Below are 258,582 nucleotides of genomic sequence, written 5' to 3'. Positions count from 1 at the left end.
TCGCGCCCCCTGATTGGGCCACGCCCGTGTGACGTCGCTCGCCCCGCCTCCACGGTCTGGGCTCCGCCCCTGGCCCCGCCCCTCCGACGTGGTCATGCCCTCTGATTGGGCCACGCCCGTGGAGGTCGGCCGCCCCTCCTCCAATATCTGGGCTCCGCCCCTTGTCCCCTCCCCTCCGCCCTGGCCCCGCCCAGGGGATTCAGTCTCGCCCTCAGGTTAGACCACGCCCATGTGACGTCAGCCCCCTCCTCCAATGTCTTGGCTCCGCCCCTCCGGGGCCAGCCCCGCCCCTCGGCCTTGGCCCCGCCCACGTGACGTCACCCGCGCCTCCTCCAATGCCCGGGTTCCGCCCCTCTGGCCCCGCCCCCTCCGTCCAGGCCCCGCCCATGAGGTCCGGCCACGCCCCTCCCTCCGGCCACGCCCATATGACGTCAGTCGCCCCGCCTCCGCTACCTGGGCCCCGCCCACCCGCCCGTGGCCCCGCCCCCTCGACCTTTAGCCCCGCCCGTCCTGCCCCTGCCCCGCCCCTAATTATCATCCTAATAATTGTGTTGGTATTTACTACTACTAATAATAATAATGTTGGTATTTGTTAAGCGCTTACTCCGTGCCGAGCACCGTTCTAAGCGCTGGGGGAGACACAGGGGAATCAGGTCGTCCCACGTGGGGCTCACCGGTCTTCATCCCCATTTTCCAGATGAGGGAACTGAGGCCCGGAGAAGTGAAGTGACTCGCCCACAGTCCCACAGCCGACAAGTGGCCGAGCTGGGATTCGAACTCATGAGCCCTGACTCCAAAGCCCGTGCTCTTTCCACTGAGCCACGCTGCTTCTCTACTAAGCGCTTACTATGTGCAGAGCACTGTTCTAAGCCCTGGGGGAGATCCAGGGTCATCAGGTCACAATAATAATAATAATAATGTTGGTATTCGTTAAGCGCTCACTATGTGCGGAGCACCGTTCTAAGCGCTGCGGGAGAGACAGGGTCATCGGGTCATAATAACAATAATGTTGGTATTCGTTAAGCGCTCACTATGTGCGGAGCACCGTCCTAAGCGCTGGGAGAGAGACAGGGTCTTCAGGCCGTCCCACGGGAGGCTCCCGGTCTTCATCCCCATTTGACAGATGAGGGAACTGAGGCCCAGAGAAGGTAAGCGACTGGCCCACGGTCACCCAGCCGACGATTGGCAGGGCCCTTCTCGGTGCCTCAGCCCCACGTGGGACGACCTGATTCCCCTGCGTCTCCCCCAGCGCTTAGAACGGTGCTCGGCACCTAGTGAGCGCTTAACAAATTCCAACATTATTACCCCCGGCGCTTAGAACAGTGCCCGGCACGTAGTAAGCGCTTAACAGATGCCAACGTTACTACGTGCCAAACCGTTGGGTATTAAGCGTTTGGGCCGGGTTGTGTAGGAAAGGAGGGAAGAAAGGTATAGGAGGGGAATAAGGTGATGGAGGGCTTTGAAGTCAGCAGGAAGGAGTTTCTCGTCCGTTCGGTCGTATCTATTGAGCGCTTACTGGACAATTCGGCAACAGGTATGGAGGCGGAGGGGCGACGGCGGGAGATTCCCGAGGAGTCGGGAGGCGCGGGCCCAACGGCCGCGTAGAGGGATCATCCGGGCCGCAGAGCGGAGCGGGGACTGGAGGGGGGAGGAGGCCGGAGGCAGGGAGGCCGGGGAGGAGAGGCCGCCGCAGCAGTCGAGGAAGGGAAGGATAAGTGCTCGGATTAACGGAGGTAGGAGTTTGGATCCATCGAGGGTCTTTAATAATAACGATGATGATGGTAATGTTGGTATTTGTTACGCGCTTACTTTGCGCCGAGCACCGTTCTAAGCGCTGGGGGAGATACAAGGCGATCAAGATCGGAGAAGCAGCGTGGCTCAGTGGCAAGAGCCCGGGCTTGGGAGTCACGGGTCACGGGTTCGAAACTCGTCAGCTGGGTGGCCGTGGGCGAGTCGCTTCGCTTCTCCGGGCCTCGGTTCCCTCATCTGGAAAAGGGGGATTAACTGTGGGCCTCCCGTGGGACCACGAGAAGCAGCGTGGCTCAGCGGAAAGGGCACGGGCTCTGGAGTCAGAGGTCATGGGTTCGGATCCCGGCTCGGCCACTTGGCGGCTGTGGGACTGTGGGCCGGTCGCTTCGCTTCTCTGGGCCTCAGTTCCCTCATCTGGAAGATGGGGATGAAGACGGTGAGCCCCACGTGGGACGACCTGATTCCCCTCTGTCTCCCCCAGCGCTTAGAACGGTGCTCGGCACATAGTGAGCGCTTAACAGATACCAACATTATTATTATTATTATTATTATTATTATTATTATTACCACCTGACGACCCCGGATCTCCCCCGGCGCTTAGAGCAGGGCTCGGCACAGGGTAAGCGCTTAACGAATACCAACATTATCATCAAGTCGTCGCATGTTGTGCTCACGGCCTTCATCTCCCTTTTACAGCTGAGGGAACTGAGGCCCAGTGAAGTGACCTGCCCAAGGTCACACAGCTGACCAGTGGCAGAGGCGGGACGAGAACCCACAATGATAACAATAACAGTGGTATTTGTTAAGCGTTTACTGTGTGCAAAGCACTGTTCTCGGCGCTGGGGGGATTCAGGTCGTCCCACGTGGGGCTCACCGTTCAAATCCCCATTTTACAGAGGAGCTCGCTGAGGCCCCGAGAGGTGAAGTGACTCACCCAAGGTCACACGGCTGGCAAGCGGCCGAGGCGGGATTGGAACCCATGACCTGCGACTCCCCAGCCCGGGCTCTTTCCGCTAAACCACACTGCTCCTCAATTTACTGAGCACTTACTCTGTGCAGAGCACTGTAATAAGCGCTTAGGTCCTTCTGACTCCTGGTTCCGGGTGGCATCCACCAGGCCGACACCCTGCGGACTGTACTCTCCCAAGTAATAATAATAATAATGACGTTGGTATCTGTTAAGCGCTCACTACGTGCCGAGCACCGTTCTAAGCGCTGGGGGAGACGCAGGGGAATCAGGTGGTCCCACGTGGGGCTCCCGGTCTTCATCCCCATTTTCCAGATGAGGTCACTGAGGCCCAGAGAAGCGAAGTGACTGGCCCCCAGTCCCACAGCCGCCAAGTGGCCGAGGTGGGATTCGAACCCACCACCTCTGACTCCAAAGCCCGTGCTCTTTCCGCTGAGCCACGCTGCTTCTCTGCGCTTAGGACAATGCTCTGCACCTAGTAAGCACTCTCGGTAAGTATCCCCGATCGATCGATCGATCGATCGATTTGTCTTGGCCTTGTCTCCCTGGACTGGGGGAGCCGGCCGAAAAATACAACCTATCCGTAGAGATTTCATAGGAAACAACCCCAAGTTTCAAGCTCTTAACTGGGGAAATAGCCACTCAGTGAAATGAGCTGGCTTCGCGTCCTCGAAATTGAAAGGAAACGGAGAGATTTATCAACCTCACTAAAATTACGTAACCGCAGTCCGTAAAAGGACGGATTCCGTTGCGTCACCTCCGCGATTCCCTCGTGAGGCCTCGGAGGGGAATCCGGCTCGGGGTTTGAAAGCGAACCAGCCCTAGGAAAGATGACAGGGATTTGCGATTTCACTCTATTTAATTTTAGCAGCCCATTATCAGTTTATATTTGACTTTTCAATTCTATTTCACCGTTTTTCCTTGTAATTTTATCCCTTCGTTCTTCCGCTCCTTTGAGAAAATGAAATCCGTGACCTACTTTAAAAGGAAAATCCCTCTCCCTCCTAAATGCTCACTTCGGCACATCGTACGTAGTGGTCGCTCAGTACGATAATAGTCGTTCCCTCGTCGGATGGTATCTATTGAGCGCGCGCCGTGTGCGGAGCCCTGCGCCGAGCACGTGGGAGAGGCCAATTCGGCCTTCCCTGCCCGCAACGAGTTTACGGCCTAGAGGCGGGGAGGCAGATTTGAGTAGAAATAAATAAAGTGACAGATGGGGACATAAGTGCTGTGGGGCTGGGAGGGGGGAAGAGCAAAGGGAATCGTTCAGGATGGCGCAGAAGGGGGTGGGAGATGCGGAAAGGTGGGGATAAGTCTGGGAAGGCCTCTCGGAGGAGGTGGGCCTCCGATAAGGCTTTGAAGGGGGGGGGGGGGGGTGATTATCTGTCGGCCCCCAGCGCACCGCTCTACCCACAGTCGAATCCCAGTACAATAAAAAAAAATACGTCGGTATCCGTTAAGCGCTCGCTATGTGCCGAGCACCGTTCTAAGCGCCGGGGGAGATACAGGGTCATCGGGTGGTCCCCCGTGAGGCGCACAGATAATCCCCATTTTAATAATAATAATAATAACGTTGGTATCCGTGAAGCGCCTGCTATGCGCCGAGCACCGTGCTAAGCGCCGGGGGAGATACAGGGTGATCGGGTGGTCCCCCGTGAGGCTCCCGGTCTTCATCCCCATTTGACGGATGAGGGAACCGAGGCCCGGAGAAGTGAAGTGACTCGCCCACAGTCACCCGGCTGACAGGTGGCCGAGTCGGGATTCGAACCCGTGACCTCTGACTCCCAAGCCCGGGCTCTTTCCGCTGAGCCACGCTGCTTCCCTGTTATATTTCCCTGCAATAAATCACAATACAAGGTCCGTACAGTGCTCCGCACACAGTAGAGAAGCAGCGGGGATGATACAAGGTCATCAGGTTGTCCCCCGTGGGGTGCCCGGTCTTCATCCCCATTTGACAGAGGAGGGAACCGAGGCCCAGGAATAGTAATCATAATAATGTCGGTATTTATTAAGCGCTTCCCATGTGCCAAGCACTGTTCTAAGCGCTGGGGGGGATACGAGGCGATGAGGTTGTCCCCCGTGGGGCTCACGGTCTTCATCCCCATTTGACAGAGGAGGGAACTGAGGCCCAGAGAATAATAGTAATAATAATAATAATAATGTTGGTATTTAAGTGCTTCCTATGTGCCAGGCACTGTGCTAAGCACAAGGTGATGAGGTCGTCCCCCAGTCTTCATCCCCATTTTCCAGAGGAGTCACCGAGGCCCAGAGGAGTGAAGTGACTGGCCCAAGGTCACCCAGCAGACAACAGCGTGGCTCAGTGGAGAAAGCCCGGGCTTGGGAGTCAGAAGTCACCGGTTCGAATCCTGACTCCGCCACTTAGCTGGGTGACTTTGGGCAAGTCACTTCACTTCTCTGGGCCTCAGTGGCCTCTTCTGGAAAAGGGGGATTAACCGGGAGCCTCACGTGGGACCATCTGAGCAGCGTGGCTCAGTGGAAAGAGCCCGGGCTTGGGAGTCAGAGGTCATGGGTTCGAAGCCCGGCTCTGCCACCTGTCAGCTGTGGGACTGTGGGCCAGTCACTTCGCTTCTCTGGGCCTCAGTTCCCTCATCTGGAAAATGGGGATGAAGACTGTGAGCCTTATGTGGGACAACCTAATTACCCTGTCTCTCCCCCAGCGCTTAGAACAGTGCTCGGCATCTAGTAAGCGCTTAATAAATACCAACATTATTATTATTATTATTATCCTAGGTCTCCCCCAGCGCTTAGAGCAGTGCTGTGCACCTAGTAAGCGCTTAACAAACACCAACATTATTATTATTATTATCCTGGGTCTCCCCCAGCGCTTAGAACAGTGCTGTGCACCTAGTAAGCGCTTAACAAATACCAACATTATCATTATTATTATTATTATCCTGGGTCTCCCCCAGCGCTTAGAACAGTGCTGTGCACCTAGTAAGCGCTTAACAAACACCAACATTATTATTATTATCCGCGGGGGCGGGATTCGAACCCACGGCCCCCGGCTCCCGGCTGCGCGTGTCCCCCTCCTCGCCGTCCTCTCCCCCGCCGCTAGGGGGCGCCGCTCACCCACCCGCCCCACGTGCAGGAGGGAGGTTGATGAGAGACTTGAGGAGCCGCAGGATTGGGGAAGCCAGAGGTCCTGGAATCAGAGGTTCTTCCCCTTGATTCTATTTATTGCTATTGTTTTTGTCTGTCCGTCTCCCCCTGTTAGACCGGGCGCCCGTCAAAGGGCGGGGACTGTCTCTGTTACCCATTTGTCCATCCCAAGCGCTTAGTCCAGTGCTCTGCACATAGTGAGCGCTCAATAGATACTATTGAATGAATGAATCCCGCCCCCTTCTCCGCAGGGTGACCCGGGGCAGGCCGCTTCACCTCTCTGTGCCTCAGTTCCCTCATCTGGGAAAGGGGGATGGAGAGCGGGAGCCCCACGGGGGGGGGGGGCCACCTGATGGCCTTGGTAGTCACACTTATTCGTAATCATTCCGGCAGAGAATAATAATATTGGTATCTGTTAAGCGCTTACTATGTGCCAAGCACTGTTCTCAGCGCTGGGGGGGATACAAGCTGATCAGGCTGTCCCACGTGGGGCTCACAGTCTTCATCCCCATTTTACAGATGAGGTCACTGAGGCCCAGAGAAGTGAAGTGACTCGCCCACAGTCACACAGCTGGCAAGCGGCAGAGCTGGGATTAGAACCCATGACCTCTGACTTCCAAGCCCAGGCTCTTTCCACTGAACCACAAGAGAAGCAGCGGGGCTTAGTGGAAAGGGCTGAGGGTCAGAGGTCATGGGTTCGAATCCTGGCTCTGCCACCTGTCAGCTGGGTGACTGTGGGCCAGTCACTTCACTTCTCTGGGCCTCAGTTCCCTCATCTGCCAAATGGGGATGAAGACTGGGAGCCTCATGTGGGATCACCTGATGACCCCGTATCTCCCCCAGCGCTTAGAACGGTGCTCTGCACATAGTAAGCGCGTAACAAATAACCAACATTATTATTATTATTATTACCCCAGCGCTTAGAACGGTGCTCTGCACATAGTAAGCGCTTAACAAATACCAACATCATCATTATTATTATTATTAAATACTTTACCACGTGCCAGGCACTGTTCTAAGCGCTGCGGTGCAGACCAAGTAATCAGGGTGGACACAGTCCCTGGCCCACGTGGGGCTCGCAGTCTCAATCCCCCTTTTCCAGATGAGGTCACTGAGGCGCAGACAAGGGAAGTGCCTTGCCCAAGGTCACACAGCAGACAAGTGGCGGGGTCAGGATTAGAACCCACGACCTCGGACTCCCCAGCCCGTGCTCTTTCCACTGAGCCACGCTGCTTCTCACTAGCAAGATGCTCCTCTTGCTAAATTCTCAGAGCTTGCCCCTCCTTGTGAAGTATTCCGACGTTGGGAGGAATTTCCTATTACAGATATACTATCACCCTCCCTCTCACCCCGTTCATTCGTTCAGTCGTATTTATGGAGCGCTTCCTATGTGCAGAGCACTGGACTAAGCGCTCGGAATGGACAATTCGGCAACAGATAGAGACAATCCCCGCCCAATGACGGGCTCACCGTCTAATCAAAGATACAGGGTGCTTATACCAGTCCCACCGTGTGCCCAGGGCGATGAAGATTTTCTCTCCCGCTCTCTGCTCCTTCCCTAGGCCACGTTCTCTGATGGCCTGACTCCGCGTTTTGTTTTGAGCCCGTTGTTGGGCAGGGATTGTCCCTATCGGTTTCCGAGTCGTACGTTCCCAGCGTTTAGTACAGTGCTCTGCACATAGTAAGGGCTCAATAAATACGATTGAATGAATGAATGAATCCCGGAACCAATTAAGGGAAGCCCCCTGGCCTGGGAGTCAGAGGACCGGGGTAGTAAGCTCTTAACAAACACCGTTAAAAAAACCCCCAGTCAAAACAAAACACCGTAATTTCCATCTCGATTCTCTGAGAGAAATAAAAACACCCCAAAACTCAAATCTTTCCTTGATATCTTCGAAGCATAGAGTCATAACCATAAAGCCTTTTTTTTTGTTTAAAAGCCGGTGAGAGTAAATATATAAAAAACCCAACAGTATGGCAACAGCAAAAATTTCCAAATTCCCATTTCATTGGTTTCTTTTTTTTCTTTGGTTTAGACTGTGAGCCCGTTGTTGGGCAGGGATCTGTCTTTATCTGTTGCCGAATTGTCCATTCCAAGTGCTTAGTACCGTGCTCTGCACATAGGCTCAATAAATAAGATTGAATGAATCCCAGAACGAATTAAGGGGAGCCCCTTTTATTCTTGCACTTGGATTTGCACCCTTTATTCACCCCTCCCTCAGCCCCACAGGCTTATGTCCATATCCAGCATTTATTTATATAATTGTCAGTCTCCCCCTCTGGACTGCATAAACTCATTCTGGCAGGGAACGTGTACCAACTCTGTTACATTTTACCCAAGTGCTTAATACAGTGCTCTGCACACAGTAAGCACTCAATAAGCATGACTGACACTGATTATTCTTCGTATTGTTTCATTCTTTATTGTTCCTTTTATGATAACCACAACATTCGAAATGATCATCTTTTCAAAAGTAGAAATGTTTCAAAACTAGAAAACATGGGTTCCAACCTTTCTTCTTTTAGAAGAACACAAATTAAGTAAGCTCCCACTCCCTAAAGCATGACCGGGAAAGAAAAGAATAAAATACTTTGGTGAATGAATTTCCAAAAGGTAGATCCATACATTTTTAAAAATGAGTTTCAACAGAACGATATAATAAAGTCCTGCTATAGCTTAGAACAGTCGCACAGCAAATACTCTGATGAATGAAATACATTTTTTAAAATGAGTTTCAATAGAAGGTTATAATAAAGTCCCGCGATAGCTTAGAAACAATTGCACAGCGTATTTTCCCTCAGTTTTCCGTTTCCTCCATCCAGTCAGCAAGTCTTGCGTCTTTCTCCTTCAGTTCCCGCTGACTATAGAGAATCGCTTTGGGAATTTGTTCTGAGTTTCTTATGGGTGACAAAAGGGAAAAGAGCTACCCTTTTATAGTTCGGGATTTTTAAAAGCCCTGTTTTCCATCTATCAAAGAAAATATAAACAGGGGGCATGAGTCGCCAAGTTTTCTGGAACCAAATTTACATTCCTGCCAAGTGGTCATTGTGATGGAAATAAAAATAGATACCCTAACCTCTTTATTTGAAGCTCCAACACCTTTATCCCTTCTTATGGATCCCCTGGCCTTAATCCTACAGACCTCACTCCCTCACATATCCTCTCATGCCCCTGTTCTGTGAGGAATTTATTTTTTTCTTACTCCTCTTGGTGCCCCAGTCTCTTCCCTAAACTGCCTGGCTTGATCTTCAGCTGAGGAATCAGTAAAGATAAAGGTTTCCGTTGCTACAAGATTAAAGTAATTTAAAAAATGAAACAAATTCTTAGAATTTTTAGAATTCTAAGCAGCAGCTTGGCCTAGTAGGAAAGAGCGTGGGCCTGGGAGTTAGGGGACCTGGGTTCTAAACCCGGCTCCGCCACCTCCCTGCTGTGTGACCTGGGGCAAGGCATTTATCTTCTCTGGGCCTCGGTTTCCTCGTCTGTAAAATGGGAATGAAATATCTATTCTCCCTCTCCCTCATTCTGTGGGCCCCAGGTAGGTCAGGGACTGTTGCCTGGTCTAGTCTCCATCCCAGTGCTAAGCAAGTGATAATCATATGATAAGCGTTTAACAAATACTACAATTATTATTATTCGTTTTTGAAATAAGGAAGCAGCGGGGCTCAGTGGAAAGAGCCCGGGCTTGGGAGTCGGAGGTCATGAGTTCGAATCCCGGCTCTGCCACTTGTCAGCTGGGTGACTGTGGGCGAGTCACTTCACTTCTCTGTGCCTCAGTTACCTCATCTGTAAAAGGGGGATTAACTGTGAGCCTCACGTGGGACGACCTGATTACCCTGTATCTCCCCCAGCGCTTAGAACAGTGCTCGGCACATAGTGAGCGCTTAACAAATACCGACATTAACATTAAATATCCCTAGATCTCAATCACTAGAGCTGTTTACATTTTTGAAACCTAAGGAATGCAGGGGAAGGATCAACAACCTTATTCAAATGAAGCTACTCTTTGAAGCTCCACAAACTCAAATTCCTGGACCTGACACATCCTTGAAGATTCAGGCTTAAAGTCTAAAAATCTCTAGGACTTTCAATCTCTCTAATTCATTCTCTCCTCTTCACCTAACATCCTCACCAATTCCCTTCCTCCTCCAAAACTCCCTTCACCATGCAAATTTTTTTAAAAAAAGGACAAAAATTCCTAAATTCAGAACCTGGACCAAGGAAGCAGCGTTCCCAGAGATTATTAGTGGCCAGAGATTGGTGTCGGGAGTCAGGAGGACCTGGGTTCTAATACGGACTCCTCCACTTCCCTGCTCTGGGACCTTGAGCAAGTCACCTCACTTCTCTGTGCCTCAGTTACCTCATCTGAAAATGGAGATGAAGACTGTGAGACCCACATGGGACAGGGACTGTGTTCAACCCAATCTGCTGGTCTCCACCCCAGCGCTTAGTATAGTGCCTGGCACCCAGTAAGCGCTTAATAAATACCACAATCATCATTATTATCACCCCACTGCTTAGTACAAAGCCTGGCATATATTGAAGAAGAATTCTTCAATAACAAATACCGTTTAAAAAAAAAACTGAGAGAGAGAAAAGGAGCTTGTGGTAGCTTTTTTATTTCTTTTTAGTTTCAACTTCCTCTCTGCATTTACTTCCCTTCTCTGGGGCTTATTTATCCTCTGAATTTTTCCTAAGGTAAAGGGGAGAGGAAGACCCAGTCAACCCCCTCCACCCAGACACAGAAAAGTCGTAGCAGTCAATTTCTCTTTTATTTCTTTGAATTCCGGGAGGCGGGCAGGTAACGGAGGTGGACAACCGGTGTTCCGTGTCAGAAAAAGAAAGGAGGGAGGTGAACCCTGGATCGCCTCCAAGGAGAAGGCTCCTTCCAGGAGAGCGAGCGACCTTTGAAATCCCAGGGAAGAGAGAGAAGAGAGCAGAGGGGACCAAAGAGTGTCTCCTCCCCGCCCTACCCAATCCGAACCTCCGCTCTCCTGATGTGGTAAATGGCTCCGCAGGATAGTTGGGAAGCTTTCTTAAGGAAGAAATGGTGCCAAGGCCTTTCTTCCCCCCCACCGCAACTCCGGGATCAGGAAGGGCCAGGCTTGGAACTGTTTGTAATGAAGACATTTACTCAGCTGTGCGGTACCATCTGGCTTTGCCTCTTCTCTCTGTGGCGGGGGTGGTGCCGGAGAAGCTCTCAGACACTAGCTCCTTCCTTTGGATCCCGGCCCATCCTGCCCCGCTACCTAAAACCGGCCTCCCCTTGGAGCTCTGCAGTGGTGGAAACTTACCTGGGGGCCATGGCGATGGCAGGATTTCCCAGAAGAGAGGCGCTCTCTTCCTTTTACCCGTCTCCGTTAAGCGTTTACTACGTGCCGGACACAAGCTAATCAGGTTGGACACACAGTCCGTGTCCCCCGTGGGCGTCACAGTATTAATCCCCATCTTCCGGGCGAGGTGACCGAGGCACAGAGAGGTGAGGCGGCTTGCCCGAGGTCACGCAGGAGAGAAGTGGAGGAGTGGGGATCAGAACCCAGATCTCTGACTCCCGGGTCCGTGCTCTATCCGTTAGGTCATGCCGTTTCTCATCCCTAACACCGAGAAGCCATTTCCCTCCACTAAAACCCTTCCAGAGGGTGGAGGGAAACAGGGAACGGACACGAGCAGGGAGGTTCAGGGCAGAGGTAACTCATTCATTCATTCAATCGTATCTATTGAGCACCTACTGTGTGCAGAGCACTGTACTAAGCGCTCGAGAGAGTACAATATAACAATAAACATACATTCCCTGCCCGCAGTGAGATTACAGTCTAGGGGACGAGTTCGTAGTCTAGGTGACAAATTTAAAAAAGCTAATCCTTTGTTGGTGTCCTATGTCTCCTTAGTTCAAAAATCAATGGGAAAATTAGAGAAGCAGGGTGGCTCAGTGGAAAGAGCCCGGGCTTGGGAGTCAGAGGGCGTGGGTTCTAATCCCGGCTCTGCCACTTGTCAGCTGTGTGGCTTTGGGCAAGTCACTTCGCTTCTCTGGGCCTCAGTGACCTCATCTTTCAAGTGGGGATGAAGACCGTGAGCCCCACGGGGGACAACCTGATCACCTTGTAGCTACCCCAGTGCTTAGAACAGTGCTTGGCACATAGTAAGCGCTTAACAAATACCCTCATTATTAGTGTAACGAGCTTACGGGCTAGAGGGGGAAGCAGACGTTAATAATCATTCATTCATTCAATAGTATTTACTGAGCGCTTACCATGTGCAGAGCACTGTACTAAGCGCTTAGAATGGACCATTCGGCAACAGATAGAGACCATCCCTGCCCAATGCCGGGCTCACAGTCTAATCGGGGGAGACAGACGGACAAAAACCAGACAACATAATCACGATAAAAACACTATGACTGAATAAGTAATCTATAATATATAATTTAAAGATTCAGTTCAGTTTTAGAGTCTCATCAAGACTTACCAATTTACATTTTTCATTGGCAGGCCCTTTCGATCCCAGTGCTCTCTACTTTTTATATTTGCTGCATGTGCCATTCTTATGCCATGGAGGCAGCAGAAGCCAGGAGACCTGGTTCCAACTCAAGATTAGAAGTCTTCTAGAATGGGAGGGGAAAGAAAAACACTTAAATTTCCTTAAAAAGTGAGTTCCCTTTTAGGAACGTTTCAACAAAGGGCCAAATTGTCCTCTCAAGCACTGGGTCATTTGGGATTAAGCGGCCAAAGGCGAACTAGCCAGCCAAGGACAGGGAAACATTTCCAATGTCAACACCTTTGCTTCTCCATCCAAACACCTCTCCTCCTCTCCCTCTAAATTACAACATTTGTCAATTGTGTTCTGTGACTCCGGAACCGCCCCCCTCCCCCCTGCCACCTATCCAAACAATTCTCCATATAGTTTCAAGAATTTCCCTTTATGCCAGAGTGGTAGGGGTGAAGGTGTTCCAGGCTCTCAGACACATTCTTTCAACACTAGGTCTTCATCTGAATGGCACTGCTCCAAAACGTCTCCTTGGCACGGGGCCAGGCCCGAAGACTCTAGTCATTCGTGTTAATCGGAGGCCGGGGAGAGCATGGATAATTAAAATGTACTTTGAATAGAAAACATCGCTTTAGTCACTTTTCAATCTCTCCTACCGATTACTAAATTAGAGCAGTTAGCCACTGGAATACAGTTTGATATTTAAGTTTCATCTCCTCTCTGGTCCTAATCTCCCTAGCGTACCCAGACGTGGCCCAAAGGAGGCCCGGAGAAAGGACCCGAAAGAGGAGGAAAAGAAGGGGGAAGAAGAGAAGGAAAAGGAGGAACAAGAAGAAGAGGTGGAGGAATAGGAAGAGGAGGAAGAAAAGGAGGAGGAGGAAGAAAGCCAAGGCATGGGCTACTACTCATATTATAGAATCAGGCCCTGAATAATCCCTGAATAAAGAATTGGCTCTACGGCTCTACTATACGCTCCTTTTTTAATGGTATTTGTTAAGCGCTTACCCTGTGCCAGGCACAGTACTGAGCACTGGGGTAGATACCAGCTAATCAGGCTCACAGTCTTAATCCCCATCTTAGAGATGAGTTAAACTGAGGCACAGAGAGCATCTCCTCCTTCCCTCCTTCTCGCGCTGAAAATGGTTTACGGTATATTTCCTGAGGTAATGACATCACGAAATTTCCTCTCCATTTCAGCCGTTCGCTCCCCTCTAACGTACTGAATTGACACTTGTTGAATCCAAACAAGACATTGTCTTTGCCTGCCATTTCTGGAAATTTTCACTGAGGCAGGTTTAATGGAATTAAACCAATAGCCACACAGTTAGGAGACGTTTACTCTGAAATACCTTATGAGGCTGTCATTACTATACTGGGGCTTCTGCTTCATATCAGAAATTCTTGCAACATGTGGTCACAGCTAACAAGTTAGCTGTGCAAAACTCCTGGAACCACAACTTCCTAAGAAAAACAAAGTTGGAATGAATTTGAATGATTCATTTTTTTTTATTTTAAAGCAAGCGTAATAAATTTAGATACGCTCCAGCGCTCATTTCAACCGTGCACTGCATTAACCGACGTGACCTCTGCCCTGTAATAATAACAATAATAATAACTGTGGTATTTCTTAAGCGCTCGCTGTGTGCCAGGCTCTGTACTAAGCGTTGGGGTGCTTAGTACGGTGCCGGATACATAACAGTAATAATAATGATGGCATTTGTTAAGCGCTTACTATGTGCCAAGCACTGTTCTACGTGCAGGGGTAGATACGAGGAAACTAGTAAGGGCTTAACAAATGCCATTAAAAAAGTGCTCAATAAATACCACTGATTGGTTGACTGATTCTATTATACTCTCCCAAGTGCTTAGTACAGTGCTCTGCAGAAAGTAAGAGTACAATAAATACTATTGATGGATTCATCTTAATTGAAAAACAGACCCGAATCATTTATTTAAAGTTGTATGTTCCACTTTTTTTAAGAATGATTTTTTTCTTTGAATAGAGATGGTCCTCCCTGTATAAAGATCCTTTCTCAGTGGATTTGGACTGAATCTTTTCAGAGGTGGTTTTATTCCAAAAGAATAAACGACCAAACAGTGATTCGGAAATATTAGGGTTTTGGCCCGGGGACTCCTGCAGGCTTGACTCAAGCTGTGCAAAGCCTCCCCGGCACATAGATGTTGTTATGAATAGAGCCAGGGATTGTGGAAACCTGAAAAGAGTTAAGGTTTGCTCCCCTGAATCCCTTTTCCCCTCACTTGTGGTGATGGGTGACACGAGATGAACGGGCTGGACACAGTCCATGTCTCACCCGGGCCTCACGGTCTTAATCCCCATTTTACAGGTGAAGTAACTGAGGCACAGAGAAGTGAAGCGACTTGCCCGAGGGCACACAGCGGATAAGTGGCAACACCGGGATTAAAACTCAGGTCCTCTCTCTCCCAGGCCCAGGCTCTTTCCGCTAGGCCAAAACGCTCAGCTCCTTGTTGTGACCAGTTTAGAATCTCAAATATTCAGATATTCTCACCTAAACACCTCCAATATATTGTGAAATAAATTCACAGCTGGCTGCTAAATCCTGCTGGATTTTCATAAGCAAGATTGACCAATGGGCAAGGCGTAAATCATTTGTGGGAAAGAGACAGGAGAGGTGCTCTGTGTGTGGTTCCTGAATTAATTAAATTGCTGGAGATCCTTGGGGACAGGAGGATTTTGGCTCTCATGCTTCCGAGAGAAACAGCTTTCGAGAAATCTGTTCGCCTACCTCTTCTCAGTGAAACTTCATTTAAGAAGGGACTGTTGGTTAATAATAATAATAATTACGGTATTTGTGAAGCGCTTACCGTGTGACAGGCACTGTACTAAGCCTGTCCTCTGGGATGGATTAAAAGCAAATCGGGATGGACACAGTTCCTGTCCCGCGTGGGGTTCAGAGTCTCAATCCCCCTTTTACAGACGAGGTAACCGGGAAGTGAAGCGACTTGCCCCAGGTCACACAGCAGACAAGTGGCAGGTCGGGAATAGAACCCACGACCTTCTGACTCCCAAGTCCGTGCTCTAACCACACCACCACGCTGCTGGGCTGACTGTTCGATCAGTCGATCCGTTCTTCTGGGGGTCGGCAGGGAAAATCGATCCACGGCTGGAGAGGAAGGGCAAAAGAAATCAATCTTTCAATCGGTGGTATTTATTGAGCGCTTACCGTGTGCAGGGCACTGTACCAAGCGCTTGGGAGAGTCCGACACGATCCCTGGACCGTACCATCAACGGGAAGCACCTTTCTCTTTCTACCTGACACGTCAATTAATCAGTGGTATTTACTGAGTCTTACTTTGTGCAGAGCACCGTACTAAGCGCTTGGGAGAGGACAATGCAGCAGAATTCGGAGACGTGTTTCCTGCCCATGAGGCGCTTACGGTCTAGAGGGGAGACAGATTTTTAATTAATTACGGATATCTACATAAGAGCTGTGGGGCTGAGGGTGGGGGGGATACCCAGTGCTTACGGGGTGCGAATCTAGGCGCAAGGGCGACCCAGAAGGGAGTGAGAGTGAAGTCAATGACGACTTAGTTGAGGAAGGCCTTTTGGAGGAGATGTGATTTTAACGAGGCTTCGAAGACAGGGGAAGTCTGAGGGATCAACAGCGGCCACGCGAAGCTCGGGGCCCGCCGTGGTTTTGGCCAGTAGCCATATCTGAGGGCTTGGCACATCTGGTGTATCAGTCGGGGTCAATGGAAAGCCTTAAGGCATGGGAGGAGAGTTTGGATTTGATGATGAGGTGACCCCGGCAGCCTGCGGAGAGCTGGGAGGATGGGGATGACGGGCCGAGCTGTGAGAGAGAAGGCTGATTTCACAGACAGGGCCCGGGAAAGTGAGAGCGTGGCTCAAACAGTTCGTGGAAATCTACAGAATGGCAGTTCGAATAATGACTGTGGCATTTGTTAAGCACCCTCGAGGTGAGCGCTGGGGTGGATACAAGGAAATCGGGTTGGACCCAATCCCTGTCCCTCGTGGGGCTCACGGTCTCAAACCCCAGAGAAGTGAGGCGACTTGCCCAAGTTCACACAGCAGACAAGCAGCAGAGTCAAGATTAGAACCCATGGCAGGCCAGGCCTGTGCTCTATCCACTGTACCATGCTGCTTCTTGAAAGGCAGCATTCCCTCTTCCCAAAATTACTCTTCACTTTTTGACCCACTGCTGCTTTTCTGTGAGAAACGCTTGCTAAATCAAGCCCCCACTTGGTTCCTAATTAAGCCACTCCTTAGAATTAACGGCACCATTCAGAATGCAGTAGTCAAACCTTTCCAGGGATTTAATAACCGTCTTTATTAAACGCTCACAATGAGCCGAGCGCTGCCAGACACGGGCATTCATTTATTCATTCAGTTGAGTTGTACTTACTGAGCGCTTACGGTGTGCAGAACACTGTACTAAGAGCTTGGGAGAGTACACTATAACAATAAACAGACACATTCCCTGTCCACAGCCAGCTTACAGTCCCTGTCCCACATGGGGCTCACACGACAGGTACCGAATCCCCATTTTACAGATGAGGAAATCGAGGCACAGAGAAGGGAAGTGACTTGCCCAGAGTTCAAGCAGCAGACAAGTGGCCGAGTCGGAATTGGAACCCGGGTCCTCTGACTCTCAGGCCCGGTCTCTTTCCACTAGGCCACGCTTCTGACCTAGGCCATCTGGAAAAACGTCAACGGAGTCCTCGGCGCCCCGCTAAACCCGACGCTGTACGTCGGTTCGAAATCGTCTCGTAGCCATCGCTAGCTTGGACCCATCATTCAACTTACTAAAATAGGCCAAAAAATCTAAAGCGGGTAGAGAAAAATGTTTCTGATGGATAACTTAACTCCCCGTGCCCTTGATGATCTCTGTTTAAGCTCAAAGACATTTAGAGAGCTGGTATTTCCTTCTTATATAAACAGCCTCGGGCCTCCGAATCCGAGTCGGTAAATCAGAGAGGTGGCCTGCTCATCACTGGAGAGGAACATTCTGGGCAAAAGGTTTTCCTCTCCGGGCCGCCAGCCACGGACTTTCAGCTGCCAGGAAGGCGATGGAGCTGGAACGCCGGCCTCAGGAGCCGCTGCCTCCTCCCCCTGCCCCCAGCCCCACCTCCATCTTTCACGCTCTCTACTCTCTCCAGCCCCAAACCCCGCGAGCCGCCCGGCCAGAACTTGGTGGGTGAGTTTTTCCAGGCACTTGGACTGGCTAACCGACCCACCGAACATTTCAAAGAGCATCTCTGTCCATCCATCATCGCTTGCTGCCCTCCTCTCAAGGTGACTGGAGCTTCAGCGTCTGTGACCCACCAGAGGGGTGGCTTGCGTGGATAAAAATGGAGAGGAAGCTCTCTTTCTAAGGTTGATTGTGCCCTCCCGCCCCCCCTCGCCCCTGCTACGATAGCAGTCTTTCCCTGAGTCACGAAGGGGGTGTTTTGAGGCCACGGTGGAAAAGAGCAAATCCACTGGGTGTGGTCTTCCAGCCAAGTCAACACTAGCACACACCAGGAAGGAGCGTGGCCTAGTGGAAAGTGCGTGGGCCGGGGAGTCCGAGGACCCGGGTTCTAATCCCGGCTCCCTCACTTGACTGCCGTGTGGCTTTGCACAAGTCACTTGACTGCTTCGTGCCTCAGTTCCCTCATCTGCAAAATGGGTATTCGACACCCGATGTCCCTCTGACCTTGACTGTACGACCTGATGATCGCGTATCTACCCCGGTCACCTTGAGAGGAGGGCCGCAAGTGATGATGGATGGAACAGAGACGCTCTTAGAAATGTCAAAGTGCTTAACAAACACCACAGTTATTATTATTATTACACCGCTCGGCAATCCCTTCAGCACTTAATAATTAATAGTACCTGGGGTGTTTGTAAAGCACTTACTCTGTGCCAAGCACTGTAAATATAAACTCATCAGGTCCCTCCTACTTTGGGACAGATAGAACAGATATTGAAACATGGATGGCATAAAATCTTTTCACTCCGTCCTAAGCTCTTCCCCGTGAAGGGGCTGCACGACTAAATCAGTTCAATCAATCAACCACATTTACTGAGCACCTTCCCAATCCATCAGCCTGGTGGGGGGAAACGGACAGCTAGACACAGATCTTTTGCAGATCTTTCGCAAAACAACGCCATGGCTGCTGATTGCTGAAATAGGGCAGGCAAGCGCAAGTTCAGTGTTCGGCCCACAGTGAGCACTCAATAAATACGATTGAATGAATAGATGATAGATAGATTCATCAATAAATATGAGTGACTCTGTCAAGAATACGCATAAATGATAAGTAAGGACAGCTGTTGGACGGATGCATCCTAACTCGTACGTATGTTGTGTTCCATCCGCGTTTGATTTGATGCATTTATTTAGTTTGTCCTTTTTTCCTTAGTGGAATGAACTCCTTGAAGGCAGGGATCACGTCTTCCTTTCCTCTGGATGGAAGGCAGAGCTTTCTGCCCACAGTGGGGTTTCTGAAAACGATGCTGACTCGCCTGCCGACACCAGAGTAAAACCTTGTCTTTTGAAACACGGGCGATGGGGGGAAAATGGTGTCTGAGATGAACGGGGTTGGAGTATTCCATATTTTTATTGAAGAACAATAGCCCACCTACCTAACTGCAGTGTAGCTGTTGCTTCAAATGACTCACTGTTTTGAATAAATGGATATCAGACGAGCTAGGTCCTACCGTGCCTTCTGAAACAAGTCTTTGCCGAAATCAAAGCATCTGACAAACTAGACGTCTGATTTTTAAAACACTCGCTCAAGCAGTACGGCCCGAAAGTCAGGTGAGAAGTCGGAAGAGAGCTAAAAATGTTGGCATTCGAATCGCTCTTGGATAGATTTCGACTACGGGCGATGGATTAGATCTGAACTACCCTCTAGGCAAAACAGCAGTCCCTGACCCCAGAGGGATGAATAAAAAGCAAGGCTTCAGGAGAATAAATAAGTAATAAGGGCAGGCGAGTGTGTGTGTGAGAATAAACAAGTAATAAAGTTAGGAATTTCTCAGTCAGTCGTGTTTATTGAGCGCTTTCGGTGTGCACGGGACTGTACTGAACATTTGGGAGAGTACACTGTAACAATATAACAGACACACTCCCTGCCCACAGCAAGCTGGCAGTCTAGAGGGTGTGTGAGCATTAGAGAATAAATAATAAGGGTGGGAGTCTCTCTGGGTGTGTCAGTGTGTATATATGTGTGCATTAGAGAATAAACGAGTAATAAAAGTTGAGTATACACACTTACACGCAAACACACCCTTATTACTTATTTACACACTCCTTCCCTTATTTGCATGCTTAAGAGTGAGCTTGACTTGACCTGCAAAGGTAAAGAAGCATTCATTCATTCATTCAATAGTATTTATTGAGCGCTTACTATGTGCAGAGCACCGAACTAAGCGCTTGGAATGGACAATTTGGCAACAGATAGAGACAAACCCTGCCCAATGATGGATGGGCTCACAGTCTAATCGGGGGACACAGATGGACAAAAACCAGACAACATAATCACGATAAATAGAATCAAGGGGATGGACACCTCATTAACAATATAAACAGGGTAATATTTGACCACAGTGCTGAAGGGAGGGGAAAGGGGAAGGCGTGCCTAGTGGTTAGAGCCCGGGCCTGGGAGTCCGAAGGACCTGGGTTCTAATCCCGTTCCGCCACTTGTCTTCTCTGTGACTCTGGTCAAGTCATTTCACTTCTCTGGGCCTCAATTACCTCATCTGTGAGCTCCATGCGCTCACACCGGGTTGGACTGGGTCCAACCTAACTGTCTTCTCTCTATCCCAGTACTTAGTCCAGTGCCTGGCACATAGTAAGCGCTTAACAGATACCGTTACAAAAAAAGAGAATTGCGATCCACCCGAAACAGGCATCAGTTTCACAGGGAGGCTGTTAGCCTCATTATAAATCGAACACAGGCATGAAAAAAACGTGAGCACATCTGACAGGTTTCCCTAATGCCGACCTAAATGCAGATCAATAGTCCCAACTCTCAGCCTGGATCCTCAGTTTCCCTACTTTCGCAGCCTCCAGTTCAGTTCCAAAAACACCACCCGAAAGCCAGCCTATCTCCGATTACGTAAGAAGTCAGGTTTGAGGAATGAGTAATGTGTAGACAGACCATTTTCTCTGTGGAAGGGAAAGCCTTTTCTGAAAATGGTAGTGTGAACAAGTTACAAGTTGTCTTTAGCAGAACTGCACGAGGAAAATGAGAGATAGCATGGTTCTTGGTCCCATTTTCCTTTTGCAAAGTCATCTCTCTCCCCACATCTGCTTCTGAAAAACCAGGGCCCCAGCAAGCTTTTCCTGAAGCTACCTCTGCAGTGGCTTCGCCATCTTCTTATCACCAATGAGGAATGTGGAAAGATTCAGCTCCCAGTTAGATCGGACACCTAGAAACTATCCTTCAATTCCAGGGGGAAGCTTTTCATCCCAAGTTGTAGTTTCCCTCTGTTTTTACTGGATTTCCTTTTCTTGTTTTCACAGAAGAGAAGCAGCCTTCCTTAGAGGTTAGAGCTCGGGCCTGGGAGTCAGAAGGACCTGGGTGCTAAACCCGGCTTCACCACTTGTCTGCTGGGACCTGGGGCAAGTCACTTCCTTTCTCTGTACCTCAGTTACTTCATCTGCATAACGGGAATTAAGACTGTGAGCCCCATGTGGGACAGGGACTGTGTCCGACCTGATTAGCTAGCTTAGTACACTGCCTGGCACAGAGTAAGCCCTTAATGAATATCATTTTTTTTTTTAAATCACATTTCTAATTGTCGAAAAGAGCTTTCCCTCTGCTGAACACTGTGCCTCTCCCACCCGCTGAGCCCCTGCCAGGGATTCAATCTCTGGCCCTTTCCGTTCAACAGCTTAGAGTTCACCGGCTCACCAACACCCACGAGAAGAATGTTAAAAGCTGCACTTTGGCTCAGACTTCATCTTCAGTGTGGCTTAAGTGTCTCTTTCCTCTTTTTCTTTTATGTCAAACTGATATTTGCATTTGCAAAAGAAACGAGGCCAAAAAAAGTGCAGTCTTTCCCTCTCCTTCCATACACCTCGGCACTTGAGTCAGCCAGTCGATCGAACAACGGTATTTATTGAGCCCTAACCATGTGCAGAGCACTCCACTAAGCCCTTGGGAGAGTACACTATAAGAGAGTTGGAAGAGACCTTCCCTGCCCACAAAGAGCAGGAGAGACAGACATTAATAGAAATGAATAAATTACGGACGCGTACGTAAGCGCTGTGGGGCTGAGGGAGGGGTGAATAGAGGGGTGCAAATCTAAGAATAAGGGCGACACGGAACGGAGTGGGAGAAGAGGAAATGAGGGCTTAGTCGGGGAAAGCCTCTTGGAGGAGGTGTGCGTTCAATATATTCGACAGATATAAAGAGGAAGGCTGTCCCGGGCCGGAGGCAGGACACGTGCAAGAGGTCGGAGGCGAGAGAGATGAGATTGCGGTGCCCTGAGAAGGTTGGTAGTCGAGGAGCCGAGTGTGAGGACGGGGTTGTAGTAAAAGAATAGTGACTTAAGGTAGGAGGGGGCCGGGTGAATGAGTATTTTAAAAATCAATGGAAAGGAGTTTCTGTTTGATGCAGAGGTGGCCGGGCAACCACTGGAGGTTCTCGAGGAGCGGGGAGATGTGGACGGAACGGTTTTGTAGAGAAAGGATCCAGGCTGGAGAGCGGAGTAGGCACCAGAGTGGGGAGAGACAGGAGGCAGGGAGGTCAGCGAGGAGGTCGAGTCAAGGCGGGAAAAGATAAGTCCTTGGACAAGTGGTAGCCGTCCGGATGGAGAGGAAATTGTGGATTTTAGGGCTATTGCGAAGGTTGAACTGACAGGACTTGGTGACAGCCAATCATTCGATCGATCAGAGGCACTTAGCTGTAGGTACTACATTTAGCTTGAGAGAGGAAGCTTTCCTCAGTGGAAAGAGGCCGGGCTTGGGAGTCAGAGGTCATGGGTTCTAATCCCGGCTCTGCCACTTGTCAGCTGTGTGACTGTGGGCAAGTCACTTCACTTTTCTGGGCCTCAGTTACCTCATCTGTAAAATGGGGATTAAAATTGTGAGCCCCACGTGGGACAATCTGATCACCCTGTACCTACCCCAGTGCTTAGAACAGTGCTCTGCACGTAGTAAGCGCTTAGCAAATACCAACATGATTATAGCAAGGCACACCTGAAGAGGAACAAGGATTAAAAAGAAACATTAGGATGAAACAGCCGGAGAACTGAATGTCCAGATAAATAAATACATAAAAAATGAATGAATGAATAAATTAATAAATAACTGCATATGTTCATGAGAGCTGAAGGGAGGGATAAAGTAGTCAGATGCTGTCAGCTACGATGACTAGCTATGGCCCTGATCTTATACATCTCCTTAAAGGGAAGCACGTGGCCTAGGGGAAAGAGCGTGGGCCCGAGAATCAGAGGTCCTGGGTTCTAATCCGGCCACTGCATTTTCATGGTAGTGGTTTGGCCGGTGAGGAGAGGGTGCGTTTTAGCAACGTTGTGAAGGTGAAACTGACAGGATTTAGTGATGGATTGAATCCGTGGGTGGAACGAGAGAGAGGAGTCAAGGATCCCGTCAAGGTTCTGGGCTTGTGAGACGGGAAGGACGCTGGTGCCGTCTACAGCGATGGGAAAGTCAGAGGGAAGATGGGGGGTGTTCTAAAGAGGAGCCGCTCTCCCGAGACTCCTTTTCCTCAGAAAAACCTCCTGGTTTGTGGGGGCAGAGCGAGGCCTGGCTAAGAGAAAGAAAGAACCTTCCAGATGGCACCAGGAGGAGGTACAACCTGATTGCTTCTTTTTTTCTCCCTCCTCCCTCCGCGGTCAGCCCTTTGGGACCAGGGTGGGAGCAGAGAAATCTGGAGTCAGGCCAGGTAGAGAATCAAACGTTTCACATGTCGCATCCCCCGGCAGGGGAAAACCAGTCCGTGTGTTTGGAAGAGTGGATCCCAGCCAGTCCTCCGGCCCCCGCTCAGTTGGGTTCCGAGTCCTGCCCCGCCATCACAAACTTCCCAGGCCGAGCGCTCGCTTGCCAGCTCTGGAGGGGAGAGTTGATAAATGGAGTGAGCCCGGTATGAACCAGAGCTGAGGGCCTCTTCCAGACCTCCCGGCCTCACCCAGCAGTAGCGTTTCCAGAATGAGAGCCGAGAGGGCCTCTGGGGCCAAACCTCCTGTGGAGGAACAGATAATAATAATAATTTTGGTGTTTGTTCAGCGCTTACTATGTGCAGGGCACTGTTCTAAGCTCTGGGGGAGATACGGGGTCATCAGGTTGTCCCACGTGGGGCTCCCGGGCTTCATCCCCATTTGACAGATGAGGGAACTGAGGCACAGAGAAGGGAAGGGACTTGCCCACAGTCACCCAGCTGACGAGGGGCAGAAGAGGGATTCGAACCCATGACCTCTGACTCCCCAGCCCGGGCTCTTGCCACTGAGCCACGCTGCTTCCGTCCATCAGGCGCATACAAGAGCCGCCTGCAGCTCTCCCTCCGTCCAGCAGAGGGAGCTGTGGGGCCGCGGAGCCCGCCCGGGGGAGGGGGCGGGGCGGTCTTCATTCATTCATCCATCCATCCATTCATTCATTCATTCATTCGTATTTATTGAACTTTTACTAGGTGCAAAGCACTGTACTAAGCGCTTGGAATGGACAAATGGGAAGGGAGAGGGGGAGGAGCAGAGGGAAAGGGGAGAAAGGGGGCTTAGCTGAGGGGAGGTGAAGGGGGAGCAGAGGGAAAAGGGGAAGCTGAGTCTGGGAAGGCCTCTTGGAGGAGGTGAGCTCTCAGTAGGGCTTTGAAGAGGGGAAGAGAGTGAGTTTGGCGGAGGTGAGGAGGGAGGGCGTTCCGGGACCGCGGGAGGACGTGGGCCGGGGGTCAACGGCGGGACAGGCGAGAACTGGGGACGGATTCCCCACCTCCGGTTGGGGATGGCCTCTTTTAGAGGCCGGGCCTCACCTCAAATTGTCAATTAATACGACTGACTGACTGACTGACTGAATGAATGAACTTCTCTTCCTCCTTCTCTTTTTATTCCCCTTCTCCTCCTCCTCCTCCTTTCCCTCCTCCTCCTCCTTTCCCTCCTCCTCCTTCTCCCCATCTTCCTCCTCCTCCTTCTCCCCATCGTCCTCCTCCTCATCTTCCTCCTCCTCCTTCTCCCCCATCTTCCTCTTCCCCCTTCTAATAATGTTGGTATTTGTTAAGCGCTTACTATGTGCCGAGCACTGTTCTAAGCGCTGGGGTAGACACAGGGGAATCAGGTCGTCCCACGTGGGGCTCACAGTCTTCATCCCCATTTTACAGATGAGGGAACTGAGGCACAGAGAAGTTAAGTGACTCGCCCACAGTCACACAGCCGACAAGTGGCAGAGCTGGGATTCGAACTCATGAGCCCTGACTCCAAAGCCCGTGCTCCTTCCACTGAGCCACGCTGCTTCTCATCTCCATCTCCTTCTCCATCTCCTCTCTCAATGTAGCCCAGTGGAAAGAGCCCGGGCTGGGGAGTCAGAGGTCATAAATTCTAATCCCGGCTCCTCCGCTTGTCAGCTGTGTGACTTTGGGCGAGTCACTTCACTGGGCCTCGGTGACCTCAGATTGTCATTGAGACTTGTGACCCCCTCCCTACACGACTGCCCCTCGGTCTACTCCTTCCTTCTAGTCTGCAGAGGTGTCCAGTAATTCATTCATTCGGTCGTATTTATTGAGTGTTTACTATGTGCAGAGCACTGTACTAAGCGCTTGGAATGTACAGTTGACAGCAGGCCATTCAGGAGGCGCTGACAAACACATCAGCCGGAAAATGCTGTAGAGCAGGGCCAATATGTTATCAATAAAAACCCAAATTGCACCCCCCTCCCAACCTGTCATTTAAAAATAAATACAATCGAGGCGTTCGTTAAGCACTTACTATGTGTCAAGCGCTGCTCTAAGCGCCGGGGTAGATGCAAGATAATAATAATAACAATAATAATGATGCTGGTATTTGTTAAGCGCTTACATGTGCAAAGCACTGTTCTAAGCGCTGGGGGGATACAAGGTGACCAGGTTGTCTCATATGGGGCTCACAGTTTTAATCCCCATTTTCCAGATGAGGTCACTGAGGCCCAGAGAAGTGAAGTGCCTTGCCCAAAGTCACACAGCTGACAAGTGGCAGAGTCGAGATTAGACCCCACGACCTCTGATTTCCAAGCCCGGGCTCTTCCTGCTAAGCCATGCTGCTTTTCTCAACTGACTGACTGAATGACTGACCTTCCTTCCAAAGAGTAACACCCACAGATTATTCCTCGGGTTTCTGGGATAATAATAATAATTATGGTGTTGAAGTGCTTAATTAGGCACTGTACTAAGCGCTGGGGTGGCTACAAGCAAATTGGGTCGGACACAGTCCCTGTCCCAGGTGGGGCTCCCAGTCTCAATCCCCATTTTCCAGATGAGGCGATCGAGGCCCAGAGAAGTGAAGTGACTCGCTCAATGTCACCCAGCAGACGAGTGGCGGGGCCGGGATTAGAACCCGTGACCTCCTGACTCCCAGGCCCGGGGCTCTATCCACGACGCCATGTTGCTTCCCGTGTTAAGGTCATTTATAACCATTCTCCTTACTACATTTGTTATAATATTTGTTAAGCCCCTACTATGTTTCAAGCACTGTTCTGAGCGCTGGGGTAGATAAAGGATTGTCAGGTCGGACTCGGTCCCTGTCCCACGTGGGGCTCAAAGTCTAAGTAGGCGGGAGAACGGGGTGGCGCGAACTACTGCTAGGCTTGCTAATGGAGGCTCCAGTAATAATGGAAGTTATTGAGCAAACAGGGAAGCCCGAGTTCCATCCCCTGCCGACCAGGAGCTTAGAGAGAAGTGGCTCAGTGGAAAGAGCCCGGGCTTGGGAGTCGGAGGTCATGGGTTCGAATCCCGGCTCTGCCACTTGTCAGCTGGGTGATTTTGAGCAAGCCACTTCACTGCTCTGTGCCTCAGTTACCTCATCTGTAAAATGAAGATTAAGACGGTGGGACAACCTGATTACCCTGTAACCCCCTCAGTGCTTAGAACATTGGGTGAACACTTAAATACTATCATTTATTATTATTACTCTGCACTCAGCAGCTCTGCGCTCACTAAGCGCTCTATACATACAACTGATTGATTGATGTAGACGGTGACAGGCATCGACTACATAGCCCCCTTCAATAGTTCATTGCATTATGTAAATGATAACGGCCCGCATAACCAGAGTAACAAGGAGAAGCATCTAAGTCAAAGCTGGGCCTTCAGGCAGGAAATACGGACTACGAGATACGTGCCCTTTTCATCTCCGAGCAGGGCAGATTTTAAACGAAAGTGCCGTGCCCGGGTCGGGGAGGGGGTGTCTCAGACCCGGAACGCTTTCTTTTAATCCAGATTTTTATTTTTTCTTTCCTGGCTAGGCGTAGGGCAGAGAGACTGAGAATTCACGTCCCCGGACGACGCAGGAGACCCAAGACCTAGAACATTTCCTCCTATTCTTAAAATTCAGGGTTCTGGCATTTAGAGGAAAAGACCGCCACCCCCTCTTTCCCGCCGCGGACCCAGAAGCTGAAGAAAAATGAGAGTTCAGGAGGTGTTTTCTTTCTAAATTTCTAAGGCGAGAAGTTGAGTGCAAACAAACCCGTACGGAAGCAAGTGAGAGCAATGCAATGTTCTTATGATTATAATCATTTCATTAGCTGCAGTTGCTCAGCGCTTTCGGGTGGGAGAGAATGGGGAAGGAAATACTTTTTTCGCTTAAATGTTTCTGATTCTCGGCCTCAAAGGAAAGAGCTGTTGGTCTGGATCTTACCATTCCTTTCAGGAATCTGAAGTAAAACTGTTCAGCTGCTTATGAACTTTTTCAAGTTAAGTTTGAGCTTTTTTTTTTTTCTTTCACTCGATTCAGAAATGGTTTTGTTTCCAAAGCTCAAACTTGGCCTCTCCAAAGTCTCCAAGGAGGAATGCATGTTTCTACTCTGCCAAGTCTGGGGGGAAAAAAAAAGAAAGAAAGAAAGAAAAAAGAGATCTGTTTGGAAATAAAGAAGTTATAAGGGAGTGGAAATAGCCGTACTGCCCGTGAACTGGACCTCTAGTTTTCTTTCCCTTTTAAACACTCAAGCTGCGCCATTTGGAGCAATAATTAACCGTTTGCTCTGCCAAATCTTGGTATTTAATTGAAGGACAGAAAAAGAAAATCAACAAAACACTGAAAGTGAAGGGGGAATGAAACTGTGAGCTCTGAGTTAGTGGTGTCATTCACACTAGGCGGAGAGTCCCGCAACTGGATTGTTTGCATCTATAAAAGTCTCATAAATGATTTCTTCCTGTGACCTTAGCCAGGATGGAAGGAAATGACGTCTGCCTCCTGCAGCTTGGTAAGTGAGCAGCTTGAAGAATAGTGAATTCCCGAGGTGATGGATCCATTTGGATCCATTTAGCGCGCCGTATTTCGGATGCGGGCCCGGAGGGGGAAGGGGAGGGAAGAGGATGACACTCGCTGAGCGAGAGATCCAGCCGTTCACCACATCCCCCTCCACAGGTTTGACACCTGCTTGATGGCGTGACCTCCCGCCCCCCCCCCCCCCCCCGCCAACACCCACCCACCCAGGGACCTCAGCCTAGAGATGAGGTCGGTGTGCCGCGACGAGCTGCGCTTCAGCGAAAACTGGCTGCAACAGACACCCACCTCAAGTGTCCCTGGAGCTGCGACTTGCCATTTCCTGATCTGTGGGGTGAAAAGCATCATTTGTCCCCAGACGCCCTTTCAAAAGCTAAATGGGCCCAAAGACCAGCCTGCAGCCATCTGAGAGAAATGAACAAACTCGGGTGTGGTTTTGTCTGACAGGAGCCAGCCTGAGCTTTGTTTGGTTTTTTCGATTGGGGTTGGTTTCTTTTAATGGCATTTGTAAAGCGCTTAGTGGGTGACCGGCACTGGACTAAACGCTGGGGTAGATACAAGATCATCAGGTTGGACACAGTCCACGTCCCACATGAGGTTCACAGTCTTATTCCCCATTCTAACGAACACCATTAAAAAAAAAGGTGGTGGAGCCGGAATTAATAATAATAATGATGATGATGGCATTTGTTAAGCGCTTACTACGTGCCCCAGGTGCTCTGACTCTCAGGCCCGGCCTCTTTCCACAGTGCTTCTAAAAATCTGCTGGAAAACCTTGGTGATTCAGCCACATTTTCAACCTGAAAGAATCAACCTATGGCTACGGCTTCGCTTAAGACGTGTCTACCACACAGACGAGGGAGGCAGAGGGCCAAGGCAAACGGTCCGATAATTCCTGTGGAATGCTGATCTGGGAGAGAGCTTGCTGGATCAATCGATTAATCAATCGATCGCGTTTAGTGAGCACCTACCGTGCGCTGAGTGTTGTCCTAAGTGCTCGGGAGAGAGCAGTGGAGTTAGGAGACCCGCACCCTACCTGAGATGAATTTTCACAGTCTAGGAGGGGAGACAGAGACAATCTGATATTTTACCGACGAAAGGAAGAGGTGGAGTGTTTTAGTAATGGGGTGTGCACAGCAGATAAACAGGAGTGTGAAGGGTGGGTGTGATAGACTCTAGTTGACTGTTTACGCTGATTAAATTACCCAGAGCCCTCAGTTCCACGCTCAGTCTGGTGGCTTATGTGGGCTACAAGAATTAAGGCCGCCGATTGCCGGCCGGATGTCCTCGGGCAAGTTACCTACATTTTCTGGGCCTCACTTTCCTCATCTGTAAAATGCGCATGAAATTCACGGGCCCGGCAGGCAGAAGGTCATGGGTTCTAATCCCGGCTCTGCCACGTGTCCGCTGGGTGACCTAGGGCAAGTCGCTTTACTTCTCTGTTGCCGCAGTCACCTCATCTGAAAAAATGGGGATTGAGACGGTGGACAGAGACCTGATTTGCTTGGATCCACCTCAGGGCTTAGCACAGTACCTAGCACATAGTAAGCGCTTAACAGATACCACCATTATTATAATAATTACTATTATTAACAACTACCATGATGATGATTATTATTAGTCCAGGGCCTGGCACATACTAAGCGCTTAACTAATACCGTGATGATGATTACTATTGGTCCAGTGTCCGGCACATAGTAAGTGCTTAACAAATACCATGATGATGATGATGATGATGATTAGTCCAGGGCCTGGCACACAGAAAGACCTTAACAAATGCCACGATGATGATGATGATGATTAGCCCAGGGCCTGGCACATAGTAAGCACTTAACAAAGAGAAGAAGCATGGCTCAGTGGAAAGAGCCCGGGCTTGGGAGTCAGAGATCACGGGTTCGAATCTCGGCTCTGCCATTTGTCAGCTGTGTGACTGTGGGCAAGTCACTTCACTTCTCTGTGCCTCAGTGACCTCATCTGTAAAATGGGGATTAACCGTGAGCCTCACGTGGGACAACCGGATGACCCTGTATCTCCCCCAGCGCTTAGAACAGTGCTCTGCACATAGTAAGTGCTTAACCAATACCAACATTATCATTATTATTATTACTGTGATGATGATGATTAGTCCAGGGCCTGGCACATAGTAAGTACTTATCAAATACCATGATGATGATGATGATTAGTCCAGTGCCTGGCAAATAAGCCCGTCAGAGGGCAGGGACTGTCTCTATCTGTTACCGATTTGTACGTTTCAAGCGCTTAGTACAGTGCTCTGCACATAGTAAGCGTTCAATAAATACTATTGAATAGTACATGCTTATCAAATACCATGATGCTGATGCTGATTAGTCCAGTGCCTGGCACATAGTAAGCGCTTAACAAACACCGTGATGATGATGATGATTATTAGTCCAGTGCCTGGCACATAGTAAGCGCTTAACAAACATCGTGATGACGATGATGATAAGTCCAGTGCCTGGCACATAGTAAGCGCTTAACAAACACTGTGATGATGATGATGATGATTAGTCCAGTGCCTGGCACATAGTAAGAGCTTAACAAACGCCGTGATAATGATGATTAGTCCAGGGCCTGGCACATAGTAAGCGCTTAACAAACACCGTGATGATGATGATGATGATGATGATGATGATTATTAGTCCAGGGCCTGGCACATAGTACGTGCTTAACAAACACCGTGATGATGATTATTAGTCCAGTGCCTGGCACATAGTAATTCATATGCATAGTAATAGCACCTGATTCCCCTGTGTCTACCCCAGCGCTTAGAACAGTGCTCTGCACATAGTAAGCACTTAACAAATACCATCATCATTATCATCATTAGTAAGCGCTTAACAAATACTGTGATGATGATTATATTGGCCCACCGCCTGGCATATAGTAAGCGCTTAACATATACCGTGATGATGATGATTATTAGTCCAGGGTGCCTGGCACATAGTAAGCGCTTAACAAACACCGTGATGATGATGATGATGATGATTAGTCCAGGGCCTGGCACACAGTACGCGCTCAACAAACACCGTGATGATGATTATTAGTCCAGGGCCTGGCACATAGTAAGCGCTTAACAAATACGGTGATGATGATTATATTGGCCCACTGCCTGGCATATAGTAGGCGCTTAACATATACCTTAACAGAGAAGCAGCGTGGCTCACTGGAAAGAGCACGGGCTTTGGAGTCAGAGGTCATGGGTTCGAACCCCGGCTCTACCACTTGTCAGCTGTGTGACTTTGGGCAAGTCACTTCACTTCTCGGTGCCTCAGTTCCCTCATCTGTAAAATGGGGATGAAGACCGTGAGCCCCACGTGGGACGACCTGATTCCCCTGTGTCTACCCCAGCGCTTAGAACAGTGCTCGGCACATAGTAAGTGCTTAACAAATACCAACATTATTATTATTATATACCGTGATGATGATGATGAGTCCAGGGTGCCTGGCACATAGTAAGGGCTTAACACACACCCTAATAAATAATAATAATAATAAAAAAAAGTCGGTCCTTCCCACCCCTCCCAGGTCAGCTGAGTCTTCCTTTGGCTTTCCCTCCCAACCCTTCCTTCCCTGGAAGTTGGGAATAGGAAGCCTGGAGCCCCAGGCCCACGTGACTCAGGAGCCCAGCCGCCTTCCCTAGAGTTGAAAGGTCACGGCGGCGGCTCCTCCCGCGCATGCGCGCACACGCCCCCCCCCGACCCCCTCCCTTCTTCCACCCGTGCGCATGCGCAGGTCGTGCAGCCGGGGACCTCCCCCCCCCCCCCACCGTGGGCGCTGTCAGTGCAGCCCGAGGCGTTGCTGCCCCGTGTGCATCCACATAATAATAATAATAATGGTATTTGTTAAGCCAAGCGCTGTTCTAAACGCTGGGATGATAATAATCATACTGTCGGTATTTGGGAAGCGCTTACTCTGTGCCCAGGACTGTGCTAAGCGCTGGGGTGGATACAAAGTCATCAGGTGGGCCCGCTTAGGGCTCACTGGCTTCATCCCCATTTTTACAGATGAGGGAACTGAGGCCCGGGGAAGGGAAGTGACTCATTCATTCATTCAATAGTATTTATTGAGCGCTTACTAGGTGCAGAACACTGTACTAAGCGCTTGGAATATACAGTGCGGCAACGGATACTCGCCCAGGGTAACCAGGTTGGCCCACGTGGGGCTCCCACTTTCCATCCCCATGGTGCAGATGCGCTAACTGAGGCCCGGGGAAGAATAGTAACGATGATGGTATTCGTGGAGCGCTTACTAGGTGCTCAGCACTGTTCTAAGGGCTGGGGTGGATACGAGGTCAGCGGGTTGTCCCACGTGGGGCTCACAGGCCTCGTCCCCATTTTACAGGTGAGGGAACTGAGGGCCAGAGAAGTGAAGTGATTTGCCCAGGGTAATCAGTTTGTCCCTCGTGGGGCTCCCGCTTTCCATCCCCATTTTGCAGATGCGCTAACTGAGGCCCAGAGAAGCGACTCGCCCAGGGTAACCACGTCGTCCCTCGCGGGGCTCCCACTTTCCATCCCCATTTTGCAGATGCGCTAACTGAGGCCCAGAGAAGTGACTCGCCCAGGGTAACCACGTCGTCCCTCGCGGGGCTCCCACTTTCCATCCCCATTTTGCAGATCCGCTAGCTGAGGCCCAGAGAAGTGAAGAAGTGACTCGCCCAGGGTAACCAGGTCGTCCCTCGCGGGGCTCCCACTTTCCATCCCCATGGTGCAGATGCGCTACCTGAGGCCCAGGAGAAGTGACGTGACTCGCCCGGGGTCACCAGGTCGTCCCTCGCGGGGCTCCCACTTTCCATCCCCATGGTGCAGATGCGCTAACTGAGGCCCAGGAGAAGTGACGTGACTCGCCCGGGGTAACCAGGTGGTCCCTCATAGGGCTCCCACTTTCCATCCCCATTTTGCAGATGCGCTACCTGAGGCCCAGAGAAGTGAAGTGACTCGCCCAGGGTAACCAGTGTGTCCCTCGCGGGGCTCCCACTTTCCATCCCCACTGTGCAGATGCGCTACCTGAGGACCAGAGAAGTGAAGAAGTGACTCGCCCGGGGTCACCAGTTTGTCCCTCGCGGGGCTCCCACTTTCCAGCCCCATTTTGCAGATGCGCTAACTGAGGCCCAGTGAAGTGACTCGCCCAGGGTCACCAGGTTGTCCCTCGCGGGGCTCCCACTTCCCCCCCCCCCCGGTGCAGATGCTCTAACCGAGGAATTCCAAACCGGCTGGGGAATTAAACCCCCCTCCCCCCCGCCGGGAATGACTTTCCCTCCGCCTCCCGGTCCCTTCCCTCCTACTGCTCCCCCAACAGGCAAAACTTTCTCCTTCCCGATGCGGAGACGGTCACAGACACCCTGCCACACTCTCTCTCACACACACACACACTCACCCTGACGTCTTTTTGCGCATTTCCTGCATTCGAGGCAGCCGGAGCGGGAGAGGGCCAGCGGCGAGGGAGGGGGTGGGGGGGAAGAAAAGGCCGGGGGGGGGGGGGGGCCAGGCCGGGGAGGGGCAGGGGGCGGCGGTCAGCGGCTCCGGACGGTCCGGCCCCCGGCCCCTCATGCTGCAAGCCGGACCCGCGGGATCCCGGCCGGTCCTGGAGCAGGAGGAAGAGGAGGAGGAGGAGGAGGAACAGCAGCAGCAGCAGCAGAAGCAGCAGCAGCAGAAGCAGCAACAGCAGCAACAGCAGCAGGGTCGAGGGCCGAGCCTCCCCCGTCCCCCGCGGCCCTGAAATCCTCCCTCCCGCCGGACCCTCTTTGGCCCAGAAGGCGGGCTCGGGTGGGAGGGGTCCCGGGGAGGGGGGGGGGGGGCAGCGAACGCACCTCTATTTATAGACCGAGAAGAGGCCGCCCCCTCCTCCTCCCCCTCCCCGAAAGCCGGACGGCATTCGCCGGGAGGCCGGCTACGTTTGGGCCGCCCCTCTCTGTCCCCGTCCCCCTCCGGCCGGTTTTCCGCGGCGGTGGGATTATGATCCCGGACGGTAGGTGGGCGCCGGGCGCTCCTCCCCGGAGCTGATCCCCGCACCCCGGGATTAGGGGAGGGGGCTTTCTCTCCCCCCACCGTCCCCTCCTTCTTTTGATTTTTCGGATCCGGGGACGGGTGGACCGAGCGCCCCGTCAAGGACGGGCCCGCCCCCTCCCAGCTTGCCCGTTAGCCGCCCGGCCGGGGAGAGGCGACCCTCGGGGGAGGGGAGGGGGCGGGAAAAGGGGGTCCCGACCCCCCCCTCTTGCCGCTCTCCACCGAGGGCGGGCGTCCCCCCCACCCTCGCCCTCCGCCGGGGCGGGCCGAGGGGCCCGGGGGACCGTCCCCCCAACCCCCAGGCCCTGACCATGGTGGTTTTCAACGGGCAGCTGAAGATCAAGGTGTGCGAGGCCGTGAGCCTCAAGCCCACCGCCTGGTCCCTGCGGCACGCCGTGGGACCCCGGCCCCAGACTTTCCTCCTCGACCCCTACATCGCCCTCAACGTCGACGACTCCCGCATCGGCCAGACGGCCACCCGGCAGAAGACCAACAGCCCCGCCTGGCACGACGAGTTCGTCACGGACGTGTGCAACGGGCGCAAGATCGAGCTGGCCGTCTTCCACGACGCCCCCATCGGCTACGACGACTTCGTGGCCAACTGCACCATCCAGTTCGAGGACCTGCTGCAGAACGGGAGCCGACACTTCGAGGACTGGGTGAGGGCCGGCCCGCCCCGTCGGCCGGGGCCCCTCGTCCGGCGGGGGGCCCGGGGCTCCTCCGGAGAGGGAGGGCCGGCGGGGCGCCGGGCCGCGGGAGCACGCGGAGGGCCGGCCGGGCGGTCCCTCGTGAGCGGAGCCGGGACCCCCGACGGCCGTCTAGCCCGCGGGCCGCGGCCGGCCTCGAGTGGGAGGGCGCGGGCCCCGGCCCCGGCGGGACCCCGCCACCTCCCGCGCCCCTGGAACGTGTGCCGGTCTAGCCCCCCGGAGGCCGGGCCCCCCCTCTCCCGAGGTGCCCCCCGCCCGTCCCCCCAAGGGTCCGTGACGGGGAACCGAGCGGGGAGGAGTGGCGGGCCGGAGCCCCGCCTCTCGGGCCGAACCCTCTCTGCCGACCGTGGCCCGACGGGCTCTCCGGGTCCCCTAAGCCCCAGAGACCGGGCCCGGGCCCGAACCCTCACCCACCCCATCCGGATCCCCCACCCCCGGCGGCCTTCCTGGTCCCTCTCGGGAGTCTCCTCGGAAAAAAAGCGTGCAGGTGGGCTTGGCCACCTCCAGGCCGGAGCTGCGTCGGCTGCCGCTCTGCGGTCCTGATCTGTCTCTCAAGAAGCCGTGCCGTGAGCTTCTGTCCCCGAGACCGAGGTGGAGGTGATCGATCAGATTGTCACAGCATTAGAAAATAGGGAGCGGGCCTCGTTGGCGTACTCTTAGCGTCCCTAAGGCCGGGAGAAGTGAGCACCTCTGCCTGGAGCTGGGGGCGGGGGGCGGCGCGGGGGCGGACGGTGGATGTTGGACCCGGAACCCGGTCGTCCGAGTGTCGTGCGCTAGTGTTGGTGAGGCTGCGGTGTGACGGTGAGCTCAGGGCCCCAGAATAGAGGTTTTTTGTGTGTGTGCGCGCGTGTGTTTTAACGTTATCCGTTAAGTGCTTACTATCTGCCAGGGACAGAACGTACTAAGCGCTGGGGTGGGCTCGAGCTAATCGGGTTGGACCTGGTCCCTGTTCCCACCTGGGGCTCACGGTCTTAATACCCATTTTCCAGAGGAGGGAGCTGAGGCGTCGAGGAAGTGAAGTGACTCGCCCAAGGTCACCCAGCGGACAGGTGGCAGAACCGGGATCGGAACCCGAGGTTGCTCTTTGGTTTCCTTCTGAATCAGGGCGAGGATCTCCCCTCGCCGGGCGCGACCACGGGACCGCGCCGTTGACCCGCCGCGGCCTCCTCGCCCCCGGTCTCAGCCCGAAAGGGCCTCCCCCGGGGTCCTCGCCCTAATGGGTTTGAGCGAGGAGCGTCAGAGGAAAAGGGATATGTCAGAGTCTTTTCTCCTTGTGCTCCCGGTGGTGATGTAGACGGAAACCATGGTTACAGTGGGTCCAGGGAAGCACAACCGATAGATTCACGCTACCTCAGGAGAACAGCTTGAACAGAAAGGCCCCGAGTACCACAGAAAGCGATTCCCGATCCTCTCTCTCTCCTGCCCCCTCAGGTCTCCCCTCCCCACCTCACAGGCAGCTGCAGAAATTCGTGCTTGGTTGACATTAATAATAACAATAATAATGCTGGGGAGAATAATCGTGGTATCTGTTGAGCACCTACTATGTGCTGAGCACCGTGCTAGGGCCCAGGGTAGCTATAATACAATCAGATCAGACTCAGGCCCCGCCCCTCCTGGGGCGCAGAGTGTAAGGGCCGAGACCCCACTAGTGCCCGGAAGAGGTCCCGTCCGGTCCCGGGTCCCGGCTTCAGGCCTGAAGAGCCGTGGGGCTTGGGGTCTCCTCCCATCCGGGGCGTGAGAAGGCAATAAAAAAAGACGGGACTCGGGCCTGCCCAGCCTGGGTGATCGGAGACGGGAGGGGGGGATCGGACCAAGGTGAGATTGAACGGGGACCTGGAAAGTCATGGCTTCCCTTACTCGCCCGGTGCGTCCGACCCGACCCCGGGACTAGAGACGGGGTCAGTCAGGTCCGCTACCCTCCTGCCAGGATCCCGGCTGTCACCCTAAGAGCCAGGATTGGCCCGACCCCCGAAAACCCCCATAGTGAAGCAACTTTGGCTCACCTGGGCAACCTCAGAGCCCCCCGAGCCTGGTTCCCCATCGGCACCCCCCGTCGAAGCCCCTTGGCACCGCCCCCCAATCCGGTTCCTCACATGATCCGGGGTGGCGACGGGGTGGGGGGGTCCTTCCACTCAATCAATCAACTGTATTTATTGAGCACTTACTGTGCACAGAGCACCGTACTAAGCGCTTGGGCGAGTACGGTATAACAGAGTCGGTAGACGGGTTCCCTGCCCGCAGCGAGCTTATAGTCTAGAGGGGGAGACAGACGTTGAGATAAATCGATAAACGACCGATATGGACGTAAGCGCCGTGGGGCCGAGGGCTGGGGAGGAATAAAGCGTGCAGATACAAGTGCTTTCGCGGCTTCATCAGCTGGGCCTCTCTGCCTCAGGACCTGCGGACTGGAGGAGAGCCAGAGGGGACGGCGGGATGTTGGGGTGAGGTCCGACCTGCACAGACCGGCTCGCCTGCCCCAGAAGGAGCGGTCCCCCGGCCCCGCCGATCCGGGCTGGCCACGGCCGGCGACGGTTGTCTCCTCCTCCAGTTTGGAGATCGGGGAGACCGGCCATCTGGCCCCCGTCGGAAGGAGTGAGGGGGTGGGAAGGGCCTCCCCGCCGAGGCCTTGCTGTCTCTCTCTCATCCGCCCTAGCAGGGTCAGAACCCACCCTAAACTGGAAGGAATCTCAGGTGAGCCCCAGGTGGCCTGCATTTCCATCCTTCCTTACCTCAGCGATTTTCTTTCTCTCTGAATCCTGTAGAGCGGCGGTTATCAGATGCACTTTACCGGAGTCAGCCTCCCCATCCCGAACGGCCTTGGGGGAGGGTTCCCGGCCCCTTCGGCCTCGGCTCCACCCCGGCAGTGCCCCGTGCCCGCTCCCCGCCGGCCCCCTCGGCTGGTCCCGGGGGGCTCGGATGTTCACCCTCCATTCTTTGTTGGGAGGGCTGCCTCCCCCACCCCTTCTGGTGTCTGGAGGGATAGAGGAGCGGTGGGGGGTGGGAGAGAGAGAGGCTGAGATTGGCTCCTCGTTGGCCGAGGCCTCGGGATGATGCACCCCGGGATCCGCTGAGAGGGCACGGAAGCGAGGAAGACGGGACGAGGAACGGTCCACCGGAGGGATTGTCCCTGTCAGTTCCCGGGCTACTGAGGATGAGGTGGGTGCGGAACCTGGACCCGGACTCTCCCAGTCCCACCACGGTCACTTATAGCCTCTCCTCCACCCCCCACCCGGCTCGGTCGCGGCCCCACCCCCGTTCGCCGACGCCTCCTCTACTTACGGTCTCTACGCCGTAAGCTCCTCGTGGGCAGGGAACGTGTCCGCCATCTCTGTTGTAGCGTACTTTCCCAAGCGCTCAGTCCAGGGCTCTGCACCCAGTGAGCGCTCCGTAAATGCCGGTGACTGATCGAGTGAAAGCCTGAGCGTCCCCCGAGGAGGCCTGGCGAATGCAGGAGGCTACCGTCTTGGCTGTCGGGTTCTCTCGGGGAAGGACCGTGGAGGGGGGGGGCATCAAGCCCACTCCAAGAAGTGGACGCGGATGATGGCAGCTGCCCACACTCCCTTTCCCCAGGGCAGCCCAGATCCCCAGCGGGGACGGCTCTGGTCACCAGCGGGCTCTGTGAAGAGAGGGCGGGGAGCACCTAGGCCCAGGCCAGCCCGTGGCAAGGCTGGGGCGGCCATTTTGTCTCGGCTTTCCGGTAGCCGACGTCCCCGCTCCTCCCCGTCACTTTGGGCCGCCGTGGGCCCCGCCGCCTCCCCCCGGGCCCGGGAGACCGGTCTGGGCTCCTGGTTCCCGGCCGGTGGACCAGGGGACGGTCCGAAGAGGGTCCGCTCCCCGGCGAGTGTCAGGTCAGCGGTTTAACGAATGAGCGCAGGTGGCGTCTCGGCGGTGGGGTGGAATGGAGGTCTCTACCGACCTCCAGGATCGGGGTCCGTTGGAGGCACAGCTCTGGAGGCGATGTTATTCCGTTCCCGGGCTCGGGTGATCTCTCGTTGCTGGAGTCTGAGTTTCCAGGTGTGGTGGGGAAGTCAAGATTTTCCAAAAAAAAAAAACGCAGCCACTGTGGTTAATGGTTCGAATCTCCTGAGCTAGAATTCTCAAGTGATGTGTCGACGCTAGCTGTGTGGAGGCTGGGGAGGATCCATTAGCCCTTGGCGGGGTTGTGACGGGGGCAGGGGGAGGGGGACGGGGAGAGAGGCAGCGTCGGTCCTTAGTGCTGGCCGCCCCCCACGGGTCACCGCCACAGCAGAAACACCCGGGGTGCCCTTTGGCCGCAGGAGAACTACGTTTTCAGATTGGCTTCGGCGCCCTCATGCCTTCGCCGAGGGCTTTCTGACTCTCGGCCCTGAAAGCCGCTCCCTTCTGGGACGGCCTTCGACGGGGACCGCGGTACCCAGCCGCAGAGCGGCGATCCATCCAAGACCCTGGATTCGCTCTCTGTTTGCTTTGGCTGCAGACCGAAGTGTCGGCGCGGCTCGCCTTTCACACCCCGGCGTGCCGAGGATTCGGTTGGCCGTCACATTCTGGGCCGGGTTAAAGGTCACCCATCGCTCGGGCTCTCTGGACGTTACCTAGTCCGCTCTGACTTCCTCTCCCGTTGTTGATTCCAAGCCCGGCTCTAGGCCCGATCCAGAGGGCCAGCCTCCGCCCCGCCCCGTCCCCAGGCTGCTCTTGGGTGGGAGTGGGGTTGGGGAGGGGGATTTCTGGGCCGTGTTCAACACGGGGCCGCAGTCTGAGTGGGAGGAAGAACAGGGATTGCACCCCCTTCTTACAGGTGAGGAAACCGTGGCCCGAGATAATGAGTGAACGGCCCTAGATCTCACACAGCGGGCCAGCGGCGGAGCGGGGACTAGAACCCAGGTCCCCGGACCCCCAGCCCCGTCCACGAGGCCGCACCGCCTGTCCGGGGAAGCCGGGGCCAGGGACGAGGGCGCCCCACTGAAGCGTCACCGCTCGACTCACGTCTCCGCTTGGCTCAAGCGGCCAGTGACGGTGTAGGAGCACCCCCTCTCTTTAGCTACCGAATCTTTTGCCGGTAATGAGAAATGAAATTTGTGGGGAAAGGCGTGCCTCGACCTTTCAGCGTGTGAACTCATCAGCCCGTCTGAGTTTCCATAGAGAAAGCCCCCACAGACTTTCGATACCCCAGGCCCGCTCCCCGCAGCCTCCGTATTTCGCGTCGACACGTCCGTCTCTCGGTAAAACCTTGTATTTTTTCCGCCGAGTCCTCTGGGGAGGGCACGGGTCGGGGAGTAATTACCTCTTACTGTGATCCGAATCACCCCGGCTGCACCTGCCCGGTATCCAGCTTCCGGGTGGAGGATGGGGAGGGCTCAGGCGGGTCGGTGGTGGTGGGACCCGCCTGGATGTCTGCTTTTCACTCGGGTGCCCTTTTATTTCAAATGGTATTTAAGCGCTTCCCATCAATCGATGGATGGTCCTTAGTGAGCGCTTACAATGTGCAGAGCACTGTACTAAGCACTTGCGAGAGTACATATGACAGAATCGGCAGACAGGTTCCCTGCCCACAGCAAACTTACGGTCTACGTGCCAGTCGCTGTGCTAGGCGCTGGGGTAGACGTTGGACACACATCTCCTGTCCCATGTGGGTCGCCCACTCTTAAACCCCCCTTTCTCAGATGAGGTAAATGAGGTTTAGAGAAGTGAAGTGACTTGGCCCAGGTCCCACGGCAAACAAGTGGAGGAGCCGGGATTAGAATCTAGGTCCTCTGGCTCCCGGGCTCATGCTCCTTCCACTAGGCCAAGCTGCCGTTCAGGGTTTTTTTTTTTTAAATGGTATGAAAGGACTCACTGTGAGCCAGGCACTGTTCTAAACGCAGGGGTAGATACAAGCTAATCATGTCGAACCCAGTCCCCGTCCCACATGGGGCTCTCAGTCTTAATTCCCATTTTTCAGATGAGGTAACTGAGGCCCAGAGAAGTGAGGTGACTTGCCCCAGGTCACCCAGCAGGCCGGTGACCGAGCCGGGATTAGAACCCAGGTCCTCTGACTCCCAGGCCCGGGCTCCAGGTCGGGCCGCCAAGTCGTCCCCAAGGCCCATCCCGGGCGCCCGCCGACCCCGTGGGCTAAGCGAGAGTCGGGGTTTGAGGAACGGTGGCACCGTGCGGGTCTCCGTTCCCTCCCCCTCTGCCAGCTGGGCACCTCCTCGTCCAGAAACCTCCTCCCCCCCCTTTCTGCATCGCTTCTCCCCCATCAAACACTTCGGGGCCCGTACAGAGAAGCGGCGTGGCTTCGAGGAAGGAGCACGGGCTTGGGAGTCAGAAGACGTGGGTTCTAATCCCGCCTCCATCAATTGTCTTCTCTGTGACCTTGGGCAAGCCACTTAACTTCTCTGTGCCTCAGCGACCTCGTATGACAAATGGGGATTAAGACTGTGAGCCCCAAGTGGGACAACCCGATTATGTTGTCTCTACCCCTGCGCTTAGAACAGTGCTGGGCACATAGTGTTTAACAAATGCAATTATTATTATTATTATTACAGGGGACCAAAACCACCTTTCGAGGCCAAACCCATTCCTTCCCCACCTGCCCTCCTTTCTGCCCTCACTTCCACCCCTCTTCCCATCTTCCCTCTCTCCTTCCCTCGTCCTGAAGATTCAGGCAGGTGTTAGAGAAGCAGCGTGGCGCAGTGGAAAGAGCACGGGCTTTGGAGTCAGGGCTCATGAGTTCGAATCCCAGCCCTGCCACTTGTCAGCTGTGTGACTGTGGTCAAGTCACAACTTCTCTGGGCCTCAGTTCCCTCATCTGTAAAATGGGGATTAAGACTGTGAGTCCCACGTGGGACAACCTGATTCCCCTGCGTTTACCCCAGCGCTTAGAACAGTGCTCTGCACATAGTAAGCGCTTAACAAATACCAACATTATTATTATTATTATTATTTGGAAGGACAGAATTCCTAGCTTCCTCGAGAGAAGAATTACTGTAAGCGATCAAGTCCATCCAATCCATCAGTGGTATTTTTTTGAGCGCTCACTGTGCGAAGAGCACTGTACTAGGCACTTGAGGCAGTGCCCTCCTACCTCCTAGTATGCCCCCTTCCACTTAGCCTCTCTGATTTCCTACTCTCACCCAGCCTGCACACTTCTCTCTTCTCACCCCAGCCTACTCTCACCTGTCTCACCTCTGACCCCTCTCACACATCCTCCCTCTGGCCTGGAACTCCCTCCCCCTTCAGTACAGTGCTCTGCACATAGTAAGCGCTCGGTAAATACTATTGAACGAATGAGTATCCGACAGATCACCACTCTCCCCACCTCCAAAACCCTCCTAAAAATCACGTCTCCTCCGAGAGACCTAACGTATCCTGCTGCGACTACTCCGTCAGCCTCCTCGCTGACCTCCCTGCCTCCTGTCTCTCCCACTCCGGTCCATCCTTCACTGCCCGGATCATTTTCCTACGAGACCATTCAGTTCACGTCTCCCCGGTCCTCAAGAACCTCCTGTGATTGCCCGTCCACCTCCACATCAAACAGAAACTCCTGATGTGTGTTTAAAGCTTTAAAGCACTCAATCTGCTCTCCCCCTCCTATCTTACTTCACTGATTTCCTACTACGACCCAGCACGCTCACATCACTCCTCCAACTCCAACCTACTCACCGTGTCTCCATCTCAAATATCTCGCCACCAAACCTTTGCCCGCATCCTCCCTCTGGTCCGGTCCTCCCTCCCGCTTCGTATCCGACGGGTCACTGCTCTCCCCACTTTCAAAGCCATTTTAAAAGTTGATCTCCCCAACCGAGCCCTCATTTCCCCCGCTCCCTCTCCCTTCTGCGTCTCCCTTGCATTTAGATTTGTATCCTGTAAACCCTCGCTATTTCCCCAGGGTCATCCTCACAGCACTTAGGTACATATCTGAAATGTATTTTAATGTCTTCCCCTCTAGACTGTAAGCTCCTTCAAGGCGGGGAACAGGTCTACCAGCTCTGTTGTACTCTCCGAAGCGCTTAGTGGAGCGCTGTGCCCACAGTAAGCACTCAATAAATCCCAATGATTTATTGATCACCCTACCATTAGCAGACAGGATCCTTGCTCCGGAGGAGCCGGCGAGCCCGGATCACCCATCAACAGACGAGTCACTCCTGTCTTCAAAGAGCTCGGGAGAAGCAGGCGGGTGCTTTCAATCATCATTCTGTTGCCAGGCAACCTCACCACTGGGAAGTTCATCCTCGTGCCTCACCTTCATCCCTCACGCTTCCCCCCAAACGGATTTCTGCGGCTTGGGGCTTTCGGAGAGGATGACGGTGCCCCCTGCAAGGCAAACCTTTTGGACCCTCGTTCTGTCAGTTGTCTGCCCCGGGCCTTTATTGAGGCCAATAGCTGTGACTTTTTAATTCATTCAGTCGTATCTATTGAGCGCTTACTGTGTGCAGAGCACTGAGTGCTTGGAGAGTACAATCCGGTAACAAATAGAGACAATCCCTGCCCACAAAGGGCTCACGGTCCGGAAGGGGGGAGACAGGCCTCAAAACAAGTAAACAGGCATCAATAGCATCAGTATAAATAAATAGAATTATAGATATATCCGCGCCATTATTATAAATAAATAGAATTATAAATATGTTCATATCTACACAAGTGCTGTGGGCGGGTAGAGCAAAGGGAGCGAGTTGGGGCAATGGGGGGACTTAGTGCGGGAAGGCCTCCCGGAGGAGGTGAGTCTCCAGTAGGGCTTTGAAGCGGGGGGAGTGTGATTGTTTGGCGGATGTGAGGAGGGAGGACGTACCAGGCCAGTGGTAGGACGTGGGTCGGGGGCCGACGGCGGGACGGGTGAGAACGAGGCCCAGTGAGGAGGTGAGCGGCGGCAGAGGAGCGGAGTGTGCGGCTGGGCTGGAGGAGAAGGGAGGTGAGGTGAGAAGGGACAAGGGGATGGACAGCTTTGAAGCCAAGAGTGAGGAATTTTTGCTTGATACGGAGGTTGATAGGCAACCACTGGAGATCTTTGGACTAGAGTCCCAGAAAGAAGGAGGAGGTGGATCAGAGGAACTACGGGGTCTTTTTAAAACGCTTACTGTGTGTCAAGCACTGTGTTAAGCTCCGGGGTAGTTACAGCTGGGATTAGTTCTGGCCTGGAACTCCCTCCCTCTCCATATCTGACAGGCGATCACTCTCCCCGCTCTCAAAGCCTTATTGAAGTCGCATCTCCTGTCAGCCAGTCGTGTTAAGCGCTTACGGTGTGCAGAGCACTGTACTAGACACTTGGGAGAGTGCAACACCACGTCATAACAGACACTATCCCTGCCCGCAACAAGCTTACATTCTAGAGGGGGTGACAGACATTAATACGAATAAATAAGTAAATCACAGATAGGTAGGTAAGTGCTGTGGGGCTGGGAGAGGGGAGGAATAAAGGGAGCCAGCCAGAGTGATGCAGAAGGGAGTTGAAGTAGAGGAAAGGAAGGCTTAGGAGAGGCCTCTTGGAAGCCTCCTCCAAGACGGCTTCCCTGACTAAGCCCTCATTTCCTCTTCTCCCACTCCCTTCTGCGTCTCCCTGATCTGCTCCCAAATCTACATCTCCAGCCCCGACCTCTCTCCTTCCCTGCAATCTCGCATTTCCTCCTGCCTCCGAGACATACCTACGTGGATGTCCTGCCTACACCTCGAGTTAAACACGTCCAAAACTGAACTTCCTCCCTTCCCACCCAAACCCTGTGCTCCCCCGTCTTTTCCATCACTGTAGATGACGCCACTCTCCTCCCTGTCTCACAAGCCCCTTAACCTTGGCGTTGTCCTCGACTCATCCCTCTCATTCCGCCCACATGTTCAATCTGTCACCAGATCCCGTCGATTCTACCTTCGCGGCATCGCTAAAATCCGCCCTTTCCTCTCCATCCAGACTGCCGCCGGGCTGATCCAGGCACTTAGCTTATTCCTCCTTGACTCCCGCATCAGCCTCCTCGCCAACCTCCCGGCCTCCTGCCTCTCCCCACTCCGATCGGCACTCCACTGTGCCGTATGGATTGTTTTTCGGCGGAAACGTTCGGTCCGAGTCTCTTCACGCCTCACAGACCTCCAGCGGTTGCCCGTCTACCTCCGCATCAAACGGAAACTCCCTACCATCGACTTTAAAGCGCTCAATCACCTCCCCTCCCCTCACTAATCTCCTTTATAGCCCGGCCTGCACCCTCCATTCCTCTAGCGCCAGCTTACTCACCGTGCCCCGATCTCGTCTATCTCCTCGTGACCCCTTTGCCCACGTCCTCCCTCTGGCCTGGAGCTCCCTCCCCCTCCGTATCTGCCAGACCACCACTCTGTCCGCTTTAAAAGCATTATTAAGGTCACATCTTCTCCAAGAGGCCTTCCCTGATTAAGCCCTCTTTTCCCCGGCTCGCTCGCTCTCTCTTCTGCGTCGTCTCTGCACTTGAATCTGTGACCCGGACATTGGATAATCGCCCCACCTCCAACCCCACAGCACTTCTGTACGTATCTTTAAGTCATGTACTATAAATTACTTATTCATATTAATGTCCATCTCTCCCTCTAGACTGTAAGCTCACTGTGGGCCGGGAACGTGTCAGCCAATACTGTTGTAGTGTACTCTGTCGAGGGCTTAGTATACTGCTCTGCACATAGGAAGCGCTCGATAAATGCCGTTGTTTGATTTTATTCACCACCCCTCTCGGCCCCACGGCACTTATGTACATATCCATAATTTATCTGTATTCGTATCTGTCTCCCCTTCCAGACTGTGAGCTCATCGTGGGCAGGGAATACGTATACCAACTCTGTCACATCGTTATAATGTGATGATAATGATGGTATTTGTTAACCACTTACTTTGCGCCAAGCGCTGTCCTGAGCGCTGGGGTAGATGCAAGGTAATCAGGCTGTCCCCCGTGGGGCTCACAGTCTCGATCCCCATTTTCCAGATGAGGGAACTGAGGCCCAGAGAAGTGAAGTGACTTGCCCAACGTCACACAGCGGACAGGCGGCGGAGCCGGGATTTGAATCCATGACCTCTGACTCCCCAGCCCGGGCTCTTTCCACTAAGCCAGGCTGCTTCTCTGTTGGATTCACCCAAGGGCTTAAAACAGTGCTCTGCACACGGGAAGCGCTCAGTAAATAAGATTGACCCATAGTTTATCAGGTGCTCTCTGGGAACAGCTCGCTGGACAAGCAGCGCTTGGAAACTGGAGCCGATTTTGACGGCGGGGGACCCCCGGGGAACAGACCCTAGAAAGTTGAGTTGCAGTTCTCGGGAGTTTTCCGTGTTCTCATTTCAGTGAGCCGTCTGGAAGCGGCTCAGCGTGCCGGGTGGGTTTTTGGATGCATTTTACGCGTGAGGAGAGAGCCCCTTTATTGGCAAAGTGCCTGATGTACCAACATTTTTTGTACAATATTTGTTTCTCACCAACTTTCCAGTGAGGCAGCAGATCCAGAAAGGCCCCATTGGAGGAGGAGGACGAATGGGTGGTTTTATCCCTCCCCCCAGTTTTAGTTGAGGAAACTGAGTCCGAGTGGTCCATGGTGGGATTGGAACGTGGGGTTTGAGGCTCCTTAGGCTGCTGGCTGGCCTGGCCTCGCCCTGGGGCAGACTCGGGGGCACCAAGAAAGCGTTAGATCGGTATTTTACCCCTGCTCCTGGGAAGCAGCACGGCCTAGTGGAAAGAGCATGGGCCTGGGTGTCAGGGGGCCTGGATTCTAACCCCGGCTCCGCTCCCTGTCTGCTGTGTATCCTTGGGGAAAGTCACTTCACTTTTCTGTGCCTCAACTGAGAAAAATGGGGATTCACTGCCTGTTCCCCCTCCTATTTAGACTGTGAGCTCCATGTGGGACAGGGACTGCATCCGGTCTCATCAACTTGTATCTACCCCAGGACTTAGAGCAGTGCTCGACACGCACTTGTGTCATTAAAAAACCCCCAAACTAGCCCTTCCCCCCGGCTCCCTCTCCGTCTTCCCCCGTCTCCTCTCCCTTTCTCCGACAGACCGGGAACCTGACGTTAAGGCTCAGAAAGAGAGGCAGAGGAGGGAGGCAGGTAAGACAGATAAATACAGTTTTGGCCGGGGAATCAATCAATCAGTGGTATTTACTGAGTGCTTACTGTGTGCTGAGCACTGTACTAAGTGCTCGGGAGAGGACAGTATAAGAGATGGTAATGATGATCATATTTGGTAAGCGCTTACTGTGTGTCGAGCACTGTTCTGAGCGCCGAGGTAGATACAACCTCATCAGGTTAGACACCTCCCCTGTCCCACAGGGAGCTCAGGGTCTTAATCCCCATTTTACAGATGAGTTCAGTGACTGGCCCAAGGTCACACAGCGGGCAAGTGGTAGAGCCGGGATTAGAACCCGGGTCCTTCTGCCTCCCGAGCCCGTGCCGAATCCAGCAGACCCGTTCCCTGCCTACAAGGAGGAGCCATGTGGCCTAGTGGATAGAGCCCGGGCCCGAGGGTCAGAAGGACCTGGGTTCTAATCCCAGCTCTGCCTCTCGTCTGCTGTGTGAGCTTGGGCAAGTCGTTGACCTTCTGGGCCACATTTACCTCATCTGTAAAATGGGGATTAAGACCGCGGGCCCTTAACGGGACAGGGGCCGTGTCCAACCCGATGAGGAGAAGGGGAAAGATCGAGGCTTGAGATATAGATTTGGGAATCGTCATCAGTGGTATTTATTGAGCGCTCACTTTGTGCTGAGCACTCTGGAGGGGGGAGGTTCTTGGGAGAGCACAGGATGACAGAGTCGGTAGACACGTCCTCTGCCTACCAGGGGCTTCCAGTCTAGAGGGAGAGACCGACATTAATCTAAATAAGTAAGGGAAGGAAGGGGTCAGGTGTGCGGTCCCCGGGAGAAGACGATGAAAGGGAAAGGGGGTGCTTTCCTGGTGGCCCGAGGCGGCGGCACGGCCCAGCCTTAGGTCTCCCGAAGTCCCCCGTGGAGCACAGCCAACCCCTTTCGGTCATGAGTCAGCCGTCCCCGCCCCTGAGCCCTGAGCCTCGCGGCTCCCGCGGCGTCAGAGAGGCTCTCGAGGAAGCGGCACTTTGGCTCCGGGAGCCTGTCTCGGGCCTCTAAATGGCCCGGTGGCTTTGAACGGAAGCCCCCGAATCTGCAGCGCAAGTGAAAAGGGCAAGAGCTGAAACCTCGCCGGCCTCGATCGATCCAGCAGGCGATCGATCCGGGGAGCCTCTTCTGCTAAGTGCTCCGAGCCAGGAGGCGCCCCCGTCGGGAGCGTCTCCCTCCCGGGACCGGGGCCGGGGAGGGGGCGAAGTTGGATTCGCCTTCCCGCCGCCGGCGGGATGCCGGTCAGTGCCTTGGCACCGGAGCAGGCGAAATGGCTTCCCCAAACCCTGGGCGTGGTCAGTCCCGGCCCCGACCCCGGTGCCCTGTGTTGCCCCCGGCTGGCTTCGAGGCCCGGGCCTCACCAGAGCCCCCTTTTTGTCTTTGTCTCGGGGTCTCTTTTAAGCGCTTCCCATGCGCCGGGCACCGTACGAAGCGTTGGGGTAGATACAAGGGAATGGGGTTGGACGCCGTCCGGGTCTCACAGGGGGTTCGCGGTTCTCATCCCCATTTACAGATGTGGAATCTCAGGCCCGGAGAAGTGAAGCGATTTGCCGGAGGTCACACAGACGAGTGGTGCAGCTAGGATTAGAACCCGGGTCCTTCTGACTCCCAGGCACCTGCGGTCGTCACTAGGCCACGCTGTAAGAGAGTCAGAGAAGCAGCGTGCCTCAGTGGACCGAGCAGGGCTTGGGAGTCAGAGGTCACGGGTTCGAATCCCGGCCCTGCCACCTGTCAGCTGTGTGACCGTGGGCAAGTCACTTCACTTCTCTGGGCCTCAGTTCCCTCATCTGGAAAATGGGGATGAAGACTGTGAGCCTCACGTGGGACGACCTGATTACCCTGTGTCTACCCCAGTGCTTAGAACAGTGCTCTGCACGTAGTAGGCGCTTAACAAATACCAACATTATTATTATTATTAAGATTTTAAGTTCTCGTGGGGTAGGAATCAAATCTTGTACCTCATTTGTACTTTCCCAAGTGGTTGGTATACACTCCCAGGCCCATGCTCTTTCCACTAGGCCACCCTGCTTCCCTGCGCCCGTGCTTTCGCCCAGGGACGAACCCCACTTCCTTCCCCGTCCAGGGAAGGTGGACTCTGGAGGCGCTTAATCCAAGTGCTTAGTATGGTGCTTTGCACCCAGTAAGCACTCAATAAATTCGATTGAGTGAACGCGAGACCCTGTACCCCCCTTCCAAACTGGCGGGGACCAGTTAGGAATGGGCCGGAGTGTTGACTCTCCTTGGAACCTCCGCGATTTGGTCACGTCAGCCACCTCCCTAAAGTATTCAAGCGCTTAGTACAGTCCTCTGCCCCCAGTAAGCACTCAATAAATAGCTTTGAGGAGGAGGGGTCTTCAGCACGTTTCCAGGGAGACAAAGACCCCTCATCATCAGTCCATCGTCACTCCTCCCCTCGGCCTGGCGGGTGAGGCCTGGTCCCCGCGGGGGTGGGGACAGTAAGACTCTTGGCTTTTGTTGTGTTACCATTCATTCGATCGTGTTGATTGAGCGCTTACTGTGTGCAGAGCACTGGACTGAGCGCTTGGGAAGTACAATTCGGCAACAGATAGAGACAATCCCTACCCAACCACGGTCTCACGGTCTAGAGAGGAGAGACAGACAACAAAACAAGCAGACAGGCATCGATAGCATCAAAATAGATCAATAGAATTATAGCTCTATGCACATCAATAATAAAATAAATAGAATAATAAATATGTACAAATATACACAAGTGCTGCGGGCGGGGAGGGGGGGACCTCAAAGTTATGGGAACAGGCTTGTTGTCCCTGCAGGCCCCGGTGAAATTTCACTTTTCCCAGTTGTAGGAGCAACGGCCTGCACTCGGCACCCACTGGCTGTGGTGCATCAGTCTGAGCGCTCGGGAGAAGCAGTGTGGCCTAGTGGAAAGAGCACGGGTCTAGGAGTCAGAGGACCTGGGTTCTAATCCTGGCTCCGCCGTCTACCCGCTGTATGATCTCGGGCAAGTCATTTCACTTCCTTGTGCCTCAGTTCCCTCATCTTCAAGTTGAAGATTCAGTCCCTGTTCTCCCTCCTACTTAGACTGTGAGCCCCATGTGGGGCCTCATTATGTTGTCTCTACCCCAGGGCTTAGTGTAATGCTTGGCACGTAATAAGGGCTTATTATTATTATCAACAGTATTTGTTGTTATGATTATTGTTTTATAATAATGTTGGTATTTGTTAAGCGCTTACTAGGTGCAGAGCACCGTTCTAAGCGCTGGGGTAGACACAGGGGAATCAGGTCGTCCCACGTGGGGCTCCCGGTCTTAATCTCCATTTTACAGATGAGGTCACTGAGGCACAGAGAAGTCAAGTGACTCACCCACAGTCACACAGCTGACAAGTGGCAGAGCAGGGATTCGAACCCATGACCTCTGACTCACAAGCCCGGGCTCTTTCCGCTGAGCCACGCTGCATTATATCATAGATTAGACCGTAAGCCCGTCAAAGGGCAGGGACTGTCTCTATCTGTAACCGATTTGGACATTCCAAGCGCTTAGTCCAGTGCTCTGCACATAGTAAGCGCTCAATAAATACTATTGAATGAATGAATGAATTATTCCCTGTGTCTCAGGTCCCTCATCTTCAAAATGAGGATTCAATATCTGTTCTCCCTCCTTATTATTAGCCCCATGTGGGATCTAATGATCTTGTATCAACCCAACATTTAGTACAGTGTTTGGCACATAGTAAGTGCTTAACAAGTACTATTTTAATTATTATCATTGTTATTATTGATAATAATATCATTATTGTTGGGAAGATCCAACAGAAGCACGGGATCCGTTCCCTGCCCACAAGGAGCTATCACCCGGACAAGGAAGACAGACAAAAACACGTTTTCAAATCGAGCAACCGCGCACAGTTCACCCCAATCAATGGTCTCGATTGAGCGCTTACTATGTGCAGAGCACCGCACTCGGTGCTTGAAAGGGTCCAGGAGAACAGAAGTTGAGAAGCGGCGTGGCGCAGTGGAAAGAGCACGGGCTTTGGAGTCAGGGCTCATGAGTTCGAATCCCTGCTCTGCCACTTGTCGGCTGTGTGACTGTGGGCGAGTCACTTCGCCTCTCTGTGCCTCAGTTCCCTCATCTGTAAAATGGGGATTAAGACTGTGAGCCCCACGTGGGACGACCTGATTCCCCTGTGTTTACCCCGGCGCTTAGAACAGTGCTCTGCACATAGTAAGCGCTTAACAAATGCCAACATTATTAAGTAGCGGACGTGCTCCCTGGCCGTAACCAGTTTAGAGTTAATCGACGGTATTTGCTGAGCGCTTCCTGTGTGCCCGGCTCTGTACTAAGCACTTGAACCAGAATCGAGTAATGAGAAATGAGATGCTTTTTCTTCCATCTCTCCCTTCCAGATGACTCGGAGCCTCCATCCTCGGGGGGAGCTACATAAGTGGAAACTTCCCGATTTGGGAGTTTAGTTGTTGTTGAATTAGTCATGGAGAAGAGAGCCTTACACAGCTTGACAAGAAGTGTCATTGTTTTTTCATTAATGGCTAACTTCGAAGCGACGGCTGGATATTGTTCAAACTTTCCAAACTTTTTTTTTTTTTTTAAAGGGGCTCATTTTGGGTCTGAAGCCACACGTGGAAAATTTCATCCTGCGATGATAATTTTTAATTAAGTTCCAACCCGTTCACAGCTGAACCCAGAGGGCTGAACCTGATGGAAATCTGAATGTTTCCTTCAGAATGTTCCCCGTCCACTGGAGCGGCGGTCACAGTCGAGGGAATGCGCGCGTTGGTTAATTAGGGTACGATTTAGGTATTTATTAAAGACCTGTTGGGTGCCGAGCCCTGGGGTAGTTTGAGGGTAACGAGACTGGACGCGGTCCCTGGCCCCAGAGGGACTCCCGGGCTGAGTGGATGGGAGAGAAGCAGCACGGCCTAGCGGCTAGAGCCCGGGCCTGGGAGTCAGAAGGACCTGGGTTCTAATTCCGCCTCCGCCCCTCGTCTGCCGTGACCCCGGGCGAGTCGCTTCACTTCTCTGGACCACAGGTACCTCATCTGGAAAATGGGGATTAAGACCGTGAGCCCCGTGTGGGACACGGACGGTGTCCGGTCGGATTAGCTCGTATCTACGCCAGCGCTTTGAACAGTGCCTGGAACGCAGTAAGCCCTTAAATACCGCCCCCCTCCCCCCCCCCCCGTAAAATAAAGAGAACAGAGAACTCTGCCCATTTTCCAGAAGAGGAAGCCGAGGCCCGGCGAGGTTCGGCGACGAACCCGAGGCCACCCCGCGGGCCAGGGGCAGAGCCGGGACTCAAACCGGGGTCTCCCACCCCCTTCCCACCCCTATCCATTGCTGTTCCAATTAGGCTGTGCCTGCCCGGGATCACACATGACCGTACATGACACTAGAAAAGCAGAGAAAGAGAGAAAGAGAAGCGGGCCAGGGAGTCCCAGAAGCGGTGGTCTGTGGATTTGAGGGTTTGGGAGGGCTGGAGCTCGGCACGGGGAAGTGGGAAGGGGTCCAGGCCGGGTGGGACGTCTAGACCTCCGCTCGGCCGCCAAGGGAAAGCAGAAGAGCTTGTCTTCTTGCCTCGGAGCTCTCCCCCTTCCCCGTGCGCCACCCTCCCGGCCCGCCCCGTCCCGCGAGGTTCTGTTTCTCTGTGGCTCTTTGCGGGGCATTTGGGGGTCCGTTTTCAACCGGTCAACCGGTGGTTTTCATTGAGCGCTTACTGCTTGCTGAGCACTGTACTGAGCGCTTGGGAGAGTCGGAGATAATAGAGTCGGTAGTCGTGAGCCTTGCCCACACGGAGCTTGCGGTCTGGGCCCGGGGGGAAGTGATCGGAATCAAGATTTTCTGAAAGCCCGGACCTCACGGGCCCGGGGCTCCCCGTCAGTCCGCCGGCCGCCCTGCCTTGCAGTGCTCTGGGCTTTCTCTCCTCCCAGCTCGCGCCCCATCCTTCAGAGGAAGCAGCGTGGCTTAGTTGATAGAGCACGAGGCCCGGGAGTCAGAAGGACCTGGGTTCTAATCCCGCATCTGCCGCACGTCTGCTGCGTGACCCCGGACGAGTCACTTCACTTCTCTGGGCCTCAGTTCCCTCATCTGGCAGATGGGGATTAAGAGTGGGAGTCCCATGTGGGACAGGGACCGTGTCCAACCTGAGTAACTTTACCCCAGTGTTTAGAACGGTGCTTGGCACATAGTAAGCGGGGATCGTCTCTCTCTATTGCTGTATTGTTCTTTCCAAGCGCTTAGTACAGTGCGCTGCACACAGTAAGCGCTCAATAAATACGATTGAACGAATGAATAGTAAGGGCTTAACAAGTACCATAGTTATTATGTGCGGGGTGGCGTTTGTTCAGCCTTTTCTAGTCAGCAAGTCGAATTTATCGAGTGCGTACTGTGTGCAGAGCACTGTACACGCCGTCGAGTCCGTTGCCTAGGGGAAGGTGATAATATCGCTTGGCTTTGGCCGGCGCGGAGCAGGTCCGGGCCGCGTTCCCAACGATGGGCTCCGGCCAAGCTGCCCCCGGAGCTATTAGCACCAAGGCGGACCCCAGCGGGGCTTCTCTGCTTTCTTTCTCGGCCTCCGGCCGGTTGGCCCTGGGCAGACCCGCCGGCTCCCGAGGGGCTTCTCTGCTGGGCTCGCTGTTATCAGAGCGCCGGGGGCCACCCGCCTTCGAACCCAGCTCCGGGACCCTGGAGGCTTGGCTGCTCACAGCTGGGCAGGGGAGGGCTGGGGGGGGACAAACCTCTCCGGGCCGGGCCGGGCCGGCGAACTGAGCGATGGCAGCGGGGCGGGAGGAGGTGGAAGGCTGGGGCATGCCCTTCCAATCTGGGTAGATGAGCTGGCAGTCGCTTTTTAACAATGTTGGTGTTTGTTAAGCGCTTACTATGTGCCGAGCACTGCTCTGAGCGCCGGGGGAGATACAGGGTCATCAGGTTGTCCCGTGCGGGGCTCACACACTTTTAATCCCCATTTTACGGATGAGGTCACAGAGGCACCGAGAAGTGAAGTGACTTGCCCATAGTCACACAGCTGACAAGCGGCGGAGCCGGGATTAGAACCCACGACCTCTGACTCCTAAACCCGGGCTCTTTCCACCGAGCCACGCTGCTTCTCTTTTTCTGAAATGATATTTGAAGAACAGCTTGGAAAGGGGACCGGTGTGAGGCCTAGTGGAAAGAGCAGAGGCCCGGGAGACAGGTGACCTGGGTTCTAATCCCAGCTCTCCCATCTGCCCGCTGGGTGAAATTGGGCAGCAATAATAATTCATGGTATTGGTGAAGCCCTTCTCTTGTGCCGGACACAGTACTGAGCCGTGGTATAGATGAAGAATCATCAGGTCGGAGACACGGCCTCGTCCCACGTGGGACTCACAAGGAGGGAGGAGAATAGGAGTGAATTCCCATTTTACAGATGCTAAACTTTTTTTTTTAAATGGTATTTGTTAAGCAGTCTCTGCGCCTCAGTTTCCTCATCTGTCTTCTCAGCCTGTGGTTCCCATCTGAGGCAGGGACTGTGTTTGATTTTATTATCCTCTTTGTCCCCCCCCCCTTAGCAAAGTGTTTGACGCAGAGTAAGTGCTTAGCAGATACCGCAGTTATTATTAGGCTGGTGGAGGCCGAATGAATATAATGCCAAGGTTGAGGGCCTGTGCCACAGGATGGTGGTGTCGCCAAAAGCGACGGGAAAATTATGGGGAAGACGGAGTTTTGTTGGGGAGGTGAGGAGTTCTGCTTTGGATATGTTAAATTTGAGGCATCTCGGATCTATCCCTGTATGGCCGAGAGACGATGATGATGGTATTTGTTAAATGCTTACTATGTGCCGAGCACTGTTCTAAGGTCCAGGGTAGATACAAGCTAATCAGGTTGTCCCACGTGGGGCTCACAGTCTCGATCCCCATTTTACAGACGAGGTAACTGAGGCCTAGAGGAGTGAAGTGAGTTGCCCAAGGTCACACGGCGGACAAGAGGCGGAGCCGGGATTAGAACGCGTGACCTTCTGACTCCCAGGCCCGGGCTGTATACACTGCGCCGTGCTGCCTGTCTCAGAGATCCCTTCTGGGTCATAGAGGGAGAGTCAGGGACGGAGAGGGGAGAGGCAGGAGGCCGGGAAACCGGTGAGAAAGCCGAGGAGGTAGTCCAGGTAGGATTCGGCAAGCATCCGGACTGTCCTGGGGGGCCGCCCCGCCGTCCTGGCGGAGAGGACGGAGTGGGTTCTCGATTACGTTTCGGAGGAAAAAGCGACAGCATCCAAGCGAGGGCTGAACGCGAGAGTTGAAGGGAAGGAGTCGAGGAAAATGCCAAGGTTACAGGCATCGGAGACAGGAGGAGATAAGATGACATCTCCTCCGGGAGGCCTTCTCCAGTTAATCTCTCCTCTCCCCACCTTATATCATTCATTCATTCATTCATTCAATAGTATTTACTGAGCGCTTACTATGTGCAGAGCACCGTACTAAGCGTTTGGAACGGACAAATCGGCAACAGATAGAGACGGTCCCTGCCCTCTGACGGGCTTACGGTCTTATCGGGGGAGACAGACAAGAACAGTGGCAATAAATAGAGTCAAGGGGAAGAACATCTCAGAAAAACAATGGCAAATAAATCAGGGTGATGTACTTCTCGTTAAACAGAATAAAATAAATAGGGCGATGAAGATATATACGGTCGAGCGGACGAGTACGGCGCCGAGGGGGTGGGACGGGAGAGGGGGAGGAGAGGGAAAAGGGGGAGGAGAGGGTTTAGCTGCGGAGAGGCGAAGGGGGAGGGTAGAGGGAGCAGAGGGAAAAGGGGGGGAGCTCAGTGTGGGAAGGCCTCTCGGAGGAGGTGAGCTTTAAGTAGGGATTTGAGGAGGGGAAGAGAATCGGATTGACGGAGGTGAGGAGGGAGGGCGTTCCGGGACCGCGGGAGGACGTGGCCCGGGGGTTGACAGCCCCAAACCGCCTCCACCTCAACACCTGTCATTCATTCCGTCGTATTTTCCGAGCGCTTATTATGTGCAGAGCACTGCGCTAGCTCCTCGGGAGAGTATGGTAAAGCAAAGAACAGACACGTTCCCTGCCCGCAGCGAGCTCTCAGTGAGGAGAGAGTCATCGATGCACGTAAATAAATTAGAGATATGTACACAAGTGCTGTGGGGCAGGGCGGTGGGAGAAGGGGAAAGGGAGGGCTCGGTCAGGGAAGGCCTCCGGGAGGAGACGTGCCTTCAGCGGGGTTTTGAAGCCGGGGAGAGTCACCGTCTGTTGGATTTGAGGAGGGAGGGCCGTCCGGGCCGGAGGCGGGAAGCGGGCGAGGGGTCGCAGGGAGACTGGTGAGATGGAGGCCCGGCGAGAAGGTTAGCGGTATCGGAGCAAAGCGTGCGGGCCGGGATGTCGAAGGAGAGAAGTGAGGTGAGGTGGGAGGGAGCAGGGGGACGGACTGCTTTAGAGCCCAAGGTGAGGAGTTTTTGTTGGATGCGGAGGTGGATGGGCACCAACCCTTCTGCGCCACGTAACCCTGAGGCTCTCACCAGCCCGTAACATTTATGCACGTATTTTTTTATGATATTTGTAAAGCGCTTACTACTACTAATAATGTTGGTATTTGTTAAGCGCTTACTACGTGCAGAGCACTATTCTAAGCACTGGAGGAGATACAGGGTCATCGGGTTGTCCCACGTGAGGCTCTCAGTCAATCCCCCTTTGACAGATGAGGTAACTGAGAAGCGAAGTGACTCGCCCACGGTCACCCAGCTGACAAGTGGCAGAGCCGGGATTCGAACCCGTGACTTCTGACTCCCAAGCCCGGGCTCTTTCCACTGAGCCACCCTGCTTCTCTATATGTCAAGCTGTCTTCTAAGCACGGGCGTTGATTAGGTTGGACACGGTCCTTGTCCCACGTGGGGCTACCGGTCTAACTAGGAGGAAGAACAGGAGAACTGAGGCTCAGGGAAGGGAAGTGACTTGCCCAAGGTCACACAGCAGACAAGCGGTGATGCCGGGATTAGAACCCCGGTCCTCTGATTCCCAGGCCCGGGCTGTTTCCGCTAAGCCACGCTGCTTCCCTCTCTCTATTTTCCCACTCTATTACTTTCTTCGGTCTCTACGTTATATTTGTGTCCATTTCCCCCGCTAGATTGTAAACTCTTTGAGAGACATCATCATCGTAGTGATCATGGCATTTGTTAAGCGCTTACTCTGTGCCGAGCACTGTTCTAAGCGCTGGGGTGTAATTGCAGTCAGGTGCCCTGTGGGGCTCACGGTCTTAATCCCCATTTTACAGATGAGGGAACTGAGGCACAGAGAAGTCAAATGACTTGCGCAGGGTCACACAGCGGATCGGTGGCGGAGCCGGGATTAGAACCCACGATTAGAACCCGACTCCCAAGCCCGGGCTCTTTCCGCTAGGCCACGCTGCAGATCATGTTTACCTATGCTGTTGTTCTCTCCCAAGCGCTCACTACAGTGCTCTGCACATAGTAGGGACTCATTCAATACGTTGATCGGTGTCTACCAGCACCGTCATGTTATAATCATAATAATGTTGGTATTCGTTAAGCGCCTACTAAGTGCCGAGCACCGTTCTAAGCGCTGGGGTGGATAAAGGGTCATCGGGTTGTCCCACGTGAGGCTCGCGGTCTTAATCCCCATTTTACAGATGAGGCCGCTGAGGCACGGAGCAGTTAAGTGACTTGCCCACAGTCACGCAGCTGACAGGTGTCAGAGCCGGCATTCGAACCCGTGACCTCCGGCTCCCAAGCCCGGGCTCTTTCCACCGAGCCACGCTGCTTCTCTGTTGTCGTCTCCCGAGCGCTTAGTACGGTGCTCTGCGTGCAGTAAGAGCTCAATAAGTAGAGCTGTTGGATTGATCCGTGGTGGTGTCTGTGGTGGGGGAGGTTTGGGAGAGTGTGGGGCTGTGGGTTTTAGAGCTGAGAACACTGAGGCAGAGGGAGGGTCAGAGGAAGTTCACGATCACTCTGGGGGCGTGCGTAACTCCGCCGGCGTCCCTGTGCTCTGCTCCGTCTCGTTCCACTCAGCGATTAGAGGGCCAGGCGGCTCAAAAGCGGGGTTTTGTCTTTTTAAAAAAATGGCATTTATTAAGCGCCTACGAAGTGGCGGGGACCGGACTGAATGCCGGGGTAGATAGCAAAGAATCAAGTCGGACGCAGTCCGTGTCCCACGGCGGGGCTCCCGGTCTCCCCGTTTTCCCGATGAGGTAACTGAGGCCCGGAGAAGTCAAGTGACTTGTCCGAGGTCCGACGGCAGACCCGCGGCGGGCCCGGGATTGGAACCCGGGTCCTCTGACTCACAGGCCTGTGCCCTTTCCTCCCGGCCACGTCGTTTCTTTCGAATGCTCCCAAGTCCCTCTGCCAGTGCTGCGCTCCCACCCGAGCGTGACGCCCAAGATGGTGTCCAGGTCACAGCTGGGTGTGTCCGGTACATTCATTCATTCCATAGTATCTGTTGAGCGCTTACCAGGTGCAGAGCACCGTACTAAGCGCTCGGAATGGACAACCCGGGCCACAGATAGAGACCATCCCTGCCCAACGACGGGCTCACGGTCCAGTCGGGGGAGACGGACGGACAAAAACGAGACAACGTAATCACCGTAAATAGAATTCGTTCAATCATTCAGTAGTATTTACTGAGCGCTTACCGCGCGCGGAGCACGGGACTAAGCGCTTGGAAGGGACAAATGGGTAACAGATAGAGACGGTCCGTGCCCTTTGACGGGCTCGCGGTCTAATCGGGGGAGACGGACGGACGAGAACAACAGCAGTGAATAGAATCAAGATAAATAGAATCGATGATAAGTCAATAATAAGATAAATCAATGAGAAGACAACAGTGCTGGGCCTGTGGGCCAGGAGGGCAGTCGGGACGGTGCCCAGGTGACGACAGGAGTTCTTACTACAGTGCTGTGACCACACTAAGCGCTTAACAAGTACCATTATTATTATCAGCCCCCCGGCCCCACGGCATTTATGTCTGTATCCTTACATTCTGCCTTTTCCCACATCCGTCCTTCATTTTAATGTCTCCCTCCCCCTCTAGACTCTCAGCTCCTTGAGGGCAGGGAACGTGCCTACCTATCCCGTTGCATAGCGCTCTCCCAGGCGCTTAGTACGGTGTTCTGCGCCCCCCCCCCCGTAAGCGCTCAGTAAATTCTGTCAATCGATTGCCCAGTCCCCCTGCCCCTCCACTTGTCGGCCGTGCGACCTCGGGCCAGTCGCTTCGCTTCTCTGGGCCTCAGCGATCTCATCTGTCAACTGGGGATGAAGACTGGGAGCCCCACGGGGGGGCAACCCGATTACCTCGTGTCTGTCCCGGTGCTCCGAACAGTGCTGGGCACATAGTAAGCGCTAAACTGACACCGTCATTAATATGATTATCATTAGTGGGGGACTGCTTGTCTTCTGGCCGGAAGGGCCCAGCGCTCCTCAAATCTAGCGTTTTCTGGGACTAGGAGACACCGAAGAGCCAGGAGGTGGCCAATCCCAAGGGATTCTTGCCCGCCGCGTGAAGGGAAAACCCAGTCCGACGGCTCGCCGGGCAACCGAGTACGGTTGCCAGCCTCTGGCACGCTCTCGTGGGACGGTTGCCCTGGGCTCAGGATATCAGACTCCTCCTTTCCTCTCCTTCCACTCCCTTCTGTGCCGCCTCGACTTGCTCCCTTTATAATAATAATCAGGTTGGTATCCGTTAAGCGCTTACTATGTGCAGAGCACTGCTCTGAGCGCCGGGGGAGATACAGGATCATCAGATTGTCCCACGTGAGGCTCCCAGTCTTCATCCCCATTGGACAGATGAGGTCACCGAGGCACCGAGAAGTGAAGCGACTGGCCCACGGTCACCCAGCTGACAGGTGGCGGAGCCGGGATTCGAATCCGTGACCTCTGACTCCCAGGCCCGGGCTCTTTCCACCGAGCCACGCTGCTTCCTTTATTCATCCCCCGTCCCAGCCCCGCACACCACTTACGTCCATATCTGTCATTTATTTATCTCTATTAATGCCCGCCTCCCCGCTCTAGTCCATAAGCTCGTTGTGGGCAGGGAACCCAGGTCCTTCCAGCTGCCAGTCCTGTGCTCTGCAAGTAGTAAGCGCTTAATAAATACCAACTTTATTATTATTATTATTAATCCCGGCTCTGCCAGTTATCTGCTGTGTGACTTCGGAAAAGTCGCTTCACTTCTCTGGGGCTCGGTTATCTCATCTCAAAAATGGGGATTAAGACTCTGCGTCCCACGTGGGACAACCTGATTAGCTTCTATCTACCCCTGCGCCTAGTACAGTGTCTGGCACGTAGTAAACCTTAACGAATCCCGTAAAAAAAAAAATAAAATAAACCCCCCCCCCGCCGGGGTTAGGTCCAAGACAGCGAAATCTCGTCAGTACGCTTACTGTGCGCAGCACGCTCGGGAGCGTGGCTCAGTGGAAAGAGCACGGGCTTTGGAGTAGGAGGTCATGAGTTCGAATCCCGGCTCTGCCACTTGTCAGCTGTGTGACCGTGGGCGAGTCACTTCACTTCTCTGGGCCTCAGTTACCCCATCTGTAAAATGGGGATGAAGACCGTGAGCCCCGCGTGGGCCGACCTGATTCCCCTGTGTCTACCCCAGCGCTTAGAACGGTGCTCTGCACCTAGTAAGCGCTTAACAGATACCAACATTATTATTATTATTGCAACAGTTTGGTAGACGCCTTCCCCGCCCACAAAGAGACAACCGTAGTCTCTGTCCCCCTTGCGGCTCACAGCCCCAGGTCAGCTCATCTCTAGACTGTAAACTCATCGTGGGCGGGAAATGTGTCTGTCAGTTGTTCTGTCGTACTCTCCCCGGCGCCTAGCGGAGCGTTCTGCACACGGTAGGCGCTCAGTGAATCGGTGAATGAATCTCCGTTTTACAGACAAGGGAACCGAAGCCCGGCGAAGCGGAGTGACTTATCCGAGGTCACGGGGTTTGGGGGGGGGCGGACGGGACACGTGTACCGACCCTGTTGTACGATGCTCTCCCAAGCGCTCAATACGGTGCCCCGCACACAGCAGGCGCCCGGTGAATTGACCGATCGAACGGGGGAGCCGGATTAGAACCCAGGTCCCTTGACTCCCTGCCGTGTACTTCCCACTGGGACCCGCTGGTAGCGCGGGAGGGGAGACCCAAGAGGCGTTTTGTGTTTTCACCTTTTTCCTTTTCTCGTTTGTCCATCCGTCTGCGGGAATCTCCGGTGAGGAGGGGACGCGCCGGACGTCTGCCCCCCTCCTCCTCCCCCTCCTCCCTTGCCCGGCTCCTTCATCGAAAAAGTCGGCATCCACGGCAAAGGGCGGCGGCCGACGAGGCTCGATTCCAACACTCTTTACCTGCTCACGGAGAGCGTGTGTGGGTATGTGCTTGGATTCGCGCCTGTGCATCTTTGCGTACGTCTGCGGGCACGTGTGCGCGTCCCTCTCGCGCGTGCCCGAGCGTGTATGTGTCTGTGCCTGTGTCAGCGTGTCCGTGCACACGTGCGTGTGTGTCCCTGTTTGTGTCCGGGTGTAAGCGTGCGTGTCAGCGTCTCCGTGGGCGCGTGTCCGCGGGCACGCGTGTCCCTCTTCGGATGCGTCCGTGCGCACGCAGACTCGCGCACGCAGCACCGCTTAATGAAATAACGGCCCGGATCTTGGCGCCTCGAAGAAACTGAGCCGGGGGCCGGTGGGCCGAGGAGGAGGAGGAGGAGGCGAGGGGTGGGCGAAGGGGGGAGGAAGAGAAGGAGAAGGAGGTGGGGAAAGAGAAACGGATTTCGGCGTCGGCTCGACGAGGGTCTGTCATCCGCACGAGCGGGTAAAATCACGACCGTCTCCACGGCGGAACCGGCCTCGCCCGGGCCTCTCTGGTCCCTCGCCCTCGATATCGGCGCCGGCGGGGGACGGGGTTGGGGGGTGAGGGCCGGGGCGGAGGGGGAGGCGGGCAGAGGCCTCGCCCACCTCCCCCCTCTGCCGGGGCCGCTCGACGGAGATGTGGGGAGATGGTTGCCCGGAGAGAGGTCAGAGCTTCGGGCCTCCTTCGTCTGCCCGGCCCCGTGCGGAGCGGCCGCCCTCCCTCTCTCTCCCCGGCCCCCCTCTCCTCTTCTGTCCCTCGGGTCCCCTTCTGGTTCTGCTCCCCTTCTCTGTCCCTCTCACTGCCACCTGCCCCCCCCCCCCCCCCGCTGCCCCCTCTCTCTCTGCCCCAGCTCTCTGTCCCATGTCTCTCCTCCCACTCCCTCTGCCCTCTGTGCCCTCTCTCTCTCTCCCCTTTCTCTCTCTGCCCTTTCTCTGCCCTCTTTCTCTCTGGCCTCTTTCTCTCTCTGCCCCGTTCTCTCTGCTTTCTTTCTCTCTCTGCTCCATCCTCTCTCTCTGTCCTATCTCTCTGCTTCTCTTTCTCGTCCCTCTCTCTTTGCCCTCTTCCTCTGCCCTCTCTCTTCTCTGCCCTTTCTCTTTCTCTGCCCTTTCTCTTTCTCTGCCCTTTCTCTCTTTCTCTGCCCTTTCTCTCTCTCTGCCCTCTCTCTACCCTTTCTCTGCCCTCTCTTTCTCTGCCCTTTCTCTCTTTCTCTGCCCTTTCTCTCTCTCTGCCCTCTCTCTACCCTTTCTCTGCCCTCTCTTTCTCTGCTCTCTCTCTCTCTGCCCTCTTTCTCTCTCTGCCCCGTTCTCTCTGCTTTCTTTCTCTCTCTGCTCCATCCTCTCTCTCTGTCCTATCTCTCTGCTTCTCTTTCTCGTCCCTCTCTCTTTGCCCTCTTCCTCTGCCCTCTCTCTTCTCTGCCCTTTCTCTTTCTCTGCCCTTTCTCTTTCTCTGCCCTTTCTCTCTTTCTCTGCCCTTTCTCTCTCTCTGCCCTCTCTCTACCCTTTCTCTGCCCTCTCTTTCTCTGCTCTCTCTCTCTCTGCCCTCTTTCTCTCTCTGCCCTCTCTCTCTCTGCCCCCATCTCTCTCTGCCCCCCATCTCTCTCTGTCCTCCATCTCTCTCTGCCCCCATCTCTCTCTGCCCCCATCTCTCTCTGCCCCCCATCTCTCTCTGCCCCCCTCACTCTCTGCCCCCCATCACTCTCTGCCCCCCATCACTCTCTGCCCCCCGTCACTCTCTGCCCCCCGTCACTCTCTGCCCCCCGTCTCTCTCTGCCCCCCGTCTCTCTCTGCCCCCCGTCTCTCTCTATCCCATCACTGTCTCGTGAACTGAAACGTGAAGTGGAAAGCACACGGACCAACTCCATCCTCGCCCGAGCTTAGGATCTCTGACCCCATTTTCCCACAAACCCTGGGCAGGGCAGTACCGTCTCTGTCTCGTTCCCCAGAAGGGTTTCTTTGGCGGGGGCGGTGGTGTTGTGATCTGTGTGTGTCTCTGAGCCCACGGCCCCCCCCCAACCCCCAACACACAAACGCACACCTCCAGAGGTGGAAAGCTGAGCCAATTCCCCAATTTTCAGGAGCAGTTTCAGCGGGGCTCCTGGGGGCTCTGCGCCTCCGCCGCCGTCCCTCCGTCCGTCTGCCCGTGACCCCAACTTCCCCAGGCCCCGTCATCATCTCCTCCGAGAGGCCTTCCCTGACCGCGCCCTCCTTTCCCCTTCTCCCGCTCCCTTCTGCGTCGCCCTGACCTGCTCCCTTCATTCATCCCCTCCTCCCAGCCCCACGCCACCTACGTCCGTATCTGTCGTTCATCGATCTATCTTAATGTCTGCCTCCCCCACTCTAGATGATAAGCTTGTTGTGGGCAGGGAATGTGTCCGTTTGTTGTACCGCACGCGCCCAAGCTCTTAGTACAGTGCTCCGCACGCGGTAAGGCCTCGATAAATACGAGCTTTCACGAATGAAAGAAGGGAACGCGTCGGTTTTAATGTTGCTCCGGACTCTCCCGAGTGCTTAGTACGGTGCTCCGCGCGCAGTAAGTCCTCGACAGATACGAGCGTTCACGAATGAAAGGAGGGAACGTATCTGTTATAGTGTCGTTTTGTACTCTGCCAGGCGCTTAGTACGGTGCTCCGCACTCGATAATGAATATCAGCGTGGCCCAGTGGCAAGAGCCCGGGCTTGGGAGTCAGAGGTCGTGGGTTCTAATCCCAACTCCGCCGCTTGTCTGCTGTGTGACCTTGGATGAGTCGCTTCACTTCTCTGGGCCTCAGTTCCCTCCTCCGTAAAAATGGGGATTAAAAAACGTGAGCCCCTCGTGGGACGATCCGATGACCCCGTATCTCCCCCGGCGCTTAGAACAGCGCTCTGCACGTAGTAAGCGCTTAACGGATGGCATGATGATTATTATTAAATACGACTGACTGAAATCCCAGTTCGGTGCCGGGAGAGCCCGTTCGGTGCCCATTCGCTTTCTTCCTGGACGCCGGTGGCAACCCTAGAGCAGCGATTGCGGTCCGTTCTCGATTAGCCACGTCCTGATTTTCCAGCGGGAAGCCGCCCCCGGGCCCACCTCTGTCCTGCTTTTCCACCTGTCCCTGGATCCGTTGGCTCCTTCGCTCCTCTCCCGGGATTCGTGAAAGGAAATGACACTCAGTGGGGAGGCAGGCTGGCCTAGTGAGGAGAGCCCGGGCCGGGGAGGCGAGAGTTCTGGGTTCTAGCCCCGGGTGACCTGGGACGACCGTCCCTGAGCCTCAGTGTCCCTCTCCGTACGACGGGAAGCGGCGTGGCTCGGTGGCAAGAGCCCGGGCTTGGGAGTCAGAGGTCATGGGTTCGCATCCCGCCTCCGCCGTTTGTCAGCCGGGTGACTTTGGGCAAGGCACTTCACTTCTCTGGGTCTCAGTTCCCTCGTCTGGAAAATGGGGATGAAGACTGGGAGCCCCATGAGGGACAACCCCATCACCTTGTATCCCCCCCAGCGCTTAGAACAGTGCTTTGCGCGTAGTAAGTGCTTAACAAATACCAACGTTATTATTATTATTATTATTAAATGGGAATTAAAACTGTGAGCCCCACGTGGGACAGCCTGATGTCGCTGTACCCCCCCCCCCAGCGCTTAGAACAGTGCTTTGCACATAGTAAGCGCTTAACAAATGCCATCATTATTATTTTTATTATTGTTAACCCGGCTCTCCCTTCCTCTTAGACCGGAAGCCCAGTGTGGGACAGGGCCTGGGGCTAATCTGAATTTCCTGTATCGACCCCAGCATTCAGCAATAATGACGACTGTGGTATTTGTTCAGCGCTTACTATGTGTGAAGCACCGTAAGCACTGGGGGGTGACACAAGGTGATCTGGGTGTCCCAGTGGGGCTCACGGTCTTCATTCCCATTTTACGGATGAGGGAACTGAGGCCCCGAGAAGTGAAGTGACTCGCCCACAGTCACACAGCTGACCAGTGGCAGAGCCGGGATCCGAACCCACGACCTCCGACTCCCAGGCCCGGCCTCTTTCCACTGAGCCACGCTCCTTCTCTGGGGGTGCATTTGGATCTGTGACGCCCGGGTATGTGGTGTTTACCCCACACTCGACCTCGCGGCACATAGGTACAGATTTATAAGTTACATGTTATCAATTATTTATTTATATTAGCGTATGTCTCCTTCTCCAGACTCTAAACTCCTTGTGGGCATGGAGCATATCTACCCGCTTTGTTGTACTGTCCTCTCCTAAGCGCTTAGTGCACCACGTCTGCACACAGTTAAGTGCTCAATAAATATGACTGATTACATTCGTTCCTTCAGTGGTATTTACTGAGCACTTACTAAGTGCAGAGCGCTGTACGAAGCGCTTGGAACGGACAGTTCGGCAACAGAGAGAGGCCGTCCCGTGCCCAGTGACGGGCTCACAGTCCAATCATAACAAGTGCTAAAGAAATACCATTATAATATCCTCATCATCTACGATGGTATTTATTTTCACCGAGTGCTTACTGTGTGCAGAGCACTGACCCAAGTGCTTGGGAGAGTCTACTACGGTAACACACAGGAGAAGCAGCCTGGCTCGGCGGAAGGAGCCCGGGCCTGGGAGTCAGGGGACGTGGGTTCTAATCCCGGCTCCGCCACTCGTCCGCCGGGTGACCCTGGGCCAGTCGCTTCGCTTCTCTGGGCCTCGGTTACCTCCTCTCTAAAATGGGGATGAAGACTGGGAGCCCCACGGGGGACCGCTTGATGACCTTGTCTCTCCCCCGGCGCTTAGAACAGTGCTCGGCCCGTAGTGAGCGCTCAACAAATACCGACATCATTATTATTACAACATAGTACTATTATAATATTAGGATATTATATACTATGTAATTACATAATTACTTGAATGCGATGTAAAACTTATTAAATTAAATTATATTTATAGCTGCGTTTTTATAAATTTATATTTACATAATACTTATATTTATACACCACGTATATAATATATATTAATGTATAATATGATTTACGATATAATAGCATCTATAAAATATAGTTTATAGGTATACAATGAATTAAATTATAAATACCGCTGTTGAATTTAATTATAATCATAATTATATAATAATGTAAAGCCGTGGGGGGTTCTTAGTATGTGAGAGTAAGCTGGTTGAAATCCGAAGGCTAGAATGAAACTTTGTTCTGAAGGAGAGGCCCGTGTAGGACAGGGACTGTGCCCGACTCGGCTTGGCACGTGGTGAGCGCCTAACGGATACCGTCATCGTTATTATTTCTATGATCTTCTTAGCTGCCCCAGCATTTAGCTGAGTGTTAGGCACCCGGGCGCTGCTTAACGGATCCCGTGGAGGTGATTCCGGTGGCTTTGGACGGTGAGATTGGATTTGTTCACGCTCCCCCTGCCCCTCGCCCCACCCCTATCCCTGCAGCTAAGTGGGAGTGGAGAGAGTTTCTCATCCAGTTGGATTTTCCAGGTCTGCCATCCCAGGAATCGCCACTTCTCTGGCAGAGGGGTGGAGAACTTCAGACCGGACGGATGGACGCAGAAATCTTTTTTTCCAGCGCTTAGAGCTTCTTCATTCATTCGATAGCATTTATTGAGCGCTTACTGTGTGCGGGGCACTGGGCTAAGCGCTTGGAATGGACAGTTTGGCAACAGATAGAGACCGTCCCTGCCCGACGAAGGGCTCACGGTCTAATTTCACCATGTCATTAGAGTCCCTCTCTGAGACCGTCCGGAAACGTCCACCCCCATTATTTTGTATCTACCCCGGAACTTACTACGTTGCTTGGCACACAGTAAGCGCTTAACAAATAATATTATTATTACTCCTGGGTTCTGGTGAAATCAGCATGATCTTAACAAATACCATTATTATTATTATTATTACTACTGGGTTCTGGTGAAATCAGCATGATCTTAACAGATACCATTATTATTATTACTACCGGGTTCTGGTGAAATCAGCTTGATCTTAACAAATACTATTATTATTACTACTACCGGGTCCTGGTGAAATCAGCATGACCTTAACAAATATTATTATTATTACTACTAGGTTCTGGTGAAATCAGCATGACCATAACAAATACTATGATGATTATTATTATTATTACTAGGTTCTGGGGCAATCAGCATGATCTTAGCAAATAATATTATTATTATTACTACTAGGTTCTGGTGAAGTCATCATGAAACTTAGCAAATAATATTATTATTATTACTACTCGGTTCTGGGGCAATCAGCATGATCTTAGCAAATAATATTATTATTATCACTACTAGGTTCCGGTGAAGTCAGCATGAAACTTAGCAAATGGTATTATTATTATTACTACTAGGTTCTGGGGCAATCAGCATGATCTTAGCAAATAATATTATTATTATCACTACTGGGTTCTGGTGAAATCAGCATGACCTAGTGGATGGAGCCCTGGCCCGGGTTCTAATCCCAGCTCTGCCATTTGTCTGCTGCGTGACCTCGGTCGAGTCGCTTCACTTCTCTGGGCCTCAGTTCCCTCATCTGTAAGATGGGGTTTAAGACTGTGGATCCCATGCGGAACACCTGCTGTGTTCAACCTGATTATCTTGTATCTACCCCAGGGCTTAGAACAGTGTCTGGTACATAGTAAGTGCCTAACAAACACCAATTAAAAAAAAATATCCGGGCACAGGATGCCGATGGGCCCCGGCGCACTTCTGCCCTCAAATGTTGAGATCGAGGTTGCCCTCCGCAGACGGAGGCTGAGACTGTACTGTGTGGACGGAGGCTGCGATGGCCCTCCGCGGATGGAGGCCGAGACTGTACTCTGTGGACGGAGGCTGAGATGGCCCTCCGTGGACGGAGGCTGAGATGGCCCTCCACGGATGGAGGCCGAGACTGTCCTGTGTGGATGGAGGCTGAGATGGCCCTCCGTGAATGGAGGCTGACACGGCCCTCCGCGGTCGGAGGCTGAGATGGCCCTCCGTGGACGGAGGCCGAGACTGTCCTGTGTGGACGGAGGCCGAGATGGCCCTCCGTGGACGGAGGCCGAGATGGTCCTGTATGGATGGAGGCTGAGATGGCCCTCCACGGATGGAGGCTGAGACTGTCCTGGGTGGACGGAGGCCGAGATGGCCCTCCGCGGACGGAGCCTGAGATGGTCCTCCACGGACGGAGGCTGAGACCGTACTGTGTGGATGGAGGCTGAGACTGTCCTGGGTGGACGGAGGCCGAGGTGGCCCTCCGCGGACGGAAGCTGAGGCCGAACGGGCGCCCCGCCGTCCATACTTGCTCACCGCGCACGTGTTCCCCCCGCGCCCCGATTTTACCGAAGCTTCCGGCCGGGTGACACAAGAGCCCTGAAATGTGTGTGACTGCAGTGCCGCACACACCCCCCCGCCCCCACTCACGCACCCCGTCACCCTCCCGCGACACAGCCCCTCCCGCAACCCCTCACACGCCCTCAAAAACACACAGTCACCCCGTCGCACCCCACCGCACCTCTCCCCACACCTTCAACCCCACACCCGAACCCCCCCAACACACACACACGCACACCTCGTACACACCCACGTCCTTTGTCACCCTCCTCTCAGTCACACTAATAATCCTAATTGTCGTATTGAAGTGCTTACTAGGTGCCAGGCACTGTACTGAGCCCTGGGGTCGATAGGAGATCACTGGGTTGGACGCAGCCCCTGTCAACCAGTGGTATTTATTGAGTGCTTCCTGTGTGCAGGGCACTGTACTAAGCACTTGGGAGAGGTGAATATAGCAGGGTTGGTAGATGCGCTCCCACCCCATGACAAGATTACAGTCTAGAGGGGGAGACAGATAGTAACAGACACAAATAATAACTAGAATGTAACAACGATCGTCACGGTATCCGCTAATCGTATACAGTGATGATAATAATGGCGGCATTTGTCAAGCGCTTACTCCGTGCAGAGCACCGTTCCGAGCGCTGGGGGAGACACAGGGGAATCAGGCCGTCCCACGTGGGGCTCCCGGTCTTCATCCCCATTTGACAGATGAGGTCACTGAGGCGCAGAGAAGCGAAGTGACTCGCCCACAGTCACACAGCTGGCAAGTGGCAGAGCCGGGATTCGAACTCATGACCCCGGACTCCATAGCCCGTGCTCTTTCCACTGAACCACGCTACCGATCGGTGGTATTGATCGAGTGCCTGGCGTGGGCCGAGCACCGTACTGAGCACTCGGGGGAGAACGTCAGAGGTAAGAGACGTGATCCCCGGCCTCAGGGAACTTACAGTCCCGGAGGGAGGAGCGGATGCAGAATAACAACGGGAGCCTGGGCCTGGGAGTTCGAGAACCGGGGTTCTCATCCCATTTCTGCCAGTGGCCTGCCGTGTGACCTTGGGCAAGTCGCCGACCTGCTCAGTGCCCAGGTTTCCTCAGCTTCAAAAGGGGGACCCGAAACCGCTCCCCCATTTACTTAGGTTGCGAGTCCCGTGTGGGACGGGGACTGCGTCCAACCCGATTATGGTGTAACTACCCCAGTGCTTAGAACACTGCCTGACACGTTCATTCCGTCGTATTTATTGAGCGCTCACTGTGGGCAGAACACTGTACTAACCGCTTGGAAAGTACAGTTCGGCAACAGAGATCCCGTCCCTACCCAGGGACGGGCTCACGGTCTAGAAGACACATAATAAGCGCTCAACAAATACCGTGACAGTAATGTGTCGAACACTGGACCGAGCGCTAGGGTAGATACAAGATAATCAGGTCCAGCTCGGGGCTCACAATCGAAAGAGGAAGGGGGACAGGTATTAAATCCCCATTTTATAGTTGAGGAAGCTGAGGCAAAAGGACAATGCAATTCATTCGTTCATCCGAGAGTATTTATTGAGCGCTTACGATGTGCAGAGCGCTGTACTAAGCGCTTGGAACGGCCAAAGGGGTAACAGATAGAGACCGTCCCTGCCCTTTGACGGGCGCACGGTCTAATCGAGGTCCCGCAGCGGTCCAGTGGCAGAGGTGGGCTTACGGTCCCAATCCTCGTTTTACAGATGAGGAAACTGAGGCCCAGAGGAGTGAAGTGACCTGTCTAAGGACACACAGCAGAAAAATGGCAGTCGGGATTAGAACCCAGGTCCTTCTGACTCCCGGGCCCGTGATCTCTCCATTAGGCCACACTGCTTCTCGGTCATATATGCACACACCCACACTCCGTCGCCTTGCTCTCACTTAAAAATATACACCCGTGCACGTGCACACGCAGGTACCCTGCGCTTATGCCACGGGTCTGTCGGTCAGTCCTGTGTATCGAGCACCTACCGTGTGCGGAGCACTGTACTAGGCGCTTGGGAGAATACAACAGATCAATATGACGGTCCCATTCCCTGACCACAACGAGCTTACAGGCTAGAGGAAGCGGGAAGTGGAAGTGGGCCTCCTGGAAGTAATAATGATAATGTTGGTATTCGTTAAGCGCTGGGGGAGATACAGGGTCATCAGGTCGTCCCGCGTGAGCCCCACGGTTAATCCCCATTTGACAGATGAGGGAACTGAGGCCCGGAGAAGTGAAGCGACTCGCCCACGGTCACCCAGCTGACAAGTGGCCGAGCCGGGATTCGAACCCACGACCTGCGACTCCCAAGCCCGGGCTCTTTCCACTGCGCCGCGCTGCTTCGTAGGAGGGCATCAAGTATGTCTCGCCTCCCCCGCCGGCTGGTGCCAGAAGAGAAGCGGCATGACGGCCCGGATGGAGCACGGGCCTGGGAATGGGCTCCGCCACGTGCCTGCTGTATGACCTCGGGCAAGTCCTTTAACTTCTCTGTGCCTCGGTGACCTCGTCTGTAAAATGGGGATTCACGTGGGACAACCCGATGACCCCGTATCCCCCCCCCGGCGCTTAGAACAGTGCTCCGCACACAGGAAGCGCTTAACAAATACCGACATGATTATTATTATCTGTAAAATCGGGGGACAGAGACCGCGAGCCCCACCCGGGACGGGGACCGTGTCCGACCCGACTGGCTTGGATCCATCCCGGCGCTTAGCACAGTACCTGGCCCCCGGCAGACGCCGCAGCGATCGTTAACTCCTTTTTGTCGGTCCGGTCGAGGGGCGCCGGCCCCGCCGCCTCCTCCCGCCGTTCCCCTCCCCTCCCGGCCTGGAATATCACCAGGGGCCGCGGTTGGTTGTACAGAGGAGCTTTGCGAGCCGTAATTCATTTAATCCTTGAGGTTTCAGGAAGGTACTCATTTTCAGATCAAACGCTTCTGACCCGATTAAGTCACCGATCTTAATTGACGTTGCGAGCGGTAAGTCTCTCCCGCCGAGGTCGGGGCCAGCGGGACGGCGGGGCCCCCGGGCCCCCGGGTCGGCCCGGACCGAGCCCCCGGCCCGGCTCCTCCTCCTCGGTTGGGAAGAAGGAGTTGTAGAGCGAGAGCCTGACTCTGTTACGTCGTACGCTCCCAAGCACTCGGTACGGTGCTCTGCACCCGGGAGACGCTCAGGAAATACGTTTGAAGGGTCCGTGGAGAGAAACGGTGTAGGGGGTCAGAAGGACCTGGGTTCTAATCCTTGTCCGCTGTGGGACCGTGGGCGAGTGACTTCACTCCTCTGGGCCTCGGTTCCCTCATCTGGAAAACGGGGGGAAGAGTGTGAGCCCCGTGTGGGATAGGGACTGTGTCCAAATGGATTCGCTCCTATCGACCCCAGCGCTTAGAACAGTGCCTGGCACGTAGTAAGTGCTTGATGAGTACCCTGGTTATCGTTATTGTTCGGCAACCCCGCGGTGCTCTGGACGGCCGAGGACCCGACCCCGCAGTCCTCCGTGCGTCCCAGCCAGGCGGGGCTGGCGTATCGGGCGGGCGGGTGCTCCGTACCGGACGCCTCCTGGGGGCTCGGCTCCGTACTGGGGGACCGAGAGCCGGAGGGGGCCGCGCGCTGTAGCGGGGGTGGAGTTCCCTCCTGGGGAGATCGACTGTTATACGGGGGGCCCAGCACCTTCTTGGGGGGCCTGGCGCCTAATGGGGGCCGAGCTCTGTACTGGACGCCTTCTGGAGGCTGAGCTCTGTAATAATAATAATAACGTCGGTGTTGGTCATGCGCTTACTGTGTGCAGAGAGCACTGTTCTGAGTGCTGGGGTGGATACAGGGTAACCACGTTGTCCCACGTGAGGCTTACGGTCTTCACCCCCGTTTTCCAGATGAGGGAACTGAGGCACAGAGAAGTGAAGTGACTTGCCCACGGCCACGCAGCTGACAGGAGGCAGAGCCGGGATACGAACCCACGACCTCTGACTCCCGAGCCCGGGCCCTTTCCACTGAGCCACGCTGCTTCCGGGAGCCTTCTTGGTCCTCCCTTGGAGAACTCGTTTGCTCCCGTGCGTGGCTTCAACTACCGTCTCTTTGCAGACGATTTCCAAATCTACATTTCCAGCCCCCGTCCCCCTCCCTCTCTGCAGTCTCGCGTTTCCTTCCGTCTTCAAGACGTTGCTGCTTGGATGTCCTCCCGTCACCTCGAACGTAACGTGTCTAAAACAGAACTCCTCATCTTCCCACCCCAACCCTGTCCCGTCCCCCCCCCCCCCCGCCCGACTCTCCCCTGGCTGTAGACGCCGCCGCCATCCTTCCTGTCTCACAAGCCCTTGCCGTTATCCTCGCCTCGCCTCTCTCATTCAACCCACGTGCCCGATCCGTCGCCGAATCCCGTCAGTTCAACGTTCCCGACGTCGCCAGAGTCCGTCCTTTCCTCTCCGTCCGGACCCCTGCCACGTTAATCCGACCCCTCGTCCTCTCCCGCCTTGATGACCGTATCGGCCTCCTTCCTGACCTCCCCGTCTCCTGTCTCTCCCCCCTCCGGTCCTTACTTGGCTCTGCTGCCTCGATGGTTTTTCTACGAAAGCGTTCCGTCCGTGTTTCCCCAACATCTTCCAAAGCCTCCGACGGTAATAATAATAATCCCGGCTCCTCCGCTTGTCTGCCGTGTCGCCTCGGACAAGTCACTTCCCTTCCCCGTGCCTCAGCTCCTCCTTTAAAATGGGGATTAAATCCTCCTCCCTCCAGACCGTAAGCCCTGTGTGGGATGGGGACTGTGTCCAACCAGCTCAACGCGTACCTACCCCAGTGTTTAGAACGGCGCTTGCCATGTAGTAAATGCTAAGCAAAGACCATCCAAAAAATAAATAAATTCATTTATTCAATAGTGTTTATTGAGCGCTTACTAAGTGCAGAGCACTGGACTAAGCGCTTGGAATGGACAAGTCGGTAACGGATAGAGACGGTCCCTGCCCTCTGACGGGCGCACGGTCTAATCGGGGAAGTCTAATAAATAAAGGGAAGCTTGCGCTACCGTGCTGGAGAGCTGCCATTATCTTTGCTAAATGAAATCTCGAATCTCTGTATTGGATTCGCTGTATTTATTAATATCGACGTCTGTCCCTCCGCCCCCCCCCCCCCCCAACCCCTCCTAAGCTTATTGTGGGCGGGGAATGTGTCTGACTGTTTACTGTTCCGTTGTCCTCTCCCAAGCGCTTGGTACGGGTGCTCTGCACGCAGTGAGCCCTCAGAAAATTCTGTTGAGGGACAGAGTGTCCAGAGCGCCCGGAGAAGAGGGAGGGCGGCGGTCGGGCCTGGTGCAGGGGCAGTTATCCGCGGAGGGAGCACCGTTAGAAATGGCGGCGTGGACGGGGGAGCGGAAAAAAGAGCACCGAAGTGGGGACTGGAGGCCGGTGAGGCCACTGGTGAGCGAGGGGAGCACCCCCGTTTAGGCTGGACCCCAGGAGGGCCCCGGGGAGGGAGGGACGGAGGCCGCGGAGGATGGAGTCGACCGGACGGGCCCCCGGGCCGCCGGCGGGCGGGAGGCTGCGGTGAGGGCCTGGCCCCGGCCGATGCCGTCTTCTTCCCTGGGCGAGCGCGGTGAGATGAGCCTCGGTCGGGTCTCTGGGGCCACGTCTCTGGGACCGTGTGGGGTCTCGTCTCCGGGGCCACGTCTCCGTGATTGTGTCTCTGGGGGCACATTCATTCATTCAGTAGTATTTATTGAGCGCTTGCTATGTGCAGACCACCGGACCGAGCGCTTGGAACGGACGGATCGGTAACAGATCGAGACGGTCCCTCTCTGGGACCGTGTCTCTGGGGACCGTGTCATTGGGGCTGCATCTCTGTAGCTCACCGTGGGCAGGGAATGTGTCATTTTATTATGGTACTCTCCCGAGCGTTTAGTACAGTACTCTGCATGCAGTAAGCACTCAAGAAATACGATCGAATGAATGGCTTTAGCTGCGTCTCTGAGGCCGTGTCTTTGCGGGGGGGTGTTTCTGGGGCCTCTTCTCCGGAACCGCTCGGGGTCGCACCTCTGCGACCGCGTCTGTGCGGCCGTGTCTCCGGGGGCCGTGTCTCCGGGGCCACCTCTCCCTCACCCCACGCGTGGGCTCCGCCGTCCACTCTGCGGCACCGTAACCGGTCAGCGGAGGAAAGGAGAGGGTCGTCAGGGTCCACGGAGTCCTTCGGGCCGGCCGGGAACTCTGCAAGGGCCCGATCCCCTGCCCCGACTCCGCCGAGCCCCCCCCCCCCCCCCCCCGGTCTCCTCCCCACCCCGGGAAGGACCACGGCCTCCGGGGAAAACAGCCGGACCGTCCGCCCCAATTAATGGAGCCGTGGGAAGGATGGCTCGTTGGGCCCAACCTAGCGGAGAAACCAGACGAAGGCTGCGAGGTTTGCCGCCGAGTTAGTTAACGCCCTGTCCCCTCGGCCCCCGACCTCTCATTCATTCAATAGTATTTGTTGAGCGCTTACTCTGTGCAGAGCGCTGGACTGAGCTCTTGGAATGGACAGTTCGGCAACAGAGAGAGACAATCGCTGCCCAGCGACGGGCTCCCGGTCTAATCGGGGGAGACGGACGGACAAAAGCAAGACGACATAATCACGATAAATAGAATCAGTAATAATAATAATGATGTTGGTATTTGTTAAGCGCTCACTACGGGCCGAGCACTGTTCCGAGCGCTGCGGTAGACACGGGGGAGTCGGGTTGTCCCACGTGGGGCTCACAGGCTTAATCCCCATTTTCCAGATGAGGTCACCGAGGCACCGAGAAGCGAAGTGACTTGCCCAAAGTCACACAGCTGACAAGCGGCCGAGCCGGGATTCGAACCCACGACCCCGACTCCAAAGCCCGGGCTCTTTCCACCGAGCGGACGGCCACCTCATTCCACGCCCCGTCCTCCCCACCGCCCTTCCACACCCCAATAAATAGCATCGCTGGATTGACTGTAAACGCTTTGAGGGCAGGGATCGTGTCTACCCGCTCCACGGTAGCCTCCCGAGCGCTTGGTACACTGCTCTGCCCAGAGGAAATGCTCAATAAACACTAGCGCCTGATTGTATCCGCCAAAGCATCCCTACTGAAGGCACATCTCCTCCAAGATGCCTTCCCCGCCTAACCCTCCTCTCCTCCCTCTCCTTTCTGCGTCGCCTTGATTTACTCCCTCCCTTCGTCCGTCCCACTTCCCGTCCCCACGGCACCCGACTATATCTCTGTCATTTATTTATTCATCTATATCAATGTCTTTCTCCCCCTCTAGACCGTGAGCTCCCTGTGGTCGGGGAACGTGTCCGTTGTTGTATCGGCCTCCCGCAAGCTCTCAGGGAGGCGCTTTGCCCACAGTAAGCGCTCAATAAATGCGAGTGAATGAACGGATGACCCCTGGGGCTACTCCTTCTCCTCGGAAGCCCAAGGGGAAGGGGAGTCTCCATGGAAACGGACAGTCGACCTCGAAAAATGAGAGCCAGATGGCCGTCCCGGGGGCTGCGGAGGTGGGGAAGTGGGGGCGTTGGGGGGAGCCGGAGTCCTGGCCCGGTCCGGAGATGGCCTGGCGGCCTGTCTTCTTCTCTTTCTTTTTCTTTTAAGGTATTGGTTAAACACTTACTATGTGCCAGGCGCCGTCCCGAGCGCCGGAGTGGATACAGAGTAATCGGCTTGGGCGCGGTCCGCGTCCCCCACGGGACTCGCAGTCTTAATCCCCGTTTTGCGGACGAGGGAGCCGAGGCCCAGAGCAGTGAAGTCATCTGCCCGAGGTCACGCGGCAGGCGGGTGACGTAGCAGGGATTAGAACCCGGGGCCTTGAGATCCCCGGGCCCGGGCTCTATCCGTTAGCCACGCTCGTGTCCTCCGCCTGCTCTGCGGCTGTGGGTTTTTCAGCTCTCCGTTAGCTGGTAGGGATTGTCTCTACCTGTTGCTGAATTGTACTTTCCAGGCACTTAGTACAGTGCTCTGCACGTAGTAAGCGCTCAATAAATACTGTGGAACGAATGGATAAGCTGCTGCTTGTTCTGCTCCCGCGAGCCACCCGGCCCAGCTGCGCCAAGGGGAGGTTAGCCTCGACAGGGGGAGACTGATGAAGAGGTCAGCTTCGATGCTGGGAGACCGACCGCATTCATTCAGGCGTACTTATTGAGCGCTCCCCGCCTGCAAAACGCTCTACTAAACGTTCCAGAACTAGAGAAGCGGCGTAGACGTCTTCCAGCCCACCCCTTCCTCTGGGAAGTACAGGAGGGCGACCAGCCTGTCGGTCAGCGTCAGTCGTATTCATTGAGCGCTGAGCGCTGTACCGAGCGCTTGGGAGAGGACACTGTAACGATAAACAGATTCATTCCCCGCCCGCGGGGAGCTCCCAGTTTAGAGGGGGAGACGGGCATTAAGCGAAATAAATAAATGACAGATGTGGACGTCGTGGGGCTGGGGGGGGGGGGGGGGGGGAGGGGATGAAGCGAGGGAGCGAGTCAGGACGACGCGGAAGGAGCCGGAGAAGAGGAAAGGGGGGCTCAGTCGGGGAAGGCCTCCTGGAGGAGATGGGCCTTCGATAAGGCTTTGAGGGGAGGGAAGGAGAAAGAGAAAGAGAAAGAAAGCAAAAGAAAGAGACCCTTGAGCCCAGAGGGGGTCAGGCCTCTATGGTGTAGTGGATAGAGCACGAGTCTGGGAGTCGAAAGGTCACGGGTTCCAATTCCAGCTCCACCACTTGTCTGCTGTGTGACCTGAGCCCAGTCACTTAACGTCCCGGTGCCTCGGTTACCTCCTCCGTAAAGTGGGAATTGAGACCGCGAGCCCCAGAATTCAATAGTATTTATTTATTGAGCGCTTACCGTGTGCAGAGCGCCGTACCGAGCGCTCGGGACGAACAAGTCGGCAACAGACGGAGACGGTCCCCGCCGTCCGACGGGCTCACGGTCTGATCGGGGGAGGCGGACGGACGAGAACGACGGCGGTAAACAGAGTCGAGGGGAAGGGCGTCTCGTAAAAACAGTGGCGACTAAATAGAATCGAGGCGATGTACATGTCATTAACAGAATAAATCGTAATAATGATGGCATTTGTTAAACCTTACTATGTGCAAAGCACTGTTCCGAGCGCTGGGGAGGATACTAGGTGATCGGGTCGTCCCACGTGGGGCTCCCGGTCGTTATCCCCCATTTTACAGACGGGGTCGCTGAGGCCCAGAGAGGTTAAGTGACTTGCCCAAAGCCAGACAGCCGGCAAGGGGCCGAGCCGGGATTTGAACCCATGACCTCCGACTCCCACGTAGGACAGGGGACGGCGCCCGGCCCGATTCGCTCCTGTCAATCCCAGGGTTTAAGCACGGTGCCCGGCACGTGGTAAGCGCCTAACAAATGCCGTCACTATCATAGTTTTACGGCCTCCGTCTTGCGCCGCCTCAGGGGTCGGGGGTTGCCGGATCGGAAGGTCCCGCCGCCCGACGTTTCGGGATCTTGGGCCGAAGGGGGCTTAGCCGGCGGCTGCTGCCCGGAGTGGACCGGGGCCAGAACGGGATGACGTGGGGGGTCGCAACCGCTAAACGCCGATGATCCGGTTGCCCCAAAATGTCACTCTCCCCGCCGCCGGGCGAGCCGGCCGCCGGTGGCCTCCGGGCCCCCGCGGCACCAGCCGCCGCACCCGCTTCCCTGCCCGTGCCTCGGTCCGCGCACGTTCAGGCGGTCGGTCCTATTTACCGAGCGCCCGTGTAGAGCACTGTCCTAAGCCCTCGAGAGAGCACGTTATAGCAGTAGACACGTTCCCCGCCCACGGTGAGCTGAAAATCCAGAGGGGGAGACGGACATTAATGTAAATCGATCGACGAGAGACAGGGACATACGTCGTGCGCGCCTGGGAGCGGGAGGTGAATAAAGGGAGCGGGTCAGGGGGACGCAGAAGGGAGTGGGAGAGGAGGAGAGAGGAGGGCTTAATCGGGGAAGACTTCTTGGAGGAGGTGTGGCTTCGAAGAGGGGGGAGAGTAAATGTCCCACGATGGAGTGTTCTGGAAACCCCCCCAGCTCAGGGCCCCCCGAATTCTCCGTGCCGGAGGGAAGCCGGGTCGCCGTGGATAGCCGAGGTACACGGAGCATCCAACGCCTTTTTCCAACCGTCGCCACCGTTCACTCATTCATCAGGTCGTACCTATTGAGCGCTTACTGTGTGCGGAGCACCGGACCGACGACGAGGGAAGCGGGTTTCCGGGGATAACCGAAGTGCGCAGATCATCCGACGCCTCTTTCCGACCGTGTCCTCCTCCACCGTTGGTTCGTTCGTCCGGCCGTATTTACTGAGCGCTTACTGTGTGCAGAGCACCGTGCCGACGACGAGCGGAGATGATGGGTCGGAGCGACCCTCCTCCCCAACCCCGCGCCCCTTGCCGGGGGTGGTGCCGGGAGTCGGGGGCGTAACCGGAGGTGGGCAGGACGAGGGAGGAGGCCAGTCGATAGACGGCGAAGCGGCGTGGCCTGATGGGTCGAGCACTGCCGACGGCCGGCGGGGCCGGGATTAGAACCCGCCACCTCCTGACCCCCGGGCCCCGTCCGCGGCACCACGCCGCTTTTCCGGAGACGTGGGTTGGGTGCGTCGGTGCGTGCCCGTGGGCCGCAGAGAAGCCCAACGCCTCCCTTTTGCCCGGATTCCCCCCGGATGCCCGAAATGGGGACAGAATGCCGAACTGCCTCCCTGCGCCCGTGTCGTCACGGGGCGGGAGAAGCCCGAACTCACCCGGCGACGGCATTCCGACGCCTGGCTTCCTGTCGAGCCGATGGAGGGCCGGGCCGCCGGCCAGGAGATAGTGCAATCTCGGAATGTGGGAAACTGGGGGGGGGGGGGGGTTGCGGTGCCGGGCCACCTCCTCCCCCGCCCCGCTGCGGTTGTGTGCGTCTCCCCGCTCCCCGGGATGGAGACGTGATCCGGATAGGTCACTCGGTCCCCGGGGCCTGCCCGGCCCCCCCGGGGCACCCCGGCGGGCGGAGTCGGGGGCCGGCGCCGGGCCTCCCTCTCCCCTCCCTCCAGCCTCGGTGGGGCACGATGTCGGCCGGGTACGCCGCCCGTCTCCAGAGGTGGACGGTCGGCCGGGGAGAGGGAAGTCACGGCTTCCCCGGGCCGCTGAGGGGGCCGGGCACCTCTGCCCCGTGAGGTCACGCGGCCTCTCGGCCGCCCCCCCGACGTCACGACCCCTCGCCGCCGTCCCATCCCTTCGACGCCTTCCGCCGTCTCGGGCCCCGGTCAACCCTGGCGTCGCGCCCTCTCGCCGTCCGCCGCCACTGGTGACATCGCGCCCTCCCGCTGACGCCTGACGTCACGGTTCGCCCCCCCCCCCCCGCCGACAGCTCCCGACGTCACGCCCTCTGGCCGCCCGCCCTTTGACGCGCCACCGTCTGTCCCCCGATGTCCTACTCCCTGACCTTCTATGCCCTCGCTGCCTGCTGAGCCTAGGAGCTTTGGGGAGCAGAGGGTTGCAAAGCTGGGAGGAGGGACTTGGGGGGCTGTTCTTTGGGGAAGTGGGGGGAGCGTGGAGGGGACCGGGGGTGGGAGGAGGAGCGGGAGAGGGGAAGGGAGGAGGATGGAGGAGCGGGGGGAGGGACGTTTGGGGGTAATAACAATAATAATAACTTCAGTATTTGTTCGGCACTCACTCCGCTAATCGCAGCGGTAGATACGAGATGATCGGGTTGGACGCGGTCCCTGTCCCGCACGGGCTTTGCGGTCCCATTTTACAGAGGAGATAAAGGAGGCCCAGAGAAAGCGACGCGCCGAGGGTCGCTCGGCAGGCACGTGGCAGAGCCGGGATTAGAACCCACCTCCTCCGACTCCCAGGCCCGTGCTCCGTCCACCGGGCCGGGCCGTCCGGGCCCGGCGTCCACCCTGCCCCGGGCACCCGGTGGCCGGCGGCGGCCGTGCCCTTCGTCGTCCTCGGAGCCCGGGCCCGGCTCTCCCCGCCTCACCCCCCACCGCAGTCCTTGGCCTCCCCTTCCAGATCCCGACCTTCCGACTCCCAGGCCCGGGCTCTGCCCGCCAGGCCCCGCTGCCGCCCGGCGCGGTCAGTCCTCCACCGGCCACCGCGCTGCCGTCCGGCAGGCCACGTGGGAGGAGAAAACCAGGAGCGGGGGAGTCAGGGGAGAGGGGCGACGAAGACCGGGGAGGGGAGAGGCCGGGGCGGAGAGAGGGAGGGTCCGGTGGCGGCGGGGGAGAGGGGGGCTTCTTTGACCCTCCCGGAGCTCGAACGACGTTTTCCTCTTATTTACGAGGAAGAGGCCTGGCTTCGGGGCAGCGTGCGGAGAGTTGAAATGAAAACGAGGCGCTGGAGGAAGCGGGCTCGCGGTTAGAGTGGAGAGTCGTCTGAATTCCGTGTCACCTGTGACCGCGCTCGGGGCCAGGGGGCCCGCCGGGGGCCGGGGCCGGGGGGTGGGGTCCTCGGCGTGCTCGCAGTTTAGCCACGGCGTCCCCCACCCGCGACCGCAGACCCGCTTCCCCAGAGGCAGCGCCCGGCGGCGGCGGCGGGCCGGCGGGGAAGGGCGGGAGGACTTGGTTTGGCCCTCCGGACGGGTAAGCTGCCCGCTCGCCTCGGGGAAGATCGGGACGGAGAGAGCCGATCTCGTCCTCACGGGGCAATAGTGATAATAATGATAATGTTGGTATTTGTTAAGCGCTTCCTAGGTGCCGGGCACTGTTCTGAGCGCTGGGGGAGATGCAGGGTCATCGGGTCGTCCCACGTGGGCTCACGCGCTTTTAATCCCTATTTTACAGACGAGGGAACTGGGGCCCAGGGAAGTGAAGTGACTCGCCCACAGTCACACAGCTGACGAGCGGCAGAGCCGGGAGTCGAACCCGTGACCTCTGACTCCGCAGCCCGGGCTCTTTCCACTGAGCCGCGCTGCTTCCCCGGGGGTATAGACTCCGGCCTCCCGGGCACGGCCGGAGGCTGTGGTGTGGGGAAGCGGCGAGGCCTAGCGGAGGGAGCTCGGGCCCGGGCGTCAGAAGGACGTGGGTTCCAATTCCGGCTCAGCCCCTCGTCTGCTGGGCGGCCTCGTGCAAGTCGCTTGGCTTCTCTAGGCCTCACTCACCTCCTCTGTGAAACGGGGATTGAGACGGTCAGCCCCTCGTGGCACGGGGACCGCGTCCGGCCCGACTAGCTCGCGCCTACTCCGGCGCTCAGTACGGCGCCCGGCGCGGAGTGAGCGCTTAACAGCTACCGCTGTTGATCATCGGCGTCACCATCAGGCCGGGTCCGGGAACGTCAGCCCCGGCGGACCCCACCCCCGTCCGGTCTCCGGCCCCCGGACGAGGGCCTGATCGCGGAGGGCCCGTTGGCGGGAAGCGGCGTGGCCCGGTGGAAAGAGCCCAGATCTGGGAGTCGGGAGACCCGGGTTCGAATTTGCTGCATCGAGTCACTCCACCTCCCTGGACCTCGGTTCCCTTATCGGCAAAATGGGGATCCGACGCCTGTTCTTCCTTTTACTTACGATGTAGCCCCGTGTGGGAGCTGATCATCTTCTCTCTACCCCTGGTGCTTGGCACCTGGTAAGTGCCTAACGGACACCAAAATCATTGCTCTGTGGGCTTTTTTATGGTACTGGTTAAGTGCTCACTATGCGCCAGGCACTGGTACTAAGCGCTGGGACGGATGCAAGCCAATCGGGTTGGACCACGGTCCGTGGCCCACGTGGGGCTCACGGTCTTAATCCCCCGTTTTTAACTGAGGCCCGGAGAAGTGAAGTGACTTGGCCAAGGCCACGCGGCAGGCAGGAGGACGAACCGGGTTTAGAACCCAGAACCTAGAACCTTAGAACTTAGGTCCTTCCGACTCCCAGGCCCTTGCTCTTTCCGCTAGATATGGAGAAGCGGCGTGGCGCAGTGGAAGGAGCCCGGGCATGGGAGTCAGAGGTCGTGGGTTCTAATCCCGGCTCCGCCGCTTGTCGGCTGTGTGACCTTGGGCAGGTCACTTTCACTTCTCTGGGCCTCAGTGACCTCCTCTGGAAAATGGGGATGAAGCCCGTGAGCCCCACGTGGGACGACCCGATCACCTTGTATCTCCCCCAGCGCTTAGAGTAGTGCTTGGCACGTAGTGAGCGCTTGACAAATACCAACGCCGTTATTATTATTACTAGGCCAAGGCACCTGGCTTGTGCTCCGCGTGCGGGGCGGGGACAAGGGGAGGGGACGGAGAGGCGTGTGTTTTGTTTCAGCATCATTCGTTCATTCATTCAATGGTATGTATTGAGCGCTTACTATGTGCAGAGCACTGTACTAAGCGCTTGGAATGGACAGATGGGCAACAGATAGAGACGGTCCCCGCCCTTTGACGGGCTTACGGTCTAATCGGGGGAGAAAACAGGGTCCCACCGCCCCGACAGCCCCCTGCGACGCCTCCTCGACGGCCCGGAGAGAGAGAGAAGGTGGACGCGGAGGGAGCCGCCTGGGAGGTGTCCCCCGTCGTCCGCCTCGGCACCGCCCGCTGCGGGCCGAGCCCGGCCGGCGGCCCGGCCGCCGGCGGCCGTCCGTACCGCACCCCCGCCGGACCGGAAGGTGCCGTCCGGCCCACCGGGGCCCGGGACCGCTTCGGCGCCGGCTCCTCTCCCGCCCCGACGTCGGGGGGTTTGTCGGCCTGTGGTGGGAGGAGGGGACGGGGGCTGCGGAGGTGAGGGAGAAGGGGGACCGCAGGCCCGGGGCCACGGGACTGGCTCTTGCCGCCCGGCCGGCCTCCGCCTGCCTCTCTCCGTCCATCCGTCCCTGATAGCCGAGGTGTTGGTCAAGCGCCTCGCGTGAGCCGAGCACTGCTGAGCACCAGGTAGAGACAAGCTCATCGGGTCCCGGGTGGGCCTCGCGGTCCGAGCCGGATCGAATCCCCACTCTGCGGATGAGTAGACCGCCCGCCGTGGGGAAGTGACCGGCCCCGGGCCAGCCGGCGGACGAGTGGCGGAGCCGGGATTAGAACCCAGGTCCTTCGGGCTCCCGGGCCCGGGCTCTCTCCGCCGGGCCAGGCCGCCCGTTCTCCGTCCGTCTGCCCGCCCGTCCGGCCGGCAGCAAGTAGAGCGTCCGTGTGGGGGTTGGGGGAAGAGGAGGGGTCCCGGGGACGGCGGGGACGGGGGACCCCGGACCCGTCGACGCGGGCCCGTGGCGCGGGAGAGCCTGGGCTGGGCCGTGAGGGTCCGCGCCGGAGCCACGGGGACGCTCTGCCGCGTCTGTGTGTTCGTGGGCGGGGACGGGACGGGGACCGTGTCTGTGTGTGTGTGAGAGAGAGAGAGAGAGAGAGAGAGGGGGAGAAATTTTCCTCTCGTCGATGGCGACGCACCTTCAGGGTGGCTCTGCACGCCGATGCGGTGCGATCCAGTCGTGGCGGAGGGTCAGATCCGTGCGTTTGTGTGCGTCGGTGACTGCTTCCCGGGCCCCACCTCCCTGTCCCTCCCTTCTTTCTCTTCCTTTTCTCTTCCCTCCCTTCGTCGCCTCACTTCCCTTCCGCTCCGTCGTCCCTCCGCGGGCCTCCCCGGCCCCTCGCGCGGCGGCGGGCGGTGGGTCGGCGGGCTGTGCACGGCTCCTGGCGGGCCGGGCCCGGGCCGGGCATGCCGGCAGGCGGGCCTCAACTCCTGACCCCGCGCGAGGCCTCCGCCGAGGGCTGGCCGTTCGGGTGGCGGAGGAGGAGGAGGAGGAGGAGGAGGAGGCGGGGGGCGGTTTCGCCCTTCCGGGCCGGGGCTTTCAAGGTAGCCGCCCCGGCGTGGGAGGATACGCGTGCCCGTCTCGCATGTCTGCCCGGGCCACCCCTTCCCGCCAGCTCTCGGGAGCCCCTCCCTCCCCCGCCCCTAGCCCCCCGGGAATAATAACAATAATAATGCTGGCATTTGTTAATAATAATAATGTCGGTATTTGTTAAGCGCTCACTCTGTGCAGAGCACCGTCCTAAGCGCTGGGGGAGACACAGGGTCATCGGGTCGTCCCACGTGAGGCTCGCGGTCTTCGTCCCCATTTTACAGATGAGGTCACTGAGGCCCAGAGAAGCGAAGTGACTCGCCCACGGTCACCCAGCTGACAGGTGGCGGAGCCGGGATTCGAACCCATGACCCCCGACTCCCAAGCCCGGGCCCTTTCCACTGAGACACTCTGTTTCTCTATTAAGCAGACGCTCACTCTGTGCAGAGCACCGTTCTAAGCGCTGGGGGAGATCCAGGGTCATCAGGTGGTCCCACGTGAGGCTCACGCTCTTCGTCCCCGTTTTCCAGATGCGGTTACTGAGGCCCAGAGGAGTTCATAATAATGTCGGCATTTGTTAAGCGCTTACTATGTGCAGAGCACTGTTTTAAGCGCTGGGCTAGATACAGGGGAATCAGAATGTCCCACGTGAGGCTCACAGTTAATCCCCATGTTACAGATGAGGGAACTGAGGCACAGAGAAGTGATGTGACTTAGCCACGGTCCCACAGCCGACAAGAGCTTAGTACGGTGCCCCGCACCTAGTAATAATAATAATAATAATGTCGGTATTTGTTAAGCGCTCGCTATGTGCCGAGCACCGTTCTGAGCGCTGGGGTGGACACAGGGCAATCGGGTCGTCCCACGTGGGGCTCACGGTCTTTCTTCATCCCCGTTTTACAGATGAGGGAACCGAGGCACCGAGAAGTGAAGCGACTCGCCCAGAGTCCCACAGCTGACAAGTGGCAGAGCCGGGATTCGAGCCCATGACCTCTGAGTCCCAAGCCGGGGCTGTTTCCGCCGAGCCACGCTGGGAAGGCGAAGGGGCGGGGCCCCGGGGCTTGTCTCCGTCCTGTCTTTCCTCCTCCTCCTCCTCCTCCTCCCCCTCCCCCCCCCATCTCCGTGCTGTGGGCGGGGGTCGGCGTTGGGGTCCGCGGGGCCGTGGAGAGGGGAGTCCGGTCCCCGGCCGGTCTGCTTCCGGCCGGTTCGGCCACGGCATCGGCGCCTCCGTGTCCGACGCCCGGTCTCCCCGACGCTTCAGCTCGTGTCCCCGGGGAGCGGGGAAGCGTGGAGCCGAAGGGGCGGCCCGTAGGGCCGGGGGATCTCGAACGGGATGGCGCTCGACGGCGCAAGTGATGTCAGAACGTCGCGCTGCAAGCCCGAGACCCGCCCCACGATCGCCCAGCGGACAGGCGGCCTTGGCCCGGTCACTTCGCTCCTCGGGGCCTCAGTCACCTCACCTGTGAAATGGGGTCCACCTATAAACTGAGCTCCGCGTGGGAGGGGGACTGTGTCCAACCCAATAACGTTGGTATTGGTTCGGCGCTTACTATGTGCGGAGCACTGTTCTAAGCGCTGGGGGACACACGGGGGAATCAGGTGGTCCCACGTGGGGCTTCGTCCCCATTTTACAGATGAGGTGACCGAGGCCCAGAGAAGTGAAGCGACTTGCCCGCGGTCACCCGGCCGGCAAGTGGCGGAGCTGGGATCGGCTTGATTTCCTTGCGTCCACCCCAGCGCTTAGTACATAGTAAGCGCTTAACGGATACCATCGTCGTCTCCGTCGGCGGTACGGTAAGCGCTCGATGAACACGACTGAACGGACGCGTGAAGAGACCCGGGTTCGAGCGCCGACCCGGCCAGGGGCCCGCCGGTCGACCCCGGCCAAATTACCGAACCCGGGCCCCCCCCCACTCAGGTCGTGCCGGGCGGGGACCGTCCGACCCCGATTTCCCGGGATCGGTCCCGGAGCGGAGAGGTGGGAGCGTCGCCATTACGATGGACGCACCGGTGCATTAGAACGGCGAAAGAGCCGTTGGATTCTGCAGGTGACTAACAGCGGATGTCGGGAGATCTCCCCCGCCTGTTTTGTTTCCTTAATGGTATTCGTTTTCGTTTTTTAATAGTCCTGTCCTCCTGCCCACGACCTCCTGCCCTCCGGACCCCGCCCACGGCCTCATTCGTTCATTCATTCGGTTGTGTTTATTGAGCGCCCACTGTGTACGCGGCGCTTGGGAAAGTACCGTAGCACGGTGAACGGTGACATTCCCCGCCCACAACGAGCTCGCCGTCTAGAGCCGGGGAGACGGACGTCGCTGCAGACAAATAAAACGATAGATGTGTACGCAGGGGCCCGGGGGCTCGAAGTGGCAAAGGGCGACGCGGAAGGGAGTGGGAGACGAGGGAAAGCGGGGCTTGGTCGGGGAAGGCCTCTTGGAGGAGACGGGCCCCCGATCAGGCTCTGAAGCGGGGGAGAGTGGTTTGTCCGTTGGATTTGAGGAGGGAGGGCGTTCCGGGCCGGAGGCGGGCCGGGGGTCGGCGGCGAGATGGAGGCCCCGTGAGGGGGTTAGCCCCGGAGGAGCGAATGGTGTGGACTGGGTTGTAGAAGGAGAGAAGTGAGGTGAGGTAAGAGGGGGCGAGGGGATGGACGGCTTTAAAGCCGACAGTGAAGAGTTTCCGTTTGATCCAGAGGCCGACAGACGACCACCGGGTTTTTTGAGGAGCGGGGTGGTGCGTCCGAAACATTTCTGTAAAAAAACGACGCGGGCGGCGGAGCCGAGTAGGGACCGGAGGGGCCTCCCGTCCTCAGTGGAAAGAGCACGGGCTTTGGAGTCAGGGGTCATGAGTTCAAATCCCAACTCTGCCACTTGTCAGCTGTGTGACTGTGGGCAAGTCACTTCACTTCTCTGGGCCTCAGTTACCTCATCTGTAAAATGGGGATGAAGACTGTGAGCCCCACGTGGGACGACCTGATTCCCCTGGGTCTACCCCAGCGCTTAGAACGGTGCTCTGCACATAGTAAGCGCTTAACAAATGCCAACATCGTTATTATTATTATTACTCTCCGGCCCCCGTCCTCCTGCCGCTCCCCGTCGTCTCCTGTCCCGCGGCCCCTGGCTACGGCCTCCTTCCCCCCGCCCCCGGCCTCCCGTCCTCCGACCCGTGCCCGCGGCCTCCCGGCCTCCGGTCCCCGGCTGCGGCCTCCCGCCCTCCGACCCGCGCCCACGCGGCTCGGCTGACGGCGCGAAGGGCCCGACGGCCGGAGCGTGACCGAATACTCCCGCTGCCCTGCCCTGGCCCGGCTCAGCGGGGTCCGGCTGACCGCGCGCCCGGAGGAGAGCCGGCTTCCGGTCCCAAACGTCCCCCCGGCCCGCAGGGTGTCCTCCGGCAAGTCACTCCGGGCCTCCGTTTCCTCCTCTGTAAAACCGGGGCGAGACCCCGCGCTCTCTCCCTCCCAGATGGCGACGGCGGGGGCGACGGCGACCCGACCGTCCCGGCCCCGGGCCGGAGGGCGGTTCTGGGCACAGAGCAAACGCTCCGCAGAGTCCGTCGTTATCCGTTCTCGGGCCCGGACCTGTTCCCAGAAGACTGGTCCCGACGAACGGCGCGGCGACCGGAGCCGCCGTTCCCGGGGGGCCGGGGCCGGGCCGGGCCCGGGCGCGGCGCTTGGCACGGGGAAAGCTTCCGGGGAGTCGGGCAACCGCGGCGTGAGGAGGAGCCCGGCTCGGAGCTGCCGTCGGAGGGAAGGGCCGCCGCCGAAGCGTCGCCGTTGCTCGTTTTGAACGTGGCCCGACCGTGGGAGCCGTTGATGGGGACGACGCGATCGGGGCCACACACGGAGCGTGAAGAACGCTCCCCTCGCCCCCGCCCCCGATCACCCTGAGCCCGTGAGAAGAAGCCAGGCTCCTCTCCAGACCTTGGGGCGGGGGGAGGTCCGGGGGGGGGGGGGGGGCAGGGTGCGGCCAAGCTCGTCCAAGCCCAACATCCCCACGGGCCCGAGGAGTCAAACAATAATAAAACCCAACGATGAGGACGTCCTCACCCCGCTCGCCGGTCCTCCGTTCCCTGCCGCCATCCACAGAGGCCTTCGACCAGTTTTGCGGGGGGCGGGGGGGGGTGCTTAAGCGCTCGCTATGTGGGAGGCACTGTACTGACCGCCGGGTAGATAGAAGCGAATTCATTCATTGGATAGGATTTATGGAGCGCTTACTATGTGCGGAGCACCGTGCCGAGCGCTCGGAATGGACAGTTGGGCAGCAGAGAGAGACGATCCCCGCCCGACGACGGGCTCACGGTCTAAATCGGGTCGGACGCCGTCCACGTCCCCCGTGGGGCTCACGGTCTGGATCCCCATTTTACGGAGGAGGGGACGGAGGCCCAGAGGAGTGAAGTGACTTGCCCCAGGTCACACAGCAGACAAGCGGCAGAGGCAGGGTTGGAACCCCGGTCCTCCTGGCTCCCGGGCCCAGGATCAATCCACTAGGTTGGGCTGCTTAGCCCGGGTGGGCCTCGCCATCGGTCGAGAAGCAGCGCGGCTCAGTGGAAAGAGCCCGGGCTTGGCTTCTGATCCCGGCTCCGCCGCTTGTCAGCTGGGTGACTGCGGGCAAGTCACTACCCTTCTCCGGGCCTCGGTTCCCTCATCTGGAAAATGGGGATGAAGACCGGGAGCCCCCTGAGGGACAACCCGATCACCTCGTGTCCCCCCAGCGCTTAGAACAGTGCTTTGCACATAGTAAGCGCTTAACAGATACCAACGTCATTATTATTATTATTATTATTATTATTAAGGATGCTGGGGGTGGATGGTTGTTTTTTTTTCCCTCCTCTGGGGTCCCGTGCCCCAAGGGAAAGGGAGAGACCCACCCAGAGGGGCCATGATTGATGGAACCCAAAATCACAGAATCACATCCCCCTTTCTCACGAGCCCGTAACCTTGGCGTTATCCTCGCCTCGTCTCTCTCATCCAGCCCACGCATTCGATCCGTCACCGATTCCTGTCGGTTCGACCTTCACGGCGTTGCTCAAATCCACCCTCTCCTCTCCGGCCGAACGGCCGCCGCGTTGATCCGAGCCCTCGTCCCATCCCGCCTTCGTCACCGCGTCGGCCTCCCTGCCGCCCCCACCCCCCCCCCCGCGCCTCTCCCCTCTCCGGTCCGTATCTCGCTCCGCTGCCCCGGTGACTTTTCTACCAGAAAGGTTCAGTCCGCGTTTCCCCACCGGCCGAGAACCTCCGGTGGTCGCCCGTCCGCCTCGGCGTCCGACCGACGCTCCTCTCGATCGGCGTTAAAGCCCCCGATCTCCTCGCTCCCTTCGACCCCGCTTCCTCGATCTCCCTCTGCAACCCGGGCCGCCCTCTTCGCTCCTCTGACGCCAACCTGCTCGCCGTACCTCGACCCCTCGCCCGCGTCCCGCCCCCGGCCCGGGACGCCCTCCCGCTTCATATCCGACAGGCCATCGCTCTCCCCGCCTTCCGAGCCTTATTGAAAGCCGATCTCCGAGAGCCCGGCGCTTGTTTACACATCTGGAATCGATTTATTTATTCTGTGATTTATTGGCACCGACGTCCGTATCCCCCGCTAGACCGTAAGCTCGTTGCGGGTAGAGGGAGGGGTCCGCCCGCTCCGCTTTATCGTCCTCATCCGAACGCTCGGCGAAGGGCCGGGCGCACCGCGAGCGCTCGATCAATACCGTCGGTTGACCGATGGACTGTTTCCGGGGGAGAGACGGCCGGAGAGAGGGCCCGGGGGGGGTCGGGCGGGTCCGTGGATGAGGATCCACGCCGGGTCACCGGGGAGAGGGCCGGGGATGAAGAGGGGAGAGTCGGGGGGGGGGGGGGGTCGGGGGGTCCGCGCGGGGTCGCCGGGGGAGAATGAGGATTGGCGAGGGGAGGGTCAGAAGCGTCGGATGATCCGGGGCGGAGCACGAGGGTAGATCAGGGATGGAGAGGGGAGAGTCGAGAGTGTCGGGTGGCCCACGCTGGGTCACTGGGGGAGAGTCGGGGACGGAGACGGGAGAGTCAGGGATGCCGCGCGGTCGGCGTGGGCCACGGGAGGAGAGTCGGGAGCGCCGGGCGGTCCGTCGCCGACCGCGTGGGTGGCGTCCGGCTCCCCCTCCCTCCTAGCGCCCTGGCACGGGCTGGGGCGGGGCGGATCCGGTGGCTCTCTCCCCCCGCGGCCCCGAGCCGCCGGGTTGATCGGCGACGAGGCCCGCGGGGCCCGGAGAGCCCCCGTTGGCCACCCCGGGCCCCGAGAGCGCGGCCTACCCCTTCCGGACTCCCCCCCGGGGGCCCCCGCCGTGAATCCCGGGGTCCAGGAGCCCCCGCCCCCGCTCTTTGGAGCAGCCGGCGGGGGGGGGGCCTTGCTGCCCCTGGATCCGACCCCGCGGATCCTCCTCCGTGTCTTCCTTTCCCCCCAGAAGGAGCCCAACCCGAGGCTGCGAGGCATAAACAACAATAACAATAATAATAATGATGTTGGTATGCGTTAAGCGCTTACTATGTGCCGGGCACTGTATGCCGGGTCATCGGGTCGTCCCCCGCGAGGCTCCCAGTCTTCATCCCCATTTGACGGATGAGGGAACTGAGGCCCAGAGAAGTGAAGTGTCTCGCCCACAGTCACACAGCCGACAGGTAGCGGAGCTGGGATTCGAACCCACGACCTCTGACTCCCAAGCCCGGGCTCTTTCCACCGAGCCGCGCCGCTTCCCTATGCACAGAGCATTCCGCTGAGCTCCTGGGAGCACACGATCCAACAGAGTCGATGGGCAGGTGCCCTCCCCACGAGGACCTGGGTTCTAATGCCGGCACCACCGCGTGTCTGCTGCGTGACCTCGGGCAAGTCATTTAATTTCTCTGCGCCTAAGGTAACCGAGGCACAGAGAAATGAAATGACCCGCCTTACAGTCAGCGGGAGGGTTCCTGGGCTTCCTTTTTTTTTTTTAAAAATGGTATCTGTTAAGCACTTACCGTATGTCGGGAATAATAATAATAACAATAATCATGATAGTTATTATTATGGTGTTTGTTAAACGCTTACTATGTGCCAGGCGCCGTTCTAATCGCCGCGGTAGATACAAGATAATGGGGTCGGACGGAGCTCCTGTCCCACACGGAGCCCGCGGTCTTGATCCCCATTTGACAGATGAGGGAACCGAGGCCCAGAGGAGTGCAGTGACTGGCCCGAGATCACACAGCAGACGAGCGGCAGAGCCGGGATCCGAACCCAAGACCCTCCGCCTCCTAGGCCCGGCTCGAGTCTGCGAGCCCCACACGGGACAGGAAATGTGTCCACCCCGGCGCTCGGTACGGCGTGGGGCACACAGTGAGTCCTTTAACCAACACCATCGTCGTCATCACTAGACCGTGCCGCTTCCGGTGCCGCGGAGGGCACGGCAGAGCCTCGGTTCCCTCATCTGTAAAATGGGGAATTAACCGTGAGCCTCACAAAATAACAATAATAATAATAATAATAATGTTGGTATTCGTTAAGCGCTTCCTGCGTGCGGAGCACCGTTCTGAGCGCTGGGGGAGACGCAGGGGAATCCGGTCGTCCCACGTGGGGCTCGCGGTCTTCATCCCCGTTTTACAGATGAGGTACAGAGTAGTGACAAGTGGCAGAGCCTGGATTCGAACCCATGACCTCCGACTCCAAAGCCCGGGCTCTTTCCACTGAGCCACGCTGCTTCACGGGGGACAACCCGACGACCCCGTGTCTCCCCCAGCGCTCAGCGCAGCGCTCTGCACATAGTAAGCGCTTAACGGACACCCACATCGTCATTATCATTCTCCGGGCCTCAACTGTAAGAACGGGGGTGAAAAGATGCGAGCCCCACGTGGGACGGTCCGATCGCCCCCGGCGCTCGGGACGGTGGTCGGCCCAGAGTGAGCGCGTAAGAGATACCGGAATCGTCGTGATTATTTCTGAGAATAGAGAGAGGTGACTAGAAAGTAATAGAAATAGCGATTTCTATTAATAGAGAGGACCCGCCCGGAGCGGGGCTCCCGCTCCGGCGGGGCGGCCGGCGGCGAGGGCGTCCGACGAGACCAAAATAATCCCCGGCCGACGGGCCGCCCGCTCGGACGTTTCTGTTCCCCTGGAAGACAATGGGGGGAAACGGAGTCCAGGAAGCGCGGCCGGGGCCGGGGCCGGGGGCGCGGGGTGTCCGTGGGAGCCGGAGGGAGGTGGGTATTTATACCCGCTCCGCCCCCGCCTCCGGCCTGCTCCTCCCAACCTCGACCGACCTGCCTCCCTCCCCTTCCCTTTCATTCAGTAGTATCTGCTGAGCGCTCCCTAGGCGCGGAGCGCCGCACGAACCGCTTGGAACGAACGAGTCGGCCACGGGGACGGTCCCTGCCCTTCGACGGGCTTACGGTCTAATCGCGATAACGTTGGTACCCGTTAAGCGCTCACTCCGCGCGGAGCGCCGTTCTCCGCGCTGGGGGAGACCCGGGGGAGTCAGGTTGTCCCACGTGGGGCTCACCGGCCTCATCCCCGTCCTCCAGACGAGGGAACCGAGGCGCAGAGAATAACCGTCATCGGTCGGCGGGGTATTCGGTGAGCGCCCACTCGGTGCCCGGCGCTCTTCTAAGCGCCGGGGTCGGCACGGGGTCATCGGGTCGCCCCCCCCCCCCCCCCGCGGGGGGCTGACGGTCTTCATCCTCATTTCACAGAGGAGGAAACCGAGGCACGGAGAGGTTCGGTGACTTGCTCGAGGTCGCAGACGGTTGGCAGAGCTGGGATTGGAACCCAGGTCCTCCGACTCCCCGGCCTGCGCGCTCGCCATTGGGCCGTGCTGCTTCTCCCTTCCCTCCTCTCCCCCTCCTTCCTTCTTTCCCCCGCTTCCTCCCTCCCCTCTCTCCTCTCCCAGGAATAATAACAACGATTTCGGTGCGGCGCGGCTCAGGGGAAAGAGGCCGGGCCGGTCGGGGGGGGGGGGGGGGTCGGAGGTCGTGGGTTCTAATCCCGGCTCCGCCGCTCGTCAGCCGGGGGACCTCGGGAGAGTGGCTCCGCTTCTCCGGGCCTCGGTTCCCTCATCTGGGAAATGGGGACGAAGACCGGGAGCCCCCCGTGGGACGACCTGATCACCTCGAATCCACCCCAGCGCATACATGGGACAGTGCTCGGCACCTAGTAAGCGCTCGACGGACACCCGCGTTGTTATTACGGGCCGCGGGCGGGTGGCTGTACCGAGCACTGGGGAGAGGACGGTATGACGACGCCGGCAGACACGTGCCGTGCCTACGACGGGCTTCCGGTTGGGTCGGGCGGGTCGCCCTTCTTCCCTCCCCCCGAATGCGACTCCGCATTAATAATACTACCAACGTTGGTGTCCGTTAAGCGCTTCCTAGGTGCCGAGCACCGTTCTGAGCGCCGGGGGAGATCCGGGGTCCTCGGGCGGTCCCCCGTGAGGCTCCCGGGCTTCACCCCCATCTGACGGATGAGGGAACCGAGGCCCGGAGAAGCGAGGCGACTGGCCCGCCGTCACCGTCGGGCGGGGATTCGAACCCGTGACCGCTGACTCCCGAGCCCGGGCTCTTTCCCCCGAGCCACGCTGCCCACTCGAGGCCCGCCGGCGAAGCCGCCTCCTCCTCCAGGCGGCCCTCCCCGACGGATCCGGTCTCGGTCATCGACGGTTCATTTCCGAGAGAGCGGCGCTACATGATGGACGGGGCAGACCGAGCGAGGTCGATGTCGGAGCGCCGACGGGGCCCGGCCGGGAGGGGGGGGGGGGCTCGGCCGGGAAGGCCTCCCGGGGGAGGCGGCCGTCGGGAGGGATTTGGGGTGGACGGTCCTTGCGCGGCCCCGGGGGAGCCCCACGACAGGTGAGGCCGCTCAACCCTCTAAGCTCTGGAATAAGCGCTCGGCAGACATCACCGATGGCGAAGCGGCGTGATATTCACGATCGTGACGGCGGCGTCTGTGAAGCGCCGACGAGGTGCAGGGCACCGTTCTGAGCGCCGGGGGAGATACGGGCTCGTCCACGTGAGGCTCACCGTCTTCCTCCCCGTTTGACGGACGAGGCCGCTGAGGCCCAGAGAAGCGAAGTGACTTGCCCGCGGCCGCCCCCCCCCCCCCCCGACGGACAGGTGGCGGAGCCGGGATTCGAACCCCTGACCTCGGGACTCCCCAGCCCGGGCCCCTTCCGCCGAGCGCCGCTGCTTAGCGGCTAGAGCGCGGGCCCGGGAGCTGTGAGGTCGTGGGTTCGAATCCCGGTTTCGCCTCTCGTCCACGGGGCGACCCTGGGATAGGTCACTCGACTTCTCTGGGCCTCCGTTCCCCCATCTGGAAAATGGGGATAAAGACGGTGAGCCCCACGTGGGACGCCCCGATCGCCTCGTACCCACCCCAGCGCTTAGAACGGCGCTCGGCCCGGAGTGAGCGCTCGACAAATACCGGCATTATTACGATTCTTATTATGACTTCAGTTCTGTGCCTCAGTCGCCTCATCTGTAAAATGGGGATCGAGAGGGCGAAGCCCACGTGGAACAGGGACCGTGTCTGGCCCGCTTTGCTCGTCTCCACCCCAGCGCTCGGTACGGTGCCTGGCAGATAGTAAGCGCTTAATGAATGCCTTAATGATCGACCGATCGACGGATCGACGGGGAGACCTTTCCTGGTCTCAGAGGGAAGATCTGCCTCTGAAGAGGCAGAAACCGAGGTCAAAGATATTCCCGAGTCAGGGAAGCAGCGTGGCTCCGCGGAAAGAGCCCGGGCTGGGGAGTCAGAGGCCGTGGGTTCGAATCCCGGCTCCTGTCGGCCGGGTGACCGCGGGCCGGTGGCTTCCCTTCTCCGGGCCTCGGTTCCCTCATCCGTCAGATGGGGATGAAGACCGTGAGCCCCACGTGGGACGACCCGGTGACCTCGTATCCCTCCCGGCGCTTGGCGCTCGGCACAGAGGGAGCGCTTAACGGATGCCATCGTCGTGACGATCGTTATAATTATTGCCGAGGGGGCGGCTCCGGGGGCGTCTGGGATCTCGGCTCGGGGCGGGCGGGGGGGGGGGGGGGAGCGACGTCGCCTTGGAACCCGGGGGGCGTCGTACGGCCCCCGCTCCGGGCCTCACGCCTCTCTAAAGTCCGGCTTTCCTCCCAGATCGATCTGGAGCCCGAGGGAAGACTGTTCGTCATCATCGACCTCTCCGACTCGTCCGGCGAAGGTAAGCGCCCTGCCGTTCCCCGGGAGCCCGGCCCGCCCCGCCGCCGCCGCCGCCGCCTCGGTGCTCGCTTGGGGCCGGGCGCCCCGCCGAGGGCCGGGCCCCGACGGCACCCGCCCTAAGAGGGACGGTCGGCTCCTCAGCCCCCCGTTGCGGGGGAGGAAACCGAGGCTCAGAGAAGCCGAGTGACTTTCCGAGGTCACGCGGGAGGCCGAGTTGGGACCGGAAGCCCGTTGGGTCGGTTTTGGTCGTGGTGTCTCTTAAGCCCTCCCCGTGGGCCAAGCCCTAAGCGCCGGGGTGGAGACGGGCTAATCGAATTAGCGCTTGGGAGTCAGAGGCGACGAGCGCGAATCCCGGCTCCGCCACTCGTCAGCCGGGTGACCGTGGGCGAGTCGCTTCGCTTCTCCGGGCCTCAGTTCCCTCATCTGTCACGTGGGGATTAACTGCGAGCCTCCCGTGGGACGGCCTGATGACCCCGTTATCTCCCCAGCGCTCGGAACAGGGCTCGGCACGGAGGAAGCGCTTAACAGATAGCAACGTCGTCATCATTATCATTATCACCACCAAGTCGGACGCGGCCCGCGGCCCCGTGGGCCGAGCCCTGTTCTAAGCGCCGGGGTAGACACAGGGTAATGAGGTTGTCCCACGTGGGCGTCCCGGTCTTCGTCCCCATTTTACCGCTGAGGGGACTGCTGAGGCCCAGAAAAGTGAAGTGATCCGCCCAAGGTCACCCACAGCAGACAGACAGGCGGCGGCGTGGGGATCGGAACCCAGGTCCTGCTGACTCCCAGGCCCGGGCTGTAGCCACCGGGCCAGCCTGCCTCTCGGCCACCCCGACGCCGCGGCTCGAAAGCGTTTGGCTACGGGAAGCGGCGTGGCTCAGTGGGGAGAGCCCGGGCTTGGGAGTCCGAGGTCAGGGGTTCGGATCCCGGCCCCGCCCCCCGTCGGCTGCGTGACCCCGCGGGCCAGTCGCTTCACTTCTCCGGGCCTCGGCGGCCTCATCCGCCAAATGGGGATGAAGACTTGGAGCCCCGCGTGGGACGGCCCGATGACCCCGTATCTCCCCCGGCGCTCAGCCCGGTGCTCTGCCCGTAGTAGGCGCTTAACGGATACCACCGTTACTAACAGGACCTGCCCCCAGACACGCGCCCACACCCAAAATGGGAAATTTCTTTTTCTCTTTGCCGAAGGCGGTCTCCCAACAGACTTTTCCCTGCAGTTAATAAAGTGGGAATGTGCCGTCCTCCTCCTCCTCCTCCTGGGGTGGGTCGTTGGAAGGAACAAGGGGCCGAAGATTAAGGCCGTCTCCATCTCGTTCCGCCCCGGCTTCCCCGCTCCCAGCCTCTCGGCCCGGGCCCTGGCCCGCTGCCCCGGCTGCGCTGTGGAAAAGATAATATCGTTAATTGAATAAATCCAGCCATTCGGCCCGTTCTTTCTAAAAGAGGTCAGGGGTTCGAATCCCGGCTCCGCCCCCTGTCAGCTTGGGTGACCGCGGACAAGTCGCTTCACCTCCCTGCGCCTCGGTGACCTCCTCCGGCGCATGGGGACGAAGAGCGGGAGCCTCACGGGGGACAACCTGACCCCGTATCTCCCCCGGCGCTCAGAACAGTGCTCTGCACAGAGTAAGCGCCTAACAGATACCGACGTTGGCGCGGGGGCAAGAGCCCGGGCTGGGGAGCCGGGGGTCCTGGGTTCGAATCCCGGCTCTGCCGCTTGTCGGCCGCGGAGAGAGCGCGGGCTCCGGAGTCAGGGCTCCTGAGTTCGAATCCCGGCTCTGCCACTCGTCGGCTGTGGGACCGTGGGCGAGTCGCTTCGCTTCTCTGGGCCTCAGTGGCCTCATCTGTCAAATGGGGATGAAGACCGTGAGCCCCACCCGGGGCCACCCGATTCCCCCGTGTCTCCCCCAGCGCTCAGAACGGTGCTCGGCACGTAGTGAGCGCTTAACAGATACCAACGTTATTACTTCGCTTCTCTGGGCCTCAGCTGCCTCATCTGTCAAATGGGGACGAAGACCGGGAGCCCCACGTGGGACGACCCGATGACCCCGTATCTCCCCCAGCGCTCAGAACGGTGCCCGGCGCAGAGTGGGCGCTTAACAGATACCGACATTATTATTGTCAACTGGGTGACCTTGGACAAAAGTCGCCTCACTTCTCCGGGCCTCAGTGGTCTCATCTGTAAAACGGGGGCGAAGACTGAGCCCCACGGGGGGCAACCCGATGACCGGGCATCCCCCCCAGCGCTTAGAACGGTGCCCGGCGCATAGTAAGCGCTTAACAGATACCAACACTGGCTCAGTGGCATAGAGCCCGGGCTTGGGAGTCAGGGGTCGTGAGTTCTAATCCCGGCTCCGCCGCTTCTCAGCTGGGTGACGCTGGGCAAGGCACTTCACTTCTCTGGGCCTCAGTGACCTCATCTGGAAAATGGGGATGAAGACCGGGAGCCTCACGCGGGGCTAACCCGATGACCCTGTGTCTCCCCCAGCGCTTAGCACAGTGCTCTGCACGGAGTGAGCGCTTAGCAAATACCAACATTGGCTCGGTGGCAAGAGCCCGGGCCGGGGAGCCAGAGGTCCTGGGTTCGACGCCCGGCTCTGCCACTTGTCAACTGTGTGACCTTGGACCAGTCACTTCGCTTCTCCGGGCCTCAGTGGTCTCATCTGTCGAATGGGGATGAAGACCGTGAGCCTCACGGGGGACGGCCCCATGACCCTGTGTCTCCCCCGGCGCTTAGCACGGTGCTCTGCACGTAGTGAGCGCTTAACAAATACCAACATTATTATTAGTAGTACTATAGAGGGCCTGCTCGCCCCGCGGGCTTCTGGGAGTTGTTTTTTTCCCGGCATCCCACGGGGCAAAGGGGGCCCGCCCAGGCTCCCCTCCCCCCCCCTCCCTTCCCTCCGGAAGAGCTTCTGCCCCGTTTCCGGTTTGGGCCGCCCCACTTCCGGTGGGTGGCGCTGGGGAAGGCCCCAGGTCGAAGGGGTCGATGGGTCGATGGGTCGATCGATCGATCAGTTTTGTCCTGCCGAGCGATTAGTTGCGCCCAAGGGCCCCGCCCCCGCCCGGCTCGGCCCGGCGGGGGCTGGAGCGCCCTCTGGCGGCCGGCGCGGGGACATGCGCGGCCCGGCCCGCCCTGCCCTCTTTCCCTTTCTTATACTACCAATAATAACGATGATAATGTTGGGATCTGTTAAGCGCTTACTCTGGGCAGAGCACCGTTCTAAGCGCTGGGGGAGACACAGGGTCATCGGGTTGGCCCCACGTGAGGCTCACGGTCTTCATCCCCATTTTAACATTCATTCATTCATTCATTCACACATTCATGTGTGACCGTGGGCGAGTCACTTCGCTTCTCTGGGCCTCAGTTCCCTCATCTGTAAAATGGGGATGAAGACTGTGAGCCCCACGTGGGACGACCTGATTCCCCTATGTCCACCCCAGCGCTTAGAACGGTGCTCGGCACATAGTAAGCGCTTAACGAATACCGACATTATTATTCGATAGTATTTTGGGAGCGCTTATTCTCAGCGCTTGGAATAATAACAATAACAATAACGTTGGTATCTGTTGAGCGCTCACTCTGTGCAGAGCGCCGTTCTAAGCGCTGGGGGAGATCCAGGGTCGTCGGGCGGTCCCCCGTGAGGCTCCCGGTCTTCGTCCCCATTTTCCAGATGAGGTCACTGAGGCCCGGAGGAGCGAAGTGACTCGCCCACGGTCCCACAGCTGACAAGCGGCAGAGCCGGGATTCGAACCCGTGACCTCGGACTCCCAAGCCCGGGCTCTTGCCACCGAGCCCCGCCTGCTTCACCTGCTTGGGTAGATACAGGGTAATCAGGTGGTCCCACGCGAGGCTCGCAATTAATCCCCGTTTTACGGGCGAGGGAACTGAGGCCCAGAGAAGTGAAGTGACTCGCCCGAGGTCCCACAGCAGACAGGTGGCGGAGGCGGGATTAGAACCCACGACCTCCGACTCCCTTAGCCCGGGCTCTTGCCACTAGGCCACGCTGCTTCTCCGTTTTTTATAGTCACTCGTCCCTTCAGTCGCATCTATTGAGCGCCCACCGCGCGCCGGGGCTTGGGAGTCAGTACTTTGTTCCGCGCACAGTAAGCGCTCGATAAATATGATTGAATGAATAACAGTAATGATAATCACTGACTGCACTTGGCAAGCGCCTCATGGGTCAGGCACTGTTCTAAGCGCCGAGGTGGAGACAAGCAAATCAGGTCGGACGCAGGCCCGGTCCTACGTGGGACGCGCGGTCTGAATCCCCGTTGCGCAGATGAGGGAACCGAGGCCCAGAGAAGTGAAGAAGTGACCTGTCCGAGGTCACACAGCAGACAAGAGGCAGAGCCGGGATTAGAACCCAGGTCCCTCCGACTCCCGGGCCTGGCCTCTAGCCGCTGGGCCTCGAAGCGGGGCTGGCCTCGATCTCGGAAGAGAGACGCAGCGAGCAAGAGGTGACGGGACGCCTCGGCTCTTTCCATTCAGCAGTGTTTATCGAGCGCTTACTGTGTGCGGAGCGCTGTTTTCTGTCCTCTTTTCTGTCCTTTGCCTCCACTTGATGATGATGATGATGGTGATGATGGTGATGATGATGTTGGTATTCGTTAAGCGCTTACTCTGTGCCGAGCACCGTTCTAAGCGCCGGGGGAGATGCGAGATCGTCGGGTGGTCCCCCGTGAGGCTCCCCGGCTTCATCCCCATTTGCCGGATGAGGGAACCGAGGCCCAGAGAGGCGAAGTGACTCGCCCGCGGTCGCGCGGCTGACGAGGGGCAGAGCCGGGATGACGATCAGGGTATTTGTCAAGCGCTTCCGACGGGCCAGGCGCCGTCCTAGTCCGAACCTATCGTTGTCGGGCTGCCGTCCCTGACCCGGAGGGACGGAGATCCGTCTCCCCCGGCGCTTAGAACGGTGCTCTGCACAGAGTGAGCGCTTAACGCATACCAACGTGATCATTATTACCTTCTCTGGGCCTCGGTGACCTCATCTGTCCAATGGGGATGAAGACCGTGAGGGTCCCGTGGGACACCCTGATGACCCCGGATCTCCCCGGGCGCTTAGAACGGTGCTCGGCACAGAGTGGGCGCTTAACAAATACCGACACGATCATCACCCCGGCGGAAGGGCCGCGCCGGCCTCTCCCACGCCGGGGGGAGTCGAGGAGCGAGGTCGGGCGCGCGCCGCCCCGGGGCTCCCGTGGGACAGGCCCGACCGGGAAAGGGAGGACCCGACGGGAGGAGGAGGAGGAGGCCGCGGGTGCTCATCTCAAACCGCAGCGGAGTGCAGACGCGATGGGATCTGCATCCTCCCGTCCCCCGGCGCGAGCGGTCCGGCTGCCAGGGAGGCGCCCCGGGCACCGCGGAGCACGTGCACGCGGGGTTGGGCCCGCTCCCCCTTCCTGTTCGGAAGACGCGGCGTCTCCGGCCCGGCCCCGGCGGGTCGCGCACGCCCAGGCTCCTCTGGCAGCCGCTGTTCATTCATTCAGTGGCGTCTATTGAGCGCTTACTACGTGCAGAGCACCGGACTCAAGCGCTTGGGATGGACGGCATCGACCCTGCCGCTCCCAACCCGCCGGACTGGACAGGCCGGGCACGTCCCGTCTTCCCTCCTTACCGGCCCTCGCCCTCGGGGCCTGCCCCGTCCCGGCCCCGGTCTTCCGGGACGGGCCCGGCGCGGCGCGGCGGAAGGAGCCCGGGCTCGGGGGTCGGAGGTCACGGGTCCGGCTCCCGGCTCTACCGCTCGTCAGCCGGGTGACTGTGGGCGAGTCACTTCGCCTCTCCGGGCCTCGGCGACCTCACCCGTCCGATGGGGACGAAGACCGGGAGCCTCACGGGGGACGACCCGACGACCCCGCGTCTCCCCCGGCGCTTAGGACGGCGCCCCGCACCTAGCGAGCGCTTAACAGACGCCAACGTAATCGACTGGACCGGGAGCCCGGCAGTGGGCGGGGACGGTCTCTATCTGTTGCCGAGCTGTCCGTCCCGAGCGCTCGGTCCAGCGCTCTGCACAGAGTAAGCGCTCGATAAATACTTCTGAATGAATGAGCGAACGACTAGTACAGCGCTCGGGAACTCGGTGGAGCGCCCCGCCTGGGCTCCCAGAGAGATCGGGAGAAGCAGCGTGGCTCGGTGGAAAGAGCCCGGGCTCGGGTGGTCGTGGGTCCGAATCCCGGCCCCGCCCCTCGTCAGCCGGGTGACTTGGGGCGAGTCGCTTCACCTCCCCGAGCCTCGGCGACCTCACCCGTCCGATGGGGACGAAGGCCGGGAGCCTCACGGGGGACGACCCGACGACCCCGCGTCTCCCCCGGCGCTTAGGGCGGTGCTCGGCGCACGGCGGGCGCTCGACGGGTACCGGTGTCATCGCCGTTACCTTCCGAGCGCCTCGTCCAGTGCCCCGCACGCAGCGAGGCGCTCGGTAGATACGAGCGGACGAAGGGGTCGCCCGCTCCCGCCCGGGACCCCGGGGCGGCGGGGCCGACGGGGAGCCGGGGGGGGCGGGGGGGGGGACCTCGGGGCCGCGCCGGCCCGGGAGGGGAGCCGGGGGCGAAGCCGGGTCCCGACGGGCTCTCTCCGTCTCTGCCTCGGTCTCCGTCCCCGGGCCTCCCTCGGCGTCGGCGTGTCCCCCCGCGGTCCCCGCCGCGGCCCCCTCAGCCGCCCCGAAGGACAATGAAGAGCGGGTGTTCCGGGAGCGGCTGCGGCCCAGGAAGCGTCAGGGCGCCGTCCGCCGCCGGGTCCACCAGGTCAACGGCCACAAGTTCATGGCCACCTACCTGCGCCAGCCCACCTACTGCTCCCACTGCCGCGATTTCATCTGGTAAGCCGGCCCGCCCCGTCGGGGTCGGGTCCCCCCCGAGCCCGCGATCCCCGAGGCCCCCCGACGGACGGACGGACGGACGGACGGACGGACGGACGGACGGACGGACGGACGGTCCCATCCCGGGGGAGAGAGGCCCAGCTCCCACCCGCCTCTCGCCGCGGCGGCGGCGGCCGCCCCCCGCCGCCGCCCGCCGCGCCCCCGCGCGCGGCCGGCGCGGCCCCCGGCCTCCGGGCGCCTGATGCCCGTGCCCTCTCCGCGCTCTCGTTCCAGGGGCGTCATCGGAAAGCAGGGCTACCAGTGCCAAGGTGAGCCGGGCCGGGGGCGCGGCGGGGCCGGGCGGGGGCGGGCCGGGAGACGGCGGGGCCGGCGGGGACGGGGGGGCGTCGCCCCTCCCCTCTCCGGGAGCCCCGGCCCGACCCGGCCTCCCCTCCCGCCGTCCCCAGTGTGCACCTGCGTGGTCCACAAGAGGTGCCACGAGCTCATCATCACCAAGTGCGCCGGCCTGAAGAAGCAGGAGACGCACGACGAGGTGAAGGTCGGGACCGCGCGCGGTCGGGGGGGAGGGCCGGCCGGACCCCCGGGCCCCCGCCCGCCCTGCGCGCCCCGTCTCCCCGGCCCCGCGCCCCGTCCCCCGGCGGCCCCACGCAGCAGCGGCCCCCTGTGCCCGGCAGGTGGGCTCCCAGCGGTTCAGCGTCAACCTGCCGCACAAGTTCAGCATCCACAGCTACAAGGTGCCCACCTTCTGCGACCACTGCGGCTCGCTCCTCTGGGGGCTCCTGAGGCAGGGGCTGCAGTGCAAAGGTGAGACGCCGGGCCCCTCCTCTCCTCCCCGGGCCCCGTCCGCTCACGCCCCGTGCCGGACCCCGAGCCGGACGCCCTCCACGAGCGGCCGCCGGGCCGAAGCGGGGGGGGCCGGGCCGGGGGTGCGGATCCCGGCCCCGCCGCTCAGCCCGCTTCGCCTCTCCGGGCCTCGGCTCCCCCGTCCCGTAGAACGGCACTCGATGATGTCGGTACGAAGCGCTCACCGTGCGCCGCGCGCCGTTCTAGGCGCCGGGGTAGACGCGGGGGGCGGGGGGGGGGGGGGGGGGCGGGCCGTCCCACGCGGGGCTCGCCGTCTTCGGCCCCGTTCGGCAGACGAGGCGACCGGGGCGCCGCCGAGTGGAGCCACTCGGCCGCCGAGCGGCCGGGATTCGAACCCGTGACCGCCGACCCCAAAGCCCGGGCCCTGCCCACCGAGCCGCGGATCTAAGGGTCCGAGCCCCTCGCGGGACGCCCGGCTCACCTCGGATCTCCCCCGGCGCTCGGAACGGCGCTCGGCACGCGGTAGACGCGTAACGGATGCCGTCGTCGCGGGGGAGCGGCGGGGCCTAGCGGCGGGGGCGCGGCCCCGGAGCCGGGCCGCCGGTTCGAATCCCGGCTCCGCCGCCCGCCCGCCCGCCGCGTGACGTGACCTCGGGCGGGTCACTTGGCTTCGCGGTTCCCTCGTCGGGAAAACGGGGTCGGAGCCGGTGAGCCCCACCCACGCGGGACGACCTCATGACCCGGTGTCTCCCCCGGCGCTCGGAACGGCGCTCGGCACGTAGCGAGCGCTTAACGGATACCCCCGCCTTTATTATCACTGGGCGCCTTCTGTGAGCAGGGCACAGTAGCGGTCACGGGGATGAAGACCGGGAGCCTCACGTGGGACGACCCGATGACCCCGTAATAATAACGAGAAGGTTGGTATCCGTTGAGCGCTCGCTACGTGCCGAGCACCGTTCTGAGCGCCCGGAAGGGACAAATAATAATAACGTCGGTATCCGTCGAGCGCTTGCCACGTGCCGAGCGCCGTTCTAAGCGCCGGGGGAGATCCGGGGTCATCGGGCGGTCCCACGGGAGGCTCCCGGTCTTCATCCCCGTCTGACGGAGGAGGGGACCGAGGCCCGGAGAAGTGAAGTGACCGGCCCGCGGTCACCCGGCCGGCAGGCGGCGGAGCCGGGATCCCCCGCGCGGCGCTTAGAACGGCGCTCCGCACATAGTTAAGCGCTAAACGGATACCAACATCATCATTGCCTCGCGCCGGGGGCCGACCGCGTGCGGGAACCCGGACGACGCCCTTTCCCCCGAGCGGGGCCCGTCCGTTGGGGCATCTGTCCGTTGCCCATCTGTCCGTTCCGAGCGCTCAGTCCGGCGCCCTGCACCTAGCGGGCGCTCGACGAATACCCTCGAACGAATGAACCTCCGTCCCCACGGCCGCCCCCGCCCGAGGCCCGCTGGCGGACCGACGTTCCGGGGGGGGGGGCCGGGGGGAGTCGGGGCGTCCGGTAGGGAACCGTGGGAGGGGGGCGTCCGGGACCGGGCCTCCGGCCGACCCTTCGAACAGCGTCCCCGCCGTGCGCCTCCGCCCCGCGTCTCCCCAACCGCGCGCCTCCCCCCCGTCTCCCCGTCTCTCCGGCGCCCGTCCCCCCCGGCCCGGCCCGGCGCAGTGTGCAAGATGAACGTTCACCGCCGCTGTGAGACCAACGTGGCCCCCAACTGCGGGGTGGACGCCCGGGGCATCGCCAAAGTCCTGGCCGACCTGGGCGTCACGCCGGACAAGATCACCAACAGCGGCCAGCGGAGGAAAAAGGTAACCGCCCGCCGGCCGAGCGGGGCGGGGGGCCGAGGCCGGGGCGGGGGGGGCTCGGGGGGGCCGGCGGGGACGGCCCCGCTGAGGCGCCCCGCCGTCCCCCGCCCGCAGCTGATCGCGGGAGCGGAGTCGCCGCGGGCCGGGGCCGGGAACCCGCTCCCCGAAGACGACCGCTCCAAGTCGGCGCCCACGTCTCCCTGCGACCAGGGTGAGGGGGCCGGGGGGGACGGGAGAGACGCCCCCCGCCCTCCCCGACGGACGCGCGGGACCCCCCCCCCCCCCCGCGCCCGCCGCCGATGCCCGCGGTCGTCCCTCCGTCGGTTCGACGGGCCCTTGCCGCGTGCGGAGGACTGTACCGAGCGCCGGGGAGAGTCCAGCGCGACACCGATGAGAACGTCGGTGTCCGTTAAGCGCCCGCGCCGGGCCGCCGGGGGAGAGACGGGGTCGTCGGGTCGGCCCACGTGGGGCTCGCGGTCTCCACCCCCGTTTGACGGGCGAGGAGACCGAGGCGCGGAGAGGCGGAGCGGCCCGCCCACGGTCACCCAGCCGGCGGGCGGCGGAGCCGGGGTCCGGACTCACGACCTCCGACTCCCGAGCCCGGGCCGCTTCTCGAGACGGGCCACGTTCCCCGCCCACAGCGAGCCCGCGGCCCCCCGGGGCCCAGCGCTCCCGACGCCGCCCGGCACGTCGTGAGCGCGGCCCGGCTCAGCGGCAAGGGCCCGGGCTCGCGGGTCGGAGGTCCCGGGCTCGAATCCCGGCCCCGCCGCCCGCCGGCTGGGTGACCGTGGGCCGGTCACGTCCCTTCTCCGGGCCCCGGTGCCCTCCTCCGTCAGACGGGGATGAAGACCGGGAGCCTCCCGGGGGGGGGGGGGGGGGGCGACCCGACGGCCCCGTCTCCCCCCCCACCCCCGGCGCTCAGGACGGCGCTCCGCGCAGAGGAAGCGCTTAACGGGGACCGACGTTATCGGAGATGAATCCATCGGTCACCCGTCGGGTAGAACGGGTCACGCGTCCCACGCCGCGCGGGCGTGAGCGGGTGGGCCGGGGGCGGCGGGGCCGCGGCCGACCCCGTCCTCTCCCCCCCCCCCCGCCCCCGGCCAGAAACGACGGAACTGGAGAACAACATCAGGAAAGCGCTGTCCTTCGACAACCGCGGCGAGGAGCAGCAGCGGGCGGCGGGGGCGGCGGGGGACGGCCCCCCGGGAGAGAACGGGGACGGCGGCGGCCGCCGGCAGGCGCGGGCCAAGCGCGTGGGCCTGGAGGAGTTCAACTTCATCAAGGTCCTGGGCAAGGGCAGCTTCGGCAAGGTGGGTGCCCGGGGTGGGCCGGGGGCCCGTCCGCCCCGACCCCGACCCCGACCCCGACCCCTTCCCCGCCGCCCGCCCCCCTCCCTCCGGCCGGGTTCCCGGCCCCGCTCGGCCGCCGGCTCCTGGAGCCGAGGGACGGTCGCTCTCTGTCGCCCGCCGGGTTGGCCGTTCCAAGCGCCCGGCACCCGGCGAGCGCTCGCCGAGTACGATCGAGTGAATGATAATGATAATCGTGATGTCGGTATCTGTTAAGCGCTCACCGGGTGCCGAGCGCCGGTCCGAGCGCCGGGGGAGATACGGGGGTCATCAGATCGTCCCACGTGGGGCTCCCGGTCTTCATCCCCATTCGACGGATGAGGGAACCGAGGCCCGGAGAAGTGAAGCGACTCGCCCACGGTCACCCGGCTGACCGGGGGGGGGGGGCGGAGCCGGGATTCGAACCCGTGACCGCGGACTCCCGAGCCCGGGCTCTTTCCACGGAGCCACGCTGCTTCTGCAGTGAATGGGGGGGAGAGGGAGGGCGGTGACGCATCTGCGACAGCCGTTTCCTCCCGACGTGGGAATACCTCACGAGGAGGCTCTGAGGACGTAGCACAGTGCTCTGCAACCTGGTGAGCGCTCGCTAAGCGCTGTCGAGCGGATGAATGGGGGGAGAGGGAGGGCGATAATATATCTGTGACGATAACGACGTCGGTATTTGTTCGGCGCTTACTGCGTGCGGGGCACCGTCCTGAGCGACGGGGGAGATCCGGGGCCATCGGGTGGTCCCGCGGGGGGGCTCGCGGTCGATCCCCATTTGACAGAGGAGGAAACCGAGGCACGGAGAAGCGACCCGCCCCCCCCCCCCCGGTCACACGGCTGACGAGTGGCAGAGCCGGGAGTCGAACCCGTGACCTCGGACTCCCGAGCCCGGGCTCTTTCCATTTCCTCCCAACCCGGGAATACCTCACGAGGCGGGGCGGCCTCTGAGGATCCAGCGCGTGGCGAGCGCTCAATAAATTTCATTCCGGAGTATTTGCCGAGCGCTCACTACGTGCAGAGCACCGGACCGAGCGCTTGGAATGGACAGACGGGTAACAGATAGAGACGGTCCCCGCGCTTTGACGGGCTCACGGTGAACGAACGTGGGGGCGTCTCTGTAGGTCTGGGGAGCGGGGGGGGGGGGGGCGTCCTTGTGCGTCTAGGGGGCGTCTCCCTGGGGCGGGGGGTGTCCCCTGTAGGGATGGGGGCGCCTCCTTGGGTCATGGGGTCCCCGAGGGCCTTGGGGGCGTCCTCGGGGGCCCGAGGAGTAGCTCGGGCGTCTCTGAGGAGAAGCAGCGGGGCTCGGTGGAGAGAGCCCGGGCTTGGGAGTCCGAGGCCACGGGTTCGAATCCCGACTCGGCCCCCTCGTCGGCTGGGTGACCGTGGGCAGGTTCACTTCTCTGCGCCTCGGTTCCCTCGTCTGTCAAATGGGGATCGACCGCGAGCCTCACGTGGGACCACCCCGTGACCCCGGATCTCCCCCCGGCGCTCGGAACGGGGCTCGGCACAGGGTAAGCGCTTGACGGATACTAGTGTGAGTATCATTCTAATGGCCAGAGCTCGGAGGTCCGAGGAGGTGGGTTCTAGTCCCGGCCCCCCCCCCCCCCCCCCGTCTCCTGCGTGACCTCGGGCAAGCCGCTCGGCTTCTCTGGGCCTCAGTGGCCTCATCTGTCAAACGGGGATGAAGACGGTGAGCCCCACGGGGGACAACCTCATCACCCTGTAGCCACCCCAGCGCTTGGCACGTAGTAAGCGCTTAACAGATACCGTTCGTTCGTTCAGTACTCTTTATTGAGCGCTTACTATGTGCAGAGCACCGGACCGAGCGCTCGGAATGTGCAGTTCGGCAACAGATAGAGAAACGCCAACGTTATTATTATTAGTATTAGTATTTGGCGGGGGGGGGGGTGACTCAGGGGGTCTGGAGTATCTCCCCCAGCGCTCGGAACGGTGCGCGGCGCATAGCGGGCGCTTAGCAGATGCCAACGCGTGGCTCGGCGGGAAGAGCCCGGGCTGGGGAGTCGGAGGTCGGGGGTTCGAATCCCGCCTCCGCCACTTAGCTGTGTGACTGTGGGCGGGTCCCTTTACTTCCCTGAGCCTCAGTCCCCTCATCTGCCAAACGGGGATGAAGACCGGGAGCCTCCCGCGGGACCACCTGATGACCTCGCATCCGCCCCGGCGCTCAGGACGGGGCTCGGCACGGAGCGAGCGCGTAACGGATTCATCGTCGTTACGATGATGATGATGATGATGATGATGATGATGATGATGACGATGATTGATGACGATTGATGACGATGACGACGATGATGACGAGGATTGACGACGACGACGACGACGACGATGACGATGATTGATGATGACGATGACGATGAGGATGATTGATGATGACGATGACGATGATTGACGATGATGACGATGAGGATGATTGATGATGACGATGACGATGATTGATGACGACGATGATGATGACGATGATTGATGATGATGATGACGACGATGATGATGACGATGATTGATGATGACGATGACGACGACGATGATCGATGACGACGACGACGACGACGACGATGACGATGATTGATGATGACGATGACGATGAGGATGATTGATGATGACGATGACGATGATTGATGACGACGATGATGATGACGATGATTGATGATGACGATGACGATGATTGATGACGACGATGATGATGACGATGATTGATGATGATGATGACGACGATGATGATGACGATGATTGATGATGACGATGACGATGATGATGATCGATGACGACGACGACGACGATGACGATGATTGACGATGATGACGATGAGGATGATTGATGATGACGATGACGATGATTGATGACGACGATGATGATGACGATGATTGATGATGATGATGACGATGATTGATGATGACGATGACGACGATGATGATCGATGACGACGACGACGACGATCGACGACGACGATCGACGACGACGACGATCGACGACGACGACGACGAATCGACGAGCACGACCGCCTTAGGACCGCCGGGGTCCCTCCCTCCCGCCCCGCCTCCCTCCCCACAGGTGATGCTGGCGGAGCTGAAGGGCAAGGACGAGGTGTACGCGGTGAAGGTGCTGAAGAAGGACGTCATCCTGCAGGACGACGACGTCGACTGCACGATGACGGAGAAGAGGATCCTGGCCCTGGCCCGGAAGCACCCGTACCTCACCCAACTCTACTGCTGCTTCCAGACCAAGGTAGGGGACCCGGACCCGCCCCCAGACCCGGGACCCGCCCCCATAGGACGATCGACGCCGGACACGCCCCCTCGGGGGACACGCCCCCCTCCCAGGTCGCGCCCCATTGGCCCATCGCCGCGGGCCACGCCCCCCTCCGGGTCGCGCCCCGTAGGCCAATCGTCGAGGGCCACACGCCCCCTATTGGGCCGCGTCCCCTCCCAGGTCGTGCCCCATAGGACAATCGCCGCGGGACACGCCCCCTAATGGGCCACGCCCTCTCCTAGGTCGCTCCCCATTGGCCAACCGCCGCGGGCCACGCCCCCTCATGGGCCACGCCACCTCGCGGGCCACGCCCTCTCCTAGGTCGCTCCCCATTGGCCAACCGCCGCGGGCCACGCCCCCTCATGGGCCACGCCACCTCGCGGGCCACGCCCTCTCCTAGGTCGCTCCCCATTGGCCAACCGCCGCGGGCCACGCCCCCTCATGGGCCACGCCACCTCGCGGGCCACGCCCTCTCCTAGGTCGCTCCCCATTGGCCAACCGCCGCGGGCCACGCCCCCTCATGGGCCACGCCACCTCGCGGGCCACGCCCTCTCCTAGGTCGCTCCCCATTGGCCAACCGCCGCGGGCCACGCCCCCTCATGGGCCACGCCACCTCGCGGGCCACGCCCTCTCCTAGGTCGCTCCCCATTGGCCAACCGCCGCGGGCCACGCCCCCTCATGGGCCACGCCACCTCGCGGGCCACGCCCTCTCCTAGGTCGCTCCCCATTGGCCAACCGCCGCGGGCCACGCCCCCTCATGGGCCACGCCACCTCGCGGGCCACGCCCTCTCCTAGGTCGCTCCCCATTGGCCAAACGCCGCGGGCCACGCCCCCTCACGGGCCACGCCCCATTGCAGGCCACGCCCTCTCCCAGGTCGCTCCCCATTGGCCGATCGCTGTGTGCCACGCCCCCTCGCGGCCACGCCCTCTCCTAGGTCGCTCCCCATAGGCCAATCGTCATGGGCCACGCCCCCTTGGCAGGTCGCGCCCCGTAGGCCGAGCGCCGCCGGCCACGCCCCCTAGTCGGCCACGCCCTTCGTAGGTCGCAGCCCATTGGCCAATCGTCGCAGGGCACGCCCTCTCAGGCCCGCAGGCGAGGTGCGCACGCGCGGGCGCCGGAGGGGAAAAGGGCCGAAAGGGGCGACGCCGGGCGCATGCGCGGGCGCCAAGCCCGCCAGCAGGTGGCGCTGGAGGAGCGCGGCCGCCCCAGTATCGCCTAAGGAGGATGACGTTTCTTAATAATAATAAGGTTGGTATCTGTTAAGCGCTTACTCTGTGCCGAGCACTGTTCTAAGCGCCTGGAATGGACAAATAATTATAATAATAATGTTGGTCTTTGCTAAGCGCTTGGAATGGACAAATTATAATTATAATGTTGGTCTTTGTTAAGCGCTCCCTACGTGCCGAGCACCGCTCTAAGCGCCGGGGGAGATCCGGGGTCATCAGGCGGTCCCCCCCGTGGGGCTCCCGGTCTTCGTCCCCATTTTCCAGATGAGGGAACTGAGGCCCAGAGAAGCGAAGCGACTGGCCCACGGTCACCCGGCTGGCAGGCGGCAGAGGCGGGATTCGAACCCGTGACCTCTGACTCCCAAGGCCGGGCTCTTTCCACTGAACCACGCTGCTTCTCGTAGCGATAAAAAAAATCAGAGGAATAGATGTTGGTATCCGTTAAGCGCTTACTATGTGCCGAGCACCGTTCTAAGCGCTGGGGTAGACACGGGGGAATCAGGCCGTCCCACTTGGGGCTCACGGTCTTCATCCCCATTTGACAGATGGGGTGACTGAGGCACGGAGAAGTGAAGTGACTTGCCCAGATTCACCCAGCTGACAAGTGGCCGAGCCGGGATTCGAACCCGTGACCTCTGACTCCAAAGCCCGCGCTCTTTCCACGGAGCCACGCTGCTTCTCCAGGCGATGGGGACCTGTAAACCCGTACAGGCTCGCGGAGGGGAGGGAGCGTTCGCCAAGCTCTCGGTTCGGGGCCGTGCACCCGGTAGACGCTCAATAAGTACCGTTGACGAACATCATCGTCCTCTCGGCCTCGATCCTCTCCTTCCCCAGCGAGGTCGGGAGAGTCAGGGGTGTGGGACGGTCCACGCGGGGTCACCGAGGAGAGGGTCTGGAAGCCCGTCAGAGGGCAGGGACCGTCTCCGTCCGTTGCCGACTCGTCCATTCCAAGCGCCCAGTACGGTGCCCCGCACGTAGTGAGCGCTCGGGAAATACCCTTGAACGAATGAGAGTCAGGGACGGAGAGGGGACGGTCGGGGCGTCGGGTGGCCCGGGCTTAACGGTCCTCTAGACCGTGAGCTCACCGCGGGCAGGGAATGGGTACGTTAGATCGTTGTAGCCCGCTCTCCCGAGCGCTTAGTGCAAGGCTCTGCCCCCGGCAAGCGCTCAATAAATAGGATCGAGGGACGGGGGAGAGTCGCCGAGGGGAGGGTCGGGGATGGAGGGGGACGGTCAGGGAGCGGGACGGACCCTTGTGGGTCACTGGGGAGAGTCGGGGGTGCGGGACGGTCCGTCCCCGACCGCGAAGGTGGGGGTCGGCGAAGCGCGGGGGTCCCTCGCCACGTCCCGTCGAGACAGGTCCCGCGCGGGCCGCGGGACCGGCGTGGGAGCGGACCGGGGCCGCGTCCGTCCCCGGGGGCCGGGCGGGGAGGGCGAGGAGGTCACGCGCCGAGGGGGCCGGGCCGGGCCGGGAGCGCCCGTGTCCCGCGGGGCCGGCAGCCCTAATGGCCCGTAATCGGCGACGCTTCCCCGGCGCGGGATGCGGGGCGGCGGTTTCGGGGGGACCCGTCTGTCCGTCGGCTTTCCGTTAACCACTCTCTTCCGCCACCGGGGCGGGCAGGGAGGCCTAAGGGCCGGAGAGTCCCGGGCGGCGGGTCTTCTCGCGCAGAATCTCCGTCACGCGGAGGGCGTGTGCCTCAGAGTCAGCCCCGTGGCCGTCGCGGACGCCCGCTAGAACGGTCGGGTGACCCAGCGAAGACCGTCCCGTCTCGACCCTCCCTTCTCCGTCCCCGACTCTCGCCCGGCGAGCCGGCGCGGACCGTCCGCCGCCCTCGACTCCCGTCTCTCCGTCCCCGCCTCTCCCCCGGTGACCCGGCGCGGTGGTCGTCCTTGTCCTCGGGGCGGCCGGCGTCTCCGGCTGCGCGGCTTCCTGGGGGGGACCCGTCGCCTCTCCTCGCCCCGACCCGGCGAGGAAGCGTTTCCCGTCGTCGGTCGCGGACCCGCCGCCCTCCGCCCCGCTCCGGTGGGGACCCCCCCCCCGCCCTACGTGGGCGAGGGCCCTTCGGGGACCGGCAAGTCCCGGGTCCACCCTGCCCGTCCCTTTCCGGGTCCTGCCGACCCCCCCGACCCGCCGGCCCACATCTGGCCTCGCTGGCCGCCGCCCCGTCCCCTCGACAGTCCTGGTTGCCCCTTCCCTTAGGTCGGGTCTTAACGGTAACGTTACCAGTAATGATATCAGTGAGCGCCGGGATGGATACAGGCAAATCGGGTTGGACGCTGTCCCTGTCCCACATGGGGCTCCCAGGCTCGATCCCCGTTTTGAGAGCTCACCTCCTCCGGGAGGCCTTCCCAGACTGAGCTTCCCCTTTTCCCCCTGCTCCTTCTCTGCTCCCCCTTCGCCTCCCCTCGGCTATGTCCCCTTCCCCCCCTTTCCCTCTGCGCTCATTTGTCTATATTTCTGTCACCCTATTTATTCTGTCGGTGAGGTGTCCGTCCCCTCCGTTCTACTTAGCGCGATTAAGTTGTCTCGTTTTTGTCCGTCCGTCTCCCCCGATTAAACCGTAAACCCGTCAGTGGGCAGGGACGGTCTCTATCCGTTGCCCGACTGTCCATTCCAAGCGCTCAGTCCGGGGCTCTGCCCCTAGTAAGCGCTCAATGGATGCGATTGAAGGAATGAATGAATTTCACAGATGAGGGAACTGAGGCCCGGAGAAGCGAAGTGACTTGCCCGAGGTCTCACGGCCCCGCGGAGCCGGAATTAGAACCCGTGACTCTCCGACTCCCGGGCCCGGGCTCTGGCCGCTACGCTACACGCGTTCGCCGGCGAACCCGGGACTGGGATCTGAGCGGGAAGAGTTAAGGGAAGCAGAGAGTCCAGCCGGCCATTTCTCAGCCTGGGCGGGGCCGCGGCCACCGGAGGGGAGGGGGCCGGGGGCCGGCCGGAGTCCCCGGAGAGGGGAGCGGGTCAGCCTGCCGGGCGTGGCCCTCGGCCACCGTCCCTGAGCGGCCTCCATTTGATGCGTCACCCTCTAACTGGTCGCTCGGGGTCTCGGGATGATTCCCTGGAGACGGTCCTTCGCTCAGAGTCTCCGGATAATTCCCCGGAGACGATCCTCCGGGAAGCGACCCTACGGAAGACCGTCTCCCGGGAGGGAAAACCCACCGGAGTCAATCCCGCAGGAAGGAACCTCACGGGAGACGGTCCCCGTCCGTCCGGTCGGTCGGTCGGTCGGTCGGTCTTATTGATTGAGCGCCTATAATGTGCGGAGCACTGTGCTAAGCGCTTGGCAAGTACAGTTCGGCAACAGATAGAGACAGTCCCGACCCAGCGACGGGCTCACGGTCTAGAAGCGGGGAGACAGGCGACGGAACGAAACAAAGTAGACGGGCGTCAGTAGCGTCGCTGTAGATATGTGGCATTATAGGTATATGCACGTCATCGATAGAATAAATAGAATAATAAGAGTAATAATAAATACGTGCACATATACGCAAGCGCCGTGGGGCGGGGAGCGGGGGAGAGCAGGGGGAGGGGAGGAGGAGCAGAGGAGAAGGGGCGCTCGGTCTGGGAAGGCCTCCCGGAGGAGGCGAGCTCTCAGTAGGGCTCTGAAGGGGGGGGGGAGTGTGCTAATTTGGCGGATGTGAGGAGGGAGGACGCGGGCCGGGGGTCGACGGCGGGATAGGCGAGAAGGGGGCCCAGCGAGGAGGTTGGCACCGGAGGAGCGGAGTCCCTCGGGCAGTAGCCCCGGGGAAGACGACCCTCCGAGCTTCCCTGTCCCATCTCCTTCCCGCTCGCCCTCGGCCCCGGGGAGGACGGACGGGCCCGGATGGACGGATGGATGGATGGTCTCTCCGCGCAGCCGGGGAGACCGAGGCCCGCGGCGTCGAGCCGGGCCCGGGACCCTCTCGCCGGACCCTGGGTTGCGAATGGGCGAGCCGGGAGGGCCGGCCCCGCCGGGCCTCGCCGAGACCCGGTGCCCGCTGATTCCGCTTCAGGAGGCCCGGCTCGGTCGAGGCGGGGAAGGGAGTCCGGACGCCCGGCCCGATCCCGCCGTCGGGATCGGAGAGAGAGAGAGAGAGAGAGCCGGGGTTATCGGGCCTGGCCGAAGGCCGGCGGCCCGGCACGGTGCGGGTGGGTCCGGGGGGCCGGCCGGGAGCCCGCCTCGGCATCGCGCCCCTGTGAACGCCGACCCCCCGCCCTCCCGCCCGCCGTCAGGGTCCCCGGCGGCGCACGCGGGCACCGCGGAGTGAGCCGCCAGGACTCTGCGGTGGCGGACCCTGGCCTCGGCCCGCCCCTCGGGACAATAATAATGTAATAATGTTGGTATTCGTTAAGCGCTCACTATGTGCCGAGCACTGTTCTAAGCGCTGGGGTAGACGTAGGGGAATCAGGTCGTCCCACGTGGGGCTCCCAGTCTTAATCCCCATTTTACAGATGAGGGAACTGAGGCACCGAGAAGTTAGGTGACTCGCCCACAGTCACCCAGCCGACATGTGGCAGAGCTGGGATTCGAACTCACGAGCTCTGACTCCAAAGCCCGTGCTCTTTCCACTGAGCCACGCTCCCCGGGGCAGGGCACCCAGACCTCCCCGTCCCCTCCGGGCAGGGCGCCCAGATCTCCGCTGGCCCGGTCCCTCCCTCGGCGGCGGAACGGGGCAGCCGGGGCTATCTTGGTTCTGACCCTGTGGGAAAAGAGACCGGGAAGCTAGAGGGGCGGCGCGGGTGGCGGCCGAACGGCCCCCGGGCCCCCTCCCCACCCACCCAACCCCGGTCCCGAGAGTCGAAGGGGTTCAGCGGGGCCCCTTCTAGCTGCGTTCGGCCCTCGCCCTTTTATTTACGGTATTTGTTAAGTGCCCACTAAGTGTCGGGCACCGTACGGGCTGTTTACAGGCCGATCGGGTCGGACACGGTCCCCGTCCCACACGGGACTTCCGGTCTTAATCTCCGTTTTACGGGTGAGGGAACCGAGGCCCAGTGAAGTGACTTGAGAAGCAGCGTGGCGGAGCGGGTAGAGCCCGGGCCCGGGAGTCAGAAGGTGATGGGTTCTAATCCCGGCCCCGCCGCTCGTCCGCCGCGGGACCCTGGGCGAGTCACTTCGCTTCCCTGGGCCTCGGTCCCCTCATCCGTAAAATGGGGATCGAGACCGTGAGCCCCACGTGGGACCGTGTCCGACTCGATTTGCTCGCATCCACCCCCCGCGCTTAGTACAGTGCCTGGCACATAGTGAGCGCCTAGCAGATGCCGCCGTCATTAGTTATTACTTGCCCAAGGTACCGGAGCTGGGGCAGGATGAGGACCCAGGACCTTCTGATTCCCCGGCCCGTGGTTCGGCCCCCGAGGCCACGCCGCTCCTCGAGTGGATGAAGACTGGGAGCCCCCCCCGTGGGACGGGGACCGCGTCCGACCCGATTGACGTCTACCGACCCCGGCGCTCGGAACGGTGTCTGACGCGCGGTGGGCGCTTTACGGACGCCACTGGGGAAGACTTGTGGGAGTCCACGTGCGGCGCCGCCAGCCCTCCCCGGGCCCGTGGCCGCCGGAGCCTCGGCGGTCCAGGTGGGGGGGACCGGCCCCGGGACCGGCTGGCCGCCCGTTGCCCGCCCCCGCGCCCCCCCCCCCCCCCCCCGGGTGCCCCGGGCCCGTTTGTCTTTCTGGGTAATTAGCGTGTCACCGTCCCGCCCCCGCGGCCGGGGAACGGGGCCGAGGGGGCGGCGGCCACCCCGCCCTCCGTCGGGCCCCCGCCTTGCCCCCCGCGGCTCCTCCCCGCCGGACCGGGCCCCTGAGCACCCGGCCCAGGGGGTCGGCGGGGGGCTCGATCCCCTTTGCCCCGGGCACCTGGCGTTTGCCCGGCACCCCCTCCGTGCCCTGCTCTCTCCTGAGAAGCGGCGGGGCTCGGTGGAAAGAGGCCGGGCTGGGGCGTCAGAGGTCGCGGGTTCTCATCCCGGCTCCGCCGCTTGCCAGCCGGGTGACCTCGGGCCGCTCACTTCCCTTCTCCGGGCCTCGGCGACCTCATCTGGAAAATGGGGATTCAAAACTGTGAGCCCCGCGCGGGACAGCCTGATCACCTGGTATCCCCCCAGCGCTTGGAACGGTGCTTGGCACACAGGAAGCGCTTAACGAATACCAACGTTGTTATCGTCACCGATGCCGGGGCGGAGAGGTGGTCAGCCCCCGGTGGGTAGGGTTCGGGTCTGCCGACCGTATTGCGCGCTCCCGGCGGCTTGGCCCGGTACTCTGCACCGTGCTCTGCGCACGGTGAGCGCTCAATAGATGCCGCCGATTTACCTCTACCCCTGCCGCTTGTCTGCCGTGCGACCTGGGGCAAGTCACTTGACTCCCCCGTCCCTCGGTTCCCTCGTCTGTGAAATGGAGATCGAGACCGCGAGCCCCACGTGGGACGGGGACCGCAGTGCCCACCCCGATCTGCTCGGGTCCACCCCGGCGCTTAGTACAGCGCCCGGCCCATAGCCCTTAACAGATACCAAAATTATTAGTATTATTGCCGACTGTGCGATCAGACCCCAAGTTCCTCGAGAGGAGGGGATTGCGTCTACCGCCTTTATTATACTGAACTCTCCCAAGAACCTAGCGCAGCGTTCTACACGCAGTAAGCGCTCGGTGAATTCTGTCGCTCGACGGATTGGATAGAGGATGATCGGGGCGGGCGCCGTCCCTCCCCCGGCCTCCGCACTCTTGCCTCGGGAGCCGCTGGCATCTCCGCCGCCCGCGTTGGCCCGATGTTTTTCCGTTCATCCTGTGGGGGAGTCTCGTCGACGGCTCTTCGGTAAGCTTGCCGTGGGCAGGAGACGTTTCCGCTGATTATGTTGAATCGTCCCTTTCCCCCTGTGCTGGCAGAGCCCCATCAGTCACTGTACTGAACGGCGTGGCTCAACGGAAAGAGCCCGGGCTTGGGAGTCGGAGGTCTTGGGTTCGAATCTCGACTCTGCCACTTAGCTGTGTGACCGCGGGCGAGTCACTTAACGTCTCTGTGCCTCAGCGACCTCATCTGTAAAATGGGGATGAAGACCGTGAGCCTCCCGTGGGTCAACCTGATGACCCTGTATCCCCCCCAGCGCTTAGAACAGTGTTGGGCACCTAGTGAGCGCTCAACAGATAACATCATCATTATTATTATTATTATTAAACGCCGAGTTAGACAGAAGGTAATTGGGTTGGACGCCGTCCCGGTCTCGCGCTGGGCTCATGGCCTAAATCCTCATTTTAAGGATAACTGAGGACCAGAGAAGCCAAGTGACTTGCCCAAGGTCACAGAGCAGACAAGCAGCAGAGATGGGATCAGAACCCGGGTCCTTCTGACTCCCAGCAGCAGCCACGCGAGGTAGCGGAAAGACCGTGGGCCTGGGAGTCAGAAGGACCTGATTTCTAGTCCCGGCTCCACCGCTCTGCTGTGCGTGACCCTGGGCAAGTCACCTCACGTCCGTGGGCCTCGGTTTCCTCGTCTGGAAAATGGGGATGGGGACCGTGAGCCTCGGGTGTGACGGGGACTCTGTCTCACCCCATTAGCTCGTATCTACCCCAGCAGTTAGTACAGCGCTCGGCACATAGTAAGCACAAACAGATGACGACGTGTTCCCCGGCCACCAAGAGCCACCCCCGTAATGGGGGAGGCGGGCAGGAGGACTCACAAGCCGACTAAATAAATGACGGAATGTACGGCTGAATCATCTCGCGCCCGTCGGGGCTGGAAGGTGGCCAGAGGGAGGTCCCGAGGGCTAGAGATGGCCCAGATTAGGGGCGGGGGTGGGAGGTGAGAAGCGGCGTGGCCCGCTGGCAAGGGCCCCGGGCTTGGGGGTCCGAAGGTCGTGGGTTCTAATCCCGGCTCCGCCGCTTGTCTGCTGGGTGACCTTGGGCAAGTCATTTCGCTTCTCTGGGCCTCAGTTCCCTCAGCTGTAAAATGGGGGTGAAGCCCGTGAGCCCCACGTGGGACCACCCGACGACCCCGTGTCTCCCCCAGCGCTGAGAACGGTGCTCGGCACATAGCGAGCGCTTAACGGATACCATCGTTATTAGTCTTATTAATCGCGGAAGCCTCGTCGGGGGAGGAGGTGAGATTTCGGGGGGGGCCGGGAAGGCGGGGAGAACCGGGCTCCGACGGACGCGTGGAAGAAGGGAGGTTTTTTTTTTGAATTATTTGTGAAGCGCTTACTATGTGCAGAGCAGCGTTCCGAGCACTGGGGGAGGTACAGGGTCGTCAGGTCCCCCCCCCACGTGAGGCTCACGGTTAATCCCCATTTTACAGATGAGCTCACTGAGGCGCAGAGAAGTTCAGTGACTCGCCCGCGGTCACCCAGCTGACGGGTGGCAGAGCTGGGATTCGAACTCATGACCTCCGACTCCCAAGCCCGGGCTCTTTCCACTGAGCCACGCGGCTCCCCTCGATCGCCGATCGAGGGATGGCGGCGGAGGTGGAGGCGGGAGGGCCGAGAGAAAGGGGTGGCTCGGGTCGGAGCGGGGGAGTCGGGCGAGTTGGGGACGAGCGGGTGAAGAGAGCAGACGGGCCTTGTGAGAAGCAGCTTGGCCTAGTGGATTGAGCCTGGGCCTCGGGGTCGGAAGGACCCGGGTTCTAATCCCAGCCCCACCGCCCGTCCGCCGTGTGACCTCGAGCGAGTCACGTCGCTTCTCTGGGCCTCGGTCAGCCCGCCTGTAAAATGGGGATCCGTTATTAAGAAGAATGATGATAACGATAGTCTTCCTCAAGCGCTTACTGTACGCCGGGCACTGTACTAAACGCTGGAAGACCGTGAACCCCACGTGGGATAGGGACCGTATCCGACCCAGCGCTTAGAACGGTGCCCGACACGTGGCTTAACGGATGCCGTCGCCGTCGTCGCCACCGGATTGGGGGGGGGCGGGGGGCGCCGGGCGTCGGGAAGCCTCGGAGCCGATTTGGAGGAGTCCCCGCTTCCCGCGGAGCCCCGCGGGGGATGGTGGAGGGTTTTGAGGAGAGGAGCGACGTGGGCCCAGCGGCCCTTCGGGAAGCTGGTCTGGGCAGCCGAGGCCGGGGGCCGGGAGACCGATCGGGGGCCGGGAGGCCGGCGAGGGGCGCGGGAGACCGGAGGGGGGCCGGAGGGGGGCCGGAGGTCGGCAGCCGTCAGGGGAGGCCCCCTCCGGGAAATCGGCCGGGCGGCCGGGTGCCGCCACTGCCCGCGTCGGAGCAGAGGCCGCCGCCTCGCCCGAGGACGTGGGGTGTTTTGGGGTCGCTGTTCGACAAGGGGAGGCTGAGCCCTGAGGTTTCCCCCCGATCCGTGGTTGCAGAAAGACGTTTCTCCCTGCCCTGTGCTCGCTCCCGAACGGCTCAGCCCTCCGGGCCGGGCGCTGGGACTACCGCCGAGCCACCGCCGGCCGGGAGGGCCGCCCGCTGCCGGGGGCGAAGGTCACGGGGCCCCTCCCCAGCCCGCAGGCCCTCTCGGCGGCCCCCTCGCGGCCGGGGCCCCCAGGCCGAGAGCACCGATGCCGCGGGCTTTCGTCTCCCGGCTTCGGCCCGAGCCCTGGCTTGCCCGCCGCCCGACCTCTTAGAGCCGTGCCCCCGTTTCTCGAGCGCGGGCTCCCGACCCGCGACTGTCAGCGCTTACCTTTCCCGGGGAGCCGCTGATGTTTGCGGCGGCCCGTCCTCCCGCCGTTCTGCCTGCCGGAGACGTGATCCTCTCGGAGCCCGCGCCGGGGAGGCGGCGCGGCCTGGCGGAAGGCACCGGGGCTGGGAGTCAGGAGCCCCAGCTGGGCCTCCAGCCTGCTCTCTAGCTCTCCCCCAGTGACCCCCCACGTGGACCACCCAACACCCCCGACTCTCCCCTCTCCGTCGCTGACTCTTCGCCTGCTGACCCCGCGCGGACCGCCCGACACCCCAGACTCTCCCTCTCCGTCCTCGGCTCTCTCCCAGCGGCCCGAAATGGACCATCCGACGCTCCCGACTCTTCCTCGGTGACCCAGCGCGGACCATCCCACACTCTTGACTCTCCCCTCCCCGTCCCCGACTCTCCCCCGGTGAGCCAGCCCCGATCGCCCGACACCCCCGGCTCTCCCCTCTCCGTCCCTAACTCTCCCCCGGTGGCCCGGCACGGACCGTCTGACACCCCCGGCTCTCCCCGGGCGACCCAGCACGGACCTTCCCACACCCCCGACTCTCTCCTCTCCATTCCCAACTCTCCCTCAGTGACCCAGCACCGACCGCCCCCCTCCCCGACTCTTCCCTTTCCGCTCACGACTCTCCCCCAGGGCCCCAACGTGGACCCTTCTCCCTGGATCTACCCAAACCCCTTTAGACCTGCACGTCTTTCTGGCTGCATAGTTTTTCGAAGGGATGGTCTCCTTGCCGTGTGCAGAAAACACTCTGTTGCGGTCCCGCTCTGAGCAGAGCGTTATATCGGGCGCCTGCTTCGTTCATTCTGTTGCATTTATTGAGCGCCGACTGTGTTCGCTAAGCGCTTGGGAAAGTAGAACACCGGACACATTCCCGCTCACAACTTAGTACAGAGCCCCGTGCTGAACGCTGGCTGTGTGTAGAGCACGATCGCGGATATGAGCGGGGCATTGGGCACTCACTGCGTGCAGAGCGCTAGACACAAGAGTAGAAGTAGCGGATGTGATCTCTGTTGGAGGAGTCTGTTCCCTTTTCCCACCGAGGAAAACCCTTGGCCTTATTTGGCTCCTTCGGCCCTCTCTCTCCGAACCCCGCGCTCACCGGTGACTTCTCCGTTTCTCCATTCTCCGTCCTCAGAGACCCCACCCCCCCCCCCCCCCCGGCGCCTCCTGGCAGCCCTCCCTGCCCAGGCCCCGATGCTCCTCCGGATCCCCCTTTGGCTCATAACGGCGTCTGTTACGACGCTGGCTACGTTCTAGGCACTGTACTGAGCACTGGCGTGGGTACGAGCTGATCGGCCCCGACACCCTCTCTTTCCCACACGGGGCTCCCAGTCTTAATCCCCGTTTTACAGACGAAGGAACCGCCGCCCAGAGAAGTGAAGTGACTCGCCTAAGGTCACCCAGCAGACTGAGCCGCGACGAGAACCCGGGTCCTTTTGACTCGCAGGCCCGGGCTCTAGCCACTAGACCACGCCGCTTCCCTTTCAATCAAGTGTTCCGTCGTTGGCCCTGGCCTGGAGATAGGCGTGTTTGTGCTCCTGCCCCCGACCCCCCAAACGTCCCCTGACGCCCCCAAACGTCCCCCGACCCTCCAAACGTTCCCGTGCCCTCTCTCCCGCGCCCTCGGCCTGCCCGGCCCAGGCCGTCGCGCCAACCCCCACGCCCCCTCCCCCCGGCGCCCCGCCGCAGAAGCGACCCCAGAGAGCCCTATCCGGGGGCAGGGGCAACGGGGAGGTGGTCCTCAGACCCCCTCCGCCCGCCCTCCCCGCCCCTGCCCCGAGCCCCTTCGGAAACCGAACCCTTTCAGGTTTGTACTCCGGTTGACCCGACGTCTTCTTTCGTCGGAGAGTTTTGTCCTTAATCTGTTTTCGGATCGCTGCCATAATCTTATCACTCTAATTACAGCCCCCAAAAATGCGAGCTATGTTACGTAACGCCCTCCGACTTGTTTGGGCTTCTCGTAGGCACCCACACCCCCGAGCCGAGCGGCTCCGGGCCGCCGGGACACCTGCCGCGCCCCTCCGGGTTTCCTTTCGGGGGAGAAGCGGAGGTGCTCCGCAGTCGATGGCGGACTCTCCGAGCGCTTAGTGCAGTGCCCCGCACACAGTAAGCGCTCAGTAAATACGACCGACTGCCTGGCACCGTCCGGGTCCCACGTGAGCTCGTTGTGGGCGGCGAATGCGTCTGGGTATAGTTGTACTGGCCTCTCCCAAGGGCTCAGCGCGGTTCTCCGCGCACGGTAAGCGCTCGGTGATAATGATAATAATAATAATAATGTTGGTATTTGTTAAGCGCTTACTATGTGCAGAGCACCGTTCTAAGCGCTGGGGTAAACACAGGGGAATCAGGTCGTCCCACGTGGGGCTCACAGTCTTAATCCCCATTTTACAGATGAGGGAACTGAGGCACAGAGAAGTGAAGTGACTCGCCCACAGTCACACAGCCGACGAGTGGCAGAGCTGGGATTCGAACTCATGAGCCCTGACTCCAAAGCCCGGGCTCTTTCCACTGCGCCACGCTGTACGACTGACTGAGCGACGGGCGACGGCGTGGTTAGCTAGGGGTAGGACCATGTCGACCCGGCCAGGGGCTGGCGGGACTAGCCACCCCGGGCTCCCAAGGGTGGACGACCGGGCAAGAAGAGCCAGAACGAGTCTGGTGGTGGCCTGTATTAGCCCCACCTCTCTCCCCATTCTCCCCCGAACCCATCCCGCACCGCACCCGCCAGTTTCGGTCGCCCCGGCCTAACACAGAATCCCTCCTCTTCTCTTTTTCGTTTTACTCGGCCCCCCGACGGTACTTACCGAGTGCCTACCGCGTGCAGACCGCTGCGCGGAGCACCTGGGCGAGTCCAGTAAACTAAGTGGACGGGAACCCCGCCCTCGAGGACCTCAGAGTCTAGCCGGGGAGCCGGACCCGTGAAGGCAGCTCCCGTTAGCTCCTTGCTATCCGGGGTCGCGTCTGCCAACTCTGTTGCACTCTCCCGGGCGCTCACTACAGTGCTCTGCACACAGACTTTAAGTTTCCTGAGGGCCGGGATTAGCGCTCAGTGCAGCGCCCTGCCCAGAGAAGCCCGTAAGCTTCTTGTACTTACCGACTCCGTCGGGCTCTCCTAGTTATTCTGATTTTATTTGTTACGTTCTTACTATGTGCCGAGCACCATTCCGAGCGCTTGGGTAGATAGAAATTACTCAGGTCAGACACAGTCCCTGCAGATGGGGCTCACGGTCTAAGGAGGAGGAAGAGCAGACGTCGAATCCCCATTTCACAGACGAGGGAATTGAGGCCCAGTGAAGTGACTCGTCCGAGGTCACGCGGCAGGCTCCTGCCGGGCAGGGCCGAGGTGAGAACCCCAGGTCCTCCGACTCCCAGCCCTGCGTTCTTTTATCTGCCCCGGCGCTCGGAACGGTGCTCAACGAATACCAACGTTATCATTAGGCCACGCTGCTCCCACAGTGAGAGCCCAATTGATACCGTCTGTGACCATCCGGAGAACTAATTCTGAGAAGACGCTGATGCTAGGAAGAGTCCAGGGAGAACGTGGAAGGGGCGGACGGGCGGCCAGGTGGTTAGAGACCCTAACAACGATAACGGAAGAACCGTTAGGCCGCGGATTGTGGCAGGGGACGGGACGTTCTGGAGAAAGTCCGCGCCTGGAGTCGCTGTGAGTCGGAAACGACTCGACGGCACTTAATAGTAATAATAATACGACCGATCGATCGATCGTTTGCGGAGAGGAAGCAGATAGGCGACAGAGTATCGGCTGTGTCCGGTTCTCTGCACCAGGTGACCGTCACCTGACTCTCGCTGGTGTGGTGTCTGGGTCCGTGGGGGGCCGGGGCAACCGGTCAGCTCTGGGGGCCCGAGACCCTGCGCAGAGGAATCGATCCTCGTGGTGGTGGCGTGCCCAGCGCCGTCGGGCTCTCCGGCCCCTGCCCGGCTTCCCGCCGGGGGCCGGAGTCCAGCGAGCGAGGCGGCCGGTCTCGTCTCAGGCCAGTGCTCTATCCGCTAGGCCACGCCGCTTCTCGTTCCTCGCGGGCCGTCTACGGGTCCGGTCGACGCGCCCGTCCACCTATCTAGTCCTCACGGCCGGTCCGTGGGTCCGGTGGCCGGTCCGTGTCCCTCGTGGGTTCCGTCCGCGTGCCTCGACCACCGGACGGGTCCGTGGGTCTGCCCTGCGGTGGCGGGAGGGAGATCTCGGGCTCGGCGAGGTCCCGGGACCCAGGGCCACTACAGTCCCCGTCTGTATCGGGGGGGCTCCGGCCGCGGAGCAGTAGGTGGGGATGGGGCGGGCGGGACGCCGGCTCTCTGTCCGGGATGATGAATATTTATTCTCCGAACGATCTTCCCGTCGAACGCCTCTGGGTCTCGGTGGTCTGGGAGAGCGCCAGGCGTGGCGGGGAGAGCCCAGTCCGGGGGTGTCGAGCGGGACCTATCGGCTCATCGATCGGGGTGTATTGGCGGGGATCCGTCACCTTCCCTCCCCCCCGCCTCCCTCCTTCCCCCTTTCCGACGGCAGGCCGGGCCGACTCAATCAGTCCATCGTATCCGTTGAGCGCTTACCGAGCGCAGGGCACTGTGTTAAGCTCCTGGGAGAGCACAATAGAACGGTAAAAAACCAGACGCAGACCCTGCCCTGACACCACCGGGGCACGAGAGGTGGACGTTTTTTCCGGTCGGAAAAAATATCCCAAAATATCTCTCCCCTTCCCGATCCCCGAGCGATCGGAGAGGCTCCGAGTCACCGATTCGATTCCGGGAAGACGTCCCCACGTGTCGCCCCCGGCAACCGGAGCCGGTCTCGGCTGGCCCCGGGCCGCGCCGTGGGCTCCCGGAGTTGGCGGCGGCGGGCCGAGCCCGGGTTCTGGGGGGCCCGGAGGCCACCGGGTTGGCTTGCTGACGGGAGGAGGGGTGGGGGAGAGAAGGGGCAGGCTGGGAGCGGCCCCCCAGGCCCCCAGAGCCCGGCCCGCTGTTGGATCTGCCCACTCTGAGCCCCGGCAGGGGGAGGTAGGGGTGCTCGGTAAGTGTTCAGCAAGCAGCAGCGGCAGTCGGGGGGAGGGCGTGCGGCAGAAGGAGAGAGAAAGGGAGAAGCAGGGTGGCCCAGTGGAAGGAGCCCGGGCTTGGGAGTCAGAGGTCATGGGTTCTGATCCCTGCTCCAGCCGTGTGACTTTGGACAAGTCGCTTCACTTCTCTGTGCCTCAGTGACCTCTTCCGGAAAATGGGGATTAAGACCGTGCGCCCCACGTCGGACAACCTGATGACCCTGTGTCCACCCCAGCGCTCAGAACGGCGCTCGGCACATAGTAAGCGCTTAGCGAATGCCATCCTTATTCATCTTGGCTCTGCCACTTGTCTGCTGTGTGGCCTGGGGCAAGTCACTTAACCTCTCTGCACCTCAGTTCCCTCACCTGTAAAAACGGGGCACGAGACCGTGAGTCCCCTGTGGGGCGGGGACTGTGTCCAACCTGATAAGCTTGGATCTATCCCAAAGCTTAGTAGAGTGCCTGCCTCGTAGTAAGTGTTTAACAAATAGCGTTAAAAAAATCAAGATTACCAGTATTCTTAGTACGCTCTTGAGATGTACCCCGGCGGGCAGGACGCGGGATCCGGCCCCCGGATCCTCCGCCCCCTCGGAGGGGCGGGATGGGCCGGCCGTTCCCGGCCGGCGGCTCCGCGCTGGGGTGGGAAGCATCTCCGTCGGACGTCCGAGCGGGTCCGAGCGCGCCTGGGGTCGTGGCTTCGTGCGTCCAGGCGGCGCCGGACCGCTGACCTCGACGGAGGCGAGGGGCGGGCGCTGAGGGAGACCCCCCCCGGCCCCGGCCCGGGGCTCCATCTCCGCCCCGGGGGCGGCCTTCCCGCCGGCCGTCGGGGCCGGGCTCCCGGGACGGCCACCCGCCGGGCCCCGCTGCCGGGCTCCAAAAGCGAAACCTCAGGGACGCCGGGAGCCTCGAGGGAGGCCTCCGAAGCGGTCGACGCCGCGGGGAGGACTCGGGGCGGGGTGGGGCGGCGTGGGGTGAGGGCGTGCCCGCACGTTCGCCCCCCGCAGGGAGGGTCCCAGGGAGCCGGAGGGGAGCGTCAGAGGCCACGGGGGGTCACGGAGGCCGTAGGGCGGGGCAGGCGGTGCCAGGGTGACCCGGTGGTTGTCCGGTCAGAGACCGGCCGGGAGTCACAGCCCCTTCCGTCTGACAGCCGGTCCCGGGGGACCCCGGGACGGGGCTGGGGAGGCTGGGGTGCTCAGGAGGATGGGAGCAGATTCTGGGGGAGGACAGGACCAGGACTCCACAGGCTGGACAGATGCACGATCGGGGGGGCGGGGCCGGAATCACCGCTCCCCCAATCCCACCCCCGGACCCCCGCCGGAGCCGGAGGGCGGCAGCGGGTTTGGAAAAAACAACTGGAGACACATCTTCCCCTAACGGGGTCTGACCACAGAAAATCTTTTTTTCCCCAATGCTATCTATTAAGCCCCTACTCTGTGCCGGGCACTGATGCCCGGAGTCTTGATCCCCATTTTACAGATGAGGTGACTGAGGCCCGGAGAAGCAAAGCGACTTGCCCAAGGTCATCCAGCAGACAAGCGGAGGAGTCGGGATTAGATCCCAGGTCCTCCGACTTCCAGGCGGGCGCTCCATCCGCTAGGCCGTGCCGCTTCCCGCCGGGAGCTGGACGTCCAGAGACAGCGGCGGGTCCGTCTAGACAGATTTGGGGACGGATGCCCACGTTGGGTCACTGGGGGAGAGTCGAGGATGGAGATGGGGGCGTCGGAGGGAGGGGTGGGCTGGACTGGGAGACCGCGGGAGAGTCAGGGGCGGGGGAGAGTCAGGGATGGAGAGGGGAGAGTCGGGGGGCGTTGGATGATCGGTGCTGGATCACTGGGGGAGGCATCCCACCTGCCACTCTGTAGCCCGGGAACTCGCCGGGTGGCATCTGAACTAGGAACGAGACCTCGGGGGGGGGGGGGCGAAAACTACTGGGCAGGTATTATCTCCGTTGCCGAATTGTCCATTCCAAGCGTTCAGTAAGGTGCTCTGCACATAGTAAGCGCTCAGTCAATCGACTGAGTGAACGAACGAGTGAATGAAAACGGCCAGTCTGCCTCTCAGGCGGCCGAGTGCATGGACGAGCCTCCTCCAGCCCTCCCCGGCTCCTCTCCCCCCGCCGCCCCCCACCCCCCACCCCCCGGGGCCGGGGCCGGGACTCCGCAGACCCCGCCGGAGCAATCGTTCAGTGGCATTTATTGATTTACTACCTTATTGACCGTCGATCATTGGCATCTATTTACTACTCGTGGCCCACTTGGACTGTAACCTCACTGTGGGCAGGGAACGGCCTACCGACTCCGTTGGACTGGACTCTCCCTAGTGCTTAATACACTTCACTTGAGAAGTAGCGTGGCTCAGCGGAAAGAGCCCGGGCTTGGGCGCCAGAGGTCATGGGTTCCGATCCCGCCTCCGCCCCTTGCCGGCTGTGTGACTTGGGGCAAGTCACTTCACTTCTCTGGGCCTCAGTGACCTCATCTGGAAAATGGGGATGGAGACTGTGAGCCCCACGTGGGACGACCCGATCGCCTTGCTTAGCACTGATCCCAGTGCTTAGAACAGTGCCTGGCACATAGTAAGCACTTAACAAATACCGTCGTCACGATGATCATTATTAACGTTACACGGCAAGCACTCAGTCAGTACCGATGACGAAGATGACGCGGGGCACCGTACCGAGCGCTTGGGAGAGGACAACGCGCCGTCGTCGATCCCCGGCCTCAAGGAGCTTACGGGGGGAACGGACTCTAAAATGAGTTCCAGCGAGGGTAGAGATGGGGTCTCTTTCCAGGATACTTGGGCTGTGCAGACAGTCTGGGGGAGCCCATTATGGGGCGCGGCCGGGCCACCAGAGTCAGGGAGACCGAGGCCCACCCCAGCCTAGAAGAGAATCCGTTTCCCTGCTGTACTGGAGATTGCTGTAATGGTGTCTTTTTTTACTTTGAAACCTTTTAAGCACTTATTTTGTGTCGAACACCGTTCTAAGAGCCGGGGTAGATACAAGCTCATCAGGGTGGACACGGTCCCCGTCCCACACGGGGCTCACAGTCTAAGTAGAAGGGAGAACGGGTATTGAACCCCCATTTTACAGTGGAGGAAACTGAGGCCCAGAGAAGCGACGGTCCAAGGTCACCCAGCAGACGAGTGGCGGGGCTGGGATCGGAACCCAGGTCCTCCGACTCCCAGGCCCGGGCTCCTTCCCCGAGGCCCCGCTGCTTCATGTGTCATCCCGACTTGGGCCAGCTCTTTCCTGCCCCGCTCCGGTCCTTCTTCCCGCTCTCCTCGTCTAGAAATCACTTCTGCCCCAGGAGCCAGGGGAGGGGAAGGTCCCCGAGGGCAGGAAAACCCGGGGCTTGCTTCTGCGGACGTTCCCAAGCGCTCAGCGCAGTGCCCGGCACTCGCTGAGTAGGCGCTCGGTGCCTGTCGGTGACCGACCGATTGTCGGATCGCTCAGAATGGCAGCTCACCTTTGAGGCAGGGAAGTCGGTGCGAGTTGGCCAAGCGGTTTCCGGATGCTTTGAAATTCATTCATTCAGTAGTATTTATCGAGCGCTTACTATGTGCAGAGCACCGGACTAAGCGCTTGGAATGGACACTTGGGCAACAGATAGAGACGGTCCCCGCCCATCGACGGGCTCACGGTCTAATCGGGGGAGACGGACGGACCAAACCGGGACAACTTAATCGCGATCGGTAGAATCAAGAAATAAATCGAATAGAAATAAACCCAAGGGGGGGAAGAGCGTCGGAGACGGAAGGCCCGGTGTCCGTTGATTGTTCTCGTCTCCTCTCCCGAGCGCTTAGTCCAGTGCTCGAATCCAGTAAGCGCTCTATGGGTACCGTCGCGTGGACGTTTCCTGCGGTGCGATAGTAACGACTGTAGAAGCTGGTCCGGTGTAGCCTCCCCTTCAGTCCCCCACCCCCCGAGACGGACACACACACGCTCCAGGTCGCGGCCTCCTTACGGTTGCCGTTGACGCCGAGATCACGGAAGCCTTTGAAAACAGTGCTCCTACCCCCCGAAATCGGAGCAGCGGGGGCCGTCCGTTTCCTTTCGCCTCAGGTCGAGCGCCAGCACGCACGCCCAGGGGAAGGCGGGCCGGGAGGGAGGGCCGGGGGCCGGTGGTCAGCTGAGCACTTCTCCCGGGGGTAGATCCCCGGCCCCCCGGCTCCCACTCCCCCGTCTTCCCGCCGCGGGCGAGTCCGGCTTCCCTGCGTTCCCTTTCTGTCCCTGGGGCCGCCCGCCCCTCTCGGCATCGGGCGGGAGACCCGGAGCCGTTCGGGGAATCTTCCCGGAGACCCCCGGGTTGGGGGGCGGGGGGGGCTTTCTCCCGTCTTCCCTCCCGGCCATGGACGGATGGGAGTCGGGGGACTGTTTTCTGCCCAGAGATTCCCAAGATGAGGGACAGGAATTGGTCCGATTTGCTTTTTCTGGACCGGCCCGCTTTTTCCTTGAGAAAGAGGGGTCCGAGGGGGGGTGGGGAACATGGGGGCGAGGGGTTCTCCGTTGTGCTGGGTTGGGGGGAATCCATCCTGCCGGAACAACGACGGAGCGGATGGAGCGTGATTAGAGAAGCAGCGTGGATCAGTGGAAAGAGCCCGGGCTTGGGAGTCAGGGGTCATGGGTTCGGATCCCGGCCCCGCCACCTGTCAGCTGGGTGACTTTGGGCACTTCTCTGTGCCTCGGTTTCCTCATGTGTAAAATGGGGATGAAGACGGTGAGCCTCACGTGGGACGACCCCGTATCTCCCCCAGCGCTCAGAACGGCGCTCGGCCCACAGTAAGCGCCTAACGAACACCGACATCATCGTTCGAGCGCACGGGCCCGGGACTCAGGGGACCTGGGTCCTAAACCCTGCTCCCCCACTTGCCTCCTACGTGACCTTGAGCAAGTCACTTCACTTCTCTGCGCTTGGGGATTCGGATTTCACGTGAGCCCCGTGTGGGACAAGAACTGTGTCCAACCTGATTATCTTCTGTCTTGAACAGTTCCTGGCACCGAGTAAGGACTTGACAAACACCATTTAAAAAACAAAGCCCGTGGTATTTATTGAGCACTTGCCGTGCGCAGAGCACCGTACTACGCGCTTGTACTAAGTGCTAAGAGAACGGTACGGGGGCGGGGGGGGTCTCCCCGCCACGGACCCCACATTGCCGCCCTCGGCGAGCCGGCCGCCCTCGGGCATCTCCGAGGGTCCTTGGAAGTCCCCTGGCCCGGGGGACGCATCCTCCCCCTCCTCCCACCTCTGCCATCTGGGGACCAAAAGCTTCCTGGCGTTCGGGGAGATTAAGGGCGGGCAAGAACCCTCTCAGCATCTTGGATTACCTCACAGACCCATATTTGCTTTACTCTACCGGGAAGTTGTGCGTGTGGGTCGTTCTGTTTCTACTGATGCCAAGCGGGGATTAGCCAGAGATTTGTGTGTGTGTGTGTGTGTGTGTGTGTGTGTGTGTGTGTCTGTGAGGTGGCTTTTTCTCTCTGTTTCTGTAACCAGAGAAGCCCAGAAGGACGGGGCGGGGGCAGCCCGAGGGGGGCCGCTCGCCACAAAATAGACTTTCCAGGCGTTTGAAGGTGCAGAGGTCAAAAGTGGAGCCGAGAGCCTTAATAATCATAAAAATAATAACGTTGATATTTGGTAAGCGCTTACTATGCGCCGAGCACTGTTCTAAGCTCGGGGGTAGATACGGGGTCATCAGGGTGTCCCACGTGCGGCTCCCAGTCTTCATCCCCATTTTACAGACGAGGTCACCGAGGCCCAGAGAAGTGAAGCGACTCGCCCACGGTCACGCAGCTGACAGGTGGCGGAGCCGGGATTCGAACCCATGACCTCCGCCGCCCAAGCCCGGGCTCTTTCCACTGAGCCACGCTGAGCCTTCCACGGGGAAAGCGCCGTCCCCATTCTCCGACCACGTGCGTGGGCAGCCCTCTGAAATCTCCCCTCCCCCGGGAAGTCTTCCCTTGCTTTTTAATGGTTTATCTTAAAATACGATTGACTGAATCCTCAGCGCTCACTATGTGTCAAGCACTGTTCTAAGCGCAGGGGTAGACACAGGTTGATCGGGTTGGACCCGGTCCCTGTCCTGCATGGGGTTTACAGTCGAAATTGGAGGGAAGAGGATCGAATCCCCGTCTTACAGATGAAGTAACTGAGCCACAGGGAAGTGAAGTCACTTGCCCAGGGTCACACGGCAAGCGGGTCTTTGAAACGGTATTAGTTACGCACCTACTCTGTGCCAGGCACTGTATTAAGCGCTGGGGTAGATGCAAGATAATCAGGTTGGACAGAATCCCCGTCCCACCTGGGGCTCACGGTCTTCATCCCCATTTCACAGATGGTAAGCTGAGGCACCGAGAATCGACCCGCCCCAGGTCGCACAGCAGACGGGTAGCGGAGCCGGGATTAGAGCGCGGGTCCTCCGACTCCCAAGCCCGCGCTCTTTCCGCTAGGCCGCACTGCTCCGTGCACTCCTCCCTCCTCCTGTCTGGAAACGATCTGAGCATGTCTTCCCCGCTAGTCAAGAGAAGCGGCGCGGCTCAGGGGCGGGAGCCCGGGCTTGGGAGTCCGGGGTTGTGAGTTCTAATCCTGCCTCCGCCACCTATCAGCCGTGTGACTCTGGGCAAGTCACTCAACTTCTCTGTGCCTCCCTTACCTCATCTGTAAAAATGGGGATTAAGACCGTGAGCCCCACGTGGGACAACCTGATCACCTTCTCTCTGCCTCAGTGCACAGAGCAGTGCTTGGCGTGTAGGGAGCGCTTAACAGATGCCATAATTATTATTATTATTATTGTTATTATTATGTAAGCGCTCTGGGGCTGGGTGAGGGGGATGAATGAAAGGGGCGGATGCGGAAGGGAGTGAGGGAAGAGGAAAGGGGGGGGGGGGGTTAGTCAGGGAAGGCCTCTTGGAGGAGTTGGGCCTTCGATAAGGCTCCGAAGGGGGAGAGAGCCAGTGTCCGTCGGATATGAGGAGGGAGGGCCAGAGGCAGGACGTGGGCGAGAGGTGGACGGCCAGATAGAAGGGATCGAGGTCCATCCACGAGAGAAGCGGCGTGGTTCAGTGGAAGGAGCCCGGGCTGGGGAGGCCGAGGCCGTGGGTTCGAATCCCGGCTCTGCCGCTCGTCAGCTGTGTGACCGTGGGCGAGTCACTTCACTTCTCTGGGCCTCAGTGACCTCATCTGTCAAATGGGGATGAAGACCGGGAGCCTGTCATTCCTCCGATCGTATTTACCGCGCGCTTACCGTGTGCACGGCGCCGTACCGAGCGCCCGGAAAGTACGGTTCCAGCGAGAAGGTTAGCGTTTGAGGAGTGAATCGTCGGGGTCGAGAGTCGGCGAAGTCAGAGGCTGTTAGGGGCTGCACCGCCGGGCCCCGGGCCCTGACCGCCCCCTGCCTGGAGTGGGGCGGCGGGCTCTGGGGACCCTGCCCCTCGGCGTGCCGAGGGACGGGAGGGGCCCCGCCCGCTCTCCCCACCTTCGAAAACCCGACTGAAATCCCGTCTCCTCCCAGAGGCCTTCCCTGACTCCACCTTCCTTGCCACTCCTCGCCCTCCCTCCCGCGTCTCCTGCGGACTTGGCTCTGTCCTCCGAAAGCACTTGGTATTCACCACCTCCCCCGGCCCCACAGCACCCCTCTCCGGATCCGTGATTTATTTCAACGCCCGTGTCCCCTTCTGGACCGTGAGCTCCTCGCGGGCGGGGATCGGGTCCGCCGACTCCGTTGGATCGGACTCTCCCAAGCGCTCGGTACAGCACCCCGAGCGCGGGAAGCGCTCGGTGAACACCGCGCGTCGACATGGAGGGGGATGACGGGGGCCAGAATGGCAAGCGCCTGGAGGGGGGGCCGGGCTCTTGGAGGTGCCCACCTGGCCTCTGATCCAGGCTCCGCCAGATGTCGGCTGGGTGGCCTTGGGCGAGTCACTTCGCTTCTCTGGGCCTCAGTTACCCCGTCTGTAAAATGGGGATCGAGAGCGTGATCCCCGTAGGGGACAGGGCCTGGGCCCAACCTGATTCACTTGTACTCCTACCCCAGCACTTAGAACGGCGCTCGGGACCCAGTAAGAGCTTAACAGATACCGTCGTCATCATCCCGGCGGCCTCGGCCGCGTTAAGCGTTCCACCCCCGTCGAGCACCACGCCAGGCGCAGACCGGACACCGGAGCGGACGCCGTCGCGGTCCCCCCTGGGCCTCGGGGCCCGTCCCCCTCTCCCAGACGGGGAGGCCGAGGCGGGTCGGAAACGGGGTCTCCCGGCCCCGCCGGGCACCCCCGCCTGGTCCCAAGGGTGACCGGTGGGCGTGGGCCGTCTCGGGGCGCCCCAGGAGGGGCCCGCCCTCCACCGCCGCCCCCCATCTCTGCCCATTCCAGGACCGGCTCTTCTTCGTCATGGAGTACGTCAACGGGGGCGACCTGATGTTTCAGATCCAGCGCTCGCGCAAGTTCGACGAACCCCGGTCCCGCTTCTACGCCGCCGAAGTCACGTCGGCGCTCATGTTCCTCCACCAGCACGGCGTCATCTACAGGTAGCCCCCCGACCCCCGAACCCCGACCCCCGGCCTCCTCCGGCAGGAAGCCGCCGGCCGCCGCGAGTCTTCCCGGGCAGGGGCTGGCACCCGTCCCGCTCGTCTCCTAGCGACCGGCCCCGGATGGGCCGTGCGTTCCCATCTGCTTACATGGAACTGGATGCGCCCCCCTCCTTTCCCCGGCCCCCGTCTCTCCCGTCCCCCTCGCCCCCCTTCGCCCCCGTCCCCCCCCCCCCCGTCCGCCCCCCTTCCCTTCCCGGGCCCCTTCCGCCCTTCCCCGGCCCCTGCCCGTTTTCCCTCCCTGGGCCCGTCCTCCTCCCTGTCCCGGTCCCCTCGACACCCCCCTCCCCCGGCCCCCCGGCTGTTTGTCATTCTGCCGGCGGCGAGCGGGCCAGGGGCCCGTGCCAGGCCGGCGGCAGCTGAGCGCCCCGGTGCCCGGTGCCCGCACAAGGACCACTTTTTGGGAACTTGGCGTCCGCTGACCCGGCTCTGACCCCGTCTGCTCCTACCGCGCCGCTTCCTGGACGGGAGGGGGGTGTGTGTGTGTGAGATTTGGGGGGGGGGGGGGGGGGTGGCTCCGCTCCTCAACTCTCCAAGCAGGAAGTGACTCTGCACACACTGTGTAACCCTACACACACACACACAAATCACTGCAGTGTGTGTGCGCGCACATACTTTGGGAGGGAAGAAGAAACAATCTGGAAGGAGTCACTCGCTGTTGGTGGTGGGGTGATCAACCCCCATCTCCCCCGCCCCTCCTCTCCCGCCTCCCAGCGCCGTCGCTAGGATAATCGTTACGGTATCCGCGAAGCCCTTACTAGGTGCCGAGCACCGTCCTAAGCGCCGGGGTAGATGCAAGACCGGGACCCCGCGGAGGGGAGACGAAGGGGACTCGAGCCATTCTCCCCCACCGCCCCCCCCGGGCGGGGAGGCCCGGAGGAGGGTCCCCCTCCGGGGTGAGGAGGGCGAAGGGGCCTCGGCCAGCCGGGGCCGGGGGCACGTCCGGGGGGCCGGGGGCGGGCCAGGGGACCGGTTCGCTTGCCAAAACTCCAGTTCGGTTCCCAGCACAACTTGCGGTCCGGTCCCCGGGGACCGATTTGCTAATCTGTGAAGCAAGCGGTGAGGTCACTGCTCAGACACCCTCCCCTCCTCCCCCCACCCCAACATCCCCCCGTCGGGTCAGGGGGAACCCAGTCCGCCGGGGAGGGGGAAGGGGGATGGACGGGGGCCAAGACTCCTCTTTCCTCCTCTGCTTTCTGCTCTCACCCTCACCGCCGCAAATCCGCCCCTTCCCTACAACCCTACGCCTTCACCGGCCACCCCCACCCGCCTCTTCCCTAAAACCCCTCGCCCTCACCGGCCACCCCCACCTGCCTTTTCTCCCTCAGGGTCTCTCTGCGTCTCACTCTCTTTCTCTCTCCCCCCGCCCCGTCTTCTCTCCGTGCCTCGGTCTCCATTTCCACTGTCTCCCGCCGCTCCTCTAAGCAGGCCCAGCCTGGCGACGGCGCTGTGAGGGGCACCCGTGCGGGCACACCCTCGTGTACCACCCCCACGTGCCCACGCGCCCCCGCCTCGGCCCCCTCGCACGCAGCCACTCCCCTGGCACCGGCCTACCGGGCCCCCGGGAAGACCCACGGGACGGAGCGGGCAGTCGGGCGGTGAGAGCTGGCGGGCGGGCCTCTCGGGGGGCTTCGGGAGGGTGCCGGGATGGTGGGGGACGCTGGAAGGGCGACAGGAGTTCACGACGCCGGTGGCGTCGAAGGAAAGATACGGAAACCTAAGCGGGCACCCCGCAGCCCACCCCCTCGGCCCTCCCTCCGCCTGCCCTGGGTCGGGGACGTCGGGTGGACCGTGCTGGCTCGCGGAGTCGGATCACCGGGGGAGAGTCGGGGTGGAGGAGGGAGAATCGGGGGCGCGGGATGGTCCGCCCCTGTCCGTGAGGGGGGCTGCCCAGAAGAGCGACCGGCACCGGGTCCCTTCCGCTTTTCCGGTGCCCGCTGGGGACACAGCCCTGAGCTGAGCGGACGGTGGGGTTGACCGCGGGGTGCCACTCATGACCGTACGTGTTTTGAGGACCAGGTGAGGTTACTGAGTGGAAAGAGCCACTCGGTGGAAAGAGCCCGGGCTTGGGAGTCAGAGGTCCACTGGTCAGCTAGCTGAGGGACTGTGGGCAAGTCACTTCACTTCTCTGGGCCTCAGTGACCTCATCTGTCAAATGGGGAGTAACCGTGAGCCTCGCGTGGGACGACCTGATGACCCTGTATCTCCCCCAGCGTTTAGAGCAGCGCTCTGCACGTAGTAAGCTCTTAATACCAACATTATCGTTATTATTATTATTACTCCCTCCCCTCCCCCCAGGCTGTAAACACCCCCCCCCCCCCCGATACCATAAACAATTCCTAATTGCTCGTCTCCGCCCGGCACACGGTAAGCGCCGAACAAATACCATTATTATTATTAATAATATTAATTCCCTACCGTAAACCCTCCCACACACACCGTAAACAGTCCCCTACTATAAACTGTAACACACACACACCCGCGAGATGATTAAGACAGTAAATAATCCTCTGCCGCAAACTGTAAAAGTGTGTCCCCCCCCAGACCGTGAGCACTATCCCAGTCCTCCGCTGACGCCCCCCATTAGGCCGTAAACATTCCCCCCCGAAGATCTCTTCAGCGTCCCCCCCTCAGGTTGCAAACGTCCACCGTTAGGCTGATAAATGTGCCCCCGCTAGGCCGTAAACACTCCCCCAGGAGGTGCAAACGACCACCCCCGGGCTGTCTGTACTCCCCCACTGGACTGTAAAGGCTCCCCCACTGGTGTGTCTATACTCCCCACTGGACTGTCAATGCTCCCCCATTTCCCCCCCCAATAGACTGTAAACACAGCCCCGCTCCGACTGCAAATACGCCTCCACTCCGCCTCTCTGCCCCCTTCTAGAAGGTGAGCTCCCCGTAGGCAGGGAACGTCGGCTTATTGTTGCACCGGACTTGCCCGAATGCTTAGTACGTAGTAAACGCTTAATAAATACGATCGAATGAGGGAATGAATGAATACTGCTTCGAGGAGCAGCGTGGCTCAGTGGAAAGAGCCCGGGCGTGGGAGTCAGAGGTCACGGGTTCTAATCCCGACTCCGCCACCTGTCAGCTGTGTGACTTTGGGCGAGCCACTTCACTTCTGGGTGCCTCAGTGACCTCGTCTGTCAAATGGGGATGAAGTCTGTGAGGCCCACGTGGGACAACCCGATCACCCTGTATCTACTCCGGCGCTTAGAACAGTGCTCGGCACATAGTAAGCGCGTAACGGATACCAACATTAACATTAATTAATAAGCGGACATCCCGGCTAAGCCTTAAACACCTCCACCCCCCTCGACTAGTCCATACACCCCCCCCCCAACAAGACCATAAACTCCCCCCCAGATCATAAACACCCGCCCCCCCCCCCCCGACCTAAATGCCCCCACCCCCCAGGGCGTAAAGCAACACTCCGCCTCCAGACTTTAAAGACTCCCCCTCTAAACTGTAAATAATAATCATGGCATTTGTCAAGTGCCTACTATGTGCCAGGCACTGTACTAAGCGCTGGGGTGGATACAAGCGTATCGGGTCGGGCACGGTCCCTGTCCCACATGGGGCTCACAGTCTCTGTAAGCGCCGGCCCCCTCCCCTCCACAGTACTGTAAAAACCTCCCCGGCGGGATGTAAAATATCCCCCGGGAGGCCGAAGATATTCATTCAATAGTATTTATTGAGCGCTTACTATGTGCAGAGCACTGGACTGAGCGCTTGGAATGGACAATTGGGCAACAGATAAAGACCATCCCCGCCCAACGACGGGCTCCCGGTCTAATCGGGACTCCCCTCCTCTAATCTGTAAACACTCCCCCATTAGTTCATAAATCTTCCCCCCGCCCCCAGTGACAGCCCTCCCCCGCTAGATTTTTAAGCACCTCAAGGAAAGCAGAGGTCGTGGGTGACGTTTACTCTGTTGGAGTCTCCCAAGCGCTCAGTACAGTGCTCTGCACCCAGTAGTCAGTCAGCTGCTCTTCAAGGACAGGGCTCACCTTCACTAACTCTATTGAACCGTCCAAGGCGTGGCTTAGTGAGAAGCAGCGTGATTTAGTGGGTAATAATAATAATAATAATGGTGGAATTTGTTAAGCGCTTACTATGTGCCAAGCACTGTTCTAAGCGCTGGCGGGATACAAGGTGATCAGGTTGTCCCACGTGGGGCTCACAGTCTTCATCCCCACTTTCCAGATGAGGGAACTGAGGCCCAGAGAAGTGAGGTGACTTGCCCAAAGTCACACAGCTGGCAAGCGGCGGAGCCGGGATTCGAACCCGTGACCTCGGACTCCCAAGCCCGGGCTCTTTCCACTGAGCCACGCTACCTACAGAGCACGGCCTTGGGAGTCAGAAGGACCTGGGTTCTAATCCCGGCTCCGCCGCTCGTCTGCCGTGCGACCTTGGACCGGTCACTTCACTTTTCTGTGCCTCAGTTCCCTCCTCTGTAAAATGAGGATGAAGACTGTGAGCCCCATGTGGGACGGGGACTGTGCCCAACCTGATTAACCTGTATCTACCCCAGCACTTAGAACGGTGCTTGGCACATAATACACGCTTAACAAGTATAATAATAATCTATCCCGGCGCTTAGAACGGTGAATAGCACATAGTAAGCGCTTAACAAATACCATCATTATGATCAGTGGAAAGAGCAACGGCCTGGGAGTCAGAGAACCTGGGTTCTAATCCCGCTTTTGCCAAATGCTTGCTGTGTGACCTCGGGCGAGTCACCTCACTTCCCTTTGCCTCAGTTCGCCAGTCGTCCCTCCTACTTTGACCGTGAGGCCCCTGCAGGTCAGGGACTGTGTCCGACCTAATCCGCCCGTATCCCCCGCCCCCCCCCCCCCCAGCGCTTGGAAGAGTGTTTGACACGTAGGAAGAGCTTAACAAACCCCATTCCAAAAAAAAAAAAGCGCTCAGCACAGCGCTTTTCCAGCAGGAGCAGCTCAGTGAATACGGTGGTTCGGTCGGTTGGCGGGTCGGCAGCCGAGTCAAACCACATTGCGGTCCGTCTCCCCCTCCTCGACCGCGAGCCCGTCGTCGGACAGGGGTGGTCGCTATCTGTTGTCCAATTCCAAACGCTTAGCACAGTGCTCTGCACACAGTAAGCGCTCAATAAATACCATTGGATGAATGAATGCCCTGGGGCCAGAAATGGCACCAACGTCCTGAAATTTCTAGCCTGGACCGTAAGCCCGCTGTGGGCGGGGAATGCGTCTGTTTGTTAGAAGGAGCAGCGTGGCTCAGTGGAAAGAGCCCGGGTTTGGGAGTCAGAGGTCCTGGGTTCTAATCCCGACTCCGCCACCCGTCAGCTGGGCGACCTCGGGCGAGGCACTTGGCTTCTCGGGGCCTCGGTGACCTCATCTGGAAAACGGGGATGAAGAGCGCGAGCCTCACGTGGGACCCCCTGATGACCCCGTGTCCACCCCAGCGCTTAGGACAACCCTCGGAGCATAGTGAGCGCTTAACAGATACCGACGTTATTATTATTATTCTCTTTTCCTCGAGGTCTTGAGCTAAGTGCAGGTCACGCGGTGTGTCATGGAAAAAACCCGCCAGAATCATAGCAAACTACAGGAAGTGTCTCGGCAGGCAGCGTTCAGTGTAGCAGCCGCTTCTCTTGGGACGCTTCGGTGTTCAGAAAGAGAGACGAGAGCCCTTCGGTGGTGGGGGGGGCCGTTGGGTTGGGGGGGGGGGGTTGTGTTGTGAACGTGGGTGTGAGTGTGAACGCGGGTGTGTGGGAGTGGGGACGCGTGAGGTCCGCGCGGGTGTGTATACGTGCGCTTGGGCCGAATCGTCGATTTTCTCTGGCAAGTTGTTCGTCTTCGAGCCCGTTCCCCTTCTGTCCTCCAGCCTCCCCGTGCGGGGACCGGGAAAGGGAGCTAACGATCGTCCCCCTTCTGGCGGTGAGGAAACTGAGGCAGGAAGAGGCCAAATGACTCCCCCGAGGCCGCCCGGGGACGAGAACCCGGTTGTCCCCGCTCCCGGCCCTCGTGCTCCTTCCCCCAACCAGCGCGCGTGTTTCAAGGGTCAGTTGTATTTATTGAGCGCTTACCGCGTGCGGAGCACTCTGCTAAGCACTCGGGAGAGTATAATATAACAATGTGAGAGACGCCTTCCCTGCCCACAACGACCTTATTCATTCAAGCTCGGGGAAGCGGCGGGGCTCAGTGGAAGGAGCCCGGGCTTAGGAGTCCGAGGCCATGGGTTCTAATCCCGGCTCCGCACGTCACTTCACTTCTCGGTGCCTCAGCGGCCTCATCTGTCAAATGGGGATGAAGACTGTGAGCCCCTCGAGGGACAACCTGATGACCCTGGATCTCCCCCAGCGCTTAGAACAGTGCTCTTGAGATGTTCTTCCCCTCGACTCTATTTATCGCCATCGTTCTCGTCTGCCCGTCTCCCCCGATCAGACCGTAAGCCCGTCAGACGGCGGGGACTGTCGCTATCTGTTGCCCGTTTGTCCATTCCAAGCGCTTGGTACGGTGCTCTGCACATAGTAAGCGCTCAATAAATACTACTGAATGAGTGAATGAATAGTAAGCACTTAAATACCAACGTATTATTACTATTCAATCGTATTTATTGAGCGCTTACTGTGCGCAGAGCCCTGTACTAAGCTTACAGTCTAGAGGGTAAATGTGGCAAGCGGCATGGCTCAGTGGAAAGAGGACGGGCTTGGGAGTCAGAGGTCATGGGTTCTAATCCCGGCTCCGCCGCTTGTCGGCTGTGGGACTGTGGGCTAGTCATTTTACTTCTCTGGGCCTCAGTGACCTCATCTGTAAAATGGGGATTAAAGCTGTGAGCCCCAAATGGGACAGGGACTGTGTCCGGCCCGACTACCTTGTATCTACCCCAGCGCTTAGAACAGTGCTCGGCACATAGTAAGCGCCTAACAAATAACAACATAATTATTAAAGGAGAGGCTGAGAGAATGCCATCGATGATGGTCTCCCACACTCGGGAAAGGACATGAGTCTTGCCCGAAGGGAGCTTCCAGTCTGATGGGTGAATACACTCACGCACGTATGGTCGATCGATGACATTTACCGAGCGTTTACTGTGTGCAGAGCACTGTGATAAGCACTCCATCGTACCCCATCCCGGGGAGAAGGTTCTTCTTAATAGCCAGTTATTGAACAGTTAAAGCCGGGGTGCAGAGGGATTGGGGAGGTGGGGAGGGGGGAAGTCTCAGTAAGTAGTCGCTGTACTAATAATGTAGTGATACTATTTAATAATCGAGCGTCGACGGTGAGGTGTACCGTACCGAGCGCTTGCGAGGCCCTTCTGCCTCCTACCTCTGCGACTCGGTCCCTCGGAGCCAGGCTCGCTTTTTGTGTAGCGTTCGGCGCGTGGGTCTCCTTGTGCCGGTTTTGTTTTGCCACCTGCGGCAGCTGAAGATTGAAGAGGCTTCGTTCATTCGTTCATTCAATAGTCCCTGTTGAGCGCTTGCTATGTGCAGAGCACTGCACTGAGCGCTTGGAATGGACAATCCGGCAACAGATAGACAATCCCTGCCCGATGACGGGTTCACGGTCTAATCGGGGGAGAGAGACGGACAAAAAACAAGGCAGCTTAATCACGATAAATGGAATTCAGCCCTGGGGTGGTAACAGTCGATCGGATTTACTGAGCGCTCATCGGGTGCGGAGCCCCGTACTAAGTCCCCGGGAGAGTATCGGGCAACAGAAGTGGTAGGCACGTCCCCTGCCCGCAGAGAGCTGACAGGCTAGAGGGGAAGAGGCATTAATATAGATAAATAGATTACGGGGTGTGGACACGAGTGTCGTGGGATGGATGAAGGGTGAAAATCCCATCGCAGGGGTGATGCGGAAGGGAGTGAGAGAAGAGGAAATGAGGGCTTAATAATAATACTAATGACGATGGCATTTGTTAAGCACTTACTATGTGCAAAGCAGTGTTCTAAGCGCTGTGGGGAAACAAGGTGATCAGATGGTCCCACTTGGGGCTCACAGTCTTCATCCCCATTTTACAGATAAGGTCACCGAGGCCTAGTGAAGTGACTTGCCCAAAGTCACACAGCTGACAAGCGGCGGGGCCGGGATTAGAACCCATGACCTCTGACTCCCAAGCCCGGCCTCTTTCCACTGAGCCGCGCCGCTTCTCTCCTGGAAGCCGGGCGGGAGCACTCCCGGGTCTAGTCAGCCGCCCTCAGGGCGTGCAGAGCACTGTACTAAGCGCTCGGGAGAGGACGGCGTAACAACGCAGCGGACGCACTCCCCGCCCACCAGAGTCTCCTGTCTCCTCTCCTCTCCCCACTCAAAACACGCTGACCGGCTTCCTGGCTCGTTAAAATATTTGTGCGTCCTGGCTGAGCGGCTACAAATATCTCAAGTGTGTAAACCGCAGCTGGGGAGAGGGAGGGAGGGAGGGAGGGAGGGAGACGCCAGGGGAAATTCCCAATGGGTCGAGAGGATCATTCGTTCAGTCGTATTTTTCATCCTCCCTGCCTCAGTTCCCTCCTCTGTAAAACGGGGATGAAGACTGTGAGCCCCATGTGGACAGGGACTGTGCCCAACCTGATTAACTTGTATCTGCCCCAGCGCTTAGAACGGTGCTTGGCACATAATACACGCTTAACAAGTCATTCATTCATCCGGTCGTATTTATGGAGCGCTTACTGTGCGCAGAGTACTGTACTGGGCGCTTGGGAGAGGACGGTACGGCAACAAACGGACACGTGCCCTGGCCGCCTTGAGGTGACGGTCTAGAGGATCCCGGGGCTGGCTCCCCTTGTCCCCCCAGTCAGCTCTGCTTCCCGGTCCCCCTGGATAAAAGGATCTGGGAGTCGGAGCGGATGCTCAGCGTGACCTTGGGGGTTGTCGGAAGGGTTCGAGGAGGACGCTGGGAGGAATTCTGTGTTGATCGGCCTTCTATTTAATGGTATTTTTTAAGCACGTCGTGCCAGGCACTGTAATAATAATGTTGGCGTTCGTTAAGCGCTTACTATGTGCCGAGCACTTTCCTGAGCGCTGGAATGGTATTCGTTAAGCGCTGACTCTGTGCCGAGTACCGTTCTAACCCCGGGGGAGATAGAGGTCATCAGGTTGTCCCAGGTGGGACTCAGAGTCTTCATCCTCATTTTCCAGCTGAGGTCACTGAGGCCCGGAGAAGTGAAGTGACTTGTCCGAAGTCACACAGCGGGCCAGTGGCGGCGTCGGGATTAGAACCCGCGACCTCTGACTCCCAAGCCCGGGCTCTTTCCACTAAACCACACTGGCCTGTACTAAATACTGGGGGTAGATACGAGCTACGTGGCTCAGTGGAAAGGGCCCGGGCTTGGGAGTCAGAGGTCACGGGTTCTAATCCCGGCTCTGCCACTTGTCAGTTGTGTGGCTGTGGGCAAGTCACTTCACTTCTCTGGGCCTCAGTTACCTCACTGTAAAATGGGGATTAAGACTGTGAGCCTCACGAGGGACAACCTGATGACCCTGGATCTCCCCCAGCGCTTAGAACGGTGCTCTGCACGTAGAGAGCGCTTAACAAATACCAACATTATTATTATTATTATTATTAGTCGGGTTGGACTCAATCCCTGTCCCACATGGGGTTCACAGTCTTAATCCCAGTTTTACAGATGAGGTAACTGAGGCCCAGAGAAGTGAAAATAATAATGATCGTGGTATTCGTTAATTGCTCACTATGTGCCCCGCACCGTATTAAACGCCGGGGTAGCTACAATGGGGATTCAGACCGTGAGCCCCACGTGGGACAACCTGATTCCCCTGTATCTCCCCCAGCGCTTAGAACAGTGCTCTGCACAGAGTAAGCGCTTAACAAATACCAACATTACTACAAGCAAATCAGGTTGGAAACAGTCCCTGTCCCACACAGGGCTCTCCATGTTGCAGGTGAGGTAACTGAGGCCCGGAGGAGTGACGGGACTGGCCCGAGGTCCCACAGCAGACAAGTGGCGGAGCCGGAATTAGAACCCGGGTCCTGCGGACTCCTAGGCCCCTCCTCCGTCTCGTGTCTCGGGGGTCGCCGCCCTGCGGGTTGGCAGCAGACCGCCTGACATCCCTGCTCCTCCCCCCGTGACCCAGCGGGGACCTGCCTCCCCCTCCCCGTCCCCGTCTCTCCCCGCAGTGACTCAGCGTGGACGTTCATCATCCCCGGATCCGTCCAAATCCCTCCGGGCCCGTCGGTATTCCCGGCCGCACGGCTTCCTGTGGGAACGGAACCCCCGTGCTCACGCCGGGCTCCGGGAAGACGGGTTTCCCGCTCCTGGTTCTGCCACCCTCTGGCTCCCGTGGGGACCCTTCTGCCTAGGGATTGGAATTGGGGGGACAAGCAGGGTGGCCTAATGGAAAGAGGCCGGGCCTGGGGTCAGAGGATGGGAGTTCTAATCCCGGCCCTGCCACGTGACTGCTGTGTGACCTTAGGCGAGTCACTGCGCTTCTCTGGGCCTCGGTTCCCTCATCGGTCAGATGGGGATTAAGAGCGTGAGCCCCACGTGGGACAGGGACTGGGTCCAACCAGATCAGCTTAAACCCGTCAATGGGCAGGGATTGTCTCTATCGGTTGCCGAATCGTACATTCCAAGCGCTTAGTACGGTGCTTTGCACATGGTAAGCGCTCAGTAAATACTATTGAATGAATTAACTTGTCTCTCCCCCTGCGCCGAGAACAGCGCTTCACAGAGTAAGCGCTTAACAAGTACCGTAATTATTGTGATTGTTATACCTTTCTGAGCTTGCAGTGCCTTTCCGCTCTGCCTGCAGCATCTTTCAGTCCACCAGTCGGCCGAACGATGATAATGATAATGACATTTGTTAAGCACTTATTAATTATGTGCCAAGCACTGCTCCGGGAGAAGCAGCGTGGCTCGGCGGAAAGAGGCCGGGCTTGGGAGTCGGAGGTCGCGGGTTCAGATCCCAACTCCGCCGCTCGTCAGCTGTGTGACTTTGGGCAAGTCACTTCACTTCTCTGGGCCTCAGCGACCCCATCTGGAAAATGAGGATTAAGACCGTGAGCCCCACGTGGGACAACCTGACTACCCGGTGTCCAGCCCAGCGCTTAGAACAGTGCTTTACACATAGTAAGCGCTCAACAAATGCCATCGTTATTATTCGAAGCGCCGGGGTAGTACGAGGTTATCGGTCTTCAACCTCATTTGACAGATGAGGTCACTGAGGCCCAGAGAAGTGAAGTGAATCGCCCGGAGTCACCCAGCTGACGAGCGGCGGAGCCGGGATGAGAACCCACGACCTCAGACTCCCAAACCCGGGCTCTTTCCCCGTCGCCACGCTGCTTCTCAGACATCGGTTGAGCGCCTTGTCGAGTGCAAAGCCCTGTACGGGACAGTTGAGCCGGGTGTCCGGTCCAAGAGGGAGGGAGAGCCGGGGTCTCGTCTCCGTGCGACAGGGAGGAAAACAGAATCAGAGAGGTGAAATGACTTGCCCACGGCCACACGGCGAGATTAGAACCCGGGTCTCGTGCCTCCCGGCCTTGCGATCCGCCCCTCTCTCCTGGAGCCCCGCCGCCTCCTCGCACCCCGAGATGGCGCTGAGGCCTCGGGGCAAATCTCTCTTGCCCCAGGTGACGGGAAGGTCCGACGTGGCCGGGTTTCCAGTAATATCTCCTGATAACTTTATGATTTACATTCCCCAAAATAGATGGATTTTTTTTTATGATCGCGGGGTTTGGTTCTCCCAAATACTTTGCCCAAAAAAGCACATTGGGCTGTAAGTCTCGAGCGCACCGTCCCTGGGGCCTCGGGCCCAGGGGGCCGGGCACGGACGGTCGCCACCCCGCCGGGCCTGGGGCCGGGGTGACCTTCGCCCCGGCTGGGGGCGAGACGAGGGGACCCTCGCCCCGGTCCTTGAGGCGTCCCCCCCCCCGCCCCGGGCCCCGTCGGAAGGCGGGGGGAAACCTGGCTCTGGGAACTTCATGGGGCCCACCGAGGCCTGAACTTTCCGGAGGTCGTCCAGCGGCCCCGGGGCAGGGCTGGGATTTGAACCCAGGGGGCCCTGCTGCCACCTCCGTTCTGTGAGGGGGAAGCCGAATCAATCAGTCAATCGTATTTACCGAGCGCTGTACTGCGTGCAGAGCGCCGTACTAACGCTTGGGAGAGGACAGCGTGAGAGTCGACAGACGCATTCCCTGCCCGCAAGGAGCTTACGGTCTAGAGCGGGGAAGCAGACACTGATAGAAATAAATCAATTACGGATACGGACCTGAGTGCCGAGGGGATGGTGGGAGGGATGAAGGAAGGGAGCAAGTCAGGGTGACGCAGAAAGGAATGGAAGAAAAGGAAAGGAGGGCTTAGTCGGGGAAGGCCTCTCGGAGGAGATGGGCCTCCGATCAGGCTTTGGAGGGGGAAAGGATCATCGTCCGTCGGATGGGAGGAGGGAGGGTGTTCGTGGCCGGAGGTTGGACGTGGGCGAGAGGTCGACGGCGAGACAGGCGAGATGGAGGGGCCGTGAGAAGGTCGGCATTAGAGGAGCGAAGCGGGCGGGCCGGGCTGCGGCAGGAGGGTAGCGAGGCGAGGTGAGCGAGGGCTCGGAAGCCGGTGGTGAGGGGTTTCTGTCGGTGGAAGAGGGAAGAGGGAGAGGCAGAGGGAAGCGGTGCTGCCTGGGACCCCGGAGACCCTCGGGACCCGGAATGGCGCCCCGGGAATCCCACGGGACTCGGTAGCCTCCTGGATGTCTCCCCTTGGGATTCCACATCGGAGGCGGGCCGGGCTGGGGGCCGGGGGTTGGGCCGAGGCGTTCTGGGCACCGCGGCTGTGCCCTCCACCCTGAGGGGGACGGCTGGGGGAAACGGGGCACCCTGGGCGCCGCTGCCGTACCCTCCTCCGTGAGGGGGGCCCCGAGGAAGACGGGACCCGAGCCAAGGACCCGGGAAGCGGGGCAGTCTCGAGAAGGGCTCCTCGGGTGGGCCCTGGCCAGAGGCGGGCGGGACGGTGTCCTCCCCGGGCTGCGGGACGGTGACCTCCCCGGTCCCCCGGCCCCGAGGGGTCCGACCCCGGAGGGGGTCCCCCCGTCCTCGGCCCGGGACCGGCCACCGACGGGTCCTCCCGCGTCCGTGCAGGGATTTGAAACTGGACAACATCCTCCTGGACGCGGAGGGTCACTGCAAGCTGGCCGACTTCGGCATGTGCAAAGAAGGGATCCTGAACGGCGTCACCACCACCACCTTCTGCGGAACGCCCGACTACATCGCCCCCGAGGTGAGCCGCCCCCGCCCAGGGCGCCGGGTCGCAGACCCACCCCCGGATTCACCCTCCCTCACTTGGCTTATCCGTCCCCGCTGCGGCCCGATTCCTCTGGGAAGCCCCATTTCTTCCCGGTGTCCCGCTCTCCCGTCTCCCTCTGCCGTCCTCCGCTTTTCCTGCCTTCTCTCCCCCTCTGCTCTCCCAGACTTCTCTGCCGGTCTCCTCTGCCACCTGGACTCCCCCTCTGCCATCCTGTAAAAATAACAACGATAATAATAGTAACGGTACTCGTTAAGTGCTTACCCTGTGCCACGCACTAAGAGCCGGGGTAGATACAAGTTAGGTTGGACACGGTCCCTGTCCCACTTGGGGCTCACGCTCTTAATCCCCATTTTACAGATGAGGGAACTGAGGCACAGAGAGCTCAAGTCAGTCGGCCAAGGCAGCAGAGATGTGGCGGAGCCAGGATTAGAACCCAGGTCTTTCTGACGCCCGGGCCTGTGCTCTGTACTTCTCTCCCCCTGTACCGCCTTGGACTTCTCTCCTGGTCTGCTCTCCCACTCTGTCGTCTCACTTTTGTTTTTTCCTCTCCCCCGCCCCAGGCCAGGGCTTAATATAATGCCTGGCACAGAGTAAAGGATTAACAAATAATTAATATTGGTATTTGTTAAGCGCTTACCATGTGCAGAGCACTGTTCTAAGCGCCGGGGGGAGATCCGGGGTCATCAGGTCGTCCCACCTGAGGCTCACGGTTAATCCCCATTTTACAGATGAGGTAACTGGGGCACAGAGAAGTGAAGCGACTCGCCCACAGTCACCCAGCTGACAAGTGGCGGAGCCGGGAGTCGAACCCGTCACCTCTGACTCCGAAGCCCAGGCTCTTGCCACTGAGCCACGCTGCTTCCCTGCAAATACCATTATTATTATTATTATTATTATTATTATTATTATTCTTCTTCTGCTGTCCCGCCTCTCTGTCCCGCTCTCCTGTCCCTGTCTGCTCTCCCGCTGTTGTCCCACTCAGGTCCCATCTCCTCCAGGAGACCTTCCCAGACCAAGCCCCACTTTCCCTCATCTCCCACCCCCTTCCGCGTCGCCCTGACTTGCTCCCTTTGCTCTTCCCCCCTTCCGGCCCCCCACCACTTTCGTACTTACCTGTCATTTTCTTTATCTGTACTGCCGTCTCCCCAGCTTTAGACTGTGAGCTCACCGTGGGCAGGAAATGTCGCCGTCTATCGTTGTATTGTACTTAGAACAGTGCTCTGCAGACAGTAAGCGCTCAGTCAATACGGTCGATTAATTAATTGATTGCTCTCCTCTCCTTGGGTTCTGCTCCTCTGTCCTAATAATGATAATAATGTTGGTATTTGTTAAGCGCTTACTATGGGCAGAGCACTGTTCTAAGCGCTGGGGGAGATACGGGGTCACTCTGTTTCTTCGGCGCTTACCGTGAAGCGGCGTGGCTCAGGGGAAAGAGCATGGGCTTTGGAGTCGGAGGTCATGGGTTCGAATCCCAGCTCTGCCACTTGTCAGCTGTGTGACTTTGGGCGAGTCGCTTCACTTTTCTGTGCCTCGGTTACCTCGTCTGTAAAATGGGGATGAAGACCGTGAGCCCCACGTGGGACGACCCGATTCCCCTGTGTCTACCCCAGCGCTTAGAACAGTGCTCGGCACGTAGTAAGCGCTTAACAAATACCAACATTATTTATTGTCATCATTTACCGTGTGCGGAGCGCTGTACCGAGCGCTCGGAAGAGGACAGTCTGACAGTAGAACAGACCCACTGCCTGCCGCAACGCGCAGTCTAGAGGAGGAGACAGACGTGAATAGAAATAAATGAAATTGGAGATATGGCCGTGGCGCTGTGGGGCTGGGAGAGGCGATGCTGACCCCCTCCGCTCTTCTGTCCCACTGTGCCGTAGAGAGGCCCCCAGAGTCCCACGGCTCAGATTCCTCAAGGCCGGAAAGGCCCCGGGTGGGCGCGGGGGAACCTCTCCCTCCGTCCCCCTGCCTCCGGGCCGGGCGCGGCGTGGCTCCGGGGGGAGCGGAGTCGCCGGGAAGCCTCGGGGGTGCCCAGCCCCGAGGAAGAGGGAGGGTCTCCGTGCCGCCCGCGGGTCCCTGAGGCGGCGGGCCGCGGGCGGCCAGATCTTGCAGGAGCTGGAGTACGGCCCGTCGGTGGACTGGTGGGCCCTGGGAGTGCTCATGTACGAGATGATGGCCGGACAGCCCCCCTTCGAGGCGGACAACGAGGACGACCTCTTCGAGTCCATCCTCCACGACGACGTCCTCTACCCGGTCTGGCTCAGCAAGGAGGCCGTCAGCATCCTCAAAGCCGTGAGTGCGGCCGCCCCTCCCTCCCGGGCGGGGGGTTCGGGGGGGCGGAGAGGAGGGAGCCCGCGGGGCCGGTGGGCTCGTTCCCCCGCCCGGGGCCTGGAGGAGGACCCGCCCCGACCCCACCCTCCGCGTCTCCGTCCCCAGTTCATGACCAAGAACCCCAACAAGCGGCTGGGGTGCGTGGCCGCCCAGAGCGGGGAGGAGGCCATCCGACAGCATCCCTTCTTCAAGGACATCGACTGGGCCCAGCTGGAGCAGAGGAAGGTCAAGCCACCCTTCAAACCGCGCATCGTGAGTCCCATAATAATCACTAATAATAACTACGGTATCCGGTAAGCGCTCACTACGCGCCGAGCACCGTTCTAAGCGCCGGGGTAGATACGGGGTCGTCAGATTGCCCCCCGTGGGGCTCACGTTTTTTTGATCCCCGTTTTTACAGACGAGGGAACTGAGGCACAGGGAAGTGACTTGCCCGAGGTCACGCAGCAGACAGGCGGCGGAGCCGGGATTAGAACCCGCGACCTCTGACTCCCAAGCCCGGGCCCTTCCCGCTAAGCCACGCCGCTTCTCGTGCCTCAGAGGGAGGACCCCCGGGGTCCCGGGAGCAAGAAAGCGTGCCCGTTTGTGCGTGGGTGGTGTCCCGGGCCGAGGGGAAGGAGCGGATGTGCCTGGTGGGGGAGACGTGGGATCCCGTAGTAACGGCGCGGCTTAGCGGAAAGACCCCGGGCCTGGGAGCCGGAAGACCCGAGGTCTAATCCCGGCCCCGCCACTCGTCTGCTCAACCCGTCACCTCGCTTCCCTGGGCCTCAGTTACCTCACCTGTGAGACGGGGGGGTTCAGACCGTGGAGCGGGGACGGTGTCCACCCCGATTAGCGTTCGGTGCAGCGCTCGACGCGCACTCGGACTCGAGTGCGAGTGGGTGGGAAGGGCATGTCGGTCCTGTGGGGGCGGGTGTTTACACGTGCGTGTGGGTGGGTGGTCCCGTGGGAGGAGGTGTCCGGGGGGGGGGGTCTCATGGGTGGGAGTGGGGGGACACGGACGCGAGGGGATGCCGGGGGCGGGGGTGTGCAAGGGAGTCGTGGATGGGTGTAGGGGGTGTCGGGGCGAGTGTGTGGCCCGGGCCTGGGGGGACGGAGCGGGACCCTCGGGACCCTCGGGACCCTCGGGACCCCGGGCCTGGGATGGGGGTGGGAGAAGGCGTCGCCCCAGTGTCGGGGGGCGGGGGGGCCTTCCCCCAAGTGGACGGTCGAACCCCAGAGAGAATTCGAAGGAGGCCCAGGTGCAGGGCCCGAATCCCTGGAGCCGCCCCGGGAGGCGGCGGGGTGCGGGTGACTCAGTCTCCCCGGCGGTAGAAGGGGTCACGATCCCTGCTGTCCACCCCTCAGAACGGAAACCCCGGGGGAGGGGGCGTCCCGGGGTGGCGTCGCCCCACGAGTGTCCCGCCTCTGACCCGGCCTGGGTTCCGTGTCCGCCCCCGACCCTCCTCCAGAAAACCAAGCGGGACGTGAACAACTTCGACCAGGACTTCACCCGCGAAGACCCCGTCCTCACGCTGGTGGACGAAGCCGTCGTGAAGCAGATCAACCAGGAGGAATTCAAAGGCTTCTCCTACTTCGGGGAGGACACGCTCCCGTGAAAGGCCGGCCGGCGGGGTCCGTCCGGGTCGGGGGGGGCGCGGGGGGAGGAGGATGAAGGGGTGGGGGGGGTGGGAGCACGGGGACGAGGAGGAGGAGGAGGAGGAGGAGGAGGAGGAAGACACCCTCCCGGGGAGACGGCTCAGCTGCCGGGGTCGCCGGCCCAGAGCCCCCACCCCAGTCTCCTCTGTATTTATCGTGTCCGTCCGTCCGTCCGCGCCCCCTCCCTCCGGCCGCCCGGCCGCCCTCCCCCGCCGTCCCGCCGCCCCCCCGAGCGATGCCAAATCACGCCGTCTCGGAAGCGGACGCGCAACGACACACTGCCGTATCTCTACCGCCCGCAGCCCGCTTTCGGGAGAGAGCCGGCGGCGACGGGCGGACGGGGAGGGTCCGGGCGTCCGGCCGGGGAGGGGGCCTGCCGGGGCGCGGGGTCGGAGGGTCTCGCCGCCCCGGCCCGCCGGTCGCCGAAACCGCGCGGGGGCCGCAGGCCGCCCGCCGACCCACGAAAGCCATTCGCCCGGGCGGGAGGCGGCCGCCCCCGGCCCCCGCCCGGGCTCGGCCGGGGCCTCCCCCGGGTGGGGGGTCCCGACCCCGCTCCCAGCCTTCCCCCCCTCCCCCACCCGTCCCCTCTGCCTCTATTTATTGCCCCAGCGGTGTCCCCCTCCCCGAACCCTTGTACTACTGTGTTGTGTGTTTCTAGTCGATCGGGTCAAAGCGGACCGCGAACCCCGCGTCCTCCCGGGCCCTCGGGGGCGGGGAGGGCGGTGGTGCCCGGGGGCGTCCCGTGGGGAGAGCCGGGGTGGGGGGGTGGGGGAGGGGGAGGGTCCGCCTCGCTGTTCGTCCGTCCGCCTCGCCCCCTCGACCGACCCCTGCATGTTCGGGCCTTTAGCAACCCTTAGTCTCTGAAAGAATAATCCCAATCATGTCTCGTGTGCAATACTAAGTGGGGGTCGGTTCCAGTGACTGTCGGGAAGGTGAGGTTTGGGGTGGGGGGGGGCCCTCGTCTGCGGCGTTGGCGACGTAAACGTGCATCGGGCAACCGCGGGCCCCCGGGACCGGCCGGCCGCTTCGACCCGGGAGGCGGCGGGGCCGAGACCCCCGCCCCCCGGTCTCGGTCGGGGTCGGGGGGAGGGAGGAGGAAGGGGAGGGGGCCGCCGGTGGTCTTCGGGACGGATTAGGGCCTACGGTTCCGCTCGGTTTTGGAAACTCAGGTGTCATTATTCACTCTTCTGGTGATGATTTCAGATAGGAAACACTGTGTGCGGAGGGGTCGGGGGGCCCGGGACCCCGACTCGGCCGGCGGCGTCTCGCGTCCGGGGCGGCCTCGGCCCCGCTCCCCGGACCCTCCGCGGGGCCGGCCCGTCGGCGGGTTGACGGCGGACCGACCGTCCGCGGCCTCCGCGGCGGGCTTCGTCTCCGGCCGCCCTTGAAGTGTCCTTTTCCCCAGCGGGCCTCGGATGGGCGGGTGGGGCGGGGGGGGGGACCCCCGCGGCCGGTCGGGAGCCCCTAATCGGAAACCTCAGTCGAAGATTAGCCGGGAGGGAGGAGGGGGCGGCTCCGGGACCCCCGGATCCCCGAGGCCCCAGGAGGGGAGGCGGAGCCGATTCCTCCCCCCCCCCGGGGAAGGTGTGAAATGCGGACGGTCCCTCGCCCCGACGACGACGACGGCCAACTGCGAACCGGGAACGTGACCTGTCCCGAAAGGCTCAAGAGAAAAAAAAATCTTACCTCGTTTTACAGCCTGGGCGAGGGGGGCTTCGGAGCCGTCGAGGAGGGGGCTCGGGCGGCGGGGCGGGGGGTGTCGGGGGTGGGTGGGGAGGGTTTGTATTGTGAGGCTTGATTTGTACAGGATCCTTCTTCTGTTTCTCCTTTTTGTGTAATTTGAATCTCTTGCCATTCATTGGTGTTACTTCATCGTAAACGTTATTGTGCCAAAAGGATGTGAATGTGTATTGTTTCCGAACCTATTAAATATCAAGATGTTAAATCCGAGCTGTGGGGGTGTCCCGGCTTCTCGCCGCCGCCGCCGCCCCCTCCCCCTGCGGGCCCGGGAGGCGGAAGGTCGTGGGTTCCCATCCCGGCTCCGCCGCTCGTCGGCCGTGTGACCGTGGGCGAGTCCCTCGACTCCGCCCTGCCTCAGTTCCCTCACCTGGAAAAGGGGGAGGTTGAGGCCGGGAGCCCCACAGGGACTCAGCACAGTGCCCGGCACGCGGTCAGCGCTCACCGCAGTTATTGTTATCGTCACTGTGGATCCCCTGGGTCGCGCCGGCGGGATCGGGGGTCCGTCCCCGCCCCCGGCCCTGTGCGAAAAATCATCATTTTCTCACCGAGGCGCCCGGATTCCGGTTCAGTTCAAAACAGGAAATGGAATAAGGGACCTGGGGACCCGGGGCTGGAAAACCTGCTTCCCCGTGGGGTAACGATAACGATCATTATGGTTTTAAGCGCTTACTATGTGCCAAGCACTGTTCTAAGCGCTAAAGTGGGTCTCCTAGGCCCTCTGTGAGGGAGCCAGCTTAGCCCTCTCCACTCTAACCCCCTCCTCACTTGTCCCCTTCTAGCCGCCCCCCCCCAAATCGAACTCAACGCTTTGGTCAGGGTCTGTGTGTCGAACACTAGCGGGTGCCCGGGAGAGCCGCGTGGCCTAGTGGAAAGAGCCCGGGCCTGGGAGTCGGAGGACCCGGGTTCTAATCCCGGCTCTGCCACGTGCCGGCTGTGTGACCTCGGGCAAGTCACTTCGCTGCTCTGCGCCTCAGTTCCCTCATCTGGAAAATGGGGATGGAGACTGGGAGCCTCGTGTGGGACGATCTGATTGCCCTGTTTCTACCCCAGCGCTTAGAAAGGTGCTCTGCACATAGTAAGCGCTGAACAAATACCGACATTAATATGTCAAGCGCTGAGGTAAGTGCTGGGGCGGATACCGGATAATCGGGTTGGACGCAGCCCCCATCCCACGTGGGGCTCACAGTCTAAGTAGGAGGAGTAGGATTTAATCTCCATTTTCGCAGAGAGGAGTCAAGCGATTTTCGATTTTTCCCGCTGTCACACAGCGGGCAAGCGGTACCCCCTCGTGTGTTGCGTACCTGTTTGTGCAGAGCACTGTGCTGGCCACTGATGGTAACTGCGCAAATGTAAATAAAGACCCGGAAGATCCCAGTAATCGATCGATCGATGCTATCTACCGAGCGCTTAATGTGTGCAGAACACCGTACTGAGCACTTGGGAGACACATTCTCTGCCCACAGAGAGCTTACGGTCTAGAGGGGGAGGGGGATATTAAGAGAAATAAATGCCGTGCCGCGCTTTGGGGCCGGGAGGGGGAACGAGAATCAAGATGATGCAGAAGGGAGGTGAAGAAAAGGAGAAGGGGGCTTAGTCGGGGAAGACCTCTCGGAGGAGGTGTGCACGCGGAGTTTACGATCTCACAGACGCTTTCTGTTTGTGTGGCCTTGGTCTAATGAAGGGCCTGAGTGGACCCGGGCCTCTCGCCTTCTCCTCTTTGGGCTCCAGCCTCGAGTGTGCTCCGGGGGGAGCCCCCAGAAGGACCCGGGTCCTCATCCCGGCTCCGCCATTTGTCCGCCGTGCGACCACAGGCGAGTCGCTTCACTTCTCCGGGCCTCAGTGACCTCGTCTGAAAAATGGGGATTAAGACCGTGGGCCTCACGTGAGACGGGGACCGTGTCTGACCTTATTAGCTCGTATCTACTCCGGCGCTTAAAATAGCACGCGGCACGTAGTAAGTGCTCCACAAGTGCCGCGATTATCATTATTACGATTATCCCGGCCCCCTGCCCCTGTGCCCCGTCCCCTCCACCCCTCTGTCCCCTGGTGCCCCCCAGCCTTATACCCCCGTGGCACCCACCGCCCAGACTCCGAGGCCCTTCGTGGGGGGAAGCCCAGCCCCTGTGTCCGGTGGAACGACCCGTCCCCGCTCCGCTTCCTGTCTGTGGCCGGGAAGAATTCCGGCGGCTCAGGAGCGCTTGGGGAGGGCGGGCCGGTGGCCGGGAGTGACCCTCCTCCAGCCTCCACCGCCCCAACCCCACGGGTCTCCCCCGCCCGGGCCCGGGCTAAGCTTCGGACGGACCGGGCCCTCTCAGAACCCCGGAGGCCGGGGCCGCTCGGACCGGCTCGGGAGAGGGGTCAGTCGCGGTCCTTGCTTGCCGGTCCGACGGGAGACGGGTCGCGGGCAATCATCAATAGGGACACGAAAAATCGGCCCGTCCAAAACGGAAGGCATTCGGTCAGTCGATCGCATTTAATAGGCAGGCACTGTGTGCAGAGCACTCTACCGAGGGCTTGGCGGAGGACGATATAACGATAAACACGTACGTCCCCTACCCGCAGTGAGCTTTCTTCCCCCCCAAATCCTCGCCTTCGCAGCCTACCCCTTCACTGCAGACAACGCCGCCATCCTCCCTGCCTCGCAAACCTTGGCGTGACCCTTGATTCACCTCTCTCATTCAACCCACGGATTCAATCCGTCGCCCGGTTCAGTCGGTTCACCCTTCACGACGTCGCTAAAATCCGCCCTTGCCTCTCGTGGACGGGGACCGTGTCTGTCATATTGTTATACCGTACTCTCCCACGCGTTTCGTAGAGTGCTCTGCACACAGTGATTGCTCAATACGTACTGACTGACATCCAAACTGCTATCTCGCTGATCCAAGCACATACCCTATCCCGCCTTGATTACCGCATCTGCCTCCTCGCCGACCTCCCCGTCTCCCGCCTCTCCCCACCCCGGTCCCTCCTTCACTCTGCGGCCCGCGTCATTCAGCGGGGCTCAGTGGAAAGAGACCGGGCTTGGGAGTCGGAGGTCATGGGTTCGAATCCCGGCTCTGCCGCTTGTCCCCTCTGTGACTGGGGGCAAGTCACCTAAATTCGCTGTGCCTCAGTGACCTCATCTGTAAAATGGGGATTCAAACTGTGAGCCCCACGTGGGACAACCTGATCACCCTGTATCTCCCCCAGGGCTCAGAACAGTGCTCTGCACATAGTAAGCGCTTAACAAATACCAACATTATTATTATTCTATAAAACCGTTCAGTCCACATATTCCCCCTCCTCAAGAATCCCCAAAGGCTGCCCATCCGCCTCCGCATCAACCAGAATCCCGCGACCACCGGCATTTGCTCTCTCCATCAGCTCTCTCCCTCCTACTTCTCCGTTATCTTCTCTCGAACTAATCTTGCACTCCTTGTTTCCCTCAAACTAGCCTACGCACGAGGCCTCAGTCACCTCTCTCTCACCACCGGCCCTTTGCTCACACCCTCTCCCCTGCCTGGAATTAATAACAATGGCATTTGTTAAGCGCTTACTATGTGCCGAGCACTGTTCTAAGCACTGGGAGAGATACAAGGTGATCAGGTTGTCCCGTGTGGGGCTCACACTCTTCATCCCCATTTGACAGATGTAACCGAGGCACAGAGAACTGAAGTGAGTTACCCAAGGTCACACTATATGTGTGTGTGTGTGTGTGTATACATACGTGTGTGTATATGTATATATGTGATTATATATGTGTATATATCTGATTATATATATATATATAAAATCACATATGTACACACACGTGTATGCATATATACATGCATATGTGTGTGTATATATAATCACATACATATATATATAAATCATATATATATAATACATACATATATATACACGTGTGCATATATATATTTACACATACACACTGGGCAGAAGTTGGATTAACGATGATGAGGCCCTGTTAGCCACAGGTCCAGATCCATTCATTCGATTGTATTTATTGAGCACTTAGCGTATGCAGAACACTGTACTAAACGCTTAGGAGAGCACGATAGAACACTAAACAGACACGTTCCCTGCCACAGTGAGCTTGCCGTCTAGAGGCGGAGAGAGACATGAATAGAAATCGATAGATTCACGTGTTCTCCGGGACGGTCCAGAGGAGAAGGGCAGCGGGGGTCGGTGGGGCCGGTCAGCTGACGGGCCGGACCCTGTCCAAGAAGTCCAAAATGCTTGCTCAGCGGCAGCTGTGAGGTCTCCTGCGTGAGACGCTGACAAATAGAGTGAGAAAGAGAAAGAGACAGAGAGAGACAGAGAGGGGAAGAGACACAGAGAGACAGAGAGAGGAAGAGGCACAGAGAGACAGAGAGGAGAAGAGACAGAGAGAGACAGAGAGAGGAAGAGACAGAGGGACAGAGAGAGAGCATATCCATCCCCAGTCTGGCCTCAGGCTCAACCCCAACCCTTCCCCAACTCTGCTCCAGAAATAATAATAAAAATTTTGGTACTCGTTAAGCACTTACTGATGGACCGGGCACTGTCCTAAGCGCCAGGCCGGACACAAGCAAATCTCGTTGGCACGGTCCCCGTCTCGCGTAGGGCTCACGGTCTTATTCCCCGTTTTACAGATGAGCTAACTGAGGCACAGAGAAGTGAAGTGACTTGCCTAAGGTCACACAGCAGACTCCCGGCAGAACCAGGATTAGAACCTAGGACCTTCTGACTCCCAGGCCCGGGCTCCGTCCACTCGGCCGTGCTGCTTCCCTACTTAGGTCCATATCCTTATACTCTAGACTGGAAGCTATTCCGGTGGATGATAAGCTCGTGTTGGGCAGGGAATGTGTCTGTTTACTGTTGTATTAGACTCTCCCAAGCGCTTAGTACAGTGCCCAGCAACCGCTCAATAGATGCCATTGATTTACTGACTGACTACGCTCTGCCATTTCCCTTACCTGTCACTTATAATAATAATAACGGTGGGACTTTGAGCTCCACGTGGGACAATCTGATCGCCTTGTATCCTCTCCAGCGTTCAGAATAGTGCTTTGCACATAGTAAGCGCTCAATAAATACGATTGAATGAATTTGTTAAGCACTGACTATCTGCCGGGCACCGTTCTAAGCTCTGGGGTGAAGGCGAGCACCTTATTTTAATGTCCGTTTCCCCCTCTAGACTTTAACTTCCTTGTGGGCAGGGCACGTGTCTACCGACTCTTCTGGATCATCATCTCCCAAACTCCTAATTCAGTGTGCTGCACTTAGTAAGTGCTCAGTCAATGGTATTTATCAGTCAATTTATCAATCAAAGGTGTTCACTGGGTGTTTGCTGTCCACAGAGCACTGTAATGATAATGCTGATAATAATGATGGCGTTTGTTAAGCACTTACTATGTGCCAAGCACTGTTCTAAGCGCTGGGGAAGGGATACAAGGTGATCAGGTCACCCCACGTGGGGCTCACAGTCTTCATCCCCATTTTACAGATACCCCATCTCTAATTGTTAATAATTAAAACTGTGAGCCCCACATGGGACAGCCTGTTTACCCTGTGTCTACCCCAGTGCTTAGAACAGTGCTTGGCACATAGTAAGCGCTTAAGAAATACCATAATAATAATAATAATAATAACCCATGAGCTTCTGACCGCCAAGTCCTTAGAACAGTGCTTGGCACATAGTGAGTGCTTAAGAAATACCATAATAATAACAATAAAATAACTCATGAGCTTCTGATTCCCAAGTGCTTAGAACAGTGCTTGGCACATAGTAAGCGCTTAACAAATACCATAATAATAATAACCCATGAGCTTCTGACTGCCAAGTGTTTAGAACAGTGCTCGGCACATAGTAAGCGCTTAACAAATACCATAATCATAATCATAATAACCCATGAGCTTCTGACTGCCAAGTGCTTAGAACAGTGCTTGGCATATAGTAAGCGCTTAGCAAATACCATAATCATCATAATAATAACCCATGAGCTTCTAACTTCCAAGTGTTTAGAACGGTGCTTGCCACATAGTAAGCTCTAAACAAATACCATAATAATAATAAAAATAAAATAATAAGCTCTAAACAAATACCAAAATAATAATAAAAAAATAAAAAATAATAATAATAATGAAAACCCATGAGCTTCTGACTGCCAAGTGCTTGGCATATAGGAAGTGCTTAACAAATACCATAATCATCATAATAATAACCCATGAGCTTCTGACTTTCAAGTGTTTAGAACGGTGCTTGCCACATAGTAAGCTCTTAACAAATACCATAATAATAATAAAACATAATAATAATAATGAAAACCCATGAGCTTCTGACTGCCAAGTGCTTAGAACAGTGCTTGGCACATAGTAAGCGCTTAGCAAATACAATGATAATAATAATAACCCATGAGCTTCTGACTGCCAAGTGCTTAGAACAGTGCTTGGCACATAAGTAAGTTCTCAACAAATTCCATAATAATAATAATAATAATAATCCATGAGCTTCTGCCTCCCAAGCCCGGCCTCTAGCCACTAGGCCGTGTCGCTTTTCGTGCGTCTTGTGCTGTTTTTACGGGAGCCAGGCCCTCGTTGCAAGAGAATGGACTTCCAGACAGTTTCTCCACGTGGAGTCTGGCCGGGGGCGGGGATAAGGGGGTCTCCTCATCCCTTTCACTCGGCCCTGGTGATGAGGGGGAAAAATAATAATGAGAGGAGAATCCCCCCACCCCCAAAAAATTAGGGAAAGACCAGTGTGGGACACCTCTGCATCACTGACAGCACCGACTGAATGCCCACTGGATGCAGTGCAGAACACCGTCCTGGGCGCTTACGGCGTGCAGAGCGCCGACGTGGCTGCTTACTGGGTGCAGAGCACCCTACTGGGCTCCTACTGTGGGCAGGGAGCCGTACTGGACACCCGTTGGGGGCACGGCCCTAGGTAAAGAATGAGCCAGAGAGGCCGGATTCCGGGCAGGTGAGGGAAACGGGTTGGAGAGGGGGGGGGGGGGGGCCCTCTCTGCTGACCCCAGATGGTTTCAGCCCCCGATCTTCGCTCCGTCGATCAGTCAGTCGATCGATCAATAATATTTATCGAGCGCCTGTTGTTTCCCGGGCACTGAACTTGAGCGCTTGGGGTTGGACAATGAGATAGAGTTGGGAGACAAGCGATCACAGCCTCCGGGGAGCTTAGACGGGGAGACGGACAATAAGATGAATTACAGACAGGAGAAGCAGTAGGGGTCAGGGATATTAATAATTATCATTCTGGTCTGTATCAAGAGCTTACTGTGTGCTAGGCACTGTACCGAGCGCTAGGGTGGCTACAGACAAATCGCGTTGGGCACCGTCCATGTCCCACACGGGGCTCAACGGTCTTAATCCCCATTTTACAAAATGAGGCGCAGAGAAGTCAAGTGATTTGCCCAACTCTACACGGCAGACAGGTGGCGGGGGAAGGATTAGAACCCAGGTCCCCACCTGCTCCGCCCTTCCGGTTTCTCCGGCCGAGTTGGGCGGAGTTGGGGTGGTGGGGGAATCCAGCACGCCATCCAAGGTCCCGGCGCCCGTCTAGTAGAGCGTCCCGGGCCCCGGGTCATCCAGCCCGGCGCCAGGGGACGCCGGGGTCGACGACGACGAGGGTCAAGGGGTTCGTCCCCTGTGGGAGCTCGGACTTTACCACTGAGTCACCGGGAGGCCCTGGCGGGGCGTGGCGGGGCCACCTGGCCGGCGGGACGGGAGGGAGGTTCCCCGTTGTACAACCTCCCTTAATTGCCTTCCGGATACGGAGGCCAGTGTGGAGGTCATCGGACCCGGCGGGAACCCGTCCGCCCCGGGCCTCGAGCCACCGGCGGGATCCCGCGCTGAGCACGGCGGGGCGAGGTCGCTCCGCTGCTCCACGGCGCCCAGTGGGGCCGGGCGCGAGGACTCGAGAACCACAGAATGGTTTGGGAGCTCACCCCGGGCCGAGCCCTGGGATGAGCGTTGGGTTGGATCCGGGATGGGCAGAGCGGACACGGTCCCTGTCCCGCTTGGGCCTCGGGGCCCAGAAGGAGGGGAGAGCGGGGATCATCTCCTCATTTTACGGAGGAGGAAACCGAGGCCCAGAGAGGCTCAGCGACCTGTCCTAGGTCACGCAGCGGGCCGGGGCAGAGCCGGGACTCGAACTAATATAATAATGATAATAATAATAACCGTGGTATCTGTTAAGCGCTCACTACGCCTCAAGCACTGGCTGGCTCGACTAATTTAATGTAATTTAATGTTGGTATTTGTTAAGCGCTTACTATGTGCAGAGCACTGTTCTAAGCGCTGGGGTAAACACAGGGGAATCAGGCTGTCCCACATGGGGCTCACAGTCTTAATCCCCATTTTACAGATGAGGGAACTGAGGCAGAGAGAAGTTAAGTGACTTGCCCACAGTCACACAGCCGACAAGTGGCAGAGCTGGGATTCGAACTCATGAGCCCTGACTCCAAAGCCCGTGCTCTTTCCACTGCACCACGCTGCTTCTCACTAGCGGGACTAGCGGGACAGCCACAGAAACGGCTCCGGGCCTGCGGGCCGCAGGCCCGGACAGAAATCGGGCGGCGGGGCGGGAAGAGGGGAGGGGACGAGGGGTCAGTCGGGGACCCTGCGGCCTCGTGTCTGCTGTGGAGCTGCAAGCTGCAGCCCGGAGAGCCAGGAATGAAAATAGAAACATCGACGAGGAGCGACGGTCCCTGGCCTCGGCCCAACTCCAGAGAAGGCAGCTGGAAGGTCCGGGGTCCTGCTCTCACTCCCTGTCGACGGGAAACGAGAAACCGCCCTCACCCCCTACCAATGGGGAACAAGAAACCACCCTCACTTTCGACCAATGGGGAACAAGAAACCGCCCTCGCTCTCTATCAATGAGGAACAAGGCACCCCCCTCCCTCCCTACTATACTACCGCTAATAATAATAATAATAATCGTGGTATTTGTTCAGTGCTTCCCGCAGGGCAGGCGAGATACTAAGCGCTGGGGTAGAGACGAGATGATCCGGTTAGACACGATCCGTGTCCCACGGCCTCGTCTCAATCCCCATTGCACAGATGAGGGAAGCGAGGCCCGGAGAAGTGAAGCGAATTCCCCGAGGTCACACAGCAGACGAGTCGCGGAGCCGGGATCAGAACCCAGGTCCTTCTGACTGCCAGGCCCGTGCTCTAGGCAATGGGCCACGCTGCTTCCCCTCAAGGGTCAACTAGGGTCATCTCAGCAGAACTGACCTCTGGGGGAAGGGGACAGAAGCCCACAAAGGGCTCGCACGGTGCATCGTCCCCGTGGGCGGGGAAAAGTTCGGTTGATTGTTGTGCCGTACTCGCCCAAGCGCTGAGTACGGTGTCCCGCACGCGTTAAGCGCTCGATAAATGCGATCGCACGAACATATCCATGAACGGACTTCCCATTAGTTCACCGGCCAAAGATGGGGACCCCACTGTCGTCCCCCCACCAGTTGTCAGCGTTCCACATCCGACCTGGACCGTGAGCCCCCGGGCTGGGGTTCCTCGATATCGGGGGGGCGCAGACTCAGTCAGTCAATCGTATTTATTGAGCATTTACCGTGTGCAGAGCACTGTCCTAAGGCGAGTACGGTACAACAATATAACAGACACATTTCCTGCCCACGACGAGCTTACAGTCTAGAAGGGGAGAACAGACATGAATAGAAATACGTAAATGACAGATGTGGACATGAGTGCCGTGGGGCTGGGAAGGGGGAAGAGCAAAGGGAGCAAGTCACGGCGATGCAGAAGGGAGCGGGAGAAGAGGAAAGCAGGGGTTTAGTCAGGGAAGGCCTCCTGGAGGAGGTGGGCCTTCAGTAAGGCTTTGAAGAGCGGGGAGAGTCATTGTCCGGTGGATTTGAGGAGGGAGGGCGTTCCAGGCCAGAGGTAGGACGTGGGCGAGGGGTCGGCGCGACACGGGTGAGATGGAGGCCTAGTGAGAAGGTCGACATTAGAGGAGCAAAGTGTGCGGGCTGGGTTGGAGGAGGAGAGTAGCGAGGTGAGGTAGGAGGGAGCAAGGCGATGGACCGCTTTAAAGCCGTCGGTGAGGAATTTCTGTTGGATGGGGAGGTAGATAGGCAACCACCGGAGTTTTCTGAGGAGCGGGGTGACGTCCTGAACTTTTTGTAGAAAGATGATCCGGGCAGCAGAGTGAAGTCTGGGCTGGAGTGGGGAGAGGCAGGCGGCTGGGAGGTCAGCGAGGAGGCTGATGCCGTCATCCAGGCGGGTTAGGATGAGTGACTGTATCATTCGTGTTAGCAGTTTGGATGGAGAAGAAAGGGTGGATTTTAGCGATGCTGTGAAGGTGAGACTGACCGGATTTAGTGATGGATCGAATATGTGGGTGGAATGAGAGAGAAGAGTCAAGGATAATGCCAAGGGTTGGGAGACAGGAAGGGTGGCGGGGCCGTCTACAGTGATGGGAGAGGCAGGGGGAGGACGGGGTTGGGGTGGGAAGATGAGGAGTTCTGTTTGGGACATGGTCAGCTGGAGGTGACGGGAGGACATCCAAGGGGAGATGTCTTGAAGGCAGGAGGAAATAGGAGACCGCAGAGGGGGAGAGCGATCAGGGCCGCAGATGGAGAGCCGGGTGTCGCCCGCGTAGAGGTGGGAGTTGGGGTCGTGGGAGTGAATGAGCTCCCCAAGGGAGTGGGCGTAAATGGGGAATAGAAGGAGACCCAAAATTGAACCTTGAGGGACCGCCTCAGTTACGGGGTGGGAGACAGAGGAGGAGCCCGCCAAGGAGACCGAGAATGAGCGGCCCAAGAGTTAAGAGGAGAACCAGGAGAGGACGGAGTCAGCGGAGCCAAGGTTGGATGACGTTTCCAGAAGAAGGGGGTGGTCCACAGTGCCGAAGGAGGTCGAGGAGGACGAGGATGGAGTGGAGATCATGGTCGGATTTGGCACGAGGAGTGGAGATCACTGGTGGCCTTTGAGAGGGAGGTTTCTGTGGCGGGAAGGGGACGGAAGCCAGATTGGAGGGGGTCCAGGAGGGAATCGGAGGAGAGGAATTTGAGACGGCGGGTGTAGACGACTCGCTCAAGGAGTTTGGAGAGGAAGGGTAGGAGGGAGATGCTGCGATAACCAGAGGGAGCCGTGGGGTCAAGGGAGGGTTTTTTTTAGGATAGGGGAGCCATGGGCCTATTTCAAAGCAGTGGGGAAGAAGCCATGGGAGGGCAAACAGTATTTATCGAGAGCTTTCTGTGTGCAGAGCACTGTACTAAGCCCTTGGAAAGTGCAATTCGGCAACAGATAGAGACAATCCCCACCCAACAGTGGGCTCGCAGTCTCGAAGCGGGAGACGGACAACAAAACGAAGCCAGTAGACAGGCATCAATAGCATCAAACAGATAAATAGAATTATCGATCTATACACATCATTAACAAAATAGAGCAATAAATATGTACAAATATACACAAGGGCTGCGGGGAGGGGAAGGAGGTAGAGCAGAGGGAGGGAGGTGGGGTGATGGGAAAGGGAGGAGCAGAGGAAAGGGGGGGCTCGGTCCGGGAAGGCCTCCTGGAGGAGGTGAGCTCTCAATGGGGCTTTGAAGGGGGGAAGAGAGCGAGTTTGGCGGAGGTGAGGAGGGAGGGCGTTCCGGGCTGGAGGCGGGACTTGGGCCAGGCGTCGACGGTGGAACAGGCGAGAAGGAGGTCCAGTGAGGAGGTGAGCGGCGGCGGAGGAGCGGGATGTGCGGGCTGAGATGGAGAAGGAGATGAGGGGGGTGAGGGAGGAGGGGGCCGGGGGATGGAGAACTCTGCAGCCAAAGATGGCTGTTTAGGAAGGGGCAAGAATTTTGATAAGGTGCGAAGGAATGGGGTCGGAGACTCAGGTGGAGGGGGTGGATTTTGAGAGGAGGCAGGGGATCTCCTCTCGAGATACCGCTGGAAAGGATGGGAGAGTTGCAGAGAGGGCCGAGAGGGGGAGAGACCGAGGAAGGAGCAGAGCGATTTTAGGGAGCTCACACCTTATAGTGTAAATTTTCTTAATAAGGTAGGTGGCCTGGTCCCCGGGAGCAAGGGATGGGGAGGCGGGGAGTTAGGGGGACCTGAGGAGGGAGTTAAACGTCTGGAACAACTGGGAAGGCGACGGGCACGGGTGTCCAGAAGGGAGGAGAAATAATTCTGCCGGGCAGAGGAGAGGGCAGAGTTAAAGCACGCGAGGGTCAACTCGAAGTGGACCAAGTCGGCCCGGTCGTTAGATTTCCGCCGGCAGCGCTCGGCGACTCGAGCGCAAGAGCGAAGGCGGCGGACCGGGCAGGCGATCCAGGGCTGGGTGCGAGATCGACGAAGGGAGAGGGGAGCGAGGGAGTTGAGTTCGGTAGAGAGGGTGGCGTTGAGAGCGTCCAAATATGGTCACGGAGGGTGGGTAGTTCGGGTAGGGAGACCAAGCGGGGCTTGATGAGTTGAGAAACCGCCCTCTCAAAGGTCACCACTGATCTCCTTCTCGCCGAATCCGACGGCCTCTACGCACACACGCGTACACACACAAGCACACACGTGCTCTCCTCCCCACCCGCTACACGTACATATCCACCCTCAGCACGTGTCCAAATCCTTATCCACTCCCATTTCCCCGTTTGAATTCATCTTCCCGACCGTCTCACCCACCGCCCGTAAGCATCCTTTTTTCTTGGTGTTTAAGATCGGTCCATCCTGATGTAGGGGATGGAGCACGGGCCTGGGAGTCAGAAAGTCATTTATTGAGCACCTACTGTGTGCGGTCCCAGATCGACCCGCTATCGCATTCACTTATCCGCGCTCTCTCACATGCACACGCACACAACACGCACACTCCTGCCCCATGGCACTCATTTACACGCCCACTCCCACACACGTAATAATAAGAATGTCGGTATCCGTTAAGCGCTCACTATGTGCCGAGCACCGTTCTAAGCGCCGGGGGAGATACGGGGTCATCGGGTCGTCCCACGGGAGGCTCCCGGTCTTCATCCCCATTTGACAGATGAGGACACCGAGGCCCAGAGAAGTGACGTGACTCGGCCACAGTCACCCAGCTGACAGGCGGCGGAGCCGGGATTCGAACCCGTGACCTCTGACTCCCAAGCCCGGGCTCTTTCCACTGAGCCGCGCTGCTTCTCTTCACACTGATGCTCACCCACAGTCTCACGCTCCGTCTCACCATTTCACGGTCTCGCACGGATGCACAAGCGGGGTCTCCCCGTGGGACGCTCAGACCGATGAACCCGCAGGGAGGCCCGCACGCTCTCCTACACTCTCTCCCCCTTCCCCTACTCATGATTGGAGAAGCAGCGTGGCTCAGCGGAAAGAGCCCGGGCTTGGGAGTCAGAGGTCGTGGGTTCTAATCCCGACACCGCCACTTGTCCGCTCTGTGACCTTGGGCAAGTCGCTTCACTTCTCTATGCCTCAGTTCCCTCATCTGTAAAAATGGAGATTAAAACAGGTGAGCCCCGAGTGGGATAACCTGATGACCCCGTCTCTCCCCCAGCGCTTAGAACAGTGCTCGCACATAGTAAGCGCTTAACAAATACCAACATTATTATTATTATTAATGATTCCCGCTGGTGTTCCGGCCCGGCTCCCAACGAGCTCCTCCTCGGCGGCCCCGAGGGGCGGCTGCAATACCGCGAATGCCCCTCTAAATATTCATTCGATCGTATTTGCTGAGCGCTTACTCCGCGCAGAGCACTGGACTGAGCGCTCGGAACGGACAACCGGGCCACAGATAGAGACCGGCCCTGCCCAGTGACGGGCTCACAGGCTAAACGGGGGAGGCGGACGGCAAAGCAAAAGAGAACAAAACAAAAACAAGGCCACATCATCCAGATAAATAGGAGGAAGGGGATGGACACCTCATGAACAAAATAAATAGGGTGATAAATAATATATACAGATGAGCGCAGTGCTGAGGGGAGGGGAAAGGGGGAGGAGCAGAGGGTGGAGGGGGAGCAGAGGGAAAGGGGGGGGCTCGGTCTGGAATATTCATGCCTGTCTCCCTCCTCTAGACTGTCACTCAATGCGGGCAGGGAATGTGGCTACCAACTCTGTTCATTCATTCATTCACTCTTCATTCATTCATTCGCATTTATTGAGTGCTTACCATGTGCAGAACACCGTACTAAGCCCTCGGGAGCTACGGTACACAGGAAGCAGACGTATTCCCTGCCCACAGTGAGAAATTGTAGTGGGCTCCCCCAAGGACTTAGTACGGTGCTCTGCACGGAGTAAGCGCTCAATAAATATGATCGATCGATCGATCGATCGACTGACAGGAGCCGGGCCGGCCAGTGTCAGAGGCGGCCGGTGGCCCCGTCCTCCTCGACGGCCGGCGCGTACACCGGAAAAGAGCTGGTCACACAAAGGGGAAAAACGGCCCCCGGTGACCCTTGGGCAGGCCTGTGTGTGTGGAGAGGAGCAGCGTGGCTCAGCGGAAAGAGCCGGGGCTTGGGCGTCGGAGGTCATGGGTTCGAATCCCGCCTCTGCCACTTGTCAGCTGGGTGACTGTGAGCAAGTCACTTCTCTGGGCCTCAGTTCCCTCATCTGGAAAAGGGGGATGAAGACTGGGAGCCTCACGTGGGGCCACCTGAGGACCCTGTATCTCCCCCAGCGTCTAGAACAGTGCTCGGCCCATAGTAAGCGCTTAACAGATACCGACATTATTATTGGGCCCGATGCTCCGGAGCACGAAGCGAGGAGTTGCCCCCCGCATCCCCACCTCGTTTCTGGAAGCTAGACCCTCCCCCCCCCCCCTCCTTCCCGGCCCCCAAGATGGACTCTGGTCGTAGTCAGGGTGGGATCGGGACGCCGGGCGGGTGGTGATGATAATAATAATACTGTCGGTATCTGTTAAGCGCTTACTACGTGCCGAGCACCGTTCTAAGCGCTGGGGGAGACACGGGGGAATCAGGTCGTCCCACGTGGGGCTCACAGTCTTCGTCCCCATTTTACAGATGAGGTGGGCCGGTGATGAGGGGAGAGATGCTACGCGCAGAGCACTGGACTAAGCGCTTGGAGCAAGCAGGGAGGCCCGCACAGAGACCCCCGACCCCTCTCTCCAGGGACACGAGGCACCTCCCAATCCCCCGGGTCTTGGGAATTGGGCCCCGCATCCGAGTCGAAGCCGAGTGGCCGGAGGCCGGTGGCCGGGGGTCTGACCGGCCGGAGACCACACCGACTCTGTGATGTCAATCGGATGGACTATTCGCTCATTCATTCATTCATTCAATCCTATTGACGGGGAGCCGACTGTGCGCGAAGCGCTGTGCTAAGCACTTGGGAGAGGACACTATAACCCTAAACAGAGGCATTCCCTGCCCATGATGAGCTTACAGCCTAGAGAAGGGAGAGAGACATCAATGTTAGAGAAGAATCGTGGCTCAGTGGAAAGAGCACGGGCTTGGGAGTCAGAGATCGTGAGTTCGAATCCCAAGATCTGCCACTTGTTAGCTGTGTGACCGTGGGCCAGTCACTTAACTTCTCTGGGCCTCAGTGACCTCATCTGTAAAATGGGGATGAAGATTGTGAGCCTCACGTGGGACAACCTGATCACCCTGTATCTCCCCCAGCGCTTAGAACAGTGCTCTGCACATAGTAAGCGCTTTACAAATGCCAACATTGTAGTAATAGTAATAATAATAATAATAATAATAAGCAGCGCGGATCAGAGGGCAGAGCGAGGGCTGGGGAGTCAGAGGTCATGGGTTCGAATTCCCACTCCGCCGCCTGTCAGCTGTGTGACTTTGGGCGAGTCGCCTCACTTCTCTGGGCCTCAGTGACCTCATCTGTCAAAGGGGGATGAAGACTGGGAGCTCCACGTGGGACAACCTAATTCCCTTGTATCTACCCCAGCGTTTAGAACAGTGCTTAGCACGTAGTAAGCGCTTAACAAATGCCATCGTTGCTATTATTATCGTTACCCCAGCGCTTAGAATAGTGTTTGGCACATAGACAGAGCCCCGCCCCCGTTTCCCGGGCAACCCCCCCCCCCCCCGCGGAAACTTGGTTATGGGGGGAGGGCGGAGCCTCTGGGGCGGGGGGCGGGGGGCGGGGGGCGGGGGGCGGGGTCTCCCTCCGAAATCTGACCCCGCCCCGCCTTCTGGCTCCGCCCCCGTCCGGGACGGACGCTTCCCATTGGCTGCGGGTCTTGGGGGCGTGGTCTTCTTGCAGGACCCGCCCCCTCTGGCCCCGCCCCCGTCCGGTGATGCCCCTCCCCATTGGTTGAGGGATTGGGGCGTGGTCTCCCTATAGGCCCCTCTCCTTCTGGCCCCGCCCCTGTCCGAGGCGGACGCTTCCCATTGGCTGCGGGTGCAGAGGGGGCGGGGTCTCCCTGCAGGGAGACCCCCGCCCCCTCTGGCCCCGCCCCGTCCGGTGCTGCCCCTCCCCATTGGCTGCTGGGGCTGGGGGCGTGGTCTCCCTGCGGGTCCCCTCCTTCTGGCCCCGCCCCGGTCCGAGACGGGCGCTTCCCATTGGCTGCGGAGCTTGGGGGCGTGGTCTCTCTTCGGGCCCCTCCCTTCCCTCTGGCCCCGCCCCGTCCGGGACGGACGTTTCCCATTGGTTGAGGGTCCGAGGGGCGTGGCCTCCCTGCAGTCCCCGGGTCCCTCTCTCCGGCCCCGCCCCGTCCAGGCCGGCCGCTCCCTATTGGCCGCGGGGCTTGGGGGCGTGGTCTCCCTCCGGGCCCCTCCCCTCCCTCCGGCCCCGCCCCCGTCGAGGACGGCCGCTCCCTATTGGCTGCGGGGCCCGGGGGCGTGGTCTCCCTCCGGCCCCGCCCCTCCCGGGACGGCCGCTTCCCAGGGGCTGCGGGGCTTGGGGGGGGGGGGGCGGGGGGCGGGTCCTCGCGCGGGCCCCGCCCCGTCCCGCCGGGGGCGGCCCCGAGTTTTTAAAGTCCGAGGAGGTGGGCGGCGGCGTCCACTGGGGCCCGGTCCGGCCCGGCCCGCCGCGCCCCGTACAATCCTCGGCAGTGTCCTGAGACTGTATGGTCCTCGCTCGCCAACTCCCGACGCCAGATCCTCCGCATCCTCCGCATCCTTCGGGGGTGCCCCGGCCGGGACCCCCGCCCCCCCCCCTTTCCCTCTCACCTCCGACCCCCGGACGGGTTTGGGGGAAGCATGACGGCCGAAAAGGAGAAGAGGTGAGAGCGGTGACCCCCCCGCCGCCCCCCTCCGGTGACCCGTCCCGTCCTTCCCGGGAACCCCCTCCCCTCCTCGCCGGACGGGCCGGACCGGGGGGCGTCGGGGGGGGGGGGGGGGGCCGGGCGGCCAAGGTGACCTTTGACCCCCCCCCCCCGGGGGATCTTTTGGGATGTCGCTCAGTACTACTTACTGAGCGCCCGACTGTGTGCAGAGCGCTGCCCGTTGGTCGATGACGTTTCTTCAGCGCTTACCCTGTGCGAAGCGCTGCGCGATGGGCAGAGCGCTGCCCTTCGGTTGATGACGTTTCTTCAGCTCTTACCGTGTGCCAAGCGCTGTGCTAAGCGCCTCGGCAATGTTGTGTCGAGACCCCCGTGGGGGCGGAGGGGGCGGGGACCCCTCCCCTCCCCCGCACCGTCCCCAATTTCCACCCCCTCCCCCCGAAAAACGCACCCCAGCGCTTAGGACAGCGCTCGGCACATAGTAGCCCCCCTAACGAACCCCCCCCCCCCCACCATCGCCGGGGATTTCCGCCTCCTCGGTCAATCGATCGTATCGATCGAGCGCTGATTAGCGATAATCACCGGAGTGATGATCCCCGTCAAGCGCTCCTTAGGGGTCAGGCACTGTGCTGAGCGCTGGGGCGGCGACAGGCAAGGTCGGGGGGGGGGGGGATTTCGGCCTCATCGATCAGTCGATCGTATCGATCGAGCGCTTATTAGTAATAATCATAGCAATGAGGGTCCCTGTGAAGCGTTTATTACGCGGCAGGCACTGTACTGAGCGCTGGGGCGGCGACAGGCAAGGTCGGGGGGGGGGGGATTTCGGCCTCATCGATCAGTCGATCGTATCGATCGAGCGCTTATTAGTAATAATCATAGCAATGAGGGTCCCTGTGAAGCGTTTATTACGCGGCAGGCACTGTACTGAGCGCTGGGGCGGCGACAGGCAAGGTCGGGGGGGGGGGATTTCGGCCTCATCGATCAGTCGATCGTATCGATCGAGCGCTTATTAGTAATAATCATAGCAATGAGGGTCCCTGTGAAGCGTTTATTACGCGGCAGGCACTGTACTGAGCGCCGGGGCGGCGACAGGCAAGGTCGCGGGGCATTTCAACCTCATCGGTCAATCGATCGTATCGATCGAGCGCTTATTAGCAGTAACCGTAGTAATGGTGGTCTTTGCTAAGCGCTTACTATGTGGCCGGCAGCGTACTAAGCGCTGGGGCGGCGACAGGCAAGTTCGCGGGGGATTTCGCCCTCGTCGGTCGATCGTATTGGTTCCGCCAGTCGTATTGATTGAGCGCTTCCTTTGTGCAGAGCACTGGACTAAGCGCTTGGAAAGTACAATTTATTGAGCGGCGCTTATTAGTAATGATGATAGTAATGATGGTCCCTGTTAGGCGCTCATTATGTGCCGGGCACTGTACTGAGCGCCGGGGCGGCTGCAAGCAAATTCGAGGGGGATTTCGGCCTCATCAAGCAGGCGCGATCGTATCGATCGAGCGCTTATTGGCGATAATGATAGTAACGGTGGTCCCGGTTAAGCGCTCATTATGTGCCGGGCACTGTACTGAGCGCCGGGGCGGCTGCAAGCAAATTCACCGGGGCTTTCGGCCTCATCGGGCCGGCGATCGGATCGATCGAGCGCTTATTAGCAATAACGATGGTCTTTGTTAAGCGCTTATTAAGTGCGAGGCAGTGTACTAAGCGCTGGGGCGGCTGCAAGCAAATTCGCGGGGGAATTCGCCCTCATCGGTCAATCGATCGTATTTATTTATTCATTCGATCGAATTGATTGAGCGCTTACTTTGCGCAGAGCACTGGACTAAGCGCTTGGAAAGTCCCTTTATTGAGCGCTCACTAGTAATAATGATAGGAACGACGGTCTGTGTGAAGCGCTTCCTACGGGCACTGTACTAAGCGCTGGGGCGGCTGCAAGCAAATTCGCGGGGGAATTCGCCCTCGGTCCATCGGTCCGATCGACTGAGCGCTTACTTTGTGCAGAGCACTGGACTAAGCGCTTGGAAAGTAGTGTGTTGAGCGCTTATTAGTAGTAATGCTAGGAATGACCGTCCCTGTTAAGCGCTTCCTACGTGCCGGACACTGTACTAAGCGCTGGGGCGGCTGTAAGGAAATTCGCGGGGGAATCGCCCTCATCAGTCCGGCGATCGGATCGATTGAGCGCTTATTTTGTGCAGAGCACCGGACTGAGCGCTTGGAATGTAGTTTGTCGAGCGCTTATTAGTTAGAATGATAGTGACGACGGTGTCTGTTAAGCGCTTCCTACGTGGCAGGCACTGTACTGAGCGCTGGGGCGGCTGCAAGGAAATCGGGTGGGACCCAGGCCCTGTCCCGCCGAGGGCTCGCACCCTTCATCCCCGTTTGACAGACGAGGGAACCGAGGCCTCAAGCGAGAAGTCAAGTGACTCGCCCAAGGCCACAGAGCAGACAGGGGGAGGAGCCGGGATCCGAACCCACGACCTTCTGACTCCCGGGCCCCGGGCTCTCTCCACTAGGCCCGGCTGCTTCCAGAGGACCGTACTAAACGCTCAAGAGAGTATTCCGTAGCGGAGTTGGAGAAACGCCGTGGCTCAGTGGGCAAGAGCCCGGGCCTGGGAGTCAGAGGTCATGGGTTCGAATGCCGGCTCTGCCACTGGTCAGCTGGGTGACTGTGGGCAAGTCACTTCTCTGGGCCTCAGTGACCTCATCTGGAAAATGGGGATGCACTGTGAGCCTCACGTGGGACGCCCCGATGACCCTGTCCCTCCCCCAGCGCTTAGAACGGTGCTCGGCACATAGTGAGCGCTTAACAGATACCGTCATTATTATTAGACGCATTCCCTGTCCACGGTGAACACGGGGGGGCCTAAACCCCCTGCCGTTCCCACGGTCCCCCTCCAACCCCTCCAGGTCCAGGCGACCCCCCCCCCCCAGCTGACCCCCCCCCCAAAAGATAGTAGTTTCAGCAGGCTGGGCCGCAGGGCCCGAAGGACACAGGGAGTGGCTCCCGATTCGTTCGGTCGTATTTACTGAGCGCTTCCTGCGGGCAAAGCGCCGTACTGATTGTCCGGTGGGTTGGGACAGCCCGGTCCCCCCACCCCCGCCGGCAGGGCCTTATCTCCCGACAACAGAGGTAGCTCCCCGCCTTCCTGTTTAATGTCTCTTAGGTCATTCCCAGTGTCCGCGCTGCGATTCCTGTTTACAGGCGACCTGGCGGTCCGGGTCCCGTGGGCCCTGGTCGCTTCTGAACCCCACGGGAAGGGAAATCGCAGCCCCCCGCCTCCCCCCGCCCCCCAGAATCAGCCCAGAGATCCTAAAGATCAGAGCCCCGACCGACCGACCGACCGGTGCCCCGGTCACCCCCGGGCCTCGGCGTGAGCCTGGGACGAGAGTCCGGCCTTGGGAGTCGGAGGGCCCGGGTGCTAATCCCCGCCCTGCCCCTCGTCCGCTGTGTGGCCTCGGACGAGCCGCTTCACGTTCCCTCATCTGGGAAATGGGGATGAATTCGGGGAGCCCCGCGCGGGGCCACCCGACGACCTTGTAGCTACCCCAGCATTAATAATAATGTCGGTATTTGTTAAGCGCTTACTATGTGCGGAGCGCTGTTCTAAGCGCCGGGGTAGACACAGGGGAATCGGGTCGTCCCACGTGGGGCTCACGGTCTTCATCCCCGTTTTCCAGATGGGGGGACTGAGGCCCAGAGAAGTGAAGTGACTTGCCCACAGTCCCACGGCTGACACGTGGCAGAGCCGGGATTCGAACTCACGACCTCTGACTCCAAAGCCCGTGCTCTTTCCACTGAGCGTTAGAACAGTGCTTGGCGTTATTCTAACAGTTGCCGTATTTGAGAGGCGTTCGCGAGGTGCCAAGCACCCAACCGAACGCCGGGGAGGAGGCCGGCTGACCGGGCCGGACGCCGGCCCCGTTCCCACCCGGGGCTTCGGGGACGACGAGTAGCGGTCGAAGTCGATCCCCAAGGGAGACGGGCAACGATCCCGTCGTCGGAGCCTCCGGTCCGGCCCCCTTGGCTTTCTCAGAACCCCAAAAGGCGTCGTGACCCCGAGAAAGCCCCTTTACTCCAATCTGTGGGGTCGACCCGATTAGCTTCCCTACGCCCCGGTGCTTGGCAAGAGGTTTGGTATTAGCGGGGAGTGAACAAATACCCATATAATAATAATAATAATAATAATAATCACCCACTGGAACTATTTATCAAAGTGGTTTAGGAACTTGCTGCGTCGCAAAGAAAGATCTGCTCTCGAAACCGGGGCGGGGGGGGGGGGGGGCGGAGAGACGGCGTTTTGCTTTCACTTGCTGTTTTTCTGTGGCTGATAGACGGTTGTGAGAGACGCGGTCAGAGGCCCCAACTCCGTGAACTCGAAGGGCCGGTTCCCAGCGGGGCGACGGGGGGGCGATGGCGCCGGTGCCCCCCCGGTGCCAGCTGCCGGGGTGATGGCACGGCTCCCCCTCGGCTGCCCGGATGGGCGCCGGCCAAGCTCTGGCCCTCTGTAGATCTGCGTACTTGCTAATCTCCCGGTAAATGAGTTATTCAGTCGTAGCCACGGTCGCGATGGGGCGACCTTCCCTACTAAGTGCTCGGAGAAGCGTCCGAGAGGTCCTCCCTGCCCACAGAGGGCTTCCCCTCCGATGGAGGAGCCGGGCCTACCGTCCGTCCGTGGCGAAAGGAGGCTAAATAATAAGAGTGATGATACCGTTGGTATCTGTGAAGCGCTTACTATGTGCCGAGCGCCGTTCTGAGCGCTGGGGGAGATACGGGGTCATCAGGTTCATTCGTTCATTCATTCAGTGGTATTTATTGAGCGCTGACTATGTGCGGAGCACTGGACTAGGTGGTCCCACGTGAGGCTCACGGTTAATCCCCGTTTTACAGAGGAGGTCACTGAGGCACAGAGAAGTGAAGTGACTTGCCCACAGTCGCACAGTAGGTGTCTAAACCCGAGGGCCAGAGGCTGTTGAATCCGACTTGGGGGTGTCGGGACTTAATCGGGGAAGGCTTCCCGGAGGAGGCGGGGATTCAGTTACTTGCTTTTGTATTGAGTACTTCTGTCTCAGTTCTTCCACTTATTGTATATTTGGCAATTTATGTCTGACCGACTTCCCTGTTACGCAAAGTACTTCGGGGCAGGGACTTATTATACGTTTCCAAACGCCCAAGCGGGGCCCTGCACCCTGCCGGAGCTCGGTGTTCGTCCGTCCGGTCGGATTTATTGAGCGCTTACTCTGTGCGGGGCCCTGGACTGAGCGCTGGGAGGAGTTCGGTACAACGAACAGAGATATTCCCTGCCCACAACTGGCTCTCGGTCCAGTCTAAAGACCTCCGGACAGCGCCGTGCCCCAAGTAGGCAGTTGCGGGAACGGAACTGGAGAAGCAGCGTGGCCGAGGGGTTGGCGTGTGGGCCGGGGAGTCAGAAGAACCTTGGTTCTAATCCCGGCTCCCCCTCCCGCCTGCTGTGTGACCTTGGGCAAGTCACTTGACTCCTCTGTGCCTCGGTGACCTCCTCTGTAAAATGGGGATTAAGAAGGCGAGCCCCACGTGGGACAGGGACTGCGTCCAACCTCCCCACCTCGTATCTGCCCCAGCATTTAGAACAGTGCCTCGCGTATCGGAAGTGACTAACAGATAGCGTAAAAAAATAGCATTTATTGAATGCCCCGCTCCGTAGCCCCATCGCACTGTCCCGATGTGAGGTCGAGCTGTATTTTTTTTAGTCTCGACTACCCAACTAGTTGATTCGGTCGTATTTATTGAGCGCTTACTGTGTGCAGAGCACTGTACTAAGCCCTCGGAAAGTGCGATTCAGCGAGAGAGACAATCCCCGCCCACAGCGGGCTTGCGGCCGTGGCTACTTTAGACTGGGCAAGGCCCTGCTTTCGGGCTGACTGGGGAGAACGGACCTCTGTCCTCCAGGAATGGTGGACGGAGGGAGGATCCGAGCCAGCTGGGCTTGAGGGGCTCGGGTCAAAGTCGTGGCCTCCCGGGCCCGCCGGGCCCCGTTCTTTTATGCTACTTCTTAAGCGCTTACTATGTGTCCAACACTGTTCTAAGCCCTGATGTGGGTGCAGATTTATCAGGTTGGATGCCGACGCCGACCCCCGAGGGGCTCGCGTTCCGAGTAGGATGGGGGTAGGATTTAATCCCCATTTGGCAGTGGAGAAAACCGAGGCCCGGGGAAGTGAAGCGACTCGCCCCAGGTCACGCAGCGGACAAGCGGCAGGGCCCGGATTAGAACCCACGTCCTCCGACGCCCGGGCCCGTACTCTTTCCCTTGAGACCACGCTGTTTCTCGTGGCCGTCCGTGACGGCGGAGGGGTGAAAGCCCTGGGCGGGGGCGACGGTGACCCCAGGGGACCGGACCGGGGGTGCCTGGGTCGCGCGTGGTGGTCAGCGGAGCGGGGTGGGAGGACCGTCGGTCCGGCGGCCGGCCCGCCGACTAGCTCTTCGAGGCCTTCCAAGCCCGCGGGCCGCCTGCTCTGCACAGCTAAGGCCCCGGGTTCTGAGGGGGTGTGGGTGGGCGGAGTGTGTGTGTGTCCGTGAGGGCCAGGGAGGGGGAAGAGGACACAGACCCACCGAGGTCCGGGAGGAGAGACCCACGGGAGGACGGAGGGACGGGAGGCCGAGGCGCCCGGTGGGGTCGGCGGCGCGGGGGGAACAGCCAGGGCGTCGAAGGGCCGGTTAGCGCGGGCACCGCTCGGCGCTGCCGGACGGGGCGTTGGGTCTGGGGTCGGGGTGACCCCCGCCCCGGGCCCGCTGGCATCTGGAGGGCCCGTGGGGCCGGGGTCTCCAGGGCCCTCACTCCGGGCGATCCTGGAGTGTGCCATTTGGGGGCTTTCTCGAATTTGGCTCTGAGGACTTGGGGAGACTGGGGGGACATTCTCCAGGAGAGGGCATGGACATTCTCCAGCCCCAGGGCGGGAGGGGGGGGGGGGTCCGGCGGGGGACGGGTGTGGCGTCGGTGAGTTCCGGGTTCCCCGACGGGTAAGCGGGGGAGGGTTTGGGTGGTTGAGGGATTTCTGGTTTTCTGACGGCGATTCTTCCGGGCAAAGTCCACATCTCCGCTTGGGCTTAGAGGTGGCCGAAGGCCTGGTTTGAGCGAGCCTTACCTGCCGGCCCGGGAGGCCTCGGCCGTTCCATTTCCCCGGAAAGACCACCCCCAGGGGTCAGCTCTCTCTCTCTGGACTCTGGCCCGGCCGCGACGTTGGGACGCTGGGGCGGGACGAACCGTGGGATGCTTGTCCCCCTGGACACCCACCTCCATCATCGGGGATGGGCCTGACTCTCCCCTCGGTGACCCGGCACGGACCATCCCACGCCCCGACTGCCCCCTCTCCATCCCTGACTCTCCCCCCCGGTGACCCCAGCCCGGACCCTCCGAAACCCCCGCCCTTCCTCCGGAAACCCGGCCTAGACCCTCACCCGTGGATCTCCCCAGACCCCCTTGGACCTGCCGTGGTGGGCACGGAATGTGTGTGTTGATTGTTATATTACACGTATATTATTAACAATAATAATAATGATGATAATGCTGGTATTTGTTAAGCGCTTACTAGGTGCAGAGCACTGTTCTAAGCGCTGAGGGAGATACAGGGTCATCCAGTTGTCCCCCGTGAGGCTCACAGTTAATCCCCATTTTACAGATGAGGGAATTTCGGCCCAGAGAAGTGAAGTGACTTGCCCACAGTCTCACAGCTGACAAGTGGCGGAGCTGGAATTCAAACCCGTGACCTCTGACTCCCAAGCTCGAGCTCCTTCCACTGAGCCAATTATATATATTATACTGCGTGCTCTGCAGGCGGGAGCGGCCCGTCTCGGTGGAAAGAGCGCGGGCTTGGCAGTCGGAGGACGTGGCTTCTGATCCCCGCTCCGCCACTTGTCTGCTGCGTGACCTTGGGCCAGTCACTTCACTTCTCTGGGCCTCAGTTCCCTCATCTGTAAAATGGGGATGAAGACCGTGAGCCCCACGTGGGACAACCTGATCACCTTGTATCTACCCCAGCGCCAAGAACAGTGCTTGGCACATAGTGAGCACTTAACAAATGCCCTTATTATTATTATTCAGCACTCAATAAATGCAATTGACTGAACGATTCCCTGCACTCGCCCCTGTTGGGGAGAGACGGGTTCTCTGGATTTACAGTCCCTCTACGCTGTAAACTCATTATGGGTAGGGAACGTTCATTCGGTAGTATTTATTGAGCACGTGCGGTGTGCAGAGCACTGTACTAAGTGCTTGGGTGGGTACGATACAACAATAAACAGACCCGTCCCCTGCCCACAATGCGCCTACAGTCTAGAGGACAGCGTCCGCTAAGTGTGTTGTATCGGACTCTCCCAAGCACTTACTACAGTGCTCTGTACATAGAGGAAGTGCTCAGTAAATGGCACTGAGTGATTCATTCGCCCATTCGATGGTATTCATCGAGCGCTTACTGCCCGCCGAGCATTGTGCCAAACGCTTGGGAGAGTACAATTCGACGATAAAGGACAATTCAACAGTAAACAGTGACCTTCCCTGCCCACAACGAGCTTACGGTCTGGGGGGATTGATGATGATCGGGCTTCCCTGTCGACTCCCCCCCCCCCCCCCCCCGTAGGTCCACCTGCGGGGTCGGGTGGGGGGCGCTTGGAGATCTCCTCCAAGCCAGGCCTCCCCTTCCCACCGTGGGCGTCCGGGGAGAGGCTGCGGCCTGAGGCGCGGGGAGGACGGACGGGGGGACGGGAGGAGCGCGGGCCTCCGCTCGTCCGGTCGGACGCCACGGCCCCGGTCTGGTTTCTGGCCCGGGACCCGGGGCGGGGGGCGCCGGACCCCTTTCCGTCCTTTGCTTCCAGCCTCCCCTCCCACATCCCGGCTGGTCCGACGAAGCCGGGCCCGGGAGGCCGCCCTGGCTCAGCTCCAGTTCTCCCCCAAGCCCGATCCTCCCGGCCGGCCCCGGGGACCGCTCTGGCCATCTGGACGGGAGTTGCTCGTTCCTTTCCCAGCGGCCTGCGGCCCCCCCCCCCCCCCCGGGCCCCACTCCGCTCCCGCCGGCGGGGGGAGCGAGCCGGGAGGTGCCAGGCCCGGCCGGCCGGGTCACAAGTCCGCCCTGTCGATGAATTCAAGGAAAAGGCCCTTTTTTTCAAATTATGATATTGACGTCGGACCAGAGGACTGGTCCGTGGACGCTGCGAGGAAATGGCTGTTGTGTTTCCTCAAAATAGCCCGCCGGGGGTGGGTGGGAGGAAAACGCATTCCCATATGCGCTTCTGGGGGTGGCCCTCTCTCAGGCCCACACGGGATGGTGACCTCTGCCCCCTCCCCACCCCCGGCTCTGGGTGGAAAAACACACAGCCGCGACCCTCCCCCAGTCCTGGGTCCCTCGGGGGGCACCCGCGGGACCCCCCACTCTGTGCCCTCAGACGAGGAGCCAAATCGTGCTGGTCGGAGCTTGAATAACTGGGGCCCCATTGGTTTGGCCAGCACTCGTTGTGGGCAGGGAGAGAATGAGTCCGTTTATTGTTCTACTGTACTCTTCTAAGCGCTTAATACAGTGCTCTGCACACAGTAAGAGCTCATTAAGTACGACTGAATCAATTAAACGAATGCACTAGCATGGGGGAGCTAAGGCTTATTGGATCAGCACAGTCCCCGCCTCACCCACTCACAACCAAAGAGTGAGGGAGAGCCGGGATAATAATAATAATGATGATGATGATGATGGCATTTGTTAAGCGCTTACTATGTGCAAAGCACCGTTCTAAGCGCTGGGGAGGATACAAGGTGATCAGGTTGGCCCACGTGGGGCTCACCGTCTTCATCCCCATTTTCCAGATGAGGTCACTGAGGCCCAGAGAAGTTGTGATTTGCCCAAGGTCACAGAGCAACGTGGCGGAGCCGGGATTCGAACCCACGACCTCTGACTCCCAAGCCCGGGCTCTTTCCACTGAGCCACGCTGCTTCTGGATGGGATGGGTTCCTCCCTCGCTTTTACCCCTTAGGTGCCCAGAGCAGCAGCGTGGCTCAGTGGAAAGAGCCTGGGCTTGGGAGTCAGAGGTCGTGGGTTCGAATCCCGGCTTTACCGATTGTCTGCTGTGTGACCTTGGGCAAGTCACTTAACTTCGCGGTGCCGCGGTGACCTCATCTGGAAAAATGGGGATTAAAAGATGGGAGCCCCACGGGGGACAACATGAAGACCCAGGATCTCCCCCAGCGCTTAGAACAGTGCTCAGCACATAGTAAGCGCTTAACAAATACCATAATTATTATTATTATTACGTTCAACCTGCTCAGGCTAACTCTGGCCCGACCTTACGCTTGCCCAGGGTGCCCAGGACCTGGCAGCAGGGCGGCCAGCGGAAGGGCACAGGAGCCCGGGAGCCAGAGGACCCCTGGCAAGGAACTTTGACCTTTCCCGGCCTCAGTTTCCCCAAATGGGGGTGACAGCCCCTGCCGGCCCCTGCTCTTCCTCCTGGGGTTGGCCAGAGGATGAAGTGAGAAATCCGGACGTGGAAATACTCGGGGAAACGAGCACGCTCTGCAGACCTGAAGCGGCGTGACCCAGAGGTCTGGGAGTCAGAGGACCTGGGTTCTTATCCCGAGAAGCAGCGTGGCTCGATGGAAAGAGCCCGGGCTGGGGAGTCAGAGGTCGTGGGTTCGAATCCCGGTTCTGCCACTTGTCAGCTGAGTGACCTTGGGCAAGTCCCTTCACCTCTCAGGCCCTCAGTTCCCTCATCTGGAAAATGGGGATGAAGACTGGGAGGCTCACGTGGGACAACCTAAATTCCCTTGTTATCTACCCCAGCGTTTAGAACAGTGCTTGGCACATAGTAAGCGCTTAACAAATACCAACATTATTATTATTAAGTCATTTCACTTCTATGTGCCTCAGTTACCTCATCTGTAAAATGGTGATTAAGGGACCATGAGCCCCAGGCGGGCCAGGGACCTTGTATCTACCCCGGCGCCGAGAACGGTGCCTGGCACATCATCAGCGCTTAAATACCGTAAAAAAAAGCATCTACCCCGGCGGTCGGTACAGTGTTCGGCACAGAGTAAGTGCTAAAGAAATACCAACGTTATTATTGTCAGGATTATATTTTGGTGGCAGAGAGCCCTTTTGGCCTGTGGATTCCAAGAGGAACTTTCAATGCAGGAAAAAGGTCAAGCAGAGAGGGGGAAAGAGCTGAGAAAACTCCCTGGAAGCGGTTGTTAAAAGAGGTTTAGTGATGTTGCAATTTTATTTAGCTAAAAAGAGTGGACTTTTACCCCACCGATAGGGCTGTAGGAGCAAGGCAGCCTCCCCGGCAACCGGCTCCTGGGTTGACTTCTTCTTCCCCGCGAGGGAGGACGAGGACACAGACAATGATCCTCCCCTCCTTTAAAGCCTTAGTGAAGGCCCACCGCCTCCAGGAGGCCTTCCCCGACTGCGCCCTCCTCTCCTCTTCTCCCACTCCCTTCTGCGTCACCCTGACTCCATCCCCTTTATTCATCCCTCCTCCCAGCCCCGGGGCACTTAAGCACGCATCTGTCATTTATTTATTTACCTCTATTAAATCCATCTCCCCCTCCAGACTGTCGGTTTGCTGTGGGCAGGGAATGTGTCTGTTATATAGTGTTCATTCGTTCGTTCAATCGTGTTTATTGGGCGCTTGCTCTGTGCCGAGCACCGCACTAAGCGCTTGGAATGGACAATTCGGCAACAGGGTTGGAGTGTCCTCTCCCAATCGTGCAGTACGGTGCCCTAAACAGCGTAAGCGCTCACTAAATACGACTGACAGCTCCGAGCCCCTGGGATGGCGGTCGGAGTCCGGGCCCGGCCCGGGGGGCCGGGCCTCGGGAGATTCGGGAGCCTCGGGAACCTCGGGAATGGCGGGGTTTGGGAAGCTGAAGAAGCCTCACCCGAGGTGTGGTTCCCAGGCCAGCCGTGGACCTGGGTCAATGTTTAACTGTCTCGCAAACTGGGAGGAGGGAGGGCTGACCAGCCTGTCGAATTGGGAAATGTCCGGCCCGGAGGAGAGAAGGAAATGGTGGCCATCTTTCGGACAGAAGCTTCCCCGCGACTCCCCCACCCGTCCTCCATCGGTCGAATTTACTGAGTACTTTCTGAGCATCCAGCCCGGCACCGAGCGTTTAGGAGACCCAGCGGGTCCTCTCCCAAGTGCTTCACGCGGGGCTCGGCGCACCCTGAGCACCGTCTCCGCAATTTATTTCTGTCGATCTCTGTCTTCCCGTCTCGACGGTGAGCTCGCTGTGGGCGGGGAACGTGTCTACCGACTCTGGTCCGTGGGCCTCTCCCAAGCGCCCCGCACACAGTGAGCACTCAATAAATACGACCGAATAAGCACTCCCTGCATACGATTGATGGAATGACTGGAAAGGGTCCAGGGGTCTTAACCTCTCTGGGCCTCAGTTTCCCCATCTGTAAAATGGGCAGAAGGTCCCTGCTCCTTAGACGGTAGGCCCTGTGGGTGTTAGAGATGTGTCCGCTCTGAGCGGCTCACGTCTGTCTCAGCGCCTGGTACATAATGAGGGCTCGATTCATTTTATAATGAATTTATGGCCACTTTTTCGAGAGACAGGCTTCGCTCCTCTGATGCTAACCTTCTCGCTGTGCCTCGATCTCGCTCGCTGCCGACCCCGGGCCCACGTCCTCTCCCCACCTTCCAGGCCTGACCGAAGGCCCGTCTCCTCCGAGAGGCCTTCCCTGACTAAGCTCCACTTTCCTCTCCTCCCACTCCCTCGTGCGTCGCCCTGACCCGCTCCCTTCATTCACGGCACTTATGTACGTAGCCGTCGTTTAATTATTTCTGTTCGTGTCCGTCGCCCCCTCCTCTGGACCGTAAGCCCGTCGGGGGCAGGGAACCGGTGCGTCTTCCTCTCCCGAGTGCTTCGCACACAGTTAACCGCTCAGCGAATGCCATCGAATGAATGAATGAACGTGGGCCTGCGCCATTTTGAGGACAGTCAGCTGCCGCCGATTGAAAATAGCCAGGGCCGCGGCCTTCTCTCCTTCCCTTCCCCCTCGCTGGGGCTCTCAGCTGTCGTCCCCGGCCTTCGGAGTTCGCTGAGGTTTACAGCCGGGCCCCGGTTTTATGGAGCTAATTTTAGAGGACCCGGAGCGGCGTGAGAGCGGGGAGGAAGCGTGAGGGAGCCGGCTGTCTGTCGGCGGCGACGAGCAGCACCCCGGTCCCGGGCCCACCGTTGTTCACCTTTAGAACTGGTGGTTCCGCCCCTGGCAGCCCGGACATGGGCAGGGGCGGAGATGGCGAGATAAGGGAAGTATGAAGGTCACATTGCAGGGCGTTCAAAGCAGCCGCCGTACACGTGACTGGACCCATCGACCTCGGGGATGAATAAATAATAAATAAATACGACGGACGGACCGACCGACCGACCGAGGATTCCCCCGGGTTCTGATGCCAGGGGCTGGAGTGGCCCGGTGGGTAACGGGGCTCTGGGGGTTTTTTGAATGGTATCTGTTAAGCGCTCACGGTGGGGCCAGGCACCGTCCCCAGCGCTGGGGGGGATACAAACCAGTCGTGTTGGGCACAGTCCCTGTCCCGCGTGGGGCTCCCGGGCTTAATCTCCAGTTTACAGATGAGGTAACTGAGGCCCAGAGAAGTGAAACGACTTGCCCGACGTCACACAGCGGGCGAGGGGCCGAGGCGGGATTAAAACCCAGGTCCTCCGATTCCCAGGCCCAGGTTCTTTCCACCGGGACCTGCTTGGGCTTGGGGGCTTCTTGTCATTCATTCAATAGTATTTATTGAGCGCTTACTATGTGCAGAGCACTGTACTAAGCGCTTGTCAGGGCTGCTTTCCTGAAAAATACACCAGGTCCTCACTGGGCCGCTGAATGGACGCAGGGAAGTGGACTAGAGGAGCACGGTGGCCTAATAAACGAGAGCCCGGGCCTGGGAATCAGGAGGACCTGGGTTTTAATTCCGGCTCCGCCACTTATCTGCTGTGTGACCTTGGGCAAGTCACTTCACTTCCCTGTGCCTCAGATACCTCATCTGTAAAATAATATTAACGGCGGTATCCGTTAAGCGCTTACTGTGTACCAAGCGCTGTGCTAAGCGCTAGCTACGAGGTCATCAGGTTGTCCCACGTGGGGCTCACGGGCTTCATCCCCATTTTAGAGATGAGGGAACCGAGGCTCGGGGAAGTGAAGCGACTTGCCCCCCGTCACACGGCTGACGAGCGGCGGAGTCGGGATCGGAACCCACGACCTCTGACTCCCAAGGCCGGGCTCCTTCCACTGAGCCACGCTCGCGTCTCTAAAATGGGGATTCGAGACCTGTTCTCCTTCTTACTTAGATTTTGAGCCCTGTGTGGGACAGGGACCGTCTGACCTGATTCTCTTGTATCCGCCCCAGCGCTTTAGAACAGCGCTTGACACATAGTAAATGCTTAACACATACCACAATTATTAGAAGCCTGGGCAACGAGCCAGAGAAGGCTGAGGTACACCCCTGGACCTTGAGAACAAGTTTGTCGTCTAATCTGCGATCCAGCTGACACAAATTAGCTGATCTAGCAGGGAGAGAGAGAAGAGCTATAGAAATGAGACGTGAAGCGATCGATCATTTTTTTAAAAATGGTATTTATTAAGCACTTCCTATGTGCCGGGCACTCTACTAAGTGCTGGGGTCGGTCGAAGTTTTAATCAGGTCGGACACGGTCCACGTCCCGTATGGGGCTCACGGTCTCGATCCCCATTTTAGAGATGGGGGAACTGAGGCACAGAGAAGTGAAATGACTTGCCCGAGGTTGCCCAGCAGACACGTGGCGGAGCCGGGATTGGAACCCAGGTCCTGTGACTCCCAGGCCCGGGATCTTCCCACTAGGCCCCGCTGCTTCCGCAGAGCAAAGATGGAGCTCGAGGAACGAGGGCAGGATCGGGGCAGGATCGGCAACGAGGCGGCCAGAGCGGGCACACGGGGAGCGATCTCAGGTGGCTTCCTGAAGGTGGGGGAAGTACTTGGGCCCGCGGGGTTGCGGGAAAACATTTGGAGGACCGGACCTCCCCTGGAAGACCTAGGAACGCTCGTCGGTCCATCTGTCGGGGCTATTTATTGAGCGACCTCTGAGTGCGCAGAGCACCGTGCTGAGCGCTCGGAAGCGGACCTCCCCGGAAGTCCTAAGAGCGCTGATCACTCGATCAGTCGTGGCGATTTATTGAGCGTCTTCTGTGTGTGCAGAGCGCCGTGCTGAGCGCTCGGGAGTGTCCACTAGGGTCGGCAGACACCATTCCTGCCTTCGAAGGGTGGGGGGAGGCAGGCACCGAAATCAGTTATTCATTCATTCAATAGTATTAGTAATAGTATTACTATGTGCAGAGCACTGTACTAAGCGCTTGGAATGTACAATTTGGCAACAGATAGAGACAATCCCTGCCCATTTACGGGCTCACAGTCTAATCGGGGGAGACACACGGACAAAAACAAGACAACATAATCACGATAAATAGAATCGAGGGGATGGACACCTCGTTAACAAAATAAATAGGGTAATAAAAATATATCCAAATGAGCACAGTGCTGAGGGGAGGGGAAGGAGGAGGAGGAGAAGGCAGAGGTAGAGGTGTGTGGTGGGTGAGAAATGAGTTTTTTTGTGAAGCAGCATGGCGTAATGGAAAGAGCATGGGCTTGGGAGTCAGAGGTCATGGGTTCTAATCCCAGCTCCGCCACTTATCAGCTGTGTGACTTTGGGCAAGTCACTTCACTTCTCTGGGCCTCAGTTCCCTCATCTCTCAAATGGGGATGAAGACCGTGAGCCTCACGTGGGACAGCCTGATGACCCTGTATCTACCCCAGCGCTTAGAACAGTGCTCTGACCATACTAAGCGCTTAACAAATACCAACATTATTATTATTATTCTCTGGGTCTCAGTTACCTCATCTGGAAAGTGGGGATTGAGACTGCGAGCCCCAAGTGGAACAGGGACTGTGTCCAACATGATTTTCTTGTTGCCACCCCAGTAGTTAGTACCGTGCCTGGCACATAATAATAATGTTGGTATTTATTAAACGCTTACTATGTACCAAGCACTGTTCTAAGCACTGGTAGATACAGTGTCATCAAGTCGTCCCATGTGAGGCTCACAGTCTCCATCCCCATTGCACAGATGAGGTAGCTGAGGCCCAGAGAAGTGGAGTGACTTGCCCAAAGTCACGCAGCTGGCAAGCGGCGGAGCCGGGATTAGAACCCATGACCTCTGACTCCCAAGCCCGGGCTCTTTCCACTGAGCCACGCTGCTTCCCTATTACCACAATTCTTCTTCTTCTGCATTAGAGCCTTCTCGAGGAGCGGGGACTGGGGAGAGACTGAGTCGATCGTATTTACTGAGCGCTTACCGTGTGTAGGGCACTGCACTAAGCGCTTGGGATGTAACAGTATAACAGACGCGCAGCGGAAGGCGGTTCTGGCCATTTGGAGAACTGGGGGAGGGGGACGGGGGAAATCCAGCCGGAGGGGTTTTCCTGGTCGAAGATGGGGCAGGGTGGGGGAGAGGGTCAACAGGTTGGTGAGGTGGAATGGCTGGAATGTGGGTGGGGGTCTCTGGCTGAGAACGGGGAGGGGGTTCGGGTTAGCCTTTAGCTGAGAGCCCGAGGGGGACGTGGAGTCCATCAGGCTCAGCGCCCCAGGTGGGACAGGGACTGTGTCCCGTCGGGTTGTGGTGTAACCGTCCCAGTGCTTAGCACGCAGGAAGCGCCGAACAAGTACCACAGTTATTATGGTGGGTCCTCGGCCCTTGGGCCGCCCCACCCTGTCCCTGTCCGCCACTGCCATCGTGGGTGGTGGCACCAGAACGGAGCCCCGCTGTGACGCGGTGGAGGGGGCCGGAGGGATGACCGGCATCCTGGGACCGAGAAGTCGGATCCCATCCCAGGAACACGCTGTCCCTCCGGGAGCTCTCCGGGGCGTGGCGGGAATGGCGAGGGTCTCCCCGGGGGTGTGGGTGGACGGCCCAGGAGCCTGGGTGGGCGTCCGAGGGCCCGGCCCGCGCTGGCCAAACCTGCTGGCTTTCTACCCTAGCTGGCATTTGCCCGGCCTGGATGGGGGAAGGGGTGCCCGGCGTGGAGAAAGTCACAGGGCCTGGATTGGGCGTCCCCAGAGACCTCCGGCACTCCGCAGTGGAAAAGCTGAGAGTCGGGACATCCGGGTTCCACTCCCGGCTCTGCCGCTGGCTTGCTCGGTGACTTTGGCAAACTCCTTCGCCTCTCTGGGCCTCGGTTCCTCATCTTTAAAGTAGAGATGGGATCGATCAATCTGCGGTATTTAGTAAGCGCTTACTGTGTGCGGAGCACTGTACTAAGCGTTTGGGAGAGTACAGAAGAACAGAGTTGGTAGAAACGTTCCCTGCCCACAGTGAGTTTACAGTCCGGATCTCCTCTTCGACTTGTATGGGACGGGAACTGTAGCTGACCTGATTATTTTGTATCTCCCCTCGTGCTCAGCATAGGGTAGGTGCCCCAACCACTGCCATAAGTAGGCAATGCTAAGGAGAAGGAGGAAAAGAAGAAGGGGGAGAAAAGGGGAGAAGAGAGAGGAGAGGAAAAAAAGACGGGGGGGGAGAGAAAAGAAGAGAGGAAGGGGAGAGAAAAGAGAAGAGGGGGAGACAAAAGAGAGAAGGGGGAGAGAAAAGACAGGAGAGAAAAGAAGAGGGGAGAGAAAAGAAGAGAGGAAAGGGGAGAGAAAAGAGAGGAGAGGGGAGATAAAAAGAGAGAAGGGGGAGAGAGAAGACAGGAGAGAAAAGAAGAGGGGAGAGAAAAGAAGAGAGGAAAGGGGAGAGAAAAGAGAGGAGAGGGGAGATAAAAAGAGAGAAGGGGGAGAGAAAATAAGAGGGGAGAGAAAAGAAGAGAGGAAAGGGGAGACAAAAGAGAGAAGGGGGAGAGAAAAGACAGGAGAGAAAAGAAGAGGGGAGAGAAAAGAAGAGAGGAAAGGGGAGACAAAAGAGAGAAAGGGGAGAGAAAAGACAGGAGAGAAAAGAAGAGGGGAGAGAAAAGACAGGAGAGGGGAGAGAAAAGAGGAGAGGAGGGAGAGAGAAAGAGGAGAGAGGAGACAAAAGAGAGAAGGGGGGAGAGAAAAGACAGGAGAGAAAATAAGAGGGGAGAGAAAAGAGGAGGAGAAGAGAAAGGAGGGGAGAGAAAAGAGGAGAGGGAGGGAAAAGGACAGAAGGGGAGAGAAAAGAGAGGAGGGGGAAGAGAGGAAAGAAAAGAAAAGGGAGAGGAGAGAGAAGGACTTTGGGCAGGGAGAGAGAAAGAGACGATGAAAGGGCAGGGAGTTTGGAGGGCCCTGATTCCCAGGGAATCCACAGTGATAATCGTGATTGTGGGGTTGAAGCACTTGCTATGTTTCCAGCACTGTGCTAAGCCCTGGGGTAGATACAAGATAATCTTCTCAGACACCGTTCCTGTTCCACACGGGGCTCACAGACTTGGGGGGGGGGGGGGAAACGGCTATCTTATCCCTATTTTTACAGAGGAGGAAACTGAGGCACAGAGAAGATATAGGCAAGTGATGGAGCCAGAGTTGTTATTATTATTAGTTAGAAGTGAGATCTGGTGACGCCCGGGCTCCTTCCATTAGGCAATAACTGCCCGTGGCAGGGGCAGCCGAGGCCTACAGGGCCGAGCTGGGCACCCCAGCCACTTTCGGATGTCACGGGGGCAGGAAAATGCAGGATCCCCTAAGATGCGGGGTGGGGTGACACTGAGGGGGGGGTCTGGAGGGGGGTCTACAATCCCCTGGATCCCAGAGGCACTGCCATGCTGGAAAACTATTATCCGGAATTCTGAGTGACAGGGATATAGGCACATATTCACACACACATACATGTGCGCACATATGTATGCTCATGCACAGACACACACACATACATGCACTCTCTGAGCCCTCCCCCACCCCCAGAGCACAGTGCTTGGCACATAGTAAGCCCTTAACAAATACTATCATTATTATTATTAGAGTCCAGGCCCGGGAGCCAGAGGGACCTGGGTTTTAATCCCAGCTCCACCACTTGTCCGCTCGGTGACCTTGGGCAAGTCATGTCATTTCTCTGTGCTTCAGTTACCACATGTGAAAATGGGGCTCGAGACTGTGAACTCCTTGTGGAACATGGATCGGGTCCAACCTGGTCACCTTGTATCTATTCTGACGCTTAGTACAGTTCCTGGCCCACAGTAAACACTAAACAAATATAACTTTTGAAAAAGCACACTAATCTCCTTCAAGTTTATGGGCGTTGCATCAGACACGGAAGAAGGGCCTGGGCCTTTTTGTTTTAAAGGCATTTGTTCATCCGTTCATTCGATCGTATTTATTGAGGGCTTACTGTGTGCAGAGCACTGTACTAAGCGCTTGGATTCGGCAACAAATAGAGATAATCCCTACCCAACAACGGGCTCACAGTCCAGAAGGGGAGACAGACAACTAAGCAAGTAGACAGGCATCAATAGTATGAATGCTTATTGTGCGCCAGGCACTGTTCTAAGCACTGGGGAAGAACAAGCTAATTAGGTTGGACACAGTCCCTGCCCCACGTAATAATAATAATAATTATGGGATTTGTTAAGTGCTTACTATGTGCCAGGCACTGTTCTAAGCGCTGGGGTAGATGCAAGATAATCGGGTTGTCCCACACGGGTCTCATAGTCTCAATCCCCAATTTAAAGATGAGGTAACGGAGGCCCAGCGAAGTGACTTGCCCAAAGTCACACAGCGGCCAAGTGGTGGAGCCGGCACTCGAACCCAGGCCCGGGCTCTATCCACTACAGAGGTCAGCCCCGAGCTCGCCGGCCCCTGAGGTCCAGGCGTGGCCGAGGGGGACAACGTTTCTCACGGTGGCTCATTCGCAGGCGCTCGGGCCGGAGCGGCCCCCGTCTCCCCACACTTCCCGTGGCCTCGCGTAACGATTCCTGGGCTCCGGGTTGCCGCCGGCCACCGGCTGCCTGGACGGAGGCCCGGAACGTCGGGAACCTGGAGGAGGAAAGGAGTAGCGTTCTCGTGGGGGGGGGGGAGAGGGGAGAGAGAGTGTGTGTTTGTGTGTTTGTGCGCACGTGCTCCCCAGTGTCGGTTGGGCAGGGCCCGCAGTTTGCCCTGGGTAAGGTTCACCCCAATTGCTGATTTTGCTGCAGACGCCCAGCTAGGAGAGCGGAGTGCACGCGTACCTGCCCGCACACACAGACATTCACTGTCCCACCCATTTCTGTGTGCACACGCACATACGTTTTAACGGCGTGCACTCACGTTCGCACGGTCACCCGCACCCCCAGGCACATTAATAATGTTGGTATTTTTTAAGCGCTTACTATGTGCAGAGCGACTTGCCCACAGTCTCACAGCTGCTGGCAAGTGGCAGAGCTGGGATTCGAACCCATGCCCTCTGACTCCCAAGCCCGGGCTCTTTCCACTGAGCCACGCTGCTTCTCCACAAGCAGGGAATGTGCCGGTTTGTTGTTGTAGTGTAATAATAATGTCGGTATTTGTTAAGCGTTCACTGTGCGCAGAGCACTGTTCTAAGCGCTGGGGCAGATACGAGGTCATCGGGTTGTCCCACGTGAGGCTCAGAGTTAAGCCCCATTTTACAGATGAGGTCACTGAGGCGCAGAGAAGTGAAGCGACTCGCCCACAGACAGCTGACAAGTGGCAGAGCCGGGACTCGAACCCATCACCTCTGACTCCCAAGTCCGGGCTCTTTCCACTGAGCCACGCTGCTTCTCTAGCGTACTCTCCCAAGCGCCCGGTACGGGGCTTGGCACGCGGGAAGGGCTCGGTAAATACGACCGGAGGAATGAATGGTAAACAGTTACATTTTTGGGTTTTCGGTGTAGCGTTTGTTTCGTGCTTTCTGTGCGTCGAACACAGTTCTAAGCACTCGGCTGGGCACGAGGCAATTAGGTCGGACACGGTCCCCGTCCTGGGAGGGGGAAGAAAAGGAGAACTGAGGGCCAGAGAAGTGAAGTAAGTTGCCCAAGGTCACACAGCCAGCAGTTAGAGAAGCAGTGTGGCCTAGTGGATACAGTCGGTCAGTCCGTTGTATGTGAGCGCTTATCCTGTGCCGAGCGCTGTAATGAACGCTTGGGAGAGTGCGATATAACAGGCACATCCCCCGCTCCCAACGAGCTTGCAGTCTAGAGGGAGGGAGAGGCCGGGGCCGGGATCCTAATCCCGGCTCCGCCACTTGTCTGCTGTGGGATCTTGGGCAAGTCACTTCGCTTCCTTCTCTGTGCCTCGGTTACGTCACCTGTAAAATGGGGATTAAGACGATGAGCCCCATCTCTGTCTAACCTGCTTAGCTTGTATCTCCCCCAGCACTCAGTACAGTGCCCGGCACATAGTAAGCGCTTAACGAATACCATTAAAAAGCAAACAAACCGCGGTCAGTTGGCAGAGCCGGGATTAGGATCGGCACACCGTCCTACCCACACTCTCACTCCCCCATACACTCCCAAGCACCCACCCCTACCAGGTCGACCCCTAAGGTAATAATAATAATAATTGTGGTATTTGTTAAGCAGCGGCGTGGCGCAGTGGAAAGAGCGTGGGCTTGGGAGTCAGAGGTCATGGGTTCGAATCCCAGCTCTGCCCCTTGTCAGCTGGGTGACTGTGGCCAAGTCGCTTCACTTCTCTGCGCCTCGGTTCCCTCATCCGTCAAATGGGGATGAAGACTCTGAGCCTCACGTGGGACAACCTGATGACCCTGTATCTCCCCCAGTGCTTAGAACGGCGCTCTGCACGTAGTAAGCGCTTAACAAATACCAACATTATTATTATTATTATTATTATTATTATTATTAAGCGCTCACAATATGCCATGCACTGTACTAAGCGCTAGGATGCATACAGACAAATTGGGTTGGACACAACCCCTGTCCCACGTGGGGCTCACAGTCAGTCCCCATTTTCCGGATGAGGAGACTGAGTCCTAGAGAAGTGAAGCCACTTGCCCAAGGTCACACAGCAGACGCCTGGAGGAGCCGGGACTAGAACCCAGGACCTCTGACTGCCGGGCCCGGGCTCTTTGCACGAGGCCATGCGGCCTCTCAATGTGAACACGCAGATGGGCTCGCGTGTTCGTATCTGGAGGTCGGGGAAGAGCTGGACGCTGACATTTCCTCCAGACTCTGGGAACCGGCCGGTGGGGAGACGAGACGCCGGACGGTCTCTCCAACCGCCGTCGCCCGCCACGTCCGTCACAGGCCAACGCAAACACTACAAATGTCCTCCCCCGTCCTGTCCCCGAGGCCACGGTTTACTGTGCAGACCCCCGGAGGGCAGAGCGCACAGTTCTCCCTCCTGCTCCTTTTCCTCTTCCTCCTCCTCCTCTTCCTCCTCCTGTCCCTTCCCCTCCCCGGCGCCGCTCTCCCCGCGGCCGTCGGGCCGGCGCGGGCCCGGCTTGCGCAACCAGTAACGTAATTAAACGCTTTCCAACCGGGCGCTGAGCGAGGACTCCTTTTTCCCGATTTACTGGCCGGACTGCTATTTAAATTGCCGCCCGGCCCGGTCAGCTGAGCCGTGGAATCGTGACCTTTGCTCGTCCTCCGGCTCCCGCCTCTCTCGGCCGCACGGCCGGGGCCCTTCGGCCTCCCTCCGCCGCCCCGGGTCTCTCGGCCGCCCGGGTGCCTCCCTCAGCCGACCCCGGTCTCCTCGGCCACCTTCGTCCACTCCCGGGCCCCTCGGCCTCCCTCGGCCTCCCCCGGTCCTCGCTCGGGGAGCCCCGACGTGGGCCTCCACGTGTACGCGCTCATTTTTAGGCCGGGGCGGGGAAGGGGGGAGTGCGGGGAAGAGGACTGAATCGCCTCTCAGAACCCTGAAACGCCACTCTGTTGGCGGGGATACAATGGTCGCCATGGGAACCGCTCGGGTCCTCGGGCGGCCACCTGCGCGGTCCGGGGCCGGCCGGATCAATGGCTTTTTGAGGCCGCGGTGGGCGAGGGGCGGGCGGGCACGAATCTGGGGTCCGGGCGGGGCTCGTGGGGAAGCGGCAGAGGGCCGGGGGCTGCGGCGGGGGACGCCCCAGCTGGTCGGTCAGCCCGGTTTCCCGGACGGACCGGGGCCGCCCGCGATGGAGAGGCCGGATGGGCGCTCCGGCCATTCTCGGGGGGCCGCACGGGGCCTGGGCGACCCCCACGGGGGCCTGGGCCTCTACGCTTTTGCTGCCCCTTGGGTCTGTGCCCTTAAGGACTAATCCCCAAGGGCCGAAGGGTCCGTGTGGATGATGACCAGAGAGTGGAGTGGTGGGAGGAGGCAGACCTGGCTTATCAGGGCGGAAGCACCCGTGGATGACCGAATTGGGCCCCTACTGTGTGCAGAACACCGTATTGACCACCGACTGTGGACAGTCCGTAAATGGTGTTTACTGAGCACTTACTGTATGCAAAACACTTAGTACAGTTTGGGCGAGTAAAGTACGATATAACGGTATAACCGACATGTTCCCTGCCCACAATGAGCTTGCAGTCTAGAGGGGGCACAGATATTGATATAAATCAATAAATGATGGATTTGGACATAAACGTTGTGGGGATGGGAGAGGGAAATGAATAAAGGGAGCAAATCAGAGAAGTCAGGCGAGTCGGGAAGCAGCGTGACTCAGTGGAAAGACCCCGAGCTTGGGAGTCGGAGGTCATGGGTTCGAATCCCAGCTCTGCCACTTGTCAGCTGGGTGACTGTGGGCAAGTCACTTCACTTCTCTGTGCCTCAGTGACCTCATCTGTACAATGGGGATTAAGACAGTGAGCCTCACGTGGGACAACCTGATGACCCTGTCTCTCCCCCCAGCGCTTAGGACAGTGCTCCGCTCATACTCAGTGCTTAAGAAATACCAACCTTATTATTATTATTATAGAAGGGAGTGGGAGAAGGGGAAAGGAGGGCTTAGTCAGGAAGGCCTCTTGGAGGAGACGGGCCTTCGGTAAGGCTCCGAACGGGGAGGGGGGGAGCGTAATGGTCTGTCGGCTACGAGGAGGGAAGGCGTTCCCGGCCAGAGGCAGGACGGGGGCGAGAGGCCGATGACGTGATAGACGAGATGGAGGTAAAGTGAGAAGGTTGGCATTAGAAGAGCCGAATGTGTGGGCTGGGTTGGAGTAGGAGCATAGTGAGGTGAGGTAGGAGGGGGCAAGGGGACGGAGAGCTTTAAAGCCCAAGATGAGGAGTTTCTGTTTGATGCGGAGGTGGATGGGCAACCGCTGGGGTTTTTTGAGGAGCGGGGTGACGTGTCCTGAGGGTTTTTGTAGAAAAATGATCCGTGCAGCGGAGCGAAGTATGGACTGGAGTGGGGAGAGAAAGGAGGCAGGGAGGTCAGCGAGGAGGCGGGATAGGAGAAGTCCTTGGATTAACACCGTAGCCGTTTGGATGGAGAAGAAACGGCGGATTTTAGCGATGTTGCGAAGGTGGAACCGACGGGATTAAGTGATGGATTGAATCTGTGGGTTGAATGAGAGGAGTCAAGGATCGCGTCGAAGTTCTGGGCTTGTGAGACAGGAAGGATGGCGGGGCCGTCTACAGTGATGGGAGAGTCAGGGGAGGACGGGGTTGGGGTGGGAAGATGAGGAGTTCTGTTTGGGACATGGTCAGCTGGAGTTGACGGGAGGACATCCAAGGGGAGATGTCTTGAAGGCAGGAGGAAATAGGAGACCGCAGAGGGGGAGAGCGATCAGGGCCGCAGATGGAGAGTTGGGTGTCGCCCGCGTAGAGGTGGGAGTTGGGGTCGTGGGAGTGAATGAGCTCCCCAAGGGAGTGGGCGTAAATGGGGAATAGAAGGAGACCCAAAATTGAACCTTGAGGGACCACCTCAGTTACGGGGTGGGAGACAGAGGAGGAGCCCGCCAAGGAGACCGAGAATGAGCGGCCAGACAGTAGGGAGAACGAGGAGAGGTCACTGTTCAGAGAGCTGTAGTGAGCCCCTACTGTGTGCAGAGCACTGTACTGGGCACCTACTGTGAGGAGTGTTCTGATCCTTCATCATCAGCCCGGTCCCCATGCTGTCATTTCTTAATGGAGGGGTTGAGTCAACCGTTACCAACCGTGCTCTGATGGGTACCTACTGTGGGCAGTGATGTATTGAGTGTCTGCTATGTGGAGTGTGCTGTACTGGGTGTCTACTGCGTGCAGAATGCTGTACTGGATGCCTGCTGTGCACGAGGGGTACACTAGGCATCCAAAGCATTCGGAGTGCTGTCCTGGGTGTCTATTTTGTGGTCAGTGCTGTACGGGACATCTACCTTGTGCGAGAGCACTCCAGCGCTTAGAACAGTGCCCAGAGCTTAGAACAGTGCTTTGCACATAGTAAGCACTTAACAAATGCCATCATTATTATTACCGGGCATCTATTTTGTTATACCGTACTCTCCCAGGCCCTCAGTACAGTTCCTTGAACACAGTAAGCCCTCGGTGAATAGGATTGAATGTATTCATCCAGTCGTATTTGAGGCTTACTGTGTGCAGAGCACTGTACTAAGCACTTGGGAAGTACAATTCATGAATCCAAAGCACTGTACTGGGCATCTACGGTGTGCAAAGCAGTATAATGGGCTCCTACTGTGTACAAGCTGTGTATTGGGCATCCACTGCATGCAGAGCCCTGTCCTAGGTTCCCTAATGTGTGCAGAACACTGCGCTGGGCCCCCGCTGTGAGATACAAGAGAAGATCCTTGCACCTGGGGAAACATTCTTGATTAATTGATTGATTGATGGGCAGGGCAGGGGTGGCCGAGTGGAAAGAGGCCAGGACTGGCTGTCAGAGGACCTGGGTTCTAATCCTAGCTCCAACCTCTTGTCTGCTGTGTGTCCTTGGGCAAATCTCTCAACCTCGCCGTGCCTCAGTAAAATGGGGATTATATTCTTCTCCCTGCCACTTAGCCCTACGTGGGACAGGGTCCGTGTCCAAGCTGTAATCTTGTACCTCCCCCAAGACTTACGTTGGTGAGTCCTTGGACTGTAAACCCGTTGTGGGCAGGGAATATGACTGTTTATTGCTGTATTGTCCTCTCCCAAGCGCTTAGTACAGTGCTCTGTACACAGTAAGTGCTCAATAAATACGATGGAATGAATGAATGAAAATAAACACTTAACAAGTACCATTAAAAAGAAAAGGCCGAGTGCCCCGGAGAGTTTTGACGACCCGAGTGACCACAGCACATTGCCGACCTGTTCAAGCGCTTAGCACAGAGCTCTGCACAGCGTACGTGCTCAATAAATTCAATCGATTGATTTATTGATCTATTGAGCTACTTAGAGTTTTGGCTGTAATGTCCAGGACACTGAACTGGAAGCCGAGGACAGTTCTTCGGTGGAAATAAGAGACTCGGAAGCTGTCTTTGAACAGCACGGCCTAGTGAATAGAGCCCGGGCCTGGGAGTCAGAAGAACCTCCCAGCAGCAGCGTGGCTCAGTGGAAAGAGCACGGGCTTTGGAGTCAGGGCTCATGAGTTCGAATCCCAGCTCTGCCACTTGTCGGCTGTGTGACTGTGGGCAAGTCACTTAACTTCTCTGGGCCTCAGTTTCCCTCATCTGTAAAATGGGGATTAAGACTGTGAGCCCCACGTGGGACAACCTGATTCCCCTATGTCTACCCCAGCGCTTAGAACAGTGCTCGGCACATAGTAAGCGCTTAACAAATACCAACATTATTATTATTATTAACCTGGGTTCTAATCCCGGCTCCGCCACTTGTCTGCACTGTGACCTCGGGCAAGTCACTTCCCTTCTCTGGGCCTCGGTTCCCTTATCTGTAAAATGGGGATGAAGACTGTGAGCCCAGTGTGGGACAGGGACTGTGTCCAACCTGATTACCTCGTATCTACCCCAGTGCTTGACACACAGTAAGCGCTTCACAAATGCCATCATTATTAATGGAGGGGGCAAAGAGGAAACAGATTGAAAACATCCAGTAGGTGAAAGAATTGGTTTAGAGTCTAGCCTTCATTTTTCCGGGCTCCACGAGAAGTAAAGGGTGAGTTTCGGTTCTGTCCGAGAAAAGCCAGGCCCTGCCCCGTGTCCTGCGGCGGGGGGTGGGGGGTTCAGAGGGCACAGGCTGCAGCTCTCCTCCTCCTCCTCCGGTGGTCAGCTGCCCCTCGGGCAGTCCTCCCAGGGGGAGCTCAGGTCTGCAAGAAGGGGGTCCCCGAGGAGGCGACCAGACCCCGCTCCTGGACCCTCGACGCCTGACTCTGCGGCTGCCGCTTCCTCAGCGGAGGCTGGAGGTGGGGCGGGGTTGGGCATTCCTGGGACCCCCCCGGGGCCCGACTGTCCAAGTCCGTCCCGTCCCGACAGCGTCCCGCCACGGCTATGACGATCCGATGACTAACAACTGGGAATTCATTGCCCAATCCGGCACCTCTGAGAACCCACTGGCCTCTAGCACGCAGGGCCTGGGCCGCCGGTCTTCTCCGACCCGCACGGACACGCCGGATCTGGAAGCCGGAGTCCCGCCCCAGCCCGCTGGGTGACCTCGGGTCCATCGCTTAACCTTTCTGGGCCTCAGTTTCCTCCTCCAAAAAGAACCCTTCGTCTCCCTCCCTCGCAGAGGACCTGGGAGAGGTGTCGCAAGGCTAAATGAAGTGTTCGACGTAGAAGGCTTTAGAATGGTAACTTCCCTTGACAAATTCAAGCTGTTTCCCCACCCCTGGTGAAATAAGTAGGTGTCACGGGGGTCTCCGAAACCCAGAATGGTCGAGGGACTTTCCAGAGGTCCCACGTCGTCAGGGCGGAGCGGGGATTGGACCCCGATTTCCCCACGAAAGGATCCTCCCAGAAGCCTCTGCTGGCAGCAGTCTGCCTGTTTCTGTTTTCTTTCTTTTTTTTTTTTTAGGGAAAGAGATTATTTTTAAAAGTGAGCATGGTTTAAGTAAACTCTGCAACCTTTAAACGTATGAAATAAACATTATGCTTAATGAGGTTCTGGGAAAACTGTCACCTTTGAACTCAGCCTAGGACCATGTGGGGCCAAAAACAGTCTAAGGGACTACTTGATCTAGATTTAGAGTTTCCTGGTTAAAAAAAAAAAAAAGTGTGTGTGTGTGTGTGTGTGCGCGCGCGCCCTCACTTTATAACTTTTCCTTTAGCTAGAAGCTGGGCCCAAGATAGCGTTTTCTTCAAAGTCATGGCTAAGTTGTCAGATGCCAGTTTGGGGTGGGGGGAGAGAGAGAGGGAAGGGCAAAGAGGAAGAGAGAGGTGTGGGGGGCACGGAGAGAGGGGCAGAGGAGGACACGGAGAGGGAGGCAGTGAGGGAGAGAGAGCACGTTCATAATTTTGACGTTAAACTTCTGCAGTTGAACTGAGAGGGAAGGAGAGCGGAGATGGAGGGGAGGTGGAGAGAGGGAAGGGCAGGTGGAAGAAGGTGGATGGAAAGGGAGGTGGAGGGAGGTTTGAGCTGTCCGTGGCACTGAGGCAGCGGTCGGTGGTGAGGCGCTCCCAGGCCTCCCTTGTCGCTGTGGCCCGGGAGGTCGACGGGATTCTGGGGGAGAGTCGAAGGTGTCGGCGGCTCATTCCTAATAAAGAGAACGTGTGCCCAGGATGCCGACCGGCACCCGCTTCCTCCTAGTGCCCCGTCGAGGCAGTGGCTTGAGCTGGTTGTGGGGAGGGTGCGGGGTCTCCGGGGACCTCGGTTTCCCTCCCTTTGGGGTGGGCAGGGGTGGAGAGGGAGGCAGCCCTCGCGCTTTTCTCCCTCGGTCCCTCGAGGGCCCCGCCACCACCCTTTTGCCCGCTATCCACCGATGCCGCGGTTTCATCCGTCGAGAGTCCAGCCCGGGGCTTCCAAGGGCGAGGTGGCTCGGGGATTTCAGCCTCGGACTAACGGAGCCAGTCATCCTGTCCTGGGCCCCGGGGGTGCCCGCAGGGGGGCATGAGTTCCTTTCTGCTGCCCAGAGAGCCCCCAGAGACCCCCTCGTCCTGATCCCAGCTGGGCAGTTTGCAGGCCCTGAATGCCCCCCCCTTCCCCTCCCCGGCCTCGGTGGGAGTGGCAGTGTCCAGTTCTGAGAAGCAGCGTGGCTTAGTGGGTAGAGCCCGGGTCTGGGAGTCAGAAGAACCTGGGTTCTAATCCCGGGCCCCACCACATATCTGCTGTGTGATCTTGGACAAGTCGCTGGGCCCGTTCCCGCATCTGTAAAATGAGGATTAGGAGTGTGAGCCCCATGCAGGGACTGTGTCCAACCCGATTGACTTGTATCTACCACAGTGCTAAGAACAGTGCTTGGCACCTAGTAAGTGCTTAAGTACCATAATTATTATTATTATTCTCAGGACAGTGTTGGCGATGTTTGGCCTCGCACATGTTTTTGGGGACACACACACACACACTCTCTCTATCTGACCCCCCAAGCATCCCAGACGATGGACTGTAATGAAGGAGGAGGCGGGAGGGGATGGGATCTCCTAGAAACCACTGAGGTTTCCCTGTCTCGCTGGACAAGCCTTGTTTAGGGCTCTGCCTTTTTCTTTTTTAACGGTATTTGTTAAGCGCTTACCATGTGTAAAACACTGTCCTAGGCCCTGGTGTAGGAACAAGTTAATTAGGTCGGACACGGTCCCTGTCCGGCATGGGGCTCACAGTCTAAAGAGAAGGGAGAACAGATATTGAATCCTCATTTTACAGTTGAGGGAACTGAGGCATAGAGAAGTGAAATGACTCGCCCAAGGTCTTTGTCAAGCAGGTGGCGGAGCTTCAAAACACAGGGCACTTGTTCCAGGCACCAGCCCTCACCCTCCTTCCACATTCAAATCCTCCCAGTCCCTTGCTCAGTAAGATGATTTCTGTTCGGATCGACGTGGGAAAAACATCAGAAAGATATTAACTTCTGGTACCCTCCTCCGCCTCTTCTTCCCGCTCCTTCTTTTCTTCCTCCTCCTCCTCCTCAGTTGCATTGACTGAGCCCTTCCTGTGTCCAGAGAACTGTACTGGGTGCATATTGTTTGTAGAGCACTAAACTCGGTGTATATTGTGTGCAGAGCGCTGCATGCGGGGTACGGTGTGTGCAGAACCCTGGACTGGGCCAAACTTTGCACGCAGAGCATTATTCTAGGTGTATATTGCATGCAGAGCGCTGTACTGGTTGTATATTGCATGCAGAAGGCTATATTGGGGGTATACGCCATACAGAGTGCTGTTCTGGGGGGCATGTTGTGTGCAGAGTGCTTGCACCTTGCATATATTCTGAGTACTGAGCAGTATTGTCCACTCTACTGGATGCTTCAGTATGCAGAGCGCTGTACTGAACACTTCCTCTTTGCAGGGGCTGTACTGGGTGCCTGCCACGTGCAGAGGGCTGTAATGGGTGCCTGCCACGTGGAGAGGGCTGTACCGGGTGTCTTGGAACATATAAGAGGAATAGCAGTCAACACTGTGGACCGCTCCCATCTCTCCTGGAAGCATTATCCATTATCCTCCAGCGACACTGTCCTCTCCTGGTTCTCCCCCTAGCTCTCTGGCCGCTCATTCTCAGTGTCTTCGGCGGGGTCCTCCCCTGCCTCCCACCTCTTAAATGGGGGGGGGGGTCCCTCGAGGCTCAGCTCTGGGTCCCCTTCTATTCTCCATCTACACCCACTCACTTGGAGTACTCATTCACTCCAATTCCCGAATCGACATCTCCAGCCCCGATGTCTCTCTCTCCTCTGCAGTCTGGCCTCTCCTCCAGCATCCTGGACATCTCTTCTTGGCCGTCCGGCCGTCACCTCCATTTTTACACGTCCAAAATGCAACTCCCAATCTTCTCCCCTTAAACCCGGTCCTTCCGCTGTCTTTTCCATCACCGTAGACACCGCCACCTATCCCCCCGTCCCCGGCTCACAAGCCCGTTACCTTGGCGTTATGCTCGACTCATCTCTCATTCGACCCGCACGATGTCACGATGTCTGTTCTACCTCCACAACTTCGCTAAAGTCCACCCTTTCCTGTCCCTCCAGACGGCTTCTACACTGTCCCATGGCCTGACCCCACTCCCCGCCCCCTGGATAGGGGAGCCCCAATATTTGGCAGGGAGAGAGGGGAGTCACAGATGGGTGGAGGCTGGAGAGGGAGTGCATGACTACACAGAGGAATGGTCCAGATCAGGTGGGATGGGGTTATGGACGGGAGGATCCGGAGCGGGGAAGGGGTTATGGGTAAGTGGGGTGAAGCTGGGGGTGGGGTTATGGATGGGTGGGGGCGGGGTTTTAGATAGGCATGACCAGTGGGACGCCGTTAGGGATGGACAGGGCCTGGTGGGCTCGGGGTGGTGGGGTCCTGGGTCGCGACTGTGGGAAAGGGGCGATGCGGTGGACGCCGGAGGGGAGCGGAACGGTGCCGTCCGAGATCGGGCGGTAATTACGGAGAAATCCCCGGCACACCGTTGCAAGCGGAGGCCCCGATAAGGAGCCGCAGATAAGCGTGGAGCGGCAACCACGTGTATCTGCAGTTTCGGCCTGGGACTGGGTGGGTAGCGGGGTGAACTACCCCCAGAGCTCTGTTCGGGGCAGGGGAGGCCTCCATCCTTGGGGGGCGGTCCATGTCAATGGGGGGTCTCCTCCAGTGGTCAGTCCCGGGGCCTGGTCCGGAAGGCTGCCCTTGGCAGGGGAAAGGGGCGTCAAAGCTAGTGGTCTACTCCAGGGGTCGGCTCGGACTGGTTTTCCAGACCCACCCCCCAAAGTTGCCTTGCAGACCCCTAGACGGGTCCTGCTGATAGAGAGGCTGCAAGCGGGTGAGCGGGCATCTCTTTCACCTCCAGCCTCACCCACCCACCCTATTTTTATTTATTTATTTTTTAATGGTATTCGTTAAGCGCTTACGGTGCCAGGCGCTGTTCGAAGCGCTGGGGAACATACAAGGTCACCAGGTTGGACCCAGTCTCTGTCCCACATGGGGCTCACGGCCTTCATCCCCATTTTACAGACATGGCATAGTGGATACAGCAGGGGCCCGGGTGTCAGAAGAACATGGTTCTTCTAATCCCAGCTCCACCTCTCATCTTGGGGAAGCAGCGTGGCTCAGTGGAAAGAGCACGGGCTTTGGAGTCAGGGCTCATGAGTTCGAATCCCGGCTCTGCCACCTGTCAGCTGTGTGACCGTGGGCAAGTCACTTAACTTCTCTGTGCCTCAGTTCCCCCATCTGTAAAATGGGGATTAAGACTGTGAGCCCCGCGTGGGACAACCTGATTCCCCTGTGTTTACCCCAGCGCTTAGAACAGTGCTCTGCACATAGTAAGCGCTTAACAAATACCAACATTATTATCCTCTGGGTGGCCTCGGGCAAGTCACTCCACTTCTCTGGGCTTCAGTTATTTCATCTGTAAAATGGAGATTGAGACTGTGAGCCCCATGTGGGACAGGGACTGTGTCCACCCTGATTTGTTTGTATCCACCCCAGCGCTTAGTACAGTGCCTGGCACATATTAAGTGCTTAACAAATACCACAATTATTATTATTATTGCAGACGAGGGAACCGAGGCCCAGAGAAATGAGGCGATTTGCCCAAGGTCACACAGCAGACAAGTGACAGAGCTGGGACTAGAACCCGGGTCCTTCTGACTCCCAGGCTCCTGCTCTATCCACTAGGCCACGCTGCTTCTGTTCCATGCTGCTTATGGAAAGAGGACTCCGCTCTTTCCTGGGGTGGGGCCTGGGAGGGGGAATCCTAGTCGTGCTCGGTCCCCGTGGGTGTCCGGACAAGAGTCAGGGTCCCGGGATGGGCCGGCCACCTGTGGGTTGACTGGCCACACAGACAATAATAATAATAATAATAATAATAATGTTGGTATTTGTTAAGCGCTTACTATGTGCAGAGCACTGTTCTAAGTGCTGGGTAGATACAGGGTAATCAGGTTGTCCCAAGTGAGGCTCACAGTTAATCCCCATTTTATAGACGAGGGAACTGAGGCAAAGAGAATTTAAGTGACTTGCCCACAGTCACACAGCTGCCAAGTGGCAGAGCCGGGATTCGAACCCATGACCTCTGACTCCAAAGTCCGGGCTCTTTCCACTGATCCATGCTGCTTCCCATCTTAACGTTTATCTCGCTTCAAGACTGTAAGCTCGTTGTGGGCAGGGATTGTGTCTGTTTATTCTTATATTATACTCTCGCAAGTGCCCAGAACGGTGTTCTGCACACAGTAAGCGCTCAATAAATACTATCGAATGAGCGACTGGGTCCCGGGGGAGAGATGGCCTGCCGGGGTAGGGGAGAGGGGACGCCTGGTTCAGGGACAAATGTTCTTTAAAATAAGAAAACAGTTTCGTCTTAAAGGTCTCTTCCTGACCGCCCCCGCGGAGCCTTGGCCCCTCCGGGCCCTCCCAAGTTCAGGCCAGCGACTTGATGGACGTAAGAGAAGCTCAGAGCATCTTTATTCTTTTTATTTATGTTATTCGTTAAGCACTTACTATGTGCCAGGCACTGTACTAAGCTCTGGGGCAGATCAGGTTGGAAACAGTCCCTGTCCCGCCTGGGGCTCAGAGTCTTCATCCCCATTTTACAGATGAGGAAACCGAGGCCCAGAGAAGGGAAGCAACTTTACAGAAGTGAAGGTCACACAGCAGACAAGTCACCGAGCCAGGGTTACAACCCAAGTCCTTGTGACTCTCGGGCCTGGGCTTTATGTGCCAGATCACATTGCTTCTCTCCCTGATCACCCCAAAATCCTTAGATGCCAATTCATAAAAGTCCCGTCGGCCTCGTCCGGTCTCCCGCCTCTGTCTTCTCGTCGCTTCTGGGTGGGCCCAAGTGGTCACGCGTGTGTGCGTGTGTTTGTGTCCCCCCATCTCTCCCATCCTCTTCACCCTCGGGTCAGTCTCTTCTCCTTGCGGTTTCCCCAGATCACCGTCGTCAAGAGCGTTTATTCATCTCTGCACATCCTTTTTTCGGTGGGTATTTGTTAAGCATTTACCTTGGATCGAGCACTGTTCTGAGCCCTGGGGTGGATACAGGTTAATTGGACCGAATCCAGTCACTGTCCTATGGGGGTCTAAGGAGGGAGAACAGGGATCGAATCCCCATTTTGCGGTTGAGGAAACTGAGGTACAGAAGAAGTTAAGTGACTTTGCCCTAGGTCACGCAGCAGGCAAGTGGGGGAACCAAGATTAGAAGCAGGTCTTCTGGCCTCCAGGTCTGTGCTTTAATCCACTAGGTCGTGCTGCTTCCTATATCCTCCCGGGTGCCTATATACTGAGCGCTTCTCTATACTGTCCTGGGCACCTACCGTGAGCCAGGGGACGTACAGAGTCCGCTGTGTGTACCGTGCTGTAACGGGCGACAGAAGAAGCAGCGTGGCCTAGTGGATAGAGCAAGGGCCTGGGAGTCGGAAGGACCTGGGTTCTAATCCCGGCCCCGCCACTCGTCTGCTGTGGGACTTTGGGCGAATCACTTCACTTCTCTGGGCCTCAGTTGTCTCGTCTGCAAAATGGGGTTGGAGACTGAGGAACGTGGATTGTGTCCCACCCGATTAACTTGTGTCTATCCCAGCACTCAATACAGTGCCTGGCACGTAGGAAGCGCTTAACAAATGCCAATATATAAAATAATAATAATAATAAAAAAGCCAGTAGAAGAGAAGAGCTTAAGCCGGGGCGGAATGGGAGGAGAGAGTCGACAGGTGAGAGGAGGTGGCCTCTTCCGGACCTGCTTTCCTTGATCTCGCTGCTCCTCGCTCAGGGTTCCAAGACTCCCGAGTCCCAGATTGCCCCCAGCCCCTGGCCTGGGCAGCGTCCACCTGCCAGAGACAGAACTGATGACCTCTGGAATGTGCAGAGCGCAGGCTATTTTCCCAGGCCCGTTCCCGTCAGCCATCGCACCTTATCCTCGCTTCATCCCCGGGAGGCAGGGCGAGGCGGAGGCGGGTGGTGTGGAGTGGGGTCGTGGGGGGAGATAACTCTTCCCCACTGCACCGTTGAGGAAACGCAGGCCCAGAGATGTCAAGTGACAAGCCTGAGGTCACACAGCAGGCGGAGTGGAGGGCGAACGGAGGAAGAGCCCGGGGACTGGGGTGGGATGGGGTTCTCCATTTAAGGAGGGGCATGGGCTGGGGGAGGGTGTCGAGGTGGAGAGGAATGAGCGGGGGTCGGGGAGGGGATGGGGCCGAGGGGCACGAGCCGGGGAGGGGGTTGGGGTGGAGGGGCATGAGCTGGGGGGTGCTGGGTGGAGGGGCACAGGCTGGGGGACGGTGCTGGGCTGCCCGGGGCCAGAGAGGGCAGGAAGTAAGTCCTTGCCCGGCCTGGTGATTTCTTTCCCAGGGAGCTGCGGCCCCCACCCAATCCCCACCGCCCCCCTTTGTCTCAGCAACAAAGACATCCGGTGCGGACGGCGTCCGTCCGCCAAGGCTGCCAGGGCCGGGGGGCGGGCGGGCCGGCCGGGGGAGGGGGGGATCGCGGCCGGCCGCCGCCTCCCCGCGCGACCCGCGTAAATCTCGGGCACGGGGGGCTCCGGCCCCATCCGGAGGAGATGGGTGGGCTGGGACTGGGGGTCCCACACGCTTCTTACTGTGCATCTGCCAGGCTCTTCCATTGGCGTGAAGGCCCCTCCCGGCCAAGGCCTGGGTCCTTAATTTCAGTCGAATGGTCCCGGGGGCCCACTACAGTGTCCTGCCTATGGGAAGGGCCCGCTACAGCTGCCCAGTACGGCTCTCTGCCCCCAGGAGGTGCCCAGTGCGGCTCCCTGCCCCCAGGAGGCATCCGGTAGTTGCACGATATAATGCTAAATGCACATAAAAAAATTTGGAAGAGTTCAGGAATTCAGAGGTCACTGACAAGGTGGAGCGAGGAACCATCTGGGGCTAGGACCACCCTGCCACTAGAGTAGAACCCCTTGGGACGGGGGTCTCTGTATGTGTGTGTGTGAGGTCACCACAGACGGCGTGGCCAAGTAGATAGAGCCCAGGCCTGGGAGTCGGAAAGATCTGGGTTCCAATCCCGGCTCCGCCACTTGTCTGCCGTGTGAACCTGGACAAGTCTCTTCTCTGGGCCTCAGTTCCCTCATCTGGAAAATGGGGATTAAGACTGCAAGGCCTCTGTGGAACAAGGACCGTGTCCAATTCGATTGTCTCGTATCTACCCCATCGCTTAGTATAGTGCTTGGCGGGTAGTAAGTTCTCAACCAACACCACAGTTAACGATAATAATGATGATGATGATGATGGTATTTGTTAAGCGCTTACTGTGTGCTGAGCGCTGTTTATCATTATTATTATTATCACTGCCGGTCGGGTCCCCTGATTCCCACCCCCTGCCCCCCGCCCCTGCCGGCCGGAGCACATTCTCGGTCAGAGAGCGCCGACTGGGTCAGCCGGCCCTCCGAGGGTGACGCAAACACCGCCTTATCTGCGGCCCCGGATCGGATCGGGGCCTCCCCACCCCCCCTCCAAGGCTGCAGCCTGGACCCCCGGGGGCGGGGGGTCCTGGCAGATAAAGATCTCCCACCTGCCGCCATCTGGAGAGACTCCACCAGGAGCCGTGCAGCTCAGGGAAGAAACCCACCGAGCCGAGCTGGGGGCTGGGGAGATGCGGCTGGCCGAGGGATGGATGCGGGGGGCTTGAGGAGAGGCTGAGGGTGGGAGGTCTGGCAGTGGTGGGGAGGGGAGTTGTGCCGTCAGGGGGGCTTGGGGAGACCGGGCCGGGGAAGGTTGGCCCGGGAGAGCCAGGAAGCAGCGTGGCCTAGTGGCTAGAGCACGGGCTTGGGAGTCAGAAGAACCTGGGTTCTAATCCCGGCTCCATCACTGCCTGCTGGGTGACCGTGGGCAAATCACTTCACTTCTCTGTGCCTCAGTTTCCTCATCTCAGAAATGGGGATTAAGACTGTGAGCCCTATGTGGGACATGGACTGTGTCCAACCTGATTACTTTGTATCTATCCCAGCATTTGAAAGCGCTTAACAAATACCATTAAAAAAGAGAGAGAGAGAAGGCAAGGAGCTGGTCTGCATCTTCACTCCCAGCCTTTGCACAGAACGGGGAAGGCTCATCCATGTCGTGACTTCAGTGTGGCAGGGACAAAGTCGGGAAGGGATCCTTGAATCCCCATTTCCACCCTTCCCTCCCCATCCCCCCTCCGTGGGAATTCAGAGGAGGAGGAGGAAAGATCTGCAGCCAATAATACAAAAAAAAAAAAATGTTTTTGTCCTTGGACAGGAAGTTGGACAGCGGGAAACACCAGCGGGTCCACAGGGGTTGGGACAGAATCCTGAACGGGCATCTGTGCTGGGTCAGGGGCACTGGGGGAGAGTCAGGGGTGTTGGGTGGTTCATGCTGGGACACTGAGGGGACTGTAAGCCCATCCCGTTTAGACTGTAATTGGGCAGGGATTGTCTCTGTTGCCGAATTGTACATTCCAAGCGCTTAGTACAGTGCTCTGCACATAGTAAGCGCTCAATAAATGGTATTGAATGAATGAATGAAAGAGTCAGGGATCGATGAGAGGGGAGAGTCGGGGTGTTGATTGGTCCGTGTTGGGTCACTGGGGGAGAGGCTGGGATAGAGAGGGCAGAGGCAGGGGTTTTGGATGGTCAGGGAGGGGAAAGTCTGGGAGGGGAATGGAGAGAAACGTTGTTTTCCCTGGCTCCCCATCTGGACTCTAAGCTTGTTAGGGGCAGGGAATGTGTCTAGCGACTCTTTTGTACTCTCCTAAGCGCTTTGTTCAGTGCTCTGCATATAGCAAGTGCTCAGTGCTTACTGAGTAAGTGCTCAGTAAGTGGAATGTCGCCGGGATCGGCCTATCACCACTGCAAAGATCCGCCGTGAACCAAGAGCTGTACTGCCTCACTATCTGATAGTGTTCTGTCCAGAGCAGGTGCCCAGAACAGCACTCTCCCCACAGCACTCACCCCACTCCTCAAAAAACTCCAGCGGTTGCCCGTCCACCTCCGCATCAAACAAAAACTCCTCCTCGTTGGCTTTAAAGCGGTCCATCACCCTGCCCCCTCCTACCTCACCTTGCTACTCTCCTACGCCAACCCAGCCCGCACACTTCGCTCCTCCAATGCCAACTTCTCGCTGTGCCTCTGTCTCGCCAACCCCGGCCCAAGTCCTGCCTCCGGCCCAGAACGCCCTCCCTCCTCAAATCTGACAGACAACTACTCTCCCCCGCTTCAAAGCCTTATCGAAGGCCCATCTCCTCCGAGAGGCCTTCGCTGACCGCGCCTTTCCTCTTCTCCCACTCCCTTCTGTATCATCCTGACTTACTCCCTTTGTTCTTCCCCCGTCCCAGCCCCAAACTTACATCCATATCTGTCATTTATTTCTCTTAATGTCTGTCTGCTCTCCTCTAGACGTTAAGCCCAGGGTGGGCAGGGAATGTGTCTGTTTATTGTGGTATTGTCCTCTCCCAAGCGCGTTGCACAGTGCCCTGCTCACGGTAAGCGCTCAATAAATACGATCGAATGAATGAAATGTGAGCCCCGAAGAGCCACAGGAGGTGCCCGGTACAGCGGTCTGCCCTGTGGCTTGCCCTTGGGGGTCAGCCCTGCAGCACACGGTGGGGAGGGGTCCCAGTGGGTTGGGGAGGAACCGGGGGATGGGGGACCGGGAGTCTTGGGTCCCAGGGGACTGACGTGCTGGTCTGGACCGTCCCCACAGGAGCAGCTCGGAGCGCCGGAAGGAGAAGTCTCGGGATGCGGCTCGGTGCCGGCGCCAGCAAGGAGACGGAGGTGTTCTACGAGCTGGCCCACGAACTGCCCCTGCCTCACACCATCAGCTCCCACCTCGACAAGGCCTCCATCATGCGTCTCGCCATCAGTTTCCTGCGCACCCACAAGCTCCTGACTGCAGGTAATGGGGCGCGGGGTCTGGGGAAGGCCGCTCGGTCACCATCCCCATCCTTCCTCCCCACCGACCCCCAGAGGGACCCTTCCCAGGCCCGACAGACCCTGGCCTCCGCCGCACCCCGATCCTCACCCCGTCTGAGCCAGGATGAGTAAGGAGGCCCCAGGGGTTCTCGCTGCGCACAAAGGGGTGCAGGGGTGCCCCAGGGGAGGTAGAAGAGAAGCCCCCCTCAGCCCCCTGCCCACACGGCTTACAGCCTGGCTTTGGGAGATAGACTGGCAGGCCGAGTGAAACCCAGACCTTGATTTCCAAAGGGTCCGTCCTCGCCGGCGCGGGTGGTCGGGGAGGGCTTCCTGGCAGAGGAGGGTGGGGGTTGAAGGAGGGGAGGTCTTTGAGTGGCGGATGGAGGGCTAGGAGTGAGGGTGGGGTGTCAGGACTGGGAGAGGTGCCTGGGGTGTGATGGGGGGGTAGGGGGAGAAGAGCCTGGCAAGGGAAGGAGGGGCGAACTGAGGAAGAGTCCGGGGTCTTCTGCCACCTCCTCGCCTCTCTGGCTGTAGCCCCCTTCGACCGCAGTTCTCTCTTACGTCTTTGAGCGGTTGCTTGAGAATGACAATCAATCTATCTATCAATCTATCACTGGTATTTATTGAGCGCTTACTGTGTGTGGACCATTATACTAAACTCCAGCCCAGCGCTCTCTCCCCTAGGCCCCGCTAAGGGGTGGGAACAGTCACCAAAGAGAGGTGGCCTTCGGCCAGCCAGCTGGGGAGGAGGTGAGATGTCCAGAGCGTTTGAAGATGGGGAGAGAAGGAGACGGAGGGAAAGAAATGGAGGAGAGAGAAGGAGGAAATGGAGGAGGAAGGAGAAGGAAGCGATGGAAGAGGAAAAGATGGAGGGAAGGAAATGGAGGAGGGAGAAGGAGGTCCGGGTTCTGGTGGGTTTGCAGACGGGAGGCATCCTGAGGAGAGACTTGCTTGCCTGACTTTCCCTGAGCCTGACCGATTGTCCCACACCACAGCCTGAGGGGTCCCGGACCCTTCCTCTCCTTGAGCTGTCTACAGGGATAGACAGGCCAAATCCCAGACTAGAGACTCTCCCTCAGCCAATCAACCGATCAATCGATCACATTTATCGAGTGCCTCTGGGGCCAGGACAGAGTTCCGGGCCTCTGGCATCTGCTGCTGCTCATCACTACCGAGAGGAACACCCACAAGAAGGAGAGGAGGAGGGGGGTGGGTGAGGAGAAAGAAGAGAAGGAGATGGAGGGGCTGAGGAGGAAAGTTGGACGAGAAAGAGGAGGAAAACAGGAGGAGGAAGAGATCCAGGAGAAAATGGAGGAGGAAATGGAGGAGGGAGAAGGAGGCAGTGGAGGAGAAGGAGAGGGAAGGAAATGGAGGTGAGAGAGGGAGGCGTGGAGAAGAGGGGAGAAGGAGATGGAGGGAAAGAAATGGAGAAGAGAGAAGGTGGCAATGGAGGAGGAGGAAGGAGAAGGAGGCAGTGGAAGGGAGGAGGATGACGAGCGGAAGGAAATGGAGGAGGGAGAAGGAGACAATGGAGGAAGAGGAAATGGAGGGGCGAGGAGGAGGCAATGGAGGAGGAGAAGGGAAGAGGAGGAGAAAGGAGGAGATGGAGGGACTGGGGAGGAGGAAGAGGACAAGGAGGAGGAAATGGAGGAGGGGAAAGGAGGAGAAAGAGATGAAAGGAACGTGGAAGGCGGAAGAAAGAGGAGGCCCCGATCCAGCGTAGCCACGCTTTCGTCGCTCGGAGGAGTCCCTCCCTCGACCTGTTGCGGGCCAGAGACCAGAAGCGGGTCTGGACCCGAAAGGCGTTACTGGGCAAACGCCCATATTTTTTTCTTCTTTGAATGCTCTTTTGCTCTTCCTGTCTCGGCATTCTCTACGGGTCGTTCGGAATCTCTATTTTGAGGGTGGGGTCTCCTGGAAAAAGGCTAAGCGGAAGCCTCGTGTAAACACAAAAAGCCCCTCCAGCTTCCCGCATTTTTCTTCTGGCTCCCAGGCTCCCCCAAGCCAAAACAAACTTTCATTATTCGAGGACTTGGCCGCCGTTGGAGCCCCCGCCCCGATTCGGGGTCAGTGGATAATAGGACTGGGCCGGCCTCAGTAGGGCCGGGGGGGAGGGGGAGACCAAGCAGGCCTTCCTCGGGGGCCGGTTTGTCGAGGACGGTGGACGGGACGGGGGGAGAGCCCGTCGGGAGTGACCCCGGCCTTCTCGCCGAACCCGAGGGCGGACCTTCTGGGGTTACGCGTCGAGATTCCTATCGCGGAGCCGGCTTGAAAAAATAGCTTCCAGACCGCGTGTTTCCTCCCAATCCCGGGAACGGCAAAAATATAACCGGAACACCGAGAGAACTAACATTCGATTGGCTTAAAGTTCCTTTCAAGATGTGTTAGCATACAATGGAGCGCTAGCTTGAGATCCTGACCTCACAGGTCGGTCAGTAAGTATGTACTGAACGCCTCTGTGATTTTTACGGGATTTGCTAAGCGCCTACTCTGTGAAGAGTACTGAGATACAAGCTAATCGGGTGGGACAGAGGTTCTGCTCCACATGGGGCTCGTGGTCTAAGTAGGAGGGTGATGAAGAAGAACCTGAGACACAGAGAAGTGAAGTGATTTGCCCCAGGTCAGTCAGCAGGCAGGTGCTGAACCGGGATTAGAACCCAGGTCCCGGGACTCTCAGGCCTGGGCTCTTTCTACTAGGTCATGCTGCTTCTTTGCCTTCATGTGCAAGAGCGCTTTTTTTTTTTTTGCTTTTGTGGGGTGTTTTTTGTTGCGGTCTTTTTTTTTTTTAATGGTAATTGTTAAGCGCTTATTGAGTGTCAAGCACTGTCCTAAACACTGGGGTAGATACAAGTTAATCAGACCGGATACAGTCTCTAGCCCACATAGGGCTCTCTGTCTAATTAGGAGGGGGAACAGATATTGAATCTCCGTTGTACAGATGAGGAGACCGAGGCCCAGAGAAGTTAACCGATTTGCCTAAGGTCACCCAGAGCCGGCACGGGTGGAGCTGGGATTAGAACCCGGGTCCTCTGGCTCTCGGGCCCAGGTTCTATCCATTAGGGCCGCACTGCTCCCCCCACCCCTCTAATGGTTGAGTACAGTAGAGTAAGTAGGTGCCATCCCTGCCTAAAGGGGCCTTACAATCTAGTTGGGGTGGGGCAGAGGGGAGGACACAGGCACAATTGATTGATGATATTTACTCAGCACCCACCAGGTGCCGGGCACTGTAGTAAGCGCCTGGGAGAGTACAGTAGTTAGTAGGCATGAGCTCTGCCCTCAAGGAACTTAGCATCTAGCTGGGGAGACAGGACAATCCTGAAAAAAACTTGTCACTTCCACTTCATTTGTGCCTTTCGTGGGGAAAGGGCAAGATAGAACACGAAAGTGAATTTTGCATAATAATAAATAATAATAATAATCTTTGCCTAACATCTAGGAGAAGGAGGTGTGAAGATTATAGCAGCTGGGCGGGGCCGGGAGGAGGAAGGGCGTCCGTGGCATCATTAACTGATGAGGAGGTTAAGAGGCCCGGTCCTCCCAGCGAGGGGAGGCCTGCAGCTGGTACCTCTCTGCACTTCTCTGCGAGACTGTAGAAATGCTTTCAGGCCACCCAGATCTGTTTTGTGAGCCGGACTTCTGGAGCGCAGCTGGGCAAGAAGCTTCACCCCCTTCCACCCCTCCTCCTCACCCCTTCCGCCAGGATACATCTGCACGGACCCCCCCTCCCCCCCCCCCCGCTCCCTTCCCAGGGCCCGTCTGCCTTCTTCCCATCCCCGGGGGCTGTGGCAGGCCAGGGTGGGTGAGTGCTCTCTCAAGCGCCTTAGTACAGTGTTCTGCACACGGTAAGCACTCAATAAATACCTCTGATCGAGTCCCAGGCCGGAGCCCAGACCGTGGCATTGAGTGAGCACCTCCCGAAGGTGGAGGCCGGAATGCCCGAGTGGTCGTGAGACCCAGCCGGGGCCCTGCCCTCAAGGAGCTTGTGGACTGAGTAGGAGGGAGATCAAGATCAATTTCTTTCTCCAGGGGCACCTCGTGGCTGGGGTGTCAGAGCGAGGGCCACGTGGGCCTGGGGCACGAGGCCCGGAGCTCGAGGGTGCCCGGGGCCGGGGCAAAACTCCCCGGGCAGAGTTGCCCCAGGCACCCCTGGCTCCGTGCCCCCAGCCCAGCGGGGAAAGAGTTCTCTCTGCCCTCCCGCCAACCCTGAGGGGGTGGGGAGGGGCCGGGGATCGTTTCACCCCAGTTCACAGAGGAGGAAACTGAAGCCCAGAGAAGCGAAAAGACTCGCCCTGGCCACGGGCAGGTCAGGGGCAAGGCTGAGCCTAGAACCGGGCCTCTGGACCGCCAACTCCGCACCCTGGCCCCGCTGCCCCGAGAGGGGGGTTTCCAGGAGGGGAGGGCCGGAGAAAGGGAGAGGAATGGGGAGTACGAGCGAAGATCATAATGCTCATTCTGGGATTGCCCCAATCTAGAGCCGTGTTTTTCCCGGCCCTGCTGGCGTCTGGGAAGGATGGGACTTCCCGTGCTGGGGGAGCGGGGAGCCGTGGGCGTTGGGGACCCTCTCCAGAATAAAAAAATGAAACGATGACCTCGCTGGTAGGGAAGGCGCGGGCAGAAACTGAGCCTCAAACGGTCCGACAGACGGGGACCCCATGGAGGTCTCGGGGTGGTATCCTGCCCACTCTGGGGGTCTCAGGGTGGTGACCTCGTGCCCTGGGGGTGGGGAGGAAGGGTCTCAGGGAAGAGACAAACCCACTTTGGTGGCCTTGGGATGGTGTCCCTGCCTGCTCTGGGGGTCCTGGGGTGGTGCTCCCAGCCTCCGGAGGTCTCAGGGTGTTGTCCTCGCCCACTCTGGGGGTCTCGGGGTGATATCCCCACCAGCTCTGGGGGGTTCCAAGGCCGGGCCAAAGGAAACCAAGCCCCCCACAGACAGAGGCCCTCCACTGTGGGCCCCACTGGCATCCTGGCCCCCGGGGCAGAGGGAATGCTGCTGGGCTATTCTTAGCATTAAAGGACATTGTTCTCCGGCCTCCCACCCCCTGCCCCCTCCCTGGACGGACGGACGGACACACACACACACACACACACACACACTTCCCACCCCCTTGGTCTCCACTGCCCCTGGCTCCGGCGGGATCCGGCCAGGGAGGGCCAGCGCGGGACGGGCACGGGCAGTGGGCCCTGGGCGACTCTCTGCCTTCTCTCTGCTCAAGGGGTCCGGGGGTCCCGCTCTGAGCTTTTGGAGGGGGGACGGGGGAAGGGCTGGGCATCTGGTTTAAGCACTGTGGGGGCCAAGGGTCTTGGTCTGAGCTGTGGGGGGCTGGGGGCGAGAAGTCCTGGTTTGAGCTGTGAGGGACGATCTGGCTGTGGGGAGGGGGATGAGAGAAATGAGATTCCCCAGGCGTTAGGGTCACCCCGCCGCACCTTACCCCGGGTGGGCGGAGGGAGGTGAGAGGTGGGCTCGGGGCGGGGAGGGGGGACTGGGTGGGCGTTTTGGCCGCTAGAAGCAGCAACTGGAATCAGCTTCTGCCATTGGGTCGGGGGCAGGGATTGCTCTGAAACCACTTCAGCTTGTGCTCTAAGTGTCCAGCACAGTGCTCTGTCCACTGGAGACCTCCCTCCCATCCCTCCCATACAGAATTGCCCCCACAGAAGCCTCCCCCCACCCCCTGTCCGGTGCTCCCTCCACCCCGTACAGTGCTCCACAGGGGGCCCCCAGTGCAGCACATTACATACAGAAGCCCCCCTGCCCAGGTACCGTGCTCCACCCACTGAAGACCCTTCCTCCCGCCCCCCCCTTCACTTCACTTCTCTGTGCCTCAATTATCTCATCTGGAAAATGGGGATTGAGACTGGGAGCCCTGTGTGGGACTGTTCCCTGCTCTAGACTGCAAGTTTATTGTGTGTAGGGAAGATTTATTTATTGTTGTGTTGTCCTCTCCCAGCGTTTCGGTACAGTGCCTCTGCTCAGAGTAAGGGCTCAATAAATAGGATTAAGTGAATGACAAGGCACTGTGTCCGACCCGATGTGCTTCTGTCCACCCCAGCGCTTAGTACAGTGTTTGGCACTTTAGTAAGTGCTTAACAAATGCCACAGTCAGTGTTATATTTATCATTATGATGATGATGATGATGATGATGATGTGTGTATTTTCACATTATGTCATGGCCATCCCCATTGACTATTCCATTTCTCTCCCCCCGCCCCACCCACGATCATTCCAGCCAAGCGGAACGCGGGTCCTCGCTGTCTCCATGCTCGTCCAAGCGCTTAAAAAAGAGCTTCACACACTTTCAGGGGCTCGGTCCGTTCCCCGGGGTGGATGGACGGACCCCCGCCCGCCTCTGTCCCCGACCCCTGCTCTCTGCTCTCTCGCAGTGTGCTCGGAGAGCGAGCCGGAAGCGGAGGCTGACCAGCAGATGGACGGCCTCTACCTGAAGGCCCTGGAAGGGTTCATCGCCGTGGTGACCCAAGACGGAGACATGATCTTCCTCTCCGAAAACATCCACAAGTACATGGGGCTGACCCAGGTAACACCGCTCCCCCCTCCGCCTGCCTCTTTCTTCCCCCTCCCCATCCCCCCACCACCCCGGGGCATCACCCTCCCACCTACCTTGTCCCCCTCCCCAGCCTCCCACCACCCTGACGTCCATCCCGCCCCCACCCCCCATCCTCCCTGCAAGGCTGGCTCCACCCCTCCTACCTCTCCTCCCGCCCCTGAAACTTTGGGAGCCCCGGTTTCAGGTGTCAATCAAACATCCAGGCTGTTCCTGGCCTGCGTAGAAGACTTAACAGCCTTTGTTCCTCAGTTTCCCCTTAACTAAAATGGGAAAGAGAGAGAGAGAGTGGTGGTGTGTGTGTGTGTGTGCCTGCCGTGCTCTTGCCCATGCCCCAGTGCCCAGCCAGGTCTTCCCCAGTGTGTCCGGTCCCCCTGCCCTGCCCCATTGACCCCTGCCTCGACCCCGGCCCAGGTGGAGTTAACGGGACACAGCATCTTTGACTTCACTCACCCCTGCGACCACGAGGAGGTTTCGGGAAAATCTGAGCCTGAAGAACGGTAGGGAAGGATTCTGCCCGCTGACTTCTCCGGCCTCTCCCCCTCTGGACACCGGCCCTCTTCTTCTCTCCCCATCCTCTCCATCCTCTTTCCTCACCCCCTTTTCAGTCGGTGTATTTACTGAGGGCTTACCGTGCGCCGAGCACCGCTATTAAACTCTGGGAGAATACAGCGGAATTAGCGGAAAATCCCCTGCCCACAAGGAGCTTGCATTCTAGTCTACAGTCTCGTTTCAAAGACCCGAGTGCGTACGTGTCGCAGGATCAGTCGTCGTATTTATTGAGCGCTTACTGCTGCAGAGCCACTGCGCGCTGAGCGCTTGGAATTGGACAATTCGGCCGACAGATAGAGACATCCCTGCCCAGCGACGGGCTCACAGTCTAAACGATTGAATATGTGGGTTGAATGAGAGAGATGGGTCGAGGTGACAGGCTGGTGATCAGGCAGGATGGTGGTGCATCTACAGTGATGGGGAAAAGTCAGGAGGAGACAAGGTCTGGGTGGGAAGATAAAGAGTTCTGTTTGAGATAAACAGAATAAGATAGAACGAGATAAGATAAAGAAGTTAAGTTTGAGGTGTTGGCGAGATATCAGAGTAGAGATGTCCTGAAGGCAAGAGAAAATTCGAGACTGCAGAGGAGGGAGATGAGGGACTGGAGATGGAGATTTGGGAATCATCCCCATAGAGGTAGGTGTAGTTGAAGCCGATGGATTCTCTAAGGGAATTGGTATAGATGGAAAATAGGAAGGGACCCAGAACTGAGCCTTGAGGGACTCCCACAGTTAGGAGGTGGGAGGCGGAGGAGGAGCCCGCGAAAGAGACTGAGAACGAGTGGCCCTGAGAGCGTGGACTACAGTGTCAAAGGTAGCTGAGGCGGTCGAGGAGGATTAGGTTAGAGGCCATGGGATTTGGCGAGAAGGAGATCACTGATGACCTTTGAGAGGGCGGTTTTCTGTGGAGTGAAGGTTACGAGATATGAGGTTAGTCAGGGAAGGCTTCTTGGAGGAGATGCGATTTTAGTTGGGCTTTGAAGATGGGGAGAGCGCTGGTCTGTCGACTTTTCGCTCCCTCTCCCTCTTCTACCCCTCCTCTCCTCCCTCCTTTACCTCTTTCCTCCCTTCTCTACCCCTCTTCCCCTCCCGCCTCCCTCTTTTCTCCTTCTCTCACTCCTCCTCCCTTCTCTACCCCCTTCCCCTCCTTCCTCCATCCTTTCCCCCTTCTCCCCTCCCTCCTCCCTCCTTCCTCCTTCTTCCCTCCCTCTTCCTCCCAAGACTGGGAGCCCCATGTGGGGGACTGGGTCTAACCTGATTACCTTAAACCTAACCTTATAACAGTGCTTGGCACATAGTAAGCGCTTAGCAAGTGCCATAAATATTATTCTTTATTATTATTCTCCACTTCTGCCCTTCCTCTTCCCTCCTTTCTCCCTCTTCTCTCTCTCCTCCTCCCTTCTCTGTCTTCCCCTCCCTCATCCCTCCTCTCCCACTCCTCCCCTCCCTCCTTACCCCCGCTCCCGTCCTCCCCGTCCGGGCCCCCGTGGGGCGGTTGGGACCCAGGCGCCTGGAGCCGGGCCTGGGACGTGGCGTCTGTGGCAGCCCCTCAGGCCAGGAAGCAGAGTCAAGCCCCGCTGACAATAACAATAATAATAATAATGTTGGTATTTGTTAAGCGCTTACTATGTGCAGAGCACTGTTCTAAGCGCTGGGGTAGACACAGGGGAATCAGATCGTCCCACGTGGGGCTCACAGTCTTAATCCCCATTTTACAGATGAGGTCACTGAGGCGCAGAGAAGTTAAGTGACTTGCCCACAGTCACCCAGCTGACAAGTGGCCCGAGCTGGGATTCGAACCCATGACCTCTGACTCCAAAGCCCATGCCTCTTCCACTGAGCCACGCTGCTTCTCAGGGGGGGATTGGAATCGGGGGGACAACACTGAATGCTCCCCGAAGGGGTGGGTGTGGGTAGCGAGGGAGCGGGGGGGGGGGGGGGGCCCCTCATCCCCTCCCCACACCGTCCCCGCAGGTCCCGGCTGCGCGAAGAAAAGCAAGGACGTCTCCACAGAGCGCGACTTCTTCATGAGGATGAAGTGCACCGTCACCAACCGTGGCAGGACGGTCAACCTCAAATCGGCCACCTGGAAGGTACCCATCGCGCCGCCCGGCCGCCCCAGGGGTCGCGACGGGCCCGGGCCCACGCGGAGCGAGGCCCCCAGAGCCACTCCGGCCCCCTCCCTTCCTCCTCCTCCCTCCTCCCGGTGCCCCCGGGGGCTGCCCTGCACCACCAGGTTGAAGGTGGCCAACTTCCCACCCCTGCACTGCATTGTCACCAGGTGCTGCACTGCACGGGCCAGGTGAAGTGTACAGCTCCCCGGCGCCACACAGCCTGTGCGAGTACAAGGAGCCCCTCCAGTCGTGCCTCATCATCCTGTGCCAGCCCATCCAGCACCCCGCCAGGCATCGACATCCCCTGGACAGCAGGCCTTCCTCAGCCGCCACAGCATGGACATGAAGTTCACCTACTGCGATGACGGTGAGGGCCTCCGCCCCGACCGTTCCCTCCCCGTCTTCCGTTCCTTCCCTTCTCTCTTCCTTATCAATCAGTCGATCGGTGGTATGTACTGAGCGCTTACTGTGGTGCAGAGCACCACTCAGCGCTTGGAAGAGACGGTACGACAGAGTTGGTCTAGACGTGTTCCCTCGATACCTTTCCTTCCGTTAAAGGAGAGGTTCTTACTGAGCCTTACTACTGCGCCAAGAGCTTACTATGCACAAGCACTGTTCTAAACACTGGGGTAGACACAAGTTACTCAGGTGGTCCCTGTCCCTGTCCCACTTGGGGATCACAGTCTTAATCCCCCTTTTCCAGATGAGGGAACCGAGGCCCAGAGAAGTGAAGCGACTTGCCCGGGTCCCCAAACTGTGGCGGAGTCTGATTAGAACCCAGGACTTCTGACTCCAGGCCGTGTTCTAGCCACTAACCATGCGGCTTCTAATATGCAAGCACTGTATTAACGCTGGGCTAGAGACGTGCTTTAGGTTGGACAGAGTCCGACCTGCACAGGGCTCACGGTCTAGGCAAGGAGGAGTAGGATTAATCCCCTTTTACAGATGAAGAAACGAAGGCCCGGAAAGGCACCGCCTCAGCGTGTCTTAGCATCATTTTAACACCATCTTAGCCCCGCCTCAACATGCATTCAGCCGTATTTATTGAGCCCTTACTGTGCGCAAAGCACTGTACTGAGCGCTTGGGAGAGGCCAATACAACAATAAACAGACACATTCCCTAATCTTACAGACTAGAGGGGGGGAACGACGTTAATACGAATGAGTAAATTACAGATAAATTATAACTATGTACATAAGTGCCGTGGGGCTGGAAGGGAAGTGAATAAGAGGAGCAAGTCAGGGGCGAGGCGGAAGGGAGTGGGAGAAGAGAAAGGGGAGTTTAGTGGAGGAAGCCTCCGTGAGGAGATGTGTCTTCAGTAAGACTTGGAATGGCAGGGGAGAGTAATGGGCTCTAGATATGAGGAGGGAGGGTGTTCCAGGCCAGAGACAGACGTGGTGAGAGGGTCGGCAGTGAGATGGGCGAGATGAGGTACAGGGAGAAAGTTGGCATTAGAGGGAGCGCAGTGCGCGGGCTAGGTTGGAGCATTGAGAGTAGCGAGGTGAGGTAGGAGGGGGCAAGAGAATCGACTGTTTTAAAGCCGATGGTGCGGATTTTGTTTGATGCTGGAGGTCCTTGAGGAGTGGGGAAACACCTTAGCGTCCACCTTAGCAGTGCCTTGCACCCTCTTAAGCGTCTAAGCATCATTTTAACACCATTTAGAAGTGTCAGCACCATTCCCTTAGTGCCCCCTCTTAGCAGTGTCTTGGCGAGTGGGGAAACACCTTAGCGTCCACCTTAGCAGTGCCTTGGCACCCTCTTAAGCGTCTAAGCATCATTTTAACACCATCTTAGAAGTGTCAGCACCATTCCCTTAGTGCCCATTTTAGGTAATGTCTTGGCACCCTCTAAATGTATATCATTTTAGCCCCCTCTTAGCAGTGTCTTGGCACCCTCTTAAATGTCTAAGCACCATTTTAACACCATCTTCGCAGTATCTTAGCACCATTCCAGCCCTCCCCTAGCGCCCATCTTAGCGGTGTCTTGGCACCCTCCTTAGCATCTAAGTATCATTTTAGCACCCCCTTAGCGCTGACTCAAGCCTACCTTATCAGTGTCTTGACACCCTCTTAAAGCTTAGAAGCATTACCATAACACTGTCTTAATGCTTGCCGTCTTAACACTGCCTTAGCATCCAGTTTACATCCCTATCCTTTTCAGATTGCTCAGAGGCCTGGGCTGACTGGGCCGTGTCATGGGTCCCTCACCTCCAGCTTGAGTGGTCTGGGGCTCCCAGGGCCCTCCTGATTGTCAGTGAATCGTTCCCTCTTCTCAATAATAATAATAATAATAAATAATGGCACTTGTTTAGCACTTATTATGTGCCAGGCATTGGGGTCGATACAATGTAGTCAGGTTGGACACACCCCCATGTGGGGCTCACAGTCTTAATCCCCATTTTCCAGATGAGGGAACCGAGTTCCAGGGAAATGAAGTGACTTGCCCAAGGTCACCCAGCAGACCTGTGGCGGATCTGGGAGTAGAACCCAGGACCTTCCTGTCTCCCAGGCCTGTGTTCTATCCGCTAAGTCACACTGCTTCTCTACAGCATTCATTCATTCATTCAATAGTATTTATCGAGCGCTTACTATGTGCAGAGCACTGTACTAAGCGCTTGAAATGGACAATTCGGCAACAGATAGAGACAATCCCTGCCCAATGACGGGCTCACGGTCTAATCGGGGGAGACAGACGGACAAAAACAAGACAACATACAGTAGCGACTTGGGGTTCCGCTGCCGAGCACCGAGGGTCCGTGTGGACCCTGGCCCTCATGGGGCTCGTCGGCTAAGAGGGTGGGAGAGCGGGAATCATAGCCCCTTTTCACAGATGAAGAAATGATGGCCCAGAGACGTTTGGTGACTTTTCTGATGTCACACAGCCGGTTGGGGGGCGGAGCTGGGACTGTGGGCCCCCAGGTTTCTGGGTCTACAAAACATTTCCTCGCTTCTGTCCCGACACGGGGCCACCCCAAGGGACTTTCGGGCCCCCCTCCCCCCCCCGCCTCCGCCTTCGGGAAGAGCCCATTGAAAGCCCCCTCAACTGCTACTTTGTCTATCCAGTCAGAAGCCCTCCTGGGTCCCTACCCTGCTCTCTACCCCCCGCCCCATTTCACAGAGGAGGAAACCGAGGCCCAGAGGACTAAAGCGCCTTGCCCACGGACACAAAGCAGGCAAGCGGCGGAGCCGAGGACGAGAACCAGGTTCTCCGACTCCCAGGCCCGTGCCCTTTCCACTTGGCCGCGCTGCTTCTCTGCCTGCCGTATGAGCTCGGGCGAGTCACCGAGCATCTCTGGGCCTCAGTTTCCCATCTGTAAGATGAAGAGTGTGTTGACTGTTGCCTTGTACTCACCCAGATGCTCAGCACAGTGCTCTGCACGCAGTAAGGGCTCAATAAATACGATGGATTGAGTGGACGAATGAATGAGTCTGATCCCGGCCTCTCATGGGGGGTTATAAGGACAGAATGCGATCCTGGGGGTAAAAGTGCACTGGAACACCCCCCCCCCCCCACCCTCCAGAGCACAGCGTGACAGTGAGGGAGCCATAGCCACTGCTGAGGAGGGGTCAGCGGCGGCCCGTCGGTGACCACGGCGTGTCTGCCCCCGGCCGGAGGGAGGTAACCGACCACCCCGGCCCCGCGGTTTCCTGGCTTTGTGCGGCCCGCCGACCCCAGTGGGATTCAATTGTCCGTCGCCCGGGCTGCAGGGGAGTTTGTTTAAAGGAACATTAAAAGAGACGACACTAAGTGTTTATCGGAGCTGACAAGATAAATCTCCCCCGCTCTCGTAAAACTAGCCAGCAAATGTAAGCAAAGCCGCTTGTTTTTCTGCTTCCAAAACACGTCCATTGTGTGAGCCGGCCAACAGGAGGGATATTAATTAGATAAAGACAGGGCAATACAGCAGGCTCGCTCTGTCATAAACATGGGTGCCCGGCAATTACTTCAGGGACAAACTTTGGAGACAAATCTCTGACTCCCCAGGGGAGTGGTTTTTTCGTTGTTTATCTTTTATGGTATTTAAGCGCTTACTATGCGCCAGGGGCTGTTCTAAGCGCTGGGGTAGATGCAAGCTAATCAGACTGGACTCAGTCCCTGTCCCACATGGGGCTCGCAGACTTATTCCCCCTTTTACAGATAAGGGAACTGAGGCCCGGAGAAGCGAAGTGACTTACCCAAGGTCACACAGCAGATCCGTGGCAGACCTGGGTTCTAATCCTGGATCCTCCTCTGTAGTGTGTGAGCTGGGCGAGTCATTTCACTTCTCTGGGCCTCAGTTCACTTGTCTGCTGGGTGACCATGAGCAAATGACTTTTCTGGGCCTCTGTTACCTCATCTGTAAAAGGGGGATAAAAAGACTGTGAGCCCCACGTGGGACAGAGACGGTGTCCAACCCGATTTGCTTCTACCCACCCCAGCGCTTAGTACAGTGCCTGGCACGCAGTAAGCACTTAACAAATACCACGATTATCATTATTATCTGCACAATGGGGATTCAATACCTGCTCTCCCTCTTACTTAGACTGTGAGCCCCATGTGGGACCTGATGATCTTGTAGCTACCCCGGCGCTTAGTACAGTGCCCGACACGTAGTAGGCGTTTAACAAATACCTCATCCTCCTCCCAAACCACCGACCCTGCCTGGGGCCTCAGGGTACACTGGAGGTGGGGGTTCGATACCTGTTCGCCCTCCTCCTTAGTCTGTGAGTCCCACGCAGGACAGAGACTGTGTCCAACCTAACTCGGATCCACCCCGGTGTTTGACACATAGTAAGCGCTTAACAGATACCTTAAAAGTGGGGGTGCAGGCCTCCTGAAGGGAGGCGAAGGGGAGGCGCCCAGCTGAGTCCTTCCTTCGCCGATTTCTGCCCGCAGGATCACGGAACTGATTGGCTACCACCCGGAAGAGTTTGCTGGCCCGCTCCGCTACGAGTTCTACCACGCGCTGACTCGGAGAGCATGACAAAAAGCCACCAGAATCGTGAGTCACTTGCTCAACCTCCCGATCGGTTTCCTCCTTCCTGTTTGGAACTCAATCAATCAGTCATATTTACTGAGCGCTTACTGCGTGCAGAGCACCGTACTGAGCGCTCGGGAGAGGACGGTACAACAGAATTAGCAGAACACGTTCCCTACCCGTAATGAGGGGGAGACTGACATTAATGGAAATAAATCAATTAAAGATGTGGACATGAGTGCTTTGGAGCTGAGGGAGGGGTGAGTAAATAGAGACACTAACTTCTATTCCCCACTAGACCATTCAATCATATTTATTGAGGGCTTACTGGGTGCAGAGCACGGTACTAAGCGCTTAGGAGAGGACAGTATAACTATAAACAGATACTTTCCCTGCTCACAACGAGCTTAGAGTCTAGAGGGGGAGACAGATGTGAAGAGAAATAATAAATGATAGATATGTACGTATGGGAGCGGGGATGAGTAAAGGGAGCGAGTCAGAAGGGAGTGGGACGAGAGGAAAGCGGGGCTTAGTCAGGGAAGGCCCTCTTAGAGAGAAGTAGACTAGAGCTCCTGAGGACGGGATCAGGTCTGCTTACTCTGCTGGATTCTCCAAGCGCTCAGTACACCGTTTTGCACACAATAGCTCCTCGAGTCTTGATCTGAGCCCAGTTCTGTGTCCCCTACCCTGGCCATCAGAATCGACGGGAGGCAGCGTGGCCTGGCGGAAAGAGGACGGAACGGGAAGGTCGGCAGGCTCCGATTCTAGTGGTCCCGCTCTGCCCCTTGGCCAGCTGTGTGACCCCGGGCAAGTCGCTTAACCTCTCTGTGCCTGTTTCCTCATCTATAAAAGACCCGGTCTCCCCTCCTCTTCTACCGTGAGCTGCGTGTGGGGCAGGGTCACCTCCGATCTGATCTTCTGGCCCCCGGCGAGCGCTTCATAGATACTATCATTATTATTATTATCGTTATTTATTAGTGCCTACCTTGGGGCAGAGCCCTCTACTGAGCGCTTGGGCAGAACTCCGTAGAGTAGTGGATAGACCTCTGTCCTTCCCGGGAGGGGAGGCAGGCGTCGGGGTGGCGGCCGGCAGCCGGGGTCGAAGGTCAGAGGTGAGCGCGGAGACCCGCGACCTCCGCGGGCGGGCCCTTCCCCGGACCGGAGGACGGTCTCCCCCGACTGCAGCCGGGAGAGTTGGGGGAGGGCCGAGGGGGCAGCGGACGGGTGCGGCAGCTGGGCTAACCCAGGCCCGACGGGTCTCGCCAGCTAATTGAAAGACAGCAGCCCTAACGGGCGTGTCATCTGGACACCGCTCCTCCGTCGGACGGCTCTGCTCCTCCAGAGAGGCCCCGGGCACCTTGTGTCTCCCCCAAATGAGATTAACACGGTTAAAAGGCCCCTTAATGGAACAGACCCCCCTCCTTATTAGGGGCCTCCCGGCCAGGCAGGCCGTCAGAGAGCGGCATTAATTCTATTTGGCCTGGGGAGCAGAGCCGGGTCTGTCTCTGATCTCTGGGGCCCGGTTAGAGCCTGGGCCCAGACGGGACTCCGGGTTCGGTCTCTGCCGCAGGACGCGTCTAAGTGGATTAAGCGCGGCCTGTTGGCGGTCGGGGGAGGACACGGGGAGGACGGGGGGGGCGGGCCGAAGTGGGCCTACCGGTCTTCGGGGGGCGGGCGCGGAGGGGGCAGCCGGGCGGAGCGGTCGCCGGAGGACCCAGGGTCCGGGCGGTCAGCGGCCCGTAGGCCCCCGGATGGCCACCAGAGATGACCCTCGTGGCCCCGGTGAAGTGAGCAGAAGATGGGGATTTTTCAAAGGGTCGCTAATGATAGCGGCGCTGAGATCGATCAGGTCCGTACTCCGCGCTCGACGCCGTGCGATGCACTGGGGCGGATACGGGATAATCGGCTCGGGCACGGTCCCCGTCCCATCCGGGGATCGCTGTCTAAGGGGGAGGGAGAGCGGGGATCTTATCCCCATTTTGAGGCCCAGAGGTTGATGATGGTATTTGTTAAGCGCTTACTATCTGTCAAGTACTGTTCTAAGCGCTGGGGTAGATACAGAGTCGTCAGGTTGTCCCACGTGGGGCTCGCAGTGTCTTAATCCCCAGTTTGCAAATGAGGGAACTGAGGCCCAGAGAAGTGAAGTGACTGGCCCAAGGTCACAGAGCAGACAAGTGGCGGAGCCGGGATTAGAACCCACGTCCTCTGACTTCCAAGCCCGGGCTCTTTCCACTAAGCCACGCTGCTTCTCTAAGAGCTGGGCCCCGTGCCCCCGTCTCAGGCAAGCTGACGTGTGTCCGTGCAGGCCAGGCTGGGCCTGGCCAGTTTGGGCCAGGAAGGCCCAGAGGCGGGGCCGGGAGGCAAGAAGTAGCCTCCCCCGGCGTCCCCTCTTCCCTCCCAGCTGGAGCGATTTCAGCCGGGGGTTGAAGGGGCTGTGGGAGCCTTTAGGCCTCGTGTGAGCTTTGAGCCCCATGTGGGACAACCTAATTCCCCTATGTCTACCCCAGCGCTTAGAACAGTGCTCAGCACATAGTAAGCGCTTAACAAATACCAACATTATTACATTATTATTATCTTTAGCTGTCCTTCCCACGCGACGGGTTGCTGGGGATCTGGACAGTTGCTGGGGCATCTTTTTCTGCATCGTGCACACAGACACACACACTTACACTCATACGTCAGTAGGCAGGATTGTCTCTGTCTGTTGCCGAATTGAACATTCCAAGCGCTTAGTACAGTGCTCTGCACATAGTAAGCGCTCGATAAATACTATTGAATGAATACAGACCGTACTCACCGCCAACCTACTCACTCACCTCCATTTCATCTCTCATCTGGCTGCTGGCCTCTCACCCACATCCTGCCTCTGGCCTGAAATGCTCTCCCTCCTCATACAGTGACTCTCCCGCTCTTCAAAGACAAGAGAAGCAGCGTGGCTCAGTGAAAAGAGCACGGGCTTTGGAGTCAGAGGTCATGAGTTCGAATCCCAGCTCTGCCACTTGTCAGCTGTGTGACCGTGGGCAAGTCACTTAACTTCTCTGTGCCTCAGTTACCTCATTTGTGAAATGGGGATTAAGACTGTAAGCCCCACGTGGGACATCCTGATTCCCCTGTGTCTACCCCAGCGCTTAGAACAGTGCTCGGCACATAGTAAGCGCTTAACAAATACCAACATTATTATTATTATTATTATTGTTCAAAGCCTCACTGAAGGCCCATCTCCTCCTGGAGGCCTTCCCTGACTGAGCCCCCCTTTCCCTTTCTGCCATTCCCTTCTGCGTTGCCCCGATTTGCTCCCTTTATTCACCCCCCACCCCCACTCATCCCCACAGCACTTACGCCCAGGCTCGTATTTTATTTATTTCTATTAACTCCCGTCTCCTCCTCTAGACTGTGAGCTCACCGTGGGCAGGGAATGTGTCTTCCAACTCTGTTGTATCGTGCTCTCCCAAGCGCTCCGCTAACGCGCTCTGCACACAGTAAGCCCTCCAGAATGAGAAGCAGCGTGGCTCAGTGGAAAGAGCCCGGGCTCGGGAGTCAGAGGTCATGGGTTCTAACCCAAGCTCCGCCGCTTGTCGGCTGTGTGACTCTGGGCGAGTCACTTCACTTCTCTGGGCCTCATTTGCCTCATCTGTAAAATGGGGATTAAGACTTTGAGCCTCGCGTGGGATGACCTGATCACCTTGTATCCCTCCCAGCGCTTAGAACAGTGCTTTGCACATAGTAAGCACTTACAAATGCTATCATTATTATTATTACAATGGATTGATGGAACACAGAGACAGACGGACACACACTCACACACACACCCTCCAGACTACACACACCCGTCCAGCTCGTTGTGGGCAGGGAACGTGTCTGTTATTATATTGTACTCTCCCAAACACTTAGTGCACTGTTCCGCACACGGTAAGCGCTCAGTAAATACGAATGACCGACCGACACCCCCACAGACATGCACCACGTGCGCACTCGCCCCCACGGCCATGCACCTATGTACAGACACACATACTAAGTCACGCGTGTGTGCACACACCCGCAGACACGCACAGATCCACGCAAACCCTTGCGGAGAACCCCCACGCCGCCCCTCACCGAGTCTCTGACCGCGTTTTCCGACCGCTTTTTCCAGTTTGTGCCAAAGGCCAGGTGGTGAGCGGCCAGTACCGCATGTTGGCCAAGCTCGGCGGCTACGTGTGGCTGGAGACGCAGGGCACCGTCATTTACAACACTCGCAACCTGCAGCCGCAGTGCATCTTCTGTGTCAACTACGTCCTCAGGTGAGGCCCCCCTCTCCTACTCCTCCCCGTCAGGGCCCAGGCCCCTGCTGGGGACCAAAACCCACCGGAACCCAGAGCCCACCGGAACCGGGGGGTCTCAGAGCTCCAGAACCTGGGACTTTAGAACCCAGAACTCCAGGACCCCCCCAGGGCCCACCGGAACCCCCCCCCCACAGTTGAGAATCCACAAAACCTAGAGCTCAGAACTCCAGGACCTGCACCACCACAGCATGGCATATTGGCTAGAGCCCGGGCCTGGGAGTAAGAGGATCTGAGTTCTAATCCTGGTTCCACCACTTGTCTGCTGTGTGACGGTGGGCAAGTTACTTCACTTCTCTGGGCCTCAGTTCCCTCATCTGTAAGATTAAGTTTAGAGCTCCGCGAGGGACTTGGCCTCAGTCCAACCTGATTAGCTTGGAACTTCCTCAGCACTGAGTACAGCGCCTGGAACATAGTAAGTGCTTAAATACCATTAAAAAAACCCTAGAACCCAGAGCCCATGGTGCCTAGAACCCAGAGCCCGAGAACACAGGATCCACAGACTGTAGAATCTTAGAACACAGAGCTCATGGAGCCTAGGACCCAGAACGAAGAAATCTCAAAACCCAGAGCGTATGGAGCCTAAAATCCACAGCCCTAGAACCTAAGGACCCAGAGTCTCTGGAGCCTAGAACCCAAAGCCCCAAATCTTAGAACTCAGAGTCCCCGGAACCTAGAACCCAGAGTCCCCGGACTGTAGAACGCAGACAGAGCCCCCGGAGCCTAGAACCCAGAACCCAAGCCTCACAACCCAGAGCCCCCGGAGCCTAGAACCCCCCCCCAAGGGCCGCGACCCCGGGCCGAGGTTCTCAGGGTCTCCTCGCCTCGCCCAGTGAGATCCAGAAGAACGACGTGGTGTTCTCCATGGACCAGACCGAGTCGCTCTTCAAGCCCCACCTGCTGTCCATGACCTCCATCTTCGACGACGAGGCCGGAGCCACCGACCCGAGCAACTTCCTGTTCTCCAAACTGAAGGAGGAGCCGGAAGAGCTGGCACAACTGGCCCCCACCCCGGGAGACGCCATCATCTCCCTGGACTTCGGTCAGTGCCCGTCAGAGATGCTTCTTCTTCCCAAGCCCCAGCCCCAGATGGTCTTAGTTGCCTCTCGCTGAGGAAAGCGAGGCCCAGGGCTCTTCCCAAAGTGACCCACCCAAGGTCACCCGGCGGGCCCAGGGCAGAGCCGGGATCCCTAGACTGTAAACTCGTCGTGGGCCGCCTTAGTACGGTGCTCTGCCCACAGGAAGCGCTCGATAATTACCGCTGATCGATCGATCGATCGAGAGGAGCCCAGCGTCCGACCCCCGGCCCCCGGCTCCGTCCGTCGGACCGGAGTGGCCTCCCAGAGGGGTCCACCGGCCCAGGCCGGTGGCTATCCGCAAGCCCGCGTTAACCGTCGGAGGCGGGGGAGCGGTGGGAGCATCGGCGAGGGGCGGGAGGCGACCGTCCACCCCCCGACACCCGTTCCCACCCTGACAGGGAACCAGAAGTTTGAGGACTCGCCCCACTACGGCCAAGCCATCCTGCCCCGCGGCAAGCAGTGGTCCCTGGACGTGGGGAAGAGCCAGCTGAGCCAGAGCGAGCCAGGCAGCCTGCCCGCCTTCACGGTGCCCCAGGTGGCCCCCGGGAGCACCACCCCCAGCGCCAGCAGCTCCAGCAGCTGCTCCACGGTAAGGAGGAAGAGGAGCCGCGGCCTTTCCCGGAAGCAGGAACTCTGGGGCCGTCCCGGGTGGGGGGATCCGGCTCTCCGAGCTGCGGGGAATGGCGGGAGGTTGGATGTTCCTGAGGGCCAGCTCGGTGCTCTGCACACCGTAGACCGGAAGCTCTTAGGGGGCCGGGGCCGTGTGTCCCAACGAGTGGACGCTCCCGAGCGCTCGATACAGTGGTGATGATAATAAGGATGGTATCTGTTAAGCGCTGCCCATGTGCCAAGCACTGTTCTGAGCGCCGGGGTAGATACGGGCTAATCAGGTTGGACGCGGTCCCTGTCCCACATGGGGCTTAGTCCCCATTTTGGAGAACTGAGGCCCAGAGAAGTGCAGTGACTTGCCCGAGGTCACACAGCAGACAAGTGGCAGAGCCGGGATTAGAACCCAGGCCCTTCTGACCCCCAGGCCCGGGCTCTAGCCACTAGGCCACACTGCTTCCCTTTCCTTCCCTCTGCACGCAATATACCGGAAGCTCATCGGGAGCAGGGGTCGTGTCTACCAGCTAGTGGACGCTCCCAAGCACTCAGTACGGTGCTCTGCACACGGTAGACCGGAAGCTCCTTGACGGCAGGGACCCAATCTGCTGACTCTATTAGTCTCTCCCGAGCGTCCAGTACAGTGCTCCGCAGAGAGTAAGCGCTCAGTAATACCCTTGATCGATGGATCTAGATGGGCTCGCTTCTCCCCTGCCCCCTGAGACTGTAAGCTCGCTGTGGGCAGGGGATGTCACTGTGTATTGTATTGTACTTTCCCAAGCGCTTAGGCCAGTGCTCCGCACACAGTAAGCGCTCGATCAGTACGACTGAACGAACGAATCTCTGTCCGCAGCCCAGCAGCCCGGGAGACTACTACAGCGCACTGGGCGAAGAGCTGAAAATCGAGGTGATCGAGAAGCTCTTTGCTATGGACACCGAGTCCAAGAATCAGTGCAACACGCAGGTGAGGGCAGAAGCCCGGCGGCGCCTGCTGGCCCTCCTTCCCCCGACCCTCCTGGGGAGCTCACCCCGCATCTGCCGACTGTAAGCCCGTCAAACGGCAGGGACCGTCTCTGTCTGTTGCCGACTTGTTCATCCCAAGCGCTTAGTACAGTGCTCTGCACATAGTAAGCGCTCAATAAATACTATTGAATTGAATGAATGAATGACGGGGGCCCCCACGAGGGCAGGATCCGTGCTCGTCCCGTCTCCGGACGCCTGAGCCTTGTCCGATTCCATCCTGGGGCCTCGAGGACCAAACGGGCTCGGCTACCTTGCGTGGCCCTTTCCCAGCAATCACCGGGGTATCTGTTCAGCGCGAACTGCGCGCCGGGCACCGCGGCAGGAGCTACGAGACGACGGGGCGGGACACCGTTCCCGCCCTTTGCGGGCCTAAGGGGGAGGGACATCAGGTATTGAATCCTGGAAGGACCTGAGGCTCAGAGGAGGTAAGTGACTTGGCCAAGGACACGCAGCAGGCGGGCGGCGGAGCTGGAATCGGAACCCGGGTCTCCGCTCAGCCGTGCTCTCCCGCGGTCCCCCCCCCCCCCCCCGTCTCTCCCCGCAGACGGACTTCAACGAGCTGGACCTGGAGACGCTGGCCCCCTACATTCCCATGGATGGAGAGGATTTCCAGTTGAGCCCCATCTGCCCCGAGGACGCCCCGCTGCTCGAGTGTGCCCAGGCGGCCCAGGAGAGCCTGACCACCATGACCAGCCTCTTCCAGCCCCTGGCCCCCGCCGCCCCCGAGAAGTTCCCCCGGCAGATGGCCGGCAAGAAAGCGGGCTCCGGGGGCCACCGGCCCGTGGCCTCCGTGTTCTTCGAGGGCGGGTCCAGGGCGGCCCTGCCGCCCTACTGCACGCCCGCCTGCACCCCGCTGTCTTCGATGGGGGGCCGCTCCAACACCCAGTGGCCCCCGGACCCCCCCTTAGGGTACCCGCACGTGAAGTGGGCCGGGCCCGACCCCCGCGCCGGCCCTCTGGGAGGGGGACCGTCCTCCGGCCCGCCGCGGCCCTCCCCCGGCCTGCCCCTCTACAAGGACAGGTGAGCACCTGTCGGGCGGCCCCGTGGCGGGGCCTGGGGGAGGGTGGAGACCCCTTTGGACGTCTGTTTGTTTATATCGATGTCTGTCCCCGCCTCTCGACTGTGAGCTCCTTGTGGGCGGGGATTGCGATCGAATGAATGAATGGTCACTGTTTTTCGTCGTACTTTCCCAAGCGCTCAGTACAGTGCCCCGCACACGGTAAGCGCTCAGTAAATACGACCGAATGAATGAATACGTGAACGAGAGGGATCCAGCTCCAGGGTTGACAGAGTCAGTCGGTGGTATTTATTGAGCACTCACTGTGCAGAGCACTGAACTAAGCGTTTGAGAGAATACAGGACAGTATGACAGACGCATTCCCTGCCCACAAAAAGCTTAGGTTAGAGGGGGAGAAAGACATTAATCTAAATAAATAAATTAGGGATATGGACATAAATCCTGTGGGGATGAGGGAGGGGTGAATAAAGAGAGCAAATCGAAGTCCAGAGGTGACGCAGAAGGAGAGAAGCAGCGTGGCGTGGTGGATAGAGCCCCGGCCTCGTAGTCAGCAGGTCGGGGGTTCCGATCCCGGCTCCGCCTCTCGTCTGTTGTGACCTCGGGCAAGTCACTTCCCTTCTCTGTGCCTCAGTGACCTCATCTGTAAAATGGGGGTTGAGACTGTGAGTCCCGCCTGGGACAGGGACTGCGTCGGGCCTGACTGGGTTGTATCCACCCCAGCTCTCAGAACAGTTCCTGACAAATAGTAAGCGCTCAACAAATACTATTATTATTATTTATTAGAAGGGAGCAAGAACGTGTTATCGCTTCCACCCTCGGCCTGCCCCCCACCGGGGTCAGCCAGAGAACGTCCCCCCAGCCGTCAGCCAGTGACCACCCCCTCTCCCACTTTCAGCCAGTGACCTCTGTCCCCTCCGCAGGTCCAGCAAGGTGCTGACCCCACCGGGGCCGGGCCTGAACCCGGCCCTGCTCGCCCTGTCCGACAAACTGCGACTGAAACGGCACCTGGACAGAGGAGACCCGCCCCGCGGGCTGCCCGGAGGGGTGAGCGGGTTTTGGGGTGCTTCTGGGGTGGGGTGGGGGGTGTCCCCGGCTCCTGGCAGGCTGGCGGTGGGGACTCCTGACCCCAGCACGGCCCGTTGTCACCAGGGGACGGCTCCAGGCGGCGGCGGAGGCCCCTCCCACCAGATGTGGAAAAGGATGAGAAGCCTCAAAGGGGAAGACTGTCCTCTGCTCCCCGAAAAACCCCCCAACCTGGGGGTCCGCAGCGGTGAGTCCTCGCGCCCGCCACATCGGGGGCCGGGCATCGCCGGCCAGACCGGCGCCTTCCGGGTCCGACAGAGGGGAGAGTCGGGGGTAGAGAGTGGGGAGTCGGGGGGTGTCGGGCGGTCCGTGCTGGGTCACTGGGGGGGGAGTCAGGGATGGAGAGGGGAGAATCAGGGATTTTGGATGGCCCGTGCCGGGATTAGGGAACGTTTGGCTCCCGCGCCGGGTCCGGCCAGCCGAGAGCCGAAGTCGGCATCCTCAGACCCTCCTTCTTTCCTTTCAGACGATTTTATCTGTGAGGCCCCGAGGGGCCTGGGTCCACCCCAACCCCTGGGCCCCCCTCGGCAGAAGCCGCTGCCCCTGCACGGTCTGCCGCCGCCACCCTCCCCCGGAGACACCCCCAAAGCGCCCGGCCCCCCGCCGTTCTACCGCTCGCGCTACCAAGACTGCGGCCCGCCGCCCGCCCGCAAAATGTCAGGTGAGGGGCCACACGTTCGCACTCGGTGGCCGGCGCTGTGCTGAGCGCCGGGCTCGATCCGGGACCGTCGGGCCAGGTACAGTCCCTGTCCCCCGGGACGCGTGCAGTTTAACAGGGAAGGAGAGCAGGGATCTTCTGCCCATTTGACAGATGAGCCCACTGAGGCAGTCTCCTGGGAGTGAACCATCGGGCCTGGCATTCATTCATTCATTCAGTCATATGTATCGAGCGCTCACCGTGTGCGGAGCGCGGTACTAAGTGCTTGGGAGAGTAGAGCAGAACAACAAACCGACATATCCTCCGCCCACGACGGGCTTACGTTCTTGAGAGGGATAGAGACGTGAATAGAAATAAATACTTTACGGATCTGTCCATAAGAAGCAGCCTGTCAGGTGGCTCGAGCCGGGGCCTGGGAGTCAGGAGGGCCTGGGTTCTAATCCCGGCTCTGCCTCGTTTCTGCTGTGTGACCTTGGGCAGGTCATTTCACTTCTCTGGACCTCAGTTCCCTCAACTGTAAAATGGCCAGGGACCGTGTCCAACCTGATCAGTTTATATCTCGCCCCTGCTTGGCACGTATTAAGCGCTTAGCAAGTATCATTACTGTCATTATTATCAATAAGTTCCGTGAGACTGGGTGGAGCCGGGCGCGGGGGGACCGCCGCTTTGCTGACCGCCCCCCGTCCGGTTCCATCCGGTTCCAGGGATGACCAGCCGTCTCCTGGGGCCGTCGCTGGAGCCGTATCTGTTACCCGAATTGACCCGCTATGACTGTGAAGTCAACGTCCCCGTCCCGGGCAGCTCCACCCTCCTGCAGGGCAGCGACTTGCTCAGGGCCCTGGACCAGGCGGCCTGAGATCCCGGGACCACCCCCCGCCCGCCCACGAGCCCCCCCCCCCCCAGCCCGCCGGGCCACGTCTCTAACACCAGCCCCCTCCCTCCGAGACGCCCTCAGTGCCGGACGCGTCCGCCGGGCCCCGCGGTGACCTCGCCGACCTCCCAGCCTCTTCCTGCACAGAATAAGAAAGCGGATGCGCCGATCGTTTCATCTACTGTATTTTTCTCTATTGCAATAAAAACGCGTTAGCCCGTTCGGATGATCTTCCTGCCCCCCTCCCGCCCCTCCCCCGGCCCCGGACCAGCGGAGCGACCCGTCCAGCGTGACCGTGGCCTCCCCTGCGTCCACGCTGACCGGCGCCCCGCCTCCGAAGGGAGCGATTAGCCCACCCCCGCCCCGTTCGTGACAAGAATGAGGATTATGTTGCCAAAGATCATCCAAGCAGATGGAAAGAGGTGTGCGTGCGGGTACACGTGTGTGTGTGTGTGTGTGTGTGTGTGTGTGTGTGTGTGTATGCGTCTGCGTGCGTGCAATTCCCGTCTTGCCAACCGAGCGTCCCGTAGTCGGGAAGCTTCTGCTCGGAGAGGGGGCCGAGGGTTCTGGCCGGGTGGACGGATCGTCTGGGAACGTCATTTCCACCGGTGGGGGGTTTTGTTTGTCTGTTCTAATCCTTCGAAAGGCAAACTGAGGCTATTTAAAAAACGACGACTAAAAAACAGAACCCATTTCTCTCTGGGTTGAGCGTTTCTCCTTTTTAGGTACTTCCTTCTATCTTAAACTAGCGAGGCAGAGGTGGACCCCCGCTTGCTCCCAAGCCCGTTCGGAGGTGGCCGTCCTCTCCCCCACCCCGCCACGGACCCGTCGGGACTGGGGGGGCCCCCTCCGCCCCAGAGCCGGTTCTGTCACCACCGATTGCTCCCCGGTGGCTCCTGGGGTGTTGTTTCCTACCTTTGGTTGACCTGGAAGCAGAACCCAAGAAAGAGAATCATCCGACGGAAGCGTTCAGCGTTGTATCTCCCTTCTTCTAATTGTATTATTATTATTAATGTTGTGGTTATAATTATTATTATTGTTATTATTATTCTATTACGCCAAGTTGCCGTGGTGAAGTGTTTCGGGTTTGGAGCCGGGCGAAGGGGGAGAGGGGAGGAACTGTAGTTAGTAGGGCCACTGACCGGCCGGGGATCTTTCGGAGTGACCCGGAAAGGGTTGGATCGGGTATTGGGGGGCGGGGGGCGGGGGACTGCCCCCCGTCTCCCGCCCCGCCGCGTTTCCGGCGAGTCAGAGCGCGGGCCTCGGCCGCCTCGGCCGCTGGAAGGGGGAGCGGCCGACAGCGCCATCGACCCGGGCGGCCCCCGGGCCCGGGCACCTCCCTCCCCCGGCGGAAGCCACCCCCTCCCCGGTCCATCCCCGGAGCCCCGCCGCTCCCCTCTAAACCCTCTCGGGGACGTGCGCTAACTCGTACAGGTAGGGAGCACTGTAGCCCAGAGGTGCTCAGGGAGCGCTCTGGGGGCCGGTCGGATGTAGCCCTCCTTTTGCATACACTGAAAATCAGGGGCGTCCAACCCCCGGGCTCCCCAGCCAAGTGCCAGCAGGCCCCCCGCCGCCCCCGCCGAGGTCCGGGAAAGACGAAAGGCAGAAAGGTCCCAAAGCGGAGGGTTCCCCTTCTAAGGCGGGGGGCGTGCACGCGCGTGCCGTCTGTGCTAGCGTGTACGCAGGCCGCCCACGTGGCACGTATGTGCTCGGACGCGGGTGTGCGGCCCGTGCTGGCGTGCCCGCGTCCTTCACGCGGCCCGGGAACTCAGACCCGACCGCACATGATGTCAGCGTCCGGAGGGGTCCAACAGCTGTCCCGGGCCTACCCTTTCCCGTTCCCGCCGCCTCAGCCTCCCGGTTCTTAGCCGCTTTACTAAAACCCCCCGGAAATAATCCGAGCCCCCCCGCATTAATCGTACCCTGTCCGCGTAACTACTTCATGAACTGTATTTTGAATTCTTACTGACGACATTATAACCGTATGAGACCTTTAACGCGATAAGGAAAGAAATGTATTTTGACACCGATACCTTTATTAAAGTTCCACTGATCGGACTTTGCTGGTGACTCCTGCTTTGCTTTGGATTTGTTTTGTCATGTACCATTGTCAAATGAAGGATTTATTAAATTATTTATAGAAAATGAAGATTGGCCTTTGATCTTTAAGAGCAGTCCCAGAATCCCGGATCGCTGGGACTGGAGAAGGAGGAGGGGGCGGGGGTGAGAGGTCAACTGGTCCGGCCCCCTGCCTTTGGGCAGACGAAGGAAGGGAGCTCACCGTGTCTGTCCTTTCCTTAGAGGTCTGCGGAGACGGAGAGTCCACTGGTGCCTTATCGCCGTAGCCTTCTTCGGGAAGTCTTTCCTGATGGTCACCTGCCAACTCTCCCGCTTTCGTTTACATAAAAAGCCTGTCGCAGGCTTGAAGGCCGCCGCCGAAGTCCTTTCTCAGCTTTCCCTTCTCCGGGCTAAACCCCCCCCGCTGCTTTTCACCTCCTCCCCGCCCCCTCCGACCGGAGGGACGACGGCTCTCTCTGCCCCCTCTCCGGCATCTCTGCGTCCGGAGCCGACCACGGGGCCGGGGCGGGCCCCCGGCCCCGGGGACGCTCGGGTGTGTCATTAGCGGCCGAAGCGCGAAGACCTGGGCGTATCGAAAAGCCGTCCATACCGCTACCCGGGAACCCGCTTCAGTCCACTCTGACCTGCCGCCGGTTTTCCGCGGCTCTGGAACCTCCCCGGTTCGTGCCCCGGGCCCGTTTGCCGCTGACCCCCGGGGGCTCGTTTTCCCTCTCGTCTCCTGTTGCTGCAGGCCCCCGCCGTCCCGTCTGCTAAAATCACTGTGAATTCAATTTCTGACATCCGACCCATCCGGTTTCTATCGCCCGTCAATTCGAACGGCAAACTCCAGGTCATCAATAAAGGACACGATTCGGCTGGGGCCGGGACCGAAGCCTTCGAGAGCCAATCGTCACAAGGCGTCTGGAGCCCATAACTGTCCTCCGGAGAGCTCGTCACCTCAAGGCCCGGGAGACCGTGACCCTCCTCTGGAGAGCCAATCACCTCACATCCCCTGGAGATCGTGTCTGTCCTCCGGAGAGCCGTTCACCTTACAGTCCCGGCCACCACGACTGTCCTTCTGGCGAGCCAGTCACCTCACGGGCCCCGGAGACCAGGGCTGTCTTCCTGAGATCCAATCGCCTTGTAGTCCGAATGGGATCGACACCCTCGGTTTCCCCATGCTCCCGGGGGTAGCAAGTTCACACTCACTTCTTGTCAGTGAGCCCGCCACGGGGGAAGGAAATCGGAGAAACCCCTACGTCTCCCTGGTCCGAAAGCCTCTCCGCCCTTGACGCCGGACGGTCGACGTGTCTGGCACATCCACATCCGTCCATCCGTCCATCAATTACCGATATTTACGGAATACGCAGGGCACTTGGGAGAATGGGCCAGAAGCCAAAGAACCGGCCCCTCCCTTCAGAGTGTTTACGGTCTAATGAGGGAGACAAAGAACAACAGGAAGCAGTCTGAGTAGGCCGGGATGAAAAAGTTCCATAAATAACAGAATGTTCTGTTGATTATATACAGGTACATAATTGCCGGGCATAAGTACAAGTACATAAGTACGTAAGTACGAGTCTTAAGGGGGGCTGTTGGGTGATGCAATCCGGGGAGTCGGGAATGTTTCTGGGAAGAGGCGGGATTTTAGGAGAGCTTGAAAGGCCTGGAAGATTTGGGGGTGGGCGGGTGCAGGGAGCTTTTTCCCATTTTCCAGATGAGAAGGTGGGAGAGTCGAGAGTGAGGAACGCTTAGAAGAGGAGGAAAGAAGAGACCCTGGCAGGGAATAGCGGGTGAAGGACCTTGAGGCCTACGGTTGGGAATTTCCGCTGGATAGGGAGGGAGATGGGCGGGCGTTGGAGATTTTTGAGGAGTGAGCGGGGGGTGGGGGGGGCGCTGGGGAGGGGGTTGGGGGCCGAACAGTGGTCTGGAAAGATGATCCGGTCACAGCTGGGTGGAGTTTGGGCTGAAGTGGTGCGAGGCTGGGGCCCGGAGGCCAGAGAGGAGGCTGCCGACGCAGTAAGTAGTTCACGTGTGAGGAGACGAGAGCTTCGACCGGGGTCCGACCCGTTTGGGTGAAGAGGAAGGGGGGCGTCTGGGACGGGTAGCAGTGGACTCGTTGTGAACACCGGAAGACGGCTCTGGGGCTAAGGGAGAACGGTAGTGTCACGGACGGAACTGGGAAAGGCAGGAAGGAGGAGAGGAAGAGGAAGGCAGGGACAAAAGCATCCCTTTAGCCGTCGGTTAAAGTCGCAAAACAGTGATGCTGCGCATTCCATCCGTCTGGAATATTTAGTCGCTGAGTACCTAGTCGACCCCCCCGGCCTTCCGTCCCCCGGAGGGCTGCCTGGTCGAGTTCTTATTCTGGCACCTCCGTGGAGACAGGCTGGGGGGCCTCTGGGGTTCCGGGAAACCTGACGCTTAGTAACGTTGGCTTCGACCGGGCACTTGCTACGGGTGCTAACGGCCGGGGTCGAGGCAAGGGAATCGGATCGGCCGCGGTCCCTGTCCGGCCCGGGACTCACCGAGGGAGGGGTGGCGGGGATCTCGTCCCCGTTTTCCAGATGTGGAAACTGAGGTCCAGGGAGGCTAAGCGGCTTGGCCGAGGCCACCCGGAAAGCAGAGGTGGAACTGAGGTAGCCGCAAGCCGTTTCCCACCCGAGGGTCGGGGTCCCGCACCCCGGCCACGTTTGGTTGGTCTCGCCACGTCCACCCCCGGCCCGGGCCCCGACAGATCGGGACGGCGGATCCGCGGGAAGCCGGCTCCCGCCCCGCTCCGGTCCTCCCCTCCCCATTTTTCCTCCCCGCACCCCAGTTTAACCCCCGCCGAGACACCAAGTGGATGTCCCAACCTCACGGAACAGCCTGAGCCCCGGCGGTCCCGCAGGGACGTGCGGGAAGGGAAGGCCGGAGTCTTGTTTTGGTATGTTTTTGGAAGGAAGTGACCGTAGCTAAGCCCTTTCTGGAGGGCCGTGATCCCTCATCCGTTCCAAGGAGCCAGCGTCGCTTCCTCCTCACGGCCAACGCTTTCCTTCAAACCTCCCTCTCTTCAGCTGCCTCCTGCCCCCGCCCCTCTTCTCACGTGTCTCGACAGAGATCCCAAGGTCCGGGAGTAATGATCTCGGCTTCGGGATGGGCGAGCCCCGGTGGCCCCGGTGGATTGCGGCGAGGCGGAGGCCCCGGAGGACTGCGGGAAATTCACGGCTTCGGCGGATCGCGGGAAAGCGAAACCTTTGGAGGATCGTGGAGAAATGTCGACTCTACGTTGAACTGTGGGAAAATGGCGGTCCTAGAGGACAGAGAGAGAGCGAGGGCTCTGGTGAGGTGTGGAGAAGACGATAGCCCTGGTAGATTGTGGGAAAGCGGTGGCCCTGTGACTGACTATCGGCCCTGGTGAATTGAAGGAAAATAACTGTGGTCTGGATGGGTGGTGGGAAAACAACAGTCCTAGAGGACCGGGGGGAAGGGATAGCCTCGGTGGCCTGTGGGAAAGCGATAGCCCTGGTGGATTGGGGGGAGACCACCGGGAGCAGAAAGGACCGCCTCACCGGCACCCCGACGCAGAACAAATCATGAGCGGGTCGGGGCGTGTCTGTTTCCGGCCCCCTGCCCCGGAAGGGGTCATGGCCAGTGAGCTAGGTCAAACGGTAGGATGGCCACACGTTCAGATGTTGCCAAAACGGTCCGGGTTTCCGTGAGCTGGAAAGGAGCTGGAATTGGGGCGGTCCCGCCCGACGAGCCCACAGCACCCTCACCCCCAGCCACTCTTGCTCGCTGTAAGGAGGCTTGAGCATGCTGGGTCTGGTCCCATCTGAGTCCCTTCTGTAGTTCCAGAACGCCGGGGGGACTTCAATCCCTCATTTCCCACCCCTCCAAGCACCGCGAGGGAAGGGAGAGACCCTCCGGCTTGGTTTCCCCAAAGACCCTTCCGTCAAAGCGATAAAACGTGGCCCTCCACTGCGGCCAGACTGCCAACGGGCCAGAGGTTGGAGTCAGACGGAACGACCCGCTTCAGAAACGGGACTGTTCCCACCGTGTCAAGACAAGGGGAACGGGCCGGAGGCTGGGGGCGGGGGGTGGGAGGAACCCACCACCCTGCTGCTCGGTTTTCTTTAGGCTAGCCGGTCTCCCCTCAGTCCCCTCCATTTTGATCCTGGGGCCCTAGGAGAGGGAAGAATCTGGCTTCTAAGACTCCTCCACTGCTTAGAAGGGATTCCAATCCTTTCGGGGAGGGTGCGAATTTGCACTCTGAATCCTGCCACTGGCTCCGTTTCGTTAGAAAGCTTTTCATTTCATACATTTCTATACCAACGGCATTCCTAAGGACAGCCGAGTCTCAGTGATCCACAGGAGGAGCGTGGGGGATTGAAATGGGCAGGTAATCTAAATCCTCTGTTGATCCACTGGGTCAGCCTCCTCCTCCACCGAGCCCTTAATTCAGAGGTGCTACCAAAGAACCAAGCCGGCCGATACCAGTTTGCCCTCCTTCCCTCCCTCTGGAAGGGGTGGGGCGGGGGTGGGGGGAGGAGGAAGAGGAGGAGGGGAAGAAAACAGGAATTGGCCAAGAGGCAATTGGCAAAGGAGTCGTAATAACAATGATTGTGGTTTTTGTAAAGCGCTTACGACGTGCCAGGCACTGTACTAAATGCCGGGGTGGATACAAGCAGTGCGGCTCAGTGGAAAGAGCCCGGGCTTGGGAGTCAGAGGTCACGGGCTCAAATCCAGCGCCGCCGCTTGTCAGCTGTGTGACTTTGGGCAAGTCACTTTGCTTCTCTGTGCCTCAGTGACCTCATCTGGAAACTGGGGATTAGGACTGTCAGCCCCATGTGGGATAGCCTGATATCCTTGTATCCTCTCCAGCGCTTAGAACAGTGCTTTGCACATAGTAAGCGCTTAACAAATGCCATCATTATTATTATTACAAGCAAATTGGGTTGAACCCGGTCCCTGTCCCACTTGGGGCTCACAGTCTCCATCCCCCTTTTACAGGTGAGGTAACTGAGGCACGGAGAAGCGAAGTCACTTGCCCGAGGTCACACAGCAGAGAAGTGGCGGAGCCGGGATTAGAACCCAGGACCTTCTGACTCCCGGGCCCGGGCTCTAGCCACTAGGCCATGCTGCTTCTCGAACGTGGGAGAGCAAAGGGTCCATGAAGTGGATGGTTCGTTGTGGAGTAATCAGTTCAGCAACGTGGCTCAGTGGAAAGAGCCCGGGCTTGGGAGTCGGAGGTCGTGGGTTCTAATCCCGGCTCTGCCCCTCGTTAGCTGTGTGACCTTGGGCAAGTCACTTTATTTCTCTGTGCCTCAGTTACCTCATCTGTAAAATAGGGATTAAAAATAATAATGGTATTTGTTAAGCGCTTGCTATGTGCCAAGCACTGTTCTAAGCGCAGGGGTACATTCAAGGTAATCAGGTTGTCCCACGCGGGGATCACAGTCTTAATCCCCATTTTACAGATGAGGGAACCGAGGCACAGAGAAGTGAAGTTGATTCGCCCAAGGTCACTCAGCAGACAAGTGGCGGAGGGGGGATTAGAACCCACGTCCTCTGACTCCCAAGCCTGGGCTCTTTCCACTGAGCCATGCTGCTCCTCTGACAGATTAAGTCTAAGAGCCCCACATGGGACAACCTGATGACCTTACATCTACCCCAGCGCTTAGAACAGTGCTTGGCGCATAGTAAGTACTTAACAACTATCATTATTATTATTATTCAGAGCTGGTGAGATCCTCCCTCCGTTGGATTCCAAGCCATCGAGTCTCTCCCTCGCCAACGATGGCACCGTCCCGCCAAGTCCTGGCTTCAGGCCCTCGGGCCCCACCGACTCCCGGGCACTCCCGGGGGAGACCGGGAAGACATCGCGGCCCGGCGGGAGTCAGGAGACCCGCCTTCTTCCACCTGTGTGACCTGAGCCGGTCACCGAACCTCTCTGGGCCTCGGCTTTCTGTTCTCTAAAGTGGGGAGAATAATCGCTCTCAGGGACGTCACGCCCAGAAAAGGAGCCCCGGGCTGTGAATTTGCGTCGGGAGCTGGAAGGCTGGTGCTGTTGCTGGCGATGGCGGGTTTGCTCTTGCTCTTCTACTGTCCTGTCCTCTTTTTCCTAGTCAATTGTATTTATTGAGCGCTTACTATGTGCAGAACTCTGTTCTAAGCGCCTGGGAGATAACAATATAATAGCGTAACTGACACATTCCCTGCCCACGACGAGCTTCCAATCTAGAGGTTAGCTTATATCCACCCCAGCGCTTAGGACAGGACCTGGCCCCAAGTAAGCACTTAACAGGTACAATTTAAAAAATAAAAACACAAGTTCCGCTGCGGATTTTACGAACTGTACCGGGGACTGAGGTTGTTTCATTCTCTCCGAGTATTTATTTATTTGCCAGAGAGGATCGGCCACCGGGTCATCGTTTGAACCAGTAGAATCCGTAAAATTTGGTCGCCAGGCAGAGACTTCATGGCTTTGTCTCTCTCTGGGCGAAGATTCTTCCCGGGGTGAAGTTGCCCTCCCTCCCCAGCCCCCTTTCCCAGGCCTCCGCTTCCCCTTCGCTCTGCCTACGGCCACCTGTGGCCTGCCGCCCCCTCCCCAACCCCGGGCCCCGGCCCCCAGCCCTCCGCCGGCCCCCCGCCCCCTCGCTGGAGGAAGATTTCCGAGCCCTGGCAGGGGGCCCCCGGAGCGAAGAGCCCGGCCCCCGTTGCGCAAGGAAGAAACGAGCCCCAGCTTGAGCCCCGACTGCGGGGGTGAAGAGGGAGAGTCTCCCCAGACACGCCCCGACGGCTCAGAGCCCGGGAGAGGCCAGCGGCCGTGGAGACCGAGGCTGGCCAGAGGCCAGAGGCGGGGGGGGGGGCATAGAAGACCACCCTCTGCACCCTCGGCTCCAGCGGGGAAGGTCCTAGAGGGTGGTCGTCCCCAAACGCGAACTCAGGGTACAGGACCTGTGGAGCCCCCGGCCAGTAGATAAGCAGCGGGGCTTAGTGGATAGAACACGGACCTGGGAGTCCGAAGGTCATGGGTTCTAATCCCGGCTCTGCCGTGTGTCTGCTGCGTGAGTTTGGGCAAGTCACTTCGCGTTTCTCTGTGCCTCGGTTACTCAGCTGTAAAATGGGGATTAAGACTGTGGGCCCCATGTGGAACATGGACTGTGTCCAACCTGACCACATTCCGTCTTCCCCACCGCTTCTGTCTACCACATAGTAATTGTCTCTATCTGTTGCCAAATTGTCCATTCCAAGCGCTTAGTCAGCGCTCTGCACATTGTAAGCGCTCAATAAATACTATTGAATGAATGAATGAAAAGTGCTTAGCAAATTCCATAAAAAAGAGACAGAGAAAGGCATCTCAAAACACCCATAATCCGAGCAGTGGCATATTAGTTGCATTACTGTCTGGAGGTCGTAAACTCGTTGTGGGCAGGGAATGTGTCTGGTTCTGTTGTTACCGTGTACTCTCCCAAGTGTTTAGTACAGTGCTCTGCACCCAGTAAGTGCTCATTCAAAACGATCGACTGCACAGGCACAGTAAGTGCTCAAATAAGTACGGTGGAATGGATGAATGAACATCCTCACGGACTATGATATAGGTCCCCCAGCTGCCGGGGAGGGCAGGTCAGATGAGGATCAGAGGACAGATTCGCCTCTGGGTCCACTGGGCGAGCAGAGTGGGCGCAGAGGGGCCGAGCCTTTCCGTTTCCCGGCGGCGGGGGCTGCGGGAGGGGGCACAGCCAAGTTGGGCTCAGTCAGGCCAGATGGGGCCCGTGTCAGTCGGGGCCGTGACCTCCCCCTGCCAACCCCCCCCCCCCCCCGGGGTAGAGCGCACCATGGCCTTGTCCCTAGAGCCCGGGCCTGGGAGTCAGAAGGACCTGGGTTCTAATCCCGGCTCCACCACTTGCCTGCTGAGTGACCTTGGGCAAATCTCTGGGCCCCAGTTTCCCCATCTGTAAAATGGGGATTAATTAATTCATTCATTCAATAGTATTTATTGAGCACTTACTATGTTCAGAGCACTGTACTAAGCGCTTGGAACGTACAAATCGTCTTGGAACGTACAAATCAGATTAAGACCGTGAGCCCCGTGTGGGACGGGGACCGTGTCCGACCTGATCAGCTTGTATCCGCCCCCAGCATTTAGAACAGCGCCCGGCACATAGTAAGCGCTTAACAAGTACCGTAATTATTAACAAATACTACAAAAAAGGGGGGCGTCCCTGACAGGCACGCCACCGGAGCTGCTTCGGCCTCGATTCCGATCGAGGTTGGGCTCAGGGCGACGAGGCAGCGGGAGGTAACGCCCACTTGCCGGTTGGGTTGGCGGTGGGACACGGGCGACAGGTGTCACCCGGGGTCCCGGCGGTGCTGCCCCTCACACCCTGCTCTCCCGCCCGTGGTGCCCTCCGCTGCCCGACTCAGAGGTGGGCCCTCGGGGCTCCCCGCCCCGCCGGCCCGGCTCCCCGAACGGCTTCCTCCGGAGCCAGGCCCGACGGGCCCACCAGCCCGGGCAGGCCTCGCCTCCGCCCTCAGCGGCCTCCGCCCCGGTGCCGGCCTGCGCCCAATGGCGGGGCTGCGTCGGCGGGGGTGGCGATGAGGGAGAAGGGCGGGATGGAGGGGAACGCCCCCCTCTCCCCGCTCCTGACCTCGGCCTCGACGCCCCGGCTTCTCCGAGCCAAACCTTGAGTGCTGGAGTCGTTTTCGGGGTTTTGCGGTTTATTGGAGGGAAACAAAACCCTTCCCCGAACCTGCCTGTCCCGACTTGCAAATGGGGCTTATTTGGAACAAGAGCTTGAGAGAGAAGCTCTGGAACGCAGAATCTCTCTCCCCGACTGGCTCGCTCCTCTTTCTTATCTGATCCTTTTCCCTTTCACCTCCCCGATCCGGGATGGTGCTCCATTCCGCTGGTTCTTCTCTCCCCGACCCCCGACAATTCCCAACTTCCTCTCCCTACCGGTTCCCATACTGGCCACCTTCCAGTTGAACGACCGTCCCAGCCTCGTCACCGGCCTCCCGGCCTCCAGCCTCTCCCCGGCCTCGGTCGTTCATTCATTCATTCGATCGTATTTGTTGAGCACTCACTGTGTGCAGAGCACTGTACTAAGCACTTGGGAGAATCCAGCCCTCACACGGCTAGGCCACGCTGCTTCTTCTGCTTCCGACACCCCTCTATAGTCCCCGAGAAGCAACATAGTCTCGTGGAAAGAGCACGGGCCTGGGAGTCGGAAGACCTGGGTTCTAATTCCAGCTCAGCCATGTACCTGCTGTGTGACTTCGGGCAAGTCACTTTGCTTCTCCATGCCTCACTTTCCCCGTCTGCAAAATGGGAACTCAATATCTGTTCTCTCTCCTACTTAGACGACAAGCCCCATGAGGGACCTGACGATCTCGTATCTACCCCAGCGCTCAGTACGGGGCTTGGTGCGTAGTAAGTGCTTAACAAATATCGCAATTGTCACTAGTCTTCAAGCTCCTGTGAGCAGGGACTGTGTCTACCGACTCTGTTGTATTGTCCTCCCCCAAGCGCTCAGTACCGGGCTCTACACACAATAAGCGCCCAGTAAATACCAGAGGTGGATCGACTCCTCGCTCGCATTCTTCCCCCAGTCACGAACTCCCTCCCTGACCAAACCCCTCAAATGGCGGCCCTCCCCACATCGCCAAAGCCCCCCTGAAATCCCCCCTCCTCCAGGAGACCTTCAGTGATCGATTCCCAACGGCCCAACCCCAATTCCTTCCCCCCTGCTTCAAGAAGCAGGGTGACCTAGTGGTCAGAGCCCGGGCCTGGAAGTCAGAAGGACGTGGGTTCTCTTGTCCTCTGTGTGACCCTGGCCAAGTCACTTCACTTCTCTGCGCCTCAGTCCCCTCGTCGGTCAAATGGGGATTAAGGCTGTGAGTCGTATGCGGGACAGGGACCGTGTCCACCTTGATTAGCTTCTAACTCCCCCAGCGCTTAGTCCTGGCACATAGTAAGCGCTTAACAAAATCCATTAAAAACAAGAATAGAGAGTATTTGCCAGGAAAAATGACTTAAATAAGGATCTGTGACTTTTTTTGCAGGGGGGAGAGGCGAGGGAGGGAGCACCCTGAATCTTGGCACACTCAGGGGCCACGCTGGCCACTGACCGTTGGCGGAGCCCAGAGACCCTCTCGTTCCCCCTCCCGCCCCCGGCTCTTTCCTCCCTCTGGGGGCTTCCCGGCCACAAGGGCCAGGGTGACCGACGCTTGGCCGGTGCTGGTGGTCACGCTCTGTTTTCCCCGGACGCCTAATCAGATTAATGAGGCCCATCATCAAGCAGGCTTTTGTGCCGGCCTGGTCTCCCCCATCCCGCACGGAAGTCCCCCCGGGCCCCCGTCATCATTTTCAGGGCTTCGTGACTTCTGCCACGTCACTTCCATGCTGGAGGAGGGGGAGGAAGAGGAGGAGAAGAAGACTACTTTTGGTAAGCCTCACCCCCCTCCCACCCCCAGCCCCTGGCAATTCCCCAAGGAGAGCCTCAACCTGCCCCTTTACCCCATCCCTGCTGGGTGAACTTGAGCTGATGACTTAACCTCTCCGAGCAGTGGTCCAGAAAACCACCATCAGATGCCAGCCCCGCCTCACCTGGGGAGCGGAGATCGGCCCGGATTAAATAGGGCCCTGCTTGCCCCCGGGCAAGTTGGGAGATTAAAAAAGGCAGGGAGAGAAGGAGAGAGCCCCCAGGTTCCGTGGCCTCCAGAAGGAACGCTTCTGGAGAACCAAGACCGCGCTATTCGCTGATTTGTTCAATCGTTCTTATTGAGCACTTACTGTATGCGGAGCACTGTACTAAAACTTGCGAGAGTATAATAGAATAATAAGCAGATATATTCCCTGCCCACAACTAGTTTACAGTCTAGAGGGTGATTTCACAGCCACCCTGCAGACCCCACAGCCCAACACACACAGCTGATGGCAAAGGAGAAGCGGCCTGACCTAATGGATAGAGCCCCGGCGTGGGAGTCAGAGGGACCTGGGTTCTAGTCCCGGCTTTGCCACTTAATAATTATAATAATAATTGTAGTATTTGTTAAACACTTACCTTGTGCCAGGCACCATCCTGAATGCTGGGTTGGATACAAACAAATCGGGTGGACACAGTCCCTGTCCCTCGTGGAGCTCACATTCTCAATCCACATTTTCCAGTTGAGGCAACTGAGAGAAGTCAAGTGATTTGCCCAAGGTCGCACAGCAGACAAGTGGCGGAGCCAGGATTAGAACCCAAGGCCTTCTGATTCCAGGCCCGTGCTCTATCCACTACGCCGGGCTGCTTCTCTGCTGTGCGACTTTGGGCAAGTCACTTCACTTCTCTGTGCTTCAGCTCCTTCATCAGTAAAATGGCGATAAAATCCTACTCCCTCCTATTCAGACTGTGAGCCCCATGTGGGACAGGGACTGTGTATACTACGTCTAAGCCAAAGCTTAATCCAGTGGTTGATAGGTAGTAAATCCTTAATAAATATTAGTAGTATTGTATTATCAATATTATAATCATAGGCTGGCTGGGAAGACTGGGATAATCAACAATAATAATGGCCTTTATCAAGCACTGTCCTAAGACCTGGAGTAGAGTTAATCAGGTTGGACCTAGTCCCCCTCCCACATGGGCCTCACAGTCCAAGTAGGAAGGAGAACAAGTTTTTAATCCCTATTTGATAGATGGGGAGACTGAGGCACAGAAAAGTGTAGTGTCTTGCCCAAAGTCTCACAGCAGGTCAGGGATTAGAACCCAGATCCTCTGACTCCCAGGTGAGTCCTCTTTCCCCTAGGCCGCTCTTCTTCTCCTATCGGTAGCGTTCACGGAAGCCCCTGCTGTGCCGGCCCCGTAATCGGTCACTCAATCAATGGCATTTATTGAGCGCTTACTACGTGCGGACCACTGTACTAAGCACTTGAGAGAGTACAATACAACAGAATTAGCCGACATGTTCCTTGCCCCTAACGAGCTCCCGGTCTAGATGGGAAGACAGACATCAATATAATAATAGTACTTGTAAAGCACTCACTATGTGCCAAGCGCTGTTCTAAGCACTAGGCAGATACAAGTTTAATCAGGTCCCTGTCCCTCATGGGGCTCACGCCCTTAATCCCCATTTTCCAGAGGAGGGAACTGAGGCCCAGAGAGGTGAAGTGACTTGCCCAAGGTCACACAGCTGACCAGGGGCGGAGCCGGGATTCGAACCCAGGTCCTTCCGACTCCCGGCCCCGGGCTCTATCCGTCAGGCCACGCCGCTTCTCGCTGTAGCTCTGAACTGTCCATTCCAAGCGCTTAGTCCAGTGCTCTGCACATAGCAAGCGCTCAAGAAATACTATTGAATGAATGAATGAACTGAGCGGGTTGGGAGAGGTCGTCTCTCCTCGCTCCAGTCCACACTTCACTCCGCTGCCTGGATCGTTTTTCTACAGAAACGTTCAGGCCGCGTCTCCCCGCTCCTCAAGAACCTCCCGTGGTTGCTCGTCCACCTCCGCATCAGACAGAAAGTCCTTTAAAGCCGTCCACCACCTCGTCCTGTCCTTCCTCACCTCGCTACTCTCCTCCTCCAACCCAGCCCGCACACTTGGCTCCTCCAGCGCTAACCTCCCCGACGGGCCTCCACCTCCTCTATCTCACCGCCGACCTCTCGCCCACGTCCCGCCTCTGGCCGGGACCTCCCTCCCTCCTCGGATCCGCCAGACGTTTCCTCTCCCCTTCTTCGTAGCCTCACTGAAAGCCCGTCTCCTCCGCGGGGCCTTCCCTGCCTGCGCCCTCCTCTCTTCTCCCTTCTGCGTCGCCCTGGCTCGCTCCCTCTACTCATCCCCCCCCCCCCCCAGCCCCACACCGCTTATGATGATGATGTTGGTGTTTGTTAAGCGCTTACTACGTGCAGAGCACTGTTCTAAGCGCTGGGGGAGATTTACAGGGTCATCAGGTTGCCCCACGTGAGGCTCACAGTCTTCAACCCCATTTACAGATGAGGTCACCGAGGCCCAGAGAAGTGAAGTGACTCGTCCACGGTCACCCGGTGGTGGAGCCCGCATTCGAACCCATGACCTCCGACTCCGAAGCCCGGGCTCTTGCCACTGAGTCCCGCTGCTTCTCTGATGACCGTATCCATATTTTATTGATTGATATCAACGCGTGTCTCTCCCTGTAAGCTCGTCGTGGGAAGGGGATGTGTCCGTTCTTTGTTCCGTCGTACTTTCCCACGTGCTCAGTCCGAGGCTCTGCACACGGTAAGCGCTCAATCAGTACGACCGGATGCACGGAGAATGAAGGAACGAAGGCCACCGGACTACTAGCCCACGGGACACCCGCCCTCAAGGAGCTCACAGAGGCCGCCTCTGGCAGCGGGACGTCCGAGGAGCGGACCGGCCCGTCCGCTCTCATTCCTCTTTCGCTCCCCAGCGCAGCTCATCTGCGAGGGTTTCGCTCCCGGCCCCGACGTGGACGATTCTCTCCGTGACCTCTCCGTCACCCGGCGGGGTGGTTAACGCGCTTCCTGCAGCCGGCATGTGACAGCTACTCTCGCACCTGCAAACCCATGGAGGCAGCCTCTGTTTGATCTCCACAGCCACGGTTTTTCTCTAAATAACCACGGGCCCGGCTCGATTGCCAGATCAGCTTCCTCCCCAAACCACGGCCCGTAGGTTCTCGTGGGAAAGAGAGCCACGGGGGCTCAGGTCCCATCCACGGCCTCGCCCGACGATCCGGGGTGGCCGGGGCGGCGACGGGGTGGACGGGGGGGCGGGGAGGGGCCGGGGGGAGGTGGAGGCCGGTGGAAGCGGAGGCCGACGGACGGGGAGAAGGGAGCGAGCGAGGCCGGTGGACGTGGGGACCGGAGGAAGTGGAGACTGGAGGATGTGGATGCTGGTGGACGTGGGGGCGGGACAACGCGGAGGCGGGGCAGACGTGGAGGCCGGTAGATAAAAACAGGCTTTTGTTAAGCTCTTACTGTGTGCCAAGCACCGTTCTAAACCTTGGGGTAGTTAGAAGGTGATCGGATTGTCTCACGTGGGGCTTCACCGTCTTAATGCCCATTTTGCAGATGAGGTAACTGAGGCACAGAGAGGTTAAGTGACTTCCTTAAGGTCACGTAGCAGACAGGAATGATAATGGCATTTGTTAAGTGCTTAGGTTGTCCCACGTGGCACCCGCAGTCTTCACCCCCATTTCGCAGATGAGGTAACTGAGGCACGGAGAAGTTAAGTGGCTTCCCTAAGGTCACACAGCAGACAATGATAATAATACTACCAATGGTATTTGTTAAGTGCTGTGTGCCGAGCACTGAGATAGATACAGTGTAATCAGGTCGTCCCCCGTGGGGCTCCCCGTCTTCATCCCCATTTTCCAGATGAGGTCACTGAGGCCCAGAGAAGTGAAGCGTCTTGCCCAAGGTCACAAAGCGGACAAGCGGCGGAGCCGGGATTAGAACCCACGACCTCTGACTCTCACGCCCGGGCTCTTCCCCGAGGAGGCCAGAAGTGGAGACGGGAGGAATTGGAGGCCGGTGAAGGGGGAGGCCGGTGGACGGCGGGGGCGGGACAGACGTGGAGGTGGGGCGGGCGGGGAGGCCGGCGGGTGAGAGGCCGGTGGACGTGGAGGCCGGGAGATGGGAAGACCAGTGGCCGGGGAGGAAGGCGGCCGTGGCAGCGGGCCAGGCCGGGCGAGTCGACCTCGCCCTTCCACTTCCTGTCTAACCTCCCTCCCCGCCTCGCCCCTTGGAGTCGGCCAGTACGGCCTCCTTCCACCTGGCTCTCAGACCCCCTCCTCCTCTGGACTGTGAGTTCATTATGGGCAGAGAATGCGCCCGTTCGTTCTGTTGTATTGTACTCCCCCAAGCGCTTAGTACAGAGCCCCGCACGTAGTAAGCGCTCGATAAATACGATCGATCGATCGATGCGATCGACCTTTTGAGGGTGGTCTCTCTGGAACTGCACCCAAATCCCACGTCGGTGACCAGGTGACCCTTCGTTTATTAAGCAACCGCTGCGGACCGAGCTCTGTGCAGATGATGGAATTTGTTAAGCGCTATGTGCAAGGCACTGTTCTAAGCGCTGGAGAGGATACAAGGTGATCAGGTCGTCCCACGTGGGGCCTTCATCCCCATTTTCCAGATGAGGTCACTGAGGCCCAGAGAAGTGAAGTGACTTGCCCAAAGTCACCCAGCTGACAAGGGGCAGAGCCGGAATTTGAACCCATGACCTCTGACTCCCAAGCCCGGGGCTCTTTCCACTGAGCCAGGCAGAGCCCTATACGATAATATTTATTCAGCAACTACTGTGAGGAGCTGTTTGGCCTCATGGAAAGGGCCCGAGCCTGGGAGTCAGAAGAGCTGGGTTCTAATCCCTGCTCCTCCTCGTATCTGCTGTGTGATTTGGGCAAGTGACTTCACTTCTCTGGGCCTCAGTCCCCTCATCTGCACAGACTCCTACTTAGTCCGTGAGCTCCAGGCGGGACCCGATTACCTGGTGTCGGCCCCAGGGTTTAGTACAGTGCTTGACCCATAGTGAGCGCCTGGCAAATGTTGTCGGGGGTGGAATCGTTGTTCTTATCACTGGGGGCGAAGCGCTGTACTAAATGCTAAACGTGGGATACTCCCGCCCTCCAGGAGAAAGCCCCAGTGAGTCCAAGGCTACAGCCGCGGGACCGTACCGTGGAGCAGACGCGTGACGACACGACGGCCTGGCCGTGCGACCCTGCGCTTGCGTGACCGTGTGCCGACGATGTCTTCTAAGAGCCCTTGGTTCTCCGTTCAGCCCAGGGTGTTTGTGATTCAAGGTGGAAAGAGAAGTCGCTCACTCTGGCTTTGAGATCTCTGGCAGAAATAGAAGGCGACGATCAGAAGATCAAAACTGAGACATTTAGAAACTTCCAGGAAACCAGCGACCTTTCAGAACCGGGGCTCGGCTCGACTCTGTTCAGCCACAGCTCGCTCTTCTTCTCCTGTTTCAGTCTTTGGGGACCAGTCAGAGGCCCCCCCCCCCCCGCCCCCACCCCAGTTCTACGGCACTGATGGAGCCGGTGCGCTCATTTGTATATATTTTTATTACCCTATTTATTTTGTTAATGAGGTGTCCATCCCCTTGATTCTATTTATTGTGATAAAGTGGTCTTGTTTTTGTCTGTCTGTCTCCCCCGAGTAGACCGTGAGCCCGTCGATGGGCGGGGATTGTCTCTATCTGTTGCCCAATTGTCCATTCCAAGCGCTTAGTACAGTGCTCTGCACATAGTAAGCGCTCACTAAATACTATTGAATGAAGGTTCAGTAAGCGCTTAACAAAATACCATTCAACGAGGCTGGGATCCTGTTTTAACTCTGCCCTCTCCTCTGCCTGGCAGCATCATTTTTCTATCCTTTTTTAACGCCATATCCGATGACTGTCCCCGCTCTTTCAGACGTTTAATTCCTTCCTCAAATCCCTGTCTTCCTCCCACCCCCACCGTCTCTTGCCCCTAATGACCTGGCCTCGTGCTTTATTGAGAAAATTGAACCGCCAGGCGTAATCTCCCTAAAAATCTAAAAATGTTTTGCTCCAGTTCCTCCCTCCTCCTGCCCCTTCTTTGACTCTCCCATCTTTCCCAGTAGTTTCTCAAGGGGAGATTTCCTGCTTTCTCTCAAAATCCACCTGCGCCTCCGACCCCATTCCTTCGCACCTCATTGAAACCCTTGTCGCCGCCCTTCTTCCCTCCCTAACAGCGGTCTTCAACTGCTCGCTCTCCAATGGCTTCTTCCCCACGGCTTTCAAAAAAGCCCGTGACTTCCCTATCCTAAAAAAAACCTTCTCCTGACCCTACAGCTCCCCCGAGTTATCGCTCCATCTCCCTCCTACTCTGAGGGGAGTAAGTTGTCCACACCGGCTGTCTCAAGTTCCTGTCCTCCAATTCTCTCCTTGATCCCCTCCGATCTGGCTTCTGCTCCCCTGGCTCCATGAAAACTACCCTCTCAAGTTACCGACGATCTCCTTCTTGCCAAATCCAACGGCCTCTACTCCATCCTCATCCTCCTCGACCTCTCCGCTGCCTTCGACACTGTGGACCACCCCCTTCTTCCGGAAACACTATCCGATCTTGGCCTTCACTGACACCGTCCTCTCCTAGTTCTCATCTCATCCCTCTGGCCGCTCATTCTCTGTCTTTTGGCGGCCTCCTCCTTTGCCTCCCATCCTCTACCTGTGAGGGGGAGGTTCCCTCAAGGCTCATTTCTGGGTCCCCTTCCGTTCTCCATCTGCACCGGCTCTCTCGGAGATCTCAATTGCTCCCACAGCTTCAACTTCCATCTCTACGGGGATGATTCCCTAATCGACCTCTCCAGCCCCGACCTCTCACCGTCTCTGCAGTCTCACATTTCCTCCTGCCTTCAGGACATCTCTACTTCAATATCTCGCCAGTAGCTCAAACTTAACATGTCCGAAACAGAACGCCTCATCTTCTCACTCGAACCCCGTCCTTCCCCCCGTCTTTCCCATTACCGTGGACACCACCACCTATCCTCCTCGTCGCACAGACCCGTAACTTTGGCATCATCCTCACCTCGTCCCTCTCATTCAACCCATATATTTAATTTGTCACCGAATCCTATAGGTTTCAACTTCACATCGTTAAAATCCAGCCTTCCCTCGCCATCCAAACTACCACCGTGCTGATCCAACCACTTATCCTATTCATTCATTCATTCGATCACATTTATTAAGTGTTTACTTTGTGCAGAGCACTGTACTAAGCGCTTGGGAGAGTACAATGCAACAATAAACAGTGACAATCCCTGCCCACGAGGCGCTCACAACCTGGGGAGGTGGGGGGGAGACAGACATCAATGCAAATAAATGGACATTGAGACAAATCATTAAAATGACAGATAGAAATATAAGTGCTGTGAGGCAGGGAGAGGAAGAGCAAAGGGAGCAAGTCAGGGTGCCGCAGAAGGGAGTGGGAGATGAGGAAAAGCGGGAGTTACTCTGGGAAGGCCTCTTGGAGGAGATGGGCCTTCAGTAAGGCTTTGAAAGTGGGGGGAATAGTTGTCTGGCAGATTTAAGAATAATAATAATAATGATAACAATGATGGTATTTGTTAAGTGCTTACTATGTGCCAAGCACAGTTCTAAGTTCTGGGTTAGATAAAAGGTCATCATGTCGTCCCCTGTGGGGCTCACAGTCTTCATCCCCATTTTCCAGATGAGGCAACTGAGACACAGAGAAGTCAAATGACTTGCCCCAGGTCACAAAGCCGATAAGTGGCAGAGCCGAGATTGGAACCCACGACCTCTGACTCCCAAGCCCGGGTTCTTTCCACTAAGCCACGCTGCTGCTGCGGAGGTGAGGAGGGAGGGCATTCCAGGCCAGAGGTAGGACGTGGGCCACGGGTCAGTGGCAAGACAGTGAAGATGGAGGCCGAGTGAGGAGGTGAGCGGCAGCAGAGGAGCGGAGTGTGCGGGCTGCGATGGAGAAGGAGAGAAGCGGGGTGAGGTAGGACGGGGACGAGGTGATGGACGGTTTTAAAGCCAATGGTGAGGAGTTTTTGATCGATTGATACGGAGGTGGAGGGGCCTCTGCCTCGCTTATATCGCCGGTGTCCTCACTGACCTCCCAGCCTCCCGTCCCTCCCCCATTTCAGTCCGTATTTCACACTGCTGCCCCGGTCGTTTTTCTACAGAAATATTCCGCCCGTGTCTCCCGCCTCCTCGACAACCCGCCGTGATGGCCCGTCCGCCTCCCCATCCAAAAACACGTCGGCTTTAAAGCAGCCAACCGCCTCATCCCCTCCTATCTCACCTCGCGGATCTCCTGCTACCGCCCATCAAAACCAACCTACTCTCTGTGACTCGATCATAATAACAATGATGGTGTTCGTTAAGCGCTTACTATGTGCCAAGCACCGTTCCAAGCGCTGGGGGGATGCAAGGTCATCAGGTTGTCCCACGTGAGGCTCGCCGTCTTAATCCCATTTTCCAGATGAGGGAACTGAGGCCTAGAGAAGTGAAGCGACTTGGCCAAAGTCACACAGCCGACAGGTGGCGGAGTCGGGATTAGAACCCGTGACCTCTGACTCCCAAGCATCTTACTCCCTGCAGGCTGGAACGCCTTCCGCTTCTCTCCGCCTTCAAAGCCCTATTAAAATTTCATCTCCTCCTGGAGGCCTTCCCTGACTAAGCCCTCATTTCCCCTCCTCCCTCTCCCTTCTACACCATTATTGTTAGTAATAATAATACTAAGCCCTCATTTCCCCTCCTCCCTCTCCCTTCTATTATTCTATTATTAATAATCATCATCATCATATTTATTGAGTGCTTACCTGTGTGCAAAGCACTGTACTAAGCTCTTGGGAGAGTACGCGATAACACCAAACACATTCCCTGCCCACAGCGAGCTCACAGTCTAGAGAGGGAGACGGACATTAATATAAATAGATACCTAAATGAATAAATTCATTCATTCATTCGATCGGATTTATTGAGCGCTGACTATGCGCAGAGCACTGTACCGAGCGCTCGGAGTGTACGATTCGGCAACGGACAGAGACGGTTCCTGCCCAACAACGGGCTCACAGTCTAAACGAGGGAGACAGAGAAATAGATTACAGATATATACAGATATGTTGTTGTATTGTCCTCTCCCAAGTGCTTAGTACAGTGCTCTGCACACAGTCAACGCTCAATAAATACGATTGAATGAACGAATCCTCGCACTCGGATCTGGGCCCTTTATATTGACCTCGATATTCGCCCCACCCTCGGCCCTACAGCCCTTATGTAGAGTTTATGTCGACGTCGGTCTCCCCTTCTAGACGTCAAGCTCTTGGAGGGCGGGGAATGTGTCGGCGCTTAGAACCGGCGCTCAGCGCTTAGAACAGTGCTCGGAGCTTAGAACGGTGCTCAGCGCCTAGAACGGTGCTTGGCACAGAGTAAGCGCTTGACAAATACCAACGTTATTATTATTACCCCCAGGCCCCAACTGTGAGGATAATGGGGCCAGTGTTCCCGGATTCAGCCGTGGGGTCGAATCCAATCCCCCCCGACAACTGTTTGAGTTCCCCGGGCTGCTCCTTACTAGACTCAGGTCGGACCAGGGGATGCCCAAGCACCCGAACGGTCCAGAATCAGGAGTTGCCCCATTAGCCCCGTTCCCTCGGCCTGCCCCCGCCCCAATCCCAGGACTAAAACACTGTGCTAAATCCTGGGGAAGAAGTCACGCCGGACAGAGAAGCAGCCTGCCTGAGTGGTTAGAGCACGGGCCTGGGAGTCCGAAGGTCACGGGTTCTAATCACTTCACTTCTCTGGGCTCTAGTTATCTCCTCTGTAACATGGGGATTGAGACCGCGAGCCCCACGTGGGACAGGGACTGTGTCCAACCTGATTTGCTTGTGTGCACCCCAGCGCTTAGTATAGTGCTTGGCACATAGTAAGTGCTTAAAAAATGCCACAGTTGTTATTAGAGTTATTATTAGAAGTTATTGGAGAAGCAGTGTGGCTCAATGGAAAGAGCCCGGGCTTGGGAGTCAGAGGTCACGGGTTCTAATCCCGGTTCCGCCACTTGTCTGCCGTGTGACTTTGGGCAAGTCACTTCACTGTGACTGTGGCAAGTCACTTCACTTCTCTGTGCCTCGGTGACCTCATCTGTAAAATGGGGATTAACTGTGAGCCGCACGTGGGACGACCTGATGACCCTGTATCTCCCCCGGCGCTTAGAACAGTGCTCTGCACATAGTAAGTGCTTAACAAATACCGACATTATCATTATTCTCTGGGCCTCAGTTCCCTCATCTGTAAAATGGGGATGAAGACTGTGAGCCCCAAGTGGGACAACCCGATGACCTTGTATCCACCCCCAGCGCTTAGAACAGTGCTTGGCGCATAGGGAGCGCTTAACAAATACCATCATTATTATTACTAGAATAATAATTCTAATAATGATTAGCACTTATCATTATTAGATTCTTATTAGATAATTCTCATAATAACAACTCTCAGAATAAAGTGGGGGAGGGTTTTTTTTTTTTTTAATGGTATTAGCTAAGTGCTCACTACTTTCCAGGCACCGTGCTGAGCTCTGGGGTCGGCAGGAGGTAACGGGGTTGGACACGGTCCAAGTTCCATGTAGGGATCCCCATTTTTACAGATGAGGGAACCGAGGCCCGGAGAAGCGAAGTGACTCGCCCACGGTCCGGCAGCTGACAAGAGGCGGAGCCAGAATCGGAACCCAGGTCCCCCAGAGCCTACTCCTCCCCGGCCCTCAGCCCCACTTTCCAGAAAACCCTTGGCACGGAGCGAGTCGGTTAGGACTTTCGGAAAGGAAGTTGATTCAGAGACTTGCCGGGTGACTTAATTTAGCTGGAAGAGTGAGTGCGCTTTGGAAACCGTGGGAGCTGGGACACACGTGTGGGTCATCGGGAAGACGCGTGGGAGGGCGACGGGGCGGGGGCGGGAGCGTGTGGGGATGTGGGTGAGAGGCGAGTGAACGGGGAAGGAGGCCGAGGGCCCGGGAGCGGGAAGGCCCGTGCGTGTGGGAAGGGGAGGACGGGTGTGCCGGCTGGGGAAGATGGAAGATCTGGCCTCCTGGGAGGGTCTGATGTGGGGAGAGGGTCCGAGGTTCACCCCCACACTCCGCAAGCCGCGAGGCCCGGCCGTCCCCGACGTGTGTCCGGGAAGCCGGGACCGCTGATGCGACCGGAAGGAGGGAGGGAAAATCAGGTCAAGGACTCGTTCCCGTCGACGGCCCGCCGACGCGGGAAGGGGCCGGCGGGGGCGGGTGGAGGTGGATTGGACGTGTGGGGAAGTGTGGGGATAGGTGGGGGTGCGGGTGGAGGCCCGGGGCTATTCGTGGAGGCGGGTGGAGGTGTACGGATGAGCGTGGAGGTGTGTGGACGTGTGTGGATCGGTGTGGAGGGGGGTGGGTGTGAGCGGAAGCGAGTGGAGGTGAGTGGAGGTGTGTGGAAGTGTGTGGATATGTGTGGAGGTGTGTGGCTATTCGTGGAGGTGTGTGGAGGTGTGTGGATGAATGTGGAGGGGTGGGGATACGTGGGGATGAGTGTGGAGGTGGGTGTGAGTAGAAGTGTGTGGATACGTGGGGATGTGTGTGGAGGTGTGTGGCAATTCGTGGAGGTGTGTGGAGGTGTGTGGAGGTGAGTGGAGGTGTGGGGAAGTGTGTGGATACGTGGGGATGTGTGTGGAGGTGTGTGGCGATTTGTGGAGGTGTGTGGAAGGGTGTGGAGGTGAGTGGAGGTGTGGGGAAGTGTGTGGATATGTGGGGATGTGTGTGGAGGTGTGTGGCGATTTGTGGAGGTGTGTGGAAGTGTGTGGCTATACATGGAGGGGTGTGGAGGGGTGTGGCTATTTGTGGAGGTTTGTGGAGGTGTGTGGATGAGCGTGGATGAGTGTGGAAGGGGGTGGGTGTGAGTAGAAGTGTGTGAAGGTGTGTGGAGGCGTGTGGATTTGTGTGAATATGTGGGGATGTGTGTGGAGGTGTGTGGAAGTGTGTGGCTATTCGTGGAAGTGTGTAGAGGTGTGTGGCTATTCGTGGAGGCGTGTGGAGGTGTGTGGAGACGTGTGGAAGTGTGTGGATATGTGGGGATGTGTGAGAAGGTGTGTGGGTGTGAGTGGATGAGTGCGGAGGTGTGTGAGCGGAAGTGAGCGGAGGTGAGTGGAGGCGTGTGGAAGTGTGTGGAGGTGTGTGGAGGTGTGTGGATATTTGTGGATGTGTTCGGAGATGTGTGGATACGTGTGGAGGTGTTAGATGGGTATGGAGGTGTGTGGAGGTGTTTGGATACGTAAAATAATAATAACCGTGGTATTGGTTAAGCGCTTACTTTGTGCCAGGCACCGTACTAAGCGCTGGGTTGGATACGAGCAAATCGGGTTGGACACAATCCCTGTCCCACGTGACTTTCACAGTGTGCGGAGGTGTGTGGATGTGTGCAGGTGTGGGCGGTTGTGGATAGATTCAGGAAGGTGTAGATGGAGGTGTGCGGTGTTGTGAGCAGCTATATTGGCGCATGTGGGTGCTTGTGGATGTGCTCAATTGTATTCACTGAGCGCTTACTACGTGCGGAGCACTGTACTAGGCGCTTGGAATGGACAATTCAGCGACAGACAGAGACCATCCCCGCCCGACGACGGGCTCCTGGTCTAAACGGGGCGGGTGTGTTTGTGCATGTGTGTGTTTGACCGTGAATGGAGGTGCGTGTGGATGTATGGCCTGGTAGTAGACGCCCTGGTATTTATTGAGCACTCCTCAATGGGAGGCGATCTAGTAAGACGTGGTAGGATCCAGCCGGCCACATTCTCCGCCCGCAGGGAGCTTCCGCTCTAAAGGAGGAGGCTGACATTCAAATGTTCAAAGAGAATAACCCCAACAAATAATCGATGTCAAATTGTATTTCAAATCATTTCTCCCCCTGCTAAATGGTCCGACTCCAGAGTGACCTGGTCGCATTTAGCAGGGGTAATAAGAGAATAAAACGCGGGAGGGAGGGATTTTTTGCGTAATGGTGTTTGTTAAGTGCTTACTACGTGCCCGGCACTCTTCTAAGAGAAGGCAGCGAGGCTCAGTGGCAAGAGCCCGGGCTTGGGAGTCAGAGGTCATGGGTTCGAATCCCAGCTC

At 58.4% G+C, this 258,582-nt stretch overlaps 2 protein-coding genes and 2 long non-coding RNA genes across 5 annotated transcripts; 3 read left to right on the top strand and 1 right to left on the bottom strand.

The window, feature by feature from the left end:
- Positions 1–15,313: 15,313 nt before the first annotated feature.
- LOC114814337 lies at positions 15,314–33,194 on the bottom strand. Its single transcript, XR_003762127.1, has 3 exons — positions 33,124–33,194; positions 27,142–27,316; positions 15,314–15,460 (listed from the first exon to the last, which is right to left on the bottom strand). It is a non-coding gene; the product is annotated as an uncharacterized LOC114814337 (long non-coding RNA).
- Positions 33,195–33,244: 50 nt separating this feature from the next.
- Positions 33,245–150,555, top strand: PRKCE (protein kinase C epsilon). Of its 2 annotated transcripts, none has more exons than XM_029071901.2 (15): positions 33,245–34,411; positions 94,818–94,881; positions 101,530–101,692; positions 101,966–102,000; positions 102,139–102,224; positions 102,367–102,496; positions 104,161–104,303; positions 104,415–104,511; positions 105,405–105,610; positions 108,698–108,871; positions 133,128–133,282; positions 146,408–146,546; positions 148,677–148,865; positions 149,010–149,156; positions 150,356–150,555. In XM_029071901.2, the coding sequence occupies exons 1-15, from the start codon at positions 34,064–34,066 to the stop codon at positions 150,500–150,502; spliced, it is 2,223 nt and encodes a 740-aa protein (XP_028927734.1). In that variant the 5' UTR covers positions 33,245–34,063; the 3' UTR covers positions 150,503–150,555. The 2 variants fall into 2 exon arrangements, with proteins under 2 accessions (XP_028927734.1, XP_028927733.1); XM_029071900.2 differs by having other exon boundaries at positions 102,139–102,230.
- Positions 150,556–200,442: 49,887 nt separating this feature from the next.
- Positions 200,443–235,100, top strand: EPAS1 (endothelial PAS domain protein 1). Its single transcript, XM_029071672.1, is given in 23 exon segments — positions 200,443–200,479; positions 202,597–202,671; positions 204,920–205,016; positions 207,908–207,962; positions 207,964–208,099; positions 214,496–214,647; positions 215,089–215,148; positions 215,150–215,174; positions 217,200–217,318; positions 217,507–217,528; positions 217,531–217,653; positions 217,656–217,706; positions 222,188–222,283; positions 222,286–222,321; positions 226,430–226,577; positions 227,450–227,658; positions 228,094–228,284; positions 229,152–229,262; positions 229,866–230,341; positions 231,260–231,383; positions 231,489–231,609; positions 231,889–232,083; positions 232,785–235,100. Coding segments are annotated over 23 exon segments (2,811 nt in total). The 3' UTR covers positions 232,937–235,100.
- A 1,828-nt stretch (positions 235,101–236,928) lies between these two features.
- LOC120638633 lies at positions 236,929–241,342 on the top strand. Its single transcript, XR_005660395.1, has 2 exons — positions 236,929–238,325; positions 240,723–241,342. It is a non-coding gene; the product is annotated as an uncharacterized LOC120638633 (long non-coding RNA).
- The last annotated feature ends 17,240 nt before the right edge of the window (positions 241,343–258,582 follow it).

The sequence above is a fragment of the Ornithorhynchus anatinus genome, chromosome 9, assembly GCF_004115215.2.
Source record: "Ornithorhynchus anatinus isolate Pmale09 chromosome 9, mOrnAna1.pri.v4, whole genome shotgun sequence".
NCBI lineage: Eukaryota > Metazoa > Chordata > Mammalia > Monotremata > Ornithorhynchidae > Ornithorhynchus > Ornithorhynchus anatinus.
The sequence above is the reverse complement of the archived record's forward strand: the minus strand, read 5'-3'. Positions and strand labels throughout refer to the sequence as shown.

Bases quoted from the DNA above. Each gene is read 5' to 3' on its own strand.
- PRKCE (XM_029071900.2), top strand. From the start codon at position 34,064: ATGGTGGTTTTCAACGGGCAGCTGAAGATCAAGGTGTGCGAGGCCGTG. The intron at 104,304-104,414 runs GTAACCGCCCGC...CCCCGCCCGCAG, and splicing joins GCGGCCAGCGGAGGAAAAAG to CTGATCGCGGGAGCGGAGTC. The intron at 148,866-149,009 runs GTGAGTGCGGCC...CTCCGTCCCCAG, and splicing joins CCGTCAGCATCCTCAAAGCC to TTCATGACCAAGAACCCCAA.